Source organism: Varanus komodoensis, unplaced genomic scaffold, assembly GCF_004798865.1.
Source record: "Varanus komodoensis strain SLA01 unplaced genomic scaffold, ASM479886v1 scaffold10, whole genome shotgun sequence".
Lineage (NCBI taxonomy): Eukaryota > Metazoa > Chordata > Lepidosauria > Squamata > Varanidae > Varanus > Varanus komodoensis.
The window spans coordinates 31,699,798-31,988,155 of record NW_025335269.1 but is presented as its reverse complement, the minus strand read 5'-3'; the positions used below and the strand labels follow the sequence as shown (position 1 = coordinate 31,988,155).

General features: G+C 41.0%; 7 protein-coding genes across 13 annotated transcripts in view; 3 read left to right on the top strand and 4 right to left on the bottom strand.

Moving 5' to 3' along the window:
- The window catches only part of MBOAT2 (membrane bound O-acyltransferase domain containing 2), an 84,124-nt gene extending 65,083 nt beyond the window's left edge, over window positions 1-19,041 (bottom strand). Inside the window, exon 1 of the mRNA XM_044418425.1 lies at window positions 18,920-19,041. Within this exon, the coding sequence (XP_044274360.1) occupies window positions 18,920-18,991 (72 nt within the window). The 5' untranslated portion in view covers window positions 18,992-19,041. The remainder of the gene's footprint in view (window positions 1-18,919) is intronic.
- A 63,928-nt stretch (window positions 19,042-82,969) lies between these two features.
- On the top strand, window positions 82,970-192,035 carry ASAP2 (ArfGAP with SH3 domain, ankyrin repeat and PH domain 2). Of its 3 annotated transcripts, none has more exons than XM_044418386.1 (28): window positions 82,971-83,391; window positions 111,939-112,011; window positions 116,573-116,718; window positions 123,788-123,862; window positions 126,721-126,770; window positions 135,759-135,888; window positions 138,026-138,111; window positions 139,318-139,393; window positions 141,042-141,128; window positions 145,885-145,988; window positions 146,103-146,172; window positions 154,268-154,355; window positions 159,047-159,095; window positions 159,781-159,947; window positions 161,603-161,736; window positions 162,458-162,552; window positions 167,235-167,424; window positions 168,866-168,951; window positions 169,146-169,261; window positions 171,191-171,258; window positions 172,573-172,686; window positions 175,217-175,469; window positions 177,523-177,684; window positions 178,370-178,532; window positions 182,004-182,068; window positions 183,541-183,641; window positions 186,282-186,404; window positions 187,911-192,035. In XM_044418386.1, the coding sequence occupies exons 1-28, from the start codon at window positions 83,266-83,268 to the stop codon at window positions 187,983-187,985; spliced, it is 3,072 nt and encodes a 1,023-aa protein (XP_044274321.1). In that variant the 5' UTR covers window positions 82,971-83,265; the 3' UTR covers window positions 187,986-192,035. The 3 variants fall into 3 exon arrangements, with proteins under 3 accessions (XP_044274329.1, XP_044274321.1, XP_044274312.1); XM_044418377.1 differs by having other exon boundaries at window positions 183,538-183,641; XM_044418394.1 differs by lacking the exon at window positions 177,523-177,684 and having other exon boundaries at window positions 82,970-83,391; window positions 183,538-183,641.
- On the bottom strand, window positions 192,024-202,832 carry ITGB1BP1 (integrin subunit beta 1 binding protein 1). Of its 2 annotated transcripts, XR_006413554.1 has the most exons (8): window positions 202,411-202,832; window positions 201,492-201,592; window positions 200,677-200,755; window positions 198,797-198,933; window positions 196,946-197,038; window positions 194,824-194,973; window positions 193,216-193,421; window positions 192,024-193,011 (listed from the first exon to the last, which is right to left on the bottom strand). XR_006413554.1 is itself a non-coding variant. In XM_044418406.1 (7 exons), exons 2-7 carry the CDS (start codon window positions 201,561-201,563, stop codon window positions 193,350-193,352), a joined length of 603 nt encoding a protein of 200 aa, XP_044274341.1. In that variant the 5' UTR covers window positions 201,564-201,592; window positions 202,411-202,832; the 3' UTR covers window positions 193,059-193,349. The 2 variants fall into 2 exon arrangements, 1 of the variants encoding a protein (XP_044274341.1); XM_044418406.1 differs by lacking the exon at window positions 192,024-193,011 and having other exon boundaries at window positions 193,059-193,421.
- A 77-nt stretch (window positions 202,833-202,909) lies between these two features.
- CPSF3 (cleavage and polyadenylation specific factor 3) lies at window positions 202,910-224,333 on the top strand. Of its 4 annotated transcripts, XM_044418348.1 has the most exons (20): window positions 202,910-203,065; window positions 205,071-205,134; window positions 206,341-206,438; window positions 208,099-208,227; window positions 208,408-208,585; window positions 209,317-209,406; window positions 210,239-210,389; window positions 211,148-211,323; window positions 212,306-212,464; window positions 214,285-214,431; window positions 215,268-215,420; window positions 216,125-216,233; window positions 216,820-216,918; window positions 217,531-217,625; window positions 219,504-219,591; window positions 220,241-220,310; window positions 222,186-222,282; window positions 222,598-222,652; window positions 223,544-223,585; window positions 223,948-224,054. In XM_044418348.1, exons 1-19 carry the CDS (start codon window positions 202,995-202,997, stop codon window positions 223,582-223,584), a joined length of 2,070 nt encoding a protein of 689 aa, XP_044274283.1. In that variant the 5' UTR covers window positions 202,910-202,994; the 3' UTR covers window position 223,585; window positions 223,948-224,054. The 4 variants fall into 4 exon arrangements, with proteins under 4 accessions (XP_044274283.1, XP_044274292.1, XP_044274275.1 ...); XM_044418357.1 differs by lacking the exon at window positions 222,598-222,652; XM_044418340.1 differs by lacking the exons at window positions 222,598-222,652; window positions 223,544-223,585 and having other exon boundaries at window positions 223,948-224,333.
- A 1,705-nt stretch (window positions 224,334-226,038) lies between these two features.
- IAH1 (isoamyl acetate hydrolyzing esterase 1 (putative)) lies at window positions 226,039-231,334 on the top strand. Its single transcript, XM_044418327.1, has 6 exons — window positions 226,039-226,207; window positions 227,195-227,247; window positions 228,115-228,263; window positions 229,803-229,964; window positions 230,636-230,757; window positions 231,019-231,334. The coding sequence occupies exons 1-6, from the start codon at window positions 226,127-226,129 to the stop codon at window positions 231,196-231,198; spliced, it is 747 nt and encodes a 248-aa protein (XP_044274262.1). The 5' UTR covers window positions 226,039-226,126; the 3' UTR covers window positions 231,199-231,334.
- A 3,607-nt stretch (window positions 231,335-234,941) lies between these two features.
- On the bottom strand, window positions 234,942-266,051 carry ADAM17 (ADAM metallopeptidase domain 17). The gene is made up of 19 exons (XM_044418296.1): window positions 265,636-266,051; window positions 258,801-258,933; window positions 255,155-255,288; window positions 254,577-254,665; window positions 252,737-252,908; window positions 252,016-252,146; window positions 250,989-251,078; window positions 248,777-248,890; window positions 248,102-248,246; window positions 246,477-246,565; window positions 245,627-245,779; window positions 244,943-245,142; window positions 244,298-244,401; window positions 242,717-242,851; window positions 241,292-241,422; window positions 240,496-240,574; window positions 238,333-238,421; window positions 237,607-237,663; window positions 234,942-236,856 (listed from the first exon to the last, which is right to left on the bottom strand). The coding sequence occupies exons 1-19, from the start codon at window positions 265,787-265,789 to the stop codon at window positions 236,503-236,505; spliced, it is 2,553 nt and encodes an 850-aa protein (XP_044274231.1). The 5' UTR covers window positions 265,790-266,051; the 3' UTR covers window positions 234,942-236,502.
- Window positions 266,052-273,084: 7,033 nt separating this feature from the next.
- The window catches only part of YWHAQ (tyrosine 3-monooxygenase/tryptophan 5-monooxygenase activation protein theta), a 19,099-nt gene continuing 3,825 nt past the window's right edge, over window positions 273,085-288,358 (bottom strand). Inside the window, 4 exon segments of the mRNA XM_044418308.1 lie at window positions 273,085-273,778; window positions 274,217-274,312; window positions 276,880-277,043; window positions 277,200-277,323. Of these exon segments, the coding sequence (XP_044274243.1) occupies window positions 273,719-273,778; window positions 274,217-274,312; window positions 276,880-277,043; window positions 277,200-277,323 (444 nt within the window). The 3' untranslated portion in view covers window positions 273,085-273,718.

The following is a 288,358-nucleotide window of genomic DNA, read 5'->3' as shown; positions in this document are numbered from 1 at the left end:
ATATAGTAATATGCTTGAGTAAGACACTCTTGATGGGGATGATATGCATTTCACCACTACACTAGCTTAAAGAGCACAATCTCAATAACCACACAAAATCAGATTGCAAATTTGAAATTTATTTACCATTTTATTACCCCATTTTTTAGCCAAAATACTTTCAGAGCATTAGTTTAAACACTACCATAATGTTAAAAATGAAACGAACTATTAAAACATCATTGTTGCTAAGTTGTCTCCATCACTGATAGCCCTGCTCAGCTCTAATAAACTCAAGGCCATCCCTTCCTTTATGGAAGCAATCCATTGAGTTTTTGGTCTTCCCCTTCTTTGGATTTCCCTATTGCCTTCAAATGCTGTACCCGAAGTACAATAGCTTCAGTTTTGTCAGTTTTGCTTCCAGGGCATGTTTTGGCTTGACTTGTTCATCAGTCAAGGGTATTCGCAAAACTCTCCTCCAGCAATATGTTTCCAACACATCAATTTTCTTTCTGTCAGCTTTCTTCAGTGTCTATCATACTCATACATAGTGATACAAGTGTGGATGATCTTGGCCTTGGCCTCTAAACGCGCACAGATGAAAAGTGGAATAAATCTGGCCAAATCAAATGTTTTTACCCCAAACTAGAAAAACTTCAGGGACAATATTCAATATGGGATCCCTAATAAAAAATGTTCAACTTCCAGTCTCATTTCCTAAGATAAAAGGTTGCTCATCAGGTCTCCAAATCTCAAACTTTTAAGAATGAATTTATATAAATGTTTTATACATACAGACAAGACGCAACCCAAAATCAAGCTCCATTTCATTTTAGTAGAACAGAATGAATTACAACCTTAAATCTTTCATTTAAATTAATTAATCTATACAAAATTGTTCAGAGAGTACTCAAGATCTCTAATTGCCTGAACAATTGTATAGCTACAGTTTCTGAAGAAATGCATGATTAAAAAGACAGAATTGTAATTGGTTTGGCAAGGAAGGGGTTTAATCAGACCTAGGTTTCACAAATTTTGTCCTAGCAAGCACCTAAAACTTAAGAAAGAAGCAATACCTTCACAGTTTAAGGCCAAGCATGGGCCAAATGTAGGATTCCCAACTCTGCTTCAAAGCTGAGATAGTTAAGTAATGATTTGGCACTGTGAGTGATGCTATCCACAAGGAACCAGCTATTGGGTCTCTTCTAACCAATGCCCTTTCAAGTTCAACTCAATGCATTAAGACAAAAAGGGAACTGCCAGGAAAACATAGGTAGTCTACCTATACATTTCCTGCAGTCTCTGAAGTCCACCCAGGAAAAATCTATGCAACTTTATTATATTTCTCCCATCTTGTTCCTGCAAGGAATCCAAGGTGGCTTACACAATTTTCCTCTCTATTTTATCCTCACAACCCTGTGAAGTAAGTGCGGCTGAAAGTCAGTGACTGGTCCAAGGTGACCCAGTGAGTTTCATGGCTGAGCAGGGACTACAACTGGAATTATTGCTTGCTATGTATTATTATGCTAGCTGTGGCAAGTAAGAAGGATGAAACAATTTGGTCTCTTGCCCAGGGTCACCAGTCAATCTACTTGCAAATACCTGTTTTCTCTACAAGCATTATTTGAACAATATTTATTTAACTATTCTCTGCCTTATTTTAATTCTTATAGTGCCCCCACTGCTGCTGGTGTGACAGTGTCTGATATCATAGCCCATTAAGTTTCACAACTGAGTAAAGATTTGACACTGGATCTTCTCAGTCTTTCTTTGATGTTTTAACCACTACATCACACCAGCTTTCACTGACAAAGTTCCAGTGAAACAGAGGTGCAGTCATACATCTGAGACTCATACATCAGATGATACACACAGTCATAAAACAGATGGACAGCCATCTGAGAGGGATGGTTTCACTTGGAGCCTGCACTGGGAAGGGGGTTAGACTAGAGGGCCCTCTGGCTCCTTCCAACTCTACTATTCTATGATATCAGCCTGGTACCACTAATGAACATTACGAGAGTGACCTGCACCCACAAGCCCAAGCGGTCTCCACCTGCTAGACTATCAACACATAAAATCAAACTGAAAAAAATGGCAGCAGGGAACCTGCAACCCAGTTAGCATGACTATACTATAAGGGGCATGGCAAAAAGATACTGCACAAAAATAAACATATTTTCTTTTTAAGGAATACATGGCATATATATAAATTATTCCCATAGTTTTTGTATTAAGAATATGACTCTTGTCTGACACTTTCCAAGTCAGATTAAAACGTAGTTATATGTGTTTTTGCAATTTCCTTGCAAAAGCCATCTTGTCTAATAAAAAGGTGAGAAAGCTATTCTAGCAGTTTCCAAGAACAAGTGTTGTTCAGCTAAAGCTTCTCTAATTAAGCACATGTCACTGAGCCCAGATATCTTGAACAGGTCTGTCCTTGCTTCCACCTGAGTCATACAAGAAACATCAGCATTCAAACTTTGTACTTATTGAGGAGATAGTATAAGTCTATATAAAATTAGCTGCTCAGAAAAGTAAAGTATAGCTGCATTACTTGCGGCAAATCATAAGAATATGCATAGTCACAAATGAAAAAAGGAATTGCAAAGCCAGTTCATTTTAGAGGGGAATTTTTATGCACCTTGCATACGTAGTTTTATCCTTCAGGTTTCATCGCAATCCTACATCACTTTTCCATTTAATAGGTATAAAATTCTTGCTTTTGTTTCTATAGTGTTCATGGAGGATAAAAAATGATAGTTTGAAAGAAATGAAAGAAATCAGATTTTTATTTAAATCAGATTTTTTTTAATAAAACACTTTTTGAGGAAAAATATCTAAAGATAGTTTTCTGTTTGATCCATTACAGTTCAAAGGTTATTCATCATGAAATAAGGATTAGTTTTTAATTATGTAGCATGAGGCTGTATATTCATGCAATGTTTAAATACTTTGGTAAATGAATTCCATTAATCCATTCACAATGTCATGCTCTTCCAGAGGTTTCTGTAAGATTATTGAGCAATTTTTCTGTCTAGACGTTATTATCACATATGCTTGGTTTTCCAGTTGTCAAAACTATGAATATGTCTTCACAATCACATGCCTCTTCTTCACAGCAAAAATAAATCTATGTTTTCTCAACATAGCTGAGCAAAGCGCTTAATCCCATTGTTCCTTTCCAGATCTATGTACACAGAATCAACCCCTTACCTCTTAAACACTACATTTCAAAAAAAAAAAAGTCAATGAATAGAAGATTGTTGGCAGTGGAATATATCTGCATAAGAAGCTAAGTATAAGAATGGAGGCGCAAGCAGTAAAAATGAAAGTGAAACCTTTTGAGCAGCATACTCCATAAGTCTTTGGATCTTTTTGTGCATAGCCTGAGCCTTATCATATTATTTCCCTGGAGAAGAAAACCTATAATGGCACCCGGCCTAAAAGAGACCCAATTTGGGAGTATTTTAATGAATATTCCTTTACCTAAGGGTAAGGCAGGCATGTGTGCAAATTATGATTTAAATTTAGTCTTACTGGCTAGTGATTGAAGTCAATTTAAATCAAATCTGCCCTGACAGTGCTCGTATTAAGGAAAAATATTTTTCACCCACTGCACAGGCTTTTCCCACAATGTGCCAAATTTCTGTACTGAAAGACATTTTAATACAGAACTTGGCCCAACTCTATTATCTCTACCTACATACATAATGTGTGTTTTAGAATCAGCACAAATTGAGCTAACAACACTTTTAGTAAGGTATGATTTCTTCTTATTCTATCTAATGTAGGAACAGGCAACGGAGAAGATCATGAGCCACAACTGTACCTCCATATTAACATACCACCCTTGTCACAATGCAAAGGAGAAAGGTCCCATGCATGGAAAGCATCAACTCTTCCCATACAAACCTGATGGACCTACAAAAATGGTGGTGTTCTAAGACCTCTACCCAAGAAAGGGCCTTCTCAACTCTGTACTTTGCAGGGAGAATATGCCCGCCTTCTGAAGAACAATAACCTGTCTCCAAATTCAACATCTTTTTGAACTAGATGAAGGTCTAGGCTATTTTGAACTGATATGCTGCTGCTTGTTTTAACCACTCTGCCTTTTAATTTATTATTTTATTTTATAACTTGTCTTTCCATGCTATGGTATCAGAAAATGGTAACAGCCAGTAAAAGAAAATAGCACATACAACAATCCAAGAAAGTATCTTAAAAAATAATCACTGAAGCAGCACAGGGCCAGCCCAAGACATTTTACTGCCTGAGGCAAAGGACAAGGTGGAGTCTCTTCCCATTGCAAGTACAAAAGCTAGCAGATTCATTAGTTTTCCATGCTAATGATGGGACAACATTCTCCACTGACCTTGAAGACAGCAGACTAACTTATGGGGCATGGAATAGGCTGTAAAGCACACAGTTCTCTTCTTGAACATCTTCCAGCTTATGGATTTAACTGACACTATTAACACTTGATGTACAGATATTTCTCAACACTGTGGAGGTGCAAAATATTTTTATTGTTGCACAAAAGTTGAGTAAACAAAACCCACTGCAATCTGATGGCTGCATAAATATTCAATCCCTTTGCTATGGCATGCCTATCCAAGCTCTGATGCAACCCACTCCCCCCAGAAACACATTGTGTACTGTAGGTAGTTGAATGGAGTCTACTTGTCTGCAATTCTAGTGCTACATGGGTCTCATATTAAATACACCTATTTTTGGAAAGCCCCAGAGTTTGTTGGAAAGATATCTAAACAAAGAGTTTCATGAAGACCAAGAAACTATCAGAACACCTCTGTGATATAGTTGTGCAGAAGCTGCAATCAGAGCTGGGTTTTCTTCTTAAAAAGATCCCAAGCTATGCACAACCCTCAGATCACTGTTAAATCCATTCTTACAAAATGGAAAGCACATGGCTTAATTGCATTTTAGCCTAGAGAAATGCATTGACCAAAATGGGAAAATCATTTTGAGACTGGGAAAATCTTCAGGGAGTGCAAAACTGGCAGAAAAACTGTTTCAGTCTCCATGGGATCCGGAACTGCACAGAGGTCCACCCTCTGGCACTGCAATCATCCTAACCACACAGGCAAAGTGAGGCTGGAATGTTTTAAAAACAAGAACATGGATGTATTAGAATGGGCTCATTATGTGTGTGAATACAATTCCCTAAGTCAGACCATATACACCTGGCAAAACACTAAATTAGGATAAACTTATGCAAACTTGAAAACTGTCAGATGAACGCAACAATGCTAGTCCTATTTGTTCATAATCACACCCTGGAGTTTCAAACGGCATGCAGTTTTTCTTCAGGCCACCTTTATCTCCAGCCAGTTTACTGACTTTACACTAAGTGATTATTGTTACAAGCAATTCAATGTGAAAATTCACAAGGTGCACATGACAAAATTCTTTTTTTCAAAATAACTGCTGAACTTGTATTGATAACACAATTGTAATTATTGTAAGGGTCAAAGAGTAAACATCATGATGAATGGTATTAACATAATTTACTCTTGCCCAGGAATGAGCTTTGAACCATGGTGAATTTGCCCACCCTGTCCTGCAAACATTCAAAATAATGTTGACATTCTATACCCATGCTTGAAATTTAGTTTTAGTCTCATCAGTTCTAGTCTCACACAGATCTGGACCTGTATCATGCCTAAATTCCTCAACAGATTAAGTCCCATCTTGTAAAGTTCACAAGCAAGTTAGACTGAGTGCAACAGCCATGTCCAATGGACTTACCCTGGTTTACGGAATGTGTAAAACTGCTTTGCCTATATTTTTTACAAGCCAGCAGGTCTTTATAGTTCTGAAGAATGAACATTCTTCACACCTTTTTCTAGATTAAATTTTCTTTTTCTGAATACTCAGAATACCATACTGAAATCCAACATACTCATCTACATAGAGCTCTTTAACTATTCCATTTGCCTCCATTAAAAATGCTCATGTTTCCTGCTACATTTCAAAATTTTCACTAAATTTCAAGTTCACTGTTCATAGTCTCATAGAATAGTAAAGTTGGAAGCTGCCCATAAGGCCAATCCCCTGCTCAATGCAGGACTCGCAAGTTACAGCATCTCCTTGCTTCATATCACATGCTACAAATGACCAAACTAAACAAAAGGGAAAACACCTTTCTAAATTCATAAAATATCAAGTGTTTAAGCACCAAGATAAACAAGGGCATAGAATTTGTCTCATCCTAGAAACATGAGATGAAAGGTGTTTTCCCTCTCAAGTTACCTGTATACAACTATGCAAATCAGATGTCACAGTTCAGCAAGATGTACTATTTAAAGTTTATATTATTTGAGTGGGATTACATACTTAATCACATAACTGCCACCTGTGTTTGCTATAAAATAATTTAGGGTGGAATCCTATGCATATTTAGACAGAAAAAAGTTCTACAACTCCCAGCCACCAGTATATGGGATTGCACCTTTAGAGTATTTGAACATAAAATACAGTCCTTTAATGTGACTTTAATTATGGTCAGACTAACCGATAAAAGCAAATATAAAATCAGCAAACTAAAACAAATTTAAGTTGTAAGGGCAAAATATACAGAAGAAAAACTCCAGTCAAAATTAACTTCAGTAACACTCTATTAGTATCAGCTAATACTCAGTAAATTATAACAAGGTTCAACCACCTGATTCCTAACAAAGCAAGCTGGAGAACAGAATTTTGCCACCTTAAGAACAAATTTATTGGTAGAAGCTGAAATAAGGGAAGAATAAAACTTAACAGTTTTGTCTAGGAATTGTGTTGATGTTTGAACAATATAATAGGAATGGATGTCCTTATGTTAGAGACAATATAATAAGGCATGTTCAAATGTTTCAGCCATGCCAGATTGGCAAGGACAAAGACATTGAGAATAACAGGTGCATGAGTATCTCTATTCCAAAAGAGCTGATTGGAAAGCTTTAAGGGGGGTCAAGGAAAAAGCTCTGTGATATTTAGGAATTTTGAGAGTGTAAAAAATGGGTTTGCAGCAACAGTTTTCACGATTGGTAGGTGCTCTGCACAATGCTATAGAGTTACATTGCTTAATCAAATCTTCAGCTCTTGAAAGTACCAGATGTAACAGACCTGGGAGGGGAGGAATCCAGCTCTAATTTCTCCTCCTTGTCTAGTTAAAAGGAAAATTTCTCTTGCGGGATCAAGGGGGCTAATCCAGAAGGAATAAGATTAAGTTTAACCCAGTAGTTAATTGCATGAAACTATGTATGTGTATCAAGCTGGCCTATTCTGAATTCCAATCTAAGTAAGGCATTAAGAAGACAGTGTGGAACACCAAAGTAGTTTCGAGGAACTTGGACTGTATAGCTTCCAAGAAATGGAAATCTTTTTATGTACTCAGTTTTTAGATACATAATTATAGATACTACCTTGCTCTGGAAGACTTATCACAGACAATATAGGCATGTTACACCTAGATACTGATATAGCCTAACCTGCCCTAAATCATGGTCATTAATCTGCCACCTGTGCTGAATAAACCTTTTGGAAAAAATGTCTTTTGGTGGTTTTTAGTCTTTGTATACGGTTCCTCTGTAAAGTATACAGAAAAGGCCCAAAGTGTTCTTCTGTGTCCTACTTCTGAAAATGACAGAATTACATCACCTGAATATGGTAACTCAATGATGGGTCGGTTTGCCAATTTAGGTGGATGGAAGCCAGAATTTAACAAATATTGAATCATGGAGTTAATCTAAACATTAAATTTAAAGAGGGGGCAAAATACAACCTGTATCATTCCCCTCCTAATCAGATCTAAGGAAGACAAATGTGTCTAGAACTGCATCTTGCTGTCAAATTATCAACATGCAACATACAGATGCAGATAAACATTCTATGTTCCAAGCCAGAAGCTATGAGTCTTGCTGTGATCTAGCTACTGAATGTTGATTTAAAATAACAGAAATTGCATAGAGTGCCCCCTTTGGGTTTGCACTGTATTTCCGAATCATATAATATAAAATTTGGTATTGGTGGAATGGCCAGCCGTGAAGCCCACTTGGTCTTCCACTATGATGTTCTCAAATTCAAACCAGTCCCAGAGTTTCCCACATAAATACCTAGCATACAATTTACTTACTATATTGAGCAGGCTAATTAGGTAGTGATTAGACACACTGTTCTTAATCCCTTTTTTATATATTGGAATGATGACAGGAAGTACAATACCCATGTACTGGGTATCTGTGCTGACATCAATATACACGAAAAGTGCAGCCAGCAGTGGGTCCAACGACAAAATTGTTTTTTATCAGCTCTAATGGGACTGTATCAGCCCCTGGGGCCTTACCTAGCTTTAACTGGGCTACCCATTTTTTATTTCTGGTATTGCAACTGCTAGCCAAGGGTGTGCACCAAGTCAATACCCTGGGAATGGTGCGACCTGGTTCAACTGAATGAAGCATGTGAAAATAAGTTTTCACAAGGCAGCAGAGGCAAGCCAAGCCATCTTAGTTCCCATTTGGAGACCAACTGCAACAGTGCAGCAGAAGAGCGAACGGACACGTATTCTGGCAGACTGAATCAGCTGAGACTATGTTCCCTTTAGAGCAGGGCTCCTCAAGCTTTTTGAACAGGGGGCCAGTTGACAGGTGCCAACGGTGGGCACAGGCCGCCAAGGAAGTGCTGGCGGGGGGGGGGCATGTGCTCGCAGGGCAGGGGACGTGCGGGGTGAGGCGCCAGCCTGCTCCGAGTCCAAAACAACCTCCTTGCGAGCAAGCTGGCGCCAGGTACATGCACGGCAAGGTGCCGACTTGCTCATGAGGAGATCATTTTCTCCAAGAGTTTCCAAAATGACCTCCTTGTGAGCAAGCCACACATGCACCCAGCGAGTGCAAAACCTGTGGGGCGGGCCAGTTAAAAGGGCATGGCAGGCCAAATACGACCCGCGGGCCTTAGTTTGAGGACCCCTGCTTTAGAGCCTCTTTCTTTCTCCTCATAATTCACTTTTTATAATGTTGTAGATTCAGGCAGTATTGTTCTAGAATTACTCTTCCTGTGATACTTGAATTGGGATACAAGATGATTCTTAGTAGCCACACATGGTTGAACTAAGGCTCAGAATTATGTTTTACTGAAAGGGAATCAGTGTTGCCAGTTATCTTTGAGCAACATCTCTTACAGACCAAGAACCACCTCCTGATAAAGTTGGACAATTATCTGAGAGAGCTAAGCTGCTGTAATCGTACTATGGAGCTGTAAGACTTGTTTGAGTTGGAAAAAAAGACCTAAACTATGCCTTTCTAGACCACCTGATTCTTGTGTAATTAGAATCAGCAACAAAATCAATATTAAACCTACCTGACATCTAATATTAACATTAACTAAAGTTGGCAAATGGTCACTATCCTAATTAGCCTTCACTTTTATGGAGCACTGATTTCAGGAATTTACATGGGACCAGGACAAAGCCAAATATATGCCCCATGTCCCAAACAGAATGTAAACTCTCCAGGAAAATCACTTTGAACTGCCCCATTCAAACTGGAATGATCTAATCTGTTCATTAGACAGAATTCCTTTAAATTGAGTGGCCAGTCTTCAAGTCTGTGACTAACCAGCACTTGTATTATTTGGTTTAGTCACTGCATTTAGAAACTAGGTGCTGGTTTTGCTTAGACTAATATACAACCAGCATATTAATTCATATACAAAAGCAATATGGAAAGAAAGTAAATATCCAGTACTGTTGTGTGTTCTCTTTATCCACATTCTGTACGTACATCTGCCCTCCAAATTTCTCAGAATGGTCTTATATTTTTAATTCAAGAATATGGTTTTATTATTCAAACCAGAGTGCCAAGTACATGACAATTATGCAAAGCTGCATATTTTGTGAACTTGCCACTGCAAAATACCTACAAGAGATAACAAGGAAGTGACCAGATTCCTGCTTCTTCAAATTTTAAAGAGAAAGGTTAAGAATTATACATATGCACCTTTCGCAAACACTCCACTGCAATAAACCTGTATTTCATATTCAATTATCAGAACTTGAGTACAAAATAGTACTTAGAAACCAGCAATCCTTTTCATAAAATCTTAGTGTCTGTTCGACCAAGCAAGCCAAGGTTTGGCATTACAAATGCAAGAAGACTATAGCCTCAAGCTCGTGTACTCAACATTTCCCTTCCTAAACCATAATTTCTCCACTCTAGCTCTGCCAAGTTATGGCTTGCCTACAAACAAGGGCTGCATGTGCATTTGAGAAAGGGAAGAATTATTCATATAGGATGCAAATCTGGCTTTAAAAAGAAACTAAAAAATAAACACACAACTGCGTGTTATTTCTTTCTATATTTATTTTTAAATGAATTTTAAAGCAAGACCTTGAACATAAATCCTGGAAAAAACTAAGAATTAAGCCAGTTCCCATTAAGCCACATTTTCAACATCCCATTAGTCACTATGGACAGCCAGTTTTTATCATTGTGCAAGACTGCTGTCAACCCCTGGTTAACAGCACCCATTCCCGAACAATATTATACACTAAGCATACTATTAAGCTAAATAGAATGCTATGGTTATAAAACAGCATAAGAAAAAAGTTTAAGGTCTATGTAAGGATCACAGCAAATGTTATAACAAGGCATGTCGTCATTTCGATCCCGAAGACGAGGCTAAATTGATTTCAAATATGATCTAATGACAACCCAATTGGTTGGCCTACAGTTGAGGGTTCTGGGCATCCTGTGGAGAGTGGAGGTGTGTGGAGGTGAGGGTCGCAGCAATGCTCCTCCACCCTGCACAGCAGCTAGACAGAACAGGAGGGAATGAGGCTCAGCCACCACCAAGATGCCTCTTACCTTGGCAGCACCAGCCTCCTCCACTTCTCAGCCCCGCTTCCCACTGTTCAACCTTCTCTGAGCTTGGGGATGCAGCCTGCCTCTTCACATGCACTGGCTGTGAGGTGGGGAGGACATCCCAAGCACAAGCCCCTAGCACCAAGGTGGCCCTCTAGATACTCTCCAAGGGGTCAGGGGATCACTCTGAAAAATTAATTAGTTAAGTTTCTCCCACCACCTTCCTGTACGCACATAGAATCACAATACTAATAACTCTTTAAATAAATACATACATGAATAAATACATATAATCCACCTGAAATGAAGTAACGATTTGATTCTACCTCATTGGCAGTACATGCCAAATCAAACCAATACTAGAATTCTTACTAGATCCCAATAAAAGTAAATGCAAACTAAGAATGCAATTATTTTTGACTTCAATTTCAGTAACTCTGAGACTCCAGAGAAATGTTTCATTTCTTTTCCTTCTCTGGGGAAAGTGAAACTGGTTGTATAAAATCTGGGGGGTTTTTTAATTATTTTCTTTGGTCATTCTCAAAGTTACAGTAACACCTAAATTAGATAGTTCATGATAGTTTTAAGAGCATAGTATATTTTGGCACTAAGTACCAGCATTAGCAGTTACCTTAAAAAAAAAAGCCACTGCACAGGCAAGGTACAGAGGTAGCAACACCTGAACCATCACACTTAAGCACATGTATCAGTAATTACACAAGCATTATAAAACAACCATCTTAAAAGGGCAACACAGCTAGAATTCCTCAAGCCTGTTTTCTCAATACTTTCTCAAAAGGTAATAAAGTTCAAGGGGCAATTTGCTTTTGAGTTACCCAATGTTATGTTTACCTAAACTTGAAAGACCTCCATTCATGACAGGTACTTCCAAAAATGAAGGGTTTCTGGAGTATCAGGCATGCTCATATGTATGGCACCTGAAGGCGCAGATAAGCTAATTGCCATCGGTCACACCCCTGCCCTACTTGCCATGTGACTCTTGCTTCCATGACCTTGTGTGAGCCAGGAACCATGTCTGATGGAGAATCATCTGCTGTGCTAGAAGCAGGCATCCAGGGTGCAAAAGGAGCTAGTAGCCCGGCTACAAACGGGAAGGGGCTAACCTGCTCTACGTAATCTATGCACTGATAACATCCAAGCAATGGTTTCCAAATGCCCTTGAAGACTCTTTGGAAGCAGCTTGTTAAGCAAAATGTGGCAACCAAATGGGACATCTGGTTTGCGCATACAACACCAATTTTGACCCACTTGCTTTGGCTGCTTGTACACATCCCTAGGCCAATTCAAGGTGCCTGTTCTACACTATAACTGGGGACCACAATACCTGATGGGAGAGCTTCTCATGAACTTGTATCTACCCAGACACTACCATGAACATCTGAGGCCTTCTGATGGTGACTCAGAGGATGGTAAAAAGGGAGAGAGCCTTCTCAGAGGCAGCTCTCCAACTATGGAACAATCTACCCACTCAGGCATGTCTGACATTAAAACTGTCATCTTCCTGGCACCAGGGTATGGTTGGCCCCTTCTTCCAGGCATTTAGCTGCATGAGAGATTATATATGACTAGCCTGTGCTATATGTATGTATTGTTAACAATTCTAATTATTTTAACAACAGATATATATTGTTATAGGTATATAACCCTATTGGATGGTAAAGAAATGAAATACTATTAAATTTATTAATTAGGGATTGTGCTACTAGAAACAAGTAACAGTATAAGCGACAATTGTAGAGGAAAATTATCATGGCTAGGACCTCTTCCTTCCACTACATTTGTCTTCTCCCTTTCTCATGTTTTAATGATAATAAGATACGATACTAGGTGGTCACAGCCATAAAAATTTTTATGTAGATTATAAAGTAGTGAGATTTTTCCCTGCCGACCTAAATCATCAGCAAATGCAAATACACTCAATGCAACATTAAGAGGACAACTTTTTCCTGTTATGGAACTCCAACTGCAGTGTGGTCTTTTCAACAGGATAAGGTAAATACCTTTTACCCCCAGGGATTTTCATTTCTCTTGTTTTCAATCTGTTATTGTGCTCTAAATCTTTGCAGTGCTGCTAGTCTGCATTTTCTAGTTTTTCTAGTCTTTTAATACTATAATTTTAAACTGTTCAGTTTTATCATGTTATATTTCTTGATTTTAATTTTTCTGAATCGACCAGAAAAGCTTCTGTTATTAGGTAGCATTGATATGTAATGAGTAAATAAATCTGTAAAAACAGCTCATTTGTAATATGGTCTACAACTTCCATGTATGTTAATAGCAACCTTAGATGTTGTCAAACACTGTGAAACTGCCCCCTTCTTGGAGGCAGACCATTTATGAAGCTAGTGGTTCTTTGTATCTAGCCATTTCTGAACAAACAGTAAAGGCTTAATTCTTAGATGTACATAATCTAACAGGCCACCTAATGACCTAATTTTACACCTGATTTTCCCCATGCCTGAGTTTCCCAGCTGCTGAAACTCACCACTCAGACCTCTCTCATGTTTTCAAACACTGCATTCAGAACGTTTTGCTCAGAAGATGGGCTAGAAGACTCACAAGGTAGATTGTTCTCTACTTTGTCCTGGCCTCTTGAATCTACCAAGGCAACTTTCCCCCTCCACTAGCCTAGAGGCTATGCAACACCTCTTGTCTATCACAGCTGCCCATTTCTATGGCAACAGAAAAGCAGCAATGCTAGAAAAGACTTCTGTCTTCTGCAGTTGCTGAGGTCAGACTGAACAAGGGCAAAACAAGGGGCCTACAGGCCCTTGGAGCAAACAGGGAATATTTACCTAGGATAAAGCCATGACAAGGAATGAAAATTCACATTCCCTGAAGACTAGGCAGAAAGTTCTCAACACATGAAAAGTCATTTGAACTCATTTGAAACAAGAACTGCTCAAGCCTCTTGTTCATGCTAACCAATAAAAATTAAGGCAAGAGGAATTCAGACAATCTAGCTCCACATAAATTAAAGCAGTGGCATTTTAAACAGCCAGCAGCACACTGTTCTTCATAACAATGGCCAGACAACCAGTAGCAAAGGTGCTGGAAGTCATGTTTTTTATTTTCTTGTCCCCAAAGTATCTTAGTGAGGCAGGGCACAATTTTCCCCCTTTTGACTAAGAAAGAAGCTCTGCAATGATTCGAGAGGAATATAAATACAGAACTCAGCCCATCTCTGTGCATGACATCAAATGGATTCAAGAAGTAGAGGAGTACCTTCTAACCAACTCCCTCTAGGCAATGCTTCTGCTGATTCTAACCATCACAATCAACTATATGCCATGGGTCCTCAAACTAAGGCCCACGGGCCGGATGCGGCCCGCCATGCCCATTTAACCAACCCATCCCACAGGGTTTGCACTCGCAGGGCGCACTCGTGCAGCTTGCTCACGAAGAGGTCATTTTGGACTGATTGGAGAAAATGATCTCCTCGTGAGCAAGCCGGCACCTCACAGTGTGCGCCCCACCTCACCTGTGTGCACACACACCCTGCCCCCTCACAGGCCCACGCCCCCCCCCCAGCACCGCCTTGGCAGCCCATGCCCACCGCTGGCACCTGTCAACTGGCCCCCTTTAGAAATAGTCTGAGGACCCCTGCTATATGCTAAAGTCTGTAGCAAGTAACAGTGGGAAGATGCAAAGATACACTTGTGGAAGCATCATGATAATGCATCAAAACCCTAAATATTTTAATTTTTAATTGTAATAGCCCTGAAAATAAATGTCAACTGTATATCAGTCAACTCAGTGTCAGAAATGCTGAAATGCAGCAACAGGTTTACACCTTTCTAAGAAATCACGGACTGTGACTCCTGTACATCTTTTCTTTGTGCTCCAAAGCAAAAGAATTAGCAATTTATTTTTGAATCAAAGGCTAAAAAGTAGGGGAGGGGACAGAGCCCTGCAACCTTCCATCCACAGCCACAGCCCTGCTTAGACCAATACATACAGCAGAGCTTAGGTTCATACAAGTAAAATGGGGAAGTAAAATAACCTATTGTGGCTTGTTCTAAGACCATAGGGTGGTTTGCAGATCACCCCAGGCTCCACTCTTGCTGGGTTTGGTCAACATGACAAGCTGTACACAACAAAAGTAACTATGGTAATTTGGCAGTTCATATGCTGCAGGAAGAGTAGCTTACTTTCCCTTCCCTCTCATGTGAACCTACACAGAAGCTCTGCTCAGATGGTCCTCCAAAACATGGTTTGACCCAGCAATGAATCAAAAATTTCCTCTGCCCTTTCATACAGGACTTTACTTTCAGATGCTTTGGCTAACTCCAAATACTGCATACTCACTTCATTCCCCCCGCCCCATTCATTTTCAGAATGTCATTTAGTGCTAAGTATAGTTTGCACTGTGACAGCCAAATTGGCAAACTATGGCTAGCACCTGTCCTCCAAATCATGGCTTCAGCTTTTATTTAAAAGGAGAAGAAAAATGGTTCCCCAGTAGTGACAAGCTATGGTTAGCACTAACCTGAAAATGAATCTGTAAGAGAGCAGGAAGGAGGAGGGAGACTGCCTTAATCTGAAGTGTGCCAGAGTTTCTTTTTCACCATATAGAGGGGGAAGGTTACTACATTTTGTATCACTGGCACAAGAAGTGTGTGTTATACTACCAAATAAAGGGTATTTCTCACCAGCCATAATGTAAGACTCCACCGCTTATTTTTCTCAGCCACACCCAATTTGTGTTCATAATTATCTGCTTACACTCTGTGCATTACTGCAGGACATTTTCTGCATTATAAAAGTGTTCAAATCAACCCACACATGGGAAACTGTAATATAAACCCCTCCTTATTTTGCAACAATCAAAAGCTGGAATGCTAAGAAATAGCAGTTGGAAGGATACATTATCTTCTGTTGCAACAAAATGATAGGGCCTTTCAGCCACTGCCTTTGCTACTGCTACTTCCACTCAAGACAAGCAGGGGGCAAAAGAAAATGGAGAAGTAATCACTACAATAGAAGCAGGGACCTACAAGCAAGACAGGATGAGGAAATCACAAGTCATGAGGATCATGAGCAGGAGCACAAAGCATGTGTTGTTACATGCATGAACCAAAAGCTTACTGAGAAGCAAAAGTACAGGAGAACTATATGGCACAGACAGCTCTAGAAAAGAGCCAAAGAAGGGGGTTCAAGCAACCAAATGAGTGAAGGGATATGTCAAGAACCGAGTGGGGCATGAAAATGTCAAGACATGCAGGATAAGGAAGGAGTGACCAGTCTCAGCCAAGAGCCTCCTCAGGATGCATATGGAAGGGTGCCAACCCCAGCCCAAATAAACATCCACTTATAGCCATGCCTCAGGCTGTTGTTGGTGCTTTGGTACAGCTAAATCAACCAAGAATTTAAGTCTTTCCTAAAGATTTTCTTTCTGATAAAACTTTTGATAAAACTCTCAATAAAACCTTTTAATTTAGAAAATGTTCAATTCATGCGGTCTTCTGCTTCACATGACTGAAGTTAAGTATCAACTTTACTAGTCCAAATAATAGTCTTAAAACGCTTACATATGCTTACCACGGAAATACAGAAATCATGCCAACAATTCTTGACACAAATTGTTCATAAAGTATCTTGAAAACCCACTACATTTTAAATGCCTTACACTTTTGTATAAAGATATTTCAGCAACACAGATTAACAGATTGCAAAATTAGTATTCCCAATAGGTGGGAATCATTCAGAAAACATACTGAGCAGTTTCACACACCTGTGCAGCAATCTTAGCTGTTCCGGGTACTGCATGATGACTGTAAATAGAGACATTAGTATACAGCCATGCCCCTAAATGTTCAGTGAACAGGAATTCTTCCATTCACAATAATGTGTTTGCTACAAGAAATACTGGTGTAACACTAATATGTCCATGAAGTACTATGCAGCATGAAGCCCTAGTATGCTTCATAAAATACAAGGTAGTTCTCAGAAGATACATTCAATTGCTTAAATACAACTGCTATGAACAATAAAAGCAAAGTAGCTTAAACTGAGTGAGAGCAACTCTGCACTCAAGTTAAACTCACTGAGTCTGATTTCAGGATGAAAATTAAGAGACACCCTAGAGAAGTTAGGACTTTTTGATCACTAATTTCAGTAGAAAATTGTTTTCCAATTAAAGAAATGAACCTTTAAAGTTGTTAAGTTTGATTCCAAGAAAAGTCGTTAAGTTTGATTCCCAATTCATGCATGGAACAAAACTGTTGTATTAAGTACAATATCAGCATTCAAATGCTATGGCATGTAAACCTCCATGACTCAACCAAGCACCTCTCAGTGAAGTAGTAATTGCATAGAATTCAGTCAGTCTCACTTCATCAGTTTTGTTTGCAGATGCACCAACTTTACTCCAGCTGAGAAATTACCCAGCAATGACTAGAAGGTATTACAGAAAGTTGCTCAATGCTCCCCCAACTATTATGTGGTCTTTCTGCTCTTCAGTAAATGCCAGCAGTTATTTTGCTAACAGTTTTCTTTGGGTGCAACCCTATGCATGTTTAGAAGGTTTTCTCGCGGTTTTCTCGCTCTCCTTGCATAGGGCTGCATACTCTACATTCATTGAACCTGTTAACTTAGCCATGGGGGGGGGGTGATTTTCCACTTACTTTTCCTGAACAAAAGCAACGTTCTTGCAGTGTGTCTGAAGTCATTCAAAAAAAAACCATAAGCAGTATACATAAGCAGTATAAAAATGATTAGATTTTGACAGCTGTCATCCACTCATTACCTATTTAAATATACTGCCCTGAATAAACTCTTGTGTAGATGTAAGTACAAGTATTCACTGGCAGCTCACAGATTGGGAATTATACACCTGCATCTAAGGAAGTAGGAAAGCAGGGGGAACAAGTAAACAGATGTACCAGGAAATAATTGGATTTGTGTGCCTCCGTTTTCTCATTGACAACATGCACTTTCCTGCTATATAGATAATTTGCAATGTACATGAACTTTACAGTCATCTAGCACTGCTTCCACCTTTTCCAGCACAAAACAGTGCAGACAGTAGTAGATGCTGTATTGCTTCTGTGTAAATATCACAATGCACTGAATGTATTCAGAGAAGCAAAATAAATACTTGCTATTCACACAACACCCCCCCCCCACCCATTAACTGCAAACTGTCCAAGCCTTGCAACATCCGGAGCCCCACAAAGCCCTGTTCTCACAGTTAGGGACAGAAGGGTTCCAATGTTACAGCTTTCTCAAGGCCAAATCCAAACAGATGAAATTCTGAGCCCGCAGGGAAGTCAGTGAGAGTTTTACTATAGGTTTTAAGGGAGCCAGGGATTTCCCTACAGCCAACAAAATAGCTCAAGACTCATAGCTCCCAGTATCCTATTTTAAGTCTCCCTTTTAAAGGACTGAACAGAAAGTACCTATTTAACTAAAATTACTCTCTGAAATATTGGATATGATATATTGTATAGATACTGATCATACTACTGAAGAAACACTTCAAACCAATTAAAATGTTTATTGCTTTCCCTATAGCACCTGTAACTTAAATATTTTAAACGGCAGAAATCGTAATAACACCTTAAGGCAGTGAAATCCACACTTGCACAAAACGGAAAAGGATAACCACAGAACCCGTCGCCTACCCGGTGGCGGTTTTTTCCCCTTAAAGGCAAGCAACCACGCATACACACCCTAAGACTATGATGGCACATACAAAAGGGTGGGTGTGCAAATCCATAACCTTCCCTTCAACACACGCACACACCCTTCCAGATCTTTTGTACATAACACTGCACAGAGAGAAAGAGAGAGCGATGCACACGCTCCGTGTGCGTGTGTGTGCATGGCTTTTTCATAAATCTGTTACTTTCGAGCGTGCAAAGTGGGGTGGGGTTGTGAAAAGGTGGAAGGGAAGGAGGAAGGGAGGAATGCTCAGTGAAAGAGGAGGGGGATGGGGGAATAAGATGGGGACCGTATCCTTTCTGAAAAAATGCATTCGCTCTCCTCCGAAGGGCGGCTGCTATTTGCCGCTTCTGCCAATGCCGCTCCTGCCGCCGCCGGGCGCCGGGCCGTCTCACCTGGTCTACGGGTAGCCGAACGGCGTTGCTGAGAGGCTGCAGCAGCGTGGAGCCGGTGGTGCTGGTGGCCATGGCGAAGACGGCGCTTCCTCCCAACTCTGGGGCCGGCCCAAGAGCGGCGGGGAGGGGGCGAGAGGAAAGTGGAGAAGCACCAGCCACCGCTCCCCTCCCTTCTTTCCTCAGCACATCGGCAGCGGCGGCGGCGGCGGCGCAGGCAGCGCGGAGCAGCCTCGGCCCCGCGCGGCTCCGCGACAACAAGGGGGCAGCAGCTCTCGCCCGCGAAAGCGACGGCGGCGCCGCCCAATCCCAGCGTAGTGCCGGGCTGAGTGATGGGCGAAAGGACAGGAGGGCCCAATCGCGGCCCGAGCGAGGCGGGACGAGGCGGTCGCCAAGTAGCAACGCCGGCGTTCAATCCTGACACGGTTCGGGCGTTGAGTGACAAGGCGAAGCGAGCCGGGCCCAATCGCGGCGCGGCCGAGGCAGGGGGGGCGGCGCCCCTCTTCTCCAGCGAGGGCGTGGGGGCTGCCGCTGCGCTGGGGAGGGGGCGAAGTTCGGTCGGCCGGGAGAGATGGTGTCCCCGCCTCGAGCGCGTTCGGGAGGCGAGGGCGCTGATGGGCGGATCCCGGCTGCGAGTGGGAAGGCTGCCCGCGCTCGGCTACGGGGGGCGGAACAATGGACGGCGAGTGCGGCTGGACCACTGTGCCCTTTCTGGGAATACGGGGACAATAGAGACGGAGCCCCTTGAAGCGGGCGGACCACTTTGCACAGCGGGAAGCGAGGAAGGAAAGAGGCAGCGAGTGCTTTATAGCAGCCTTCTCCAACCTGGTGCCCTCCAGATGTTCTGCACGCTCCTCAAATCAGCACCGGCTTGCCTGGCCAATGGATGGGAAAACATTCTCGGAGTCAACATAACTTTTTACTCGGGTCGGGTCGCATGTTTAGCAAAACAAACATTGGTGAGTGTAATGAAACAGCCCCAGAGTGCAGTTAAAAGGTCTCAGGATCGAAGGGAAACGTGCTGCCAGATTTTTTGCATGTCTTTTTGGAAGAAATATCCGGAGAATTCAGTGTGACTTACTCCCAAATAAGCAAGCAAAGGGCATTTGCTTTTTTATTCTCTGAGGGCAAAGTGGAGTGGGGCACACCTGCCTTTGATCTGTGACTACTAGTCAGAGTATGATTTCCTTCACAACATAAGCTGTCTGTTCCAACTTCAGAGAGAGAGGTCTCTTAACCATTTGAACAGTGCCATCACTTCTAAGGCAGAATTCAGGCAACACAAACCTATGCATACACAGAAGTTTGTCCCATTGGGTTCAAAAGATCTTATTCCCAAGGAATTGGTTTACAGTGTAAACTTAACCAAGATCACTCTACCACAGAGACATCCCAACCAAAACCATAAGGGCACTGGATTCCTTCCACTGAGTCAGAATAGGTACAGCTCCAGCAGCAACTCCTGCCATTCCCTCCCTGGAATAACTGAGCTCACAAAGTACTGCAAGTCAGCATTCACAGCACACCACTGCCTATACCTGGCCTCACGTCCAGGACACAGAACTAACACATTTTCCATAGAACTATGGAAAAGGACACTTTGCAACATGCAGGAGAGCACCCTGTACTCGGGGATCTTGGCACAAAAATCCCTCCTCACCGCAGAAATGAGAGTCCCATGAACTATGTTAAAATCTCCCTTTGTTAATCGACCTACCTAGGATTGCAGGCATCAGCTCTGGATACCTGCAACTGGGACTGGGATTGTCTGCCCAGAATTCCCTACCCAGGTAAAGCAGAGAAAGGGAGAGGAGAGATAATGCCAGGATTACTTGCCGAAATGGCCTTGTCTTCCAGAGGTCAAGACCTGGCCTTGAAAGAGATGGATAAGATGCTAACAGAGGGAAATACTGAAGTGGTCTGCCTTGCAGCCAGCAACTCTCTTTCTACTCTATCTTTCCCATCTCTTCCACCAGCGGATGAACGCAGTTTCTGCAGATATATACCTCGCTGCTACAAAATAGAAACAGGGCAGAGCTCCCAGCTCCCAAGAGGTGAGAAACAGCATCACATTCTGCCATGCCTCGCTGCTGAGGCCTCCACTGTTCCCCTTCCCATGTGCATTTACACTCTTCTTCTGGAATTGCACTTCAGTCATCCTGTTTGTTCTTGCTGCAGCCTCCAGAAAAGTGTGTGCCTTCTTGTGTGGCCTTCTGTGATGCACAACCATGGGTAACCATCCACATCCAAACCCTGTGGCTAGGTCCTCTTCTCCCCCACTGTGCCCCGTCAACTGTTTGCCTCAGCTACATAATGCTTTCTCCCAGGGAGCTGGTCCTTGGACAGAAGGAAGTTCTTGAGGTTAAGGATGATGGTATCAAGGAAGTGCAGGAAAGAAATGCTGGCAGCATGTACTTTGATGCCAGAACTGGCTCCAGAGAGGGACTCAGAGGTGATGGAGGAGTGACAATGAGAAGTGTTGTCACCCTGGAGAAAAGTAGCACATGCTGTCACCATTATCCTACAGGGCTTGTGCCCATCAGTGGATGGAGGCTTTCAGATGGTATGCAGTGCATACAAATGATGGAAACAACTGATTTGTGTATTTTATTTGTTGTTAGGCATTTAGAAGATTTGGGGCCCAGGCCCACAGGACACAAATGTACATAAAGTCTGCATGCATTCCTTTATATCTGCAAATTTTAAAAGGATTACAATAAATTATTTAAATATGACTGTTTAAGGCAATTTTCATCCAAGTCATTCCAAATCAAATAAATTCTTACATTAATGTGCATCCTGTCCTAGAATATCTCAAACAAATTGGAAACAGATTTTCTAAGTTTAATTGATTGAGGTGGAGGTGGTGGGAAAGGAGTTGCAGCATGTAGGGTTGAACTCTTGAAAACATGAAAAGGCTGAGAAAAAGACCTGTTGAAGCCTTTTAGAACAGATCTGATGCCTACAGGCTCAGGCATAAGGTATCCAGGCATCCCTGGATCTCACCTTTCCAAAAAGTTCAAGGTTGCAAACAAAGGCACAAATAAAATACAGTACAGAAATTAAAAATGTACCTATAGTACTACAATCAAAACTCTGAAACAGAAATACAATCCAAACTCTTACTCTGCAATCTTCTATGCATTTACCTGGAAGTAAGTCTCCGATCAACCCAGCAAGACTTCTGAGTAAGACATTCATAGTATTGTGCTTTTAAAAGAAAAAAGCCACACACCTAGAGAGAGAAGCTGAAGCAAGGGGAGGAGGGAAGCAATAAAACCCAGTTAAGTCATTAGCAATGAAAAGCTCTCCTAAGAAGGAAGGTGTACACTGTGCTGGTCAAGATGAAGTATGTGTAATTTGAAGTTGTACCTGCTTACCATGGAAATCCAGCATTATTAGAAGAAGCACAAAAGGAAGAAAAATAGAACAAGACACAGAAAAAAGACATTATTCAGAGAAAGATACGAAGAATAATCATATAGTTCTGTTCAAGAACAAAATTCTTCAATCTCTGTAATTCAAAAACTAGTAGGACACATCCTACCAAACAGTTCAATCGTATTCCTGAGTTATACTTACTATCCCTTCTCCATTTTTCCAGATTTGATTGCTTCATTTCAAGTGGCTTTTCCTGTTTAAAAAGTGTGCTTGAATAATAACATGCACAACTTCTGCTAATGTCTGGTTGGGCTCTACATCTGCATAGACTTGAACTGTATCCTGACTCCTTGCCCAGATGACATGCCTTCCTTCCCATGTCAAGCTTTCATTTTGTCTTCTGTTTGGTTTCCAGTGTATCTGTTTGGTTGGACACAAATAGTTGGATTCGAAATAGCTTTTCTGAGGCCCAAAGCAATAACAACAGGAACATCATTTAATCATAAGAAGCTTCTTTTTTCTTAATAGCTTTGAACCACCCAAAAGGTTGATATATTCCAAAAATTTAAGGGTTTTGGTCTCACATGCCTGCAAAGGTTGAACTAGTTTGGGTGTAAATTGATACACTTGTAGAGATGTTTATTCATGCACATGTGACACACAACTGGCATGTTTCTTATGAAAACACAAATCTGCTGCCTTCATTGTACACTTCAATGTGGAAGAAAGAGCAGCTATAAATTTTAATGATTCAGAGCCTATTTCAGTGTCTTCCACAAAGTATTTCCTGAAAGATGTTCCAAGTGGCGTGGTACATGATTGCTTCCACACTTAGCAGTATGCCCACACACCAGCATTAGGATAATAATCACATGCAGCTAGCAGTATGCATTTTCTTTGGTTTCTCTTGCAAATGTTCACTTTCTGAACATCAAAACACAGAATGCTGAATCAGCCCACAGCGATTTCATAGTGGCACTCTTGTTTCAGCTAAGGGAGAAAACAGCAATGCTTTTCAGCAATCCCAATTGTGTTTTAACTTCAAAATATTTGCCAAAATAAGAACTAGATAGAATGTTTAGGCATCATATAATAATTTGTTCAATTCACTACATGAAAAGGCTTGCTCAACATTTGGCCTTCCTATGTTTGATTATGCATTCAAAGTTTTGGCTTCCCTAAGGTGCTATCGTTTGTTTAAATACACATCTAAATGCATTTTAAAGCGCACTTACTACAAGTCAGCTACAGCAAATGCTATGTATTTAGGACGTATTTTAAAGAATCCAGATCCTCAGGAAAATAGTTCTACCTCAAGGGCATAATTAAAAACAAACAGGATATAAGATGGGCTTTTATAAAACTACAGGCAAATAGGCACTGCTTAGTTTTTTGTTTTTTGTTTCTAAAGAAGAGAAAATAAAAACTTCCACTGGCTTCTTCCAATGTTGTTATATGCTGTCATCTCCAACTTAATGGCGACCCTATGAAAGAAAGCTCTCCAAAATGTCATGTCCGTGACCGCCCTGTTTAGCTGTTCTAAATTCAAGACTGTGGCTTCCTCTGCAAAATCAGTTCATCTCTTACTTGGTCTTCCTTGACTTTCCCTAGCAAGACAAGTATGGTGTTGCGGAAATATACTTTTCAGGAAGCAAAGATGGCACTTCTACTACTACTGCACATTTTTGGCCTTCTCCAAGAGTTGAAAGGGATAGTTTTTACACTGGAGTTGAAGGGAATATCTACACTGGGCCCAAAGCTAAGAGAGCCAGCCTTACCATACAGCAGGTAGTAAAGATTGCTTCAAGTGGTGGCCTTTAGGAGGACTACTGAGGGCAGGGGCTGATGTCTGACCTGCAGTCTTTTAAAATTATTGGCCTTAATTAGTGTGAGCATGGGTGGGTGGGGCGAGTCAGTGTTCTGTTTCAGAAAGCAAAATGTTTTGAATTGACGCTTCTCACTAAGCTACACACAATGGAAAGTCAACCACCTTGTACTGGATGGACAGATCCCTGGTGCAAGTGTATGTACAGTAGGGATCTGTCCACATTAAGCGAGCCAGTGCATGCAAGACATTTCCTCTTCCTCTCACAGCAGCCCTACGTGAATGTGAAGTGTGGGATGGTCCATGGATGCCCCTGGCATCTGAAAGCAGACTGCCTTGTCCGGGCAGGTTGCAATGGATGTGTTGTTGCTATAACCACATGTCCATCCATCGTTTGGTGGCTCCTAGAGAGTGCGTAATGGGTATCCCGCAATGCAAATAGGAAGTCCTATCAATGAAGAGGTCTGCCAGTGCCCCCTCATGACTCAAGTGTTAGGAATGTCAGGCTGAAGCTGTACATCCTCTCCAAGCAATGAAGAAGCAGAAGAGGGCCCAGGTCTGCCGGATGCTTCGGTTGTGCACCTTGCTGAATCAGACTAGACAGGGTGCGCCACTTTTGCACACCAAGCCATGGTTAGATAGAGGCAGATGTGAGCAATGCGCTCTGGCATGTGTACGCTGGACTGTGGCCTTTGCACAGACTGTTCAGAGATGAGATTACAGCTGAGATTACAGTTGCTTACAGCTGAGCAATATTTGGGGGCCATATTTATGTTTTTGAAAGAGACGACTAAAGCTCTGGTTCAAGAGGTCAAAGATGTGCTTGTTAGCCCTTTTGTACGTGCAGATATTTATAGGGTTCTATCCAAAGTTCATCCAGCTTGAGCCTCAATCCATTTCAATCAGTCAACTTGAAGTAGGGTTAACATTGGATATAATCAATGCAATTTATGGGAAAGCAATAAATATAGAAACCTAGAAACAGCGCAAGTCGGAAGGGTCCTCCTGACCCCTGGCTCCAGATGGCTCTGTTCATGACATGCCTACCATGCCCATCTCTAGCCTATCCTTGAACACCCTCACCAATGGGGCTTCAACCAATAGATAGCTATACTAGCAAATGCTTTTTCTGGATCCCCCATTTTATTACAACTGGCCTCTTAAGTAATGGTGGCATGCACATACTTATGCCCATTGTGGCCTGTGATTTCCAATGTTCAATATGAAGCTTTTATATATATGGACATCGATGTACATTTACATATACAAATAAATAATGCTGCATGTGGATTCTAAATATATTTCATCCAGAACTGAAAAGCACTTTTATCCAACCTATACAAAAATACTCTTCCAAGAATGCTTACTTTCCTGTCAAGTATAAAACCACCTTTGACACAGTCTTAAAACTAACAATTCAATTGTTAGGCTTATTATCTGTAGAAAGCATTTTAAATTAGGTTGAGTGGGAAGCATTTCATACTCCCATGACAAGAAGTCATTGAACCCAGTCAAATGTGATGGCACTTATAAAATTATTAAGCAAGACAGACAGAACACTTTTTATAGTGTCCTTTCTCATCCTTCTTTTTCAAAGCACCCGTCACACCAAATGCGGCTGCACTAAATGATACCAGGCTTTCTGATAAGTGAGGCGGCCATGAGGGACTGGTCATGCCATTGCAAGCGCTGCTCCTCTCCACTATTCCCTGGCTTGCTGCCCAGTCTCTTCCCTCGTTTGCACCTGAAAAGAGGAAGCAAGAAACTCTGCTATGCCCCATGGATGTCCACAGCTGTGGAAAGACAAGACACTACAATGCAACCAAGGACTTTCCCCAGAAACGGCAATCCCAGTGCAGGAAGCGTAAACAAAAAGGGATATATTAGGTCACTATACCTCTTGTTCAAAAGCGACTTACTTAAATTGCACAGGCCAGCCAGGCCTCTTCACAGAGTCTCTGAGACAGCATGTTCCTTTCATAAACATCATGTGACAATTTTAAGGAATACATGGAAGGCAGTGCTAGTACGATATCCACCAATGTATAAATGATGTTGTTCAAATGATACAGACTTTGCTTTTCATTATGTAAGGTTATTTACACACAGTGGACTTGGGCTTCTGGTTTTCCATGCATTGATTTTGCAGGTGAAGAAATACGGATGCGAGGGAGTCTGTATGTCCTCCATTACAGAGAGCAATCCTTATCTGCCTAGTCCAAGTCCAGGGCAAAGATAAAATGCCTCCAGAAGGGACAGCTGGTTCTTGAAGGTGCCCGTCTGCAACAACTGGACAGCAGACCGAGCAGGGCACAGAGGTCACCTGGTCACAGCCTCTGAGGATAAGATGAGATGTGGCCATGGCTGTTGGTGGCGGCAGCGGTGGCAGCGGTATGTGTTATCAAATGGTCTCCAACTTAAGGCAACCCCATGAATGAGAGCCCTCCAGGATGTCCTGTCTGCCACAGACCCATTCTGTTGTCCTAAGTTCAAGACTGTGGCTTCCTTTATGGAGTCAATCCATCTCAAAATGTGTCGAATTTCTATCTAAATCATACTCATGATTTTCAGACTTGTAGTATCTCATTGCAAACTTGATGCAAATCTGTGTCTTATTTTTGAGAGGTGAATCATTTCCTTCCTTCCGTCCTTCTTCCGTCCTTCCTTCCGTCCTGACATGTATACAGCCAGCAAGATGCAATGCTGCTCAATCCATTTTGAGGATCAGCCACACTGGAAACCACACATATGAAATGAACTTGCTTTTGGCAGCAAGAGTCTTCTGATATTTATTTCCAGGACAGTCACATGTTAACTCTGCACTGAGCAGTTTGCTTTTTCAGAAAAGAACTAGAAAGTCTTTCATTAAGAAGAGCTGTCTCAGATTGAGGAGCTACAGAATCCCTTGGGCATCTTGCCCCATGCACAACCTCAGCATTTGTGGCTACACACAGTATCAACTCTCTCTGGAGGTCACAGAGGCGCACCATTCATGGGTGAGCCGAGCAAGCCTTTGGATTATATATAAGCAGAGGTTCGACATCTTTCTAAGCATATGAGATTGTAAAATGATAACCCAAATGTATAATATAATTTGAAAGGATATAACGGATTGGCCAAGTGTTTGCTCACCCACCTGTCCCATTCACTAGCCATGTTTCCCCACAGTTTTTTCATAGTATGGCACCAAGTGGAAGAAATGATTCATTTCTGCAAATAGTGCCACAGTCATGCTTGTTTTTAATGCCAGTCACATCAGGGTATATGGCTAACTCTAGTGGACAGAAATCTGTGGCTCTTCAGATGATGTTGGACTCCACTTCCACATCATCCCTAACCACTAGCCATGCTGGTTAGGGCTACCTGGAGTTGGCATCCAGTATCATTTGGAGGGGCACAAGTACCTCATCCTTGTTTCCTATTTTGTTTCCTAATAATTGCACACACAGGAAAGCTCTCTCATTCACCCCTTCTGCTTTTACCTCTGTTCCAAGCTGCAAAATCTTATTTCTTCACATACATTATCCATCGGCTCCCTTTCTTTCACTACTGCGTTTGTGTGTGTGCGCGCACCACACTTTCTGCAGCTCTCAATATGGCAGTTTCCTCTCAAGAGATCTCTCCAGCTATCAGGAGACCATCACTGAACAATTAACTGTTCTCAGCTGATCCTTCTGAGCTACAAGCTATCTACTAATGAAGGAATTGTCAGCCAGCAGTCATAACAATATTTTGCTGCAGATTCTCCCAGGTTTATTGTTAGAACTTGTTTGTAAAGACAATAAAAATCAGAATGCGGCACTGTTATTTTTTTCTCCCGCGGGAAGACTGCAAGCTGTTTTCAGAGATGTGAACACCGATTTCCTCATTCCTTTGAAGCATTCCCACTTTATTATCAGTTCCATGATCAACCTCATACGATCAATGTAATGTCAATCCCTCTTTGTAGTATGATGAAAGAGATGTAGACCTGCTTCTCACAATTGATCCGTTGTTCTCAAGAATGGGCACCTCAGGCTTAGTGACAGAATGTTCCGGGATGGGGAAGCGTTCCCCATTGGTGCATGAATAGTGCCATTGCTGGTCTCAACAGATTTGTTGGGGGGGTTGTTTTTGTTTTTGCATAAAGACTGGTCTATTTATCCTATGCAGAATGGCCAGAATGGAAGATGAGCAGGTTTTGAAGGTGGTATTGTTAGATCCTGTAACAGCCGAAGGGTCTGCCTCTGGGCCTGGTATATTATGAGTTCCATTGCAGCTGGTGAATAGCTGCCTGTAAGCAAGTACAGCCTTCCTACCCAAGACCTGGAAAATGGAAGTGTCACTGTCCAAGATGGGCAGTAGATTACTGACAGTATGTTTGAATCGTTTTAACTGGAAGCTATAGGTGACAAGTGCTGTTCTGCCCTGTAGTAGATTATGCCTACCCCCTCGGCCCCGTTAATCTCGGGGGGGTTTCTTTTCACTTTGTTGGGTGGGTATTCTAGACTGAGAACTCTCTCATGTCAATCCATAAACTGTGAGTACATGTTTAACAAGTCTGAACAGATATGGTTGTATCATAGGGCCTGGCTGGAAGCCTCTACGTACATCTAGTAGGATTTTTGATACAAGATGGCACTTAAATGACACTAGAACCAGAAGTGAAGCTTTTGTGTGAACTGGTCTAAGGGCTGGGAGAGAGAAACACAGCTGCTTTCAAGGGCAGCTGGCTGGTTTCCAGAAGAATCAGCATCAGGAGGAGGAGAGAGGTGGGAGGGAGCCTGGGAATGTGGGGCATTCCCAGTCATTGGGAATGGAGAATCAAAGCTCCTTATCCTGAAGCCAGACTTTCCAGGTGGGCAGGCAGTCTCTGGGACCGAAAGGCACAGTTGGCAGGAGGGGAGTTTCTCAGGCACAGATGAGGCAGGTATGGCTCTTGATCCTATGATGTGTCATCAGCAGAGGAGGGCACCCCAGTTAGAGAATCAGCATGCAGAGAGGTTTTCAGAAGGCGCTTCCCAAAAGGATGACCCGGGCATGATCAGAAGGAGATTTCCTGGAGGCGAATACTAGATTGGGTTCAATGAACCATTCTGTGCATGCTCAGAGATTCATTTCAGGTGTCTGGAAATCTCTTTGGTCAATAAAGAATGCATTGCAAGAAAGAGCTGTGGTTCTGAATGTACAAAGGGAAGGACCCTAGCTAATACCAGTAGGTTCAGGTTGGTGGAGGGAGAAAGTAACTAAAGTCTTGGTGGACGTTCGGCAGGGCCTCCTGTCCATGAATCCTGACAAGACCATCTAAGCCAGTTTGAGTACCTTGCAAATGGGAAAAAGTGGGATATAAATGGCATAGGTAAATAAATGCAGCTGTCATCATGTAAGTCCTATTTCATATCAGAGCTTGTTATGCCTCATTGAGGCAGGGATTGACCTGCCACCTTGAAGGAAGAGGCTGCGAAATGAGAAAGAAATCCTTGTAAGGCATGAAGACTTTATTTATTGCAGAGTCCCCTAATGTTCCATCCTTTCCCCCATGTTCTTCGACATCTATATGAAGCTGCTGGCAAGGTCATCTGAGGGTTGCGGGTGCGATGTCAGCTCCATTCTTTCCATCACATGAATCAGGTGAAGTTACAGAGGTACTGAATTGCAGTTTAAACTCAGGAGCGCACTAAATGAGAGCACCCGATCAAGACATATTTATTTGCCAGGATATGTTGAACTGGTGGTATTATCTCATTAGTTTTAACTGGATGGATAGTTTCCTTTTTATGGTTCCTCAATTTTATTGAGGATGGCATTTAATTTATATTGTGGCTTTAGTATTGCATTAATGGTTACATTTAATGCTCACCAACCTAGAATCTGTCTTTTGGGAGGAAGACCTGAAACAGAAAAGTCTGAGGGCAGGGACTGTCTCCTTATTAATCTTTGTAAGCTGATCTGGGAACCATGCGCTGATCATTATAATGATGATACCAGCAACAGTAACAGCAATAATAAATGTTTCTCTCTTTACTGTTTGAAATGGTCTTTGCATTGCTGATTATTTACCTCTTTTTCTAGCTTATTTACAGCCAGCAAACCCAGACATTCTTATTAAGCAGTGAAACTACAGTAAGTGGTACAACATGACGTTGAAGGTATTGTTAACTCTGTATCCCCCAGGTACTTCAAACCCTGACACTTTTTTCTGTCTTTTCTTTTTTAATGAAGAATAATTTCTAAGGTCCTGTGAGAGACTGAACATACAACTGTCATGAACAGAGGTCTTTCAGTGGTCTCAATAAAGAGAGGGCCCTCTATTAGGAGTATCTCATTAAGGAGTAATAATCCTCAACATGTAGAAAGACATTGTGGGAGTAACTTCGCTCCTAGCAAACATACTAGTGAGTTGGAGTACTTACTTAGGAGTAAAACTGCTCATCATAAACATTTCAGGCTAGTAGTTAAGGTGGCACGCTGAGGAGGTCTGGTCTAGAAGTCAGTTTCAACAAATACTCATCTAATTCTTTACCAACTTGTCAAATCAGAAGTAAGTTGCATTGAATTCAATGAAATTTACTCCCATATAAGCAAGTATGGGATCACAACCTACATCCCTTTTATTGTTCCACTCTAAGAGGGGAAAAGTAGGGAAAAAAAGAAGAGTATTCTGGAACACGCAAGAATCTCGTGAAACCTTATCCCTTTAATATAGTATTCCTTTCCACCATAATGGATTGAGCTCACTGTGAAGCTCATAGTTACCCTACCAGAGAATTTTGTCCCACAAGCAGTGGCAGCCCAAGACCGGAAGAGGAGGCAAAAAGAGGATTTGCAGAGCAATTGTGCCACTTCGTACGCTGAGTTCCAGTAGTCCATTTTCAGCCTAAGTTCTGTGTCTTCCATAATGTCTAGTTCTGTCTTGGACTATCTTCTTCCCACTGAGGAAGGGTTCTAGTTTGCTGTGTAGAGCAGCAACATGGATAGCGCCTACCTGACTTGTCTCCCTACAAGGAGGGAAGCTCCCTGACCACCCTTTTATTTGGTCGGCTGGGGCACTAAGAGGGAGCTGGCTGTGGTCTTTGTGGTCTAGACTGAGAATCTTGGAAGCTCAGCATACTGGGACAAAAGAGGCGTGAGAAAAGAAGTTAAAAGGTAAGCATTCTTAGAGTAAATGGATACCACCCAGTCTAACAATATCAAGGGATTATCATAGCACTATGTGCCACCTGTGTATTTACAAAAACCAACAGCAAGGGAAAAATACCTTTCGCCTGGTGAGATTGTCTGTGCACACTATTCCTCCATTTTCTTAGTCATGCCCACAGTGTTGATTTAGAGACCGTGCCCAGCAATATCAGAACTATAAAAGCTGAATCTGACTATTAAAAATAAAGAAATCTGGGTGTAGTCTAAGCGGTTGCTAAGGAGGAATATTTAGAAAGCTCAAGGCAAGTCTCATTGATTCGCTGACCTTTCCAACTCAATTGTTTTTGCGAATCCAAGAGAGGGATAAACTGTGTTTGCACAGGCTGAGAAAAGTATGTGTTCATAGTTAAGACTAAGTATATGTTTCCTCCCAGCTCCCAGTTTTGAGATAGATGATTAAGCTGAAATGTCAATCAATACTTTATATATTTTTAGTGACACACTTGGCCCTTTATTCTAAGTGACAACCTGTAGTGATTCACATGGCTTTCCAAGAATAGGGTTGCCACACCTGTACTCCCTACCCTGTTGGAGCAAAGAGCTGCTGTAGCAGGGACTGATCTGGGATGGGAAAATGCAGCAGAGGAAATTTGCTTTCCTCCACCACTGCTGAAGAGAAGCCGCTGATGCCAAACCGCCCACTTCCTTGAGGAATTTCATGCCTTCATGCCGATCTCCAGGTTGCAACCCGGACAGCCTCTTCAAGAATAGGCCCATTCTGCTTCTGCTTTTAACTTGCTAAATTATCTTGCTGCTAGACGTGAACAAGAACTACTAGAAGATGACTCATTCACTTCTCTCTCAGAAATGTATCTCATTAGCATGTTATAATCTCTTTTGCAGAGTCGCAGGAGTGGAGTGGGAGAGGAGGTGATTTCATACGCAAACCCCCACTGCCCATACGCAAACAACTCTGTTGTAAGAAGAGCAGTGTTGCTCAAACACCAGTGCAAATTTATTCCTTAGCAGCGACCTTATAATCCAAATTTCTACTTGAAAACACAGTGATAGGCATCACTCAACTTCCATGGCTTAGCAGTTCCACAACAGACAGAAGTTCAACAGATACTTGTCCCTGACAGCCTCATCAGCCTCTCAGCTCTCCTTCTAAGAAATGGGTATTTTGTTGTGCCTTTGTAGTCAAATGTGTGGCTTTGCATCTCGGTTTAAATGGATTCTCTGCTCTGTTCTCTCTCTCTCTCTCTCTCTCTCTCTATATATATATATATATATATATAGAGAGAGAGAGAGAGAGAGAGAGAACGAACAAGTTGGGTGTCCTTTTAGGAATAGCCATAGCATCCACATCAGCCATTTTGTGGTTGGTTTCCCAAATTTCCAAATGTGCTCATGAGCCCAAAAAGATGGTGGCCATTCTGCTATACATGTCCTTCATGTACAGGGAGGGGAGAAGAGGACAAGAAGGAAGGCTTTGACTTGTCTTTGGAAGGCAGTTTCTTCTAGGCCATTTGAGAGTGCTTAATATTGAAATGTTTCTGTTTTTATTTTAATTGCCCTGTTATTTTTTGTCCCAATAAATTTAAAATGAAGAGAGGGAATGAGAAACTGAGATGGTCCAACTGGCTTTAGAACTAATCCTAAGACTGGGAAGAACTAGGGATATGACAGGTAAGTGATACATCTAGCTTAGACTCTGAACCTCGGGATGGTCCTTGGTAAATTTAAAAGGACAGCTGGAGTGTATGAAATATGTTTCTAGCAACCAAGGAGTAGTGTATCTCAGGTTACGGCTCGGTGAATCAGGCAGCAAAGGCTACATGATCACATCCTTAACAGTTGTGATCTCAGAAGGTTTTATTAAACAGGAATAAGTGTGCAGCTGCTGTGAAAAAGGCAATCTCCATGTTAAGCATAATTAGGAAAATAATAGAAAATAAAATTGCTGAGATCATTTTCTCCTTATACAAATCTTTGGTGCAACCATATTTAGAATAGTATGTACAGTTCTGGTCACCAGACCTGAAAATGGGCATTACTGAGTTGGAAAAAGGGCAAGAGAAGGGCAACAAAAATAATCTAGGAGTTGCAGCAACTACCCTATGAGGAACAGATAACAACTGAAATCTCTTAGCATAGAAAAAAGGTGAATAAGAAGAGACATGAGCGAAGTGCTTAAAAGTATGCATTGTGTGGAGAAAATGGAGAGGGAGACATGTTCCTCCTTCTCCCACAGTTTTGGAACCTGGGGTCATCCCATAAAACTGACTTGTGGGAGATAAAAGGAAATAGTTCTTCACATAGTGTGTGATTACTATGGAATTCACTGCCACAGGAAGGAGTGACGGCCACCAATGTGGATGGCCTTAAAAAGGGGATTGAACAAATTCATGGAGGAGAAGGCTATCAATGGCAACTCTCCCTGTCGCCTGGGTGCCACCTCTGTTCTTACAGGTGGCATGCCTGCATATACCAGTTGCTGAGGAGTCTGGGCAGGTAGAGCATCGGTACCCATCCTGCTTGAGGGATCCTGTGAACAGCTGCTTTGCTACCATGTGAATTGAGTGCTGGGCTGGATGGGCCTTTGGTCTCATCCAACATGGCTTTCCTTACATGCTTAGGAAATAATTCTTTGCCACAGCTGCACAGCTGCTGTGCTTGGTCAGCTGTAATATTAATAAAGGGCAAAATACTTTTAAAGACCTCCTCATTTATTCCAATGCTAGAAGTAAATACATTAATGTATGATTCGTAACAGTAGAAGGCAAGACAAGGTACTTAATATAGGTCCTTTGGGCATTCAGAAAGGTTAGCTTTTTCCTTCTTAACTATCTCAATAGAACAACTACATTTTCTAGTAGCTAAATGAACCAATCATTCAGAACTATGAATGTGAGTGGACATACTAATAAGACTTCTTAGTTTGTGTGCCAATTTTATTTTTTGTATATTTAACAGATTATACAAAGCCTAGAAAGGAGCATTAGGATTAAGAAGCAACCCATTAACTACACAGTAATTCCCCTTTGCCTGTGAAACAGACGTATTCCTTAACATCAGAATTGGGTATTCTACATCTCTCCCAAAGATCCTCAGTCATCTGGCCTCCATGTGCCTAACACACTAACATACCCCTGTGACCACTTAAATGTGTATCCCCCAGTTTCATGGCTTTCCATTTAACTCCCATTCTATTCAACACTGTAGAATTCTCAAGAGAAACCAATTCTGTCCTTCACTTAAGGAGCAAAGTACCTCCTTCCCCCATAGCCATGTGTAACATCAGTTTTTCCTTCTCCTTTGCAAAGCTCTATCTGGACCAAGTGCAGAAAAATCATAAACGAGGATTTGCAATGTCTGGAAGAGGAATGTCATGAGGTGAGAGTTTCCAGGAAAAATTAGATATAGGATTAGTTAAACATCTCCTGTCTCTGTCTCTGTCTCTCTGGCTCAGGAAGGAGAGAGCACTTCGCCATGCAAGGGCATTTTGCAAAGAAAAGGGAATCCACTGAACTGGTTAATGTGGAATTTGGTCTGCCAGTCTTGTGTTAAATGATATGAGATAATGTAAATGATGTATACTGATTGTAATATTTACCAAATGCAGCTGCCTACATTTTTCTAACACACATGGGGTAAGCAACTTATATTTTTATTCTTTCATTAGATAGTATATTTCTCCTTAAGCTACTGTACTCAAGATGTTTCAGAAGCAGTCTAGTGATAGGAATTAAAACTAGTGAGTTTCTTTGTTTCTTTATTGATCCTGTTATATTATTAGGTATTACCTTTTTAGTTATCTATATTTCAAAAAAAAATTTAATGAGACTGAAAAAAGAGAAAAGGGTATTTGCCATTGCACAAAATTTAGGCTGCAGTCTACTTACTTGGGAGTAAATCCAATTAATATAATGGGGCTTACTTCTGAGTAGACATTGCACTGGGAAAATGGGCAAAAAGGCCAGGCAGTCAAAAGGGAACAAAATGTATAAGCTGCATCTATCAGGATGAAACTGGATGTGATCACATGATGATAGGCCAGGAGCAAGCTGCCTAATTAGTACAAGTACCCATCGTCATGTCTGAACCCAGTAGGGGGGTAGCCGGAGCAGCCTACAAACCATCCTGCAACCCTCGAATAACCCATGGTCATAAAGCAGAGCACTGAGCCTTGTGCAGTGTGGGCCTCTTTCAAAGTTCACTTTCTGTCCCTGAGAACACTCATACAATGTTGTGTCTATAGTCTTGTTCTTATGGGTTGTTGTAAACCGCCCAGAGAGCTTTGACTATGGGGTGGTACAGAAATGAGAAAATAATAACGGTTCCACCACACAAACTATGTTGCAATGACTGCTCCACAGTGTATATTGCACCATAGTTATGTGTTTATGTTTCATTAGGAACGCAAGAGCCCTGTTGCTTGATCGGACCAAAGTCCACCTAATCCCATCCTATGTTTGCAGAATGGCCAAGCCGCCGTCTCCAGGCAGGAGACGAGTGCAACAAGTGCCCACTCTTCGGATACGCCTTTGTTGCACTGCACATCAAACAAACGCACTTGGGCAAACCTCAAGCTCGTTTCCTACTAAAGTCCGATTCAACCAAAAACGCTTGCGATGATGGGCCACTTTTATGTTCGGGTTTATATGATGAAATTTGCAAACATGAAGTACATGGGACATAGTTATTGTAAAGGGAGTGATTTAATTAAGTCTACAGAATCATTGGCATATTTCCAACACTTCATTCAAAATGATACTATCTACTAGACAAAGGACTTTTGATGGATTAATTAATAGCACATAAAGCATGGGCAGGGGTGGCATTCATTAGTTGCCACATGCCCTGCCAATTTTCTAAGCAATCGCTGTAAAATGAATATTCTCTGGCAGGATTTCTTTTGCGTACCTGAGGGATTGTGTTGCCAGGAAATTCAGCAACTGTAAGTAACTTGGAGCACATTGTTTATGTGCAGCAGTAAAAATGGTGGTGCACAATGTGAAATTTTGAGTCTGGAACTGATACATTCATATTTCTGTATATGGTCTTGGTGGTATAATTACCTGCAGTTTTGTTTTGTTTTTTTTAATGGGACTCAATTGTCTTACGTAGCATTAAATAATTCTTGTTCAGTAAGTAAGTAGAATAACTATAACTTCAGACTTTGCTTGCCAGCTTAATGTCATGCTAGTGACTGTCCATACGCCACTAATGTTTCCATAAAGTTTCTGTTGGAGATACCTGGAGGTTCAGGTGACTTTCCATTGGTGTTTGTATTAATGCCACTATGATTGGCTTGTGCATTTTAGAAATGACTTCCCAATGTAATATAGCAGGGGAAAGCAAAACATGGTCCATGGGCCCCATGCAGCTCGCCTCCTCCAAAAACAGAGGCACGCTTATATAAGGGCATGGGGATGCCATCTAAAATAGCCCTCCCCTTTATCCCACCTTTTTCTTTTAAACTCCTGTAGCTACTACAGAGCACAGAACAAGCTAATTTTGATCTTTTGGGCATTTTATAGCCAAAATGCCATTTTATATTTATAAGCCATGTTTATTTTATTTTTAAATTGATTTGTTTTGGTTGTTTTTGGTGCCATGAGCAAAAGTTGCCAACCTGTGTAACATAACCTATCTTGTCTTTGTCCAATCACATACTTATAGATGTGAGTATCCATACAACCATCCAGTCTTGTGTGTGGTTCTGTTAGACAAAGGCTCTAACAAGGAGCCCCTGTGAATGTGACTCATAGCACCTGTCCACCTTCATTTATAAGATGCCCTTCCTTTAGAAGAGGTGCTCCGACTGGTGTCTCTTAGTGAACTATGTCTGTGGCATCATGCCTATCCAAATGCTTGTTGATACGCTCAAAGAATGCTAAAGGGTTATTTCAGGTCCAATTCAGAATGCAACAGAAATTACTTCTGCTGAGACATTTGTCACTTACTTCAAACAGAGCCAGTGGGATGCAGTGGTCACAGTACTGGACTGGGACTAGAAGATCTGGATTCTGGACTCCACCACTTGGTCTTGAAGTTCACTGACTTCCATTCCAACCTGCCTCCCAGGGTTTTCGTGGGAAAGCAGTGGAGAAGAGGGGGACTGCCACAATGTACATGCGTTGGAAAACTCAACTCGGCTGTTTGGGTGATGATGTTTATGGCATTCCTTATGTTGTACTGAAATGCATTTATGCAGGTTTGCAGGAAGTCTTCCGTGCAAGTTTATCTCATTGCTTCATGTAGCAGCATAATATTCAAGGCGAGTTCTTCCCATGTAGTGTTCCCTCCCCATTCCTTGCATTTCTCCTCTCTTGAGCCATTTCCCAAGCAGCAACTTTCCCAACTGTGTCTTGTACACTCCTCTCCTCTCCCCTGCCCAACCCTCCAAGCAAGACTCACAATTTTTATTCTTTGTTTGTGCAACAGTGGGGTGGTTTATTTGCACACCCAAGAGGGGAAGCAACCCAGTGAGGGTTCTGAGAAGAAATGTGGACGTGATTGAAGGTGGGGCAGGGAGCTCCCTCACTAACAGGTGTAGCTGCTTGGTTCAGACATCTTCAGTATGTGCATTGCAAAGAAGCTGAGCAGGGAGCAACTAATCTGAGTCTGAGCAGAGTCTATAGCAGTGAGGGGAAGAAGTGGTGGGCAGAATTAAGGTGGCACCCCGTTTAAGGATCAGGTGGGCACCTACCCCAGACTCTGGCACCACTGCTGCACTGTAATATCATCAGTCTCCCCTGGATCATGTCTTTAAAAACTGCTTTCCATTCACATCTTTCCAATCCACACTACAGAAACTAATCTCAGGGACAAGTTATCTTTTTTTGTTTGTTTTTTTTTAGGTCAGTCATTTCACATCTAATTTTTTTAGCATATTCTCAAATGGATATCAGCTGAATTTGTCAAGGTGTCCTAGAATTCCATTTCTTTTCTTCAGTATTTGCCTGCCTTCTTCAGACAGCCTTCCCAAAAACTGAGTACGGGTATGATCTACAACTTCCATAGTCTATTCCCATTTTCCTGGATGCCTCTGCAGGACCCTTGGAGTGTAGCTAATATCTGGCCGTGGTTCTGGCCGTGTCAAACTGATGCTGAAGCATGCGATGATCTTTAAGGTTGCCATGGCATAATGCAGAACAGGACGAGGATGTGTGAGGTTGCAAAAACCATCCCAACTATGATGCTTTTTAAAAGCTCTGATGACAGGAGCCGGGTCTCTAACAGGGACAAGGCAGAGTCAGCTGCATAAGGAAAACTAGTTGTGCAAAACTGTGGAGTAGCTCCACAGGCATCGGCATCAACCAGCACTGTCTCCAGTCAGGTGGGGAATTCTAAGCCGGGACTCCCCCCCCCCCCCCCGCACAGACAAGACCCCTGAAGAGAGATCTCTAGGAGGAGCTGCCCTCCTTTATACTAGGAGCCTCAGGCTCCTCAGTGGGCTCACCAGCAGAAGCCAAGTGCATGGCAAAGGTTGACTTAGAAAAATGGAGTGCTAAGCTCTCAGACTGAGAGCCCTTTGAGGCTCTCCACTCTTCAAGCAGGGGGCGAAACCTCACCTAAATAGAGGTATGTGCTCAGTTGAACTTTAGTGGGGCGAGTCCTCTGATCAGAGCTATCCACAGTCTCACAACTGCAGCCTAATTCTACTTGATAGTTGCCTAGCCAAGCCATCCTTGAGAGGCATCACAAACTGCTGATTTGTGTCAAGTCAAAACCTATCCCTGTCCAGTGGCAGTGCTAGGTATTGAAAAGATGTGAGACCCATGGCCACCGAAGAAACAAAAGTGCACCCTTGTATGTGCTAATTTGCATATATGCTGAAGCCTGTGTGTGTGTGACCCCAGCTACTCAGGGTACCCCATTAGCAAAATGGGATGTATGGAGAAAGGAAGAGGAAGGCATTTGATTTTTTTGGAGGGGGGGGGAATAACAGGCAGGAAGAGTGAAATGCAGCAGGAAGTGAAATACAGGTGAGCAAAAAGCCAGCTAATCCAGGGGCATCAGATCCAATGGAGATCATCAAACCACAGTTTCCTTATTCAGCAAGTGCCTCTGAACAGTCCAGTGATGGGGCAAATGGTCTCTCTGACCAATACTGACCAAGGTCACTTTCTCTAGTTCCTGATTCCTGAAAGGGTTCCACATGAACAGAACTCTTTGCATCTTAGAAGCACTAAGAGAGAGGCTTGTTTCAGAAGACAGAGTGAATAATTCAGCACAACGCATGACTGTATTGACTTTCGCCTCTGCTGGTGAAAAGGGCACTCGGAAGGAAACATCTGCGCCCCACTGTGCAACACTAATCTACAGCACAAGCATGTGTCTCCATCCCTCTGGGGAAAGCATGGCAGCTCCTTCTGTGAATTGGACCAGTAGCTGCACCTCTTGTGGACTGTACCTCTGTGGAGGAGATTAGGCTACTGGTCCCCAGTGGGGAACTCACAAAACTGCTTTTCCCAGGAGAATACTGACGTAGGAGAAAACTGATAGAGGTTTGTAGTAGGCAGGTCCTTATCAGCACCTTGCACTGAAATGGACAGAACAAACCGAAGCCCAATCTGTACCATTTCAAAGATGGAGTGGGCAGGAGATCAAGTGCCTGAGTGCTCTCCCACTTAAGAACCATTCTTCATTATAAGCATGTCAGGACAAAATGAGTGAAAGCTCTACCTTTATATGGCTGCTAAAAGCCTGACACCATAAGAACAGCTTCAGACTTAAGGTGGGATTCCTGATCTGCTCAGGAGTCCATGCTGCAAGTCTCCCTCCCCACCTACACCTTAGATAAGCCAATGTTTGGCTGTCCTGAAAATTCTTCCTTTTGTATGTGTCTTAGCCCATTCAACCCTTTGTGTTTTACTTTCCTGTGCCTCTAGCAAGCTGCCTACAGGATCTCTCACCATCCCCCAAACTGTGTATGGAACTGAGAGGTATAAAAGCATCTTGTACAGACACCATCTTTGTAGTCCCTTCAGGGGCTACCTACGCATGCTGCATGCATTTCCTGCAAGTTGGAATAAACTGTAAATGTTCTTTTGATTGTACTCCTCGAGCAAACCTGTGTAGACTGTTTCTTGACAGGCATCAAGGGGGAAAGTACCACTTTCCAGATGCACAGAAGGAGTTCTGTATTTGTTTATATTTTCCAGGAAAGAGCATTCAAATATGTCATCTCCACCCGCTGTCTGAAATGGTACGGTCCGATGGAGGTTGTACCGCAGGATTTCTCGGCTTGTACAGACAACTAGAAAGACCTATACCCTCAGGCTTTCAATCCCTTTCTCGACAGGAAGAGAGCGATGGAGGTGCTTCCCACATGCTTCATTATGTTTCTAAGCCTGGATTCAAAGCCAAGCTTTTGAGTGAGTGACAGCCTCTTCCCTTCGTGCAGGGGTGGGGGCTTGTTGATCTCCACTGATTCCTCCCATCCTCCAGCTGCAGCCTGAGCCCCCCAGAGGGGCTCGGTGTGGGTGGGGGCTGAGAGGTCCCAGCAGGAAGGAGGAGGCCGGAAAGCCCTGTGGCTGCCTCCAGATCCGCGCCAAAGATAGCAACAACACGAGCAGCAGGAATGCTTCATGAATGCTGCTTGGACTTGATTTTTGAGTTTTGTACAATGTCGATGGGCTACTTTGCCATGAGTGTGATGTGCACAAATACGCCCCAGATTCAGGGCGTGTATGTTGGGCGGAGGGATAAGTGCTTTTTCAAATGGCTCTACCTCAGTCAAGAGTTAACTTTTTAAACAACGTATACCACGATACATCGGGTGATCTTCTAAGGATGAGGCAAAAGCTCTGTTTTTTTCTTGTCATTAAAAAGTTGCTGGAGAAAAATATTGAGTGGGGAAAGAAAAATACTTGCTGACCCGTGTTTTCAACAGCTATGAAATCATCCTGACCTGGATTAAGGAAAGGAAAAAAGAAAGAGAAAAGATCCAGTCAGCACTTTCTGCTTTGTATGGATTCCATTTTTGCACTTCCTTTCCGAATAGCTCATTTTTCTTTTGAGCTATTCATTGCGCAGGTGACAGAAATAGGGAGGGAGGGGAAAGGCTAGATAAAAGGGCTAAATATTCTTCTATTCTTTTATATAAAATGCTGTCTAGCATATAAAAGTGTGTGTGCGTAAGTTCTTTCAGTGCTTATCTCTGCGTTCTTTTCGGGGGGGGGGCGGAGCTTTCAGACAGATGGATCCCAGAACTGCCAATACAGGTCATTGTGCAGCAGTTTTTCTGTAGGAAGAAAGAAACAAGATCGAAAAACACTGGGAAAACACAGGGGGGTTGTAAATGGAAGGCTACAATATTCTCAGTAAAGAATATTGTACAACTTTACCCCCTGTAAAGTTCTGTGAATCAGGCAGGATGGTCACACGGTGGCGCCTTCTCTGGGAGCACCCTTAGGGTGCAGTCTTATGCTCCGCACCCTCAATGCACCCAGGCCTCCAGACTCGGAGCTTCCATGCATCCTGTCCCCAGAATGAGACACAGCAGTGATAATTTTTGGAGCCTCCATGCCTTGCACAGGCTATTTTTTCCAGACAGCCAACAGGAATCACTGTAAGTCATCAGCCCAGGCCTCCTCCCTGCTCTGCCCCCCAGTACACCCCCAGTTGCGAGCTCAGAAGGGCAGCTGGTACAGTCCCTTCCCTGCTGGCTGTGAAGGGAGTGGGGTGGGGTTCCGCCTTCTGTGTCCCAGCACAGACATTGCAGGATCTTGGGCTCTGAATAACCCTGTGGCCTCCCAGACAATCCAGTGTTGACCACGGGATTGTGCCATTGGAGTCCGTGCTTTATTATATGATGTAATCGCTGTGTACCCTGCCTTTCCACCAAAATAATGGTGCTCAAGGTGGCTAACAGCCCAAGGAACAAAGCATTTCAAATCACCAGCTGCATCTTTATCCTGGTCTCCCTCTGAGAAGCTCTGAGTGTTGTGTATGTAGTGGGGGTTGTCTCATTTTATTTTCATTCCCCAGCCTTCAGACTCTCCCCTTGTCAGGTGTTGCCTCAGCTAATTTAACATCATGGAATGTTCTTGAATTATGATTATGTCTGAAGTGAAAGGCTCAGTCATAGGATTTCTTTTTCATTATTGACAGATACAAAAATAATAAAAATACTGTACTATTATACAACTGCAACAATAAAAAACAGAGAAAGGGAGAGGGAAAAATAAAGAACCTTATCAGAAAATATATCCATGCATAGTAATCCTTTTCATCATCTTGAATGTAAAAAGAAAAAAAAATGGTTGGGGGAGGGAAGGACAGAAGACACAGGATGTTGACTAATGTTTTTCCTAACAATTTAATTTGGGTAAAAGGTATTTGAGAAAGGTGAAGTTAGAATAAAGGGCACAAGGTATTTTTAATCACTCATAATTTGAACATGTTTGAATTAAAATTAGCAAAGTTTACATCCTTCCTCAATCTACAGCATTAGTTTTCAGTCACTTGTCATGTGCTCCTGCCATTCTCTCTGGTCCTTCAGTGCGATATATGCCATAATTTAGTCACATTATGAATGCAAGGGGCTTACCCTTAAAATACTGTGCTTAAAATAATTTGAACTATATAAAATATAGTTTTTATATAGGCAACTATAACATTCTATTCATCTGTTTAAAAAAAACTGAACCATACGTGCATTTAGAAGTAGTCAGAGATAAATTCCTACTTGAATCTTTCAGTAATCTATGTTCTGGTAATCTCTAGATTAGATTACTGCAATGTACTCTACATGGGCCTGCTCTTGAAGGGGGTTCAGAAGCTGCAGTTGATGCAGAATGCAGCAGCCAGATTAACTGAACATATAAAACCAGTTCTGTCCCACCTGCATTGGTTGCCTGTATGCTTCCAGTCCCAATCCAAGGTGTTGGCGTTAACCTATAAAGCCCTACATGGCTTGGAACCACACTACCTGCTGGAGCACCTTCCCAAGCCCAATCTGCCTGGACACCATGTTCAGGTTTTGGGGCCTTCCTCTGGGTGCCAACCCCTCAAGAAAGTTGAAGGGTAGCAACTAGGAGAAGAGCCTTTTTGGTGGTGGCCTCCCCATCTTTGAAATTACCTCCCCGCTGTGGCCTGCCTGGCACCAAATTTGCCATCTTTTTGACACCAGGTCAAGACAGTCCTATTTGCAAGGGTCTTTAAAGATCTCCTGGTCATATAGGGGCCTGACATAATTAGCCAGGTGCCTTTCATTCTTGGCTAGATCTTTTTAATTGACATGTTATTGTCTTTTACTGTTTTAATGTCTTTATGCTATTTTAAATTATTTTTAAACTCTTGTTAATTGTTTTATCTATTATATTTTATTAGCTTTATACCTTTTGTAAACCACCCAGAGAGCTTTGGCTATGAGAGTATAGAAATCTAATTATTAACACCAACAACAACAACAACAACAACACCTCCTCATTTTGGGAAACATACCACCAAATAGCATCAAAGTGTTTTTCTTGACTAGAAAATTACGGCATCGTATCAGATCTCTGGAACCTGGGAATTCAGAGAATTGTGTTTGTGCGTGTACATGTAGGAAATTCTGTGAAGATGACAAAAGCTGAAAAGAACTGGCAAGAATTGGTGGGTGGGGCCAGGGGACCCACTTCTGTAAAAACTCCTTATGTCATCCTTCCCCAAGCTGGTATTCCTCCCAATGTTGTAGTTCCCATCAGCTGAAGTCGGCATGACCATGCTGGCTGGGAATTATGTGAGTTGTAGTCCAGTGTATCTAGAGGCACCAGGTGGGATGGCATTGCCTAGGGACAGGGCCACACTGAGCTGTGGGCTTTTGACAAGAAGCAGTCGTGCTGGGGAAACAGAGAACATACAAAGGAGTGCTTTTGCAAAGGGAACGGAGAACAGGGTGCATTGTCATGAACCTGTAAACTTGGCATATTTTAATTTTGTATATCTGTCACTTCAAGTAAGTATTTTCTTCGCATCCCTTCTGAGGGTCCAGTACCATCTTTGGTAGTCCTGAGTCCCCTGTGCTGAACTTTTCCTTTGGGACATCTGACCCCAAAGATGCAAGCTCTTCATCTGATAAGGAATCTCCCAGGGAAATCCCAATTCTGAAGAGAGAGTCATTTGGCTCACATTTTAATGCAAACCAACTTAATTTGTATTTTCTGGGCATGAGTACAAACCAAATATCAAATTTCCCAAATGTTCCAATTGTTGTGACTGAGTTTTCCAACTGAAAAATGCACCAGAGGAAAATGAACAGACAAGTGCATACATGAGCAGAAATGCAGGTGAGCATTTGGATTTTCCTGCAGACCTTTTACTCCCACATTTGCAAACTGAGGTGGAAATGTGATGATCAAAGTTGTATTTTAAAGATTCAAAAGTGGTCAAATCCAAAACTGACAGGTTAATCCTTCCCTTACTACTAGTATGTTATATATGCTTAGATTTGGGCACAAAGTAAGTTGCCATGGGGCATAGCTACCAAGAGTTTGTGCAAAAGGCTTTATGAAAAGTATAGGATTTAAGAAGAGATGTAAAGGAAGGCAGAGATGGCATTGCGCAGGTGTCTTGGGAGGCAGTTCCAAGCATGTGGGGCAGCAAGTGAGAAAGGACACCCAGCTTATAAAAGGAAGAAGGTTCCTTGTAGAACCTGAGAAAGGAAAAGTATGGCTGATCTAATTAGTAAAGTGCACCGGTTAAAGTGTCACATTACAGTTGGGTGTGAGAGGCAGGTTCACATCCCTGCTCGGCAGAGGTGCTCACTGCATGACTTTGGGCCTGTCACTTTCACCCTTCTACCTCATATGGTTAGGCTGCTGTGAACATAAAAGGCTACGCAAGCAGGTATGCCACCTTGGGTTCACTGAAGAAAAAGCAGGTTATCATCATGGGCTTAGCATGGAAATAAATGGCCTCGGCATCACTTCTGAAAATGCTTGACATGCAGACTGGGAACAAAGTGCAAAGCAGTAAGGTGCAATACCCATGTATTGACATTTGCTTTCAGATACCTTGGTTCCATAGGCAAACAAAATTCCATAGGTAAGCTATGTTAAATCTGAATCATGCAATACTCTATTTAGATCCCATGAAGAAGAAACACTGAAATAAATCTGAGTGCAAGAATTTGGTTCTGCCACCAAGAGGCACTGCAGCATAGCATCTGCATATCCTCTTTAGTCCATACCTCACACTGAGTCTAAGCATAAGAATGGGTAAACAGCACATGATGATGTTACAGTACCACATCTATGACAGGCAGAGATGCATGGGTTTCCCCACTTGCAATCTGCAATGGTTCTCTGTGTTTGCTATGTCCCACATTTGCTGCTTTTGCCTTCTGGTCCTAAAATTAAGAGAATTCCTAGCATTAATATGTGGAGTGATGAATGCAGAGTTTGCATTTCAGTTCATATCTCTCTCTTTCCCTTCACCAAACACATCAGCACACGCTCAATCTGATTATACCCCAGTGCAAAACAGAATCTAGACATGGTCAAGTAATTATATCAAGATTTGTTTTTGCATTGTGACCTGACACTTCCTATTGAGTTGGACCACACCTCCCATCAGGCCCAACCAGCATGGCCAAAGTTCGGGGCCAATGGGAGCTGCAGTCTAGAAGGCACAAGATTGCCTATCCGTGATTGAATCAATGTGCATGTGTGTATTGGTGCACACTGGTAACCTGTAAGTAAAACAGATGTGACCCTAACACTGCAGTAAACTGCAGGCACATAGTGGTCTGAACAAAGACAAACGCCAGAACCAGAAATCAGCACTGAAAAAAAAGCATGAGTAATTCATGAGTACCAATCTAGTGCTGTTGGTCTATTTTTTTTCCACTATGTTGTGTAGTTGATGTAGCCTGTGGAATACTCAGGAATAATCGTGTTGGTATTTAGCCTTAGATGGAGTTTATTACCCACTTTGGGCTGCATTCTCAACTCCAAGAAGACCCAGTCCCAGCACAGCGGGAGTGTCTACCAGCCTCACACTGTCCAAAGGTTGTGCCTCAACAAAATTCCTGAATTCTCTCTTGAAAGTTCTTTTCAACTTTCCCTTATGGTGCTTTTTGACTATCGGCCTTGTGCTGGTATTTAGCTTCAGATGGTGTTTAGCTCTCCAGCCTGTCCTGGACAATCATACTTCCCTCTTACAAACATTGGGCAATTATCCTCACAACAGAATTTGTAACATACGGACTTAGACTCAGGAACCAGATGCTCTGGCAGACCCGGATGCCTACTGGGTTCTCTGGGACCATACTCAGAAGAGGCTACCAGCTCTCAAATCAGCATGGTGGTGTACCCACTCCAGATTTTACTCTGAACTTTTAAGGTGTTCTGTTTTAAGGAATTTCCTTATCATGCTGCCAAACCTATTTTGGGATGGGTTGAAAGTTCAGACTAAAATCCAGAGTGGATATACAGCTCTGCTGACATCAGAGCCACTAATCTCCACTAGCAATGCTGTTCCAGGATCCATCAACAGCATCACAAGTCCATACAGCTGCCCATCTTCTGATGCGATAGATGCCACCTTTTCCCAGCCACGCCCCTCTGCATCCTACCTAGGACAAATAGGCCAATGAATACAGGAACACAAATCTGAACACAACTTTGACTGCAGATGATAGTGTGCTTGGACTCTCCCCACTCACTCTGTGTAGCAGCAGTTCATGAACAAGGAAGGCCCAGGATGCTTTGCCACACCAAATTGCACTAAGCTTCCTGTCTGAGCAGCAGCTGAGGCTAAGCTGAGGCAAACGTACCCAGCTGCCCTCACCTACATTGTGGGTCCACCCAGGTCTACCACTCCTTGCTTTCAGTAGGATAACTGTTTTGCACCAAGCTACCAGTTAGTCCATCACAGCCAACCAATAAAAAGATAACCTTTATTTATTTATTTATTTATTTATTTAAAACATTTCTATCCCGTCCTTCATGACAACGTCTCAGGAGGAGCTTCAAAGCTGGTCATAACTTTTGGAGCAAACTGACTCTGTACTCCAGGGATTCCCAACCTTTTTGTATCCATGGGCAAATTTGAGAAACTGCTGTGGTACCAGCGTAAAATGGCTTCTATAGAGGATGTTGCAAGTCACATAATAGCTGCATGGGGACCGGAGCAGGCAGTGAGTGACAGGAGGGACAGAAGTAGCAAGGCTAGAAGTTTGGAGGGAGGAGGAAGTGGAAAGAGTAGCTTCCTAGCTCTCCTCGTCTTCTGTCCACACAGACCTTTGCCTTAAGCACTCATTATTTGCCTTCCCCAAACCACTTTACCTTGCTATTTCTTCCCACTCCTACATTTAAGCCTCCTTCTTTCCCTCCCCTCTACTCCTGCCCACAGAGCAGCAGCAGGTTCAGAGGGAAGAGAACCCAACACCCTAACTCTTGATTTAAAACATTTTGTTTTGGAGGGGCAGGGAATGAAAAGCTTTGCGGGCACCATTGCTAACTTCTGCTATACTCACTTCATCTTGGGAAAATAAACTGGGTTGGTGTTGCTCTATTTTTACTATGGGCCAGTCTGCACATAATGATAGCCCATAGTTTAAACATGCCACAAGTTGTTGCATATGGGGAGAAGTGTGGGCACGCTGCCTCCCATGCGCCTACCCCTTCTGCAAGTAGGTGTTGTTCATGGTGTGGGAACCCAGACTGCTGGACTATTCAGGAGCAAAACAACTTAGTGGTAAAATCAACACCAAATCAAACATTGCTTGACTGTCATCAAGCAATTCCCATCATCCCTGGTCATTGGTCGTATTGGATAGAACTGATGGGAACCGTAGCCACAAGTTCCTCACTCCTGTCTCAAAGGAGGCACTGAAAAATTGAAGTACAGAAATAAATTGAATTGTTTATTTGGGAGGGAAACTAATAATGGTGTATGCTGAGTCTCTTCCTTTAGTAAGAAAAGTCACTGCAGACTTTACATGACTTACATTAACTGAGAATGTGAATTTAATACACACCAGTAAATCTATATTAAGTCTCTCCTGAGGTCTTTTATTTATCCTTGAGAGTGGATTGATTTAACCTTATTACAATGTGTAGACTTATTTAACTTTCTGTATTGTTAAAATGTGTAACAAAAGGTATTTATTTAAGTGCATTACAATGTGTAGATTTAACTTAGTAAGGGCATGATCCTATGGCCTCCCAACATTGTCTAGGACAGGGGTCGGCAACCTTAAACTCTCAAAGAGCCATTTGGACCCGTTTCCCACAGAAAAGAAAACACGGGAAGCAACAAAACCCTTTTGACATCTAAAATGAAGATAACACTACATATATCATTTTTTACCTTTATGCTATGTATAAAAAAACTATAGTGTGTTGCATTTATGAAATCGATGAATGATTCTCTTATATAATCTCCATCTGTGAGCGGCTTCCCATGCCTGACTATTTCCTGAGCGGCCACAAAACTAGCATATGTAGCTGAATTTGCAGACTTGATCCACTTCTTGAGATGATTCTTGCTCAGATCAACCTTCCACATCAGTTCCGAAATGGCTTTTTTTCTCTCATCTCCATCCAGATATTTTTCAGCAAAGGCTGTGTGTTTATTCTGGAAATGTCTTGCAACATTCGACTTTTTGTTGTTTGCCAAGTTCTCACCACATATTAAGCATACTGGTAAACCAGTCTCGTCAGCACTGAAAGCAAATGAATCTGCCCACATACCATTAAACGTTCTGTTTTCTTCTGAAATTTTTATTTTCTTGGATTTATCCATGGTTGGCCTACTGGGGGTTGAAAAGCTCAATAAATTGTGTGCCGGCGGGTATCACACATTGGCGGTTGTGATGCATATTTTGAGCGACAGGGAGCCGTAGCAGAGGCATGAAAGAGCCACATGTGGCTCTGGAGTCTTGGGTTGCTGACCCCTGCTCTAGGAGGTCACAGGATAAAACAGAGTCCCAGCCCTGCATTTTGAAAAACTTTCTGAGATCGGACCTGGAATCTAACCTCAAAAGACCTCCCATTCTGCCTCACTGCTGGCACAGTGCTTTCCATACTTTGTGTGTCAAAGCTAGGAAAAGGGGGAAGTTTTCAGAAGGTTGGGCAAGGGAGGATCAAGGCACAAGCATGCTTCAGGGAACCCTGCGGTCTCTCAGCCTCTGCTCCTTGCAAGTAGGGAAAAAACAGATTACTTCAACCAACCATCTAAATGTTCTAGAGGAGCCTTCCCCTACCTGGTGGCCTTCAGAGCCATTTGGACTGCAACTTTTAGAATTTCCATTCAGCAGGACCATTGACTGGGGATTTTGGGTATTGCAGTACAAAAGTGTCTAGAAGGCACAAGGCTGGAAAAGGCTGTTCTAGAGAGTCTGGGGTGCATAGAGGCAATCCTAGTTTCCATGCTTCTATCTTTTATTCAGAAGAACAGATGATGCCCTGTATCATTTTCAATCTCAAATGAATGTCCACACATGGGATAGAAAAGTTTTTTTTTTAAAAAATCAGGTAGACAAAACAAAATAGAAGAATAGACAAAAAGATCTATTTGTTTTTCTACATGGTAAGCATTTGATAATCTTTGAAGGAAAACACGTCTGCTTTTTCTAATCTGGTTGTTTGTTGGGTTAATTTGAGTGCTTCAATTATATGATTACAGCAAATTACCAAAAACAAATGACTACCCTGCCATTTCAGAATGCTTGTTACATGGAGGGCTTCCCTTAAGGACAGAAGCCACAGCTGTATATCTTCATCTTTGCTAGCATGGGGATTTATGCATTTGTCAATACAAGGAGTTTGGTCTAAAGAGTTTTCAATAACAATTAATTGATGGTCTGAAGACTGTGTGTGTGCAACCACTTGGATTTCCCAAGAGGGTTGGCTAAAACCATGTCCCCCTGCTGTAAAATTAATCATGTCTGTCCTCTGGTTCATTGTTCAAGCATAGGGATCATTTGACTGGGAGTCTTGCACTGAGCAGGGGGATGGACTTCTGGCTCCTTCCAACTCCACTATTCTATGATTCTTAAGCCATTCTTCCCCATTTTCATGACTGTTATGTCTGAACTGAAGAGCTCAGTACAAAAGATGACATTTAATTCCAACTTTTCATTCCTTTACATAACAGAATTTCCCAATATTATTTGAACTATTTTCAAATAGAACATTTACCTTCATAATCTGAAGCTTAATTGAAGTCAAACTCTCTTCCAAAGTTACTTAGATGAGCTTTTTGCTATGCTTTCTAACCATGCAAACTGCTGACACAGAACAAGTTTTTCCAGTATTTCAGGTAATGTCTGTTCCTTTCCACATTAATATGTGTGAAACTAGCAAGCACACACCACAGGTATTTGAACAGGATAAATTAGTAATAATATTTCAGAAAAATATCAGTCATCATGCAGTAGAAGCCAGAATTCTCTACCATTTCTTATTAACACAAATAAAAGAGCAAGGGCTCAGGGCAATACCCAGTGTTGTATGAGCCAAAGGCAAGCTTATGCAATTTGTATTTCTCATTCTCTCATGCCCCACATACCCCCTCCAAAACATCTCCAGGGGAATCTAGAAAGATTCTGAACTGTGTTTTATGGGATGGCATCGGGAAAGGGGAACTGCTCAAAACTGGGCAGAGGATTTTGCACCCTTTGCATCCAGTTCCAGATTTCAGTTCCCTCCTCCACACACACTGCAGGCTCATAAGACATATGCCTCATTTTATAATATCCCAGTGACCCTCTGAAGAAACTTTTGAGAGTGGTGTAAAGAAACCTGCATCTGGAAAGCAAAAAAGAAGGGAAAAAACCCCACTGAGTGAGTTTGTCATCCGCTCACGCAGAGCTGAATATAGGGATGCATGAATCAGCAAACCATGAGTCTGCGGAAGTTCTCTGAATTCTACCTCAAAGAATTCTACCTCTTTCTGACTCAAGAATGTATCAGATTGTGAGCTTCTTCCTTTTTGTGTGCCAATCTAAATCTATGCATCAACTGTGCACATGTTTGAGGTGTATGCATTCTTCCCTTCATTAAAGCATGTTTGTGCACATATTTCAATGTATGCCATTTTAGAGGCTCTGCAAATCACACTGCAGGCTGCAAGATGTGAAGAACCTGACTGCAGCTTATGCCTGAGTCTGGAAGTCTGGGGTCTTGACCCAAATTATAAATCCTGATCAAAAATGAATTGAGATGAATTTGTCATACAAGTCTAGCTGAATATCACCCTTAAAATGCAGTTCATAAAGATAGAATGAGATTATTGGTGTGAAAATGCAAATAAATCTTTATAGAGAAAGGTTACTTATATATGCCTTTGTGATATAAAATCAAACCTGCAGTGTCCCAGAAAGAACCAGAATTCCAAGCCAAGCTTCTTTATGTTCCCTGATGTGTTATTAATCATCTGTTTCTTTAAGAGACTGGGACTCTCTGCCCACCTGAGGCAGCTGCTACATTTAGTTGCAAATGTTAATCCTCTGTAGAATGTGGCTCCCAAGGAAAGTTAATTATGTCCATTCTTGTGCTAGCAGTGGCAAGCTGCCAGACTGACTTTTCTAGCAGTATCACAATCACTCTTATTTACATGTTTAAACTCACACTCAACCCCTGAAATGATTCATGTTCCTTACTGATTGTCATGTCAATATTCTGTAATCACAAATATTTGCTGTACAATTGTCTCGTGTCTCCTCTGCAGATCTCTCATATTGTTTTGTGTATGATTACATTATGTGCCCATCATTTTCTCATAATAGCCTATAAAGCACTCTATGTGCTAGAAACTTGTTTCTATGTGCTAGAAACTTGTAGTGGGTGGACGTACCACTACCCGACAGCACTGTTCATGAAGGTTTGTCTCTACAGAGGAGTTTCCTGGGTGTCCTCACCAATAAAACTGCTGAGGTTCGTAACACAGACGTCTCCCTGTGGATCCAAGCACACACTCTCACAGGCTGCTAATCCGGGATGTTATGACACTATCAAGGAACAGCTAGACTTTTTTAAAATGTGGGCTCTACCACAATAGTTTCTTTTGAGTGCTTCTATACTAGGCACTTGGTTTGGAATCACCATGCCTTTTCCACTCATTTTTCAAGGCAGTCCACATGATGCCATCACCCATCAGTTGAAAATTATTGTCAGTCTATGACTTGTTTAAGAACAAATTAGCAAAATGTCATTGTATGAGGATAATAGCAACATGCTTTCCTCCTAAATATTCACCTTCTAGCCATACACTGAATCTAAAAATAATAATAAATGGACTCCTTTTTACATTTCTTGGGGAGTAATGTGCAATGTGCTGGGCTGCAGCAGAGGATCCTAGGGGACGAGAAGATATGGTATTTTTTGCCTGTGAGGGCTGTTATCACAACGGCGATATCAGGAAATCTGTTTGGGGAATTCCACACCCTCCACTGCTTATGGCAGTCAGCTGCAAGGGAACTTCTCTTCCAAGACCATGGCTGTGATCTCAGAAAGGTTCGGGAATGGTAAGTACACATAGGAGAGGGGAGGCTGAGGATCTATCAGACAGCCAGAGCCCTGTCCCCAGCACCATGGGCGCATTCTAGCTGAAAACATTGTAGAAGAGGAGGGAGAAAGAAAAATCACTTCTGTCACTCCTCTCTCCCTGTTGGCCTCAGCTTGGCAAGCACAGAATGTTTTAAAGCCTCCAAGCAGCATCTTCATCTAGCGGGCAGCAATCCAGTAGGACTTCACCCTAATGCACTAAAAGTATTTTTCAAAGTATTTTTTATTTTTGTGGGTTCAACCCTATCGTTTATTTCCAAATGAGAATTCTGATGAACTGGATCTTCCCTTTCCCACTCTCAGCAGCCATCTCTCTCTCATCTGTGTGGGTGAAATATAGCAGGAAGAACAGTTTTTAACAGAAGCAACATCATCAATATTGTGGAAATATTGGCTGATTGCCAGTCTGCCGGTAGCTTACAGTGAAGCAGCAATAATTATTAGCACTAGGTGGCTTCCCAGTGGGAGAAGCCCTGGTCTCAGGAGGCTTGGTGCCACCTGAAATCGGTTCACACCTAACAGAGATAAATCCCATTATGTCCATCATGTCTCGAAGTCTCCTTCAGAACCATATCTTAGACAATTATGACTGTAGATTGACATGCACACACTGTTTCATGTAATAGGGAAGGCTTCTAAATGCCAGCATATGCTTTCAAACACTATGGTGGCCATGTGTCCTGTTTTACAGAAGGCAGCCTATCATCTGGACAGATGTTTCAGTTTAAAACTAGAAAACCTAAGGAGGAAGACCAGGGATAAACCATGAAGCACCCCATAGACAGGTAGCAGCACCAAGAGAGCAGATGAGCCAGGCCACAATTCATTTGGCAGTTAGATAGTGTAAATATCTGGGCAAATTCAACGAAAGGGTTACCCTGGGTAATCCCAGTCAGAGTTATAAGGGGAAACAAGGCCAGGACATGCACTTTGTAGCAGGAGAGGATAACAGCAGGTTCAGCAGCGTAAACCAAACTATGTGTTTAGTCCTAGCTAATCTAATTCCAAACACATCCCCTGGAATCCCTAAAGCCAAATAGTATTAGATGAACTTCTGCATGAGGGAACTTTACTGCTCATTGTCTGGTGGTTACTTAAACAATCTCAGTTCTCTGCATCTTAGGATCATCATCGTTCCCTCCCTTCTGGCTCTGCGTCTGTGCTTCTAAGGACTGTCTGATACCCAACATGGAGAAGTTAAGATGTTTCTGTGAAAACGATGCACAGTGCAATCCTATGCATCTGTATACGGAACTAAAGCCTATTGATATATACCAGAAGAAATGCCAGTTAAGAACTGGCATTTGTAAGCCATCCAGAGACATGTAACATAATTGGACGGGATAAAAACACCCAAATAAATTAAACAAACAAACACAAATTGCAGAAGAAATACTGGTAAAATTAAAAGTTAGCTGTTCAAAAGATGGCTGCCATTGCAGGCATGGGCAATAACAAAATGCCTGTTTGCCAGAAGGCAAAACTGGTGAAATTAAAATAAAGGTAACTTGCTCAAGGACCTAAGCACAAGGCAGAGGAAACACAAACGCACGTTGTGAATCCAAATAAACATGGTGGAAAGGGCAGCATGCTCCCAGTTAAGGAATAATTAAAAATACAAAGAGATAGGGCACAGGCAGGTTCCTCACAAACTGTTCAGCGATACCACACTGAAGATCCCAGGAAGAACTGCACGATAGCAGATCAACACTGAAGGATGACGAATGGGAGAAAATCACCCTGTAAAAGGGAGATTGCACCATACAAACCTCATCCTTGCAAAGGCCTCTCTGTATACTGCATTTGAGGATATACATATGACAAGCAGCTTCTTGGTGCATTGACTGCAGAATGTGTTCCTAGTCAATTAAAAAACAGTGCATTTTAGGGACTGTCCAACCTGCCAACAGCCGTGTTAAGTGGATACATATGAATTAGGTAGCCCTTTTGTGAGAAAACTAATCCCACATCACTTGGGGTGAGGAGGGTCAGCATGATTAATCCAATTTAAGAGATGACGATACAGAGCTAGAGGCCAAACCGCTTTTCCTAAGATGCTAGTACCCTACAAAAGAACTCTGTGCAGCAGGGACAGGTTTCAAGCAGCTTTTCATGTGTGCTTCTTCAATCGCCTGAGCAACTTTCTGATCGTATGCAGTGGCTATTTTTATCAGCATTCTTGCAGTGGCAGAACAGTTGAAAAACCGCCATGGTGGGATGCAATTGTGAAAAACCAAGCTACTGTAGCCCAGAAAACAGTAACCCTTTCAAGCAACATATTTGTATATACACTACACATGAATTGTGTGTGAATGAGTGAGAGAGAGAGAGAGAGGTGGGGGGGACACAACTGTGAGATATTCCTCTGCATGTCTGGGTCTAAATTGCTGCATATGCTGTGTACATTGGTTCTGCGTGAAGGATGTATAGCCTGCAAAAATACGAGATGCAAATCACTTTGACAGAACTTATACACAAAGTGCTTGCATGCACACAGGCGCTCTTCGGAAGGTCAGATCAACACATGGCTACTTCAAGACACTGCATCCTTTGAGACGGAAAAACCACTGCATTAAGAGCAGCAGTACAGGCATTCCCTGGGGATGGGTGCATCTGTGGATCTTCGTTGCATGCAGGGATTTTTCATCACCAACTTCCCCTGCCCACTGCACAGAAATCCATATATATTTTTCCGTCCAAGTTTTCAACTGTGTGCATTTTTGTAGGAATAATACCACGGACTAAAGCATGTTCATGCACATTTTAGAAAAGTATGAATTGTTTTTGCACATGTTTCAATGATGCACATATTGTCACCTCTTCTCTTCTCTTCTCTTCTCTTCTCTTCTCTTCTCTTCTCTTCTCTTCTCTTTTGGTGGAATGTATCACAAGCCCAGACATGTATAGATTTCTGACTACAAATTCTGGGTACCCCAAACATCAGAGATGGAGCAAACTATCCACTGAATGCAATAGGAGTAGAAATGCAATGGCTGCATTGTAATTCTTTAACTAACAGGAGATCCAGGATGAGCTCACAAGCTCACTGCCCATTTTTAGGTAAGTCACTGCTTCTTGTCCTTATGCACCAGCAAGGTAGCTATATGAGTAAGATGTTGTGAGCTCTTTGAGAGGAAAATGGGCTACAAATGTAACAAAGACTGTGCAGGTATTAATCAATATTCTATCTGTATGTTTTCTTCATGAGGCCAGAGGAGAGAGGGATCATTTGGATTAGGGAAAGGAGAAAAATCCTCCTCTATTTGCACTTGAACCCCAATCCATGTTGGAGTACCTGCAATAACCTTTCAAAACACATGGGCAGTATTGTCATAGTTCTCTTCTTGGCCCGAGGGCTTGTTTAACGTAAGACACAATCCTATGCATGTTCAACATTTAAAAATCCCCCAGTTCTCAGCTTTCTCCAGCCAGCACAGGGGTAGACATCACACTTTGGAGAAGTAGGACCTGTGTTTGCTTTGTCTCATTGAAGCCAATAGAATTTTGACAATGGCTGAGTCATTTCCAATGGTGAAGATCAGCTGAATGGAAATTCCATCTTCCTGACCATTAGAATGTCTGCATCCCACTCCCACTGCTTACCATAGTCTAAGAAAGGGGCAGGCAAGCTCATGTGCCAAATTCAGCCTTCCTGAAGTCCCAGTTTGGCCTTCTGGAGTTCCCCAGACAAGCAGGCCACCTTTCCTGGCCCCATTCCTTTCCTCTGATTGTCAGTCATTAATCAGTTTCCCAGCTTTTGATGTTTTCTTTCTCCATTCTAAAAGAGCAAAATGCTTTTCCTAAGACTTAGTTACTGGCTGTAAGAGCTTTAAGCTAAAATGTGTGTGTGTGTGTGGGGGGGGTATTTTTGGGTCCAGCCCCTTTTCCCTTGCCCCCACAACTGGAATATGCCCCCTGAGAACTTCTCTGAAATTAAATGTGACCCTTGGGTTGGAAGAGCTTCCCTATTCCACCTCTAAGACAATAGTCCTCCAACTGGGTTCCACCACCTGTTTTAATGTACAGTACCCATCAGCCCCACCAGCAAAGCCAATGGCCACATATGTTGGGAGTTACAGAGCACAGCATATGAAGGGACCCAGGCTGAGGAAAGCTACCCTAGAAGTTATTCAATTAAACCTTCCCCATCGCCATGCCAGCCTGATGTTCTACTGCCCCAGAGCTGGCCCACTCCTATCTAAATGGGGTGGCCTTTTGGATTTGAAGGGCCAGGGCTGGTTCTCAGGCCACTCCACCAAAGTTGCTGCAGCTACAACAAGCCATGAGTCAGGCAAAGCTCATTCCCTGGAGAGGAGAAAGGCTGAAAATGTTCACATTGTGCATTTTCCACTGCCAGATGTCATGAAGCATAAACTGACTTAATTCAGAGATGGAACTAAATGATAAATAAACCAGAGTCCCTTGGGGAACTGGATGCCTTTCTGGTAATTGCTGCCTTGACTTAGACATGCAGATTTATTCTTCTTGTTTCAAATCAGAAACTCTGCACACATCTCTTTCTCCAGATGCAGTGTCCACTTTCCTCTGTGTAACCCAGCACAAGAGTTTTAAGAAGTTGAAAATAGAATACACAATCCAAATCTTGGGCTAGCTATCTAGTTGACATAAGCAACTCTGGGGTTCGCTATGAAGCATTTCAGTTCAGTTCCCATTCCTGCTTGAATTGTGATGGTGTTCAACCATTCCTGCCTCACTCAGTCAATAATAACTTCATTTTCTCTGGAGTCTATTTTTAATCATTTTTATTGGCTGGGTGATAGAACTGGATGAACACACAGTCTTGGAATGAGCTGAGGATGAGAGGCCATTTCAAAAAAAAAAAAAAAAAAACAGCTCCCACCTCGTTTCACTACATCTGGGTTTGTACCTCCTAGTATTACTACCTCACCTTCTCTCCAAAGAAATCATTCCAGCAAGGCAATTTCAGACAACTAGGGTACCCAATTACACCATTTTCTAAAAAGGGACATCAATTTGCATACTATATGCATATGTGAATTGAAATGTATAGATGCAAATACAGAAATAAAGTATAATTTACATAGAAAAATATCTCACCACACTGCCATGCATTTATCACTTCTCAGAGCAGACATACTTTAAATTTGTATCTAGTGCCTATCACTTCTTTTCATTTTTATTCTGGAGTTGGCACACGGCCCCCAGTGTGAGTCGTAAAAGACCTACTCCCACCCTAAGGTCCTGATTCAGATTGAGGCACCTCAGTAAAACTGGAAAAGTCTACAGCAAAATTAGTCTACCATAAAATTGGAAAAGCCATAGTTACTAGACACACATTTAAATTAACAATAAGGTTAATAGGTTACAGCCTATTCCTGGGTTGTTTAACCTAGGAATTGACGGGGATATGCAGGAACAATATGTTAAATATCTTAAATAGAGTTTCTGGGTCTGGCCATCAAGAAACAACTGAAGAATGGACTTTCTTCTCTTGTTTGTTGAAATCAGAAGAGATGAATGGAGCACTTGCTCCTGCATGCCTCCACCATTTCCTGGATTAAACAGTCCAGGAACTGGCAATGATGAGACCTGAGCCAAAGTCTGATTTGGTCCTAAGTGTCCTAAATACCTAGTTAGTCGTCTGTTCTGGTGTGCTCAATTGATGGGCAATTTCAGGGCTCCTGCGTTCCCCTCCCCTTATAGTTTTTCTTTCTTTTTTCTTTTTAACTTTAAACCAGACTTGGTCAGCGCATCCAATGGAGGGAATATTCAAACAGAAGACTGTCCTCTTCAAAACAGAGGATGCTTCTCTGTAAAACAGAGCACTTGGCTACCCTAGCAACAGAGATTTGTAAGGCACCAAACTACAACCCTAATACAATTATATATACAGATACTGGTCAAGCCTCTAGAAAGACATAATGGGGAAATAATGGGAAAACAGATGTATAGAGAGGTTTTTCAGACACTTCTTGGAACACAGACTGCATGGCCACCTGCCAAGGCCAACCACTCCACTGATTCCTGCCCTCTGAAACCTGAAGAACGCTCTATGGCGCCAGGTACCATGTTTTAAGCAGCATGAGGCCACCCTGTAGGCTTCCCACAGTGTCTTTCACCTAAGCTGTATCCACGCGTACAATTAAGCCATGCTGCACGGCAGCTGTGCACGGCTGTATGGTGGCATCTCCCCTTGCGTCTTGGGTTGAGACAAACACCTGGTTTCTAGGCATGCCCGCCTTCCATGCTTTTCCATCTTTCCCCCAAATGGCATCCAGTATCCCATCGGCCCCCATGGCTCAGAAGCAATCCCAGAGTGCACCACTGCTATCTGCCTCCCCTTCATTGGCCCACACACTTGCCTGGGCGTGGCTGCAGCCAGCTGCCCTTTTCGTTTTCCGCTGCTCGGTGAAGCAACTGTCTGCTCACGAGAGTCGCACTGCTGCTGTGGAGGAGCACTGCAGGAGCACTCACACGTGCTGCCCGGCGGTGCCAATGTGCAAGCACACCCACTCACATGCCCCCTTCTCCCCCTCCCTCAGCACACACCCTGTGCAGGGCTTACACGCACTGGTGGGGATCACCACCTCTCTGCAGCCAGACACATGGAGGGCCTGAGTGTAGGCACCTGTGCCAAGCATGGAGGGAGCACATCCTGCCAGGCAGAGTTTCCTGAGGGTGTCCAGCATTCTGGCAGACAGTTAGGACAGTGTTTGTCCCACAGCTGTGGGCGTGGAGTGGCCAGCTGGCCTTGCTGAGGGTCCTTAGGAACGCCAGAGGCAAGGCCGGAGCAGAGGCGAGGGTGGGACACAGAGTGGTTGCCCCGATGGCAACGCCCGTGCACAGCCCCTTTGCTCCTCACGTGTAAGGCAGCCTTCAGCCGAGGAGGGTGCTGGCTCCGAGTGTGACAAACACATGGCCATTTCCAACACTCCTCCAGCAAAAGGCTGCTACCAGACAAGAGCTCCAAACATGCCCGTCTCCGAGGCTGCTGCTGGAGGCGAGGCGGGGTGATGCCCCGCTGCCCTCCAGGATTCCGGAGCCGCAGCCGGATATCGGGAAGGCAGCATGCTGACATTAAAAAGTGAGCATGGAGCAGCCAACCAGAGCATGGGAGGCTCCAGAGCAGCAGTTGCTAGGCAGAACAGGGCAGCAGACAATGCAGGTGGGAGCATCTGCTGCAACCACGACTTCTCTTGCCACCAAACTTTGTGGGGAGAAATGTGGAAACCATGTGGGAACATTGCAGTTAGGGCTACACATAATGAATGACAAGCCATGGCGAAGAGCAGAATCCAAATCACTGTTTCTCCACATGGTTTCATGGAAACCGAAGATGCTGCTCTTCACATCCAGACCATACCTCTGCAGTTTCCAGCATGGCTTGTCATTACGAGTGACTGCAGCCACAATGTTTCTGCAATGCATTCTGCGAAGTTAAAATGGTGGCCTGAAGTTGCCCAGTACCAATTCTAGAACTGCTGTTGCTTGCCATTGCCACTGCTGCTTCCCGAGCCAGATACACCCACTGGATCCTGCCAACCTAAGAGAGGGCCAACCAGAAAAGCTAAAGCCCCCTTAGAACAGAAGCTGGCCCAGGAATATAGTCCACCAACTAGTCCACCTTAACAATGAGGGTTAAGAAACCTTGAGATGTATGTAGTATTAGCTTTCCACTTCTGCATTCAGGAAGCTGCCATACCCTGAGTCAGACTACTGATGAATCTAGGCCACTATTGGTGACACTGACTGGTAGCAGCTCTCCTGGCTTTCTTTCAGGCACTTTTTCCATTCATACCTGGAGCTGTCAGGGACTGAGCTTGGAATCTTCTGCATGCACAGAAGCTGCTCTGCCAGAAAGTGATAGCCCTTCTTGCTCATGCAAGGTGGGATACCCAGTTTTCATTTCCCACCACCCCTGCTATTTACTCAAGCACCATGTGCACTCACTCCTGAGGCTGCAGAGAACACAAGTCCGGAATACTGTGGGCAATGGTGTTGCAGATTCTGAGACTGGAGATCACATGCCCTGGCTTGCTTAAGCAAAAGAATTTCCTGCTAGCACAAAGTTGCCACTGAGAAGAACTCAATTTTTTCTCCCTGCCTTGGTTTGCGAATATAGTGAAACGGCCAAGCACCACAAAGCCTGGTCCAAGCTGACCAGGCCTACCTTAGAATCAGAGTCAGCCATCAAGGTATGTGATAATTAAAAGTGTGTGAGCGTGTGCGTATTTGTGTGTGTGCCCATCCACCCACAAGCACTAAAAGCCTGAACTGCAGACAATGGAAATGTTGCATGGATACTAAGGGATCCCAAGGGGTGTGCACTTCATCGTTATTTTGTTTTTAAAATGCATTAAAGACACAATCCCATCCATGCATGTTTAGTCAGAAAGTCCTATCACTTCTAGCATTCCCCAGCCAGCCATGTTAGCCAAATTGGATCCAAATTGGTTTTAATTAATTTAAGGCACAATTCCATGGAAATGGAGGCAGAAAAAAGGCCTAGAACTCCCAACATGCTATAGCCAGTGAATAGTTTTGCAGTCAATAGACTCGGAAGCTATCAGAGCTTAGTAAGCTGAGGGAAAGAGGCACATCCCTGCCCCTCCCGACTGCCATAGGACATGCGGGAATGGAGTGACCAGGCCCCTCTGTAGAGGAATAGGGATGCACTGTGTCAAAAGCTGAAGCTAGGGGTGTCCAGCTGGTATATTCACATGCAGCTGCCCAGATCTCATGGGAGCTTGCCTGGGGCCCTGTGAGACCCAGGTGAGCTCTTATAGGAGCCCTGCAGCCCATCCTTCCAGCTGCCTGGTTCTGAATGTGGGAGCAGGGGGCAGGGGGCAGGCCAGAGGTAGCAGGGCAGCAGCAGGAGTGCTCCTGGCATGGGCAAGGGAGTGGCACAAGTCACTGCTCCCCCCACACCGCCCTCTGATGCAGATGCCTCACCCTGCTTAAAGGGAAGGCCAGCCCTGACTCAGACAGGATGAGCCCAGTGTGCCTGACTTTGCTTAAAGGTTTTGCTGTATCAAACGAGGAGCTGTTCCAATGTGTGTGAAGCTGGGTCCATTCACTGGCAATTAATGAACATTTTCTTGCTCTGTGGGCTTCCTCTCATAGAAGACACGTCTTTCCTCCTGCTATCTGACTGCACTGAAGTCTGGAAGATTCCTGCTGAAGGAATGCTCTCTCACATGCTTCTCTGTATCAGCTTGTGATGAAACCAAAGAAATGACTGTCGAGTTCAGTCTAGCTATTCATTTCATCTTAAAAGTCACTTAAAAATCTGGCTCAGGGATGTAAGACTGTTAATGCAAGCCTATGAGGAATACACTCTTGGAACGGGAGTGCAATAACTTTAAATAGCAGCTAGATATTCTCATGGAAATAATAAATGCTTTGAACCACAGTACAACAGCTTTCTCAGTGATACCACTTAGACATTAGGGTAATTGGTTTTACATACAACCGATCACTGAGGATATTGGATTACTTTGCAGGAGCATGGCAAACTACCTAATCAGAGATGAATTTCTTTAATAGGCAGAGCAAACCTACATATTCAAATTTTAGCACAGCTATATTGGAAGAATGGTGGCCATCTAATACACACACAGACCAGGAAGGGAAGACACACCACTCAGAAAGTTCCTAAGCAGCACCTAAGTGGCAGTCAAGCTCTCCGTGTCTACAGAAACACTGTCCTGGTTGACACCATTACAGGGTGGTTAATGTGCTATTGCATCTTGTTAAACCCCTCGTGAATGCTGTTCGCATGACAACATCCTTACCAGCACAACTTCTCATGTTGTCTAAACCGGGGAAGGGCAGCTTTCCTGGATGACAAAGTACTCCACATCCCTACAACAGCCCATGGCTTCTGGGTGGTTTGTTATCCACCCCAACAAACTCTCTTGTCCAGGTATTAATAACACAAAAACCTATAGTCGTGAGGATAATTTAGCAACTCTCACCAGCTTCTGACTGGCACATACATGTGGCTTTTCGACCACCCCACCATGATCATGCAAACCAAGCTGCTGTCAGAAGCCCTCCAATTGGAGATTATGCTACCAATGATGGCCACATGCTGTCCACACATGGAGGAAGCCAATGCCCTTGGGGCAATGGAGACATGCTCCCCTGAACCCCTACTCATACATCAAAACACAGATAATATCCCCGCTGTCCCCACAACATGATCCCAGGGCACAGCCAGCTATGACTCCACACTCCTGTCAGTTCACAGGCATCCATGCCAGCAGAATCTCAAGTCAGATAAGCTAAAAATTTCCACTGTGACATTAATGAATAATACAACCAGCAAGTGGTTCCTCAGATGTGCCAAGGACAGGAAATAGTAACCAGATTTCTTACAGCTGAGCATGGCCAAACATTTCTTAAAGGTTCCAACAGAAATTTCCCTATGCTTCAGATATTCCAGCTGCTTCTGGAGGGCCTGTGATGGCTGCAGAGATACGCTTGCCATCTTTGGAACCAAGGTGTTTCTCCAGGGCAGCTGCAGGAATCCAGGTGCTGATCCCACAAAAGTCTTTGTATTTGGCCAGCAGAAGCCATGGCTGGAGTGGAGGTCTTGGTCTTGGGTGGAAGACAGTACATCCCACAGAATTTTAAAGCAGTACAGCATGTTTTAATTGTGCTTGCTGTCTGACAAGACACAGTATTCACATATGGCAAAAGGGGCGGGGAGACAAGAAAATGGCTTCTTGTGTTAGGCAGTCACTTAAGAATCCCCAAAACTAAAGAAATGCACCAACATGAACGAGGATACCAGCTTGCATAAAAGTTGCATAGTCTCATTAATGGACATTGATCCAGATAGGATTAGCCTAACTTAAATAGAAACACAGCGCATTATTTCACCATAGTGGGAAAGGCTGGCCAGGCAACCTATGGCTCTTGCTCTCTCTGCTGACTAGTGTTCCTGCTGGGGAACTTCAAGGCTCATTTCTCTTGTTGGATGGTTCTTTGTCTTTCAAAAGGACTTGGACAAGGTTGTCTGCCCAATAGAGGACTTTTTAAAAACAGAGTGTAGTTCTGTGACACCCATATGAACAGAGGATTGTCTTCAGTAAAAGAGAACACATGGCCACCATGGTTTTGTGGTATGTTTGCCCCTTTTCATTTGAGGTGCTCCATTGAATTAACTTTTTTTTAGTGGTGTATCCTGTGTAGCGCAGGCCTAGTGTTGATTCCTTCATATTCTATTTTTCTTCAGCCAGAATAGAGGATTGCACCCTTAAAGCTGCTTTTAGACATTGCAGCTCGAGGAGCTTCAAGACAGTGGCTTTACAGTACCATCACCAGGCCTCACTCACAGAATTGGACAGGGAGCCCAAATGTCATCTTTTCCACCTGTTGCTGCCAGTATTTTCCCACCACGAATTCCTCCATCATTTTTCTTAATACGGAAAATACATTAAGGAGGAAAAGGCTGAAATAGCTGCACAGAGCCTGCAAATTGGTAGTGCAAAGAACCCTCTGCTTGGAAACACCCTCATAATCAGTGGCATGAGCCCAGATATAGTTCAAGCAGCTAGTCACATGAAGTAACTGGTACCCCGGGAGGAAGATGCCTCATCAATTTGCATCAAAAGATGCCTCTGTCTAGTTCAAAAGGGCTCAGATTAGCATTTATGACAATATGGACTGGTTTTTGCATCAAGATGCAGAACTGTGATGGCATTAGAAACACACAGAGGTCTCTATATAGAATGAGCTTCAGTAGGCCAGAAATTTTAACAATTATGGCTGTGTATTATTTTTGGTACTATCCTTTACAGGATTGCATTTGTTAATCTTCAAAGAATTTGAACTTCAGTCTTTATTTATTTATTTATTTATTTATTGAGTTATATCCTGCCTTTTTTCTACAAAGGGCTCAAGGCAGCTTATATCTCCTCCTCCATCTTATCCTGACAACAACAACCCTGTGAGGTAGGTTGGGCTGAGAGTCTGTGACTGGCCCAAAGTCACCCAGTTGGCTCCATGGCTGAGTGGGGACTAGAACCCAGATCATCTGAGTCCCAGTCCATGCTCTTAACCACTACACCACACTAGTCTTGTGGGATATACCTGCAGATATAGCTAATACTAATTTCAAGCCAGTCATGTGAACTCTAACATATCTTCTCCTACATCATATGAGGAGAGACTGAGAGAATTGGGCATTTTCAGCCTTGAGAAGAGAAGACTAAGGGGACATGATATCCCTCAAAATATCTCAAAGACTGTGACGAAGGTCAAGATCTGTTCTTGCAAATACTAGAGTGTAGGACACAGAATAATAAATTCAAGCTGTGACAACCGAGGTTCATGCTTGCTATCAGGAAAAGCTTCCGCACTGTCAGAGCAATACGACAGTGGAACCAGCTGCCTAGAGAGGTGGTGGGCTCTCTCACACTAGAGACATTCAGAAAGAAACTGGACAGCCATCTGAGTGAGATGGTGTAACATCGTATCCTGCAACAGCAGGGGGTTGGACTCGGTAGCCTCATGGCCTCTTCCAACACTACTATTCTATGATTCTATTATATTAAAATATAAATAAATATTATAAGAAAGTAAAAAAGTTACATTTATTCCTTTGGGATGTGCTTGATGCAGCAACAACATGTAGCAATAACGTTTTATTCCTTTGTAGTATTTCACCTATTGCCTCCAACTTCCTGGAACTTGGACAGAGGTCATAAATATTTGTATGTGCAAAGTTAAAACTACCTTTAAACATGAGAATGCCATACTAAGCATATTGTGGTAGCTCATTTAAAAAAATGCAAATTGATTTACTTAAAAGAAAAACCTCTCCCCACAAAAGAAAGATGGTTTCAATAAAACTAATTTCCTTCATTTTTCCAATTCAAAAGAATGGAAACTTATTAGTGAATTTGGACATGATGAGAATAGCACCTTGGTTTATATTCACGGGAGAACAAAAAGAGGAAACTGTGGTGTAGAATGGACCAACCCACTTTACATTACAGATGAGTAACAACATTTTAATTGCTCATTTAAACTAGTAACTTCTACAAACAGAAAATCCGCATAGCTGGTCAAGGGCTGGTCTAGTACATTTTCTTCCACCATGCTAGCTTTCTATGACCAAGGAGCTTGTAAGCACTCAAATCTGATATGCCGCATACAGACCCTGTAATCCATCCGCTCAGAGTTCTACCACCTCATCCACATTTAGGTTTGCTGATTCAGAGCCAAAAGAGGCATTATTTTAAATCTGTGCCTAATGGCCACATTTTTTTTTTCTCAATTGTATTGTAGAATAGGCATGGGGCTCCCGATCTGGACCCTAGCATAAGGAAGGAAAACTTTTAAAAGCTGGATTGGGGTTCCCTTTGCCTACGCTACAGTGAAAAAGAATGAAGTGGGCATAGCTGATAGACACAGGATGGATTTGCACCCTGGCAACAATCCCACGTGGTGAACCACCATGATGAGTTGCCCTGAAGAGCCAAGCAGCCAAAAGGAGCCCCTTTGGTGAGCTCATCTTAGATGCTCTCCTCCCTCCCTCCCTCCGCCTCCATCCTCCCACTCCCTCAGGGGACCATGTGGGGAGGAAGGAGGCTCTTCTTGTTAACAACTATGACAGCGAGCCGAGCCAACGGCTCACGTGACTGTCAAGCAGAGTCTGTTGCACAGCAGGACTCATGCCTTGAGGCACAGCAGAGAGGATGGAACTGCTGATCAGGCAGGGACCTCTGGAGCAGGAGGCAGAGGCACAAGGGGGTAATCGGCTCCGCAGTGCAGTGCAGTGCAGTGCAGTGGAGCAGTGTCCATCAGCTGATTCCTCTGCTCCTGCTCTTCTTACGCTGTCTTCTTACGGGCTTTCTGCCACAGCGGGTGTGTTGTCTGGGACTGGACACACCTAGTTTAACTAATCTTGAGATAATAAGAAATCTTAGGAGAGCCTGTTGGCATGATGGATCACCATGACTGGATTGCACAACATGAAAAGCAACTGTGCTTGTTTGTGTGTTTGTTTTTGTTTTTTACTGTTGGCTGTTTCTAGTGCAAACTCAGCCAGTGACTGTTTTGACTCTAAACCCAAAGCAGGACCTGTGAGCAGAAAATGTTATGGTTTATTTCTTGCTCTTGGCTCCACTTGCGCAAACTTTTCTCTCTCAGCCTCACCCCATAGCACTGATTCTGTATAATACTGGGGGCCCTGCTGCTGTCATTACTGTAAGGGCTACTGAGGTTAGTGAATGGTCAGTGCTAGCCTCCAAACAGGCCTCCTGTCAAAGCTATTAGCAAGCTCAAATCCCAGAGGCTTGTACCATTTTATATATATATTCTGCCAAATCATGACAGGAACATAAAAGCCACTCTATAGCAAATCGGACCCTTGCTCCATCCAGCCCAGTATTGCAAACAGTGACTAGCAATGGCTCTACAGATGTACAGGAGGGCCTTTTTCTCACCCTACCAGGAGATGGTGGGGATTGAACCTGGCTGGGATCTTCCACACACAAAACTGGGGCTCTGCCACTGAGCTACAGCCCCACACCCCAAGCAATGTTCACATATGGAAACCCAAAGCTGGAGCTGACTCACTGGCCTCTGTGCACAAACCTAATGTACAGACGGATCCTCACAAGTACATCCCACCAGATACCTGTGCATCCTGGATCTCTGCTCCATCTTTCAAAGTACACACCTGGCTTTCTTGCTGTTGCAGCCTAGGATAATTTTTTTCCACTCACCTCACCCCCCCCCCCATATATATACATATATCAGCCAGCTTGATAAAACATTCAAAGGAACTACCAAAGCTTTCTCAACACCTTATGATATTTTAGTTCATCCTATGAAAGTTTTACCCTACTGTTACTGTGGGAGTTTCCCCCACTAAAATAGTCAAGTTTCATTGTACATTACTAGGTAGCTTGAAAATACTGCATTAAATAGACTTACATATGATTTATTGTTTTGCTAACATTTCTGGAATTAAAGACTGTATTTAAGTGAGTGTTATAGAATTTATTAAAACACCCAGCAAGCTATAGTTTTGCTTTAAATATGAAAAGGATTCCTGTAGCACCTTAAGACTACTTTTAACATACAAGAGTCACATACGTCATCAAATGCTTTTGTGAGCTGCAGTCTACAAGAGCTTATGCCACAATAAATCTGTCAGTCTTTAAGGTGCACAGTGTTCCTTCTTGTTTTCCTGTTAGAAACATGGCTGCCATTCTGGAATTGTTCATTAGGAGACTAGGAGGAAAAATCAGGCCTAAAAGAACCGTTACTAAGATTTCTCACTGGAATAGCTGGATGGAGCTCTGAAAACAATTAACAAAATGGTGGGGGAAGGGGAGAAAGAAATCAGAGTAACTCACTGTTAAGAGGACCATGGGTATTGTATCATTTCAATAACAGTGCTGGAATATTCCACCAGTTACGATGAACAGGTGAGCACAACTGTAGATTCCTTTGGTCTAACAATGTTAGCGACATCAGCCTGCCTTTGCTGAGGCTACTTTTGAAGAGTGAAGCAGGAAACACAAAGAAAATTATATTAGTAGTTATCACCATGTTGGAATTCTGTCTTTTTAAACTGGGAAAGCACTACAGTTGCTGTATTAGCAGTAGGCATCATCACTCGGGTGCTATAGAAAGTGATCTCATGTTCAGAAATGATCTCTTATCACCACTGGTAAAGATTAGCATCGCATTCACTTATAGGCTGTGAAAAATGGGGCACTTCTAACAAAGCTTCTCTGTGGCCATGTGGAACCACAATCCTCTTCAGCTATTTCATACCCACAGGTAGGAAAGACAGGGAAAATGCTTCAGAGGATTCAAATAAATGTAGTTTTCTATGAATTTAGCCTGTGGATTCTTCAGTACACTGGCTACTCCTAAGTCATAAGATTCCATGGATTTGCAAATTGGTTTGCATTTTTAGGGGGAGATTTATGCTAACATAGTGGGGATATGGAATGAAATTATGGTTTAAAAAAACTAATTCTGACAATGAGCGAATGAAAGAGCAAAAGAAATCTGCCAATGCAACAGAAAGCACGGGTTCTTAACAAAATGCATGCATCACTACCCACAGGCTACAGTGTTTGTTGCTGCGTGTACTATTAATTTCTACAACTGTTAAAGCTGAAAGCAGTAAGATAGTCCTATGTGGAACTGAACCCTCCATCTCTCACTTGCATGAGATCTTGTGAGATGTCATGGGACATGACTGAGACCTCATGATAGATATGGAACCTTGCAGCAACAGATAGTCAGCCAGCGGCTGCGGCCAATGCTCCAGCTGGCTGCTCTCTTACTGTGAGGAATGCCACAGAAGAAAAGTGGTTGGCAGGTGCTCTAGAAACCCCCCCCCCCCACTGAAGATGGCTGTGGACCCTCCTGGCTGGGGCTGGGGCTGGGGCTGGGGCTGGGGCTGGGGCTGGGGCTGGGCATAGCAGAGCAGTGCAGTGGGCCATTCTTCTGGCTCTGCCACCTCATGCAGTCACCACACCCTGCTCCACGGCTCTTGAAAAGGTGGGAATTTGGATATTCTTTCTTCCAAGGCCTGCCCCACTCTGTTCTAATCTCCTCGACTGTTAGTAATGGAATTTTGGGCCTGAAATGGCATTTGCTCACTTATCTCCATGAATCTCTTTTATACCAGCATATGAGACCAATTTTGAAACCAAAAATCAGGAGTTGTCTTATACGCTAGGTGAAAAAAATTCCCTTACCATAGTTCGTCTTCTGTGTCAGGTCTCAAGTCCAGTGCCTGCTTGCCTGCCCATGCTGCCACGTATTGTAGTTTTCAGAAGTAACTGCATTAAAAATAGTAACTTTTAACCATATGGTGCCCAATTAATTGGGAACATTGTTTAAGTTGAAAGCTGTTTTTTTGATGGCTTACCATATATACTGATGAATAAGATGCCCCTGTGAAAAATTGGGGGTCATCTTATACACTTAACATGAGATAAACTCCAGAAAAACAGCTCAAAATATTGACCTTGTCTTCTATGCAGGTTGCCTTATATGCTAATATATACAGTAAAGCACTCAATCTAGTAACATGATAGCAAAGGGTTGGATATGGTAAACAAATGGTCAACACATACAGCTCCTCCTGACAATGTCAGGGAGCAATCCTATGTCCCTTGCTGAGTCTCAGAGGGACCACAGGATCTTTGGGATCCTGAGGCTTGAACTGGAGCTCCAGTTATCCTCCCCTGTTGCAGCTGGCATGGAAATAACCATGATGGCTGCTCTCCAAGATCAGGAAAGTGACCTCAGAGGGACAAAGGGGAGTGTTTCAGTAGGCAGGGAGCGGAATACACTGGAGAAACCTAGAAACAAGCTATCCTGATGTTTCTCTAGCCTCCTTCCCTCCTCCTCCAAAATTAGACAACCAAAAAGATCATACAACAAAAATGAAGGATGGGAGCACAGGGAGATGCAGATTGCATCCACCACTTCTCCTGTTCTGTATGTTCCATATGTTGCTTCCAAGTTCAGGGGCTTATGGGTAACTCTGTAGTACTGAGCCTTCAATAGCTGCTTGTGGATTCAGCCCATACTCCACGTGAGTCACCTGAGTTAACCAGTTACTGTGGTTTGAGACATGCACATGCACGTTGTTTAAAACACATACTGCCATGGCTTGTGGACACAGTTACTTTTATTTAGATAATTTTCAGATTCTGTCAGAAAGCCTGCACAGGTCCATACCTGATTCTACTGTACTCTGGCAAAATGTTTAAGCATCACTACTATTTAGCTCTGCAGCTACCTCAATCTGTTGCAGAACTTCCTGTTTTTATTACACTTTTCCGGTGGACTATTTGATTTTGTTGTTCTTGTTTAGTCATTCTCTCAGAATTCAGCTTTAAAAAAAAATGCATATGGCAGATTGCCAAGCTGGCTCAAGTTTGCTTTCATAATCTGGATTACTCAAGGTTGATTCAAAGCTTGATTGACTCAGCAGTCCAGATTTATGCGGGATATGAATTGCCCAAACTTTCTACCAAGTATTACCAACCATAGTCATGTTGCTTGGGTGTCTTTCCAAATTCCCAAAACTGGCATGTTGCACATATATGTAATAGTAATATGTACTATTTTTCCCCTCAAGTTGCAGCAATGGCAGCAATGAGGAAGTCATGGTGGAACTCTCCAAAGCAACCATCTAAACAGTAGTGGATTGTTCAAACATGTGAGACTGTGATCATACACAAACCTACTCAGGGAGTGCAGTGAGAAGGGCATACTAATTTTAAAGAAGGTATTATGGCAGCTTAGTTTCCTTTATTCCCTATGTGGAAGCCACTCCCTTAATATTGAGCCATCAAATCAGGAGGGTGCCAAGCTGGAGAAGTCTGCTCTGACGCATTCTGAAATGACAGATGATGGAAGCAAGAAATGACCACCATTGCTTTCATGCTTTGCTTAAGGCAGGCTTGCTCAACAGTGGCTTGGAGGAGTCAGAGGTTCCTCCCACCCTGGCTCTAAGTGTGGTCCTAAGCATTCTTTAAGCACTCTCCCTGAAACCTGTGCTTCACAATAATTTCCCCCAATAATATTGTAGCCCTTGCCACTGCTCCTTCTACCACCAATTGCTAGAACTTCTCTTCACTCCTCACAGTGATCCCAGATAGTTCCTTCCTTGCTGGTACCCACAGAAAGGAAAGAGTAATCTGTATCAAGATCACAGGGATGACTAGGGGAGGAAATGGAGAGAGGACGCTAAGATTTCTTCCCTCAGCGATTCCCTATACCACATCCCTTGCTACTGATGAAAGAAGGATCTCTCTGAGGATTGTAGGGATGTGTGTGTGTGCGTGCACACTGGGCCAACATCACATGTGGCCTTCAAAGCTAACAATGTTGGACACCCCTGGTGTGAGACCTTCCAGAGCTGTCTATTTGTCTGATATTAGAAATAGACTGCCAACTAAATGAAAGCTAGCTGGGTCATTGTCAGATCTGCAAGTTAGATTCTGTATTAAGATATGCACAGTCTGAATTGACATGTCAACATGCATAGAACTGGCATTGATTTTCATTATCCCATTCAGCTGTTGGGTTTTTTAATCCCACATGGTAAATTTTAAATTTTTTGAACTGCCTTGAGCTCATAGATTGAAGATAGTCTATACATGCATATATATTAATTCCTTAAGTAAACATGCCCAAATCTAGTTCTCATGAACCACATTTTCTTTTTGCCATTTTACCATGTGTCCAACTTGATTTGCCAGGCCCACGTGGAAGTCAGGGTTGTAACCACTGTGTTTCTCTTATCTCAAGATGTCTCTAGCCCGCCAGGGTACAGTAAGGCTCAATTAATTGAACTGAATTATCTTGGCTGTATTTCTGTGAGAACTTCCCCCCATACCCCATGGGGTTAAGGAATGCTGCTTCAGTTGGCCTGTGACTGGTTAACTAAGAACTTCCTTGTGTTGTCAATCATCTGAACACAGAGAAGGCCTGGAGTGGCCCTTTGTCTTCATCATCAAGTTGTTGCTTGCTTTGGGTTTATGAATCTTTGGATCCTGGACTGGACCCTGTCCTACTGAAAAAGCCATCCTTGGGTAACACAGAAGGCAGATTTAAGTTTTGTTTTGCTTTTCCAAAGAATATTCTGATTCTTGTTTGCCTTTGTATCCCCTTTCTTCCTTGCTCTATATGACTAATCTTTACTCCATGAATGGTATAAGCGGAGTAAGGCTTGGTACTAAATCCAGAGTCTTCTGCTTGTTTAATTGCTAAATAAAGTTTCAGGCCTTGAGCTTGAAATAGTGTGCACCAGTTTGGACTCCCACTTGCAAGCTTTAGGGGTGTCTGAATCTTACAAGATCCCTGGCTCTTGTTGGTAGATGTTGCTGGTGGCAGACTAACATTGTACTTCCTCGGTCCCTACCTACACTTTAGGGAGCTTGAGCAACCCCTTTCATATCTTCACACTAGTTTTCCCACTCCTACCCACCTTTTCATGTACTCTGCTGCATCCATGGGTCTTAAAATGTGGTCTGAGAACTGCCAGGGATCCTTAGTGTACACTCATGTCTACCAAGACCAATGTGCACATTAAAATGTTGATGAACTTCCCTTAAAATGTCCTTTAAAATATCCACCATATGCTGAAGTTTAAATTGTCAAATCTAAATGGAGATGTGGTTTGTCTCTCCAGTGCACAAGCAGATTAACTGCTGCTGTTATAGGCACTCAAAATTGTCTCTGACTTATGCTGACCCTATAAATGAATGCATTCAATGTCCTTGACATTTCCTGTCCAGCTCTTGTAAACTCAAGGCTGTGGCTCCCTTTATGGACTCAATCCACCTCATTTTTAGTCTTCCTTTTCTTCTTCTGCCTGCAACTTTCCCTAGCGTGATTGTCTTCTCCAGGGAGTTTTATCTGATTTCCACCTAATTCAGGAGGTTATTCCTCCTCCTCCCCCACCACACACACACCAAAACTCATCCAGGATGTGCCTGAAGTTTGACGACCTCTGTCTTGTCAAGTTTGCTTCCTGGGAAAGTTCTTCATAACATTCTAGCAGATAAACTGGAACCATTAAATTGACTTCCCTTGCTGTGGCCTTGTTATGTTCCCAGTCATGAACACAAAGGTAAAATGAAGCAGTTGAATTTGAACTCTGATCACTTTCAAGCAGTGCTTTTTTTTGTAAAAAAAAAGGTGCCGGAACTCAGGTCGCCGCCGGCGCATGACCACACATACCAATCCCAAGCCGAGCAGCATCCCAAGTCGGGCAGCGTGGACACAAAAGCAGCCCGCGGGCACTGTGTTAATGACGTGTGCTGCTGATCTGCTACACCAACAGGTGATTCAAAATCACTTCGTAAATCCATTGGAAAAAAGGGTGCCGGAATGCGCTCTATGACAAAAAAAAGCCCTGTTTTCAAGTATTTTTCATTCTGAAGCAGAGGTCAGAAAATGTAGCGGTTGCAAAGAGCAAACAATGGACCTCAACAGAAAAAAATTAACTACTCTCTCACACCAGGGATGAGTAAAGGGTCCATTTCCAGATATTTTGGGCTTCAATTGCCAGAGGCCTCTGTCAGCATGCTTAGTAGTCAGAAAGGTTGGGAGTTGAAATCAAAAAACATCTAGAGATCTCCTTTCTGTCCACCACTATTCCAGCCCTTTTTCAGTCACACGTCCAAACTTATGTGTTCAGAATATGAGCTGGAAGGCATACGGAGTCACATCATGCAGAGAGCAGAATGTGCTGCAACTGTCAATTGCTGACTTACCTTGCACCAGCTGAACTCTTGCAGCTTCCTCATCACTCAACCCAGTTTCAGCAACTGTGCTGTGATGCAGTAAAGGTGAACTACCCTCTCAGGAAGTGCCAAACTCTTTAAGGATCTTGCCAACCAGGCTCGCTAGCTAATGGATATCAAGGTCCCATCTTGGATTTTGCGCTTGTCAAAATGGATGGGTTGCATTCACTATCTGCCTTTCATGAAAGGAATTTTCACCTGATTTGAGGGGTTTTTCTCCCCCGCCCCTTCATTCAGCAGAGCTTCCTAACTCTGTGTAGCCTTTTCAGGGGACTGGAGCAGCTGCTGTTGAAGGAAGAGATGGGGAAATCCATTTCTTTCAGTTTAGTGTAAATCTGTATCCAACCCAATTTCATTATATGGAAAACACATATTCAAGCATTACACAACATTGTGAGGATAAATTAATGCAGATCACCTAGGCAAAGGTGCCATCTGAGGAAGATACGTTCTGATTTATTTAAAAGGATTTAAATAGAGGAAGCAGTTCCTGATGCCTATCCAACCCTTTGACTATGCCCTGCCAGGCTTGCAGCACTGCATACCTGGTGCCTGCTTAGTACAAAGAAAATGAAAGGCAGACGGAAGGACCACGGAAGGAAAGTGAAATCCAAGTGCAAACAGCCATTCAAAAAGTACATCTGACAATCAATACTGAGTCATATCCTTTGTAAAATTCACATGTTCATGTAAACACTAGCAAGGGAAAAGTGATCATTAGGCAGCAAAATCCTTGTCAAATTATTATTAACTAATTTAAAATATACAATTATTCCCAGAAAAACACTATTTAGTATAATTAATGGCTTTGTTGGCTGATCTGAATTAGACCATGTATACTTTATTAATCGCTGAGTTTAACATTTACTAGTCTCTGTGTTATGCCATATAATAATTAGCTGTGAAAGAGGCCAACCCTATTTGCATGAGTAAAACATTATCTCCCACAAAAATGCTGAAGGCACTCAATGAGGCTAATGAGATTTTATGTGAACCACCTGCTGGTTGCATTCCCTTAGATCAAATGGCTTTGATGGAGGTAGGAAGAACCTTTAATTAGGTTCACAATATTCCTGTAAATACCCAACTGGGCAAAGAAATCCAAGTTTCTAACATGAAATAAAACATGTAAGTAGTACACCTAGCACCAATTAGGTTCAGAAAGAAATTACTATCCCAGGACCCACAAGAGGATTAGGGAGATTCCAGATCAGAGATTTATTGTACAACTGCCTTGCCTCATTTACAATATAATTTCAGAGAGTTCCAATGACATTTTTCAATTGTTAATTAATCCTGTTTTTCCACTCCTAGTTCCATCCTTTTTCTTATCAGAGAAAAGCTCTGTTAAGGAGGGAAAGACACAATACCCACACATAGTTTTTTGATGAGTAGTGTTAGTGTTTCTATCTGTACACACACTTACAGTGCAATCCTATGGATGCCTACTCACAAGTAAGTCCAAACAAATTTAATTGGGCTTATTCCCAGGTAAGTCAATATAGGATTGCCACCTAAAGGTGCAGTCCTCTGCTCCCAACCTGCCCCAGCAGATAGAGGTGGGTGTTGTAGGCCTTTCCAGTGTTGATCATGCAGAGGCTTGTGTCCTGAATGTAGAACAGCCTCTGAAGAGCTTCTCCATGAGGGCTTCTCCTTCCTCAGCTATCACCAGCGGCAGCCATTCCAGCAGGACAAACTGGGAAGGATGGGAGGGGGAATCTGGGCTGTTCTAGAAGCCCACCTGAAAAAATACTCCCACCCTTTCTCCCCCATTCCATTTTCCATTTGTGTTGTGTGTTTCTAGATAGCAAGCTTGTGGGTACGGGCTGTCTTGTTGAATTGATTATATGGAAGCTGATTTGCTAGCCTTGTAGACCCCAAGAGCAGCATACCAATACTTTGGATAAGAATAATCAACACAACAACATTGGCAACAACTTAGCAATAATGGTCTCACTCTGTGTATCTTTGTTTTATTACCAGCTTATCTGATGGGATGGGTGTGCAAAGATGATTAAACCTGGCAAATTAGAAAAGGGAGAATGAGCAGTACTCCATTTATAAAGGCTATGATGAGCAAGTCACCAATTAACATTGGGTAAACACGAAAAACAGCCCTTAAAATGGATTTCTTTTTTAAAGTTGTTTTACAGCTGACACTGCAAAAGAGATCAACCAGATCACAAAGTAATCCATTTATTGTGGACAGTTTGAGAAGTGGAATAGATGGTTCTTGTGCAAGAAATTGCTCTTTGTCCCCATATACATGATTATCTCCTAGAAGGGGAAAGCTAAAGATACCACAGATTGTGGTATGGTGTGTTGAGCTAATCAAGTACATAAGAGATAAGCTCAAATACTAGAAATTAATATATTTACAATAATTGTACAGTTTTTTTGAACTCAGTTACCTTAGTTTTACAACTACTTATATGGCATGATTATTATTCTCATGAGTTGAGCAGGATTCTGTGACAAGATTGAAGGACTACAGAACTGTAGCATCTGGACACTTAGAAGCACTGAGTGAGATACTGCCTTTGACCTGACGGTACTCTGTGTGAAATGTTAAGGATGGGATAATCTGACAGATGTTCTGTCTCCTGCTTTTTGTTTTAATTTCAAATTCTATCTCTCCCAAATATGAACTTTGCAAATTGTGCTAAGTATTTATAAAAATGAACTGAAACTGTTGGCCATCTGCCTGATCAAATTTAATAGATACAGTTGTTCTCAGCATGGACAGGACTGTGATGTACCTGTAAAGACCTGGCAAGCCTTATTCAGTATTAATACAACTGAATAAACAGGGATTCAAACCCAGGCATTTAAGAGCAACGCATTCAGAACTCAACCTGGATAGATGAATGTATTGGTTTGGGTTTTTCCCACCTTAATTCTTTCTTTTTTTTAAATCACAGGTTCTTTTTGTCCTGAATATGGAGAACTTTATTAAATTCTTAGTAAAACTGAACTGAATCTAAATCTGTACCCATTCCTAATGCAGATGACAACCCACAACTCTCTAAGAACTTAAGAAGAGTTCAGCTTCTTTACCTTATCCTCATTTAATATTCCTTTAACTCCATTGCTATCAGGTCATCCAACTACCACCTTCACTGAGTTGCTGCTTCTGATATATTTAAATAAATCTTTATTATTGGCCTAAATGTTGTTAGTGATATGTTCCTCTAAATCTCATATTGTCAATTTACATCTGCTTTGTGCGAGCAAGCTATCTTTTGTTTTCCTCGATTGGGCAACGCTTCCATTTTCTGGAGGAAGCCTTATTTTCTCTAATACCTTCCTCTGAAATTCTTCTGAAATTCTTGATTCCTCTGTAATACAGTGGTACCTTGGCTCATGAACTTAATCCGTTTCAGAACTCTGGTCGTGACCCAAATTGGTCGTGAGCCAGGTCAAATTACCCAATAAAGTTCAATGTAAATAAGGTTAATCCATTCTGCAACTGGTTTTTTTTTAATCACAAAAATTTGAAGCAAAGTGACAAAGAACAACAAAGATCGCGGCCATCTCCTCCCCGCCCCCACCCACAAGCGCAAGCGTGGCCATCGCCCCACCCCCAGCACAACCGCTATCATGCCCATCTTCCCTGCACAAGCAAGATCGTGATCCCAGCCATAGATGGGCTCGATCGCGGGTGCACTCGGGGCGGGGGGGGGGGGATGGGCACAATTGTTACCTGATGGGGAGTTCGTGACCTGAGGCAATTTTCTTTCAGAAATTTCTGTTCACGACTCTATTTGGTTGTGAACTGAGGCATTCATGAGTGAGGTACCACTGTATAGGATCTCTGGGATAGCCGTTTACTTATCTCGCTCACCTGCATTCACCATCTCTATCTACCATGTCTCTGACCCAAAAGCAGTCATACCCTAAGACATTTTGTTGCCTGAAGCAGAACCCAAGTATCACTACCCCTCCTGCAAAGGCCAATACTGCAAAAGGTTTTGCTGTACCAGAGACCAATTTCTGCCTTCATCTATTCCAACACATTATGGTGTTGTCTGAAGCAGGTATCTTCACCCTGTGGCGTGGCAGGGTTGGTGCTGCCCAAAGGTGTTGTTCTCATATGGCCTGCCTTCGTTAGCTAAAAGTAGAGAAGCACTCCATTGTAGAGCCGATTTTTTAAAAGTTAATTGATAGGAGCTTTTAATGTTACTTTTGGAGCTTATCTCTTCATCAAAAAAGAACACAGAAAAGAACACAGATTTGCATAAAAGTTGCATGTGCTAATTTATATGTATAACTACAAATTTAAAAATAATTACTATTATTTAAAGAGAAATACATTTCAGCAAGGTGAAGGGGATCTGCATGCTTAGTTTACATTATTGATGAGTAACGTCAACATTCCTATTCTCCATTCTTATGGTGCTTTATCATTATTCCAGACTAAAACTGGGCAGTCCTTCAAATGGATGATTGTCCTCTATAAAGTCAGACTCCTGTCCTCCCTCAAACTTATTTCTATCTTTCTTTTCTTTGTCTTGCATCACAGTATAATTAAGCATTGCTTAATGCGAAAGAGCCAGTTGTCTTCCTGGGAAGTCAATTGTTAGTATAGTAGAGCAAAGCATTGCATGAATGCCGTGGACTATAAGTACACAGATACTTTTTAGCTCAACCACAAAGTAAAATAGCTTTCATAAATGCAGTAAGGGAGATTATTTCCCAGGGCATCCATTTTGAGTACATCCCCCCTCCCCCTGCTCCTTATTGTCACAGGTGAATGTGCCACTGGAAATAGCATGGAGAACTAGTCTGCTATGCATCTCTTCCTGTCTCTTGTCAGTGATTTTCACTTCCCTTCCAGGTAGTTTTGGTAGTTTTTGTTTTTTTAATCAGAGAAGTTACAAGAGAAACCAGCACAAATAATGGCAGTCTAAGATGTCTAAGAATAAAACAAAGTGAGCTGTGTTGGTTCATATATGGGAAAATTCAGAAATCCACAATCAGGTAATACCAAAGAAATCTGGAAATCTTGTATTTAACATGTTGTGCATTTTGGGTAGGTCTGAATAAAGGAATTGCCTATGGGAATTCCAAAGAAACTGTTCTTAAGAGCTGTTGCAATTCACACTACACTGGAATAGGAACAGCCAGCAATCTGTGGGCCTAGATCTCCTGACAAAGCTCTTTGGGAGCTAGAGGCTGACAATGATGTCACATTAAGGTGAAAAGTTTCACTTAGCTTCTTTCATGTGAAGTCCTCCATTTAATTAGAAGAGGCAGTTTACCCAGTGCAGTGCTATTTTGGACATGGTGGGAAGTCTGAGTGAAGTAACAGGAAGTCCCAGAAGCCTCTGCAGTAACATTCCACTAAGTGTCTTTTCATTTTATAAGAAATAGGAGTGCAGGACCAGAGGCCCGGGAGTCAAGTCCAGCCCACCTAAGATTCAGTCTGGCTCTTCAGAATTTCCCAGCAGGCCATGCCCCTTCTTTCGGTCCCACTGGATTTCTCTCAACCACTAATCATTGGGAGTGTTGTATTTTTCTCTCCTATTATTGAAGGATTGAAATGCCTCTGCCGAAGTGTAGTTATTAGCAGTAAGAATTTTATGCCAAAATATAATAGTACTGTTGGTATTTGGGCCCAGCCCTTTTGCTTTTGGCCTTGCCTGCCACTGGAATGCAACAAAACCCTATAGAGATTGTGAACCTGCAACATGAAGCAGGCCTTCATTCACTGCATGCACCTACGGAGCCATCATTTCCAATTCAATATATTACCAAATGCTGTGGGAAAGAATGCCCCACAAAATTTCTGTATTGTTGCTAGATGTATGGATGGTCTGACTAAATATACAGCAGGTTCCTGATAAAGTGTTGGAAGGCATATCTCCAGGCTAGGGAGAAGGGGTGGCAGTACCAAGTAATGGGACAGAGAGCTGGTATGGGCTGTAGGCTGCCAGGTTTCTAACCTTGGCCCAGAACTCTTGCTCTTTGCTTGGAATGTTCTTCCCTCGCAAAACACCATATTCATGTGGGCAAGTGGGTGGCTATTTACCCAAGAAGGGAAAACATGTTCAGAATCACCCTGTCATTTATGCTTCCTTTAAATTTTCCATGATTGACAGCCAGCATTGGGGGTGGAAGAGAACATCAAGCAGTGATCTGAAACAAATTCCACCTTCCATGCTTGAGAAACTATATGAGATGTGCATTTACTCTCCTCAATGGACACATTACTTTCGGTGAAGTAAAGCAATCTTTGCCACTTGCTCAGTGAAAAAAAGGCTTTACAGTTTTCTATTTATATACCACTTTTCTTCCGACGAGTGAAAGACAGCACACACTGTTCCCTTCCCTCCATTTTTTTCTTCACAACAAACTAGTGGGGTATATTGGGAGGAGCCCAAGAACACTGTGTGACCTCCATGGTGGACACTTCAACCCAAATGTCACAGTCTGCTTCTAGTACATAGTCACTACTCTTCACCTTCCTATTCTTCCTGCCATTACTAGAGCTTTTTCTGGGAGGTGATGCATGCTATTTCTGGTTGATTCATGGCTTTTCATGGTTGTCCATCCTTTGGGTCCTCTAGAGTTTTGGTCTACACTTCCCACCATCCTTCACCATTGCTGTCTAAGACTGATGGGAGTGGCAGGAAAAAATCTAGAGCGCCACAAGCTGCCCGCCCCACAGAGTCAGTTTTTAGTGGTTACTGGTGGGTGTTATGAGTGTACACAAATGGAGCTATTCAACAGGAGCCGCTTCTATGATTCTGTTTGTCTCTGGTATGTTCCTGAGAAATGGAATTGGCAGACTAATTTTGTGAGTTTTCCTTAATAAGTCACCACTCCCCTTCTGGGCCTGATGAGGATTAGGCAGGAAAATGCCCCAGTAATGCCTGTGAAGTGCCATGAGGGAACTGCTCCTCTTGTAGGGGCCTTCAATACGACTGTCTTTGGCTGTCTGCCAGGTTGGCTTGGGTTGTGGAGTTCCTGTGATATGAGATATGGTCATATGCATTTCACACAACTAAAAGCTGTGCTGAAGATTACTGTCTTCCAGGTGCTCCTATCCTCTGAGGTAAAGTGGGTGGTAAGGAGAGTGTTTTCAGTGATATGGTCCCATTTGTGGAATTTCTTCTCTGTCTTGTTACATGTTATATTATCACTGTTATCCTTTCAGCACCAGGCGAAGGAAGTTTATTCTCTTGAGCTTTTATTGTATTTGCTTAACATGTTGTTTATTATATTTTCTTAATTTATCTTATCTTCCTTTTTGTACACTGCCCAGCAAGCTCTGCTGATACATGTTGTTTATATTTATAAATAACTAAACAACATATAATAAATAAAATCTGAGAGTCAACTTAACTCAGAGATAAAATACATGTTTTGTGCACCAAAAGTCCCAGTTGATACTATGGCATTTCCAGGTAGGTTTGGGAAAGACTTCTGTCTCAAATCTTAGAGAGCTGCTGTCAGCCACTATAGCTGCAAATAATATTTAGCTCAGTGTAAGTCAGACTACTGGCAAGGCAATCTTTGGGGAAATACTGTTCTATTTTGGTGACATTTGAATCTTTTAGGTCAAGAATCTTCATCTTGTCTTTTCAGCTGTTTCATGAGGTAGTTGTGCTGGTAAATGAAAATGTATGATACCTACACACAAAAATGTATATTTGCCAAGTAAATATGTCTGATTCATCATTTAGTGACAGTAACATCATATAGTGACATATGTGAACGAGCCATTGCAGATATAACTATAACTAATCTCTTCCTATCACCTCAAACACAACTAAAACCTTGGGTGCTATCTTCTTGGTAGAAAGGGGGGGGGGGCTGCAAACCAAATAAAAAAATAGTCACTTAAATTTTTTCCATACCTTAATCAAGATCTGGTTAAGACATCCACTGTTTTTTAAATGGACCGTTTAGTGGAGCTTTCAAAAGCATAGCACAGTTAGAGAAATGAGAAAGTAATTTAAAAGGCAAAGCAAGCCAACACAAATCAAACCTTAGAATGACAACTAGCAACCTGTATGGAGATATGACATTCATGTATGTCACTGGATTTCCCTTTATGCTCAGGTGTATATGTGAACCAACTTGACTGAAAAACATTTTAACTATGGAGCTATATATGTAATGACCCATCCACGTATATAAGCTCTTACATGGTACTACAGTCCTCAGTGGATTGAGGATGCTTGCAGGAACCAGCCCCAAGTGTCCAGCAACCAACTTATAAACATGCATGTGCGAGCCAGGCCAGACAGTTACTCTGCTTACAGATACTTCTGGAATGATGTGCTTATATCTGTACTTGTATGTACACCTAGTCAGATTAGGAGCCATACTCAGATTCCTGCTTGGATAGGATGTTCACTGGGTGACCTTGGGCCAGCTGCTACCAGCTTGGCCTAACTTACTTCACAGGACTGTTGTGATAAAAAAAAAATGGGTGTGGGGGAGTGGGAATGGGAGAGAACCATGTGTGTTGTCCCGATCTCCTTGGAAAGGCTGCAGTGCAAGTGTAGCACAAACACTTATTTTTAAAACACGCTGTATGAAACAACACTTTGAGAAGGACGATCTGAACAGATCTTCCCCGGTCATCTATTCCGTCCGCGCTCGCGCGCGCGCGCGGAGTGGGGAAGGGGCTGCGTCTTTACATGCCATACCCCGATTTCCCCCTCCTCTACATACGTGATCACGAAGAGGTGAGCACATCTGCCCCCCCCACTTCATCCCCCGCCGCGTCCGGGGAGGTGTGTCTTGTGCCTCGGCCTCCTTTGGCGTTGTGAGGGGCGTGCGTTGCTCTGGGTTCTCCCTTAGTGCGTTATTGTGGGAGGAGTGTTTGTCTGATCCGTTCTCCCCACCCCCGCCGCCTTGTGCGTGTTTAGAGGGAAGAGCTGTGTGTCTGGTTCCTCCCGCATCCTACTCCAAAACTAGGGCATTTCCTTGTGAGTCTCTCGATCATAATAATAACCCCTTTGACGCTTGCCAGCCTGCTGCTTCCTAGGTTGCAAGGAGAAAGCGCTGCAGCAGCTGCTGGCTGCCGAGCGATGTGAGGCGGGGAGGCTCCCAGTTTGCCTGCCTGCTTGCCTCGCTCGCTCGCTCGCTCGCTCGCTCTCTCCTCCTTCTTCCCAGTCCCATTTCCCCGTCCCCTCCTCTGCTGGAGCCGCCCGCCCGCCCCGCCGTTCTCCTTTCCCTTCCCTTTCCTTCCTTCCCTCCCTCCCCGCCATGCCGGACCAGATCTCCGTGTCGGAATTCGTGTCCGAGACCAATGAGGATTACAAGTCGCCCACTGCCTCCAACTTCACGACCCGGATGGTGCAGTGCCGAAACACCGTGGCGGCCATCGAGGAGGTGAGCGCCAGAGCACCGAAAGGGCAGAGCCCAGCCCAGCCCCTCCGACGCCCGGCCTGCAGAAGGGCGGCTCGCCCGCGCGTCCTTTCCCAGCGGAGCCAGCGCTGGCTCCCCTCGGCAGCCTCGTGTGTGTGGTGCGGTGCGGGGTGTGAGCGAGCGAGTGCTTTCCTGCCTCCTGGAAAGTGGAGGGCTGTCTGGAAGGGAGAAGAATGGAGACACGAGCCATGCCCGCGCTCCCTCCATTCTCTTTCGGTTCTTCAGACTTGCGTCCTTGTGGCACAAAAGGGGCGTCGTGCCCGACTCGCCCCCCCCTTGTTGCCGTGGGGATTGTGCCCTGCGTGCAAGAAGCAAGCGTAGCACGGTCGTTTCCCTTTCCTTGCCTCCCTTGCTTTTTGCCCGCCTTCTTCTGGGGGAAGGCACGGAATTGCTCTTAGTGTCTCTTTCTTATCGACAAATAATAACAATAACAACAAACACCACCGCCACCTCCTTTCTGCCACAAAGGGTTTGGCTTCCCTCAGCCCTTGAGGCGGAGAGGGGCGGCATGTATCCACCTGTATTTGGTACATCTCTCACTAATCGTGCTGTCTTCCCTTCTAAACGTGCTGTATTTTCTTGGCACAAAGGTGATTGACCCCCCCCCCCACACCCTCCCGAACAGTGCTTGCTACCTAGAAGAGGGCATCTGTTTTTGGTGTGGGTGCGGGCTGGCTGGAAGATCTATAATAGTTAATCTTTCCCTTCTCCAGTAAACTTACTGTGTTCTAAGTACAGCGAGATCATGGGGTTTAAAATTTGTGCACCTCGATCCTAAGCATATTTGCTCAGAACTAAGTTCCACTTTGCTTAGTGGAGATTTCTCCCAAACCTGCCGTCATGTGCCTCACTTAATTAGAGAAGAAGCCCCATGGAACCTAGTGTGATTCCATCAGTATAAACATGCATAGAATCAGGTTGTACTCACTGGAGATGTGCTCACCTTCTACCTGATGGATTGAAAGGCATCCGAGCATACAATAAAGTAAATATTGGAGATCAACATGGGACTACATTTGTATTACATCTATAAGTTTTCACCTCCACCTCTTTAAACACCTCATGATTTTTCAGGGGCATAGAGTTTACAATACTCAGTTCCTTCTAAGAACTGAACTATATTCTATTTCCAAAACAAAGGAGTTAGATCCTTAACCAGTAATACTGAGACTTGGGCTTGTTTTACTAAAGCAGCTGTGCACTTGATTTTTCTCCTTGTAAGTTGTGTGGCAGACCTGGAATATTTTTAAGTCTTTCTTCAGACAAAAGAAGTGAAAGGTACATATTTCCCAGTATTCACAGTATTTTTTAAGCAAAAAAATTACACACTGGTTAATAACTCTGCTTTTGTTCATCACCACCCCTACAAAAAGTAATGACCATTTCCTTGTGGCATAGAAGTTATGAAACATTTTGGGTAGTCTTTATGTCTCTTCGTTGAGATTTATGAAAAAAATAAATATTTGTAATGTGAATATGCAAATGATTTAAAAATTCTAACAGTGGTTGCAAAATCCTCCTGACTTAATTAAAAAGAAGACTACTGCTTGGATCAATACAGTCCTGCTTCTCATGAAGCTACCATGAAAATGAATTTTTGAGACATGTCCAAACATGGTTTGAATGCAACTCATCCCATGTAAACTCTTAAATTTACTTTGCATTTTATTTGAATGCCAGCCTCTCTGGGCCTGCATTATAACAGTGTTGATTTATATTGTCAACTGGTGTGTCTAGTCTGTCTTTTATGCAACTTTGCAATGGTGGATTCAGGTGGTCCTGAATACCCCTTAAAAATCATAGTGTTGTATTTAAACAAGTCTTTCCAGATTTGAAGAAGTATTGTTTAGCTTTTGAAAACAATTGCTCGAACACACAAATTAGAACCAAAATTGTTATAATCTGATTATTAATGTGTACTCTTCTTAGAATCTTGAAAAACAGTGTTGTCTTTGGAAAAATGAAACCTGGGATGTGATGCTTCTTTGAATGATCAGCTGCTTAAAAAAGTTGGGATGAGCTTTTGCTGTCTACAGCTGCAAGTTCCATTGGGCACAGTGGAACTTTAGAGACAATCATACATAGGATTGTGCTGTAAAATGGGTTAGTAATATAGGGCTTGCATGAAGCTTCCCTCCCACAGGAGTCTTCCTCCTGTCACTTTCACATAGGTTAAATAGTCTGGAAATGGATTACCATGTGATGGGAAAGGCTTCTGAAAGGCAAAGTACTGGCTAATCACCATCTGAAACTATGAAATGTTTTTTTTAATATTTGAATTTTTCTTGTGTCCTTTGAATTGCCAGGTTGAAAGAAATTTCTTCCACCCCAGCCTCCTACTCTTACACAGAACCCTCATTGCACCAACCCTGTAAATAGCGCTCTTATATGGTTTACCAACATTTCTCATGTCTTAAGATTTTGTGAGAATGTCTGGACTTTATTTTTAAGATTTAAAAGTGTTTATAGTGCTTCTGATTTTGGACAAAAGCTAGTTATCTGACATTCACACAGTGGATAAATACTATTTCAGAGAGATGTTCTTGTATATGCTAGGGGAATTCAAGCTGCACATTCCAAAACAATGGATTGTATCCAGTGGGACCCTTCTACTGGCTGATACTGCTACTGGATAGAATTCATCCTTGCCTGCAGTACTTCATTCAACCTTCAAATGTGTTTTTAGACATGTGCAGGTTTTCAGAAGGCATGTTTTCACTGAAAGGGACCTTTTCATATTAGCAAATAGAGTGTCTGTGTGTATGAAGGCAATTCTCACCCAACAGATTTGCACTCAAACAAGATTAAAGATAATAACATCACTTGGATGTTTATTGAGTTCATAACAGGAGGGTTGGTAAATCCTCTGAAGTAGGTGGGGGGGCTATGTGAAGAGCTGCAATAGGGAGGAGGAGAAGGGAAACTTACACTGTTGGGTAATGCAATTCAAAATACATAAATTGTGACTATTGATTATGTGATTGTAACATTAATACCTATTAAGGCAACAACTTTTGCCTTGCTTGAGCCACTGGTTGGAAAGACTAAAAGGCAAATAAAGAAGGCATTCAAATTATCACTTTGTAGTTTACAATCATGAGATTTCTTTTTTTAATCGCATGAGTCAGACTTTAGAACATCCTGATTTGTGAATGAGTGTCATTCACAGTTCTGGTATGGTGATAAGTGGAAGTTTTCAACTGTGGAGACATTGCTTTAAAAAGGATGCTAAACGCTTGTTGCTTGTATAATTAGGAGTGCATACTTACATCTGCCTGCAAGTTGTTTACAGGTCTCAGTAGAGTTGAAAGCTAGTTCCAAGGCAGAGCCTTCAATATGCCTTAATATTTTGAGTATTCTTTAGTTTTTTTGGATGGTGTATATCTATTTTTATTGGAGTAATAGTAAACTGCCATAGCCCAGTCTTTTCATGCTATATAGTGAAGACTGATGCTATTAAAACAAATATTTTACTGCTCTGTCAAGAATTGTTCATCAAGAGTGAGTAGAATTATGCAAGCTGTATTAATTAGAGCACTATTGGCAGTATCTTTGTTCTTCTGCTAGTATTAATTTTTTCAGCAAGGTTGGCAAAATACCAGCAGGTCTAAATTGGTCATGCTGAGATTCTGAAATAGCTTAATTAAATTGAGCACATTTTACTCCAAAATTGTGCTTAAATAGCTGTTGCTTTCAAAGTGTAAATCTTTGGCCATTCTTCTGCAGCATTACAGTTCACAGCTTTTACAGTGCTAACCCACATTTAGTAGCCCGACTGGTTTTTCAAGTCTACAGATGATGCTACCACAAAAATAGGCCATAACTTTCCTAATTACAAAAATGAAACAACAGTTTGTTGCAAGTCATGTACCCTTCCCAGGAATAGTTTATGGAGGCCTATAGAAGTACTGATACTTTACTTTTATATATTGCATGGAAAAACTGCTAGGCAGGACTGCTTATATATATCAAGTAAAATAAAATAGTGACTAGGCTACAGCAAATGAAGAGTCAGTAAAATAATGAATACCTGTTTAGGTAATGTCTGTGCAGACTGAAGCTCTGTTCTTCCAAATGGGGATGTTGAAGTTTGCATGATTAGTACATTTCCTGTAATAATGGGCACTGTAGAATCACTGAAGGAGATTTAAAATAATTTTGTGATGAGTTTTGTGATTAGTTTAGATTATTATAACTCTGTACCTTCCTATTTATAAAGTTGTTGAAGCACTTGTTCCTGCTTACCTGTCTATTGCAGTTTGTTCACACAGAAAGACAGCTAATCTAAAGAAACTTTTTGTGCTGCTTTTCTGATGTACTACAGTTAAAACATTCAAGAAATTATTATTATTATTACTATTATTTCACTTATGTACACTACTGGAGCCAGAGCCAAAGAACTAATAATTGCCGGCCACATGACCACGGAGACTGTCTGCAGACAAATGCTGGCCCCCCTTGGCTAGGAAACAGAGATGAGCACCGCCCCCTAGAGTCAGGCGTGACTGGACTTAATGTCAAGGGGAAACCTTTACCTTTTCTTTACTTTTATAACTTTACTACAGCATGACTGCATCCCCAGTACTGACCAGTCAGGGATTTAAGATTGGCTGTGAAGGCTTTGTTTCTTGGTAGCCTGGAGGAATGTGGTGTAAGGAACTACTACACTTGGCTAAATCTTTTTGGCAATAGCACCCAGATTTGGCTGTTCTCCACATGGATGTTAGTCAGGTGTCAGTTACTGACATGGTTATATGTACAAGTTTTGGAGTATAGGCAATTATTTTATTTATATTCTCTTGTTGTAGTGATAGGGTTTTTTGTGTCTTTTATTGTAGGTTTGTAATGTTAGCATTGTAACAAATGAAGCCCTCTAATCTGATCGGTTGCAGCAGCAGCTGTGCCAGTTGGGCTAGGGATATGTAAGGAGACAGGCTTTCACAGAAGCCAGTTCTCCAAGCCCCGTTGATTATGTGCTAGCTACCACACAGGTGAGTTAAGTACCCATGGGAGTTTAGCAACAGGAAGAGGAAGTCAAGGCAGTCAACTCTTTTTTTCCCATGTCATAGGAAGCAACTATAAATAAATACCTATAAATATAAACAAGCAATTTCTCCTCGTAAACAACTTAGGTTTTCAGGCAAACAGAGCCAATAATAACAATAAAACAACAAGAGCTGTAAGTGTAAAAAGGCAGCAGTGGTGTGGGGGTTATGCAGTGAGTGCCTCACATATAAGTATCTGCCAGTTGGACAGAAGTTTTGGCCGTGTGCTTAGTGTAATGAGCTCCTGGCTCTCAGGAAATAAGTTAATTTCCTTGAAGCCAAGGTTGCTGACCTGGAAAATCTAATAGATGCAGAGAGATTGGAGGATGATCTCATCAGTTTTAGGGTGACAGTTCCTCTGCTGTCATGAGGAATGAGGAAGGAAGGCAACTTCCTGAAGAAGAGAGAAATGATCCCTTAGAATGGACCTTTTTAAGCAAATATAATCTCATACCAAGAATGTGCCTCTGAGAAGCAGGGGATTTGTAGTAGTGGATGGTTTGATCATTAGATACATAGACTGATGGGCTTGTGATGAATATGTAGACCACATGTTAAATTGTCTGCTTGGTGCAAAGGTTGCAGATAGCCTGGTTTTCTAGATACGTTTGTAGATAGTGCTGGGGTAGAGTCAGTGGTCATGGTCCATATTGGTACTGGTGACATCAGGAAATGTAGTTGTAATATGATGAAGGCAGGTTCAGGTTGCTAGGTGGAAAATTGAAATCTAGGACTATCTAGATGGTTTTCTCTGAAATGCTAGCTTTTTCATACAGAGGGTCAGCCAGCGAGGTGAAGCTGAAGAGTCTCAATACATGGATGAGAAGATGGCAAAGGGAGGAAGGAAGGATTATTTGGCTGATAGTGCAAAACATAAATAAGATGGCAGAACAGCTTTTAAACTAAACCCAAATAGAAAAACAAAAGGGAGCACAAGGTTGCATAAAAGCGAAGCAAACGGACAATAAGAGACATAAAAATGACATTTTGGAGAGCATATCACTAATATCAAGGCCAACAAGAAAGAATGTTTAATTATATCAGAAGCAGGAAGCCAGCTAGAGAGCCAGTTGGATTGTTGTACAATAATGAAGTTAAAGGAATATTAAAGAAGGATAAAGAGATCACAGAGAAACAGAAATAATTCTTTTAATCTGTCTTCTGACAGAAGATATAGGGCAGATACCTGTGCCCGAAATGATGTTTTCAGAAAGGGAATCTGAGAATTGAGGCAAGTAGTAGAGACAAAAGATGAAAAACCTTACTGATAAACTGAAAGTAAATAAATGAGCAGGCCCAGATGGTATGCATCAGAGAGTATTTAAAGAACTCAAGAATGAAATCACTGATTTTCTAACAGAAATAAATAGGTAATGTGTCCTTAACATAAGCCTCTGTAGCAGAGGAATGGAGAATGGCTTAACACCAATTTTTAAAAAGGGGTCCAGGAAATTACAGGCTGCTTAGCTTAACATCTCTCCTGAGTAAATTGCTTGAAAACAGTATTAAACACAAAATTAGTATGTTTAATTTTATAAAAGAAGCCCTGTTGAGAAAGAATCAACATGGCTTCCACAAAGGTCTTGCCAACTTTTTAGAGTTTATGAGAGTATCAGTAAACATGTAGACAGGGTGATATGCTTGAGTATATTTATGGAAGTGATGTTCTTTGGTCAATTTTGCTTAAACCAAGACAAGATCCTCTATACTGAATACTCCTCGTTGATTTGGTTCATAGCATCTATATTATGTTATACTTTGAGCAAGAGTGTGTGAAGGACTGAGATGTACCACAGAGGAGTTCCCTGAAGTTAAAGTAACACATTTAAGCATAAACCAGAAGGTTCAAGAACAGTTGCTCCAGGGAACCGTGGGTTTAACCTGAAGGTGATTCCTTTCTGATCCTAGACTTAATAATCAGTTAAGACAGAATACAAAAGAAAAACCTGTTGATCAAGCTTCTGGAGGAGAGAAACATTCTCAGCATTTTAGACTTGGTTAGCCCTGTCAGATGTCTCAGGGTCATTCACAGCATTACATTTTACAAATGTGCATCTTGAAACTTATGCATTGAGATGTGTACAAATGTGACACAGCTGAGAAGTAGCTAGCATGATTTATTGGATCTTTTCCCAACTTTGAACTGAGTATGTGGCTGGAAATCTGAATTTAGTTAAGTGCTGGATTTAGAGTAGTTAAATTAATGCATTATGTTGCCGTTCAGATGTGTGCAGGCAAAACTTTGTTAACTGGATAGCTGAGTGCATGTCCTGCTTTTGAAACATATCTCAAAACCATGCTGAAAGACAACCTTAGTAAGGGTCCCATTTTCTTTCCCGACACCAACAGGGTCATCTGATTAAATCTTAAGTAAAAAGCCTTTTAACATTTGATGCCTATTTTTTGGACTGAAAACAAACAAGGAATGTGGTGGCCATGGTGAAATGTTAATTTTAATGGGGATTTCTTAAACTCATAAAATAGTGACACAATTAAGATCTAAAGATGCAAAAGAATTACTATTTTCTCCTCTCTCCCTCTTTTAGCATTTCTTCCTATTGAAGTTTGGCCAAATTCCTAATGACATTTGTACAAGTCTTAACTAAAACCACATCTTGGTTATTAAAGAGTTAGAACTGTTACTTACAAAAAGCTGCAACAGTACGTGAGACTTCAATAGTATTGATAGCTTTTTGTGAACTTAAAAAAACTTTTTTAAGACCATTCAGATTTAGAAATTCAAAGAAAAAAACAATGACCCTCAAACAACAATAAGAATGTGGGATACCACTAGAACATGTATTAAAAGAGAATCATGCATGACAACATAGTTGTTAGATGCTATTTTTAATACTATGAAGATAACATTCTTCACTCATTAACCTCCACTTCTGACAGAAATGCTATAATTCTATTTTATTTCTGCATCCACTCAGGAATTAAACTCCTTTTCCACTGAGATGGCTTCTGTGGAAATTGTTACAATATACACATATACTGGCAGTGGCAATTCTGGTGGGGAAGAGAATACCAGAAGAATCTTAGAACAATGTCCTTGGGTTCTTTTTAGTTAATGGCGATAACTGCAGTAGGGTGGATTTCATAGCAGTATTTAGTACTTTAAAGGGACTAAAAGTGCAAGCCATTCTGGCTAATTAGAAAGTGAATTAATTCAAGGAACTGTAGCAGACTTCTAAATCATGCTTATCATGGATGAAAAGGCAGTAGATGGAGTAGAAATCTTGCTTGTCTTAACTGAGCCATACTTTTAAAATTGGAAGGACTTTCTTTTGTAATGTAAAAAGGGCCTTTCCTTGTAACTCATCTGGTGCATGACTGCCTTGCGAAAAGCTGGTCCTCTTTGATTTCTAGATGTTCCAGCTTCTGCTGAGCAGTGTATGCACAATGCCACTCACTGAATTCATGTATTTTCATCCCAGTGCAGAATGCTAGTGGCATGCCAAGTCCAGCATAGAACAGTTCCAACCAACATTGCATGAACCGATTCTTGCATGTGCAGTGGTACTTCCCCTTGCCCTCCTCCTGGGACAGCCTCCATATTTGCTTCTAAAGGCTTCCCCAAGCCTCTGGCAAGGATTTGAGGAGAGAGAGGACTGCATATGTGTTTCAGCTAGCCACAGTGAACGCATTACAATAACTAAACACAAAACTGTTATAGAAGTGTATCTTTGTTTGTATCAAAGGTAGTAGGGCAGTGTATGCCATGCTTTCCAATAGCTTATTGTTATGATGAAATAAGGAAATGGGAAGTTACTGAACAAGCGAGCAGGACAGTTGAATAAATTCTAGGAAAAACAAGACAGCCCAAGAAAGGAGCATCCAGGACATGAATGGGATGTTGGAAAACTCAGATTAGCAACATGAAAACTGAGTTTTAAAAGAAGTTTAGGAAAATGACTGCTAGTGCACAGTTTCCAGTTCCTCCCATGTTTCCCTTCAAAGAATTTTAGTACCAAATCCCAGTCTCCTTTTAAAAGCTGCACTGTGGCTTGGATATGTGTGCTTAGCCTTTGGATGGCAGTCTGTGAGGTCATCTTCCAGCCTGTTATTAGTTAGGGGGTGATAATTAAATATTTATTGGCCTGAATTTTATTAGCCTGTCTTATTTGGGCTACGGTCCAGTGCATACTTATTTGGCAGCAGGCCCCATTGAACATAGTGGAGCTAGCTACTAAGTAAATAGGCAAAGGATTACGTCATTAGTATAATCTAATTTGATCACATTTTATACTGCAGCAGAATTTTTGGAGTTAGATTTACCTTTTCATTTTAGTCTTCTGTGTGATGATGCCTCTTGGGAACAGTTTTCATTTCAACACTGAAGCTGACTTCGAGTTTCACAATACACTGATTGTGCAAAGTCTTAAGGCTGTGTTTGGATTTGATCTCTTGGAAGGTAGCAGAAAGGAATGGAGGCCATAGAATCATGGAATAGTAAGAGCTGGAAGGAGCCTGTGAGGCCATTGGGTCCAATCTCTGCTCAGTGCTGGACTCCAGGTAACCTAACAGATGGCTGTTCTGCTGCATTTGAACACCTCTAGTGTGGGAGAGCCTACAGCCTCCCTAAGTATTTGGTTCCATTGTCTTATGGCTTTAACAGGAACTTTTTCATGCTGTTCAGCTGGAATCTGGATTTCTTTAACTTGAGCCCATTATTCTATTTCCTATGTTCTGAGATGATATGAGAAGAGATCCTGGCCCTCTCTGTATGACAACCTTTCCAGTACTTGAAGAGTGCTATCAATCTTCTCAAGACTAAACATGCCCATTTCTTCCAGTCTTTTTTCTCATAGGACTTTATTGCCAGTTTCCTGGTCATCTTGGTTGCCTTCCTCTGACACTTTTCCAGTTTGTCTGCACCTTTCTTGAACTATGGTGCCCAGAACTGAACACATTACTCAAGATGAGTTCTAACCTGTGCTGACTTGAGGTGATATAGTACCTTGTATATTTGAAAGTGATTCTTGTATTAATGTAATAATATTTGCCTTTTGCAGCATTGCAGCCTTGAGTCTCATTCAGCTTGTGATCTTTAACAATTCCAAATATCCCCCATCTTATAATTATACATTTGGTTTCTCTTTCCTGGGTTCAGAACTTGGCATTTTTCCCTATTAAATTTCATCCTCCTGATTTTAGCTCAATGATCCACCCTATCAAGATCACGTTGAAATTTGTTTATTTCTTCCAGAATATCAAATATTCTACCTAATTTGGTTGATCTGCATATCTGATAAATATTCTGCACTCCATCCAGATCATTAATAAAATTAATTTAATAAAAGAGCACTGGCTCAGTATTGAACTTGATAGTCCCTACTTGTTACTTCCCCTGCAGTTTGAGAAGGTGCCACTGCTAAGTACCCTTTGAGTCTGATTTTGTAGCTAACTGTGAATCCACCTAATAGTTGTTTCATCTATCCCACTTTTAGTTGGTTTGCTAATCGGGACATCATAGGGTACTTTGTCAAAACTTAGCTGAAGTCATGATATGTTTACAGTGTTCCCACAGTCTACCAAGGAAGTTTGTGACATCAAGTTGTCATTGACTTACAGAAACCCTTTGAATGAATTCCCTCCAAAATGTACTATCCTTGACAGACATGCTTATAAATTTAAGTCTGTGCCTTCCTTTATGGAATTGATCAATCTCATATTTGGCTTTCTCCTCCCCCCACCCCTTCCTCCTCCTGTCTTTGACTTTTTCTAGTGACATTGTCTTTTCCAGTGAGTCTTGCTTTCTCTTGATGTGCTTGAATTATATCAGCTTCAGTTTTGTCATTTTTGCTGCCAGGGAATGTTCTGGCCAGATTTGACCTAGGGATTACTTGTTCATCTTTCTGTCAACCCTGAGTATTTGCAAAGATCTCCTCTGGTGCCATGTTTTGAAAGGATCAATTTTCTTTCTGTCAGCTTTCTTCACTGTCCATCTTTCACACCTATACATGACAACAGAAATTACCTGATCAAAAATTGAGATCAGATTAGTCTGGTAGGATGTGTTCTTGGCAAATCTATATTGGCTTTTAGTAGTCACTACATTGTTTTCAAGGTGTTTGCTGCTTTATAATCTGTTGAAGATTTTTTCCAAGGATTTATATCTGACTAAGTGTTCTGTAATTCCCAGACTCGTCCTTTTTTCTTTTTTTGAAGATAGGGCCAACATCAGCCCTCCTCCAGTCACCTGGCACGTTACCCAACCTCCATTATTTCTCAAAGATAATAGACAGTGGTTATGAAAGTTGTTTAGCCAGTTCATGTACTACCCTAAGATGCAGTTTTTTGAGTCCTAGAGTTTTAAACTCATTCAAAGTAAGGAGGTGTTCCTTGACCATTTGCCTATCAATCTCAAGCTGCACTCCTGCATCTTCAGCATCTACTTCATCTTTGCTAGGGGAGTCATAAACCATCTTTTGGGAGAAGACTGAGCCAAAGTAGGAATTGAGCACTTCTGCCTTTCCTTTGTCATCTGTTATCATTTTGCCATCCCTACTGAGTAGATGAACTACATTTTCGCCACTGTCTTTTACTATGCCTGTGAAGTAAGGCTTTGTCCTTGCTTGTAAGAACCGTTGCTAACCTCAACTCAATTGCAGCTTTAGACTTCCTGATATCATCCCTGCAGTTCTGTGCTACTGCTACACTCTTCATTTGGAGCCAGGCCTTTCCTCCACTTCCTATAGACGTCCCCCCCCCACCCCCGTTTCAGATTATGTATAAGCTTTTTGGGATGTCACCTAGATTTCTTCTGCTGTCCTCTCTCTTTTTTCTTGTTGAAATTGCTTGTAAATATACCTATTGACTATACTTTTTTAAAAAATTCCCACCCATCTTGGACTCCTTTCCTCATTAGAGTAACTTTTCATGGGATCTTATGTATCATTGTTCTGAGTTTATTAGAATTGGTTTTCCTAAAATTCAGGGTATACATTTGGATATACTTGGCTTTTGTATCCTTTAGAATCACTATTTCATGTGTGCCATGGTCACTTTCCCCCAGAGATCCTTTAACAGCCAGTTTGTCCACTATGTCACTCCCTGTTAGTTAGAATCACACCAAGGATTGCTGATTCTCTAGTTCATGGGTCCTCAAACTATGGCCTGCGGGCCGGATCTGGCCCACCATGCCCATTTATCCGGCCTGCCTGGGTAGTAAATAGTAGACTCCAGTTCCTTTTATTCTTTGCTTTACTTTAATACAGATATACTCAATGGGGCTACTAAGCTCATCCTCCTGTATTTCTGTGCAGAAATATGAATCTGCAACATAGAGTATGTCTGCCTCCCTTTCTGCTCCTTCTGTTCTTCTTGATCTCCTTCAATTGCTGAATTCCAGCATGGGAATCATTGCACCAAGTTTCAGTTAATCTGACAAATCATATTTGCCATCCTGCATTAAGAACCCAAGTTCATGCTGCTTGTGTTCCATACTCTGGACATTAGTATAGATACTGAAGACAACATGCTTTATAGTCTAGCTCTCTTCCTACTTTATTTTGGAAAACTATTATTGGGTGCTTTTAGAACTGTTTTCTCCATTGTGGTATATAAGCCTTTATTCAAGTTTCTCTTTCCCTTGTAGTATTTAAAGTCCTCTTGATTTTTTTTCAGGTTGTGGCCAAACGCATTCTTCCTAGTCCTTGTAAGGCGCAACTCCTCCCTTGCTAGCAGACCCTCTTCCAGAAAGCATAACTCAAGGTCCTGGAATCCAAATCTCTTGCATTGGCACCCCTTTCATAGCACCCACCCAGAGTATTTTCATTTCTCTTTCTATTCCTTTTCTAAGTACTAGAAAGATGATTGAGAAAACTATGACAGCCCCAAAGTTCTTGAGTTTCCTTCCCAAAGCTTCAAAGTCTGACATGATTTCTTCAGAGCTTCACTTGGCAATATCATATTTTCCTGCATGGATGAGAAGGGATAGAAATCAGTGGACTTGCACCTTTCAGGTGCATCTCTAATCCACCCTCCAGGGAGACAGCATACCTGGTGAATCCACAGGCCTTTGTGACATACTTAGGATTCCACCCCTTCCAGCAGAGAGTCTCTCACAACTGCTGCTCTTCCCTTGTTGTTGTTGTAGGTTTGAATATCATTGCCTCTGCTTGACTGACCTTCAGCTTCTTGCTTGCTGTTGCATGGCGTGCCCTGTAATGCGTCCATTGCAGGCTGTTTCCGCTGATTCAGAGTCTAGTTCTGCTCCTAACTGTCACCCTTTTCCAATGAGTTTCCTTTACTTTATTTCCCCTTGCCTCAGGATTCTCCTCTTTTGCTTCAGCCAGCTGCTGCTTTTCTAACTCTTGCTTGTCACTTTGCTGTTGTCGTTCCACTGCTCTGTACCCTTTGTCTTCTCTTATCCCCTTGAGGAAGGACACTTGCTGCTCCAGCACTCTCACTTTTTATTACAACAGGGCATCCAGCTTGCTTTTTTTGTACATGTAGGCCAGGTTTGTGTCAGGCAAGAAAACAAACATTGCAGAGACCTTGCATGTGACCATCACCAGATAATCTTTTCTGTCCACGGTTTTTTATTCTCTCTTATTTATTGGTGATCTGAAGTATCATAGGAAAGGGTTGTATACATAAATATTTTCTTCAAATTCTTTTCTGTTAAAGGTGTCAGTTAATTTTGCTGGTATAGTGTTAGGCATAGCATTGTACAGATGCACTTTTTTGAGGTTAGATTAATTCCTGTTGCTCAATATTGTGGTACGTACAGAGTTGTTAGCTGTATTAATTACTGGATGAAGTATCTGGAGTTGCATGTCCCAAAGCAGACAGAGCACAACATGCCTCGTGTTGTGCAACAGAGCACAACAAAGGGAACAATGAACAAATCAATCAGGGTCATACATAGGATAAACATAGGACAATCTTACAAAATAAAATGTGGCTTGGTATAATAATGTGTCCTTGCACATTAAACAACATCATAATTATACTCAAATTTCATACTGCCTTTAAACAGAGCTACCATATTCATAAAAAATTGAAATATGTTATTTATTGGAAAGCCATAGGTTTCCCAGGTTGGACTGGAGTCCAAGATGCTGCTATTGTACTGCATCCGATCTACAACCCTGCTAAACTTGAAAATTGTTGGTAGTGGGGAGCTTTCTACAGTTTATATCCTATTTCTATAATTATGTGTCTGCCTTGTCAGCTGCTTTTGGGTTTGCACAAATACAGCCCCTTCTGTATGTTTTTTTTAAGGAATTAGCTTTTATGTGATAAAATCAGTAAAAGGCTGTAGCATCCTACCCACTGGTTTTATCCTATGTACCATTGCAATATGTCTGAATATTTCCTCGTGAAACACGTTGTTGAAGCCACGTACACTGACAATGACCCAACACTCATTCCAGAGGGATTCAGTAGGCAGGCTGTTTGTTCTATGGCAACACAGCAACATGGACAACAGGATGCACATCTATTTATTAGTCATGATGTCATTATTAAACAGCAGAGTTCATTCATTTGGCAGGGAAGTTGTGTTTAAGAATTCATAAGCCATGGGCAGGAATTGCCTTGGGAAGTCACTGATTTTACAAGGTGGAGAAGAGTGAGGAGAATGTAATATAACAGTCAAATGGAGGGTATATTCTTTACTGTTTTAGTACTGTTTAGTCCTCCAGTGATTTTTCCCCCTCAGACGTTTTTAATGATTGGCTAACAATTTAAAAGTTTTTCTAAGAATTTCCAGTGGAATATAGTGCATTTGCACAAGTGTTACAGCTGTTTGTGGCAGTCATGTTACTTTAATGTCAATTCCTGCAGCTGCATCCTCAGTGTTAGCATCTGACTTTAAACCAACAAAAGCCAGAAATTAGCACGTAGGCTGTGACTTGATTTTTTAATCCTCAGCATTGTTTAGGAATTGCAGTGTGCTGTATAAAACCACCTGCTGTGCAGAGACCCCACCCCCCCTATTTTTTTCACCAGAGTAGAGAGTAGATTATCACTGTAGGGTTTTTTTCTCCTGTTGGAAGTCTATAATTTTGTCTAGGCATTATGTTAAGTATGTATGCGACTGCCTCAAAACAGCTGAGGAGATTATAGTGGAACAAATTAGTTGTGCATTCCTGAAAAGCTTTTGTTATATAGTTTAAAAGACACAAGGAGAGGAATAAGAGGGCGTGAAAGCAAAGTGAACTTCTAGCATGCTTTATTTGCTGTGGCACATTTTCAGTGAAAACTTCCTTTCTTTAAAAAAAATACAGTTCTAGTGAAATCTATTTTGAGGAAGGCCATTTAGGAAGCAACATACATTCACTAATCATTTTAATCCGTATCAATCAGACTGGATTACTTTCTGAACAAAGGCAAAAGAGTGGAAATTCCCTGTGTATACCTCCCTGATCTGGCCCCTGACTTGCATCATATATCAAATATTCCTTGGTTTTAGTTATTTGTTTCATTTTTTTCCTAGGGTAATGAGGAAGTCTGTTGCCCTTCATAAGAAGTGACTTCTTCTGTGTCTGTTGGATTGACCTCCTTAATAGTAGAAGATAATGCTCTGGTAACAAAGACAGCAAGGATTTTCTTTTTTAGTCAGTGCAATGCCATCCTCAGTCTCCTTTCACTGATATAAATCTTCCATCTTCTTTACTCTTCCCCCCTTTTTTCCTTTTTCAATGGTGTGATATAGGCATAAAAAACCAGAGCCAAATCTTTAGGGACCTGCTTCCTACTCCAATTTTAACCCACATGTACAGAGAAGCAAGTGCTACATACATATTTTTACACATCATCCCCAAGGAAGGTTCATACTGCTTGCACATTTAATGTTGGGTCTGCCTCTTTTCAAAGAAGTATAAATTATGTCTGCGTGTGAGGAAAAGAGGTGCAAAGATGCATATAGAACCCTCCTGAAAGATTGCTGAGTTTCTTCATATTCTTCCTTGATACAGATTCTCCCTGTTTATATTCCCAAACACCATTATCTTTCATTTCAATTGAGGAATATGTGTATTTTTCAATCAAGAAAAATAATGCATTTTTAAAAGCGTGCAACTTTTTCCATTTTAAGATAATCACATTTTTTTAACATACACATTTTCCAAAATGAAAGTATACATTTCCATCATAGACAGAAGTATGGGAATACATATTTGTAGGGGATTTGTACAAATACCCACTTTTCGACAGAAATGCAGCTTGAAATCATAGCAAACATTTCCTGAGCACTGTGTTCCTGCTCACATTCACATTTGGGGTTGTGAATTGGACATGATCATATGTGCTTTATATGTCGCTGTGGGGTATGTGCCTTAGGTTCTGTAGAACATTGAGCAACATCTTCTTTCACTTACTTGGTCCATGTGTATATTATATTGTTCACAGGGAGGACGAAGTGGAGTTGCTCCTGTTGAGCCCACATCTATCCTCCACGAGTTCATCAGAGTGCAGCATGTACTACGATGCATCCTTAGGTTTCTCCACACAACTGGAAATCCTGATTTCACACTGTTACCAGTGGTACATGTGGAGGAGCCCTACATAAAGATGAACTACCGTTATTGCTATTTCACTCATGAGAAATCAAGGAGAACTGCTCATAATATTATTTTAGCTCTGTGATTGGATACTGTACAGTTGCCCTTTTGCACTAGTAGTATCAGAAACCCAGATTTTGCCCAAATTATGTATATAACTCAAATATTTGGCTGCTTCACAGAATCAAATAAAGTAGCATACTAAAAATACAGTTACAATTGAACTTCAGGAGTGTTCTCAAAAATCCCCAGGAAGTAATTGCTGCTCTGAGATACAGTGCAGTTACTAAGAGTGCAGCCTGCAAACAGCTGCACCTACTTATTTAGATTATCATATATAAATGCCAAACTGAATAGACAGAAATTATGAATACGGTCAGTTTGTTGATTTTGTTCCGTAGAGGGCTTGCATTTATTTTTTCTTAGTGCTGAATTAATTCTAAGGACTCATAAAGACATCAGTGCCAGTATTCTTGAGAAGTGCCTAGTGCTGATGCATAAACTTGATAAACCAATCATCAGTAATGCCAAACCCAAACATTGCAACAGATGCTGAACATGTATACCCAGAAGTAAACCCCATTGAGTTCATTGAGGAGTATTCCCAAGACACAAGACTGCAGCCTTAAACATGGAATCATGTTCTGGGGATCTGTGAAGGTTATACATTGGTTTCTATCCAGTGGTGCCCTTTTGCCAATGGAATGGCACCACTGAAGGAATACATTGCCCCTTTCCTCAGCAGTTTCCAGTATGTGCTCAAAAACTGTTCCATAGAGTTGGGGACTCTCTAATGAAGACTGAGCAGCTGGAAGGGGTAGGAGGGGAAAGGAAGCTCCCATTGTGTGAGGAAAGGGCCACCCATGCAACATTGGATGCATTCCATTCTAGTATATTCCGGCATTCTATAGTGTAAGCTATATTGAGGTGGTCCTGACAAAAGAAGTACACATTGTATAAATAAGTATGATGCTACATAAAATGCTATAGCATTTACCATGCCATACCATCAGCTACTCAGGGAAAAGTCATTAGTTTTTAGCCATAATATGACCCATTTGTCATTTTTAACTCATGTATTCTTTTCTTCAAAGAATTTGTGGCATAAGCACAAAAGCCTGAGGTGATCTGTATGCTAGGACAGAAAAGTATAGGGAACAGTGCTAAAATGTGAGATGCCAGAACTCTCATTTTCCCACATCATACCCTGCAGCCTGGAAATTCCTTCTGAAATGTCAGAGCGAGTGATGTGTGTCATATCTGTGTAGTGGAGGAAATCTAATCCGCACATACTCTTTTGTGATTGCTCTTACAATTTCTCCCCCCCCCATCCCGAAGTTTTCTGGAAGGTTTGGAGGCCTTTCTGAGCAGTATGAGTTCTTGGGGTCTGTAGTGGAAGGATATAATTATGTAAAACTAGGTGAAGGTGTGCTGTGTGAGCAACAAAACCACACGTCAGCTTCAGTGCTGGAAAGAAAGAAAGGCGCAGCACCTAATAAAGCTCTAGTACGCCATATGGCCAAGATAAGATGATGCCACTGAACATGAATTTCAGTTTTAAAGGACAAATCAAAATAGCTCAGTCCAAAAAGTTATTATGAGGAAACGGCTCCATAATATACAGAATATGCCTGTAAGTTGCAGCATCTCCATAAACTATTATTTGCCTAAAGACCTAATTGGAAGACTGTATGAAGCATTTTTTTGGTCCAGTGAATATAGACTGTAAATTGTCAGTGACTGTTTTTAGAAAGCGGTCTTCTGGTCTTTGAAAGGGTGCCCTGGATCGGTAGGAGCAGATACGGAGGTCTGTTCTTAGAGGAGAAATCCAACCACAGAACTCCTTTCCCAGCCACCACTGCAGTGGAGCCCACTCCCAAGGTCAGAAATGCCGCCTTGAGAAAGGGTGAGGAGAGGCAAGTGCAGGTGGGTCGCTGTGTGGAGAGGGAGTGATTGTGGATACTTGGCATCCACTGTGCTTTTGCCCCCAGTTGTACTCCCAACACAGGAGGCCATTTAGACCAGCTGCGGCGGTAGCAGTGTGGTGTGCATGGCCACCAGGTCACCTTTCCTGCCAGAGTGCTCTGCTCCTAATTTCTTCTAACTTTATTTTCTCACTAGTAGGTGTGAAATATTTTCTGTTGGTTCTGAAAACTGTGGGTTAAAAGAAGTTGTTTACTGTGTTGGGAGCCATACTGTGTTGTATTTAGCATTTTGAGCAGGTTATGTTTCCTTGTCATGCCTTCCACAGAAGCCATTTTGTGGTAGTGTTCAGGTCAATTTCTCAAATTGCTGAATGTGTCCATGCCCCCCAAAACATTGCCTGATTTACCTTGTGCCCCCAGAAAACTCCTGCAGAAAGGAGATGGAGCCAAGATGATGATGATGATGATGATGATGATGATGATGATGATAATGATGATGATAACATTTCTATGCCGCCCCTTGCCAAAGAAGATGGATTCTTGCATAGGCCTGACCCGCTAGTAAGACCTTGCAGGGTAGGGCTTAGGATAGATCAGAGGCTCTGATATTAGAACTCAAAACACTTTTGTAACAAATTCGGAGTGCAGCCTTCCAGAGAGGACATAACTAGGTTTCTGATTTCCATTTGATTCTTAAATGAGTGGGGTTAGGAATCAGATGAATTTGCAAAGTAAAATAGTAAAACTAAATATGGCAATATTGCAAGGAGGGAAATTAGACAACATTTGGGAAGCCCAGTATTGTCTGGCCTATATTTTGGAGACAGACATTGAAATAGGAAGAATAACTTCATTTATATGTTTGGAGCAAACAGTAAACTGATGACTGTTTAGCCTTTTTTGTCTGGGTACTGATGCATCATCCAAGAGAGTTTATATATTCAAATGAATTTGAGGACTGGTACAATAGAAGGGAGAGGCTTCTCAGCTTTGTCAACATCTGCATTGAATGAGGAAGAGAAATGTGTTGTGTACATGTATTGAGCTATGTATTGAGCACTTGCAGGGTGATTGAGCTATGTGGTTTGGGGTGGAGGGCACTGGAAATAACTGGGAAACTTTCAGCAACAAGTTGAGGAAGCAAGGAAGTATTTTTTTTAAGCATCTTTATAGGAGTGGTTTTCAGTTTCTTGATGATTTGGCAGTTCATGTATGTGGTGTTGCATGGTTTTCACCTTCCTTTTTCACTGCAGTCTGTCAAACCAGGACTGCTGCTCAGTGGCTGCATTTTGCTTTTTCACCCCCTTTAATTAGTTAACATCTCTTCTTTGTGGCCAGACACAGTCTTGAATAGGCAATTTGCTGAAATGACTCATATGTATGAACACAGGCCTTTCCAGTTGATACCTTTCAAGTAGTTAGCAAACAGAATTTGTAGGGCAAAGGGTGGGTCCAGGAAAAAAAATCAAGAAAGAAATATGGTGGGGAGGAGGGGACATTGAGAATGAGAGAAAAACAGCAATATGGCAAAGAAATAAAGGTGAAGGTGATGATTGGAAATAGTTCTAGGCTGCCTTTCAGGCCAGGAGCTCTCCTGAGATGGTTTATAACAATAAAATTATTTTAATAAAAAATCAGTATTAAAAACAAGTATTCACCTTGCTGTTTCAAGAAATGACAGATACCAGAATATAACAGAAACTTTAACACAGTTGCAACTACAACCCACTCTGATTAAAATAGAATTAGGGGAAGGCCAGAAAAAATGGGTAAGCTTTCAGGACGTTCTTAAATGCCTGCTGTGGTGGGGCTTAAGCAGACCCTTGAGGCCATTTATTCCAACAGTTTGGGGCCAATGACGGAAGGGCACTTTTTAATCTATGCACCTACCTAATTGTGCTGCCGTGAGGGCAAGCAAGAAGGGTCTCTGTTGCTGATTTTGAAGTGCTTGTAGGCTTTAAATGACATAAATGGCCCTTGAAATTGAAAATGAAGATACACTGGCAACCAATGCAGGTGCATATGGACTTTATATGTTTAATTGCCTTGCCCTCTCCAACACTCAGGCACATTCTGCACCCGCTGAAGTTTCTGGACCATCTTTAAGGCAGTCCCATAAACAGTGCATCAGAGCAATCTAGCCTGCTTAATGTCAGTAGTGCATAGATAACTGAGGCAAGACCCATCCATTCTAGATAGGGCTGCAGCTGGTGTGCAAGCCTAAACTGGTAAAGCACACTCTGTGCACTGCAGACACCTGGGCTTCCCCGGTTACTACAAAATTCATAAAGATTCACAGATTATACACTTTGTCTTTTAGGATAAGTTCAAGCCCATCTAAGTAAATTATCCAGTGTAACTGGTTTCCAAACCCATTTCTGTCTAGTCTAAATTAAATCTCAGCTTGTTCACCTTGATCCACTCAAATACATCCTCCAGACACTAGTTCCACAGCCTACCTCGGATGTTTAGGTGGACACAAGAGGTTGACCTGACTGTCATCTACATACTGGTAACACTTCAGCTCAAACTCCTGGATAACTTTCTTCAGGTTTCATACCAGCTCTGCGTTGATGAAATTGATCAAATATATTGCAGGGGTATTTTCAGTTGTGTAATAAAGGTAGAGTGGGTGGTTAGAATTTATTTTAAAGTAATAAGTAATGTAATGAGAAGAATGATCTGCCCTAGTTCTCCAGGTTTCAGGGAGAAAATCCAAACCTTTGCATGATACAATGACATCCTGCCTGGTGTGCCTTTAAACTTGGCCTCTCTGATGTTATGTTATGCTTAACGTAAAGAGATTAAGTCAGTATTGGTATTGGCAAAAAACATACAATGGACCATTTGAAATGGGACTATTAAAAATGCCTGGATAGAAATAGTTTCATTTATTTAATAGTATATCTTATGTAGTATTGAGGGAGAACACAGCAGTGATCTTGTAAGGAAGCTACTCTCCGGAGCTGGTTCTCTTTTATTTATCAATGTATAGATATTGCCAGTACAACATTGTCACTAATTCTGGCAGTTCAGTAAATCCTTCCTTGTTTTGTTAGCATAAATTCAAGCTAAGCTTTAAAAATGCTTTGAGATAAGTCCTGTATTTGTCAGATGGTAAACCAGAGTCTGTCTTCATTCTTAAATGCAGAATGTGAACAGACCCACATGAAGAAGAATATTAAAAGAGCCTTGCTGGATCAGACCCAAGGTCCATCTAGTGTACTGTTCAGTTCACACAGTAGGCAACCAGCTCCCAGTGAGAAACGTCTCAGTGGGAGATAAGTGAATAGCACCAACATGCTCATGTTCTCCAGCAACTGCTATAGATAGGCTTACTGCTTCTGATACTAGAGGTAGAATATAGCTATTGATAGCTGCCTTCTGCCTGAATTTGAATTTCTTTTTAAAGCCATCCAAATTAGTGTATGTAGGTAAATCTTGTGGTAGCAAATTTCATAATTTAACAAATACTTCTTTTTACCTCCCTTGAATCTCTTAACTGATCAGCTTCATGGGATGACTCTGGATTCTAATCTTATGAGGGAAGGAGATTTTTTTTTCTGTTTGCTTCCCATATACCAGTGGTGCCAAACCTATGGTACGCATGCCACAGTGGACACACAGAGCCCTCTCTGTTGGCATGCCAGCCAAGTCACCCCATGTGCATGCTCTGAAAGGAGTAGCGGTGCCAGGCGATGATGTCACAAGCCACGACTCATTAGCCACAACTCACCCAAGCTTTCTCATGGCCAGTCAGTGCGCTGCCAAGGATATATATATATTTGCTTGGACTGGCTGTGAGTTGTGTTTTCTAATCTAAAACCTCAGTTTTCAGGTTTTATTGCAGTGTTGGCACTTTGCGATAAATAAGTGGGTTTTGGGTTGCAGTTTGGACACTCGGTCTCTAAAAGGTTCGCCATCACTGCTCTATACCATGCATATTTGTATATATACCTCTACTCCTATTTGCCTTTTCTCTAACTTCAACAGACTGAGACATGGTAACATTTCTTCATAAAGGAAGTGCTCTAGCCCCATTAGTTGACCTTGTTTGTTTTTCTTCCAACTGAACGATGTTCCTTTTAGATGTGGCAGCAAGAACTGAGCACAGTATTTTCAGTGTGGTTGAACTATAGATTTGTATATGGTATGTATAAAGCAGCAGTTTTATTTTATATTCCTGTCTGAATTACGTCTTCCCTTATTTGTCTTGTTCTCACAGCAGTGGTACAATGGGTTGACATTTTCACTGATCATTTTCACTACAACCCCAAGATACCTTTCTTTGTAACTCACTCCAAGATCAGATCCCATCAGCTTATATGTAAAGTTGGGATTTTTGCCCCAACACATATAAATTTACACTTGCTAACATTTGCTATTTTGCTGCCCATTCTCCCAGTTTGGAAGGATCCTTTTGGAGCTCTTTGCAGTCCCTTTTTGTTTTAACCACCCTATAGAATTGTCATCAACAAACTTGGCTATCTCAGTGTTCTTGCCTACTTCCAGAAAATTTATAGACAAGTTGATAAATGGCAATATCATAAGCTTTCTCTATAGGTGTGTTTATCCAGCATCTGTTTTCATACTAATAGATTACCTCATGTGTATGTGCGTACATGTGCACACATGCAGTTCATGCTGGGAGAAAACCCGTTTATGATCATGTAAGATTGGCTTAAACCAACACACCACTTACGCTGTTTCTAAGTGGTTACAGAGATGAAGGAAAGGCAGAAGGCTCTTAGGGTATAATTCTACGTGTGCTTGGGCAGAAGAAAAGTCCAGTATGCCCCAGATAGCATGGCTGACTGGGAATTGTTGGGAGTTGCAGGATGTTTTTCTGTCTAAATAAGGATAAGATTGTGCCCTTAGGCTGCAGTCTGTACTCATTTATATGAGAGTAAATCCTGTTAAACTTAATTGGGATTACTTATGAGTAGACAAGTAGAAGATTGCACTGTTAGTGATTACTAGATCTGTAGTATTATGCCAAAACATGGTTAAAGTTCACTAAAAAGCATCTGCCTGGAGGCTTGTACCACAAGCTGTAGCACTGCCGAACTACCACAGTGCTTGGTGTTCATGAATGTTTGACTTAGTGAAGAAAGAGATTCAGTCTTGAGTCTGATCAGTAAAAATTGCTCTGTTGTGATGAACATTTATTTGTGTCAATTCCCAGCAACACAGTGATAATAATTGCAACTGGGCTTGTTGTGGGTCAGGCAGATTTTCCCTCTTATCAGCGCTGCCCATCCCTTGAAGTGACTTAAGTGGTAATTACATTCTCCAGTATGATTCTGGTTACAAATGGTACTGTACATGGCTTGACCTTGTGGAAATGGCAGCCATATTATATTGGGTCATGCAGATCACACATTATAATGTTGATGAGGCACACAGCTGCTATGAGAACTGTCAGAAGCAGCAATGCTATTGTGGCACTAGATTCAGAATGAGGACTGGGGAGATAAGTTGGAACTGGAGCACATACTGTGCTAGTGGCCTAGATCTAGGAATGCTGTAGACCATGAAGGCAAGAGGCTCAGACTGTACTTGGCATATTCAGAATAACAGATTTTGCAACCTAGTGTACCTCTACTCAGAAAAAAAAGCCCTATTGCATTTAATGGGTGCTACCTACAGATAATGAAATGAAATTATCAATCCCTCGTTTCTAAGATATGCTTGCTACTTTAGAGTTTCAAGGCCTTTATGCTTGGAATATCCTGCTCAGTTAATAACTTAAACTATCTTCGTAGCATGTGCCAGAGCTAAGGTTACTGTGGAGACTATAACATCTAATTATGACCAATTAACCAGAACTGCTTTCAGGAACACCATCAACCTGAAATGTCACTTAATTGGCAGCTAAAAATAAGTGGCTACACCTGTGCCAATTGATACTGCTTAGTTTCTGGATTTTTTAAAGTCTAACAGATGTAAGAACCCCAAATATGCAACACATATGGTTACTCTGGGAGTTGTAAAAATATATCAAGTTAATCATTTAAACACATAGTATAATGTTCTGATTTGTTGTCCTGATCTGTTTTCCGGTGTGTAAGTCACACCCTGCATGTAGACTGCATAACAGAAAGAGGGCAAAGCTCAGGGGAGCAATTTTCCTTAGGAGCATGGGTTTTTAGAAGTGTATTCTCAGAATAGATAAACTTCTAAAGTATTTTAAAGTGTGATTGTTCAGTATGACCACTTTATAATGCACCTAGGAGATTTTAAGTATTTGGAAGTATCAAAGTTTTACTCATTAATGGAGGGTGGAAAAATCTAAGGCAGGCATTTTGAAATACATCATACTTATAGATGACTAGATAGTCCACAGTGTCACACTCTTTATTAATCATTGCTTCTTCAGGGTGCTGGTAGGACATTTAACACTAATTGGGGCTTTGAATTAGATGACTAGTGCTCCTTTTTGTGCAGGAGAAATAATGATGCCATCAAATTTCATACTTACTGTCTTGAATTTGGAGTTTGTCTGGATCGTGGCACTTGGCTACATGATGTTTTTCCAGATGTTCTTCTGCTGCTTAGCATGTAATCAAGCACACCTCTGTTCCTTTCAGTTCCTTTGAGTGACAGGGGTCCTGGGATATTAGATTTTCTGGGACCCTTTTCCTGGCAGTATTATCATGAGCATGCACAACAGTATCTCAGCTGCAGGAAACTCTGGGACATTTACTTTCCAAGGCCTTTGAATATCCACATTAAGGATTAAAATTCACTGAACAGCCACTTTTTTAAAGTTTTGGGAATCTGGGATGCTGATTATTTTGAGGAGTGGGGAATAGCTTGGTTTGCAAAGTCTTACTCCAAATCAAGCCCAAATAGTGTGTCCACCATTGATCATTATACTAAATTTTACCTTGCTTTTGAAATCACTGCTTTAAGAATAATTGCATCTCTGTAATCATCTGCAGTATTAAACAAATGCTGTCTTGAAGACACAAATTTTCCATAGAGATCTTCCAATGAGTATGAAGTGCCAAATAGGTCTTACTGTGTAGTGCTATCCCTTGTATTCATATTCAGAAGTCCTACTGAGTTTAATGGAACTTAAACCCAGTTAAGTGTATAGGATTGCAGTCTAAACTGATTTTCCTGTCCAGTCTTTATTTAATATACTAACTGAAAGTACTGTTTTATTTTGGGAAGGGGAAGACAATGATATTTCTACAAGACGGAAGTGCTGGGTTCTCTAGACTGTATATGGGTGGAAAGTATGACAGATCTGCTTAAAGTAGGTATAGACAGTGTTAACTGCATTAAGAAACAACATAACCCAATTGCTGTAACATCCAGTAAAGCATGATCTGATTTTTGATCATTCAGAACAAGAAAAATCAATGGGAAAGATGAAGCAAATGCCAGGTAGTCTGTTTTAGTCTGTTGTAGCAAAGAGCAACAAAGAGACTTTGAAGCATCTTAAAACAGAAATGTACTATGGCATATGTTTTCATTGATTGCACTTCATGTCATCAGATGCTGTCCCAGTTATGTATCCATCTTCCTTCTGGTTAGAAAGACCTGGTGCATCAGTCAACATGGCTGTGCTGGAAGGGGTAACATCAGAAGCCATTTTAAAAAATCATTGCTTCTGGTACTTGCTGGAGAACAAAACAGACAGATGGAGTGTATAGTGAAGAAGAAAAAAACTAAAAGCATTTTGTCATATTTTTATTAGCGTAAAAGTGAAGCATCCATACGCTTTCAGAAATAAACCTGAGAATGAGATAAGTGAACTTTTCTGAAAATGATGTGCAGATGATGAAAGGAAGACAAGGCCATAGGAAGTCCTAAAGGGGGATGCACTTCACACAAGAGCAGAGAAACACAAAAAGCAAGTGCCATTAAGGCCTTTAACAGCTTTACTTATTCACCGTTCAGTTACTCTAGTGCCACCAAAGAAAGCATTCCACTAAAATAACCAGAGGAAACTATCCTGGATATCCATTTAATTTTTAGCTTATTTGTTTATTTTAGTTTACAACAGAGAACGGGAAATTCAAATCATATTTTACACTGCTACCTTATAAAATATGTTTTCCTTTCTCTCTCTTTTTCTGTGTCTGTGGGGGGGTAACTTTGTTTTATAATAAGTTAATTATTCAGTATACAGAAATACATAACCAGCAGGGATTCAGCATGATTTAAATGCTTAATGCATCCTGGGAAGAACAAAACAGAACATGTATGCTACTGTCATCCATGACAGTTTGACATGAATTGTGTTACGCACAAGGATGTTCTGTATAGTAAATATATGAGAATGAGCTTAGAGTATCATCGCTGGGTTGTTAATACAGATTTATCCCAAACAGTTGAGCACATACACATTATGATGTTTTCCACCGTATTTTGAGTTTGAGTATACACATTGTACATATACTATTTGTGTATGTTGTCATATTCTTGCGAGTGTGGTTGTTTGTTTTGGTTTGGTTTTTCATGCATATTTAAAGATTAGCAGTCATAGAAGATATCAGCTGAGGGACTTGCAAGTAAATTTTTCTGTATTTCAGTAAGCATCTGTTTTTCCAAAAGAATAATAGTAACTTGCATAGGCGATGAAGAAAATAGAATGCCTAAGCAAATTTTTGGTTACCTCAAAAGACACTTCATCCTATGTTAAGAGCGTTTCCTGACACACACCAAACAACCTTTGTGGACACAATATTGCCATTTGTTTGTGGTGCATCTTGCATGTAGTTTGCCTGCTTTCCACACCAGATGAAAAAGTGTATGTATTTTATTAATTAAAATACTGTATTGCCTGCTCATTTGCACCTTACTATTGGAATCTATGTACTTTGCTCTCTACAACCATTGCGGGTTTGTTTAATTTTACTATTTATGCTTAGAGGCAAGATTATTATGGCATCTTTTTGTTTCTTTGAGAGGGTGTTCATGATGCTCTTGGAAGCTCATGAATATAATTTCAATGTTGTCCGGGTGCAAAACAGGGCATTGTTGAAAGCTGCATCTACTTAGTTGGATCACAGCAGGCAGCAAGTTAATATGGTTAGGTATGCTAATAAAAAAACGCAAATAACTACAAAACCAAATGAAATCCTGTTGTTATTGCAGCTTATTAATTCAAAGATCTGATTAGGTACATCAACAGCATGGAAATCCATGGAAATTTCAACATTAAGCCTAGTATCTTAGGAATACTAATGATGCTGTTGATGTTTGAGCTATTAATCTTATATTAATAATTTTAAGAAATCTGCTGTGTAGTATTGACAGCATTCAAGATATTGTAAAAAACTCCCTTGTTTAAGAGAATAGAATTAATATGGAGTATTTTAACTGGATACTTTAATGAAAATTTTCATTAAAATATTTTACATAATCCTGTAGATTTTTTCATGTTTTCTTTTTATTTATTTATTTAAAACATTTCTATGCCGCCCCCATTGCAACAAAGCCTCGGGGCGGCTCACAAAAAATACATAAAAACATACATAAATAATAATAATACAATAATTTAAAAGAAAAAACATTTAAAAACCCCCGGTGCATTCTCGGCTAATTTTAAAATCCTAATTAATTCAATAATTTAGCAATTAAAATAAGTTTTAAATAAAAAGGTCTTAGCCTGGCGCCGAAAAACAAATAACGACGGCGCCAGGCGGACCTCCCTGGGGAGCGCATTCCATAGATGGGGCGCCACAACAGGGAAGGCCCTCCTCCGGGTACTCTCCCTCCTGATATCCTTCACGGAGGGTTCCCGGAGAAGGGCATCCGTTGCTGATCTCAAGGTGCGGGAGGGCATATATGGGCGCAAGTGTTCCTTTAGATATCCAGGTCCCAAGCCATTTAGGGCTTTATAGGTCATAACCAACACCTTGAATTGGGCCCGGACTTCAATCAGAAGCCAGTGGAGCTGACAGAGAACTGGGGTTATATGAGAATAACGCCCAGTTTAACAGTTTAAATTAGCTTATATATAATTTATAAATATTAAATATGACCTGAGCATTCTTTTTTATTTTTAGGCACTGGATGTTGACCGAACTGTTCTTTATAAAATGAAGAAATCTGTAAAAGCCATAAATATTTCTGGTTTGGGTATGTATAATCTACTTACTATATGCTTCAAATCATGTATTAGAATATAAAAACATTCTTGATCATTTTCTATGGTTATCTGAGTGGTGCTGATGTCATGCTGAATTCTAGTAAACCATAGTTTGCATCAGTGCTTTTTTTTGTCATAGAATGCGCAGGAACAGAGTTCTGGCACCTTTTTTTGACAGATTTTCTAAGTTTTAAAAGTAACTTTTGAAAATTTGATGTTTGGTCCATGTGGATTTGGATCGCCCTGATGAGCGTAGCAGGTCAGCGGCAAAATCATTAAAACAGTGCATGCGGGCTGCTTGTGTGTTGAATCCGATGCGTGCGTGCTTTGTCCACACTGGTTGTGATGGCGCTGCTTGGCTTGTGATTGGTCATGTGGTCGTGCGCTGAGTGCTTATTGCGGGTGGCGACCGTTATGTTTCATTACACAACTGATGTGTGTGGGTGTGTACAGTGATTGAAAAAAAAGCACTGGTTTATTACAAAAAAAGCACTGGTTTGCACACAGGAAGGTCATGAATGAGGACTTGCTCCCTCATTCTCTTTCTGGAATGTTATTCCTTCCCAGTGTTAATCATGGTTTCCAACTGCATATGAACAAACTATGCTTAACAGATGTTTCTCTCATAAAGCAGAAATTGAAAAAGGTGGTTTAATGGGGGTTTGCAAGAGAAGTTTTTGCATTTGCACATGGGTGGCCAATGCCTGGAAGGAAGAAGAAATGGCTCTGGAAGGAGCGGGGGGTGGGGGTGATTTTTCCTGTGGAGAGCAGGGGCCACCTCTTGCCTATTAGAATCAGCTCAGATAGAGTCATCCAGGTCCAAGGAGGAGGCAGAGGGTATTGGGGCAGATGACTTTGCAGCCACATCTGCACATGGACAGATGCTTTTCCCACATCTCAAAGTTAATTTATTATGTAAACCATCTAGAGAGCTGTGTGGCTATGAGATGGTATATAAAAATGCTAAATAAATGAATGACAATGCTTTAATTTGTACCATTGTGTAACCTGTTATGCTCTAAAAATAAAAGGATTTTGCTTCTAAAGTCTCATCTAAATCTGCTGGAGAAGAAGAGTGAGGGAGAGAAATGCTTATGACAGTAATGCTAAGCTTGCCTTTAGCATTAAATGAATTAACTTGGAAATTAAGAACTTCTTTTCCCCTTCTCCAGTCCAGTTGAAAGGATGAAACTAGTTATTTTCCTGTCTGTTTTCAGCTAATCACAGTTCAGTTCTAAACTCATACATACTCTATTTAACCTTAACTATGGTTTAGGGAAGCAAATGACTTCCGACTGTGTAGCTTGATCAAGTTAGCTTGATGCCGTAAACCATAGTTAAGCACAACAGTAAACAATGGTTACTTGAAACAGAAGCAAAGCCTTAGCTTTTCCTTGTGGTGATGCTGGACGAGGAGAGAAGGGGTAGAGTGCATCATTAAAGTCGCATTAAGCAACAGTTTAGCTTTAAATGCAAAGTCAAGAAGAATGTGATCACAAGGCTGAAATTTGGAAACGACTGTTTTCCAGCAGATAGTATTCTGTGTGCATTAAATTATTGCAGACACATTTGTAGCAGTAATTTTACAGCACAGGCATAAAGTTGAGCCATTGTTTTTTGAAATTCCTGAACTTCGTTTTAGGGAATTCATTAATAGAATTCTGTTGTTGTCCAGTTTTGGGAGTTATCCTTCCTTATGTTTTTGGAGTGCAGTGTAGCCAAATGACTTACCCAAAGGATTCAGGTGATCCTGGGGTACCTGAAGCCTACATGGGAAGTGCTACAGTTACTATAATTTCTGGATAGAACTAGGATTGGACATAAGAAGAACATAAGAAAAGCCATGCTGGATCAGACCAAAGATCCATCTAGCCCAGCAGTCTGTACACATGGCGGTAGACATCTGACTAGTTCAAAATATTGATGAAATATTGATGAAAAGATTAAACAGGATCGGCCCCAGGACAGAGCCCTGGGGGACCCCGCTTATCACTGGCCGCCATCTCGATGATTCCCCACTAATGGTTACCCTCAATTATTTGCTGGAGAGATGGTGGCTGTTGGGTTAGGGGATTCAGCAGGCCAAGAAGGTTAAATTTGGAAGGAAGCTCTGAGTTCAAAAAAATTGAGAAACGTTATATGATGAAGCAGCCATAAGACTGGCAACTCTGCATTTGCTTCACCCTAACGTGAATATGTGTAGAGGGACTGTTTGTATGGGTTGGGATGCAGTAGTGGGCAGGAGAGGAATGCTTCAGTGTTTCACTGGCCCTCAGTTCTTCCCTGCAAACAATCCTTCTGGCCTTGAACTTGTCAATAAGCCCAAGTGAGGAAAGGTGGCTGGTAGGTGAGGGGAAGGTTGGCATGCATACAAAGATGAATCAGCCACTCTCACTTCCACTGCTGTAGTAGTCCATGTGCCAGGTAAAGGGCACTACTGGGAAGGAGCACTGCCAGAGACATTGGGAAACCTCTGCTGGGGAGAGTAAAAAGTACTGACAGCTGCCAGACAAAACTAGAAAAGTCAGATGTCATGTTGCAGTACTCCGAGTCATGGTTTGGAGGGTCTGTGTCAGAAGCTGTCTGCATTTCCATAGTTTTCCATATCAAGTTATGGTTAGGCTTAATCAGGAATATCTCCAAATTAGCCTTTGCAATCTGCTTTCAACCCATTATTTCAAACCATGGTTTGGAAACAAGTGTTAAAAATAGTTTTCTTCTGTTTGGATATCGTAGCAAGTCCAGCTTAGAGGAAACTTGATAAAAGAGGTAGGAATTGGCTTGTGAGATGAAGAGATGAGGTGCAGAAGCCAATGGCATGTTTCTTGGTTATTACAAGGCTCCTCTGAATTGAGTCTGTATAAATTACATTGAATTTCTTGGGGCCAAACTCCATGTGATGTGTTTAAACAAGTGTGCTTCACCTGACAGCTTTTATTTGGAAAAAGGTAGCCCCTTATAATAGAAATAGAAGTCAGACACAGGTGATTCCCAGTAGAAACATGAAATATGAACAGCCCACTGATATCCTGCATTGGGACCCTGTTAATTGCAAAACAATTATGAACTGTGTAATAACTGTTGTATTTTTATGTTTGGTGGCCATCCTTGGAATAGTTAATATCCTTAGGATTATAGAAGCACTTATTTGGAAACTTGTATAGTGTAATATGTCTCTATGGTCTTATCTGTTTTGGGACTGGCATTATTCATTTCCTTGTGTGGTTTGTGTTTCCTTTTCCTTTTTTCTGTATTGTATTTCTTTAGGCACCAGTCCTATAGCCTCTAGACAGTTTATGAGGGGCCATAGAATATTTTGGATTCTCAGATCTGAGTCTAAAGATGACTTTGGAGCTGGGGATCAGAGTTCTGAACTCTTCTGTGCCTCTTAGCCAGCATGTTATGAACTGTACCATCTGGGAACTGTTTCTGAGGCTGGGAATGCAACTTTGGAGAGGAGTAAAAGGATGCATTTCTGGGAAGGTGGAAGGGGGATTCTGGAGAAGCCAGGGTATGAGTTATCCTGCAGGCTCCTCAGCCTCCTTCCCTCCCCTTCCAAAACACTTTCACTAGATGGGCAAAAAGCCAGTCTAGCACACATGCATAGCATGAGTACAGGGAGGCAAAGATCAATTCAGCTGCTCCTCTCACCCTGTATAGAATACTAGTAAGTCTCTGCATTTGGGGGCTTATGACCATCAAGGGTACAAACTGTGGGATTATATCCTATGTTCTGTGCTTGTTTACTTTTGTCAGCTAAAGTCTGTCTGGATATTCATAGCACTGATCAATATGCCTGAAATGCTCACTGAAGTACTTGCGTGTACAAGCTTCTTTGTTTGTCTTGGTCCAGAGTGACAGTTCCACTGAAATGAATGGCGATGCTTTTGTTGAAAGGGTACGGGCATTTGACTTCTGTATATAAATTACAATGCCTGGAAGAGAGTGCTGGATATGCTAAGGGAGAGAGGAGTATTTTCTTATCCTCTGTTTAAAAGAATGTGTTGAGGTAGTCATCTTGTTCTGAAAAATGTATAATCAACCATTTCTTAAATAAAAGCTTTTGAAAAGACGGAACCCAATAATTATAAATCAACCAGTATTTTTAATTAGTTAAATGTGATAAGATTTAGAGGAAGGGGTTTTTTTAAAAAAAAAATAAGTAACTAAAGAATAGTGATTGAGTGCTTATATGTCTGAGTTATTCATTTGGAAAATGTTTAGGTTTTCATGAATATTGTGGTATCTCAGTGTACTCATTTTTCTTTTCAGATTATCTTCTTCTAGTCTACTATGCATTGTTGATTGTTTGTATCAGTGGTAGATAACTTGTGTTCTTCTAGATGTTGGATTACAACTGCCATCAACCCTAGACAAGTTGCCCACTCTTGGTCTGGTATATAGCTTTGGATGTTAGAAATTATTTTAAATATTTTAAATGAATGTAGTCAAATCACTGCCTTTGCAAAATTACCAAGAGGGAGCTCCTTTTATTTCATGGGGTACCATTGCTAGCTTATGGAATTAACATAGCATTTGTTCTCTTTGAAGCTCATGTGGAAAATGAAGAACAGTACACTCAAGCTTTGGAGAAATTTGGCGGAAACTGCGTCTGTAGGGATGATCCAGATTTAGGAACTGCTTTTTTAAAATTTGCTGTATTCACAAAGGAGTTGACGGCACTCTTCAAAAACCTGGTAGGAAATGATTTAGTCCTTCCTAAATATATATTATACAGAATTGAAATTGAATGGTGCAGCTTAGCTTTCAACTGGAATAAATTTGATATATGGTACTTGATCCTATAGAAAGGCCAGGACTTTGATAGACACTAAGCTTGGCTGTCCTACTAATTTTACAGTTACCCTCCAGTGACATCTAAGGATGTACATTAGAATGTATTTCAGCTAAGTGTATTTTTAAAAAAAAAATTGAATGACTGCTGCTGAAGCTTAGCTAACAGAGCTTTAAGTTAGAAATTTAAATGTCTAGAGTTGAAATCTGCTTATGTAGGGAAATATTTCATGTGTGTAAGTGGTGGATATTGTAAATGGGTGTAAAGACAACTTTGTTATCTAGCTCTCTCAAGGAGAAAGTTCCAGTATTATAATTAGTTTCTTTCTAAACCCTTTGTAACATTAATTGGTGTCCTCTAGCTGAACCCTCTCATGGGAGTTGGGTAGGAAAGTGTGGGAGAGGATGAGTAATTTTGACCTGAGTCTGCATTACATTGCAGTACAACTTCGTTCAACTGTGTTGACAGTGCTTGCATTGAATGAAGGTAGAAGGGGAACATCAAAAAAAATTAGCCATCCCTCTCAAAACTTCCTTTCTTTTTCCCCATATTTCAACATTAAATAATATCTAGTGCTGTGTGACCAGGAAGGCACTAAATATTGCCTAAAAAGGGCAATATTTGGAAGTGACCCTTATTCCCAATTTCTTTTTTAATTCTCTAAATTGTAAAAAGTCTGAAAAATGTTACCAGTAACATCTGAATGTTTGTATATGCAGCTCATCTACCTATAATTATGACCTAATATCCTTGCACATTATGAATGTACATTAGCAAGTTGATCCTCCTTAGATTCAGACAACACAATAACCCCTACTCAGGTGTTGAGTGTGTGTTGTTGTTGAACCATGAATTTGAACTCAGCTCCCCTAACAATCTGGCTAGGTTTAGACACTATGACAAGCCGTGGTGGATTTTGTGACCATTGTTGGTCCACTGCGTAGTCTGAACAGAAGTCCTGGGATTTCAGCATTGAAGTTTGGTCTTTAGAAACCATAATGAGAAACAATGGTTTATTCTGTGGTTTCTGTGTACCACCATGGGTTGTTGCATTATCTGAACCCAGGATCATGGTCTTCACAGTCATGGTATGCAGCTAACAGAGTCCTTTGGAAAGAGTGTCAACCATTCCAGCCATCTAGTCTCTATGTATTGACCAATCAAGAAGAGGCAGGTGACATAGGCAGGGACTTTGGAACTGAAGTACTTTGAGATTGAATGTCATGCACAGTGACTGATCGGATACATGTCAACAGTGGAAGGAATGAGCAGTGAGGATGGAAGCCATGACAAAGTAGAAAGCACTTTGTGGTTAAAAACAACAACAACATGACCATGCAGGGTTGCTTTGTAAGCTTAGCTTTCGTGGCTTATTAACTAGGACAAACCCATGAGGAGGACTCGTTTTTTGTGGATTTGTGACCTGTGAGTTGATACCCTTGCTTGTTATCTTGGTTGGATTCAGACACATTAACCTATGCTTCAACAATAACCCGCAGTTCAAGACAATTCTCACTGAACCAATACTTAACCTTTGAGTGTGTATCTTGCAGACTAATTTGCTATCATAGCAGCACTTATGGTCTGGCAGTGGCCATAGGATATTGGCTTATGGTCAGGTAGCTACAGCACCAGCGTTTGCATGAATGCCCGTTACAGTTCAGACACACTGACCAAGTTGGCATCACTCTAAGTGCAGTTAATTTCAGTTGAACCAGCTAATGTACCATGCTGTGGGTTGTCAAGTATTCAGGAAATGGAGCAGTGGATAAAATGTCTGATCCAGCCCTTTGTTCTTTACAGGAACTTTAAGGTATCTAGTTTTAGATTTTTTAAAAAATAAATTATTTACTGATTTTTGAATGTATTATAGAATTAAATGTACTGCAGGGACAAGTATAATACTCTTTTCCCATATATTTATTGCCTTAAAGTACACCTGATTTCTTTTGTTACACTACTGTAATAGCTAGATTGAAGTTCTGTAAACATATAGCCTGGGAATAAGTCCTATTGAATGTAAGATTGTAGTGTTGTTGGTTAAATTACAAAACTGCTAAGCTGTTTAATTTTTAATTAAACTATTAAATATGACCTCATAGTTTCTGCTGTTTTTATAAACTCATGCATTTTTTGTGAAACCATTTTATTGTGTTTTTCTAAAATGTTTATTTTAGCTTATGTGCAAGAAAACAGCTTGTTAAACACAAATGTGTTTATGTTATCAACTTGAAAACAGATATATTGTGGCTTCCTCTTTTTTGTGAGAGCTGACTCTTGTGTGCTGGGTATTGGGCTATAATATTTCTCAGCTCTTTCTTTGAATTAGACAAAGTCTTTGTGAAACTCATTCCATTGTTTGCTTTGATATTGATACATGAGGCACTTTACAGAAAAAGTAATTAAACACGTTCCTTGGCAATGCATAGGACATTCCTTGCCAAAGTTTCTGTTCATTTATTTGACACTGATCTTTGAATACAGTAGTGTCAACTGCCTTCAGTTTTATTGAGGACAAGTGTATGATAACAGCCACAGGTAACTTCAGGCTGTTTTTTTGTCTGGCTGTACAGGCAAGGTTACTCAATACCAATTGCCCTTCAGTCATCTTGCTCACAACCATATCAGTCCCTTCACAGGAGAACTGTGTCACATAGGAGTTATTGCTCTCTGGTGCTGTTTGTATAAAAACACTGCAATCCATTGAGTAGATCAGATGGTCTTTTTCACTTGATTGGTATTTGCCCACATCATTACAATTTTTGGAGGGTTTCGCAATGCCCAAGAGTTCCTTTTCTGCGGAAAGATGGTACTGCAAATGAAAATTTTCATTTCCACAAAATGAAAATCTTATGTCCTGCCCTGAACAAGCAGATCTGCTTTGCACTGGTACAAAGTCACCATGGAATATAATCACGTCATCCTAGTTGACAGAAAGTTAGCCATACTTAAAAAGTTCCATTGAGATCAGTGTAAAACTTTTAGTCATAACTAACTTCCTTGGAAAGCCAGTTCCTATATCTGCCCGAAGCAGTCATATCCTGCCTTTATTCCAACATGGGGTTCCTATGCATCTGTTCATCCATGCAACCCAAAACCACTTAGCTGCAGCAAAGTGATTGCAGGATAGATGAGTGTGGATTATGTGTGTGTCTTTAATAGGCCTGATTTTTTTTTTGCATCATTTCTTAAAATAGTTCTCTTTAATTTTAGTGTTTCTTCTTTCACATTTGTTTGGTTCAGCTCCCCTTTTTGACAGTAGTATTCTATTGAATGGCTACTGTTGCCTGCAGATGTTAATTGGCCATGTGCTACTAGTCTGTGGTACTTCAACACCCTGTTTCAACAGTCTCATTCCTGTAGTGCTTATATAATTATAGAGAAGACAGCTAGTTAAGCAAAGAAGAATTACAGACTGGTATGAGGTTCATTGACTGAAATGCCTGAATTAAAAAAATATATAAAAGGCTCTAGTTAATCCATGTTAAATATGTACCCATTACCCTTTAAATCTTCTTGGAATAAAGATACCAAAGGTAACAGTAGAAATATTAGGTATTTGCTCCAAGAGTATGACTTAGTTGTCTCTAAAGTGATAAACTAGTTTCTGAACTGTTGGGGTTGAATACTCCTTCATATTTATATAAAATACAAAATTAGTAGATAGAAAATGAGTATTTCAGGAGAAGGGTCATCTGTTTATTTGTAGTATAAAGTAGTGCTCCCCAGAACAGATTTATCACATTGCTTGTTTGCTCCTAAGGTACGTTTAAACCTTTCTGTCAGCAGTAACCTCCTTCCATAAAGTGACAAATATGTAGTTGAATATAGATAGTAGACTAGACATGTGAAGGTGAAGGGCAGAAGTTGAATGTGGGAGCTAGCAGAGGAATAGTAAGGTTCTAATTTTGTGGGGATGCCAATGCCACTGTGGTTTGTATAATTAATCCTGCTGTTTTATGAACCAACAGCTGTATATATCAGGATTAGAGTAGTAAAATGTTCACAGGAGTTTTAATAAGGCTGAACCACCTTTAAACATAGTGTAACTTTTGAGTCATCTGCTTTCACATATAAATGACATATTGATTTTGTATTTGCGGTGGTAGAAGAATCTAAGGATGGTGGGAAATGTGTCTGCTATTGCCTATATCCATATCTTGTGTCCTGCTGTGAGCTAAAACCTGCTTTAAATAATTAGGAGTATTACCCAAGTATAGTAATCAGATTTGACTAAAAGGTGCTCAAATATTTGTGAATATTTGTTTCTAATTAAGGCTATTTATGTTGTTGGAAACTTTTAGAAGGAAACAGGTTGTTAAAAAGGCTAGGAATAACATTTCTTTTTTAACTGGAATTTAAAAAGTTAATTTCCTTTTTATCTTCTGTTAACTTTTTAAACCAAGAGCCACTGTGGTGTAATGATTAAGAGTGTGGAACTGGGACTCAGGTGATCTGGGTTCTAGTCCCTGCTCAGCCATGGAACTTTGGGCTAGTCACAGACTCTCAGCTCAGCCTACCTTACAGGGTTGTTGTTGTGGGGATGTTGAGAGAAGGAGGAGAAGAATGATGTCAGCCACTTTGAGTTCTTTAAAAAGAAAAAGGTGCACTATAAATTTAATAAACAATAATATATTACTAATATTGTATTAAGAGATAAAAGATTGAATTGTGGGACTTCAATCTTCAGCATAGTCATTATCAGGCTGCTAGTCTGTCCTGGGAGACTCATGTTCTCTCATACTTAACACAAGGGAAGATTCTGTGTTCATAGAATAGGTAAGCCCATATTCAGGCATTTTCTGTGATGGTTTAGCTTACATCGCAGGAGTAATTCTTCTCTGCCTTTAACAACAACTTGGCATATATAAATGTAAGCACTTGAAGCTTTTCCAATTCCTGAATTTCCACTCTGGGGAAAAGTTTGCCCATGCCAGCTTGTTGCTGAGGGCACAGTTTTAGGAGTGGGGACAGAAATTTGGCAGCAATTAAAACGTTGGAACAGTTGTGTTAGAATATACAGGATTCAGCAGGAAATGCACTGAGAAATACTTCATGTGAGGACAGAAATAGTCCTAAGTATTAAAGCAACCTTGCTTTTTGGGGCTGAGAATAAATAACAATTATTTTTTCCCCAATCCATTCATGCAGGGCTTCTGTACTTCTACAGGAGCTGTTGACTTACCTTTTTGTTCCCTTTAGTAACTACTGTGACTGTATGATTGTTATCTTAAAACTCTCATACCCCTCTCCCGCTCCTGTAGGCTTGACCAAACAAAGGTCAGAGGAGAGAACTACAGTTTGGAGGCACCAGCTAGGGGTACTTGAGCATGAGCAGCAGTCCTCAGCAAGTAGATGGTTTGTTTTTTTCCCCTGGATGCCCAGATTTTAATTCCTTTGGTCCAATGGACAAGCTGTCCCCATGAGAAAAAAATAACCAACAGCTGTACAGTTTCCTTTAATGGGTGATGGACTGGAACAGCATCCATGGACTGTGAGTAGCCAATGCCTACAGTACATACTGCTGTAATCTTTCCAGAGAGTTTCAGCTATGGGTGATACAGAATTGGAAATAATAATAATAATAATAATAATAATAATAATAATAGCAAGAGGGTTACTTTGAGGAGAAGAAGGAGAGGAAGGCTAAGGGTCCTATATCTTTCAGAGTAGACTGTCATCAGTATCCTTTGCCAGCTCCAGATTGGCAACTTGAGGAAGGCAGTTAGTGGTACTTGGGGTGGAGTACAGCTGACGCTCTGGACTTTCTGATTGTTGTTCCCTATTATCGATCCATTTTGCTACTTTAATACATCCTCTTGAGACTGCTTCTGTAATAAAATACTTCTCACTTAGGCCATCTGGACTGGAATTCATGAGAAGCTGCTTGACATTATTACTATTCAGAGATTTGCAGCTGAGTGATATAATGTTGATTTTACAATCAGGAGCTTTTCCTTGTTGCTCTGTACAGTTCAATACTTTAGACCTAGCAAGGACAGAGCAAAATCTGTTAGGAAATTGGTCCAGTCAAAATGGCTTATAGTCTTTAAATTGTTTGTACTTGGGTGAGCCAAAAGAGGAGCCATTTTACAAGACTTGTGGTCAGAGTTGAAAGATACCTACCCTCTTTCAGCATTTGAATTTTGAGGGCCATGTGAAAGGATTATAACATTGTTTGAGTGATTCCTGATTAGCTAGGATTACCCACACGACCATTGGACATCATTTGTCATCAGTGTCATCAGCACCTATCTGAATCTGATTGGCTACACATTATTGGGCTGTCATTGTATATGAACCGCAGTTGGCTGGGATCACTCAAGAATAACATGAGGTAGAGATTTGCATAGTAGGAACAAAGACATAACAGGCACAAACAGTGGAGTATTAAGAGTCTTTGGAAAAAACTAAATGGGATAACATTTGGCTCAGACATTCTATATACAAATACATATTATTTTACTTCCATTTTTCAAAGCAGTTTTAGGTAAGGCACTGTACTTTGGATGTACTGCTCCACCTATTATAAGCATGCCTTTCCTTATTTGTACTAAGTTAAAGTTTAACATGAAGGTAAAACAAGATGGCCACAACTTGAGCACTGTGCCTTGGGAATAATAATAGTAATGAAAGGATGCATGCCCAACTGCTTGCAGATTTCTAATGAGATCCCTCATTATCTTTCTGCTTTCTGCAAATGTTGAAGCCCTGGAACTGTTGAAATCTTGAACCCACTGGGAACCAAAATGTAGGGTGGTGTGGCAAATGGAATCTTCCCAGGGACTCAGCATATATCAAGACAGGCCATCTCTGCTGTGTTTATAATGGCAGTAGTACTATGTATTCAGAGAACTATATCTTGTTTGTTCCTTGAGGTTTGAACACTTCTAGATCTGCCTGATAAAGTAATGGATGTTGAGCCTGACTATCATGATAACATCTTAAAAGTATTGCAATTTTTCTTGTAGATCCAGAACATGAACAATATAATTACTTTTCCACTGGACAGTTTGCTGAAGGGAGATCTAAAAGGAGTGAAAGGGGTATGTAGCATGGTTTTTTAGTTATTGCTATCATAAGTGTATTTTAAATGCTATCATAAGTGTATTTTTGAGGAAAGTATTCTCAACCACCACTCATTACCACCAGTCTTATCCCTTGTTTACAAAATATCCCCAATATTCAATTATGGTGATGGATTGATTGACTTTTGTGCTGCTCCTTAAAAGTGCTGCAGATCTAATACAATAAATCCTTGCTTTATGGGTATTGAGAGTTTGGAATTTCAGGCAGATAGGAACCCTGACACCTGCCGCTATTGCAATTATAGTGTATATATCATGATCATTTTGCAAATGCAAAATTATCTTGTTTTTTTTTTTTTGTGAAGGTCTGAAAATTTTCACAAAAATGTTTTTATATTATGTTTTATCACATTGAGAGAGAGCTTTGACTGTTGGTTTAGACAGAAGTGCAGAGTGCCGAAATACAACATGGACTAGCAATGCTTGACAGGGACCCATAAACAATTAACTCAGTTTTAGGATTTACCATCCATTTAAAAAATGCTCATCATTTTGCAAAGAAACTGTCTTTGGGGAGTCACTTATGCTTATCTTTTGGCCATCATGAATTACCATGCTCACAGTGCCTACTCAGATGCTATTTTCTGCCCAAACTTCTCCTTTGGGGGACATTGGGAAGGAACTCTGTCCCACGTGCCTTCCATAGAGACATAAGGGACTGTTCACTGCGTCAGACCCTCAGTCCATCGAGCCCACTGTTGCCAAGGCTGACTGGCAGTGGAGGTTTTCAGGCAATAGTTTTCCAGCCCTATGAGTCGATGCCAGGGTTTGAAGTTGTGTTCTTCTGCTTACAAAGCACATGCTCTGTCTGAGCTATGACCCTTTCCCTCAGTGAATGGAGAGGAAGAGAACAGCGGAGGATGCTTGTGAGCTCAAGGCTTGCTTCCAGTTTTTTTCCTTGGAGAATTGTGGAAGCACAATAACATATTCTCCATCCAGAGACTTAACTGAGAAATAGGCTGCCACAGAGCCTGAGTTGGGTGTGGAATTGGTGGACTGGTGGCAGGGTGACCTGGTCATGTTTAGCTGGAGACCAGAATGTGCATCTTTCTGTGTTCCTCCTCAAACTATGCATTGCTGAGACTTAATTGGACAAGAAGGCCAATTACTGTGGTCAGAACTACAGCCTTGCAACTGAGGCTGGAGAACCTGCCTTGAGAACTCTCCTGGATCCTACCAAACACCACATGGTCTCCAACATTGAAATGCATCACTTGCCACAACATTTTCTGTGAGTGGGGTGAGAACTTTGTACTGAAAGGAGGTGCTGACTAATTTATGACTAAGATGAGAGTTCAGTTAGCCAGCCATTGAAATAATTTGGCAGTAGAAAACAGCTTCATACAATACATTTTAGAATTTTTAACCTTTTTTTGAGCTATATAGAATGAAATGGTTCTGTGTATTCCTGAAGAAAAGCAGTGATCTCACTTAGGTAGTTTTCACTTCAGTATATGGGGGTGGTTTTGTTTCTTTTTTCCTCCAACTACTCTCTTGCTTCTTTTTCTTTTGTATGAATATTTCTATTATGATGTCCCTGGTTATTGTTATCCAGAATTTCCTTGATGTTTATGTTTATGGAAAAAAACGTGTGTTTTGTCTGTGTTGTATATATCAAAAAGTGTTCATTTAAAGAGAATAAGGTTGAAACATTCTATTTCTGGCAAGTTGCTTACAGTTATTCAGTAAAGGGATTAGAACAGAAGCAGTTAACATAGTTTTGGTGTAGACTGCTTATGAACTATATTCAGAGAAAACATTAAAAATAGGGAGGAAATGTGAAAATGTCCGAATACTGAAATTTTTATTTCCATATATTGACTTACTTTTCTTGTATGGTATTGTTGTGATGAAGAATATATTTTTAATCTATTCCATAACAAGTCCTCCTTAGGTGGATACAAATGGTTCATTAGTTACTTATCAACATAATGTTTCACAAATTGACCTGTGCAGTGGTGATGTGCCTATTTCAGTAGTTAGAAAATGTAAATCTGCTCAGCTAATTTAACTGCAAATTATTGCTAGATAACTCTACAAGAATATTTTATCCTAATAAGTTCATATTGTAAGATCTTAATTCAGTCCATACATGTGCGTGGGCAATTCCTGGTCTTCCCAATTCTTCCCATGTACAGGGGAAAATAATGAAAGCCATTTTCTAGGTCACTGCACCGTGGTAACAGCTGCCAGCCTCTGGCACCTGAATCATTGTGCAATCGGCCTCACGATAAAGGTTTCTTTGATAGGTCAGTACACTGCGTGGCCCACCACCCCAGAAGCAGAATGCCAGCGTTGTCTTCGGGTTTGCCAGGTGCTCAGCGATGCCCCTCTTGGAATATGCAAGCAGGAAGAAGCACAGCACTGGAGTTGAACCTCATCTGGTGTGGGTGGCTGTGTAGGCAGCTTTTGATTTGGTTTGGTGGGTTACAAATTATGCAGATCTGGCCTGTTACAGTCTCATACATGGGATGATTAAGTGGAAAAAAAAAAAAGCAGTTCTTTTATGAACAGGTCTCTGGGTAGGAAATTGGATGAAATTGGAGCTCATGTTAGTGTAAACATGGTCTTTGCCCAGTGTGTTGAGCTTTGCTCCAGTTCCAGTATACGAGGAGTATATATTGGGCTTCCAAATGTTTAAGCATCCATAGAAGTACATCATAAAATCTTAGAAACCTAATTAAAATTAACATTCATTTAAAAAGAGACAGAGTGTTTCTGAGTTCAAAAATATGTTATCAGTATCAAGTTTGGACGGAAATTCTCACTGCAAATAGTTACTCACCTTTAATGTATTTTTCATTGTAATTTTGCAGGATCTGAAGAAACCTTTTGATAAAGCATGGAAAGACTATGAAACAAAAGTGTATGTATTTCCTCTCTGTTATGCAACAACTAATTAGGATTTGTTACCAATAGCTTCTCCTATGTCCATTTATTCAGAAAAATTGTACTACTTAAGACCAAAGAACAAATTAATCATAAATATATGCATAGGTTCAGGATAAGTCATTATCCAAATCAAGATGCTACCATTTTAGGGATAGGTAGGTTGCTTTTATCCCTTCTTCTCTGTGGCAATCCAGGCAGGATCCTGCTCACACCCCTAATCCCACAATGTATGGCTAAATAATAATCCCTTTGCTGGATTAGGATCTGGACCAGGCTTGAAGGGGGGAAGGTTGAAGTTCCCCCTACTGTTATACAGGGCCCCAATCCAGATTGAGGGTCTGCAGCTACTCTGGAATGAGAAGATGACATGAGTTTTGTGTCTGTGTTCGGTGAATCCAGGATTGTCTAGAATTGCAATTTACGTTTTTGATCCATGAGGGATCCATGACAGTATAATTCCATTTTGTGGTTCTGAGGCTAATTCACCTGTGTTTGGAGGTGATGGTCTACAGCTGAATGTGCAATCTACTTCAGGTATATATTCCATGGTGAAACTGCTATGAAAGCTCCTACTATGTTGTTTGAATTATGGATGCTGTTTCATAATGCAAGCCATCATTGGATGATCCAGACATGTCAGGCTCATCAAATGCTTAAATGCTTCTGTTGAATTATCACTTGGTGTAGCTTCCTTTAAGGCTTAAAGATTAGTTTAAATTTTCTGCAAACTGGGGAATGATACTTACTCCTTATGTCATCATGCCATGAGTTTGTAGAATTTCCTGCTCAGGCACTCTTGGTATCAAATACTTAAGCTAGTATTTTGGGAGGTAAGGACTTGCTCAAAAAGAGAGGAGGACACAGGAAAGGAAAAAATGAAGAATCCTCAAAATTGCACAAGAATCTTTTGAAGGCCACCTGAATTTTTAGTCTGGAAACTCAACAGTAATTAGAAAACAAATATGTATAACCCATGCAACATTTTGCATAAAACAGCAATGAATGCACTGCTGTTTTTAAAACACTAGGATGTTGGGCTGAATCCAGATTCCATCCTATCCTTGCAGAAGACATTTGGTACGAGTGCAGCAACGTTTTTTTCCTGTTCTGCACTGTAGTTCCACTAACACTAAAATCTGGATCCAGAGTACTTGGCTGCACAAGTGCTAAGCTTTAGCATAACACATCGCAACATATTGGGTGCCTTCACACACAACACTAAAAACCCTAACAATAAGCAAACATGGTATTCCCAACAGACAATTGGACTCACCACTGGTTGTTGTCTCCTTCCTCACCGCTCATTCCTAATATGGGTATTCCAGGGCAGATTGTGGGGGAACTGAGTTTTTGCAATAATTTGTGAAAATTATCTTTGCTTGCACTGGCATGAATACAACTTGTGCAGGAAAGTATACAAGACTTTTGTTTAACCCTTTCTAAATCCCACTTGAAAAATAGAGCTTTTTCACCTCCTTCAATAAACGGGGTTGCTTGGACTTTTGCAGGTTTGCAAGATGCTAGAATCTAGAAGATATGCAAAAATAAGGACACCCTTGGGACACATGAGTCCCCCCAAAAATCTTGCCATGAAGGGTGTGAATGATGTGCTACCCCTTCTCACAAGCTAAGATCATTCATGCCTTTGGTTACGTTTGGCAGCTTGCCTTTTGGCTGCTGTCAGACTTAAAGAGAAAATAAATTTATATGCTGCCTTTTTGGGGCAATGCTCAGGATGTCTGCAGGCACCCACTTGTATGTGGCCCGTCTGAGTTTCCACATTGTCCTATTCATGGATCTGCAGTCATGCAATGTCTACAGTATATAAATGCAAGTTAACAATATTTTCCCCAAATAGTTGCAAAAATATAGAGTGACATTTTGTTTAAAAGCTTAGCAACCATGGGTGGCCCTTTTGAGGTGACATTGTGGCACTTACAAGGGATTGTTCATAGCCATCAAAATGGGGATTACAGAAGTTAACTTGATAGCCAGCTTTCACATTCTGAAGAAAATGTGGGGGGAAAGCCATAGCAAGCCTGAAACAGCTTGCAATTGCAGTGGGGTGCCGGGGATCTTTTGGAGTGGCTAGCGCTGGCAGTGGCCTGGGAGCTGCTTGGTAAGAGTGGCAAGAGTTTTTGCTTCCTTTTGCCAAATGGCTTAGTAGCTGAGTTCCTGTAACCACAATAAGTTGCGTGTTTTTGGGGTGACACGCAAGCCATTCTGAGGAAATTGGTTCACGTTTGCTTGATATGAGAAGCCATGGTGGGTTGCAACCCACAATCCCTTGTCATGCTGTATGAACCCAGTCTTTAAGGCCAGATTTCAGTTTGTGCTGCCAGTGCTCTTCCACAAGTACAAATCTACGCCCAACATAGGTTGACTTTTGTCAATTGTATATGACTTGTTCCAAGTTCCCTAAGAACAGAGTAGCCACTGGAAATCCCCCTTTAGATTCCCTCATTATGTAAACTTGTCAGTGCACATTGTTGTCAATTTAGTTTGGAATGCAGTATTGCATAACATATGTTACTATAAAAGGTGGATATTCTTATAGTGAAGACATTTGTATAATACTCTCCTGTGATATGAATATCAAAGGAAAGGAGAAAAACTCTTCAAGCTGCAGCATGACAGAAAATCACATTCAATTCAGTATTGTTGAAGGAATATAAGAAACAGATTTTAAAGGAGGAATGAGAAGATGGAGGACAGCACCCTCCAAAAGCTATGGAGGACAGCATTTCCAAACAGCACCCTCCAAAAGCTATGATTACAACTCCCATCGGTTCCAGACAGCATGGGCAATGGTCATGAGCTATGGGAATTACAGTGCAAAACATCTGGAAGACACCAGGTTGAGGAAGGCTGGCCTAGGCCCCTCTGTCTTTCAGCTCTTTTTTATTGTCTGCTACTATTATTCTGGCCTATTTTATAATCTTTTTTTTAAAAGAAACAAACAGCCATTCACCATGCCCTGTAAATCAAAAGTCCTAGTTGGTAAGGTTTTTTTAGATCGACTTTAATCCTATGTTTAAATAAATGCTTTTTTGGGCCAGAGTTTCAGGTCTTCAATTCCCATCAGAGGCCTTTATGAGAGACTATCCTCTCTCCCCGTGGCCATATGGCTGTCCTTTTCTGGAAACATTTATCCCTGCCATGGTGCAAATTTGCTTCAACAAAAAATATTCACCTTTTTCTTATTCATCAACTAAGACCAGTGAAAAGTAGCTTTCCTACCTGCCTCCATTCTCTATTGCGTGGGGATGAAACAGAGTGTAGTTGATGCTGGATCAGTGACAGCTCAAGTATAGTTTTAATAGAAAAGCTACTTTGGCATGGCTGCAAACTGACCTACTCAGGACCTACTTACTGGCAAAAATGCTATTAATAAATCTGGTGGCTGGATCTGACTGGTGCCAGATTATAGCTTCTGCTTTGCTTTTGTTCTTCTACACCATCCCTCATATGTGTAAACATTAACAGCATGGTATGCAGAGACAACATACACAGAAGCAATGCCCATGAAAATGCACTTCCTGCAGGCAGGGGAGCTCTCTGAAAGCATTTGACCTGCTTACTTGAGGGCTAAAAGCAGGGAGGGGAAATGGCAAGTGCAACCCCAACCTTCCCTCATTGAGCAGGGATGCCAGAAGTGGGCCTCTGCTTGCACTGGCAAGACGTTTTACACAACTGGAGGGCTGGCAATGTTGAGGGCAGGTGCTTGTGCACACATTCACATTATCTCTCTGCTTTTCATCTGCACATGATCAGGTGTATTGCTTGCTACATAGGCTAAAGTTATTTAAGAATGGGTTATAGGGTCAGTAGTGGAGTGCATGCTTTGTATGTGAAGAGCTCAGGTTCATTGCCTGGCATCTCCAGCTAGGGTGTTAAAAATGCCCTGGTCTGGCAGACCCAGATAGCCACTGCCAGTAAATGTAGACAGTACTGCGCTAGATGAACTAAGGGCCAGGCCCAGACGAAGTCAGCTTCCCAAATATCCAAAGTGGATTCTGCCCACTTGGTTAGAGCCTGACACTGTGGTTGGCTGGATATTCAAGGGATTAAATGTGAAATATTTGCAAGAATTCTAGAAGGTGATCCCAAGCCCTTGAGCTGCTGCAATCCCTGTTTTTTACCCTCTGTGCATTACTGAAGGTTCTACAGGATGATGTCAGAATATGTAGTTCTGAGTTACTTTGCAAAATTAAAGACAGCAAGGCTTAGAGGCAACTTTGGAAATGTATAATGAATTGGATGATTATTAAATGTTCAGTACCAACTTTTACTCAGCCTTTTTGTTGTCTGAACCAGTCATTGTCATTTACATAGCAGTGTGCTCCTTGCAAGAAGTCGTTTCCAGAAAGAGAGAAAAGAATAGTCTTTGTGCGAACTATGGATTGTGCTAGATTGGCTTCAAACATCCCATCGGGCAGAGCAATGCTGTATTCCCTGGGCAGCATCCAAGGAGCCATAGGATGGGGTAGAGCTCTTCCTCTGCAACTGTAGACAGAGGTGCAGTTGTGGAGGAGGACATTCAGTTGTGGATCTTCCTCCACACTCAGCCACTGTGGAAAACAACTGCAACCTTGGAAGAGAAATCAGGGAGAGAAATGGGAATATATGTTGGTGAGCAGAAAAAGCAGGTGGAAGAATGGAAACATAGGAACAAAGCAAGTCAGAAGGGGCTCCTGAGCCATCTAGTCTGACCTGGCTCTGCTTATACGAGTATAATTCCCAACATGTAGTTGTTCATTCTTTCACTGATGGGGCCTCAGCCATCTCCCTTGGAAGCCTGGCTCCCTGAGCTTTGCCCCATTGGAATGCATCCTGCTCTCTAAAGCAGGGAAGAAAAGGCCATGGCCCTCCTCCACATGGCATCTCCTCACATACCTTATAAGTCACTAAAAGATCCCCTCAGAGTCTCCTCTTCTCCAGGCTGGAAAGACCCAATTCTCTCAATCTCTTCTGATATGTCTTCCCTCCCAACCCAGCTACCATTCTTGTAACCTTGCGCTGAACCAATTCTAACCTAGCTATGTCTCTCCTATCTTGTGGAGCCCAGAAATGGACGCAGTAATCCAGTTGTGGGTGCACCAGAGCCATGTCGAGCAGCATCAACACCTCCCTATAGGAGGATGTTTGCCTTCTTAACCACTGCATTAGGCCAGGATCGACAGAATCCTAAAACCTCCATGTCTCCTGTCCCACCCACCAAATAACCTAGATAAGCTGAAAGCCCCTCTGTCCTCTTCTTGCCTTCCCTGACTTATGTTGGCAGGGCATGGGATAGGCAGAGGGCTCTGATCTTGGAGCCTTCTATCTAGTAAGCAGCAATCCCTTAGGACTGAACTCTCAGTTGAGTGTGCTTTTCCCCAGGGGCTTGAATTACAGCTGTAGAGATTAATCCCAGTAAGCAATGGGGGTTTAATTAAATGCATGCATTCCTTTAATTCAGCAGCCTTAGATAGAGAGTCGTAAAACATTGTTCTTGCTTCCACTGGAATAAAGGAAAATACCTGTCAGGCTTCATTGCCCTTGTCTCTCTGCTGGCATCTTCTTTTCAGAAAGCGAGCCATCTACGTTTTCAGAGAGGTGTGGTGCAGAATAATGCCCATTCTTCTAGCTACGGGTTAGCAATTAAGTGTACCTTGCAGGGTTGTGTACTCCCAGCTGTGCTACTACTTCATTTCTGCTTTGGAGCTAACTATGGTTAGTATTATATCTGCACTGATGCTGATTTTAACCATAGCTGGCTCAGTGCCTGTAGTCTCTATCCTCTGAAGAATAAGAAAGAAACCTTTCTCTGCATCATTCTCTTCTGTTGTATAAATTGCATGATTTTGTCTATATCTAAATAAATAGATATCTATGAGTATGTCTACGGAATCAGGCACAGAGCAGTGGCAAGGACAGCCTAGGTCAAGGTAGGGATGATGGGACCTGCAGTCTAACAACATCTGGATGGCCACTTAAAGAACTTGACCTAGGACTACAAGTTCTTTCCTGAAGCTCAGTGGCTTGAACCTCCCAGTAAGTGTGCCCTGTGTCTGTCTTCCTCGTTGGGGATCTGCCACCAAGTAATTTCCAAGCATACTTATGTGTGCAAAGAATGGTAAAAAATGTATTTTATTACATGCGGTTCACTGACTTCATTTTCAGAAGAGTAATCTTGGCACCAATATGCAGCTCTGAGTGTGAAATGAAGACACTCTCATTTCAGTAACCTAGTTGCGCCTTGCAGGCTGAATGTTCCTGCTTTGTGCTTGCTGCACAGTCACTTACGTTGAAGCAGAGGCCTTAGACAAGGTCAGCAGTGACCTTTGGATAGTCAGGGCAGCAGACTCACCCAGACTTGGAAGCCTCCAAATTCCGGCCTTCTGACATGCATCTGCAGTGCCAGTTGGCTCAGAAACAGAAAGGGATGACAGCTGTGACAGCCCTGGGCTTTTGGGGGAGGGGTGCATTTCATTCAAAGAAAGTAAATTCTAACAGGGAGAGCCATATAATGCTGGCAACGTAATTGAATGTTAGTTAAGGAAGCATGGCAGCTGAAATTTAAGGTGCATGTTAAATAGGGCATGTTGTAAGGATTGCACACGTCCCTTCACGCCCTTAATGTGGGACATGCATGGCCTACATGCTGGAAAGACGTGTGACCTTTGGGTGGGGCACTCCTTTTTTTTTTTAAATAAGTTTTATTTGAAATTATAATCCTAAAAAAACAAAAAGAAAACTACAAACAACATCCATCATCAAAAACATCGAGCCCGCTGGGTCAGCCCCCACACCCTTCTTTTTCCATTTATGATCACTTAAAAACATATTTAAATCTAAGCCAAGTCCCGTTTCTCTAGCCAATAATAAAAAGAGTCCCAAGTTTGATGGAAGTCAGTATCTTCTTTCTCCTTCAGTGATAAAGTCAATCTATCCATTTCTGCACAGTCCAGAATCTTTTTTAGAATCAGCTCATCAGTGGGTAGTTCCTCACTTTTCCAGTGTTGAGCGAATGCAATCCTTGCCGCAGTGATTACACGTAAAATCAAATACATTTCTTGTTTACTAATGTCCTCCGGTATAATGCCTAATAAAAAAAACTTCAGGTTTAAAAGCTAAGGATTTTTGTAACATTTCCTCGAGCCATTTATGTATTTTAATCCAATACTTTTTCGCATTATCGCAAGTCCACCACATATGATAAAAAGTACCCAATTTATGTTTACATTTCCAACATCCATTTGACATATTTGGAAACATCTTGGCTAATCTGTTTGGCGACAGATACCATCTATGGGCAGGGCACTCCTTGAGGGCTGTGCCATCTGTGACAGAGGAACATATGACATTCTGCTATACTGAGCCAGATCTTTATCTAGGCCAGGATAACCTACGCTGACTGATAGTGGTTCTTTGAGGGTTCAGGTAGGGATTCCTTCCTGGAGATGCCAAGCAAAGCACAGGTGCTCTCCCACTGAGCCTTTTCTCTAGGGTACCATGGAGGCATGAAATTCTTAGGGCCTCATGTGCCTCTTAGGGATGTCTTCCTGCATTTCCAAGTAGTGTGTACCCGAATCAAGAGCATCAGGAGCTCCACTCACAAAGAGCAGCAGCTGAGGTTCTCCTTGAGAGGAAAAAACCCTCCAGTGCATATATGTGAAGAGTCTTGCTGGGTTTCTTTAGGATCTTAGTACTAGATTTGTGTGGAATTGGAACTACAGGAAGCTGTTATGCAGACATGTCTCATGAATAGCTGAGGTTACCTTCTATAACAGGATTCTAAAAAAATGCTTGTCCCTTTTAACCTGAAGTGGAATGGACAAAGGTAATTTGCCTGTAAGGCATTCATTATATTTGGGATAGGACCACATGGCTACCAAAGGAACACAGTGCTGTTGTGTGATTCTTTTCAAACAATGATACATAGAAAGTAAGGCATACTTGTGGATTCTCCTTTGGGCACTAGTTTTGATCCTTGAAAGCATCAGTAAAGCTTCCTGAGCAATCAAATGATTTTTCAATCCCTTCCCCCCTTCTATTCTTTCTAAATCTAGTATGTATCATAACTAATTGGATTTAGTTTTTAGTATTCCATCCTGGCTTTTGTATGTGATAAAGAAATTTACATTTATGCATCTGAACTGGCTATACTATCTTTATTTTGCCTGCATATCTTTGAGCTGTGTAAATCAAAACCAAATGCTTAAGTTGCAGCTTTCAACTGTGCTAATTCGTGATTATTTTGATGAAATAATGACTCTCACTGCTCGTCATCACTCAGAATATTTCCTTTGCCCTTGCGGATTGTGAGACAATCTGGGCAAGCCGTTCTATTATCCATCATAGGAAAGATGGCATCTGGCTTGAGATGTGTCTTTAGCCAGCTCCTAGGGGTATTTTAGTGAAGATACAGTAAAAAAAAAAAAGGGGGGGTGGAGATGGAGGGAAGGTCTCTGTTTTGTAGACATGTTTTATTATATTACTATTTCTTGCATGTGTCAGAAGAAGCCTATTACCAGTCCCACATATGAGGTTTGGTTTCTGTTTTTCCAAAATACTTATTTGTTCCTTAATATCATCAGTCTGTGGCTTAATATTATCCAAAGACATGTGCACATACCTGGGAAAACCTGCTAGATGATGTCAATGTAAGGGAGGTGATCATATTGTTTTGACCATTGGGGAGTGTCAAGAATTGAGTCTTTCCTTCAGCAACAATACAGAAATTAGCCATCCTTGATCAAGCACATTTGGGAGTCCTCATAGCAAGGAGAGTTTCAAACTGACTATACAGCTGTTGATCCAGGATTGCTCCTATTAAACTCAGTAGGACAGCTCCATTAAATTTGGTGGTTGGTTGTAGTTTAATTTAGACTGTTTAGCATCTCCTTCAAACAAACAAATATGCTGATGAATGAGATGTAGGCTTATGGCATAGTTTTATTATTGCTCTTCCACGCAGGACAAAAATAGAAAAAGAGAAAAAAGAGCATGCTAAATTACATGGAATGATCCGCACAGAAATAAGTGGGGCTGAAATAGCAGAAGAAATGGAAAAAGAGAGAAGGTTCTTCCAGTTACAAACGTGTGAGGTAAGAGCGGACATGGAGCTCCTTTCATTTTTCACTGGTGGTCATAACTGTTTCTTGGGATCTGCTTTCTGTGTTAACGATGTGGATTTTCCAATTTCTGGAAGGAACGCCTTGCTTTTGTCACAATTACTTGAAAATGCAACAGTTAGTGGGCTGCGTAGCCCTGGAGTCCTCCCTGTGATACCTGTGGATACTAATGTCCTCGGACATCTGCCTTGGTGTCTTGAGGGTTCTCTGTCTCTCCCAATTTTTCTATCTTGTTAGAAATTCAAACTTCTGTTAAAAATATAAAAAAATAGAAGCCTGGCTTGCTGCTAAGTAAAGCACCAACCTGCAGTGCTATCTTTATTTTCAAAAATGCCTTTAGTCCTCATTTAAGGTCTGGAGAAGTAGAAAATAAAAATAGAGAAGGGCTTCAACCCAGCTTTGGTTTGAATTTTGCCTACCCATTCGGAAAAAAAGAAACAAAAGTTGGGGTGGTAGGGAGAGACCTAGGCCCTGGAGCATGGTGAGAAACTAGCAGGCTGCTATGTAATGCTCTGTGTGTACCGGAGGAAGAGAAGGAGGGGAAGCCTGTGCTGATTCTGTTATGTATACGTGCTAATTTGTTTCTTTTGAGGTGGTCTGTATATATTGCCTGCTTGTGTGTATGTGTGTGTGCATGTGAGGGCTGTGTGTGGGGTTTCCCTAACCTGTGCATAAGTTTTGTCTAAGTTTCTGTGGAGAGGGGTTTGGGATATATGTATGGTATGGGTGGGTGTCTCTGAGCCTCAACCAGTTCATTTTCTGTGAAATGGGTGTTTTGCTGTTCTTTATAGAAGCAAATACATGATTTGACATTTGCAGCTAATATCCCACATCTGCTTTGTACTCTGTTTCTTGATAAAATACAGTTTGCCTTCTGTTAAATGGATATTGGCACTGTGGGATTAAAAGAGTGTTTTTGTGTTATGGAACTGATATCCTACCACGATCTCATACTTAGCTTCTTGGGTAGGTTACTCCTCTTTTAGCCTCACCAGTTTGTCTTCTGGGAAATAGGCATTTGTGACTAGTGATGCCCACCATGGTAGCCATTTTGGGAATGACAAACACTCCCTTGGCAATCAGTTGGTGAGAGCGCCCATGACATGAGCCCATGGCATTATAATTCCAAATGTGCCCACTGACCCAAATGATAAACAGCCAAACTGGGGAAGCTTTTATGCAGCTATTCCATCCTCGGCTTAGTGGATTGTCTCCTGTGCTCATTCAAGTTACCATCTGCTGTGGTATTGTAGGGAGAGGAAAATCTCATTTTACTTGAATAAGTAGGCACATTTAACAGCTGCTGGGGAAGAACTGCTAATGCCCTGAATGGCTATAATGAACTTGCTGCTTATGGATTGTTCTGTAACAGTGTGCTAATTTTAGTTTTAAATTTGGTTGCTCTTTGATCTTGTATAACAGTAGCTCAATTTTGAATGAACCTTAAAAAACACATTTGTAATTAGGAATATGCTAATTCAGATCCACCTTCCTCGCTATCTTTTCATATCAGTTCTCTTGACTCCAGCCCTGCTGCTCCAACCATGGTTTGCTGGGTTGTCTGATTCTGGCAAACTATGGTTGGAAGATACCATGAATGAAGCCATGTTTTGGGGTTAGTTTGCAATGTGTAGTTCAGCAGTGACTATTTTGTTATTTCATGCAGGAGTGAACAGCAACACCAACATAGCTCCTAAGTAAGGTCTGTTAAACACCTCTGTCTACAATTAATGGAGGGTAACATGATTCACAGCCAAAGCCTAAACCCATTTCAAAGTAAATGTGCTTTACCTTAAACTTCCCCAGTCTGCTGCCTTCCACAACCCCCATAATTATGGTAATGTCAGCTGGGAATGATGGGAGCTGTAGTCTATGTGCCAGGGAAAGCTATTGATTAATAGAGCATTAAGTGTCCAGAGCTAAAGTCCTTGGTATCATGATCTCTGATTTAACTAGAATATGGTTGATGACAGAAGGAATAGCATATACTTGAGTTTGGACAATTTCACCCCAAATGCTTTGCGCTGTAGGAAATGGTTTGAATATTCCCTGCAACTGTCCTCGCAAAACAGTAATTCTTTTGTGTGTGTGTGTTCTGTTATTTTAACAGTACCTGTTGAAAGTCAATGAAATCAAGATTAAAAAAGGAGTTGATTTGCTTCAAAACCTGATCAAATATTTCCATGCACAGTGCAAGTATGTTTCGTATACATTCCAATAACTGTATGCTCTCTGAAAGCTTTGCTCTTATTAATTTGTGTGACATGCTTTAGTGCTGACACTCTTTGAAGGTGTATATGCTGTATATAAACATCTATACAACTCAGCTGTTTGTATTTCACTCTTTTTTATCCCTGGGCCCTGAATGGTTTGAAAGGTCAATTATTGTCTTGTTGATGTATTATTTCAAATGAAATGAGGCATTAGACTGGGATAATACCAATGAGGCATTAGACTGAGATAATACCATGGCGTATTTGTCTTTCATTTGTAATTTCCACATGGCCATTTGGCACAATTAGTAATCACATTGTGAAAACGAGCATTACAGGCTGCTATGCCAGCTTTCATGTGGCATAAGAATAAGTCTGCAGAATAAGTCTAGCAAGAGACATGAGTTTTCATTTTTCAGAAAAAATTCACAGGATCTGTGTCCTGCTAGCCGTGGGTCTTCACTCAGTTTAAGTAGTCATACACACAGGATTTATGTTCTTAAAGTGGCAGTAAAGTGCATTGTCCACAATCCAGTTACCAAAGACATTTTACCTTCTCTGTGTTGTTTCTTGCTCTGTTATTGAGCGGTTAGCAGTGTGACTGAGGATGCTACATGTTACTTCTCCTGATCATCACGAGCTAAAGCAGTTGCAGGGGTGACATGGAAGAATAATGTTTTTAATCCCCTGACATCCTAGCAAAAAGGATATTGCTCAAAAAGCTGACTAGAGAATTGCTACTATCTTTTTGTGCAATATTTTATTCCTTCTCCTTGGAATTTGATCTTTTCATGAAACTATCTTAAGCTGAAATCCCATTGGAGCGTAAGAGTTGGGAATTATAGAATAAGCATATTTATTCTTGCCCTGTCATAGAAAGGGTTTAGATTATTTATTGTATTCTGTAGATTCTGTACTGTATCCTGTATATTTATTGTAGATTCTGTATGGTGTAGGAGCCCAAGGAATGTGTTTGTGATAAAGTTGCTTCTTCATCTTTAACATTTCAAAAGTGGGTCTTTAAGTTTCTTTAACATTTCAAAAGTGGGTCACCCATGTATTGTGGAATATATAAATATATGTCAAGCAAAGCTTTTATGCCTTGTCTGTTCAGACAAGTTCAGACAAGTTCAGACATCATAAATTAATTGTAATTGTTTCCTTTAATTTTTTTTCTTCTCTTCCAAAGCTTCTTTCAGGATGGTCTGAAAGCTGTTGAAAGCCTCAAGCCCTCAATAGAGAAGCTCTCTACAGACCTTCACACAGTAAGTTGCCACATGTCAGTAATGTGATTTAAAAAACAAGTATATTGCTTTTTAAATCCTGGTAGCTTTCAACACTTATAAAAGGCACAATCCTCTTAAAAAGGAAATGAAACAACAACAACAATTCCTGTACAGTTTAGAATTAAAACCCTGAATCAAATAAATTCATGATGATAATGATTACATTACATTAATACCCTGCTTTTCTTCTATTCACAAGGAATGCAAGGTGGGTTACAAGCTTCTCCTTCTCTCCATTTTATCCTCACGAAAACACCCCGGTTAGGCTGAGGGTATGTGACTGGCCCAAAGTTGCCCAATGAGCTCAATGGCTGATTGGCAACTAGAACCTGGAGCTCCCAGATCCATTTGAAAAAAAATAAAATACAATTCTGAACTGAACCAAAAAACAAGCAAAAACCCATGAGGCAAAGAATAGAGATGGAGAATGTTTAGTTATTCTGAACACAGAGTAGGACACCGGTATAATTGGCATCTCTCAACAGATATAGGAACAACTATACAGCAGAACTTGCAAAGGGGGCTTTTGTAGTAATGGGACCTGCTCAGTCAGCTGCATACTCAAGAGCCCCTTTCAGAATTTGCCCAAATGTACAGATATCTGGGAACAGGATGAGTGGGCATGATCCTTCTCATACACATTTGGTCTATGCACTGGTCTGAAAAGGACAGAAAAGCCCTAGCATGAGGCAGAGTGAAGCAGTTGCCTCGGGCAAATTGGCAACAAACTTCTGGAGAAACTGGTGCACCACATGGCCTGCTGTGTTCCCAACGAGTGAGCCATCCGTGATGAAGACAGATGAATCTGCTGATCCGCTAGGTTTTGTAGTGGAAGTACTACCTGGTTTTGCCTCAGGCAGGAAAATGCAGGCTGGCCCTGGAAAGTGCTATGGCATCCCGTAATATAGAATGTCAGGTTTCCTGAGTAATTTCTACTGGCCCCAAGTACATTTTACCAAAGAAAACGTGTATCTCAGCCACAAAACCACTTGGAATCAAGATGGTATCAGTAAAGATATTATAAGTATTAGTAGAACTGTTGACTTTATTTAGATTCATTGTAGAGCTTAACATTCTTTATCTCCTGAATGTATGAGCGACGAGAAAATAATTTCTCAATTTTTTATTATCTCGCTATCTCCCATGTTTTCTAAATCTGCACAGTCCTTCCATCTAAGCTGTGGCATTTTAACAATTCTGTCTTCAGGAAGTAACCCTTAACCTTGTTTAAGAGGTAAGGAATAGGCCGTTCGTTTGTGCACATCCTTCACCCAGTCACTGCCTTCTGAAGTACAACTCCCTTCCCACATTCTTCTCTACCAGGCTTAGCGGCAGTCCCCACATTAGTGTTGGTCTTAGCTATGATCAGCACAAATGAGCTTCTGTCTTGAGCAGGGTTCGATAGCCAGCTTCATCATTCCTGTTGATGCTGATGTGATCTAACCCCTAACTGTGATTAAGGTCAACTGGGAAGGGCAGAAGGAATTGCATCGTAGGGAGGAAGGAGCTGCAGTAGTCGAACATATAATCCTACAGCTGGCCTCTGCAGTGCTTAAGTGATTAGAAGTATTATCTCTGCACTCGCCCTCCAATTTTATTGCAAACTTTTCTTATGTCTCTGCTTCAGATAAAGCAGGTGCAGGATGAAGAAAGGAAGCAATTGATTCAACTTAGGGATATTTTAAAATCTGCACTACAGGTTGATCAGAAAGAGGTGAGCATGTGAGATGATTTAACATACTGTTCAAATTTTAATGGGAGCACTTCAAATTTTATTGACTGCATGAAATTAGTACTTTTTGGTTTAGGCTCATTGTGATCTTGTTAAGATTGCTTAGAGAACTTAGGCGAGGCTTCTCTCCCCGACTTCTGTTGGCACAAAGATTTCCTTGCTTGCCTTTCACTGAAGAATTACGGTACAGATTCTAGAACTGCAGTGGAGTTTTTAATTATTCAGGGAGAGTTCAAATATAACGTACTACACCCACGTAATGATTTTTGGAAGAATTCCCAGATATGAGTTTAAGTGGAAAACAGTTTTGGTTGAATGTGTCAAATTCATACAGTTTATTCAAGGACAAAAGCTTTGGATCCTGTATCAACCTTAAACAAATTACGTGGATGGAATGCTTAGGCGACAAAAACATTCCTGCCTACATTTCACTGGTACCATTGAAAAAAAAATCCATGCTATGAATACAAAGTGGATATTAGAATTGAAAGCATGTCTAACAAAGAGTAAGACTAAGTGAGCAGCATATTTTTTAAAAAGTTTATGATAAATGAGACTCCTTATCTTAAAAAAAGAGATGTGCTTTTAACCCATATGGACATCTGTTATTAGGGTAGTTTTTTGGTTATCAGATAAAACTTTTCAGAAGTAGGAGTTGTACAGATTTATTGAACTCTGGTTAATGGACTTGGCTTTTCATGGGTGGGAATAGCCTCTAGGTTGATTCAGAGAAGGCTTCAAGCCAACTTGCACAGCTGTCAGAACTGTACACATTAGGACCGCTCTGTGAGCGTAGGTGTGCTCTTTGGCACCCCCTGAGTATGGCCTCTGTCATGGTACATCCCTATAGCCCTCGAAGAAGAGGCCTGCCCACTCTGTTTCCCTGAGGGGTACTGGCCCACAGCAGGAACGATGTCATGTAACTACATAACTCTGCCCCTCAACCTGGTAATCTCCTGTGGCTTAAAACTGTATCAACTGCAAAGCTATACAAATCTGCTCTTACTGAGCAGTCCATCTGACTGAAAATATTATGACAGGCTTCAGCCATATGGTCACATCCGAAGTAAAATTAATGCAGTATAAAAACAAAATAACTGAGCAGTACACACCCCTAAGGTCTCCTTAGTACGCATGCCAAATTTCAGGTTTCTAGAATTCATGTTTTTGGAGCTATGGTGCTGGCAGATGAATGAATGGAAAGAACACATATCCTCTTTTATTGTTATACATTATATAAGAGTAAGTGTCAACTTGTGAAAAAATGATTGTTTTGTGTTTGTGGTCCATACCTTTTTTGTGTGTAGGGGAAGGAATTCTCCCTGAAGAAAATAACAGGCAGAGTAAAATTGGAGACTTCTTTCCCTCCTTTTAACCTCTCTTTCTACACTTCTGTGCCTTCTTACCTGCCTCAGCTAAGGAGGTTGCATGTGGAAATGCCGGATAAGCAACCAGAGGCTTAAATGGGCTGCATATATCAATGTAGATACTGTCCATCCACATTGCTTTCAGTGGAACACCTGTCCAAATGCAGATTCCATCATATTTCAGGGAAGCACATTGGGATATGAATAATCCATGGGAATGCTGCCATGCTATGAGCTATATTTGCTCTTAGATGCATATATGGATGAATGTCTGAGTTTACGTTATTTTAATTTGTGAGGGGGAATTCTCTTCCAATGTTTTAAAGATCCTGTGAGTCTGTGTTGTTGGAGCTTGGAGAAGAAATTACTTTATTTTAAACACTGTTGAGGATCCAGGCTGAATGGAAGCAAGTGGTGTTCCTGCTGTTAATCTCCAGCAGGGGATAATGCCTCCCTTGCTTTTTGATGGCAGCATTCCCATCCTTTTCAATCCTAGATACTTTCTGGAGACTGTAGGAAGGACACAGACAATTTTTTGAGGCAGGATTTTCCTGAGGTACCTTTCCCCATTGAGGCCCTTTATTTTCCTACTGGATGACTTGTTTTAATTTTTCCCATCACTATTGTGTGCACTATATATCCCTCAGTAAGTTCACCACAAGCAGAAAGCAACCGATGTAGAAGTTTCAAGTGAAATAGCTTACTTGAAAAGCAGAATTCTTATGGTTGGCCTCAGCAGAAGGAATTTTTCATGTTTGACACCATTGTAAGTTCTCATTAGACCAAATCCAGCAATGTTATATGCAATTTTCTAGCCCTGACAAATTCAGCTCACAGAAGGGATGAGATGAGAAAGCAGATCCAACAGGTCTTTTTTGGTCTGGTGGTGAGAAAAATTACTACATAGCCAATGACACAAGTTCAGTCCATGATCATGGACTGGAGAATAGGAGTGGTCTGAAATAGGTCTTTTGGTACCTTGGACAGATCACAGAGATCAAACAACCAATTCTGATGGATTCTTGGGTTTGTAAATGCTTATATACTCCATGGCCTTGAATGCCCCCTTGAACAGCACCCCTTCCTGAGGATTGGAGAGCTTTAAAGGGGCCAAAACATGGCTTGCAGCCTAGCAGTCCATTACTTCTTTACTCTTTCCTCCTAGCTGTGTTGCCTGCATTATTGAGCAGGCCCCAGGGAGCATGCAACTCATGGTAGTTAGGGAGTTTCTGTCATAACAGTGATAAGAAACACTTCCATGCATAGGTTGCTGAAGAGGCAAGATTGCTGAATTAGAGTAAAAAGAAACTCAACTCTTCAGCATCTAGCTATATGTATAGTATATCCCTGGACATGCATATCATTTTGCTGGGTTGCAGTAGCCTTCCACATCCTCCCGATGTGATGGACCACAATTCCTATAACCTGACTTAAAGAAACTTGGGAATCAATCATAGAAATATGAGTGCACACATAGAAGGATGGTTTCAAAGCTATATGTACATCTATATGTACTATTACATATTCATCTGCCCAGACCCTAACATATCTACAGAGGTCCTTCTCCATGAGTGGCCACTAAAAGAAGCAAGGAAGTTAAGCCACAAAGGGAAGAGTCTCCTAGTTGTGGCACCCCATCTGTGGAACCAACTTTCCAGAGAGGTGGCCTGGTGCTGACCCCATACTTTTTGGCACCAAATCAAAACCTTTTTATTCACCCATCATTTTAATTGTTGAATAGATGGTTTGATTTTATATTGGTTTTTATTCAGGTTATGATTGAATGGTTGCAGTGAATCAGTATTTTGTGTTGTCTATTACTATTTTATTTTCCTTGTTAATTGTGGTTATTTTCTTTGAAATTGTTATGATTATTATGTTGTTATGATTGTGTTTTATGCTGCAAGCTGTTCTGAGAGCATTTGTTACAGAATGGTCTATAAAAGCTTTAAATAAATAAAGATTAGGTTTTAATATAAATTATTCTATTACTGCATCCCACTGGTATACTGTCTGATATTGTTGGTTTTTGTGCTGCAACTGATCTTCTTTTTTTCCTAAAATGCATTTGCCTTTTGTGACCGAAGTCTAGGAGAGTAAGTCCTTTGAACATTTCTATAAATAGTACATTGCATGATTGTTGAGTACATTTCAAGTAACTGGCCTTTCCTTCTTAAAGCATTGTCTCATCTATATTTTGTTTTGCAAATTGTATGCGCTTATATTAACTATTTAACCTGGAAAAATTGGATGCAGGCCAAATTATACAAATAGTTATCTTAGTTCTTCCAAGTGTCAGTACTTGCATTGCAAAAAATGGCACCAGCTGCACATAAGAGTGGGGTATCAAAAGGCTTGGGGAGCCTCAAGGGTTTCATAAGGGCAAAATAGCTTTATGAAAAACATCTACCAGGACAAGCAAAGCCCCAACAAAGCCCAAATGGGGTGTGAGCATGCTCACTGACAGGCAGACACCAGAAAACCAGGAGGGGACCAGAAACGGAATGGAGTTTCTGGAATCTTGAACTGGAGCACGCCACACTGTAGCAATATATCACTTATCTCACTTGTTTGAAATCTGTTTTGTTTTCTGAAATCCAGTTGCTTGGCTTTTGTTATTCTAGGAGTGCCTGTGGGCTTTCCTGTGTTTTGTGTTGTGTAATGAAAAATATGTGAGAGGTGTGCATGTACATTAGATTTCTTGAAATGTTGTCTCTTTTCAGAATTAGCTAATCTTAACTGACACTACTGAGTTCAATTGGTAATTTATGGAAACTAGTATTCAGATAAGGCTACAGCAAGAAAGGCAACGCTAGGATTACCATGGATTGTATGGTCATGTCATTTTGCCATAATGATTGGTATCTGACTCTTCAGAGGCTGTTTCAGATTTCAAATAACATTTGCAGAATAGCTATTTTGGATAGTGCTGAGGCCATCTGAATTTCAAGGGTGGTATTGAGCTATGTCCAGCACTAGCATTAATGATGTTGCACTACAGTAAACCAACACTTGTGCAATTTAACTACTATTTGGTAGGAAACAGGGAAAAGCAGTAATTGGTTGCCAGGTTTTGGGAGCTTTTCCTGTAGCTCTACCATATGTTACTTACGTTGTGCAAATGTTAGTTTATGTTAGTGAAGTGTCATGCACAGTTGGATGCTAGTCGGATGTTCCCATTTTGTTGCAGAGTAAAAGAGGGAAAATTGTATATGCATCTTTTGTAATCTAAGCAAGTCTGTCTTTTTTACTGGGCTCTCTATGGTTCTGAATAGAGGGCGGGTGGGGGGGGGGGCTTAGCCAGTTGAGATGAAATGATATGAGGCATACTGTTCTTTAACCAGCTTCTTTCCCCCACCCCATCCTTTCAGGATTCTCAGCTCCGTCAAAGTACAACGTATAGTTTACATCAGCCTCAGGGCAATAAGGAGCATGGGACTGAAAGAGATGGCAGTCTTTACAAGAAAAGTGATGGGTATGTATAATCCTACTTCAGAAACAAAAAGTAGAAAATTGCTTGGGATCTTTTGCAACGATGCAAGTTACACCAAAATTTAGATCACTTTGTCTCTTTTTTTGAAAAAAACAGAATCAGAAAAGTGTGGCAGAAGAGGAAGTGCACAGTTAAAAATGGTTTCCTTACCATTTCCCATGGTACAGTAAGTATTTGTTTAAAGTGTTCTATGTACAGAGCCTATTGCTAATACCAAAAGCCGAACTATGCTGTAGATGTATTTATAAATATGGAATCAGTTAAATTCTTTACACAGAATATTCAATAACAGGGATATTAAAAAAAACTTAGCAAAATTGTTCTGAGAATCAAATACTCTTGGTATGAAACCTGCCCAGTGATTTGTTGTTATGTCTGATGACAGGTTAAAAATATTATGCAGAAAAAAACAAATGAAGCCATGTCCTGTGCAAATGAGTGAGGAGAGAGAGCATGGGGCAATTTGCATGTAATGGCAGTAGATCATGGAGTAATGAATGCATTACATACCTAATGCTTCCTGTAAATAACCTCTGATCTGCCAGATTGGAAGTTTTGAGAGTGATGTGTGAACCTGAGCCAGTAGGTTCTTTTGGCGCTAAACAACTGAATGTCCTCTATATAAAATGCTCATCATTTGGAAGGGTCCTTGATTTCCAGGGGTTAACAACGCTCTGGGTACACACCTCGTGCTCAACAAGCAACAACAGGCTTGGGTCGTTCAGAGAAGCAGACACTGGTTGCAGCCAGCATGCATCCTTGTCAATCATGGGTTAAGGAGCACACTCTTTGGTGCAGTGATATGCGAACTGGATCTTTAGGCAGCGAGCAGAGATGCTGTATGACTGCTGTTGTATAGGAAAAGGTTCAGTTCAGTGTACACTTCTGAAAAGGTGGTAGAAATAAAATCAATTGTGAATTCAGTCTTTCTAAGTGAACACAGGGGGAAGATAAAATATATTTGCCATGCAGTCAGGAAATAACTGATGAGGAAGGAAAATAACATCTGATCTTGATAGGAAGGTATATTCTGCTAAACAAACTAAGATGCTTAATTGTTGGGTTAAATCGGGGTGGGGAAACGTCAAGTGGCCCACAAGCTATTTAAACTCCCCATGAGACACATGTTGTTAGTCGCGACGTCGTGTCCGACCCATCGCGACCCCATGGACAACATTCCTCCAGGCCTTCCTGACGCATATTGTAGGGTGGCAAAAATGCCCCCACAGCTTTGCTGCCAGTTTCTTCAGCAAATCTCTAAAGAAACCTAAAGTGGCCAGATCTTGTTTGTTTTTTCATGCCTGGGCCTTTACGAGGTATACTGAGGCCACAATTGTGACCTTGGAAAGCAGATGCCATGGTTCTTTTTATGGTGACTGCAAGGGGGCAGGGAGGACTTGGATTGTGTAGTCCCCCTCCCTAAACTATAGTGCTGTGTCTGATTTTGGGAGGAGGAATCCCTGCAATGCTCCTCCATGACCCCAGCATTGCTCCTTAAGAAGATAATTTACTTGAGGACTAAGTGCCCAGAAATTTCCAGCAGCAAGGGCTGGCAATTACTGAGCAGACAATTAAGCTGTGGATGGAAAATAAATATTTATGCTGCTCACAATTCTAAATATTCATAATTTATGCAATCAATAGATACAATATAAGGCGCCCAGTGTCAGGCTTAATGCTCGGCCATTTACCACATTTCATTCATTCCTGCAGAAAAGCAGGCAGCAGCGTGTGTGATAGAGGATCAGGGGATATACTGATTTAATATATATTTTGGTATATGTTTTGATGTTTATTTTTCAATAACTGATTTTCAGCCACCTTGCTTGATACCTGAATTTGAAATGTTAGGCAATGAAATCACCTCTTAGCAATAGCATCTTAGCAAGAGCCTATTACAATTTTTCAATTTATTTTAAGGACACACTGTTACTCTTTTCTTAGAACATTTCTGCTTATGTGTAGTTTCTGAAATTAGCAGAATAATAAATAGCAATTTCTTTTTCAAGACAGTTGCCCCTCTATTGTTCCCCTTTTGCCATTACTTCACGCTGGCTCAGTTTAACATATTTGGAAGATCATGAACAAATTGCAAACATACACATTCTCATCTCCACTATATCTTTTATTCATGCCTCTCAAGCATGGTTTAGCATTAATCATAGCTTCCCATGACATCTGAAATTGGTAACTAGGTTAGTGTATGTCCTTCGAACCCCACTTTCTAATTCTGGTTTGGAGGCAAGTGGTAATCATGGTTTGCTTATTTCCCTGAGGGAGGAGGCTCCCAGTGGCTACTAGCCTTGCCAGCTACGTGCTGCCTCCTTTACCAGAGGTAGCATGTCTGCATACACCAGTTGCTGAGGAGCTTGGGCAGGAGGAGGTCTTGCACCCATCCTGCTTCAGGGATCCAGTGGGCAGCTGTTTTGCCACTGTGTGTATGGAATACTGGACTAGATGGACCTTGGGTCTGATCTGGCATGGCCTTTCTTACGTTGCTATGATTTGCACCTAAAAGTAAGCTATGATTAGTGTTAAACAGATAACTAAAAGGACTGAGCAAGGAGAGTGGAGCACACGAGACTAATTTGTTTCTGGTTGTACAGATCATGGTTTGGAGATTTGTCTGAATTGATTTACTGATTATTGAAAATAATTTCACGTAGGACTAATTTCCAATACTTCTGGCACAATCCTGTCTCCAGTTCTGCTTGGAAAGTAAATCTCAGTGAATTCAATAGGACTTAATCCCTGGTGGGTTGGTATAGGACTACCTTTAGGAAAATAAACGTAGATATAATTTCATATGTAATTTTCTTTCAGAAAAGTAATCTCCGTATAAAATAACCATCACTTAGAAAGGTCATTGATTTCCAAAATTAGATGGGCTTTTAATATGATTTGGAAAATAGAATCATTTTATCATTTCTGTCCACCAGGTAGAACTGTGTTTCTCCTAGTGGAGAGAAAATGAATTGAGTTACAACCTGAATTCCAATAAAGTTGGACAGATCACTAGTGTTCTTACTGGTGGATGAACTTCTCTGCTAAGATTAGAATATCAATCAAGATTTTTTATTGTTTTGTCATGTGTAAATATTACCAGATTAATGCCTTCTAAGCCTTTCTGTTGTTCCCATCTTTAAAGCAGGTATAGAAAGCATTTATATGCTCTGTACATGGTTGATAAAGCCTCCTTTGGCAGTCCTAGAAATATATTCTTCATTGGTTATAATCCTGAATTAATGCAATCTTTTTCTGTCCTCATGTTAGTAAGTTTCCAGGAAAAAGCCTCAAAATACAACAAGAAAAGTGCTAAAAGAAAGTACTACTGCAACCTCTTGTGTTTCATCAGCTGATGGGTATTGGCTGATGCCCTTTGGAGCATCTTTAATGTGCACCTTTTAATATCGCCATGGTACATAATGATAGTTTCATATCAATAGGATACATTCAGTGGCCCGTGGATGAAACTCATCCCATATACTTCTTGGCAATCCATTTTGTAGTCACCCAAGACATGAAGAATTTCTGCCCACAACTGGCACCTGTGCGGCTTTCAATTGCTAGTAACCCATTTTCTTTATCCAGCTAGGAATGCTTACCAGAAATTGAATTCTGAGATTCACATGCTTCAGATACTGGAAGAACCTGTTCAAGCCTTCAGAATTCCTTGTCTGAATGTATACTGAGAATAATCACAGCTGCTCTTGGCCTGGAATTTCTTCTCTGAATGAATAGCAATAATTCTGTGGCCTTTTAGGACAGTCCTCAGCAGGACAGACCTACTAGGACTTTAATTCATTAATGGTTTAATGCTTGCATTCCTGAATCTCCTGTCGCTCTGGGTCATGAATCTATTTAAACCGCTTTATTCTTTTTGGCACCTTCTCAACAACAGGCCACCTACCTTTTTCCTGTGCTGTGCTTGCTTCTAGACAGTCGCCCCCCCCTCCGCCCCCAGCCACAGAGCCTTTTGGAGGGTGGCAGCAGTTGTAGAGCTTATTATACCTGGAGATGCGCTGAGGTGCAAGCCTTCCTGGTTCCTCATAACCTTTAATCCTAGATAAATCCATCCAGCTGTGGCTACTCTAAAAGGAGCCTGCTGCAAACTGCTCCATTCATCATTGCTGTAGATATTCTTGGACCCGAGATCAAATTTGCCCCTGGGTTCTTGTGCCTGGATCTTGAAGACCTGTCTGGTGAGGTGTCATTTCTTTTTAGCTACTTCCAGTCTGCTCGCTATGGTGTACATTGTATCTCCAAATTCCTATACCCTATTTAGAAAGGAATGGCCATTTTTTCCTTCCTGTGTTCTCATATAATTCTTCCTTCACATATGCTGTCACCCTGGGATAGTTAAGTTGTTCCCACAGAAGTGATGTGTAGTACTTTTGCCATCCCCTCTCATGCACTCCTTTTCTCTCTCTCTCTTTTAAATCTCATTTCAGCTGAATTTCCAAATAAGTGCTGATGTATCTTGGTCCCACCAGCTTGCACAACTAAATGGGACTCTTGTTGCTGTTTCTTCCTATCTGTATCGATACATGAACTCTCTTGTATGCATGTGCAGTGCCCAGGATAGGTCTAAGGAGGCCTTTAACTAGAAGTGTGGTGCTCACGCAGTGGATGCATGCATGATATGCTTACAAATGAGAAATAGCTCCTTCTAAATTGGGGAAATTAGCTCATATATCCATTAAAGTCCAATAGACTTTCTTTTTAAAGGTTTTTTATTCTTAAAACATGCACATGCACAATTATTAGAGAAAAAGACAATGGCTTGATGGGTATACCCATCTCTTCAGACAATGGTTGGTATCCTGAAGCCCTTCCCCTAATTTCATGCAGCCCTCTAAATGCAGTCAGTTCAGGCCTCTTCTAAGGGCTATTTGCCCCTTCCCTGGCAGAGAAGGGATGGCAGAAATAGAGAAATGAGAATATGGTAGAGGGCCTATCACACAGGGCAATGTCCTAGTTCTCATAGCCTGAACTTGAAATATATAGAGAAAGAGGAAGGAATAAATAAGGAAGGAATGTGGCCCCATGAAATTTCAGAGCAGGGACTAGAGTGCTGTGTGAACAGGGGAGTTCAGGTGCTGGTGGTAATGATGGGCCTTGTGGTTGGAAATGGATAGAATTAGGAGGAAAAGCAAAGGGGGCTATAATTTATATGACTTCAGAGAAAGGGAAATCCCACAGATATAATTTCCTTGCAAACAGAAATACCCTTTGGGAACAGATGACCCTTGTATTTCTTAGCTTTAGTTCTAATGGAAACACGGGACAAGAGTCTGGAGCTCAGTTATAGGTAATGGGCTGTACCATGTGCTCTGGAAACACCTAAAGCAGCCTTCCCCAACCTTGTGCATTCCAGACATGTTTCGACTGGAACATGCAGAATTCCCACTCAATGGATCTGCTGGATGGGAATTCTGGGAGCTGCGGTCCAAAAACCTCTGAAGGCCACCAGGGTGGGGAAGACTGATCTAAAGGAAGGGCCTTTGGACAGGTAATAAAGGGAAGACCAAAGAGAAGCTAAGTTGTTGTTAGAGTCCTTGAAACCACCACAAATTGCTTAAAAGTAAATATGAGAAGACAGCCTTGCTAAAGGGCTGCTTCTTTGTTCTCAATAAAACTCAAAGATAGTGCATTCTTGTTGAAACTTTTTGGTATCAGCTTCCTACTACCTTCCCTAAGCTTCCAGTGCAGCCCCTGCCCTCACCAATGCTTTCAGCACCTCCCTACACCTAGTTTTCTTTAAATCTCACCAGCAAGCAAACAAAAAAATGTTTCTAGAGCACCATGGACAAAAAAAGTTAAAACCTATCTTTCTTACAGGTAAAGTTTTATTTTCCAGGGCTCTGTAGCTTTCGCCTTTTAGGCACCCTATGGTGTTTCGCATGGAATTCGGGGGTTGAAGAGATTCTCTCTGTATGTACAACGTAACTGATATCTCTGGACGACAAAGCAGATAGTGAGTTCAGTTGGAAATAATGAGGGGAACTCTGGCCCTGGAAACATGGAATCGTTACCATGGCAGGACCAGAGAATTGTGTTAAGAAAGAATCAAAATGGATTATATTAACATAATTAGGACCACAGGTTATTCTCAGAGCTAAGACACATGAGCATGAGGAATTCCAAGCAAAATGATGCATTTAACCATTGCTTGAAATCAAGAGTTAATCTGTGGTGTTGATCCGTCACAAGCCCTAGAACTGCAGCAATGGCTAGGATGATGAAACCCTGTCCCAGAAATGGCACCCTCATGTGTCTTGCTTCTGACTGTGCAACAGATTTGGTCTGTAATTTGGAAGGAAGATACAACAGCAAAATGGAATCCATCACTTCAGTGTCGCCAAAACATAGAATTTGCAGTTGGTTTCTACTCAGGGACTCAAACCTTGAGTTCTCAGGGTTCAGTGCATAACTGGCCAGCAGTATCTTTGTCTGTGCATGCATATACACACATGCGTACACATGCTTAAGCGTGAGTGGAAGCACCATATATCTTGCTCTCCCCGCTCTCAAGTACATGGCCATTCAATAAATGTACAATAAAGGAACATTCCCTCCACTTTGGTATATTTTGTGCTATCAATCACAGTAAAATAGTTCTGGACAATCTTCACACTTTCATTAGTTATTGCTACACATTACTTTTTAACAGCAAGGCAGCAGTTATTTTTGAAGACAGCATTGTCTTCAGAAAAATAAAATTAGTTTATGTACTAATTCAGAAGTAAAATGGGAAGCTTCCCATTCTTCAGAAAAGAAAAAGAATAAATGCTGTGTTATATAACATTTATTTTTAGGTGCTCTAACATCTCTGTTCACAATATCAACAAGATGTACCTGCAATATAATGTTGCATTCTGTGACATTACACTGATTTAGCAGTTGATCTCCACTGCCTCCCTAAGCCCCTGACTTACTGTTTCAATAAGGCTGTTCAGGTCAAGCTCCTTATGAAAAACCATGGAGGTTCTGGCCGCATACATTTGTTAGCCCTGGTGCATTGGCTTATAATGTGTTTTTTTTTTTTGTTTTTTATCTAATCTGGAACATAAAACTCAATTCTTTGGTTCATTTGGTTCCTCTCCAGTTACATCCTATTTTAAATAGGTTTCTGGATTATTATTATTATTATTATTATTATTATTATTATTACTACTACTACTACTACTACTACTACTACTACTAATTTTAGAAAAGCATTTGGTTTCCTTTCTAGAAAAGGCATGGGGGTAGTTTACACTGTGTTCCAGTGTGCAAGTGAGAAAATATTCACACATATGTGGCTCCAAGAGTAAATACCTTGTTCCTGTGCCCTACCTTGTATAGAATCTGCATGCAGTGTTTCAGTGCACATCAACCCATGATGTTCTCATAATGGAGTTAAGAAAGTATCCTTAACAGATGAAAGTCTCTGACTCTCTTGTTGATGAATAGTGCCACTCTTGCCTGCATGATATGTGACTGCAGTAAGCAACATGAGTTTTTCTGCACAATGCACCTCTTGGAATTACTTTGTCTTGTGTTTTTATGGTCAGGTTTATGTGCAATTTTTAATGTTGTGTCAGTGGCTATAACTATTTGTCTCTAGCACTGTTGATCTGCTGTAACAAGTAGAGAACCAAATGTTAAATGTATGGCTTTGTTAAAACATGGAATTGTCATTCTTCCTTCCTGTACTGTTGAGCCTATTACAAGAGTGTAGCCTGTTTTAATTTGGTCAAATGTATCTTATCACCAAAATAGATGTTTCCTATGTAAACTCGATGCTATCTGTTAGGTGTTGCAGCAGGAAAGAAGGCTCATAAGTAAATTACATTTCTTGCACAATTCTAACATAAGACAAATGGCACAGGTGTGAGATGCACCTATATTTACAAAGATATATTCTAGTAGAAATTTAGAACTCCAGTATATTTATCCATTCTTGAGCACTGCACTCTCACATCTTTCTGAAGTAGATATGTTAATACTGTAACTTGGGTATGAAGCAACAATTTGACCCAGTCCTTAAAATTTAGCTCACTCTGAATTTGCCCTAGACCTAATTGTTTCCACTTCCAGTTTCTTACTCAAAAGGACTGAATACATGCCTATTTTGGTAAAATCCAAGGGCACACTTGATGTCAGTTAGTTGCAGGAGAATTTCTTCCTTTCAAAATCAATGGTAACAGAAAACGTCTTTATTCTTTATGCATTTTTACTAAGGGATATTCCTTTTTGTTTTGTTTTTCTTTAATTAGGCAAACCGACCTCCTGCAAAGCTCAATCTGTTAACTTGCCAAGTGAAAACAAACCCAGAAGAGAAAAAATGTTTTGACCTCATATCACGTAGGTTTGTTGTTCAGTTCCATAGGTACTCTATATTAGTTAGTTCTACATACCTCCATATTGTTTCAGGAAATGAGTTAATGGCAAGAGTCCAACATTCTTTCTAATACAATTGGAATACATTTTGTGGTAGTTTGCTTTGTTTAAACATATATTTCAAATATTGTTTCTATATGTTTGTCAGTAAAGCTGCTTGTTTATTTGTCTTGGTTTTTTGTTGTTGTATCCACCACTTGGGTCGCAATATTACAAACTGGTTGTTTCAGATATGCCTTCTTACAGAATCAAATCTCAAAATGATTGAGATAATTGTGTGAAAGAAAGTATGATCAATTATAAATCAATTTATATCATTATAAGCTATTAAGATTTGCCATCATGGTTTTTCCTGAACTTGGGTTTCCTCCTTTCATAGCATGGCATCTTACATGACTAAAAGGTTAAAAACTCACTCTTGCCAGTAAATCTCCACTTTCCATTGCCTGGACTGCTGAGATGTCATGAAAAATGTACAGGAACACTCACTGTTGAGCAAGGCTGATCAGTCCACATGGTGCATCGTTTGAGAATCAAAGGAAAGGTCACTTTGGCATAGAGTTAAGTCTCACAGAGCCAAAGGACAGTAGGGAAAGTTACAGGCAGGCCCGTAACTTTCAGGAAAATGGGAAGAGAGGGCAGTTTAGGAAAAGGCAGCAGGCCTTGAGGAAAGATGAATATGTTGGATTTCACATACTAAACTGAATGGCTGTATATTTGGTGGTAGACCTCTAGTATCAGAGACTTGAATGATCAGTCTCCAATTTCTCTTGAAAGCTATTAACAACAAATTGTTAAAACAACTTTTTCTTTTGGTGATTTATTGGGTTTTATTGATCTTCACATTGGATCCAGACTTAGTTCTGCCTAGCATGAACCCATTAAAAGAAATAGGGAATTAAGTTATCAATGATTGGCTTCAATGGGTAGATTTGAGTAGGTTAATTTAAATGGGTCTGCTCTTAACTATGGTATCACTTCTACCATCGTAAAGGACATGGTGAAATCTAACATTGTGCAAGCAGTAGTTTATTTGCAGAAATAGATTTCTTCTCCACTGCATTCACGAAAATCTGTTCTGTAGTTTCCGTCTGGTGCAAATATTGAAGGCATTCAGGGCTGAAAGGGGTTCGCCCCTTCTCCCAGTTCTATTCTTGAAATCACTTCTATCACTAGAACTACACTGGCTGTCATCCATCCTGTTGCTACAATTATCTGACAATATGTGTACTGGTATTCTGATAACCTCTTTCCATGTGGTTCTTTTAGGAGTAAAGCATGTTGGCTGTTTTTCGCTGTTTTTCTGTTTCCGTTTTATCTTTCTACACACTTGTCTTCTTTGCTACATAGTATTCCAAAATGGCTGTTTATGCTCTACATTTAAATTCTCCTCCTCTTTATTTTTGATGCTCTTGATAATGATTTGATGCAGATGTATTATTTATAATCAGGAACAATACCCTAGATTGGTTTGTTCCCTTCTCTCCCTTCTTCTCCTCTTCCATGCATGAATCCTTGCTTCACTGCCATTATTTGCTTTGATCATAGTTGAAAACAGTCTCTGTATCAGTGTTAGCTAGAGTTGAAGCTTGTCCAGGCTTGGCCTACTTCAAAGCATTGTTAAATATCCTGGTTTGTTGCCATTCCTGATCAGCTTTATAATTCTAGTTAGAATAGGTGCTAAACTATTGTCAATCAAACAGTGAAAGGAAAGGGAGAGAAAGAGGGGAGCTGGGGTGGGGAAGAGGGAGGATGCTAGCCTACAGCACAGTGCAAGAACTTTAATAGGTTTGTCCTTATCTACTGCTGGCATGGCCTGTTAGCTTTCCCCTCTATTTTACTGTGATTGCTTGAGAACTGCTGATTAATTGTATTTGTGTTGAGTTCATGGTTTGAATTGTTTTAGTAGTAAAGTCTGAGTCACCCAGTAGTTTTAGTAGTCTCTGAGTCACCCAGAGAATGACAGGTTATTAGGCAGCCAAAAACAGAGTCCCCAAACTATAATTTGGGGAACCACCCATTTTAGTATGCTTATCTCAGTTATGACCGGCGAACCTAATAACTGTTACTTAGCAGCTTGTAAACCAAATCCATAACACAATGGAGGTTTCATATCCCCTTGCTACTCTAGGGGCTCTTGAAATTATTTTCAACCTCCAAGAACCTCCCTATTGGCTCCCTGATTTATGTTTATTTGCTACACCTATTTTCACCTCAATTATAATTTTGAGAGCTCCCTCTTCTTTAGAACTTGTTTCATGTGTTTATTTATCTACTTCGTCATAGCCTGTCCTGTACTGGCTTCTGTTGCATGGTAATGGTAGGAAATTGACCCTAACCATTTCTCATGTAGCAACGCTTAGGTACTGTCTTTCTGGAATGAAATATATGGTCAGGCGAGTTTGCCTTCTTAGGTTAGGTTGGGGTATTATTTTCTTTTATCTTTTTTGTTGGCACTTTTCATTAATAAAGTTTCAAATGAATACCGATTAAAAAAAGAACTTAGACAAACTCTTTGAGACCTAATAACTAAAAGTCAAGACTTTATTTTGAAAATGGGGGACATTCTATCTCTTTCTCCCCTCCCTCCCTCTTTACTTTTTCTTTTCCTCATTTTCTTCTGGCAGCAAAATTAACACTGTTCCTTTAATATAGTCCACTTGCTCCTTGTATTAGCTAAAACATTTTTCTACTCTGTTCTTCTGTTTATTGTCACCCTGTTTTTTGTTGTCTCAAATGTACCTCACTAGTTAGGACTGTGCTTTGCTGCTTGCCTTATGACTAATACCCGTGGGTTACTATCCCCCATTTTACATTTTGAGGTTCAGATCAAAATGACTGCCTTTTTATTTAAGACCCTTTCTGAATGTGACCAAATACAAGAAAAATGCTGGCCTTGGTCATACTTCTAGCATTCTTCAGGTTTCCAAATATTATTTAGTACTAGGTTTTTCCCCCTCTGCTGTTGTACAAATTGTGTTGGCACAACCCATCTTATTTATTTCATTCTGTGCTCTGAAGAACATTTCTACACCAGATAGATCCAGAGGCATGCTTTTCCTTACGTGCATTTACAGTTAAATGTTCTGGTTTATTGTTGTGCCCAATTACATAGCTCATAATGGGCCTGGTCCCAAAGATCCTTCTGCAGAAGTGGAAGGCACTTCCAACCCACATGTGAAAGATCACTGATAATCCATTCTCATCTGCTATCCCCCCCCCCCCATAGACACAAATACAAATCTGTTCTTGAGAACACTCTAATCTTCTTGAGTCAGTTTTCAGGGGCTGCCAGTTGAAGAGGGATCTGCAGTGACAACCTCCTCCCTTGGGTTTAGTGGATGAAATGGGAACTTTGAAGCTTAGCCATGTTTTTGTAAAGATAAACATTCCAGTTGATGTAATGGATTACATACTCAAGTTCACTGTCCATGTATGTTCCAAATATTTTCACCATGGAAGAAGCATTTGAAAAGAAGTGCTCATATGTGAACAGTTTGGTATGTGAACAGTTCTGTTGAAATATTACCAAGGCAGTGCAATACACATACATGAAGCAGTGTTTTCCATGCTGTTCAGGTGATACATCATTCAGATCTTCATTCTGATCCATGGCAAACACAGTGGCAGTAATCCACAGGCCTCCAAATTGCATGGAGCTGAGGCTTCTGGAGAAAAGAGAATATCAAACTATCCTTGCAAGTAGGCACACAAAGTTTAAGCCAATACATCAACAACGGAGCCCTTTGTACCCTGATCTTTTGAAGAATCATTTCATGGGAAATGTTTTTAATTCTTTCCCATTAAAAATAGTATGACCTTGTTGTAAGGCCTCCTTAAGGTACCATTACTTCTTTATTTGGCTTGCAAAAGAAAAGGCAGGTGGTGGTAATTCCTGGGCACAGGAAATTGAAAAAGCTTTCAAAAGCTAGAAGTTGTCCATCAAATTGCAATGTTTGTCAGGGAAAATTCGTTGGGAGACCGTATAGCCTATTGTATTGCCATGGTTGGAGGATAGAAAGTCGGGTTTCCATCTACTGGTCCAGTCAAGGAACAAAAGAAAAAACTGTTCTGTAGGTAAGCAAGGAGGAATCCATGCTATAAGAACATAAGAACATCCTTGCTAGTTAGGAACCAAGGGTAATTTAGCCTAAGATCTGGTTTCCATCAGTTGCCACTCAGATGCTTCCAGGAAACCTACTATAATACATGTCATTATGATAAGCATTAAGAATAAAACTGAACTGTTTCCCATTTGGCCCAAAACACTTGTATTCCAGTTGGATGAATGGATGGAAAGTAGTTGCAACTCCTGCGGTTGTTGAAATGTCATTCCATAGATTATGTAAATGCCTGTACTTGCCAACTAGTTCTGAGCATATCACAAGAATGTGCTGTAACCTTGGTGTTGATAATGTTTGATCTTGTACATGAGACTGTATTAAATTCAATTACTTCTGAGCCACTTAATGCCACTTGAATCTTCTCCATGAATAATTTTAATTGTGTGTAATCTTTTGTCAAATTAATTAAACTCCAGTAGCAAGATCAAGTATTTGATAATGGAATACTGAAATAGGTATAACTGTTCTGCTGAAATCAACAATGCACACATTTATTTGAATTAATACTGGAAATATTTTGTCATTTTATAGATGATAGAACATATCATTTCCAAGCAGAGGATGAGCAGGACTGTCAAATGTAAGCTGCATTAATATTTTTTCTTCGTTATCCTTGCTGTTTCACTTGCAAATGATAGTGGTGTCCACAGTCGATCAAGTCCATCTTTTTATGTAAGAACGATGTCCCTAGTTCTTGCCATCATACAAGGAAGCTAGGAAGACTAAACGTTCTGTAACTATAAATCTTTGCATTCAAAAAACACCTTCTGTAGTCCTTTATACCCAGTAGGAGATCTCAGGCATTTTTGTCTTCACTCCATTTAAGTAAATGGAACAATGTTGCTCCATTCACTTTATCAGAATTGGAGGGGGGTCCCCTGCTGAAAGGTAGCTGGAGCAAGGTGGGAGCCCCTCCATCATCAAAGACCTTGCTGATGCAGGGTCCTTGGTGGTGGTGTTAAAATCACTGGAGTGATATCAGATAGAGTATTAAAATCAGTGGGGTAGGGAGAAGTGTGGCGATTAGGAGGTGAAGGGTGAGTGAAGGTAAGTGGAAGAAAGTGCACTTTCTTCTTAATCACTTGGGGGATTGGTAGACGCCATGATCCTGAAAGGGCCACATTGTCTGTGCTAGCAGCTTCATACGGCATGAAAGTGTTGATCTGAGAGGTGATCCGAGAACCAAACTTCTTAATTGCGCACTTTGTCTGCATTTGTTTAATCATTCAGGGAAAAAGGTGTGACTCTTTTGTTTTGTTTTCAAGCTGGATATCAGTGTTACAGAACAGTAAAGAAGAAGCTTTAAATAATGCATTCAAAGGCGATGACAATACAGGAGAAAACAATATTGTCCAAGAACTGACAAAAGAAATAATCTCTGATATACAAAGGATGCCTGGAAATGACATGTGCTGTGACTGTGGAGCTCAAGGTGACTTCAAAATGCTGCCATAATATTTATTTCTCTTATAAAGATTTGTCCTCAAGCCACTACCATAAGCATGTAAAACACTATTTAAGCTAATTAAACATACCTGCCAGAAACACCAGTATGAAAGGCCAAGCAGACTATGCTCAATATCACTAAAACAGTTTATATGCATTCATGTGTTCATGTTACTATGGAAGCATTTTTCCCTATCTATTTTCATTTGTTAAATTGGCTGCATGATTGGCTGCATGCTGGTCATTCTAGCAGTGCACCTTCTGCCCCTACCAATATGGTGACTTGGGACCCAGATTCATACTTTTAAAGGCAGCACTGGCAGGAAGCCTCTCCTTTCACTTGTAAGAAAAAAGTGAAACAAGAGACATGTTTTCTTGGCTAACATGTCATAGGTCTTTATTTCAGATCAGTGCTGGGTCTGCTGCTTTACTGTTGGAGGCAAACAAGAATAGAGCCAGCATTTGGGAATTACCCTTTCATCAGATTGCTAGGGGGCAGCTGCTGCTGCCCAAAGGCAAGTGAGCAAGACAAAGTTATAGTATTTTCCATTGTATATACTAATAGTGACATCAAGTGCTGAATTATGATAGCTATATAGCCGAAATATTGCTACTGGCAAATAAGAGGGAAGTATCAACATGCCTGGAGAAATGCTGTTTAGCTTTTTTTAAGAATAAAGGTCAAGAAGTTAAAAAAAACCTTTAAGAAAGATGGCAGCATGTACTAACCACAGAGCACATAATGTCAGAGGTAGAAAGCCAGGGTGGCAAATGGAAGGGGGCATTGCTATTTGGAACACCAAACAGGAACACATCACAGGGTCCACTTATAGTTTGTTTTTCTAACCATGCAAATTCCATTTAGGCAGAATGATGGTCACATAGGAGTATTGGGCCTTATAACTTAGAGCAGAGATGGACAGAAGGTAGATCTACAGATGTTTTGGACTTCATTCCCTGAAGTCTCTGCCAAATGGCCAGTGTTCAGGAATACTTGCAGTTGAAGTCCAAAACATCTGGAGATCTACTTTTTGCCCACTCCTGACTTAGAGGAGGATGCAATTTAATTTTTACAAGATTATGCATATTTTCCAGCTCCTATCCACATTTTATAATTTTATTTCTGGGTAGTAGTGTTCTATTCTAGTCTTCCTAACTCTCTCTCTCCCTCTCTCTCCCTCGCGCTCGCTCGCTCTCTCTCTCTCTCTCTCTCTCTCTCTCTCTCTCTCTCTCTCTGTGTGTGTGTGTGTGTGTAGGAGCAGGAAAATATGCACGATCTTGTAAATATATATATATGTAAAACTATATTACTGGAGACAGCCTTTTATCCAGTTTAAAAGCTAGGTCCCCAGTCCATAGGCTTAATTTCCTTTGTCTCCCTTTCCATTTACATGGGGTCACATATAGACAAGGTTAATTGCACTTGGGCAGTAAGTAAAACTAATGTAGTCTGGATCCAACACTTCCTCAGAGAATGCAAAATATTGATGATTTTTGCATGATTCTTTGTGGATGTAAGCTGGAATAGTGAATAACCACAATGTAATTGTTGGCTGTATGAATAAATTTACTGTTCCTTGAAGAGAAATTGTATCATTACACTGTATTGTGTATTCTAACTTCTTGTTATTTCATTTTCAGATCCTACATGGCTCTCAACGAATCTGGGCATTTTAACTTGCATTGAATGTTCAGGAATCCATCGAGAACTTGGTGTCCATTATTCTAGAATGCAGTCACTTACATTAGATGTGCTGGGAACATCTGAATTGCTGGTCAGTAACAATGTTGCTATCATTAAAAAGCTGAGTGAGTGACTGGTTGGTGTATTTTTGCCCATCATTGTAATTATTCAGATTTACTTCTTATACTTCTCGGAAGAACCTCTATATCCCAATAAGGAAATGTACCAGAACAGGTTGTTTCTGAAGTAGGAGTGTTGAACCTCAGGCCCATGGGCCACATCTAACCCACTTGGGGTCCCAGTCTGGGCTTCTGGGGTTGCCCAGATGGACATACCTCTTACCTTGGCCTCAGCCCTTTTCTCCAACCAGTAACTATTTGGTGGCTTCTTGGTTTTTGCAGTGTTTTTCCCATTTTGATGGTTGGAATGTCTCTCCCAAAGCCTACTTGGTGGTAGTAAAAGCTTTAAACTAAGCATTACTCTCACTTTTAGCATTTTGACCCAAACCCCTTCACTTTGAAACCTGCCCACCCCTGGAGTGTGGCCCATGAGAGCTTATCTGAAATTAATTTTGGTACTCAGGCTGAAAGAGGTCCAACATCCCTATAATATTATAATAGCAAGTTTGGAATAATTCCTTGTTGGATTATTGTGCAGTAATGAATTTTGCTTGTAAGTAGAGCATTAATGCTGGGGAACTGAGTTCAGTATTTTTGTTAATGTTACATCTTGAGTTCTTGCTGTCTTGGAAAATGGGAAAATGAGCGGCCTCTGAATTCACTTGCTTGAGATGTTGATATTTCTCTTGACAGCTTGCCAAGAATATTGGGAATGCAGGATTCAATGAGATTATGGAATTTTGCCTGCCTGCGGATGAGTTAGTCAAACCAAATCCAAGCAGTGATATGTAAGTATGAAACATGGAAAACAGTGACTGTGTCAGTTTAGACAGAAAAACCCCCAGCTTAACTTTCTTAACCTTCAGTGATCTTGCTATGTGTCCTTAGGCCAACTGCTTTTCTCTGTATCTCCTAGACAAGTGATGGCGAACCTTTTAGAGACCGAGTGCCCAGACTGCAACCCAAACCACACTTATTTATCGCAAAGTGCCAACACTTCAATAAAACCTGAATACTGAGGATTTAGTTTAGAAAGAAACAACTCACAGCCAGTCCAAGCAAATATACATATATCCTTGGCAGTGCACTGACCAGCCATGCGAAAGCTCGGGCGAGTCGCGACTAATGTGTCGCTGCTTGTGACATCATCACCTGGTGCTGCTACTCCTTTCAGATGGTGCCTGTGTGCGCTGTTGTCCAGTGCTTGGCTGCTGGGGCAATGCTGGGGTGACTTGGCTCACGTGCCGACAGAGAGGGCTCTGCGTGCCCGCTGCGGCACATGTGCCATAGGTTCGCCCCCACTGTCCTAGACCATCCTCAATTGCAATGTGAATGTACAGGTTGTTTTAAGGAAGAAGAGCATTTTTGTGATCTCTGAACATCACACATAAGGGCTCTGCACATGCGTGGAGCCTGTCTTGGGAAGATAAGATTTATCTTGTCTCCCAGGAGTGAGGGAGTTGTCCCTGCCCGATCCTCAGTTCTTCTTTGACCACCATCATGAATGCATTGAGAAGTAGTTCCTCTGCTCTTCCTAGCTATCTCTCATTTTTACTGATGTTTTTTTCTTTCTAGCCTCCTTTGCTTAAGAAATCTCCACTTTTTCTCCCAACCCCTAATAATTTCTTCCTCCCTCAAAAAAAAAAAATCTACAAAAATATATCCATTCCGCTTCATCTCCCTTCCTCCTCTAGCCTCTTGACACTCCAAACTTCTTCTCATATCTTTTGTCATTTTCTCCTAGTTCTTCCCATCTCACAATGGTGCTCAAAACTCCATTTAAGAAACGTGCTTGCTACAGCCAAACTGTGCCATAGAGCCCTCTGTAGGATTAGCTCCCCCAGGCCTGCCAAACATACTTCCACCTCAGAGGTCCCAGCAACTTCATCTGTCTTGCCTTCCTGAACTGTGGCTGCCTCAGATGCCCTGCCCAACCCCGGCTTCTTCGTAAAGATCACCAGGGTGAAGAAATTCACCCAAAAGGTTGAAAGGATGGCGGACATGACCAGGGCCAAGGCCCACAAGAAGCACCCCAAAGCTAAGTGCCCAGGAGCTGTTCTCCCATCTGATACTGCACCTCACTTTGATATCAGGCTCCAACCCAACACTGTGCACCAACTTCCTCTGGCGCTGAGGATGCCTGACTATGATACCATGGTCCCAATGCACCAAGGCACTTCAGCGTGCTTCTTTCACCAAGGGTGAGATCTGGGACTTGTCATCCCTGATACCTGAATGTGCACCTTCATTTGTCTTGAGACCAAGGTGCGCTGCCCCACTGTCGCTAATCCTGCAGGAGTCCTTGCAAACTGAGTCTGATCACCAAAGACACTGGGATCAGGGGTCTAGCTGGTGGTTGCTCCCACCTCAGAGAAGGGACTTAAACTACTTGAACTATCATCGGGGCTGTAGGCCACCTTATGATTCTTGAAACTTCAGAGAGGCTTACCTGAGCCTGTTCTGCGCAGACCAAGATTATGTGCACAGGGAAACATCTTGGGCATCGCACTCCCAGGGAGAATGTTGCACCATCACTAGGCCTACTCTGGCCCTCACTCTCCGACTCTGGTGATCTGACTGGTATGTTCCTTATTACCAGCCCTGGGCCTGTTGACATGCAGACCTCGGCCCCCTCCTTGCACTCCAATGACTACATGTCAGACCCAGAATCCTCCTGTCCTGATTGGAGCCATCTCCAGAGGCAGCAGTGGTGCCCCAAGACCTGCCATAATTTTCAGAGGACTTGGGGCTCTTCTCAAACCAGGTCCTCTAGATGGCCTAAACTTTGGTTTTAGACCCACAGCATCTTTCAGGCACTCACAAGAAAGCCCTTCAAACCCATGACCCCAGTGGACCTGTACCTGCTGTCTGGGAAAACGGCCTTCCTGGTAGCAATCACCGCAGCCCACAGCTCCAGCAAGCTTGCCAGTCTGTGGGTGGAGCCACCCTACCTCATCTGTCACAAGGATAAAGCAATGCACTGCCCAGACTCCCTCTTTCTTCCCATGGTGGTCTCTGCCTCCCACCTCAATAAAGACATTGTCCTCCCGACTTTCTTCACTGCAACGTTGGGCCCAGTGGAGATGGTGCTGCATTCCCTTGTTGTCTGAGGTGTCCTGCAAGTCCAGGACTGAGCCCTTCCGACACTCATAGAGACTGTTCTTATGCTATGGTGGCAGAAGCAAAGGCCTCCCAGGATCCTCTCAATGCCTGGTGGGTTGGGTTGTGCAGGCCATCCCCTGCCTGCATGAGCAGTAATCACCTCCACAGCATTCTGCGTCACTCACTGCCTGACCTCTGCAAAGTAGCTGCCTGTTGAATCTGTTGAAACACTGCTGCCTTGATGTTTGTGCCAGAGCAGACTGTGCCTTTGGCAGAGTGGGCCTATTATTGGTCCTTTACTATTGACATTGCCTGCTTTCGTGAGTTAACTTCACCTGTCACTCATATGTGTGATGCACAGAGACCAAGAAGAAGAAAGTAAGGTTGCTTACCCACAACTGTAGCTCGTCGAGTGGTCATCTGTGCATCCACACAAACTCACCCTCCTTTCTCTTTTCTGTGTTGCCCTCTGATGGTACATCTGTCCATACCAGGATCCAGGTGCGCCCCCCCCCCCGAACATGAGGCCACGATGTCAGTCTTGTGTCTGTTGAACTGAGGATTGGGTGGGAACCCCTTCTGGGTTGGGTGGGGCCAGGGGAGGGGCCCCTGCCAAATATATCTTAGCTATAGAATCTTCCGAAAACAGGGTCCATGCATGCATACTGCCCATATGTGTGAATGCACAGGGGACCCCTCGAAGAACAAGATAAGCAACCTATTTTATGTGTGCGTAGTACAACACTCGGATTCCGTATAAATGTTTACTACTAATAACAAATACTTCTTTTTCTAGGCGTTAGGTGAGCTTTCTTAATGCATCAGTTGAATTGTTTATGATCATCACTGATATTTGTGTTATTTTGTGCAGTGGTAGTACTTTAGCGGATAATTGCTTTTAGTGGCTTTAAATTTTGTGTATTGGTTATGTTGGAAACCACCTTGAGCCTTTCTTGAGAAAGGCATCTAAGAAATTTAAGAAATAATAATTCAGTAATAATAAACTATATTTTGCTTTAGTCAAGAGAATTGCCTTTTAGAACAAAATTAAGAGTTCATGAACTCTGCCATTGAAAAGGGATTTAGATAATGGATCCCATTAATCAGTTGAAAAGCATTGGGTGTATCAAGAGTAGAGTGAGATTGGATTCCCCCCCCCCAATTTTGGAGCCTATAATTCTTATGTAAAATTGTCAGCAAATTATGCCCTAAGATAGCCTGTAAAATCAGCCAGTTCTATAAATATGCAAAGGATCATTTGAGAACTATATTCACTGAAGTTGTATTAGTCTTGTTTATTAGCCAAATAAACTTTTAAAAGCTATTTTAAGAAACACATTAAAATAGTCATCCCCATAAATTTAAGAAGTGTCTTCTTTCTCAGATACAATTGTGTTTGAAGCTTCCTTAATCAAATTACTTCACTTGATTTAAAGGAGCAACTGAAAGGGACACAAATTGGGCATGGCCCAATAAATGAAGCAGCAGCTTATTAGGAAACTGCACTAGCAGGGCATCTGAAATCTTACGTTCTTTGCTAGAACCCAATTCCCTACTTTCGTGACATATTGCTAAGGGCATGACTTAATGAACATGGTCCATCAGTTTCTAAGGAAATAATGGGAGAAGGTGCCATAGACAACTGAAGTAAGAAATTATCTGTACATTTTATATCTCAGTGTAATATCATCCTGTAGCCGTTGGCACATGTTCTTCACTTGTATTAAAAATAATCTGGTGAGCACTCCGAATGCAGGTGATGCAACAAGAAGGGTTGAGTGCATGTGTACAGCAAAGAAAAAGTGTTGTACTTAAACGTATCAAGACAAATGGAGAATGAAGCCTCCAGGATCAGCATTTGAACAGAGCATGCTTGATCTGATTATCCTCGGCAGTCTGTAACAGACCCTTTGTTAAATCATAGATGACAGTAATCTTAAACAATTGATCTCAGGCTTAACACTGTAAAAGACTGACAGAACAGTATATCTTTTTTCCTGTTTAGCGGAAGGCTCACATCCACTGAGTGAGCTCACAGTTTTAATTTCATTTGCAAAATAAGTTTAATGTTTTTCTGAAAATAGCTAAGGAAAATAGCTTTTTTCAAGTGACCCATTTATGTATTTAGTTTGTACTAATTAAACAGTGTACTGTATTCATCAAGACAATATTTATTGTCAAATATATGATCATGAATACAAAACTTTCTTGTACATATCAGAGAAAGAAGGAAATTATATTACAATTTGAAGCCCAAACAGTTTTTATGAATTTTTTAAAAATATTATTTGTAGAATTGCATTCACCATAATATATTTTAATAAAAGCAATATCTGAATAGTTCATGTCAGCTCATTCTTCATTTCAGGAATGCACGAAAAGATTATATTAATGCCAAATATATTGAAAGAAAATATGCAAGAAAAAAATACTCTGACAACTTAGCTAAACTACAAAGCCTCTGTGAAGCAGTTAGAACAAGAGACATATTTGGATTGGTTCAAGTATATGCTGATGGTGTGGATCTAACAGAGAAAATTCCACTAGCAAATGGACATGTAAGTGTTGAAACCTCTTGCTACCTACTGTATGAACATGAGATACTGTTTTGATGGAAGTGGGATCTTAATGTATTTGTAATATTTTAATGATAAAATCTGTTTCTGGTTTTGTTCAGACCCTTTCTGTTTTAATATGAAAACTATCCATAGAGCTTCAGCTGTATAATGGTTATAAAAATGAAAATAACTACAAAAACAACAACTTTTCTTGATATATTATTTGCAAAAGAAGTCAGCAAAAAGACTTTAAAAGTCTTTGCATCTGTTATAAATTTTTAAATGAATTATTAAAAATAGGTCACCGAATACATGCATGGAAAGATTGTGCATAGAAACATTTTCCATTGAAGATATGTGTAAAAATATCAACATATGAACAAAAGTGTTCACATGTTTTATATTTATGACTTTTAACATGCAGCTTTATGGACTGAGTTTAGATTTTATGGCACTATTTCTCAATCCTTTCCAACTTGGGTGTCCTTCTAGAGCTGTTTTTATCTTCTCAGCCACTCACCTCCCCAACTCTACCTGCTGGCAGTCATCTCCTTGGCCGGCAAAAGCATAGGTTGGCTATGTAGGACCTGACAGCCTACTCTTGGCACCAAGTCAAGGTGGGTTGGTTGTGTTGCAAAGGATCCACATGGAGCCCAACACATGATTAGGGCCATTGCAGGCACTTCACTCCCTCCCTGCTCCTCCTCTAGGCAGCCACAGTTGCAAGTGATTTTCTGCTCACTGCAGTGCATGAACAGGGCTCGTGACCTGAAGTGCAGTGGGGTCAACTTCCATCATTAACGCTCCTCCTGCATGTTGTTCGAGCTATGGAGCAAAAGATTTTTTTTTTAAACCCTGGCTTTGTGCATAAAATAAAATTTTCAAAAATGTTTCCTTGAGAGTCTTGGTCTACCTAGCAAATTACATGTTTTCCCATTACTTCAAGATTACATTTCCCAGTGTCATTTGTACAAACATCACCACAACCATAGATTCTAATCCTGTACTATCTACTTGTTTTTGCACCCTGTCCACAACTTTCAAGGCAGACTCTAAGCCAGTTACTATATGCTCAATACACACATTCTCTCTCTTTTCCCAGTTATTGAAGCTTCTACTACCCTTTCAATCACAGAGTGACGGCAAAAGAATACCAGAAGATTATCTGGGAGTGGTTCCCTTCTAAAGCATGGCTTCCCTTTTATTCAGAATAATTCTCTTTTCCTCCACACCCAACAGATGAAGCTTTTTTCTTTTTGCGGGGGTAGGGGGCAGGGATCTGTGTAGAAGCCAGATTTCAATATGGCCAATTTTGGTTATGGCCATTTAAAAAAAAAAAAGTTTAGCATAGTGCAATAATAAGCATGGCATTTAAAAAATACTGAGTTTTTAAAATACCAAGATCAGTCAGAAACATGCATTGTGTTTGTTATAATTTTAGGAACAAGATGAAACGGCCCTTCATCTTGCTGTGAGATCAGTTGATCGGACCTCTCTTCACATAGTTGACTTCCTAGTGCAGAACAGGTGAGTCGTTCCAGAACGATCAAACCACTTCCTTTGCATTTCTGTTGCCTTACTGAGGAAGTCAAGACTTCAGTCGAAACGTTTGTTAGTATGGCGCGAACATGCTTCTGTAGCTATTGCATCGGTTGTAGGTTTTGTGACCCAGACTACCCCATCTTGTACGTTCAAGCTTTCACCTCTCTCTTTCTGTGTAGTGGCAACCTTGACAAGCAGACGTGTAAAGGTAGCACAGCGCTGCATTACTGCTGTTTGACAGATAACGTGGAGTGCCTCAAACTGCTACTGAGAGGCAAGGCTTCCATTGAAATAGGTAAAAGGGTACTGGCTTGCAATAAATTTGACCATTCCTTTCTTACTTGATATAGATCTTTTTAGAATTGTTTATTATATCTCATTTCATGGCATTATTTCTATATCATCCAAAGCTGATGTTTTCTGAGTGGTTCACAATAGATTAAAAAAACACAAACCAAAGTACAATTAAATGGAACAAACACTTTTCAGTATACAAAATGGAAAAATTATGTAATAGCTAAAACCATTGTTAATACAAGACGAATGTCATTAAATGGCTGGGGGAAGTGGGCAGTTCTAGCTTGGTGCCAAAAAGATAAGGGGATTATTCCGTAAGCAGGGGGCCTACACTGAGAAGGCCCTCTTGCCATCTTCCAAGTGTCCCTCCATGGTGGCACTCAAAAGAAAAGCCTCCTGCATTGATTGTAATTTCTCAGTAGATTCAAGATGGGCATGCACTCCACCAGTGTTTTATAAGTTCAAACCAGAACCTTGAATTATTTATTTATTATTAGAACATTTCTATGCCGCCCCTTGCCGAAGCCTCGAGGTGGCTTACAACACAATAAAATACAATAAAATACAAAAATAACAATATAAAATTAAAATTAACAATATAAAATAAATATAAAATATAAAAGAAGTCGCTCTGGCCAGATAAATAAGCAAATATTGTTAACAATTAAAATGACGCTTAAATAAAAAGGTCTTCACCTGGTGCCGGAAAACAAATAACGACGGCGCCAGGCGGACCTCTGTGGGGAGCGCATTCCATAGATTGGGCGCCACCGCAGAGAAAGCCCTCCTCCGAGTACCTACCCTCCTAATTTCTTTCATGGAGGGTTCCCAATTAGACTTGGAAGTCTAATTAGACTTGGAAGCATACAGACAACCAATGCAGGTGGGCCAGGTCTATTCAGACCTTCTCATTCCTACTGCATTTTGCACAAGCTGCAAATTCTGAACAGTCTTCAAGGGCAGCCCTGTGTAGAGTCCATTGCAGTAATCTAACTTGGAGCTTACCAGAGTATAGATTATTGAAACCAGGATATTCTTATCCTAAGCCTAGCTGGGCTTCTAGCTGAAGCTGGTAGAAGACAGGTATCACTGAGGCCACTTGGACCTTAAGTGATAATGATGACTGAAGGAGGATGTGCTCCTTCAAGGGGAGTATAACACTCTCCAGAACAGGTTGAACACTCACCACACAGTCAGAGGAGCCACTCTGTAACAGCACCTTGGTTTTGTTTAGACTGAGCTCCCATTTATAAGCCATCATCCAGTCCATTGTTGCACTAAGCATGGGTTTAGCACATCCACAGCCTTTCTTGATGGAGATGGAAAGGAATTTCATCCTCCACTGCTTTATGGAATTTTCTTGGTGTCTGTGAGGCATAATTATATTATGGTATAATTATGGTATGGTAAATTACTGAATTAACTCAATGATTCAGGAACCAGCAGGCTTATACTATTGAATTTGAGTAAAATATTCAGCTAAGTTAAGGTATGATGTCTTATAATATGTGCACAGCCCAGCCAGAGTTAAACATCTTAAAGTCTTTTGCGTGAGTTCACTGAAGAAGACAATAATGCTACGGGCAGTTAAAAGCAGAAGAGCAAATACGAGCTGAATTGACTCCATAAAGGAAACCACATCCTTGAGTTTATGAGAACAGAGCAGGGCTGTGAAGGACGTGATATTTTGGAGGGCAATTGTTCATAGGGTTGCCACAAGTCTGAGAAAACTTGACTGCACTAAACAACATGGATTAGTTAAGCATGATTGTTTCCTGTTGAAATAAGTGGAACCTTAAAATGCACAGCTTTGACTGGATTGTACTGTGTTTGGTTCTTTCAGTTCAAATTTGAAAACCACTTTCATTTTTAGTAACAAGTTAATTTTCTAACAAAAATAATGCATATTTCCTCCATTGATTTATAGCTAACGAAGCTGGGGAGACACCACTAGATATAGCTAAACGCTTAAAACACACGCACTGTGAAGAGCTGGTAAGATTTATTTTTCCAGTCTGTTCTTCATTGAAGAACTATGTTTCTTGAGTGGCATATAGTGGGCAGTATCAAGCAGCACCAGTCCACTCACACTGTTCATAAGCCTCCAGGGTAAGCCAGTAGCATAAGTTGACACAACTGATTTCCCTGAAAATTTTGTTGCACCAGCTTCTGCTATTGGTGCATCATTAGAACCTGCTTCCACCACCTTTGCATCATTTTCGCTTAAGTGTCGCTTGCCCATGCAGTTTTTGTGCCACTGTGGTAAGAATAGTGAACAAAATCTAAGAAACACTGGTTTAGTTGGTATCCTTAGAACATGCCAGTAAATATAGCTGAATGCATTTGAAATGCTGCATCCATGTTAACGTAGCTGCTTTTCTGAACAAAAGCACTTAAGAAATAATGCATGTTACCTTTAGTAGTACTGTAAATATTATTTATTACTTATTTATTAAACTTTGGATTTCAAAAGTGTTTTCCTCAGTGAATCTTGTTCACCTTCACAGAGGTGCTTTTGAGGCAGGAGACAGACAGGGAAACTAATCTGAGTGTCTAAATCTGCTTCTTGGATCCATAACTGAAATGAGATTCCAGTCCTGATCCTCCTGCATCCATTGTGTCTGCTGGCTTCTGAATTTCATAGTATCCAGTCCAGGATGGTGCTCATTAAAATCATAGGTTTTCAGTAGGACAATTAGTCTTGTGTAATTGCTAAGTTTCAGGAACTTCCTTCCTAATTAGTCAGAGATTGCTAATCTCAGGGCCTGGCATGTGTTCAGAAGAACCATGTCATGTTCCTGGGAAAGTAACACAGATGGATTTGGCATGATTCTATGTTTTTAGAACATTTCTCCCTGACACACTAGTTTTCCATGGACAGGAGTTGTTTTTTACATCTTTTATACAGCAGAGAGTGATTTTCGTAATACCTTTTTCCTGGGGCAAAATTTCATCACTGTTTTAGAAAGGTCATACCATGTCATCCTTATGCTACTAAAAGGCTGAAGACAATCATGGGCCAGTTTCCTAGCTGCACCCTCATGTGCACTATGTAAAGGCCAATATTGGGGCAGGATGCTGGTAATGGAATGCCCTTACTTGAGTGCACGTCAGTAGGCGTGTGGGCAAGATTTCACCATCACAATTGCCAAGCAACCCTACAGAAATAAATCTAGCATAACTTTGCTTTTTAAAACATCTGAGAGAGGAAAGGAGAGTAGAAAACGGCCTGATTCCAGATCTGGTTAAAGAAAGCAAATTTAAACCATTGATGTCTGTGCTTCCTGATGCTTACATGTCATTCTTTAGCTCGTGCAGGCCCTGGCTGGAAGGCTTAATTCTCATGTTCATGTTGAATATGAATGGCGATTACTTCATGAAGATCTGGATGAAAGTGATGATGATGTGGATGAGAAGTTGCAGGTATGCTTTCAGAAGTATTATTTCTGAAAATACTTGTGGTTTTACTGAAGTATTATTTAAAGTTTTCTACTTTTGAATTGAAGGTTATTTTGCGCTGAAACAGCCAGTAAAGGATTAGATAGCTATAAAGAAAAATGATTTTTATGTTTCCTTTTCTGCTGGATTATCTTTTCCACTGCTAATTGTCCAAGAGTTTATGTGTATGTCTGGTCATAGGCAGCTATCACATGAGGTTTTGTTCTCCACCCTTCTTTTTACTGAGTGTACTTCCAGATAGAAATCCCATGATGCTACCAGTCAGAAGGCATTGGACACATTTCTGCCTTTTTCCTTAATGGATGTTCTCTGTGTGGGAAGTGGTGGGAAAGCACAAGCAGGTTTTGAGGGGGAGATGACAACATCTGGATCGCCTGGAAAATGATGGAATGAGCTATGGCAAAGGAACAAAAAAAGCCTTGTCTGGAAGCGCTCTGACCCAGTGATCTCTGAATGTCATGTCTTTCATTTACTGAAGATCAAGAAGCATGGGTCCATTGTTAATCTAATTTCTCTATTGCTCAATAGGTGAAGTTTTCTGGGTGGTTCCTTATCCATCCCTGGGACAGAATTTGTTTACTTCTATAGCAGTACTTGAGTAAAATAGTGTAGAAGCCACAATATAGAACAAACTGCTACTGCATGACAGGGAGAGCTGAGATGAGACTTTTCTGGCCCTCTGACATCCTGGAGGCTGAGGGGAAGAAGTCTTAGTCACTCACAGAGAGCAAGACAGAGTATTATTGGTTTGCCTTCTGCAGGCATCTGTTCTGCAGTTGTTGGGATCAAGCAGCATTGTCATCATCTCAGTGGGTGACATGGATTCCGGGTGGTAAAGAGCATGAACACCTGGGCTTTAGCAGTGAGAATAGATCACTGGGGTTGCTACAACTCAACATGGATATGTTGCTGTGAGAACAGGAAGCAGTTTCCTTGATGAAACCCTCCATACAGTGGTTTGCCTTTCCATGCTACTCAGGAAGACTCAAAGCATTGCACCAGGCAAACACAACAGCTCACTAGTCACAAAACCTTTCAAAGGAACTTGGCCACGGCATTTTGTGGTTCAATGCATCTAGTGCAGCAATATGTCTTCCCACCACTTAATTGCGGGAATTTCTAAAATTGAGCACATCCAAGAGAAAATTCTGCATTAGCTGCTGTTATGAAAACCCCATGTGTATAGAATTATATAATTTTAAGATCGGAAAATGAGAATCTGAAAATAGGAATGCTCCTGCTCTCAGCAAAAGGAATTTTCATCATCATTATATTCCTTGTAAAATGTTTCTAAGGTAGATAGTGATTATGTTCTTGCAAAAATCTGTGCTCTGGTGTGACATCAGTATAGCTTAATGCAATGCACAAATGACAGTTGTATAATTATGTTCCAGATGAAGACTAGATTTATTCATTATTGCACTTATTAATTTATTAGAAGAGAGAAGTTCAGTGGCAGTGTCTTACCATTCCATTTGCACTGTCCTTTTTCAATCGCCACCTAGATTGGGAGCCTGATAAAAAGTTTCTGTTTCAGGCAGAAGTGGTATGACATGTAAAACACCGTATTTGTTTTGATGAGTGTATGTTATTTGGCCTCAACTCTTTTGTGGTCCAGTTCAGTGTTAAAGCTGAGGATTAAAAGGTACTTAACTGCTTCCTCCCTGTTAACGCGTTTTCAGACTAGAGGGACTTGTGAAAAAGAAAGTAAAGGTTCTTAATGACACAACTTATGTCTGAAAGCATGGTTGTACCTTGGCACTGCGTAAGTATTTGCCTTGAGCTATATTATCATTGCTTTCATAGCATACTGTGCAAGTTCTTTTAATCTGCAAAACGTTTGCCTGACATTAAGACATTAAAAAGCCACAAACATTTCCCCTTAGTTTAGTCAAAAAGGACACATTTTGAACATCTGACCATTTTTGAAAACTGCCTTCTGCAAAACCAGTCAAAAGTTGCAAAAGTGTTTGGCAAAGTGGGCATGCTAAGGCCCAGAAATGACAAGTGCCTTGTTCAAAGCACAAGTACCAAACTGATGGCTGCTCAGAAGTAGTTGAATTATGTAAGCCCACACGGGCTGGGGATGTTAGGAATCGTGGTCCCAGAATATCTGGTGGGCCACAGCTTTTGCCCTTACAACTGACAGGTGTTTAAAAATGAAGTCTTGCTTCACTGATATTGGCCCGGCAATTTTAAATATATGTACAAGGAAATGCAAAACCACGCTGTTCCTTTTCTTGAAATGTCTGCAGCATGCCTTGCAGCACAGTTCTACGCATGTTTATTCAGAGGTTAGTCCTACTGTGTTAAAGTGGTGTAGCAGAGCCTTTGTTAAACATATTTAGGATTACACCCTCCATTATTCTAAATAGGTACTAGCTCTCTGGTGCTTTTCTCCTTTTCTGTTGTTTTTAGTGTTCATTACAGTTTTTATCAGGACTTGAAACACTTCCCAGTGTGGCTATCTTATTTCTGATTATTGTTTTTAAAGCAACCAAGCCCTAATAGAAGAGAAGACAGACCTGTAAGTTTCTATCAACTAGGATCAAGCCAACTTCAGCCCAACGTAGCATCTTTGGCAAGAGATGCTGCCAATATAGCCAAGGACAAACAGAGAGGTTTTATGCCGAGCTTATTACAGAATGAGACCTACGGAGCCATACTCAGTAGCAGCCCACCTCCCACCCAGCCTGCTGCTCCTGTTACAAGCGCCCCTCCCTTGCCTCCCAGGAACATTGGAAAAGGTATGAAGGCCGTAATAGCTTACAGAATGTGGAACTACAAAACCTCTGTTTCTTTTCATTTTTTACATTACTTTATCCAGGTAGGTGTTAGATCTGTATGTTGTTGGTGTTGTCCCTGTCCTGTCCTTCATGTTCTTTGCTTTAATTTGGGATGAATTTGCACAGAGTGCAGAAATGAAAAATGGACTTAGTTGAAGGTAAATGCTTTATTGAACATAAACAGAAAATCGTATCAGGGCCTAGTTTATAAATGAAACTAAGTTTAATAGCATAATGGTAATTGCTGTTTAAAGTTTTATTATAATTTTTACACATGTTTAAAGTGCCTGGATGGATAGCTAAAGACTATATCTAAATTGCCTCAGTATTCCAAAAGTTGCTATCATTTTTAAGTGTGAAAATTAGGTGTTTCTAGCTATGAGCAACAAGCCTGTTCTTTACTGACATGTTTGAGCTAAAGTAAGTTTAATGCTGTTGATTTTGATGGCTGCTTTATTATGTTCAACCACTTCCATTAGAAGTAAAATAAGAAACATAATAGAGGCTCAAAGTAGCTACCTCTCACTTTTAAGATAAGAGTTCTCCAGGGCCAGGCTATGATAAGTTTTATTATTAATTTCTATTTACAGACTACCCTACATTTCAAAAAGTCTATCATTATTTCTGTTCCTCTTCTATTCTCACAACTGCCTGTGCGATATTATTCCCAGTTTCACAGACAAATAACTGAGAGTGATAACTTCCTTGCCAAAGTTTTTCAATGAGTCTGAAGTTGAGCTGAGGTTTGAACTGAAATGATGAAGTTGAACATGCAACATTACTCACTGAATCACACGGAGTGATAGAATTTCTTGACCAAGTCCCATTGTAAAATGACAGCTCAGCTGTACAGTTACTTTTTCCCATTGCTTAATGTAAAACACAAAATACAAAGCATCGAGCCACTATTGGTCAAGTCTTGGCATGGCAGAATATGTGGCTCTGTGAGGGTATGTTTTTAGGTCAAGCTGCTCCAGAGACAAAAATCTATATTACATTTTCCTTTGTGGGGACAAATAATTAAAACGATAAAATCATGGTACTTGGAGGAGCAAATGGTCCTCTGAGAACAGACTGATTATTATTCTTTTTCTCAGTGACTTCAGATTACTTGTACTCTCTGGCTAAACATTTCTGCTCAGCAAAACTGGTTATAGATCTTGCGTCTTCATTAACAAACTTTACATTTTCTTTGCTACTACCATGGCTTTCTGAAAACTATTATTTCATTGCTCTTCATCGGCAGACTACTGACTTTTCATCAGAAAATACGCATGGATCAGCTGTGGCATGTATTTTACTCCTCCCCTGTTGTTATATCTTGCACCAGCCTTCTCCAGCCTGGTGTTCTCCGAATGTATAGCTGACTGGAGGACCTTAGGAGTTTGTTGTCCAACACACCTGGAGGGTGCCGGGTTGTGGAAGGCTGCCTTAGACACTCCCTGCCCATCCTGTCATCTGCTGCGTGGCAAACCTGGAAGTGGAGCAAGTGAAGAAAAAAGGCAGATGAGTGGATGCAAGAGCTGAGTAGTGGACACAATCACCATTGCCTTTTCTGCCACTGCATCAAGAGGTTTCAGTCTGTGTTAAGAGGAAACTGCCCTTCCTTGTCTATTCCCACCCAGTAGTTTGCTTTAAAAATTATATGGCAGCAGCAAAATGGTGCATTTTAAAATGTGTGTTTTTAAAAACGACAACAAATTGGGGAAAACACTAGATCATGCATTACATGCTAATGAACCCCATTCTTCTGAAATGATGCCAAAGCTTTGCGTGCAGTGTTTGATCTGTGAGGCCTCGCTTGCATGTCTTTCTCCTTTGATGTCACAATCATCAAGCTGGGAACATGCAAGTGTGAACAGGGCCTGAAAGACGGTCCATGTCTTGTGCCATTTGAAGTACTGAGTGCCTCTGGATTGCAGCCAACCCACTTAAGAAAAGGTGCTGTTTCTCCTAACTTCACAACCAGCACTAATTATAATTATAATAATGCAGTGTTTTCCTTTCTTTTTAGTTCAGTCTTCATTTCTTGGCAGTGCTGTTCAGACCACTCCTTCATCGAACACACTGTGGAAGACAAATTCTTTAGGAATGGAAAGCATAAGCAGGCAAAGATCTTCATCAGATCCACCAACTGTCCATCCCCCTGTTCCACCATTGCGTGGAACATCTACAAGTATGTTTGCGCTTTGCCACAGCCTCCTTTATTTTTGCTGCATCTAATAATGATTGGCCTCAACTTTCCATTCCACAACTCATGCTTCTTCCTCTCTGGTGGTTGTAGTTTCAATGCGCTTTGATATCTCGTTACTTGAATATAAAGCATTGCTGAGGAATGGTTATTTCAGGGCAGTTTACCAAAGAATTCTGTCTGTCCCCACAATTTTCAAAAGTTTTATCCTTTGTATAAAATTATGGATATGAATGATCCTTGTCTCAGATTATTCTTGGTATGGTCTGTTAATGGTTATTGCTGAAATCATATTATGGGTGTTAGTTGCTTTTCATGAAAAATAGGACCCATAGTAAATGTACTTTAATAAGCTGGGAAGAGGCATGAGCCCAAGTCTTGGTTTGTAGACCATGACAGAACCACCTATGAACGGGCTCTTACATGCAATCCTATACTCACAGATGGTTTGCCACTGACTTCAGTAAGACTTTCTCCCAGAAGAGCCTGCATAACATTGCAGCCTTAGCCATGCTATACTGTGTCATAAAGGAAGGTTTAACTGTGCTTTGGAAATTGCTCCGTATTTATTTTCATTTGTAAACAGTCTTCTTAGCAGTGCTGTGATTTAGAAAGTCATTTTAAGCAGATCATGCATCATCGGTATAGCATTATGTGTGTATTTTTATAGATATACTCGCGCCAGCACCACCTCCAGTTGCAAAGACAGCCAGTGTCCTTGAAGCTTTGAACCAGCAGTCAAAACAGCCAACTGTGCCACAGACCAAACCTGCACCACCACCACTTCCTCCACAGCCTCCAAGTAGAATTTCTCAGAAAAAGCCTACTTCTGGGTAATTTGTGACATTTCCCAATTTGCAGGACTTTGGGAAGTAAAAGATTGCTATCCTCAAATTGTTGCCTGAATGCGAGGTCTACATTATGTTGTACTTGTCATTTGCACTTTCTTTCTTTCTTTCTTTCTTTCTTTATTTATTTATTTATTTATAGTATTTGTATGCCGTCCTTTCGCATAGTCTCAGGACGGCTTACATAAATAAGAAGAATAAAATAAAACATGATACAAATAAAATCCAGATCCACCCTGGCTGCAGTTTAAAACTTATATAGCTAATGTTAAAAGTTATTAAAATATTGTTGAAATAAAAAGGTCTTAGCCTGGCGCCGAAGAACAAATAAGAACGGCACCAGGCGGACCTCTCTGGGGAGCGCATTCCATAGGCGGGGCGCCACCGCAGAGAAAGCCCTCCTCTGGGTACTTTGCCTCCTAATGTTTTTCACGGAGGGTTCCCGGAGGAGGGCCTCTGCTGCCGATCTCGGGGCGGGAGGGCAAATATGGAAGAAGGCATTCCTTTAGGTATCCAGGTCCCAAGCTGTTAAGGGCTTTATAGGTAATAACTAGCACCTTGAATTGAGCCCGGACTTCGATGGGAAGCCAGTGAAGCTGGTAGAGGACTGGGGTTATATAAGAATAATGCCCAGTCCCTATCAGCAACCTGGCTGCTCTATTTTGCACCATCTGAAGTATCCAGACTGTCTTCAGGGGCAGCCCCACGTAGAGCGTATTACAGAAATCCAGCCGGGAAGTAACAAATGCATGTGTCACTTTCTGTTATGTTTAAGACTATCCCATTTTATTTGTGTGTGTGTGTTTTGTTTAGTTCCCTTTTTCTCAGACTAGAAGCAGGGTGGTGAGCAGGCCCCATCTGCGTGGTGGGTGCAGGGCAGAAACATCAGGGCAGGAGGGTGTATCTGTAGGGAGCCTGGAGATCTATGGTGGACCAGCCCAGAAAAAAAATGGAGGCTAAATTGTAGATCATGCTTAAAGAAGCTTGTTTCCCTGTGTGTGTTTTGTTTTTTGAGATTGCAAAAGCCAGCTTTCAGTCTGGCTTTTGCAATCCCTGTTTTGACAGCTAGCTCTTTTTTCCCTTAAAAAAGGGGGCGGGCATACATGTTTGCATTTTTCAATGAGTTCACCCTCACCAGTGCCAGCCCTACCACTGCTCAGACATCACTGGCTCAATGTCCCTTTTCACAACCACAAGACTTTCCTTCCTTGTCATGGATTTTGCTATCCCTACCCCACTTTTTGGAGCTTGCCTTTTATGATCTTCAAGTTGACGGCCAGTGACAGTCCCTCCAAATTGTCCAAGTGGCGCATTGGAGGGGTGCCACTTGTTCACCAGCCCCTTTTAATTTTTTTTTCCGTTAAAATGGGTGCTTTGACTGGGCCAATCAGTTTTAATCAGGGACTATGTATACACCCATGTCTGTGCTCTTCACAGGGTCTGGGTAGTTCTGTTAGCAACTCCAGTTTAAAATGAACCTGACTCATTGCTGTTGGGGTGGCTCACACTTTTCCACTTCCCAAACACACAGAGCTGTAGAAAAGTATGAGAACATCAAGCACTCTATGATTTGCTCCCCTCAGAACTAGAGGATCTTAACACAGAGGGGCTGATCTAGAGCTTAGCCCATTCTGTGCACAAGTACAAAGTTCTTGTGTGCAAAAGAATGGGGGATGACAGTAACAGTCCTTCCAATGTGCTGTGGTGAGTGATGAAGGGTCCACAGTCATGGCAGAGTGAGGTGGCAGGTGGCAGGGCAGCTTTAGCTACAGCTTCCTTGGGACATGGGATGGAGGCTGGAGGAGGAAGAAGAATGCGGCAATCTGTGACGAGCCTGATTGTTCTGCAAGCAAAGACACTTGGTCATTCACAGAGGCAGGATGAGCTGCAAATACGTATAGTTTGAGCAAGGAAAGGAGAATTGTGTTTGCCTACCTGAAATACTCTATGAAGAGCTTCCAGTCCTTCCAGTACAGTGCTGTGTTCTTCCCTCAGCAGGAGGGCACCGTAATAATACAGGGCAGTTGGTAACCAATAAACAAACTGCTTCTAGGGACAGTAGGAACCACTGCTGCTATAGGCTGAGTATTTCTCAGCTGCAAATGCCATTTTAGAGCAATGGCTTGATATTCAGAAATACTCTCTGAAGAGCTTCCAGTCCTTCCAGTACAGTGCTGTGTTCTTCCCTCAGGAGGGCACCGTAATAATACAGGGAGTTGGTAACCAATAAACAAACTGCTTCTAGGGACAGTGGGAACCACTGCTACTATAGGCCCAGATTATAAAGGGGTAAATATCTAGGACAATGCACATATCCCTTATTACTGAGTCTGGTTATAAATACACATCAAGCAGGGTTAAAAGGAATTCAAGGAAGTTAAAGGATACCAATCAGATGGACCATGTGATGGAAATGGGGCAGGGCATCATATGGGCTTCTATACTGAGAGCAAAAGAACAGTGGCTTGATATTCAGAAATTATGTAAGAGTCAAAATAGGTTAAATCAGGGCTGAGTTGACTTGAGAGTTGCAGGATTCACACTAGAATCAACATGGCTCACATACAGAGCAAGTGTGCATAGTCAGAGCTTTTCATAATCAATATATATCTAACCTGTCCCAAGTATGTAAAAACATTACATTCTCTCCCATAGCAGCCAGAAAGAAGCTTGTGGGAAGCCTATAATCTGGACATGGTGATAGCCATGTTTATGATTAAGTGGCTCTTAACCCACGTCCCCTGGAAGACTCACAAAAACAAGAAGTAAAACACAATTTCAGGAAACAAGATGATAATATGTAAACATCAAAACCCACAAAAATGTAGAATTAAAATGCCCAATTGACAAGATAAACACTCCAGATATAAAAGGTTAATTTATAAAATAAAACACAGCCTACACCATGAGCATCCCTATTTTGTTTGTTTAATGCATTGGTGTTTTAAAAGGGTCAGGCTGGGGCGGGGTAGAAGGAAGCTGTGTGCCGAGGGCTCTATCAGCCAGCCAGACACTGAGCAAACGCAAAGCAGTTGTAGTGCACAGTCCAAGAGCCTTTCTGTGCAGCGCACGGCTAGAGTGACAGGAGGGGCTGCTTATGTATTGTTCAGCAAGAATCCCCATGATCAAACTAGGCCATGTACCAAAAATTGGGTAGTGGTCCAATAGTAGACCAGAGACTGCCTTCTGTCTAAATGAAATGTTTAAACATGTAGGAAAAGCCAATGATCACCCATTGCTCAACACATCCATTAAAAAAAATGATGGTATGGAAAGGTTCAGATTTTACAAGGACATAGAAGTGCTGAGTTGAATGTTCTTCAACATGACAAAATCACAAGACAAGGACATTTTCTTAGCTTATCCCCAGCAGCATATGGATGATCATTTCAAAAGATAAGTGGGATGCAGCATAGCAATGATAACAAGTGTAATCTTCAGTTTTCTTCTGAACAGGACTGACAAATCGTCCAGCTTAACTAACAAGACTAAAGGATCTGGATCTCTCCAGCAATCCGGTGGTAATAATTGTTATTTATTTCACAGAATTAATTTTGTGCTGTTTTTAGCAGCAATGATAACTTTATTTTGTTTCTGATAAAACTTGTATATGGTGAGTTAGCATGCAGTATTATGCTGGTTTAGCTTGAAAAAATTCTTACAGTGCCCAGAATTCCCCAGCCAGCCATTCTGGGAGTTATGGGTTTTTTTCTGTCTAAATAATATTTATTTCACATCTATACTGGTCAATAGCCAAAGCTCTCTGGGCAGTCTCCAACAGTACATAAAAACAAAACAATAAAATACCATAAAGTTACATCTCAAAATATGTAAAAATGGCTAAAAACATACAGGAAAGAATGACCCTATAAAAGAAAAGTACATAGAATGAGTAATCAGCTTAGGCCCCTGGATTCCCAGGTATGCCTTTAAAAGCCTCAGCATAAAGAGTCATCTTGGCCTGGCGCTGAGAAGCTGACAAGGTTGGAGCCAAGCAGGCTGTACTGGGGAGATCACACAAAGATGGGGGACCACACAAAGAAGCCCTCCCTCTTCCTACCACACTCTAAGCCTCTGTGCCAACTCTTTGGCACTCGGAGGAAGGTGCAAATGTTGAGCATAATGAGCAGGCAGATGGTTGGGGGAGACCCTCTATTAAGCATTGCACTCCCAAGCCATGTAAGGCATTACAGCCTAATTTCAGCATCCTGAATTGAGCTTGGAAGCAGCCAGTGCGAGCAGGCTGGAACTGGTCTTCTATGTTTGGACCTGCAGACACCAGTTATGACTCTGACTGCCACATTCTGCACAAGCTGCAGTTTCTGAACAGTTTTCAAGGGCCGCCTCACATAGAGAGTGTTACAGTAAACTATGCCTAGGATTGCACCCTTAATTTTGTTGGTGCCCTTGGCACAAAACAATGTCCCATGGCAAAAGCTGTGACATTTTTCTCCATTGGAGGAAATGCCTGAAAGCAGTAGCTAGTTTCTCAAGCATTTTTCTGTGAATTCACAAAGAATGAAAACAAAAATGATGACTATCAATTCTTTCTTCAGGATTTGCTTACAAGGGATGAGACCATTCTTTCCAGTACCACTCCATTAGCATGTGCTGGACTTGAGCCATAAGAAGTGCTGTTCTTAGAACATAAAATCAGGTGAAAGGATGTAGCTTGTCCCACCTTCTGTTCCTCCAGTGGCTGATGAGACACCTCTGGGAACCTCAGAAGCACTGCGTGAGTGCCAGTGCACATCTCTTAGCAGCTGGCAAGTAGAGGCATCCTGCTTCTGATTCAGGAGATAATATGCAGCCCTCCTGACCAATAGCCATTGAGAGCCTTGGTTCTGACCCAGTTGACCTGGCAACTGAGGGGCTTTTGATGTAGGAAACAACTGATGGTTTTGACGAGCTAAATATGTGGCATATTATTGAAAAATAATGTTTGTTACTTTAAAATCAGTTATAATGGAAAATCTTTTTCTTTTCATAGCAGGAGATGCTTCATCTGATGGTACAGGATCACAAATAGCCCCTTCTACAAACATGTCAGTACCAATCCAGCCTCCAGCTCCAATGCCAAGAAAGTCCCAAATAGTAAGTAAAGAATCTAGGTCAGTCTCTTAAATGTTGCATTGGGTTGCTCTTCACATGGGAATAAAGGTGTTGGGTGGACTCCAGTGACTTTAAAGGAAGGGCAGTTCATTCTCATTTCATTGTTCTACTTTTTGCTCATCCTTGCAATCCTCTGAATGCAAGTATATGTTGAGGTTGAACTGAGAATCAAACAGAAAAAGGAGCATCTGGTCTTTTGTGTATCGCTTACTTTGAAAGAGCTTCACTGAAGTCACATGTAAGTCTGGGACTTCGCCCAGAAAAATTGTTTGTGTAGTTTAGCTGTGAACCACAGCCAGTGTTTGTTGAATAAGATATGAAGAGCTAGCCTATGTAACCATCTTTGATTATGAGTCACTCATCTGAGTAACCCAGGTTCACTTGATTGCATCTCACAGTGAACAACAAAAAGTCAACATATAGTGTGTGCAGGGGAGGGTTTAAATATACAGTAATCTTAATGGACTGTGTGAAAAAGATATAAATAAATCACTTTAGCAGAAGCTTTAGCCTGAAAGTACAATAGCTAAATGAAGTAAGCCAGCGAAGTAACTCACTTCTTTCCCAATTTACTACAGAAATGAGCCACAGGTACTCTAGTTTTTCCTAGGTACAGTTGATAGCACAACAAATGTGGGTGTATATTTCAGTTTTCTAGGGATGCTGGACCAGTATTTCAATTAAAATACCTATGTCCAATATTTTGTGCCAAAGTTACGTAGGCCTTGTTCAGATGCATTAGTGGATCTAGTGTTAAATCATGGGGTAGTTAACCCACAAAATCTGGGGATGCATCCTGCATGCAAGTCCTGTTTCTATTAACAACCATCAAAATGCCACATTTGAGGGCTCTCTCCCTGATTTTTGGGTTACACAATTGCAAGTTAACCCAAGAATGAGTCATGGGTTGAGACTGTTTAACCCATGGACAGCTAATTAATCCACAATTTTCTGCTGGATGTCACAGTTTCATCCAGCCAGGCTTATAGTATGTATAATAGTGTGAAAAGGTAGTAAAAAAATAGGAAATTATTTATTTATTATTATTTATTTATTATTTCGATTTATATCCTGCCTTTTTTCTACAAAGAGCTCAAGGCAGCTTACATCACTCTCCTCCCCCATCTTATCCCCACAACAACAACCCTGTGAGGTAGGTTGGGCTGAGAGTCTGTGACTGGCCCAAAGTCACCCAGTTGGCTCCATGGCTGAGCAGGGACTCGAACCCAGATCGCCTGAGTCCCAGTCCCATGCTCTTAACCACTACGCCACACTGGCTCACTGCTTACTTTTTGAAACAGAGAATTGTGGTGAATTTTGAGCTTAAACAGTTCTTCATCAGAAGAAAACCCTTTAATGTGTTTCTAAAGGAGCGATGTGCATCCTTTAGTTACAAGCAATGCTCTCGATTCCTGTAAGAGTACTTGTAATAAGAAGGATAATACTTTTGCCATATCTCTCCGTGATACCATAATACAGGTGTATCTGCATAAAGCTGCCACTTTTAAGACCTTTTAGAAACTTAAATCTTTAAAAAATTATTCAGATTTTTGCATGCTGCTTATAAGTCTTATTTTACTGATTTTAGTCTCTGCCACTTGAATTATGTAGTATTATTATTTTATAGTTGGTTTATTTTAATATTTCCTTGATGCTGTCAGCTGTCCGGAGAACTTTGTCATTGGGTAGCATAGAAATATAGTAAAAATAACAAATATTATACTGTGAAAATTGCATAAATTTGATTAATTTTTTATTTATTTTTAGACTTGCGTTATTCTAGAGACTGACAAAGTAATCAAAACAAGTCAATAGATTCCTTGGACAAACATCTTAAATACCTTTGTACTTGCTTCTCAGAGCTAGATGTAGTGAATCTTGACATTCACATTCATGACTGCTCTGAAAAGATCCATTGTTGCATCAGTCAAGAACCTACTATGCTGTGTTTGATGGGATTGCGCGTCTGGTCTGGTCTGCTGTGTATATAGCTCAGGAAGCCGCGGCTGATTGTCTGTTTACACAGCGAAATAGATGTTGATGGCATGCCCTTCTTGCATGCTGTTTATACATGTAGTGATCTTTGGTAGTGAGCAGACCTGTGCTAGAAGGCAAAAGTGCTAAGGGCGAATTTAAAAGTTATTTTCCTCCCTGAATATGAATCATTTGTGCCGTGATGGAAAAGGTTGCATATTGTCATTTGTGAATAGTAAACCATGATATGTGTTTCAGTCCAGATGCAAACATTTGAAAGATGAGGCAAAACATGTATGCATACCTGTAGTCAAAAGTAATAAAGGAAAGGCTGTGGGCCAGTGGAAGAGCACATGCTGTGAAGGTGCGTGCCCTTGCGTTACCAGGTAGAGCTGGGAAAGTCTTTCATCTGAAAGCCTGGAGGAGCCATTGCCAGTCAGTGCAGACACTGCATCAGACCACTAGATGGACCAGTGGTCTGATGCCGCCTGAGGCAGCTGCCTTACGTTCTGTGCCCCATGTCGTGCTATCAGAGCCTCTTGCATGCAAGGGGAAGCAGCCCACTTAGGTCTCCTCACTGAAGCGAACTCCATTGCTATTGGAGCTGGTAAGATTTCCAACACATTTCTGTGCCTCTTTGTATTACAGTCAAAAACAAAACCCAAGAGGGTAAAAGCAATTTACAACTGTGTAGCAGATAATCCAGATGAGCTAACATTCTCAGAGGGTGATATCATCATTGTTGATGGTGAGGAAGATCAGGAATGGTGGGTAAGTATTTTTCAGCTTAAACACCTCAAGGGCTGTAAGGTAGAGTGCAGTTTGATAGAAAAATATTGTGAGGAACGTTACCTGCGACAAAACTGACTTCTAGCCCAAGTCTTCTAGAAATACATGCTAAAAGCAATATGAGGAAGGACATTATTCCTGCCTACTTTGAACTTGGAGACGTTCTTCAGCTCCTCTCTCTCTCTAGAATGCACGTCTTTGTAGATCAGCAGTGGGTGTTCACTGGCCCACCAGGCATGCCTAGCTAGTCCCTCTCCCTGCCTAAGCTCCCTAGCCAGGCCTTTTTCTTTCCAGAGAAAGTGTCTCCATTCGGAGCTGCCTTCTCAAGGCACTTGATCACCTTGAAGTGGAGGTTCTTGATGACTTCCTGTGACTGAATTGGCAGGATGGAGCACTTTGTTTTGTTTTGTTTTGTTTTGTTTTGTTTTGTTTTGGTAGCCAGTACTGAAGGCTGCCATGCCTTTCTGCCTCTCCATCCAGTGCTGTGTAGCTGATGGTGCTGGCAAAGGTTCCTTGATTGTTGCTGCCCAGCTGTTGCCAGAACAGTATGAAAGTGGAAAGCTTGTGTGGAGGCTTACATCTCTCCTCTTCACAAACCCAGTCCCTTTCCCTTTGCTCAGGAAGCAGCTGGCAACAGTAGAGGGAGCTCTGTGTGAGAGAGAGAGAGAGCGAGCGAGCACGCAACTCTCAGTCAGCAAGTGTGTGTGTGTGTGTGTTAGGCCAGGATCAAAAAAAATGCACAATTAGTTCTGCATGTCACAGGGAGCTTGGGCTGGTTTTTCTCAGGCAGTAGTTCTTTCCTCACAATATCACATGCCAAATCCCTTTTGAAACCAGGGGAACTTCAAAGCAGTTTGTGCTAAGGCATGTGAGTTGAAAGAAGGAAAAAAATCAACTCCTCATGATCAAACCTGAAGGTGTGCCAAAGTAAAATGTTAGTTTTTAGCTTCACTCTACACTTAGGGTGCTTAAGCACAATTTTTCTACTTGTCATAAGAGATAATTGAGTAACATTCAGCTAAAAAAATTCCTCTAAGAACAGAACCACAAAACACAAAATACAGATCTACCCCTTAATATTGTCTTGTTCCATATGCTATTTAAGATGGATCATTTGATTGGAAAGAAGCAGACTTTGGATTTTATATGTGAATATTTGAAAACAAATTAATTTTATTTCCAAAGTAGATAGGGCAATTTTCAGATGTGAGAGAGAGAGAAGTTTTGGGAAATGAATCTGTGATACTATTTTGACGGAAATATTTGTTGAAATATTATGAACTACTAAGAATCTCTTTTTTATACTGGGGTTACTAGTTCTTATAGTTAGAGAACTATGTTTTCTGAGCAATTGTACATCATTGCAACTTTTGCACTGGGGAACAAGTTCTAGCCATGTGCAATTGCTCAGAAGCAACAAATGCGAGCACTGCTTAAATGCAGACAGACTTCAACATTTTCTACTTTAAAATATTCTCTCTTTTCTAGATTGGGCATATTGATGGTGATCCTAACCGGAAAGGAGCTTTCCCAGTATCGTTTGTGCACTTTATTGTTGACTAAACTGTACCTTGCAGATGGAGAGATGTTCCGTTTCTAGAATTCACTGGGGTTCTCTGCCTGTAATGGATGCTTTATGAGTGATACACTATAGCTGGCTCTTCATTACTGTATTCCTTTTCAGTTTGTCCACGGGAGGTTTGCTTTATAATAATAGATCCACTCAAACACTTTCCTTGTGAATTGGAAAGCCCCACAAGATCTCAGACCATAAAAAATGTGGACCTAGTTTCAAGTATACTGACATTCAATCTCTTTGGAAAGCTTTCTCAGTATCCTAAGCACCAGAATTTTTAACTTCAGCAAACAAGGACAATTCTGACCTTGTAAAGCTTGAGTTTTAAAAGTGGACAGATCAGCTGAACTTAGAGATTAATGGCATGACTTCCCTATTTTTTTACATTTCAGTACCCATAATGCATATCTAACCTTTGTTTGCACCTAGTGTCTTGAGGCCTGCCTCAGGATAACACAGCTACATTGAAAATCTGATTTTAAGAGTGGCAGTTCCTACTGCTTTAACTAAATTCAGGAGAAAATACAAGGCTGTTCAAGCTAACCCGTGGATTCTACAGATTCCTTATCACTCATGTCAATGTCCGTTAGTTAAGAAGATGAGCTTTGCTGACCACTATGGGGGAAACACTCGATTACTTTATTAATGATCACAGTGTTCCGTAAATGTCCCTAAGGAAAATAGCACACACAAACCTGCCATTTTTATTACAAACAAAAGTAAGGGATGTTTCTACTCTCTTAGGTCTAATTACTGTTTATCCACAATACTCAATTGATTATATTATTATAACAACTCAGTGTGTGTAAAAACAAAATCTCACAACCTGCAGCGTGGTAGTCCCAGAAAAAAGGCAGGACACAACTATCCACAAAGACTGGGCTTTTGCAAGACAATCCTTTCCCTACTGAAGCCTGACACAAACATCTAACTGATCACAATGCCTAGTCTTGCAAAAATGATTCTGAGGACCAAAACCTGATGCACAAACAATTAAGATCTTTAACCTCCAGCAACAATTTCCCAATGAGTAAGCCACCTGTATTTTCCTTCCACTGCTGTTTCAGGCAATAAAGATAACATGCACCTAATTTAACTGCTAATAGGGTCTAATATCCTGTTCCCTTGTAATGTAAAGGAAAAGATAGAAAATATTACCTTCCTTATGGGAAGTGAGCAGAAAGAGTCCTTGCCTGCCTGTTCCAGCTGTACAGTTAAGGAAGATGCCTTAAGATGAAGCAGTTCAATGCAAATACGCATGTTGCAGCTTTTGGGTATATTGTTAAAGGGAAAATAGTCCCTGTAAGCTGTAAAATGGGTTCACAACCTTTTCAGTCTCAAGGGCTGCATTTGCTGTCAGCTGAGAGGGCACATGCACCCTTGTTCCACATACAAACACATTTCCCTTTGGTACCTGCTGAAATCTAGGGATTAGTGGGCAGTAGAGGTAAATGCACCTTCCATTCACAAGCTGTAGCCACTGAGATTGTTGCTTCTGTGCCCCCATTAGCAACAGGAAAACCTTTGAATCCAAGGAAAGCGCTTTTTTCCCAGTGACCCAGCTTATCAGCCAGTCTATGAGGATAAGTGGGTGGATCCTACTGGCTTTAGGGGAATACAAATGTGCAGTGATCCCTGTGGGAAGATATTTCCCTGAAGCAGACTTGCAGCATGAAAGTTCTTGTGTCACCTGGACATGGTGGATTTCGCAATTTTCTTACCAAGATTTTGTCATGTGTTCTTGCAACAGCAACCAACCTACCTAGGTGAAACAACCTGCCAGAGAAGAGCTTGTTCTTTTTTTTTCCCCAGCTGCTGAATTGGCTTCAGGCAAAATAATGTTACATCCTGTTATATGTGGGCATAAACTTTAGCAAGGAAAATTATTTTTCAAGCTGTTTTAATGCTGACAAAATACACTATCCTTGCAGCAGTTCCACAAGAAATGGACAACTATTTATTTATGGAAGAGTTTGTCTAGAAAAACAACCACTTCCATTAAAGAAATATTTTAATAATGTGATGTACTTACTTAGAACCCTGCATCTGCCTATGTTTTGCAGATACAAGGTCATACTTTTCTATACTGAATATGCATTTAACATGTATTTCATTTCATACTTTAGTCATCTCTGAGGTAAAAAAAAAAGCCATTACATACTATTGGTAAATGAACTTAGATGTGGATTATAGTTCATAAAAATTTGTTTTTTTTTCTTTGAAAACAGAGTATGGTGTCTCATTTTTTTTAAGCACATCATGGTATGGTCACACTCAGACTGTGTGATAGGACAGTGTAGTCGGGTCTTGATCGGAATTCTCCGTTTTAAAGTATATACCACTGTCCTGCACCCAAACAATATTTGGTTGCAGACTCACACTGTGTACTTAAATATATTCTAAAATATGGTAGTTGACACTGTTAATAATTGTGAATAGCTTTCATAATTCCAAAAGGATGATAGACTATTACAGAACACAGCAATGTCCTTTTAATGTTTGTATATTGTGATATTGTAACAGTTCTTATTTTGCATATGCTACCAAAAGTGTGCACTGGTAGCATAGGATTAGAATATCAATGTCCAGGTCACATTGGCTTTGATCACAAGTTTTGTGACTATTGTATCTCTAGATTTATCAAGAGAACTTTGAATTTCTGACACAGAAATTATGTATATATTGGCTAGCATAGGTTGAAGTAGATGGGGGAAAAGGGTCAATTGGTATATTTATATTGGGGGAAAATGCTGGATCTCACCCTTTCCTACTGGCTCACTACAGTGGTACATTTGAGGCAATGTCATACATGTGGGTGCAATCAATTGGCATATTAAACTCACCTTGATACAGGCTGTTGCAGTGTATGGGGGGGCAAACTGGAATGTTTCAAGATAATTTTGTTGCAAGTTTCAAAGCTTAAGTCTGCATATTCAAAGTTCCCACTAAATATATATGTATATTAGAAGAATAGTTTGCCACTACACGTTTCTTCTTCAGATGCTGATGGACTCAGTTTGGCTTTGGACGTTTTGTTATGTTTCTATGCCTGTTAAACTCGAGAAAATGAATGGGCACATTTTGCATAGTTCACGTCTGTACAGTATTTTAAACACAGAATCTTTCAAATACTTTTATGTGAAAAGCAGCCTTTAGAAGTTTATTTGGCACTTAAATTTCAGATTGGCCACTTTTCAATGCATACCCAGGAGATGCTTGGACCTGACAAAAGCCCTCATTCCAAACAGAGGGCCTCAAAAAGGTATGCAGGTCTGTCAGTTGAAAGGGTGGGAAGTTCCAGATTTTCCTGCATACACTGACGGTCTTGGGTGCACTTGATGTGGATGCTGAGGGCTTAGAAGGCTTCCAATGGTTCTGTAAAAGCCCAAATCATGGTCACTGGAAATTTTTGAGTAACAGTGCTTTCTCATACTACAATATGATGGCACTAGGCTTAAATCAAAGGTGCTTATTTTAAAAGTTCCTATTTCTTTCTATGGCATTATTTGACCATCTAATTTAGGGTGGGCTGGTAACCTTCAAATGTTTTGGCCTACATCTTTCATCAACCTTAGCCACTATAGCTGGTGGGAAAAGATGAGGGAAGCTGTAGCCCAAAACAACCGAAGAACCATAAGCTGTGCGCCCTTGCACTAACTCATAATGAAAAGTCCTGTGTTATGGTATTTTTGTTTCGAGCAGATGCTGCAATTTCCAGGTCGTGTCATCTTTCAGAGCTGACAAGAAAAGGCAATGGTATTTCAGCTCTGTTTTTGAGCACATAAGATTACTGTGTTAACTGTTTTAAAAAGGAACATAAGACACTTAAAATACAGCTCAGAATGCTACTTGAGATGTACAATTTTCATGTGATGGTTTTAACTGTTTAGTTGCAGAGCAACTGTATACATTATATAACCTAAATCAGTTCTTATTTTTTAGTGTCTGGATGCAGTGATTTATAATTGGAGCATGATTAATTTTACTTTTGTTAAGCCAGTTGCTTGACTGGAAAAATAAACTACTTTTAAGCCTCAGCATGACTTTTTTTTAATTAAGTGTGAAAAATCCTTAAACCACAGTAAGCTATAAAGAGTAGCTTCAGAACAAAATGAAGGACAGCCTGTATAAGTACATGACTACAAATTTTAAATCTAATAAAGAAGCAAGTTTTTTTTTATGCTAATCTTAAATGTGACTTGCTTCCTTTTAAGATTTCAACCAGTTTAAAGACATATTATGTACATTCTACCATACAAATCAGGTACTTGTATATATTAATTAGAACAGAGTTTGGACATTTCATACAAGCACCCTGGATACTACACCTGATGGCTGTAGGGGGTGGGGGGTACACTAACAAAAACTGTTAAGATGTGTCCCTTTATTTTTATCTTCATGCCCATCAATGTACACCTCTTTTATTTTTTTTCTTGTTTCCCCTTCGTTTTGTTTTTGCTTCTTTTTCCAATGGATTCCTCTTTCTTTCCCTCCTGCCATATTCTCTTTTGCCCTTTTTTCTTGTCTTTCCCTCTTTCTCTCTGATCTCTCTTTCTTTCTCATTCCACATCCCCTTACAGCTTCATGAAGCAATTTCTTCATTATTTTGCATGAAGCAAGCATAAAGCCCCTGTCAAAAGTTGTCTGGAGGGTATAAAACACAAAGGACCTTGCTACCCAAAAGGTCGCTGGTAAGGAGTGGACTTTACACCCCTTTCAGATGGCTGAGGGGACACTATTTGTTTCCTATACATGCCTATGAGGAATTCCTCCGTAAATCTGGAACAAGAAAGCCGCCCTTCTCAAAACTGGCTAGAAGTGGGGCAAACCTTCCTTTCTATCACTCAGCTGGTGCTGCAATGGCTCTTTATGAGAGGTGCACTTCACACACAATTTCTGGGCAAGGAGAATCTAGTGTTTGTAAAAATGAATGGAAGAATCACTCCATTTACATGGGAAGAGTAATTTGACAGGCACATCAGTTTGGTCTTGCAGATGCCACAGACAGGACCCCTGAAATACAAGTTAGTTAAATTGTTCAGCCAGTAATTAACAAAGACTCATCTAAAAATATTTTATTTAGAAAAAAGATGTAAAAAGCCAAGTGCAGACTCAAATTTATACATGACTATAAGGTCATAGGAATGACTTGAATATTAACACTTAATATAAAATGCAAGTCGGGCTCTTGGTAGTTTGAAGCAAATTCTTATTTACCAAAATTATTTGTTCCAGTATCTTCAAGCAGATATCTAATGTTCGCATCTGTGCCAAAATACTTGCTCCATCTCCAGTTGCAGAGGTCACAGCAATAATACTTCCTTGCAGTGATGGAGTGCAGCTGTAGACATTCAGGACTTCTCGGATGTTAAAACCGAGTCAAAGGCTGTAGATAACACCTTACAAATAGCTTGTGCTTGTTCCTGCATTTTAGAACACAAGAGCTTCTCATACTTGCTCTTCTAGTCTATAAGCTCATTCAACTGTCTAGGACCCTAGTCAAGGATTTCAGTATTTTGCTTATCCTCTGTATGTTCTACTTTGCTCAAATTTTACACAGAAAGCACTTTCTATCTGAAGCATCCAAGGTGGAACAGCAAGTTTAAATTAAGAATATGATTTAATAAGAGTTAAAAGTGTGGACAGACAACTTTTAGAGTTGTGTTGCCTGTGTACATTTTGAAACAGCAATTTGTAAAGGAACAGAATCTGAATGGATTGTTTTCCCTGTTTACCAATCACTGTTGCTAGCAAAGGCATCTTCAAAATGCTGAAAACTAATCCTCCTCCTCCAAATAGTACAGGTGCATCAGTGGCTAGCATATGCAAAACATACTCTCTCATCTCAGTGGAAAGCTAGGCTGTTACTTTAAAAATGTGAATGCACTGCATCTGCAAATCTGTAATTAAGGTCAGCATTTGCTGTTAAGCAACACTTGACTCCCTTACTCTTACAGGTCAGAAACCCACTTGAAGCTGGATGGCTACAGATAGTCAATCCTGCATGCAACTGGTGACTTTTGTTCTACCAACCTGCTTTATTCAATGGAACTGTAGCTCTAGCTATAGGACTTGATGCCCAAAGTTAGGGCAACCCTTTCAGAAGCCATCCATCTAGTATCTGCTGACTCCCTCTTGTGCTTGGCACAGTCTTGCAATGTTAGCCAAGTCTAGAGGAAGTCTGCAAACATTCCCAGATGCCCAGTTGTAAAACAAGGAACCTTTCCATCAAGTGGAGCTACCCAAAGAATGGCTGCAGGACACAGAAAAGGGGTGTGGTGAGTTGGCACGCCGGGTGCCATTCTTGGTGACCAACCTTTTTCCTTGCCAGCTGCTGCTGGGATGCTCCCTGTTCAGAGCATGGGGCTCATTTCCTAGTAAGCACCCTGCAAAAGCTGTGTGTGCTTGCCTGGATCTTGGGATTCAGGGCTGCTGTAAAGTGGACTGGAGTCTGGGTGGCCAAGTGAAGTGACTCTGATGGATTTCACCCCAAAGCAGATTCCTCGCATATTCCTACGCTAAATGTATAAGCCGTGTGAACTCGGAGTGAAGAGGAGATAAAAACTGTGCTAAAAAGCATACTCTTACTTTCAAGTTAAATGCTCCTGCTGTTTGTTACTAGCACTGTGAACGTTTGTGCTTCTTCCAGGTACGTCACAACCATGTAATTGCATGTCCTTAAATAAGATAAATCTATCTTTGTTGTGTTTTGGTACAGAGCATGTATCAGACCATAATGCCTAAATATAATAGCACAGTATATTTTAAACAGCTTGAGTCAACCTAGGATATTGGTTTGTTTTTAAGATTAAACATGATTCTTACCAGACTATTGCACTGGTATATCCAAAGGCTGTATTCTTCATAGTTTCCATCTGTTGTCTTCAAAGCCAGTAAACTCTTTCCTGCCCCTAGCCCATCATCATAGCAGACCATCCGAACAATTAGGTAAAGTGCATGTCTATGCAGGACATCCTGAAAGTTCCAAATATTATTTACAGAAACAGATTTGTTCTGATGCATCCTACTCTGACAAAATCTTCCAGCTCCTTGTTGCAAGTTTTTTAAAGGGAATTTTGCACCAGGCCTTATTTGCCCAAAGAGTTGGCACATAACGGAAGAGCCGTTCATAAATTAAAACAAGCAGGTCAGCTACTCATGAAGCTTTATATGAAGGTATCTTAAGTGCTTAAAATGTTGCAGTCAAAGATGTTGACAGAAAAAGCATGCTGCACCTGCTCACCTTCACAGTAAAGTGGTAGGAAAGAACTGAGAATTAGCTACCATTTCCTGGGGCACTTGCCACTTAAAAATACTAATAGGTGACCCATGAGCTGGCTTTCCCTCTTGAACTGAACCATCCCGACACGGGATTTTGGAACAGTGGTGTGAAAGAGAATCCCAGGGCACTACAGGGTCTCCCAGTACAGAATACAGGCATCTTCGTGCGGGAAACAGTTTCTTGAACTAAGGACAAGGCCTTCTTGTTTGTTTAGGGCAAGGCATGGAGAAATAACTTGGCTGCAGGGACTGCACCAGAGGGAGACCCTTGCAGACAAGATGCTTAGCGGTGGACGGTGGGAGCAAGTGTGACTGCTGGCAAGTGGGGCGCTCCATACTTTGCCAGCTTTATACCTTCCCTGAGCAAGAAAGACGCCAAGCAGGCAGCGTCTGACTGAGCCATGCACCTGGGCACTGTCTCATTCACAGGAGTCTGGGAATCCCACCCCTTCATCCGTTGGGGAAGACACAGGGCAGGAAGAGACCTGCCTACACCTGTGCTCAGATAGAAAGGCAAAGAGGGGAAGTGACGTGCTGTCAGTCAAGCAGCAGTCCTGTAGGTGTTTCTTGAAGCTACACAGTTGATAAGAGTCCCCCACTTATAATTTTGTTACAACTAAGCCAAGGGGGAGATCAAAGGTAAAGGGTCATGGCTTAGAGAAGGGGACAATACATGGGTCAGACTGGGAAACTTCACCAAAAGAAGATTCCCCAGTGCTGAAAAGATGAAGTTTCTAAGCATCTGTAGGATGAAGGGGGAAAAAAACTAAAGCAAGTAAAAAGAAGAGTGGGGGTATAATATGTTTCTGCTCCATTAGTTATATATGCATTAAAATAATTTAAATGCTGCATTTCTTTATTAGAGCAAAGCATAATATAGTACCCAATAACTTACATCTTGCTACTTGAAGTGGTATTCAATAAGGAATAAAGTATTAAAAACCAAAACACAGAAACAGTATGGCAGATAATTAGAACCAGGTTCACTTAAAATACCAATGTTAATGACATGCCCATCCCCATACTTTAATCTTGCAGCAGAAATGCCATAAAGAGAAAGCACCTGCAAGAATTGAGACAGTATTGTCAAGAAACAGTCCAGGAAGGGAACGACATTTGTTTTTCCTTTGGGAGAAGGAGCAATCACTAAATTTCCTTCTTAATTACCGTGATGCATGATCTGCTTAGAGACTAAAGGCCACCTGGCAGACTCTTGCTCACGTCACATATAATAAAGACGTGCTCAGCTTGTGCCTTGGAAGAGAGGATGGGTGGTACAGTGGCTACAGTGCAACACCCCACCTGATGGGAGGAGATGCAGAAGGCAGAAGTAGGCAGACTGGACCAGGTGCCAGGAGTGCTGAGAAATGGCGCCTCTGGCAAAAGCACAAGGCTGGCTGGCACAGTCAACAGAAACACGCCACACTGTAACACTTGCATGCTCTGTATCATACGCTCAGATATGAAACAAAGCCTGGACTGATCTCTGATGGTATCTTCTCTATCTTTAAACAAGCATACAATTATACATGCATTTCATCCCATCAGCTTCTGCAAGTTATCTGCCTTTTCTGTATATCAAATACATGGAGGAAGGGATCATAGAGAACTTTCATAATTCATATTAATCACACAAGCAACAGCTTTTAAACCATTGATCACTTACATATTGGTCCAAAGTTGTGACTTTGATACCGTATTTGGAAACTCCCATAATAAATTCTTCCTCCCCTGGAACAAAGGGTAACTTTCCATCTTGCTTTGAAATGATAAAAAACACATAATGTGCATGTGACTGATATCTTCCTGATAGTTCCTTGCCTTTTTTATTATATATATATACAAATACATATTCTACCAATATGTGAGATTGTAGAATATATAAATATTCTAGTAAGATTTGACCAGTTCGGTAAATAGTCCAATATATACAGTTAGTAACATGTCTAGTGTTTCTACTTGTTTTTAAAAGAATACTATAAATACTATTTAGATAAATGCATATAGCAATGCACATATTTAACATTACTGTAAATTTATATCAAATATCTAAATCTCACTGTTCCTTAATGTGCCTTATGTTAACAATGTCTTAACTACATTTCTGAGAAACTAAAGTCTTGTGGTTATTAAAAAAAAGGTCATGTGGATATTAAAGAAAAAAATTACTTCCTCCTTCCTGCATGTGTGTATAATATACACATCCTGTAAACATTACTATTTTTGCAATTTCATATAACAAGTGTCAAGGAATGTTACAATGGTGCACAAGATGTATAACTTTACTATTCTGCAACCCAAAAGCAGCATCTGACAGAAACATGGGTAAGCTAAGCTTTGAGTAAAACAGTGCATTTAAAATTGTATTAGATTTTTGCTATTTTTGCTTTCACTGCAGAATCTATGGTACTCTTTATGCAATAGCTTCTGATGTGTATCAGAAAGAAATCATTTCAGCAGTTTCAAAACAAGTCCAATGATTCCTAGAGTATTTCACACCAAACTACACCTTAGGATTTGAGATGTACTCAGATCAGTTGCTATGCTAGTTTATCCTGTCTCTATATATACATATAGTATATACAGCTACTCTTTTAAAAAAGAAGCAGGAAACCTGCACAGCTGCTATCTATCAAAGGCAGAGCTGACGGCCTATTTACTATCGATCTATCTATATCCTGTCTGTTCAAAGTGGCTTACATCATTTTCCTCCTCCAGTTCTCAATCTTATCCTCACAATAACAACAACCCTGTGAGGCAGGCTGGGCTGAGAGTCTGTGACTGGCTGCAAGTCACCAGTTAGCTCCATGGCTGACTGGGGACTAGAACCGAGATCACCGAGAGTCCCAGTCCCATGCTCTTAACCACTACATACCACTGGCTACACCATCTAAGAACTAGACCTATTTTGATCTCCTAGCAGATACTGTGCTTGTCACAATATAGTTGGAAAGGACATCCTCTGCACAACCAGCTGTGCAGCTTCCCAATCCAGTTTCCAGTACTGGTGAAGAGCAGCTGGCAGAGCTGGAGGCCCCTCTTAAGTGTACAGGTGGCTTGGCCAAGGGTCAGTCCAAAAGACACATTCTGCTCATAAAAATATGAAAGGTGAAATGTTCTCATTTAATTTCAGTTCAGTTTTATAGTTTATAACTAAACTGAGATAAAAGGTCATCATAATGGAACCCTATGTTGCAAAGGCAAAGACAGAAAATTTATTAACTGCACAAAGAAAATTACTGATCATATAAAGCTATCATTAAACTTAATGATAAAATTCCATAACACTTTCTCAATATGAGAATAAAATATGAGGCTAAGCTTGACTTTTAAAGCAATCACCTTTTCTGGTACAACCTTTCACATGTGCATTAGTAAATCCAGCGCAGATTTTAGCTAACAAGTTATTGATTTTTCTCAGAATCTTTGTCCTTATTGCAAAGCCAAAAGGTTATCTTCTGCCAAACGGAGCAGTTTGGCCATTTCATTTAGGAATAAAACCAAGGAAGAGTGTTACCTGTGCCACATCTATGTAGTTGATCAAGTCCAGTGGCCCTTCCAAACTCTTGCTTTCATCTAGCTTCAGTTTTTCAATGGCACCAACATATTTCACTCTAAATTCTGCACAAGTATCTGAAGTGCTATTGCTCTGCCCTATTAAGAAACATACAATGAAATAATTACTGTAGTTCCAATAATCTGCAGTTCCATTATTGTACAGAATGGCAAACTGCTATGACATTTAGGGTGCAACTGGAGTAGGTAGGTTCTATGATCTTGAAGCGGGGACTTCAAGGATTAAGGCACCATCTCCTCATATCCAATGCAGAAAAAGCTGCTGCCACTGGGCTCGGAGGGGAGGAAAAGGAATGTTACTATAAAGGCTAAGGAACAGAACAAATGCCTTTAACAGCCCAGCTAAGCTGATGCTGGATTTGGGGCCAGGGAGCTTTAGGTGGGTTAGGAAGCTGGTAAATTTACATGTATTAAATTTATTTGTTACAACATGAACACGTTCAGTTGCAGCAATAAACTTAGCATCTCACTGAGTAGATACAGTGTAGTCTAGATGGTGATGTATAATAAAGGTTGACAAGACAGAAACGTGTGCCAGATATTCCATGTTTGTGTCATCTTTTCTATATGAACTCACAACGCACCCATTATGTCACATTTGAAGTCACACAACACAACAAGCCACCATGCAAATAGACTAGTCCCTTGGGTTGTTCGTGGATGGCAGTGTGGGCTACTCCTAAGTTCCCGTTTGATCCTCCCACTGGTATCCCAGCGGGCCCTCTGGTCTCCTCTCTCTGCTGCAATCGCAATCCCTTTTGCGGTGGCCATGGCTCCCCCCACCTTTTTTCTTCTGGAAATCACTTTTTTTGTGGTTACGGAAGTGACAGCCCCTCCAAAGTGCCCAGCTGGCACACTGGAAGATCCATAATTGTTAGCCACCTGTTTTTTTCTACATTCCAGAAATGTGTGCAGATATTTTTAGTTTTTTATTATTTCTTATTTCTTGGAAATAAGATTATCTGAACTCTGAAGAGTCTCGTCTTTTCCTTGTGATTGCCTGCTTGCACCTGCAAGGCCAAAGTCAAACTTCAAATACATTATTCAGCTTGCGCTTGACAGATGTGAAACAAAAGCCGTGAGAAAAGTTTTACCTGTGAAAATGAATGGTGAGATTGCCCCTTTCACAGTGAGATCCTGTAGGTTTTAGGAGTGGACCTGATACTTGAGGCCCCATCAGTGAGAGTGTTTCAAGGAAAGACTGGACAATCACATGTTGAGGATTACATGAGTGGAGCCGGCTGGAGCCAGGGGTCAGACTAGATGGCATGGGAGGCCCCTCCTGACTTGCTTTATTTGTATGTTCTCTGTTCTTGGTGGTATCCATTTTTCCACCCTTTCCTGAACCCCTAGTGCTTGAGAAAGCAGAAATGTGCAGTCCATCCCAGTGAGGGGAATGCGTATGTATCATTATTTGCATCATTCTGAGAGTTTCACTGTTTTGCATTGCTTACACTGCGTCTGATAGTCCTGGGGGACAAGTGAAGCACTATACAGGATAGTGAAGTCCACAATCATGATGATGCTGATTGAACTCTTACTTAGCAGCTTCTTTGCATTTATCTAGAATTGTCACAACACTTTCAAGCTTATATATGAATCCAAGTCACAGGTTAATTTTGTTTATAAATGAAAGTTTAAAATTTAATGGCCGCTCTACAATATAATGAATGGAAGCTTATCATGCAATGACATATGAAAAGGTAAGATAACTTTCTGAGCCTAATCCCTGAATACAATTTCATTATATGTTTTAAGCAACTCATCTATATTATCGTACAACTCACATATAATACCTATGAATCATCATCACTATCATACCTGAACTTTTTGTGGAGTCTGTATCCAGACTAGCAACAGTGCTAGATCTTGAAAGCCCTCCAAGACTGGAGTCCACTGACTAGGTAAGAAAAAAAAATTGTAATCTGTTGTTTTTCTTAGGATTATAATTCAAATAAAACTTATTTTAAAAAAATGAAAATCTTATGAAGTTATTGAAGTCTGAAGTTGGTTTGTTTTCGCAAACAACAGGTAAGACTAAACACAGTTTGTCTGGTTCAGAGCTAATACTAAACTGTGCTTAATTGGAAGCAAAAGACACACCACAGAGATGGGGGAAGAAAAGAGTACATGAGGCTGAGATTCACTTGGGATCGTTTAGTAGTAAAGAGAGAGTTCTTTGGACTAATTAATGTGGAACTGAATAAATAAATATATAAATACACCTCAAAAGAATTCCTCCCTCCCCTCCCCTATCTTGCCAGTTAAGCAGTATTTCATTCAGTACTTTCACTAGATCTACCTTTGCTGGGAACATACAAAAGAAATAGCTTATCTTCCTTTGTTATGACAGTAAAAAGTAAATATAACTTAAAGATTAAGCCAGTTTAATTTAACAGAAACAATATTAATTTCATTTTGGACTTGAAACCTGACTTAAGAAATGCCAAGTATCTGGCTCTTCAGTTATAAGATTTCTTACCAGTATCTAACCATCTGGAAAGTATGTTGTGCTCTATCACCAAGTAAATGCTAGAAGTACTTCTAAAAACACTACCAAGTTGATATGAGACATGTCTGGTATAAAAATATTTTAAACAGCTAAACACATTAAAAGCAAAATAAGTTTATCTCACCTTGCTTTTAGTACTGATTTCACTGCTCTGTGAACTGCTGCTACTATGTCTCTTTTTTCCTTTTCTGAACATTTTTTATCAACATCAGATCAGGCACAATGCTGTAAAAGAAAAGAATGTCTTTCTTTGTTGCACTGTTAAGGCTGCAATCCTATACATAAATGCAAATTAGTAAATAATTTTATTTACGATGCAGGTTCAAGTCTTGAAATTAAAATGTAGAGATGTAAATACATCTAAAAGTGCAGCTTCCACAGAGTTTCAGGTATAAAACTGAAAAAACCCAATAGAGTATTTAAGGCATTTTGATGTCTCAATAGCAATATTCAACTTAAATGTTTCCAAATGACAACCACGATTCCTTATTGTAAACTTAGCATTTGCCATGACTCCTATTTTAATAGCATGAGTGTTTGTAGATGAACCAACAACCTGTCAAAGGTGCAGAATGCCTTTCAGTGAGAGGGCTGTGCTCTTGGGGGCTACATACCAGGGATGGGTGGGTCTGAAGGCAAAGGGGCAGGCCTCATATACCTGTGAGCTCCAGCCACCACTGTTCATAGCAGAGGAATGGGGAATCTGCATTCTCTTGAGGTTGCTGAACTGCAGCTCCCATTAGCTCTAGTTAACATAAACCATAGTGGGGGATGCTTAGAGTTGCAACACAATAATTTCAGCAGAGGCACATGTTCCTCATTCCCACTGCAACAGGCCATGAGTGCAATAGCACCCTCCAGCTTGTATTCCCCAGCAACTGATACTGAGATGGCCAGCACTCCATCACAAACTTCAATATACAAGCTTACAACGCAGCAAAACAGATGTGGCTTCTAACGAAGATCTCTGCTCCAGATCTGATCAACTGCGAAAGGTGGCTTTCAAAGGTGCTTGAGACTATTGGCACTGCTCTTGACCTTACCTCCTGCAGTCTGGAAGAGAGAACACGCAAACCTTCAAGCTGGTTTCAAAGGCGATCTGGTGTCCACACAGCCCTTTCAGGAGAGAGAGGCTTGCTTCCTTTACAAGTCGCATCCCCAGCAAACGTGCAGCAAGCGAAGCGCCTCCCTCTCACTACATCTGCACGGTGGAGAGTAGCAGGCGCCCCTATCGAAGTCACCAGGAGCTCTGCCACGGAACCAAAGAAGCACCCTTGGGCCCGGAGCCAGGCAGAGCTATCCCCTCGCCGCGGCCAAGAACGCGCCCATCTTTCATCACTACCCGAGCCCCGCACAGACGAGCCGCACCAACACGGAGCACAGACAAGCCCCCTCCCTCGTCTCCTTCCGGGTACCGCCCGCCCCACAGGGGACTTCCGCTGCGTGTTCCGTTCCAGAGGGCATTAAGTCGCAGCCCGCGAGCCGGCGCCGCGGCGGAAGTGACGTTACACCACGCTATTTCCGGGTCAGAGGCGGGTTCTGGAGAGCGTCTAAGCGCCGCGCTGCGAGTGCTGGTGCGGGAGAGCTTCGGAGCTGCGCGCACCCTGGCGCGCCCTTCTCCGCAGGGATGTCGGCGAGGAGAAGGACCGAGGCGTTTGTCCCGGCGGAGGAGAGCGACCAGCTGCTGATTCGGCCCCTGTGAGTGGCTGCGACGCCCCCAGCTGACTTGCCCGCGCGCCGCTTCCCTTCGCCGCCCAGCGGCCCTTCCTGTGCGCCCCCCCCCCGTTCTCTCAAGTGCTCGTTCGATGTCTTCTGTACCAGCCTTTCCCAGTCAGCCTTCCAGATGTCTTGAACTGCAACGCCTATCATTCCCAGTCACCATGCGTTTGAGGTGCCTGTCATTCTAGCCATCACGTGTTGAGACTGTAATTCCAAGCATCCCTGATCATTGGACAAGGGGTCTGGGAATGATGGGAGCTGTCGCTTCAACAGATCTGGAGGGCACCAGATCGACTGTTACAAATGTATACGCACAGAGATTTGCACACGTAGGGATGAGTTAGTGAAAATCCTGAGTATTTTATTCTTAGTGTATTACTCAATATATTGTCATATAGTGCCTGCTCAATATATTGTCCAGGGTGGTCTTACCACTGAGAGATAATGTGGAGGAGATGGCATCTCATTAGTGGGAATCTGGTTTGGAATGAGTACTCATTGCGACTTGAAGGATAGGTCAGATCTGGCAAGAGGAAATTTTGAGAGGAAAGCATGATGGCTGAAGGAAATGTAAGGTAGAGAGCCACCTCATATGGAGAAGCAAATCAGCTGTAGCAATTGCCTTCTGTTTAGCTCTGCTTATCGTCCGGGGGACAGTGGCTGTGGCCGGTGATCAGCAAAAGGGCATTCACAGGCTGCAAAATACACTGAGCTGCATGCAGCTCCTGAGTCTCAGTTTGGCCACTCCTGTTATAGCCACTTGAACATTTGCAAGTAAAGCTCTCATTATAAAGGCATTATGAGTTTCCAGTGGCTGCTTTCAGTCAAAGGCACACAGCCCAGCAGTGGGAGATGGGAAGGACACATAACTAGATCTTGTTGGCTTCACTAGAGCTAGGGCTTTGTTTCCAAGTAATTGTTTAATCCTCAGCATGCTTACGTGGGAGTAATTTTCACTGAAAATATTAGGACTCGTTTTAGAGTATGCCAGCCTAAAACATCAGGCAGCTTGCAATCCTGTGCACACTTACCAGAGTAGCAGATTCCAAAGTTAGGAATTTAATAATCTGCTACAATAAAAAATACAGTTGTGGCAAGTCTATAGAGTCATTAAACTGTTGTTGCACTAGAGACTGGATCCCATAGACTCAGTGGGCTGCCTGAATAAAACACATAGGAATGGGCTGAAAGGGTACAGTCCTGTATTTTTACTTGGGAGTGAGATCTACTGAACACAGAGGTGTTGATTTGTCAGTACTTTATTTTTTGTGAGATCATGAAACAAAGTTAACAGGTAGTTACATTCTAAAGCAGCAGAATGGAGCCCCTTTCATCAAGGAAAGACCCTGGGTCCAGGCTGTTAATTTTTTTGAAGCCTCTGGTTAGAAATTTGGAGAGAGAGCAAAAGGGACACTAGACAAGATCCTGTCTTCCTACTGTGTCTGTGCTTGAAACTTGTGCCCCTGCGGGTTCCCTGTGAATTCATAATTTGAATTCACCCCAATAATTTGAATTCACCCCAAATTCACCTCATTGAATTCACCTCATTGGGGTGAATTTGGGACCTCCCTTCTCCATAATCAGGAAGCGGAAATCAGAAGCTTTTGTTTCCATTTTTCACTTATTGTTGTTTAATGTTATGTCCAAATCTGGACAAACTGGCTAGTCTTACAGAAACAAATAAACTGCACATTATGGATTAGAATGCTATAAACCATAACTAAGATAAAGAGAGTTTAGGGTTTGCGCATAACACTACACTGCAGTTAACTGGAAATAAATCTCCTTCCGGCAACACCAGAAAAGGAGAAAGTGTGCTGCCCCAGGGCTCAAACACATATTGGAAAATCATAGTGTTGCCCCTGAATAAGGCTACAGAGTTAAACCAAAGACCTTACTTTGCTTGGCCAGTTACACCTAACCACTTCTATATTCAGGGGATTTCTGATTATATCCATAACTTGTCCGAACTCTTTCTTTACAGAGGTGCTGGCCAAGAAGTAGGAAGATCATGTATTATCTTGGAATTTAAAGGAAGGAAGATTATGGTAATCATTGTGCTAAGTTATTTATTATAATCTTGGTTGTGTGTTGATTCACAGCTTTTTACCTGTGTGTGGTATTAAAAATCATTTAATCCTAAAATAGCTTAGCCTATCAGAACAAAGTTTTCTACATAGTCTGTTGGATGGGATTGTGGGATTGTAGTAAAATCTGTTGATTCATCCTTAAGGGAAGTTTGCATTGTGTATTGGATTGGGATCAATAACTCAAAGACACTGGCTGGTAATTAATATGAACTATTCACAGTGTCCAGCAGAGGCCTTTAGTATAGTTCTGAAAGCAACAGATAGGTGTCAAGTTAATTGCTATGAGAAACCTGTAGGGTAGCAAGGGACCTCAAGGAGGCTGCTGTGAACTCATTGCCTCATGCTTAGATATGGAGATTTACATGCTCTTCTGCAGAAATTGACTGGGAAAGGTGGAACTTTTCTTCTCCTCCTGCCTTTCCTTACTGACAGTTCCTCACAGCTTCTATAAGTTAGGGAGACATCTATAAAATCCATAGCTTATTGTGGAAAACACTGGCTTTTCATTTGGGATGAGAAACATGTAAGTCTGTAATTGTAATGACTATACATTTTCTTTTGAGTATTTTAATTTTTCTGTACAGGATATTTTATACCAATTTTTTTCAAAAGATGTATTTTAAAATTATTGATGGAAAGGCAGGATGTAAGCATTAATAATTTCATAGTTATTTTATGGAACTCCAGCTTAAAACTTATTTGCAGATTTGACTAGCCAGGTTAGAGAATGATCTAGATGTTACATATTTTCACCTCCCATTTTCACATACCCACGTTCTGGAGCAAGATTTCCATGCTATACATGTTTGGCTGAAGCTAGCACAGAAAGTTTTTGTGTAATTATATCTAGGAACATAATGAGTAGTTTTCTAAACTTAGAGTCCCCATGTGACGTACTTCCAATAATGTCAAGATTCTTTCCTCCACTTGCACTTGAGAACTACAACATTTGAGTTGTCTGCAAGAATGTAATAAATTTTGAAATATTTGAAATATTAAGTATGAATAGGAATCTTAGTTTGACATTAAGAGCAAACTTCAATTTATAATATTCCATTAATGTAGTATGTATGTATAGTCATTCACACATGTTCTAAGGTAGCTGCTTATATCCAAAATAATAAATTCTAAACTTTGACTGACTGATTTTAATGCATTTTTCAGCTTGATTGTGGAATCCATCCTGGCCTGGAAGGCATGGATGCACTTCCTTACATTGATCTGATAGACCCTGCTGAGATTGATCTCCTTTTGATTAGCCAGTAAGTGAAGTGACCTGTGGATCAGCATAGAGCAACCTTATATTTAAGCACTCACCTGGCATCCATAGGTGGCAAGCAACTGGATATGTGTCAAGTTAATGTCGATGGGAGAAGGAACAGGGAAGGAGTGGTCCACCCCTCCCCAGCATCTAGCAGAGAAACCAAGTAGGGAGTGAATCCCCCACTTCACTTGAAGCGTGGAAATGCCACAGGTTGCTGCAAGTGGACCAGAGGTCTCCATCCTTGCACTGCCAGTCGTACCCTCTCCAAGCAGGCCGTTGCTGTTATTTCACCGGTTTTAAGTTACTGTACAGCTGATGCTGTAGTAAATATTTTTGCAGGCTAGTAATTTGGGGTGCTTATTTGCGAGACTTATATTGAGTGCTTGCCCAGTTTGATCTGAGCACCTTACTCAGGTGCTCAGGAAGTATAAGGAAATACTAAGGAAATACGAAGGAAGTGTAAGATTTGATAGTACTGATGATGCTGAGATGATCAGTATTAGCATTCTTTTTTGTACTTGATCTTTGATCAAGGCTACAGTCTAGGTCAGTGGTGGCGAACCTATGGCACGCGTGCCACAGCGGGCATCACCCCAGCAGCCACGCACTGGATAACAGCGCACATAGGCGCCATCCGCTTGCTAGGAAAGGAGTACTGGCACCAGGCCATGACATCACAAGCCATGACACATTAGCCCTGACTCGTCCGACCTTTCGCATGGCTGGTCAGTGTGCTGCCAAGGATATATGTATATTTGCTTGGACTGGCTGTTTTCAGGTTTTATTGCAGTGTTGGCCCTTTGCAATAAATAAGTGAGTTTTGGGTTGCAGTTTGGGCACTCGGCCTCTAACAGGTTCAGCATCACTGGGTTAGGGTTAGAAAAACGAGGACTAATGGCATGAATTTGATGGTTGGAATGTGTTTAGAATGGGCAGAAAATATGTGCTTTGCAGAAAAAGCTACTCAAGGCTTTTTCAAAATTGCCCTTTTTTTAACGGAACTTTAGCCCTGTATTAGGGTTAGGGGTGTGGACCACGGTAGGGTTAGGGTTAAAAAAATGAGGTGTCCTGGCATGATTTTGATGGTTGGAATGTGTTTACAATGGGCAGAAATGTTGAGCTGTGCAGAAAAAGCTACTCTAGGATGGCTTTTTCAAAAGCCATCTTTTTAATGGAACTTTAGTCCTATATTAGGGTTAGGGGAGTGCACTAGGGAAGGGTTAGGCCAGTGGTGGCCCTCTCTGTCAGCATGCAAGCCAAGTTGCCCCAGCAGCCGAGCATCAGATAACAGCGTACATGGGGCCATGCACATGCTCAGAAAGGAGTAGCGGCGCCAGGTGATGATGTCACATGCAACACAGTAGGCGCGGCTCGTCCGAGCTTTTGCATGGCTGGTCAGTGTGCTGCCAAGGATGGATGGATGGATGGATAGATAGATAGATAGATATATTTGCTAGGACTGGCAGTGAGCTGTTTTTTCTAAACTAAAACCTCAGTTTTCAGGTTTTATTGTAGTGTTGGCCCTTTGTGATAAATAATTGGGTTTTGGGTTGCAGTTTGAGCACATGGTCTCTAAAAAGTCTGCCATCACCGGTCTAGGTAGATGTCGTGATATTCATTGTTTGAGTCTAACATATGATCTTTACTCTTTGTTTCAGTTTTCATTTGGATCATTGTGGAGCATTACCATGGTTTTTGCAAAAGACAAGTTTTAAAGGAAGAACATTTATGACCCATGCGACAAAAGCAATTTATAGATGGCTTCTATCAGATTATGTTAAAGTTAGGTGAGTTGATCTTAAATTGTGGGGGCCAAGTACTGTAACATAGGCAATGTGAGCATAATCTTTCATATTGTCGCAGTGTCATCCCAAGCACACTTTATTTTAAGTGTCTTTGTCCTGCACAATCTTTCAAATGATTTAAGATGACAAACAAGATGAAATTTGCTTTACTTTTTTATACAGCAATATTTCAGCAGATGACATGCTGTACACAGAGACAGACCTGGAAGAAAGCATGGACAAAATTGAAACGATCAATTTCCATGAAGTAAAAGAGGTGGCAGGAATCAAGTTCTGGTGTTACCATGCAGGCCATGTTCTGGGAGCAGCCATGTTTATGATTGAAATAGCAGGAGTGAAGGTATTTTCTTACCACAGTCAAGAATTACATAGTCTTGTTATAACTGTACATTTGTTTGAATTAGTGTACCACTTCAGTTTCAGAGAAATTGACCAGGTTTGGGTAATATGCTGTAGGTTCTCATGAGCTTTCTAGCTTTCACTGAGCTAGGGCTTCCACAGGTTTTAGGATGAATATGCAGCTCCTGCTCAAGGGTTGTCATGGCAGGAAAATCCTGGAGCATGGGTTATGCAAGGTTCAAAAAAGGCCATGGGTTATGTGAGGGTTGTTTCCAGGTTCACATGAAATGAGAATACCTGAGTGGGGGGTGTATATTCAGAATGGCAGTTGTATATACCACAGCCTCACCGTGGATTGCATAACCCAAATTGGGCTGTTGTGTCGTGTCACCAGTCCCCTTATGTGTGTGTGTGTATGTTGGGGGGAGGGCTCAGGGGGATTTCTTCTCAGTCATGTCTCCAGCTGCACTGAGATCGAAAGGTCTGTGGCATAAGCTGTTGTCATTGCCAGTGAAAGGTTAGGTCTATCTAACTGTAGTACTTGAGTAGTGAATTTAAAATTTTGATGTGCTGTCTTTTTTTGTGATACTGGCCTCACCTTATTTGCTTCACCATGAAGATCTATGGATGGATCAATACTGCTAATAGAATAGATAGAATACTGCTAATCAGTTGCTGTATTGTACATTCTTTTTCTGTCTAATTGCAGTGTGTATTGTTTCTTTTACAAAGCTTTTATACACAGGTGATTTCTCAAGACAAGAAGACAGACATTTGATGGCAGCTGAGATTCCCAATATTAAACCTGATATTCTTATAATTGTAAGTTTCTTTTCTATAATAATTTACTGAATATAGATTATATAATATAGTTCATATACTGAATATAGTAGAAGAAGCATTTGTGCTTTTTGTAAGTTCAGCCTTTCTTATTTTATACACTCTGGAATATATTGTTGTGGTGTTGGTGTTATTTGGATTTATACAGCAACATAAAAAACTGCCTTAAAGTGGGTGAGGCCCAGTATTTTTGACACTGTCCCATCCAGGTTTTGGGACAGGAACTTTTCCAGCCCTGACTGGGAGTCCCGGGGGCTGTAAGACTTGTTAAGCATATATAAGATCACACCCTTAAAATCCCTTTTCAAGGAAACACATTGGGCAGCATTTCTTTTCATGACTCATAGTTGTACTTCATTGTGTTACAATGTTTGCACAGTATACCAACATTCAGCTCTGGTTTATGACTTAAATTCTCCCATTAGATCTGAATGCATTTTTAAAATCTGTTCGCTGGTGCTTCTGGAGGTGCCATGACCTGGCGGTGGCATAGGCAGGCCTAGGGCTCCTCTTGCAGCCCAGTGCTTTGCTACTCAGTATACTGATTCAGTAAACTAGAAGCGGGGACTGAACAATCTCGTGCTTTTGGCTCATGATGCACTTGCCAGAAGGGCAGGTCAGCACCGCTGTGTGTGGTGTAATTGGCAGTCGTTGTTTTGTAGGAAATGCATGATCCACTTAACACTGATGTAGCACAGCTTCAGTAGGTGACATAAGTGGTCAACCTCCACTTCGGAAAAATAGCACCGCCATGCTGATTACTTGCAAAGGTGTGTGTATTTCACTGTTCTGACTGTGCACATTCCTTTTTCAGGAATCCACCTATGGGACGCACATCCATGAGAAACGGGAAGAGCGAGAGGCCAGATTCTGTAACACTGTACATGACATTGTGAACAGAGGAGGTAGAGGACTTATCCCTGTGTTTGCTTTGGGAAGAGCTCAAGAATTACTTTTGATTTTAGGTATGTACATTTCTTCTTTCTAACTTGTCAAAAGCAGTAGCAAATGTTGAATGTGCTGCCTGAGTTTCTGTTTTGAAGGCTAAGGGGCCCCTCAAACTGTAAAGGAAAAGTGGTCGTCTGCCATTTTATATAAAAGTATATATTTTATTTAATATCCGTCCAGTGTGGGAGATTTTAGGGCAGGGCTTAGCTGACATGCCCCTTTTTCAGACTTTTTGGACAGGCTAGGCATTTTGCTGTCATAAGCAGCAGTCCTGCTTTTATTGTAATTTTATTCATTTATTGTTGTAAAGCCACAATATTCATGTGTCTACAGAAGAGGTATAAGGCAGTCCTCCAACCCAGCTCCATTGCTGAAATTCATTAATTCAGAATGCAGCTCTGTTTTTCTGTCTCAGAATGCGCATCTTCCAACTCCCAGCATTCTCCAGCCAGCTTGACCAGCTGGGAAATGCTGGGAGTTGAAGTCCAGTAGGACATCTTTCTCCAATGATGTGTCTAACATAGTTTTTAACATTTCTTTTTTAACTTTTGTAAGCAAAGATTTCTTTATGCTTTTAATAATCTAAAAATATTTTGCATAAACATTTTTGAAATGTTGGAATTTTCAGTAGAAGTAAGTCCTATTTATCCAGTTCTGAGGGATTGAGTTTAGGATTATAGGATATAGCCAATATTCTAAAATGATGTTGTTTCCCACTGAGTGCTTTCCAGAACTTGCTTATACATGTTCTCTTTGTTTTTTAATATTTATCTAGATGAATACTGGCAAAATCATCCTGAGCTACACGAGATACCTATATATTATGCTTCTTCTCTGGCAAAGAAATGTATGGCAGTGTATCAGACCTATGTCAATGCCATGAATGATAAAATCCGCAAGCAAATCAACATCAACAATCCATTTGTGTTTAAACATATTAGTAATCTAAAGGTTGGTGTGAATAAAGGCCATGTTATTAATACAGGGATGTATACAATGCTTACAAATAAATAGTTCTGTTTAAAATTGGGCACCACAACCTTTCAGGATTCAGTTGCCACTTCTAGTGGTGATTGTATTGCTCTAAGAAAAAATTGTAGCCATTCCATGAATACCTGTTGTTGATTCAGTAAAGGAGTAGAAAATATGAACAAAAAAACCTTACCGCAGACAGTTGTCCTAATACATGCATTAATAAGCACCCCATGCTTGTTGCTGAAAGGAGAGTGGTGCTTGTACTCTTCCCCACAGAGGGCTTAGAGTCAGGTAGGACAATTGCTGCTCCTTTGGCAGAATTCCAGGACTTGGGCTTCTCCTACCCATGCAGGCTATGTAGCATTTCCTCCCAGCTCAGCCTCCGGTGTGCATAGAAGGTGACAGATGCATGCACATTGTCCCTGCTCTGATACGTTCAGTTTATACAGTTCTCCAGACCATTTCAGAGGAATCCCTTCTCATTTCAAACTGAGATGGAAGCATTTGAAGTCCATGTCCTTCAGCGGAGGTTGTAACACCTCAGAAACATAAGTATTAATCTGTCTTGACACCTAGGGAAGGTGCCGTGACTGATCTGTTTAATCATCAGTGACCGTGAACTCTGTTTCCTGAATATAGATGCACAGAGGCCTGTGCACAGAGGCTCCACACTGTTATCAGAAGTTCTTTGTGGTCTGTCAGCCAGCCATCCTCTGATTCCCTGGGCCTAGCTATGAACTTCCTAATGATGAGCATTATTCTGGGATCCATATCTGTGCCATCCAGTCTTGTTGCTGGAGCCCTGAAGAAATATTTGGAGCTCACTGATGCCACAGAGTCCTCTATAAACCAAAGTCCTATGGTCCGTAAGAGCAGGCATGACCGTTCAGATGGACTAATTTGTCTTTGGCTTCCCTAAACTGAAATGATAGTTACAGGTGTTTTTGTCTCTGCCTAGAGTATGGATCATTTTGATGACATAGGCCCCAGCGTTGTAATGGCTTCTCCCGGCATGATGCAGAGTGGCTTATCCAGAGAGTTGTTTGAGAGCTGGTGTACTGATAAAAGGAATGGCGTCATCATAGCAGGCTACTGCGTGGAAGGAACACTTGCAAAGGTGAAGTATCCTTTTGCTAGCATGATACTTTAAAATACAGGACTGCTTAAAGTGCTCAGTTCTTTTGCTATTGAATCAATATCCTGCAGTTTTAATTGGACTTAATGTAACTTGATGTTGTGTTTATGTGATTGCAGACTACTGAGTCCGTAGCACCGTTTAAAAAATTCTTAAACTGATGACAATGCATTGCTGGGAGAATGTCAAAAAGACAGTGCTATGAATCAGGAAGTCCCAATTCAACTCTTACCTCGGCCATTAACTTTTAGCCAAGGCCTCCTCTGCCAACCTTGGCCCTCCATCTGCTTAAATCTTACAATTTAAGTTGGAGTTGGAAGGGACCTTGCTGATTGACTGTTTAGTTCAATTTCTGCTCAAGGCAGGAATCTTGTAACCACAGTATCCCTGATAAATATCTGTCCATCCTCTGGTGAAGCATCTCCAATGAAGGAGATTCCTTCCATATCCTGAGGAACTTCGTTGTGCTGTCAAACAATCATTAGGAAATTTCTCCTCATTTGCAGCCAAAATCTGATTCCTTGCCATTTCCACCTGTGAGGATGATTACTATCTACCATTTCATTTATATCTTGCTCTTTCCCCCCGTTTTTCGAGGAATGCAAGGTAACTCCCATAATCTTACTCCTTTCTGTTTGATCTTCACAACAACCCTATTAGCTAGTTTAGGCTGAGAGTCGGTGATTGGCCTAAAGTCACCCCATGAACTTCATGGCCCAGGGGAGGCCCATGAACCCAGGCCTAGAACCCAGGCCTCCCAAGTCCCAGGTCAGCATTTTAACCAGTAGATGATAATTCTGTCATGCATTATTGGGTTGCATGATAATGTATCAGACACTCTAACAGTGCAGTCCAACAAAACTTTACTCAGAAGTTAAGTGCCATTGTATTCATTGTAGCTTATTCACATAGGAGTCCCTAAGATTGCAACCCGAGAGTATTATCTAAATACAAGGTAGCCTGATTGTGATTAATGCATACTGGTAGACTGTTCAAGGGACCTTGCTCTACAATAAATAACTGCTAAAAATGGATGTGAGCTGAGCTGGTGTTTGAATTTTTGACACATGGCATTGTGTCATAAATGGGAACAGTTACTTTTACTTTAATATCTCAAGCTTGAAGATAGATTATGTGTAATAGTGTGATTTGCATCTTGGTCAAGCTGGTAACTCTCCTTGAAACATGGAATTATGTCTTGGAACACATGTAGCAAATTTCATTCAATTAGCATATTGTTCAGAGACAGTTGGAAGAAGGTCAGACAGGTGAATTAAATTAAAAGCCAGGAACTTAAATATTAAAATACCCAACCTGTCTTTCTATCAAGTAGTTCTGAAGACATCCATGTCCAGGCTTTTGCACTTGTATTACATTACAGCGAGTTAGAATGACCAGAGAAAGCATTCTTTTCCTTTTCCTTTTCCTTTTCCTTTTCCTTTTCAAAATGGTTAGACTTTGGTCATTTGGGTGGGCTCTCGTTAATGATAAACTTATTAGATTTTTTATGGCTGTTTTATCTGTTTCTGTGTTGCTTGTTGTTACATATTGTATTTTTTTAAATAAGTATATTTTTCATATTTGAATTGTTGTATGGCTTTTTAGCCTTCTGTTAGGTTATTTGGTGGATTACAAATATAATTAATAAATAACAAAGTTGTAGAGTAAAATCAGGGCAAAGGTTTCTTATGCCAGGATGCTCATTCAAGGGATGTTCTGAAGGAAAGAATGTAACTTTTTTATTCTGAATGAAATAGTGCAGTGCCATGTGGGAATGAATGCATTCTGTGCCGTTGTTGCAGCATATCATGTCTGAACCTGAAGAAATCACAACTATGTCAGGACAGAAGCTCCCACTGAAGATGTCTGTGGATTACATTTCTTTCTCTGCACACACAGACTACCAACAAACCAGTGAATTTATTCGGGCGCTGAAGCCTCCCCATGTGGTCAGTGTCTATGCTTGTTATTCTCAAGAAATAAAGTAAATGTCAAATTCCAACATCAGTTCAAGGAGTTAGTTCTCTCTCAGCCAGTAAGAATGGAATTAATGCTTCAAGTTGCCATACTCTATGAAGTACAGAATGATCTCAGAGTGGGTTATATTCACTATTGCTCTTTTGTTTCCCAAACAGGGTTTTCAGCAGGGGTGGACACTGTGAAAACTTCTGCATAATTTGACTTGCAATGCCAATCACCCACAGCCAGAATTATCAGTGGGGAGGTCTGATGGGATTTATGGGTCAAAACAACTCAGGCTAACAAGTTGTCCACCCCAGTTGGAAAGCTGTTTTCTAGAAAGCTTGTATCACTTGTATCATGAAAATGATTGGAAAATTAATTCCATACATGGTCCTATCCAATGAAGAAATGAGAAGAGTGGAGAAAATGGAGTAGATGAAAAGGAAGAGGGGGAGATTCAGGGAAGTAAAGGAATGATTTAAAAGTACGGGCTGAGGTCCAAAGGGCTGTGTGGATAAACCTTCCCTGCAGCCCAGCACACTCACTGAAAAAGGTGCTTCTTGAAGTTGGGGGAACACAGGGAGGTCTTTCTGCACATAAGTGCTTTCCATTTGCACACAGAAATCTCTGTGTCCCACTGAGAAATAGTACCAACAACTTTTGAAGGCTGGAAAAGGAAATACGTGGCTGAAGATAGACAACTGGCCACAAATGGCAAGGAAGATGTAGTGTAATACAGGGAGGAGTATATGGAAACCTGTTGGGAACAGAAGGGAGGGCAATTCTGAGTCTTCTCCATACATGGCATGATTTTTTCATGTAGATCCTGGTGCATGGGGAACAGAACGAAATGGCCAGGCTGAAAGCCGCACTGATCCGTGAATATGAGGATAATGATGAGGTTCACATAGAGGTCCATAATCCTAGGAATACTGAAGCTGTGACACTAAACTTCAGAGGAGAAAAGCTTGCTAAGGTAAAGCTAACATTTGCTTCATTAAAATAGCCATACGCTGCATGTGTTGCCTCATTGTCACTCTCAGTAGTTTTTTCCCAAAATTAATTGAATCCTTTTCTATGGAAAAAGCACCCATGGAACTTTCGTTATCGCATAGTATCTAAACAAGTACATTTCTGCCATATGCAGGCAATGAACTCCTGTCGCAAGCACAGGACAATTGCAGATGCTTTCGTGTTTTCTGCTTAAAAACTACTTTTTCAAAAAGACAATGACTAGGGATCCAGGATATCTGTTGAATATTTGATAGTAACCCTATTTTTAAGCTCTCCCCCATGTAAATTTCTTCTATACATAGAGGTCCACATTCTGAACATTCCAAGATGCAATGTTTAGGCAGAATGGAGCCAGTAGTGATTTGGAAGAGGCAGAGAATAGCTTGATCATAAGATAGGGCTGATCCCTTGGGGCTGTCCATGGGATTTCCACTGTAATGACAGTAGTTTTCCTCTGAGAAAATAGTGGATGAGCCCTGAAATGACACCAAACAATTCATGAATACATTTTTGTATCTGGCAATATGTACATTCGCCTCTTAATTAACTGGTTAGTGCACAAACTTTGACAGAGATGCCCTCTTCTGTTGTTTAACTAGAGTCTCTTTTTCTCCCCACAGCTTGTATGTCTTCTCTCACGGGTCTTGCTTTTTCTCCTTTTCTCAGGTGATGGGCTCTCTGGCAGATAAGAAACCAGAACAAGGACAGCGAGTTTCAGGAATATTAGTTAAAAGAAATTTTAACTATCACATACTTTCTCCCTGTGATCTCTCCAGTGAGTAGAAGTGACCAAAGAATCTTGTCTCCAGCTATTCATCTCAGTGTTCTGTTCTCTAAGCCAAGCCACTGTCTCTTCCTAGTCAGAGCACAGTGTAAATGCTCTGAGGCTGGAAGACGTGACATGAGGCTGGAGCCAGAGGCCTTTCTCACCTCTTCGATTGCAATAACTTTGGTTAAAGAACACATGTAGATGCACATTTCCTTAAATGGAGAAAAATTAAATTAATTAGGTAAATTAAGACTGACATACTTCCTTGGAAAGACTACAAGGCTCTGGCAGAAACTGTGCTGTGTAAATTCCTTACCCTTGTTTCGTTGGCTTAGATCCTCCCCTTCCTTCCCTGAACAGGTCACAGCCACACGATGGGGCTTTGCTGTCTCCCCCTTGCCACTGCAGCCCTGTGTGTCCCTCCCATCTGGTCCCGCAAGCCAGGAAACCCTTGTGAATGGCACTGGGGGGTGGGGGCAGTTGTCGTACGCAGAGACTGAAATTTATTGCTCCACTATCCTTATGAAAATGGGGGAGCAAGGTACAGTTCAGAGCATCTTTACCAAATGTTGTCTTTTTTCATTTTGCACAGACTACACTGATCTTGCCATGAGCACTGTGACACAGACACAAGCTGTTCCATACACTGGCTCCTTCAGTCTTCTTTATTACCACCTGCAAAAACTAACAGGTACTTAATAGAAGAGGATTCCTGAGATACTGCTAATACTTGATGGTATTAAATGCTGCTTAGGGGTGTAACAGAATTAACAGGGATGCACTCCATCTCTCAAGATCCTGGGGTAGGTCATTAACCAAAATCACCAAGGCTGTTTGCATCCAAAATCCAGCTCTAGGCACAGATTAAGCCACCAGCCACTTAAAACCTTACTAAACCTGGGAGATGCAAAACATGCTTGTAATGACCAAGGTCGATGGGAGCCAGGAAGGCTTTTTCATCAACTGATTCTTCAAGGTAGATTGCCAGTAAATGCAGCAGCTTAAATTTACATGAAGAAGAAAGCAATATATTTGGTTAATGTACAGTAAGAGCCAGTACGTGGAGCATCCAGTTTGTCCTTATAAACCAAGATTCTTGCTAGTGCACCTACTATTGTCTGGTTCATACACTCTGTCATGCAGGTACATCCCAGAAAGGTTGGATCTGTTGGAAAGAAGCGGGACTGTGAGATTCAGCCTTAACTTGCATGGTTGCATGAAATAGTTAAGCCAGTGAAGAGTATATCTCTGTTATACACAGCATTTGTTCTATTTTTGTCATTGTGTTTTATCTTTTCTTAAGGTGACATAAAAGAAATAGAAGTCCAGGATAAGCCAGCTCTGAAGGTTTTTAAAAACATTACTGTTGTCCAAGAACCAGGCATGGTAGTGCTAGAGGTACAAATGGAATAAGTTTCTATTTAGTAGCTTTAATGCTTGGATTTGCATGTAATGTCAACCCAAAGTGGTAAATCAGCACACTGGGCTACTGCTGAGTGCCAAGCAGCCACATCGAGCCCGACAGATGATCAGTGAACTACCAAAGAGGACAGGGGAACTGATCAGTCACCCACACTTCCAGCTTTAAACAAGACCTCTGCAGCGAGAGCTGGGTGTGCCTGGTCCACTCTCAGGCACAAGGGGGCAGCCAGCCAGGCAGTGCCACCCTTCTGATTTCCCCGTCCTGCCTGCAAGGAAGCCTCTGAGGTTTGAGTGGGAAGGCAGCAATCAGCTGAGGGGCGCTGCCCCACTTGAAGGCGGAGCAATTGATTTGATTCCACTGCTCCTGCCTCAGTGGCTTTCTTTCAAAGGAGGAGGGAGACGAGGGACTGGCTTGGTGGGGCTGTGAAAAGAACAGAAGAATCCTACCTTGCCCAGGTCCTCCATTCCCCACTCTTGCTTGACCAGCTTTATTGAGGCCCTTGCAGCAAGTACTTGGAATGGGGGAGGCCTGGGTTAGATGGGGATGCTCCCTTCTTGGCATCTAGTCCATGTCCCCTTCCCTGTTCCTGCTGCGGATAGAGCTCCTCAAACAGGAACAGAGAAAGGGGACTGGGTGTGGATGTGGTGCTCTTGGCTTATCACCACAAAGCCCAGCAAACCCCCCCCCCCCACCTTCTGTTTAGGAGTAAGCTGGAAGGATGAGCCTGGGCTAGGCAAGGATGCAACCAGAAGGGGACATCCCTGCCGAACTCATGGGCTATGCTTCCGAGTGGGCTAAGAATGGTGATGGGGGCATGGTTTCAGTTGGCATGCCCATTGGAGCATTCCCACGAAACCAGCTCTGAGCAACTCCCTGAGCAGCTTATTTCCAGGCAAGAACTGGGAGCTGGCAATCCACTCAGCACGGCTGCTCTCAGAATAGAGCAGCGCTGCCCAGCTGATGGGGGGCTGCTTCTGGCTCCCCAGAGTAGAATTCTGGAATGGGAGGGGCACCCCTGGCAGCTGCCCTCTGTGTAGTCACTTGGCAAGAACAAAAATGGCTCCTTTGGCCAAATGGCTCTTGTCTGGGGCTTTCCCCATGATGGGATGTGTTGTCTGATACAAACAATTACGATGGGGAGAAACTCCTGAAAAAATAATTGTTTCTTATCCCAGTTCTCAACCAAAATAAGTCACAACTGAGTTCAGACAGCACTACAAACAATCACTGACAACAATCTGTAGTAGATTGTTGTGTGAACTCAGTGATTTTGGTACAGAATTCTCATTTTGCTGAAGATAAAGCTAAACAATCTGATTGTTTTCTTCTTAATTTCTTCCTTCCTGGACTCAACAGTAAATAAAATTAATACTTTTTGTAATAAATACTTTTTCCCTTAAAGTATATCTTTTGATAGCAAAGCCCACACGATCACTTACAACACTTACAATAATATATAATAAAAACACTATAATGTTTCATTAGTAACAGAGCTAAAAAAAAGTAGAGCAACCTAGACAAGCCCCAGTGGCATTAAATAATTGGAACAAAACAAGCCAAAGTCCTTGCAAAATGAGCCTGTCAAATGTTCCCCCAAAGTCTGAAAGAGGGAACCCTCAGTACTTCCTAAGTGAACAAACTGTATAATCTTGGTATCACTAATAAAATGCCTCTATTTTGTGTCCCGAGGCAAGGCCTATGAAAACGAATATCGTAACAAAATTTGGAACTAGCTGCAAGATCCCATAAATGTTGAAGAAATAATGGACACAGATGGAATCCTAAGAATTGTGGTTTTAAGTTGTTGTTTTCCCATAGTCCTAAATTTAGCACATTTTTCTCTTTTTTTCCAGTGGGTTGCAAATCCTGCTAATGATATGTATGCAGACACAGTAACAACAGTGATCCTGGAAGTTCAGTCAAATCCCAAAATTCATAAAGGTATTTATTTTTTTTATTAGTACAGGTAGTGTGCTGTTATACAAAGATACTAATACATGGGAAGGTTTTCCTAATTCAGATCAATTCTTTTAAACAATATGTTATTAATCAGAATGCTATGGATCAGAATTTTTCAAAACAGAAACTTGTAGAAATGCATTCGATTGCAGAAAATTAAGTGGCAAAATTGTACAAGATGACCCGACTTGTCCAAGACCTTTTTATTTAAACGTTATTTTAACTGTTGATTTTACTTACTGATTTTAAGTCTGTTGCCAGGATGTGTCTAGCATTTTATGTATTTTGTATAGAAATATTTATGCATTGGAAGCCGCCCCGAGGCTTATGCGAATGGGGCGGCATACAAGTTGTCCAAATAAAAATAAACAATAAAATAAAACCTGAAAGGTATTTATGAATTAAGGTGCTATGGCATGACATTAAGATCCAGTCCAGGTGTTCTTTCTTCAGCATTATCTGAGTTATACCCAATTTAATATACATAATTATATAAGGAATACAACTCAGCGTTCTGGGAAATTTGTGGTAGAAATACAGTTATGCCAACATTATTTATAGTGTTTCAAATCAGATATCAGTTACACGCTGCAAGTACCTTTTGCATTGGAACATTAATTCTGTTTTTCAGCTGTGATACATAAAATTCCTAAAAAAGAAGAGATTGATGCATATCACAAGAAGATGGAGATTATGCTTCAGTAAGTTCTGACATTGCACTAACTAAAATGTTATATAACATATTTATTTATTTAAAACATGTATAACCTGTCCTTTGCATAGCCTCAGGACAACTTAAAACAAATAAATAATTATATAAAATACAATTAAAATATTCAATAATAAACATTAAAACATTCAATCATAACAATCCAAATTAAAGAAGAGAAAAAGGAAAAGAAGGAAGAAAATGCAAATATTAATTTCTTATTAAAAATTATTAATTTAATTATTAAAATGATGGGTAAATAGAAAGTTCTTTACATGGCACTGGAAAAAGTAGAGAGTTTTAGTACAGTTTTATTGTCTTGTTGATTATAACTGTGTTCGTCCTCCTGTTGTATTTATATAGCATTTTATTGTATTATGTTTATAGTTTTAGGTATTACTGTATTCTATTTTTATCTGTCTCATTGTTATGATTGTCCTGGGAGCCACCTAGAGATCCTTCTGGCTATGAGGTGGCATACAAATGCAATCACTCCATCCATATATACATACATACAGTTGTTCTTTAAGATATACTAAGGAAGCAGCCATGTGTTCCCTGGGATAGCATCTGAGACACTAAGGCCCGCGGGCTGGATCTGGCCCGCCATGCCCTTTTAACCAGCCCACCCCACAGGTTTTGCACTTGCTAGGCATGGGCATGGCTTGCTCACGAGGAGGTTTTGGAAATGCTTAAAGAAAATTATCTCCTCGCGAGCAAGCCGGCACCTCACTGTGTACGTGCCCAGCGGCGGCTTGCTCACAAAGAGGTCGTTTTGGACTCGCTCAGAAAAGGTCTTCTTGCAAGCAAGCTGGTGCCTTGCCCTGCGTGCCCCCCCCCCGCATCTCCACCTCACCTTGCATGGATGTGTGTGTGCGTGCCCCCCCCCCCACACCAGCCCATACCTCCCCACCAGTACCGCCTTGGTGGCCTGTGGCCACTGCTGGCACCTGTCAACTGGCCCCCTGTTCAAAAAGTTTGAGGACGCCTGCACTATAGGGTATTTCAGATCTCCTACAGGGACCTTATCAAAGTTGCCCATCCCTGAACTAAAATGATGATTATTCTGCATGTATTACACAAATGAAACTGACAGAATACCAGAACTGACAGTAAACTAGTATTGAAACTCTTGAACACTTTAATATGTAAATCCTAGTTTATATGGTATCAGTTTCATTTGTGTAACAAATGACCAATGGGTAAAAAATTAATGAATCACTGGAGAACATACTATGTGTACATTCCATCCAAAGTTAAGCATTCTCTCAGTGAAAAACTAATAATGTGGTTAAGTTCTTTATCTTAAGCAGTAGGATCTAAGGTGCTTGGTGAATTGTACCCAGTTGATTCATTTCTTTTCACTTTTGTTCTTTTATACCATCCAATCTTTGCTTCTCAGATGCATGATAAGATTTATTATTTTCTGAAATCATGGGAGAGGCAGCTGAATCTTTTTATTCAGACTAAACATTGGACTCGGGTGGGGGGGGGGGAGGTCCCAGCCTCTTCAAACATTTTGAAATTAACTTAGAGCACAAGTATGTCCATGTTCAGACTGAAAAAGCTGCCAATTCACAGCATCCTCCCAGCCAGACATGCTTGCACTCTTAATGGTATGAAGCTCATTCTAAAAATGTTTGGATATAGTTATTCTCTAGAAATACGACTGAAACAGAAAGTTGGCATACTGGAACTGTACATCTATGTACACTTACCTGGGAGTAAGCCTTATTGAACTCAACAGGACTTACTTTTGAGTATACATCTATAGCCTTACTAGGCCAACTGAACAGAATACGTTTTAGGTATATTAACCAGCTTGTTCATATTCTACACTTGTAACAGTTAAACTTTTCCTTTATAGGGACATATTTGGAGAAGACTGTGTAAGCGCAAAGAAGGATAATATACTGAGCATCACAGTGGATGGAAAAATCGCAAATCTTTCATTGGATACACGGGTATGTACAGCTAAATTTGATACTGATGTGTTGTGCTTTGTTCTCTACAGCTGATGAGACACACACACACAAAGTATACCCATCTCACACTTAAATTAACAATAATTAACACAATTCTTTGTTATAGTATTATTATTTGTATTGGTATCACATATTCTTATTAATATCATGCACAATATCACTATTGTGTTATTAAATATTAATAAAATAGTGATGGGTTATTGAGTTAACTAGCTTATTATTAACATAAAATTAATTTTGAGAAGTCTTCCAGTTCACTATTTGGGGCATTATCCTTTGCTGCCCTCACACTAGGAGGTCCTGAAGCACCTGGAAATGAACAAAAATCCTTGTTTCTGGAATGGGGCAGGTTAGTAGAGCTCGCAGAAGGAAGCTGCCCTGACCAGCCATATTCTGGAAAAGAGACTCTCTGCTTGTTGCCCGGGCTGCTGAGGACACGCAGTGCAGGCACAACAGACCCCATGGAGGCACAGAAGCCCTTGGATGCTGCCCTTGTTGTCTCGTTCCAATGCTTCTGTTTTGGATATTTCAGTCGGCTGGAATTTAGTATGAAACAGAGTAAGAGAGAATGTTGTAAAATTGTTCTAAAGGCTTGAAACCCACTCTCCAACCAAAGTTCTTAAACCATATTACACTTGGTTAAAAGTACTGACAGATTGAATATTCTGAAGGCTTTATTGGTACTGCAAATGATAATTTGTAAGAAGTGTGGGAGACATATTGTGTATCAGTTAAATAGCAATATAACCTATAATAATAAAAGGGGATGTATGTCTGTTGGCATCATATTCCAGGACTGTATAAGTTAGACACGGGAATTTTGGCATGCATCCCAAAGGGAGCCTCAGCGTGTGCCCTTTTGTCTATCTGGAGCATGTTCCTCCATAACAGCTCCATAATAAAAAAAGATGCAGATTTTGCGGCTTCCTGTACCACTTCCTCCACCTTTCTCTAGAGAAGGGCAGGCACTGGGTCTATAACAGAGATTGCCTGCTCCCCCATGCTCCGCAGCAGAAATGCTCCACTTGCTCAGAAGCTTTCTGCAGACCAAAAGAGCCCTTCACTGAAAGATGGCTCTGAATCCAACCCAAAATAAAGTCATTTGCTGTCCAAAGCAATAGTCATGGTTCATTTGTGATCACTAAAGATGCCCCTGATTTATATTTCAGTCAGCAAATTTTATATATGTTCTTAAGCTGAATTCATATGAAGAATGTATTGATCACAGTCTTAATTCCAGGCATTATGGCAACAGTAGTGGGCCCAGCTGGACTTTCTTAAGGCAAGTAACTTTAGTGGGAATAAGTGGCTGTACAATTATATAACCCTGGCTGGGATCAAGAAAGCAATTAAGGATCATACAAAGCACTTTGTGGTAACTGATTGAGATCTTTTCCTTCTTTTTTAACTGCTGGCCCACATTATATTGCAAACTATTTTTAAAACTTCCTTCAATTTCAAAAGCAATTTGCTATGTCACCAGGGAGGCAGCTGATTTAAAATAATACAAGCTAAAGTGTTGCTGGGTTCATGACAATAATTATATGCATGCCTGTGTGATAACAACTTTTTAAAAAGTTGTTTAAAAAGCTAATGGGTTTCAAAGAAAGCTGAGATTTTTTTCTGTTCTGTTCTATCTTCTAGACTGTTGACCATGAACCAGGCTGTGAAGATGATGATGAAATGCTTCGAGAAATGGTGGAATTGGCCGCACAGCGACTCTATGATGCCATCACCCCTGTACAATAAACAAATTGAGCATTGTATATATTGGGGACCAAGCGGGGGCGGGGAGGGAGGAGAATCTAATTCATTTGTATTCACTGGTTTTTTAAAAATAAATATTGCCCCAAAAGGCATACTGGAATAGCTCCTTTCTGTATATGTAATATTGTAGTATTGTGTTATAAAAAAGTGATCTTTTTAAATGAGGCCCAGTGTCCAGAAATACAGTATTGTATATATTACATCAACTAAAACCATATTTTGGAGCACTCATCTGTTACAAAAATAAATCTTTGTTTCCTTAAGATTTATTCAAACATGTTTTTGTTTGTTATGAACTGCATATACATATTTTGATGGGTAGAATCCAGAGTGCCTCATGGAGAGCTTCAGTGGGCCTTGCAAGCTCAACTTGTCCTGTAGGCCTCTGCACCACCTGACACCACTGTTCAGCGCAGGGACTGCTAAAAGCCATCTCTCATGCATCCCCAGGATCCACTCATTTTGATGGGTCTGCTATAAGTAGGACTAACAATGTTCCTGCTGATTCAGAATAAGCGCTTGTGCATACAACAGCCTGAACTCATTGCTATGAGATTTGCTTATGGCATGTAGGTTTAGGTGTTGATTAGACTTCATGGGAGGAAAGATTATCAGTGGTTACTCATCAGGATGGCTATATATTATGTCCTTTACCAGAAGGGCAACTTGGGAACAGGAGAGGTGCCACCTGAAAGATGTAGAACTGAGACCTAAAGAACAACACACAAACACACATAAATCAACACACTGAATGAACTGAAAGCACTCCTGATGTAAGAAGAAAATACAAAAGCAAGACTGCAGTTGAATGTTGCAAAAACAAAAACCATGACTCCAGAAGAAATACAGAACATTACTGTTAATAATAAAAAATGACATTGTGAAAGATTTTTACATATCTTGGTTCAATCATCAATTCAAATATAGCCAAGACTATAGCCAAGAAACTCAAAAAAGCTTGAGACTTGAAAGGACAGCAATGATAGGAGAAAACATCACCAGGCTGTATCATTGGTGACCAAGGCCAAGAACATCCACACTTCGTTTTTCTCAATATCTATGTATGAGTTTGAAAGCAGGCAGGAAGAAAATTGGTGTATTTGAAACATGGTGCTGGAGAAGATCTTTGTCCAGAAGACTGACATCCTCAGTCAAATCAAGCTAGATCTTTTCCTAGAAGCAAAATGTCAGAACAGGCTATCCATACTTTGGGCACATCATGAGAAGGCAAAACTCCCTAGGGAAGACAATCATGCTAGGGAAAGTTGAAGGCAGAAGGAAACAGGAGGACAGAATATGAGATGGCTTGACTGCACCAAGGAAGCCACTGCACTGAAGTTACATGAACTGAGCATGGTTTCATACACAGGTTGCCCTAAGTCAGAGATGACTTGAGGGCATGCAAACACCTAAATTTACACACTACACCTGTATGTTCTGTGTTTTGAAAAGATACTAAAGAATATATTTTAATTTGTTAAAGGATATATAGTAAGGGAGAGCATTTGCTTTCAGGAAAAAAACTCAGCAGAAGAATTCAACTCTGGGGTGAGTAGCAGCAGGTCAAGCACGTTTGGGCAAAAGCCAGCTAATGCAGGGAGATCAGACACAACAGGGGTCATCAGGGCCCCTGGACCTTTATTTCAGCACGTGGTGGGGCCGAGGGGCTCCCACACATTTGGGGTTCCACACCTAACCGAGTCTCTGTTGGGAACAGGAGAGGGCGGATCCTGCTGCACCCGCTTCTTGCCTGTGAGCTTCCCAGAGGTAGGTATCGGCCCGGCCAGTCCGCTGGCGTGCGCAGGCTTCGGCCTGGCCAGGAGAGGCGCGCTGCTGCGTTGGGTGTCAGCCGCCTGGTCGCCTGCGAGCAGCAAAAGGGGAAGGCACCGGCGCACCCGCCGCAAAGCATGCAGAAGCAGCACGGGCTGCCCTCGCCCGCCCCCCTGCCCGCAGCGCACCCGGATATACTAGTGCAAAGGCCGCCTCTCGCCCGCCCCTCATAGGAGCGCCTCCGCCTCCTGCTGCTGCTGCTGCTGCTGCTGCGGCGACGGGACCCATGGCTCTGCCCGAGGCGAGGGCTTGCAGCCGGCTTCTCCTACAGCCCCGGATCATTCTCTTCGGAGACTCAATTACGGAGGTACCCCAGGGCTGGCTGGGCACGGGAGACGCGAAGGCCAAGCAGTCAGGTCCTGGTCAGCAAAAGGCGCCGAGCCCTTTCTTCCTCCTTCCTTTCTCTTGGCTGCCGCCCTTTTTCATATCAAAATGCTGCACCTGCCTATTCAGTCGGCCTCTCCACGCTTTCCCCCAGTAGTGACGTTACTGCCTCATCTGCCCCGTCCCCATAATTATGGCAACCATTCCCCGCCCCTATTTAAGAACAGCTGACAAGCAGAAAATTCCTAGATGAAGCTTTCCCCTAAAGTAGACACAAAGGCGGGGAAAAGCGTCTTCTGATTTGTGGTTGTCTAATATTAGTACCCATAACATGAGCGCAGCAAGCAAAGCGTAGGAACCAGGAATCGGATTTCCAAGTATTCAGACAACCGGTGCATGTAGGAAGCATTCCGAATGGATTGGAGGCACCTCTGTCTCCTAATGCTGATTTAATACAGTGGAGTGTATTTAATACCCAGACCAGAATGTTCTCGGATGAAAAAGCTGTGCTGAGCTTGTCAAGTGGCAGGTATTATTTAGCCAAGTTTTTTACTTTTTCACACTTCTCCAGAACAACGCTAGCTATTGCATCAATTGGTGACCAAATGTGGTCAGGCGGCATCACCTTCTGACAGTTTTCAGGGGCAAATAACTGGGAGAGAGGAGGTCATCTGGCTTCATCCAGCTTTTATTTCCCTACCCCTCTAAGGCACAATGAGCACATTCCTTCCTCTTCTTGTAGCCACCAGTCCCCTTCCCAAGAGAGCAATTCCATGCATTCAGTAGCTTGACAAAGGCCAAAGTATCCTAAACTTTGGATGGATTATTTGTTTCCATGATTGTTAACTGAAGGCTAATTTTGGGTTGGTGATAACCCACAAACATAATGCTGCAAGTGGGTGGATGGAGCAGATTGGACTGGTGTCTCTGAACTGATTTTAGTTCTGTTCATTACCTCTCTCTCTTCTAGTTTTCCTTCCAAGAAAAAGGATGGGGAACACTTCTGACTCACAGACTAGTTAGGTAAGACTTGCTGAACTGCATCCTTCTCCTGTGTTTTCACATCAATATCTCAAGCATTAATAAGACATCTGAAAATCTGGTGTTTTTTTTTAAAGAGACACCATATCCTTAAGTCATAGCATCAATAGCTTCCATTTGTTATACTTCTTCCACTTCTGAATTCTGAAATGTATTGTGACAACAGATTGAAAATAACACGCCTTGGTTTTTAGGAGACTATTGCCTAAGAGAACATGTATGAGACGTGTGTCTGTAGATACACGCATGCTGTGAAAGCTGCAGTGTTGTTCCTGCTTTGTTCAAGGGCTGTGAAAAGTAATCACGGAGGGTGCAGTGCTATCAGCTGTGAACAGTGAGCATGTCCTCATCTCATGCTGGGTGTGAGGAGCAGTAGAGGTGATCTTTGCTAGATAGGCTTTTCAGCCCATGTAGTGAGGTTGCTTCAGAGGGGGAAGGAAGGAGTTGCAGGAGAATGTGTTTCCCACCTTCCCTTCCCATCTACCAGATCATCCATTCCTCTTCCTCAGTTTTCCAACCTTGGAGGGCAGTCAGCATGGTTCACTCTGCTCTAGCTGTGGGAACGGTCCTCTCTTTGACCTTGCAAGGGATCCAAACAATCCTATGATCCTTAGGAGGCTTGTCCAGGGCTCTAGAATTGCATTCTCCCAAGAGAAAAGATGGGATGGGACTAACATCCTGGCCCAATTATCTGGTTGTAAGTCCCAGCCAGATCATTTCAACATATTGCTGAGTAGTAATATATTGGTTGCACACTATTAAACAGGTGTCTGGCCAATCTTCAGCATTTCAGAATGTGTCAGTATTATACCATGGCATTTTTAATATAAATGTTTGTACTTGTTTTAGAAAATGTGATGTTTTGAATCGTGGACTCTCTGGCTATAACTCAAGGTGGGCAAAAATGGTTCTACCAAGATTGATCAACAAAGAGTATAATTCTAAGAACACTGTTGCAGTCACAATCTTCTTTGGTGCTAATGATGCTGCATTGAAAGGTATGCTATATTCTTATTCTTCTCCCACCACAAATCCTGTACTCCACAGTGTTGGAGTTGAGAATTCTGTCATGTCATTTCAGATGTCTGAAAGTCTGAACACTGTGTCCTCCTTTTCATTTCATTTAAAAACATTTCTAGGGTTTGTGTGCCATCTTTCAATAAGAGTGTTTTCAAGGCAGCTTACAAATAAAACACTAAAATGCAGAATAAAGCAACATCCTGTAGCTTCCAGGAGGCCCAGCTCCTGAGCTGGAAGAATCTTTGTTATCTCTGATCAGACAGAAGAGATAAACTAGGGATTCCTTGCACCACTTTGCCAGGACTCACAAGCTTTAGCCAAGTCCTTTCTGACATGGCACAACTGCACTCCATTGGATCCTACAAGCCCTGTCTGAACCCCTTCCATGGCTTTCTCTGCTCCATGCCTTGCTCTGCATAGAAACAACAGTGTGTGGGTGCTGTGGAAGACTTGAGGGAAGCGGCTTAGGGAGGGCCCCCACTCTCTGTGTCATCCGGGAGTATGTCATCCCCACTGGAGTAAGAGAGTAATGATACTTTTACAAAGAAAAAAAAAATGGAGCATGATATACTGCAGGCTGAATTGCAAGTTGAAGGACCTGGGAATAAAGATCTGTGTCTGATGTCGAAATGACTTGAGGGTAAACACCAGACAAGCCTCCCAAGACAAGTGTTTCACAAGGGGGGTGCCACCACCAAGGAGGTGATTTTTGCCCTCATCATCCCCCTCAACTCAGGTGTGGGGGCAGGGGATCTCTACCAACAGGCTCAGCGCATGGACAGGTTTGTGCTTGGAGAAAGCAAGCTGAAGCGCTTGCTCCCACTCATCATTCGCTTTGCTTTTCCTCGTTTCTTTGACCAAATACGGGAGCGGAGTGATAGCGAGCTTCCTCCAGGTGCCACTCAGGGCTGGGGCAGTGACTTGGGAAGGGGAACGAAGTAGCCCCCACTGAGTTGTGGTTCAGAGGGGCAATTCTTGCCATGTGGGAGCTGCATGGCCTGGATGGGTTGCAGAGTTGCCACTGCCTGTAGTATGGACAAGGAGGAGTAAAGGGGAAGTTATCAAGTGTGGCTCTGCACATCTTTCCTTCGGATGTTCTGAATTCCAGTTTATATAAAGAGGATAAAAAAGTGAGAGGTTGTGCAAGTGACTTGGCAAGAGGGAGCTCTGACTAGTGGTATGGGAGGGTTCCCAGCCTTCCCATTTTTTCCCAGCTGCTTGTCAATCATTCTTCCCAGTTGCATCCTGACAGCTCGTATTCCCCACTTGCAGCTGCCAATGGTTCAGTATTTGTAACAAAACAAAAAGATCATATTTGCCTACAAGGCTTAATGCTTGTAGCTTCTTAGGAACCCATAGCTCAGGATGGTTTATTCAAAAGAATTTTTGATTTTACACCTCATTAGAGCAATGCAGTACAGGCAGATATCATGACTGACTTTACCTGAATGGGCCTGTGACTGTATAATCAATTTGAATTAACTATTTTACCTGAATGCAAACTCTTCCCTGAGCAGATCTGAATCCTAAACAACATGTTCCACTGGAGGAATATGCTGACAATTTGAAAAGTATGATACAGTACCTGAAGTCTGTGGATATTGCAGAAGATAAAGTTATTTTGGTGACACCATCCCCCCTTCATGAAGACACTTGGGAGAAAGAATGTATTTCCAAAGGTAAGAGAGGTTTGTCCTCATTTTGAATTCAGCAAAACTAAAAATTAATAAGTGTATTCAAGCATCTAAGCTCCGTGCTTTCAAATTTGTGGTGTGTTGTACAGAAAATGATTGCTGCTGTTGGAAACAAAGCGAAAATTGTCGATTCACTGATGGTTTAGCACCCCAAGCAAATATACTTTGTATTTCTGAGAGTTTCTGGCAAGCATAATTTTAAGAAATAAGACTGTAATTCTGCATTGCCCTTTCATGCAGGCTCTGCCATCTTGATCCCATGAGCCCTACATTTGTGCCAGCAAACCCAGATTGTGGGAACAACTAACACTAGGGCATGTGAACTCCCCCCCACCCCCCATAATCATAATAGGGTTATAATAGGTCATTGTACTGGCACATTATTTAACAGATGACACCTTACCAATGCCATCTTGTCTACACAGAAGCAAGTCCTATTGAACTCAGCATTATTTACTTCCAGGTAAGTAGGCATAGGAAAGCAACCTGGGTGTGCAGAGTTGAACTGAAAGGTCTCTGGATCTGCACCTTGATTTATAACCATGTTACTTGCAGGCAGAAAAACAATGAATTCCAAACCTAGTCCTTTTATTGTAACCTTTATTTTGTTCTGACATCATTCATTTTTTGTTTTTCTCCCACCTAATTTTAAATAGGTGAAAAATTAAACCGCCTTAATTCCATCACTGGGGAGTATGCCAAGGCATGTGTTCAAGTCGCTAGAGATTGTGGCACAGATGTCATTGATCTGTGGACACTTATGCAAAAAAATAGCCAGGTAAGATTTATGGGAGAGTAAACATTGTGCTTTCTGAATGCTTTGTTGGAAACAGCAGAAACAGGGGTATTTCCCATAAAAGTATGTAGCAGAATGAATCTAAGACACCCATTTCTTTAGCTGGAGCAAGAAATGGTCCAAAAGGTTTCCACAGATTGCCAATAGATGACCAATAGATATCAATAGATAGATTGCCAATAGATATTTCTGTCTAATAGTCTTCAGAACAATTGACCACATAGTCTGAAATCTGCATTCTAGGGCTTTTGCTGCTATCTGTCTGATGGTCTCCATTTATCAGAGGAAGGGAATAATTTTCTAGCAAACCAGCTTTGGCCACTCCTGGAACAAAGGACATCAACACTCCCTGTGCTGCTTCCCTACTGGCGTGATGTAGATCATCTTCATCCTGAAGTTAGTCTTTTAGAGCAATCCTCATAATTATGAAAAGTAACAAATCTTCTCTTTTTTGGCATTAAACTTGTTTTCCATTAAATTGTGATACTTTGTCAAGTGTACGACTTCGGCATAGATGAACAAAAAAGCACATTCAGGGAATAAATTGAATTTGAAGCCATTTTGCCAACTGTTCTATCCGTGTAACTGTATCTCTGAACTGATTATAACACTGTTATTTGCTTATGCACAAACACTAGACTATGTATTTAGTTTCCAATACTACACACATAGGGCAGGAGTATAGTGCAAAGGTATTTTACTGCCAGTTACATACTGCAGTGGATATCCATTTTTTCATTAAAAAATACTTTTAAAAATTCAGTTAAGAACACAGCTCTTCAGCCATACTTTCTCCCTTAAAATTTAAATGGCAGAAAAGCATATGTATGATTTTTAGACATACTCAGTAACAATTAATTTGCAAGTAGTTTTAAATTCAAATGTGACACTTATTTAGTTTTTATTTCCTGTTTATTAGCCCAGGGCTCTCAGACCTGCTGCACTTGAGCTACAATGTCTGTGTCATCTGTTTTTCCTAACCAAATATTTGAGCCACTTTTGGCTAACAGAAAATTCATTTGTGATATTTGTATAGAACATAACGGTAACATTACACACTTTTCCAGTATATTTAGGACACAGGAATCATCCGTCCTTGGCACCAAGCCTAGAGTGGCTTGTCCAGGCCTTCTTTCCCTTTGTATTCCCAAAAAGTACTGTTGCAGCATCTTTGCTAGAAATTAAGATGGGGTGGTAGCAGCACAAAGCAAAGAAGTTAGTCCTGTGGTTCCATGCAGCTTTAGTGGCCATCAGAAGCAGCAGCCCTCAGGCACCTACCCACCAAAAAGCCAGTCCGCCCGCCAGCACAAATCCCTCTTCATAAAAGCTTTGGCGATCTCAGACCAGAGTAATTTCATATCAAGCCTTAAAACAAGTGTATCATTAATTTCTTCAGTGTTACTCTTCTGGTTTTAGTTTTTGTTGCATTCTTGTACTGCCAGAAATTGGCTTCAACGGCTTATTTAGAAACCTAAGAACCTAGGAAGCTGCCTCATGCTGGGTCTGACCATTGAGCCAGCTAACCCAGGTCTGTCAGCATTGACTGGCAGCAGCTCTGCAGGGTATCAGGTATGTGTTTTCGCAGCTCTTCCTCAAGATGCCAGGGATCACTTACATACACTACCCCTGAGCTACAGCTGTTGCCATGCAATTATTTATTTAAAACTTTTATATGGTGTCACCACATGCCTCAGCATCTCGGGACGGTTCACAAACATACAATTAAAACAATAGAACAATAACTAATTCCATAAAATTATATAAAAACAAAAAAGCGACTGTTATCGATAAAATATTTTTAAAATAGAAATAAAAAGGTTTTAACCTGGTGCCGAAAAGAATAGAAACTTGGCGCCAGGCGCACCTCTCCAAGGAGGACATTCCATAATCTGGACACCACCGCAGAGAAGGCCCTGCTCCAGGTAGTTGCTCTTTTTATCATCTCCTTTAAAGAGGGCTCCTGGAGCAAAGCCTCTCCTGCAGATCTTAAGGGGTGTGAGGGCATGTAAGGGAAGAGGCGCTTCTTCAGGTATCCTGGTCCCAAGCCATTCAGGGCTTTACCGGTTAAAACCAGCACCTTGAATTGGGCTCAGACTTCAACTGGAAGCCAGTGTAGCTGGTAGAGAACCGGCGTTATGTGAGAATAATGACCGGTCCCCGTCCGCAGCCTGGCAGCTCTGTTCTGTACCAGCTGAAGTTTCTGGACCGTTTTCAAGGGCAGCTCCACGTAGAGTGCGTTGCAGTAATCCAACCGGGAGGTTACCAGAGCATGAATCACTGTTGCTAGGCAGTGCTTGTCCAGGTAAGGGCGCAGCTGGTGGATCAGCCGAAGCTGTAAGAAAGCACTCCTTGCCACCGCTGCCACCTGGGATTCCAGTGACAGCTCTGGGTCAAGGAGCACTCCCAAGCTGTGGACCCTGTCCTTTAGAGGGAGTGCTACCCCGTCCAGGACAAGGTCAGAGTCACTTACCTGAAACCACGATCCGCTCACCAACAGGACTTCCATCTTATCTGGATTGAGGCTCAGTTTATTGGCCCTCATCGAGCCCATTACCTCGGCCAGGCACTGGTTCAGCACAGCCACCGCCTCACCTGGCATAGATGTAAATGAGGTAGAGCTGGGTGTCATCAGCATACTGGTGACACCACAGCCCAAACCTCCTAATGACCTCTCCCAGCGGTTTCATGTAGATGCTGAAAAGCATGGGGGACAAAATAGAGCCCTGCGGAACCCCATGGCACAACTGCCACGGCGCAGAGCTATAGTCCCCCAGCACTACCTTCTGGAGCCGGCCAGCCAGGTAGGAGCAGAACCACTGCCAAGCAGAGCCTCCTACTCCTAACCCGGCCAGCCTATCCAGAAGGATACCATGGTCGATGGTATCGAAAGCCACTGAGAGGTCCAAAAGAACCAACAGGGATGCACTCCCCGTCCCTCTCCCTGCACAGGTCATTGTACAGGGCGACCAAGGCAGATTCAGTGCCATAACCAGGTCTGAAACTGGACTGAAATGGGTCCAGATAATCAGTTTCATCCAAGAGTGCCTGAGGTTTTCCTGCCACCACCTGCTCTAGCACCTTGCCCAGGAACAGGATGTTGGCCACCGGTCTAAAATTGGCAGCCACCTCTGGGTCCAGGAATGCCTTCTTCAGGATAGGCCGGATCACCACCTCCTTCAAGCGGGTAGGGACCCAGCCCTCCCTCAGTGAGGCGTTGACAACCTCCCGGACTCAAGGACCAATCCCGTTACTGGCTTCTTTAAGTAGCCAAGAGGGGCAAGGGTCCAGGAGACAGGTGGTGGGATGTACCATTGCAAGCACCTTGTCCACCTTGTCAGGCCGCAATAACTGAAACTCATCCAATAATGATGGACCAGACGGCGCTCTGGACACCTCCCGTACTGGATTCAAATCAACTGTGGAGTCCAGATCGTGGCGAATCTGAGCGACTTTTTCCCTAAAGTGCTGGGCAAAGTCATCACAGCAGGCTGCCGAAGGTGTGACCGCTTCCTTCTCCTGGCCAGAATGTATCAGGCCTTGCATCACTCAGAAAAGCTCCACCAGACGGCACTGTGAGGAAGCAATGGAAGTGGAGAAGAACTGCCTCTTCGCCACCCTCACCGCCACAACATAGGCACAATAATGTGCACGTAAATGTGTTCGGTCAGATTTGTCCCGAGATTTCCTCCACCTGCGCTCTAGTTGTCTCCCAGTCTGCTTCATCGCTCGCAACTCAGGCGTATACTATGGTTACTGTCATGAAACTGAGATGTATTAATAGGGTAGAAAGGAACTTTAACCAGGATGTTAACCAATATTCTAAAATCAAGCACTTCTATCTAGCCATTTTCAGAATGCAGCAACAGATGAAAGCAGCGCTTAGACTTAAATCCATCAAAGTTGTAGCTACTGGGTAGCAACCAACGCAAGTCTCATTTAAGTTCAATTAATTTCAATGGCTCTACTCTCGGCAGCATTGACACTGATAGTGTAGTTACAGTCAAGACGTTCCTGTGTTATTACAGGCATACAACATACCTTAAGTTGAAGTCATACCTTTACAACAGGAAGAAGTGCTCTTGCACCTGGGATCCTTCTGTAAACAAATTCTGAATCAATATTCCTTTAACGTACTAGGTACAAGTTACAAGGCTGTAAATGAAGCATTCATATAAAAACATTTTATTACATTGTACTGGGAGTTCCTACTCCTGACACAAAATTCACTACCATTTACGAAACCTAAAAATAATTAAACTATAGGTACAAATACCAAAAAGGCACAAGTTCAAGTATTAGTGTAACAAGTAACCATGAAAGAGGCACATGTCACAAGTTTGGTTAATCTCCATCAGATATGAAATAATGCAAACCATTCATACATTACAGTTTGTTTGTATATTTTTAGCTGGAATTTGATCCAGCAATTAAGCACTTACATTTTAGACCAACCAACCCTCCCATATGTCAAAATAGCTCTCCAAACAAAAGTAACACTAATTGCTCACTCGATCATGCCTGACACATTGCGATAATCATGTACACAGCTACTGCTGTCTGTTTATCTCTGGAGAGCAGTCAGAGATCAGAACTGTTCATTCAGAGATCAGAACTGTTCATACAAGCCAGGTTGCTGGAGGAGGGTGTCTATATGCAACAACTTGTTTGAATCTGCCAGAGACCAACATATACCATCCAAAACATACAACTCCTGTTAATTCTTCACTGAAATAATTGTGGTCATGCAAATGCAAATGCAATTATAAATTGATCACAGTGTTCAGCACAGAAATGCGTATCAATACTTTCAAAAGAAAACGTTTACAGTCCTCCTCCTAGATTTATCTTACACAAACGTGTTGATTAACATTCACTTCTATCTCTTAAAAGTTGGTAGACAGAGATTTGTTTAACTTTGTTGGAGCAACATCCTCTCCTCCTCAGCTAACAGTGAAGTTACAATACATATTTTAGCCACTTTGTTTTGTAATACAGGACACCATCCTGCTTAGTGCCATGAACACTTCAGCTCTGCCTAAAAAACAAACCAGAAGGAAAACATGAATTGAACTTCTGCTTCCTTATGTTGCTACTGAATTTAGGCCAAAAGCTGCATCATTAAAAGCCTTATTTCAAATTACCATGAAAACCCCAGGTCCTGAGATGTGCAGGTAAGTAATTTATTGCTGTATTGCTCTTCAGATGTAGTTTGATCCCCTGCACCCTTCATAAGTCTCAGTTAAGTCCAAGATCTTCACCCATTTTTCATTAAAAAAAACCCTGTTTTAATAATACAGTTTGACTTCTGAAAACTGAAACGCAAGAAATTGATAAGTTTGGAGCTTTTATATTCTAAAAAAAAAAAAGCTGACTTAGCAGTGCTGCTGAATTACAGGAAGATGCATTATAAAAAATACTAAGATACATGATCTCTTGCCAGACAAATTATGCTTCTATCCCAGAGGATGAAGGAAATGTTCAAATAAAGACTATAGAAAAGATTTAAAAAGGTTTGATATACTTGAGACTTTATGTTGCATTTATATTTCTAAGTGGCACTCATCATGAAACCAAGGAAGATTATCACACATATGGCCAGCATCTGCAGTAGGTCACTTCCCCGTTTCCATCTCTCAGTACATATATACAAATGGTATTTCTAGAATGAAATGGCTTTAGATCAACATGATTTTCACATCAGTCAACAGCTCAAGATGGCATAAGAGGCTAGCACTCAGTTTCCTTGCTGTCCACTCTGTGCTGACGCTGCAGTTTGAAGGATGAGGCCTTCTCACTCCTTGTGACGGGATGATCTGTAAGATCCTCGAACGACTTGGCAGTGGTGCTGTTGTTCGGAAAAGGATCCTTATCAAAGCAATCGTCGTCCTCCATATGAGAGTCAGTACTTGGATCTTCCTGAATAGTGTCCATTCTTTGGTGATCCAGTTTTGGAGCCACCGCTGCTGCAGGTGCTGGTACAATGGGCTGCAGGGGCTGTTGTCGACTCGTGGATGGTGCAACAGGAAAGGGCTTGATGATCCGGACAGAGGCTGAATCCATGCTGCTCAACATCTCAACATTCTGCAAGGGGACAAGCAGATGCACTGCTAGGCGAGCAACACGTAACCTCATGCCCAGACCTCTTATTATCTCCCACCTCTGCCCAATATGTTTTAAGTGGGAGCCTGCATCAGGACCAAGATCCAACACTTGAATATGATGGAACACTTGGTATGATGGAAGATGGACTGTTACTACTTTCTGTCTCAGAATTCTAACCACCAGTAACCCTAGCATTGAAAAGGGGAGCGTATCTTAAAGTGTGTACCTTTAAGATAGGTGATTTATCTATAGGACATGAGGTCTAATAAAGCACTCCGAAGCAACTAATTTCCCCAGGGTGGGCTTTTGGGTGAGGGGAAGGGCAATGGACAATACAGGATAGATCAGAGACACTGGTCGTCTCAGCATGAATAAAGCAGGACCAAAATAATACAACTAGACAAGAGCAAACACATCAGGCACAGAATCTAGGTATGTTATCCCTGGATCCTGAGGACAAGAGAATACAGCTGAACAAAAAACAATGAAATAGCAGAAAGAAAATTGGGGCTTAAAGGTATGATTTGCTGATTTATTTAGGATAGGCCGTCTTTCAACAAAGCTTTCAGTTCAGCTTCCAAGTACATCTAGATGTTGAACAATTCTTTCTTTAGGGAAGGACATCAAAACATGAGACCTGGTAGTACCTGAAACTCTGTATAAATCTCTGCTGGGCTATGTTTTGTAAACAAATACAAAATTGTAACCCTTCACACAAAGGAAACTTACACTGGGACCAAATAGAGATTTGTTGTTCTCTTCGTACTGCCTGTCCAGCTTCTTGTCCTATTTGAAAAAGGGAAAAGTAAAAAGTCAGCAGTGGAAGTAACTGCTTACGAATCATCCACACCTCCTGCTCTGTTATCTGACTACCTTCTCAGATGTACTCAAATCAGAATCAAAGCCAGTGTAGATACTACTCCCTGTGGAAACAAGTGATTGTGTGGGCAGATCTGTTTGGTAAGCAGTGAAATCTAGAATGACAGTACATTGCATGCCTATTTCAGTAATGAGAAACAGCCAGGTCTTGCAAGCAACTCGCACCAATCAACCAGTTGTTAGACCCTCTAAGCCAGCTGCCACAGTACTCAGTTCCTCCTGAGTTCTGCAAAATGTACATGTCCTTTTCCAAGGACACACAGGGTTTCTTTCACAGGGATATCATTCTTGCTTTAAAGGCAGCAAACATTTAGGAACCAAACAAAGATAGATTTTCAAAGCGGGGGAACAGTACATTATTTGAGAGAAAAGTATTAAATGTTCAAATACCCAGAATAACATCCATGAATAAAATCTGAAGTTATTTTATCTGCACGTGAACTGATTATCTTAGAATTTATAAAGATATGCATTGTGTTTGTTGGTTAAAAAACTTCTCTCCAATTCTGTCTAAATTAATACAAAGCACACTTGATTTTAAGCTATTTAAATCTAAATTTTTAAATTTAAGCTTACCACACAGTGGACAAGAATACTTAGAGGAATCCAAAATAGCAGGGAGAATACAAGCACAGATCCTACTATGTTGTCTGCTAAAAATTTCCCTGTTTAAAAGAAGAAGAGAAAGCCAATACTTATAATCAAACAAAACATACCTGGGTACAAAGTTAACAGCCCAACTCTACAAATATTTTCAAGTGTTTATCTGATGTTACAGAATTACATAGTTTGCTCAATATGGATCTATATGTTAAAATAGATGTTTAAGCATGGGAGTATTAATCAAGATGCTTAAAACACTACAATAATAGCTATCTTTAAGGGGGACTACTAATTGGGGTTAATTATCCCACACTGTGCTACCATGACATGAGCATTGAGTGCCTGGATTATTTAACCCATAAACAGTAACAACATTTACTAAATTTATGGTCACACAAGGTAGCGATGGCCATTAACTTAGCAAACAGTTTTGAGAAAGACTGGACAAATTCATAGAGGAGGGACTATCAATGGGTATTAGCCATGATAACTAAAATGGAACTCATGTGCTAAAAGGCAATGTGTATACCAAGGAATGAAACATGTATTTATTAACAATTAACAAATCCTGCTACAAAATGAATTTCTGTTAGTGCTGAAAACTCTATGTTCAAAGAAGGCACTTAGTCATTAGGGCTCAGGCCCTACCTCTGCCTTATACTCAGCAATTGGGACAGGTTGCTTGTCACTTTTCATTCCTCCCATGGTAGCCATTTTGTGGTAGTACCCAGGACAGTCTCTCATATTCGCCCTCCCACCCCGAGATCGGCAACAGAAGCCCTCCTCCGGGAACCCTCTGTGAAAGATGTTAGGAGACAGAGTACCCGGAGCGGGGCCTTCTCTGCGGTGGCGCCTGACTATAGAATGTGCTCCCCAGAGAGGTCAGCCTGGTGCCGTCATTATATGTTTTTCGGTGCCAGGTTAAGACCTTTTTATTTAATCAATATTTTAATAAGTTTTAATATTGAATTTTATTATTGTATTTTGTTAATTGCAGCCAGAGTGGGTCGTTAATTTATTTATGCTGTTGGCCATCGAGAGACATTAGTAATTGGACGGCATACAAATTTAATAAATAAATAAATTTTAATATATCCTTGTCCCAAAGAAGTTTGCACTGGAGAGATTTTGACCTGATCCAAACAATGTGATTCTTAGTTTCTTACTATTCTCAGCAAAGGTGTCCTTAAGAAATACCCTTGAAACAAGACTACAGAATTTGTCTCAACAACATGAAAACCATTTATTTGGTTTATACCTTTCATGCCTTTCTAGAATGTAAATGGTGTTCAAAGCTAATATAGGAAGATTTAATATTCAATCCTTTCATGGCATGATAATATTAATATCCTGCCCTTCTTGAACCCAAGGTGGCTTACACAAGCATCCTCTTCTCCATTTTATCCTCAGAACAACCACCTTGTAAGGTAGGCTAGACTGAGAGTATGTCAGGTGCTAGAACTCTTGAGCAGAAGGGGGGGAAAGGAAGAGTAGGTCACTGGGTGGGTAGGGGCTGTGGTCATGCATGTAAGCGATTATTGGGATGTATGGAAAACTGCCAGAATTAGTTGTGACCTTGTTGCTAGAAGGATTTGCACAATCATTCTTGCTGCAGCCCTTTCTATTACCATTACTCATGTTTATATTCCACCTTTTTCCCTCTTCTAAGGAACCCCAGGTGGCTTACAGAGTTCTCCACTCTATTTTTATTCCTATGAATTAGGTTAGGCTGGGAGTCCACTGCTGGCCCAAAGATACCCAGTGAGCTTCATGGCCAAGTGGAGACTAGAACACAGTCTCCTGAGTCCCAGTCCAAAATTCTGAACCACTACACCACACTGGTTCTCTAATACTGTAAGGACACATGCATCTCTTCAATATGGAAGAACTATAAACTCCAGAAGGGCTTTTTTTCCTCTAGGGACTACAATATTAAGGCAGCTACTTATATAAAGATTCATATAGCTTTGCACTTCACTTCAAAACCAGCATCGCCACCTTACAAGTCAACATTAAGTCTCAGTACTCCTAAAATGACATTTATTTTCAACTCTGAATGGAGAATTGCCAAATGGAGAACTGCAAAACCAAGAAAAGGCCTTGATGATTTCAAGTTGTTGAATAAGGGTAGCTTACCAAATGTATTGATGCTCAGTTGATCAATGAAAACCCAAAGTCGTTCAATCACATCTTGCACACGCTTCTCACATTTACCCTGTAAGACACAAGGTGGGCTTAAGAGAGCAAGATTGCTAAATGTAAGTTTTAATCATACCCACTGGAAGGAAATTAAACACATTTGCAGGACAGAGAGATAAGAGAAGCCTCTTTAACTGAGAGTTAAATGATGCTACGGTTTTAGCAAAAATGCCGTGCAAGTACGTGTTCATGAAATACGACATGTCCATGCCTTCTAGTGGACTTGTATTGATGATGCTGTTGTTGCAAAGCAGATTATGAGGGAGAATTAGTTAGAATTAGAGGCAGAAATGCAGAGCATTCTTAAAACAACACATTCCTTCCCCTAGGGAAGAGTGGTGGCCTTCCAGGTCTGTTGTCTGACCATGTCCTTCTGTACTGAGTATTGTATGGCTGGAATACATTGGCCTAGGCTGCACGTAGCTACCACCTATGGGTTAACCAACCAAGTTAGCCAGGGCCAAGCCTGAGTGAGCTGCCTTCTGCCTGCTCACCACTTCTGCTTTGTACCTGCTTTTGTAAAGAATGCTCCGTTCTGCCCATGGACGCTGTGCATCACATGTATGGGCTCTGTGCCCCAATTCAGGAAGCTTCCATGGCTGCAGAACTGATAGCAGGGACCCTTCTCCACTGCTCCAGTATGCATGCCATTCCCACAGTCCCTCTTCCAATCCCAGGGACGATGCACTGCGCAAGCCATGCAGCACGGGGAAGCCCACTCGCAGGTACTCACGTTCATGTCACAGAATCCCACGGTGCACGGCTTTCCCTTCCTCAAGTATAAGAAGTTCTGGTTAGCATCAACATATGGACTGCATCTCCCAGACTCATCCCGACAGCAGACCTTGCATGAGTTATCTGTTTCTGAAGCAAAGCAGTACAATCATGTCATGGCTATTAACCTGTTGCTTTCTTTCATGCAGAGAGACATTTTCAGTCGTATGTCTTCCCAGTTATAACAGGGGTGGGTAACTAGTGCAGATGTTTTGGACTGTAATTCCCAGAATCCTTGACTGCTATTCATGCTGACTAAGGGTGTGGGGAGCTGTAGCCCAAAACATCTGAAGGACATCAGTATGTCTATGCCCAATTAATTTAATCTGTTTCTAAGAAGGCACTATTATACTATCAAGCATTTTATGTTACTCAAGCATAACATGCAAAGGTATTCCATTAACTAGGATAAGAAAGGCAGAAGAACTTCATGAAACCTTAAAGTGAAGCTATCCAAGGAATGCAAGACACAGTCACAATAGATACATATTATTTATGAGATTAACATCCTGTATTTTCCCTGCAAGGAACCCAAACCAATTTATATAATCTTCTTTTCTGGTTTTATCTCACAACTACCCTTTGAGGTAAAAGAGTCAGTGCTGGCCCAAAGTCACCCAGAGAGCTTTGTGGCTAAGTGAGGATAAAAACGCAAGTCTCCTGAGTCTTATTCCAACCGCTATACCTCACTGCTTTTCTCTGAAGCTTTCTACAGATCAATCCAATTCAAGAAGAGCCATTCTGAATAAAATACTGCATTTTATTGAACTAGAAAGTTGCAACAGAATGTACCTGCTCTGACTCATTGGAGACAAGCTACAAAAATATACAAGCAAGCAGAAAATGTCTTGCACTAGCAGAAAAATAGTTCCAAAGCTTTCGGCCCATTCCCACACTACCAAAGCTCTAACACTCAGAAGTAAACTCCCCTCTGGCTCTCAGGGATGGCCAGTGCTAAGCTGGAAGAATGCTGAAACACTGTAAATGGGCTTTCACCACTATCATCAACAAATAAAAGTTCTGCTATTTGTTCTAGCGCAAAGGCTCATGAAAGTCTTCACTGAAGGAAGAACAGTGCACCCACCTTCTATCCTTATCTACCCTAGTTGTGGGGAGAAAGAAAAGGTGCGAGACCTTGCTCGAGTGAGGCACCAATCCATTCAGTCTTGAAATTTACCCGACTTTGCACTGGCAGCACTCACATCAGGCACCGGAGCAAAAGCCATGGCCCACTTCCAACAGATGAAGAGGAAATAAAGAAAAACGGGGCGTGTCTCTCTTTCACCCTGCTCTGATTGTTTTCAGAGACAAATAAGTGGCCCTGGTCTGAGCAGCCCCAGCTCAGAGTCGAAGGAGAAAATCTAGAAGGGAATGTTCTCCTTACCATTGCAGGCACAGGAGCGCAGGTCCTTCTCCCTCTCACAGAAGGGGACACATCCTCCATCTTTGCACTTGCCCAGATCTACGCAGATGGTATCATCTGGAGCATTCCCAGGGGGAGGGCACTCACTGCTATTACCTAGGAACAAGCAAGGTTAGTATGCACGTATGTGGGGAACTGATGTCTACAACTTGCTTGGAGCAGGGAGAGATCCTTGAAATTCACCCATGTGGTAAGTCTGGAGGTCGCTTCAGAAAGCTTCCTGCCATAGATACCAAGAGAAGGAACCGAGCAAGGGAATGGCTAAGTGAAGGAATGGCCTAGAGAGTGAGTGGTTAGAGAGCTGGACTAGGGACCTGGGAGAACCGGGTTCCCCACTCAGCCTTGAAGCTCACTGGGTAACTCTGAAAGCAATGGACTTTCAGTCTAACCGAATTCATAGGAATAAGAGTAGAGTGGAGAACTATGTAAGCCACCTGGGGTTCCTTAAAAGAGGAAAAAAGGTGGAATCAAAGCGCAGGGTAATGATAATAGAAAGTGTCGCAGCAAGAAGGATTGTGCAAATTCTTCTAGCAACAATGATACAACTAATTCTGGCAATTTTCCACACATCCCACTAATTGCTTACATGCATGACCACCACTCCCACCCACCCAGTGACCTACTCTTCTTTTTTTCCTCCCTTCTGCTCTAGAGTTCTAGCACCCAACATACTGTCACAGAGGGGGAGTGTCAATCAGCCACAATTAATGTTTAACAATGCTAAGAAACAAAATTGCTAACTGGTTGTGCATGGACTTCAGCTTTACAACAGAATATTGATAATTACAGCATTTCAAAGAATATCCCCACAATGCTACAAACGAAGTGGCTGAGATTGCAACTTCAGCTAACTACTTGTAACAGTTGACTTATTTGGATAGGTCAACATCCTTTAAAAATCCTTGAGAAATTCTGCAGAAAAAGCATTTTGTTTTAACACAACCAACAATTCGTGCCTCTTGTCTAACTGCTTTTATTAAAATTTTCAGGCAATAATGGGGAGCCTACAGCTTGAAAGAAAGAGTGTAGGAGAGGAAAATGGAGGGGAGGAGTAAAAGCAAATGGAAGGAGAGAGCTGCTTGCCCATGGCAAGGAAGCAGTTCAGATTCATGGCAAAGAGGGAAAAGAACAGAGACGAGTCAAAACAGACAGGTAAAGGCATGGATAGGTGAATGAATGGAGAGCCAAAGATCTACAGGGAGAAATGGGTAGCATACAAGAAGAGCACTCACTCCTCCTCCCACCTTTTGCTCTGATCTCACCACTGCCAGCATGTGGGCTTGTCGGGTGATCCCCAAGGAAATGTAGCCCTTGACAGGAAATGTCTCCCACTCCCATTTAAATGCCTCACATACTTCTCAAAGTGTTCCCATTTCAGAAGCACACATCTCTGAATGTACCATTCTTTGAATAAAGCATTATGCATAGTCTGATAGGTTAGGCTGTACTAAAGGAAACAGAAATAAGGCAAGCTGCAAAGACAACCGTGCAAGAGAGGCGTGGGACAAAATCGTATGTAAATAAGACAATGCAATGATGTACCTGTACAATAGGATTCTCCTTTACAAGTAGCATTGATGGCTTCTTGGCATTTCTTCTGTGCACTTTCAAACTGGCATCCTTTACAGCACGGACTGTTCCGATCACTGGAAGAGCAAGAGGAGGTGACATGGGCAAGAAGGAAAAAAAGAACTAAGTTAAAGTCTGAATTTTCCCATTTACAAATCTGCAGAAGTATTTGAAGGAAAAATGTCAGAAAAATGTCATATGCATACAAAGATTTTAAAGAAGGCAATATTGTCAGATGTCCTGAGATGCCATGCATAAGGGACGGCATATAAAAGCTTTAAATAAACAAACATTGTTGATTTGGGCAGGGTCTTGCCTTTCCCACCCATATTATAATGGAAGCACAGTATTTAAAACTTTATTAATTTACAGACTGCCTTACTACAAGATAATCAGGTGACAACCATGTATCAATGGAGAAGATATACAAAACATCAGTTTCTTTAATGGCTGCATCTGTTTTTCAAACTTAGGACTGAATGTTGCATGGTTCAGGCTAGATAACATCAAAACAGCAACAGAACACTTTTCCTACTTGCAAAAAAGAAAAAAAAGCAAGCGCCATTTGGCAAGCTCTACACTGCTTTCTTTTGTATGAAAAGCTTGCTGCAGCCTTACCTGCATTTTGCATTCTGCTTTAGCTTGCACTCAGATGTACAGCAAGGATCATCATAGAGATGCAAGAGGCCAGGATCACATTGCTCGCCTTCATCCACTCGGGAGTTGCCACATACTTTGTTGTTGCGCTCTTTGAAGCATTCTGGGGCCTTGGTCTCAATAGTCCGTAGGATGGATACTTTACTGCAGTCTGAAAACATCTGAAAGTATTACAGGAAGGGAGGGGAGTACAGGGAACAGCAGGTGTGGAGAGCAGTAATTCAGAATTGTATGCATCCTTCTAAGGCACAGAAGTACTAAATGTGGCACAGAATTTGGGCTCCTTTTTTCCCGCTTTCTCAGCAGCAGCTTCCTAGCCTAGATAAGTGACAGCAACATGTGTAGCTCACAAACACAAGCCAGAGCTGACACCAAGATGGGCTTCTAACATGAACCCTTTCATGTCTACTACTTCTTCTGCCTCTGCCTCTCCTCACCCGCTAACCTTTAGTCCTACATCTGTTCTTTTTTTAAACCAAAAGTCCTTGCAAAAAACAGAAACAGTTTGAGAAAACAGATCTTAAACTGAAGAATGCAAAATAAACAGTTTATGCTTTTCTCTGTTTTTGCACTTAGCACTGCCACATGCAAGAAGTCTATTTAGTTATCTAGGCAGCAGGATTAAGTGCCCACAGACACACATACCTTGTTGTTTTCATGATCTCCACTCACAGCAATTGGGTACATAACGTACTTTCCTCCCTGATCTTCTGTAGGGGCACAGGCTGGCATGCCATCAGGATCGTGCTCTGCTCCAAAGTTATGTCCCAGCTCATGGGTAGTTACCAAGTCTGCTTCCTTGATATAATAAGAGAAAAACATGTCAGAGGTATATCTACTTAACATGGAAAGGATTTGGAGGGGGGTGTCAATGAATTAGTCTACTAACATAGGCCTGCCTTTGAGAAACTGTTTTAAGTTTATTAGATATTTAATGTTTGTTTAAATATTATTCAACAAATTAGATTATGAGATTAATTTTATACCCTCATACAAAACCAAGCTTAGCCATTAGTGCCACTTTTTGAATGTTTTGAGAATTAGACAGAAGGGAAATAGGCACAACCAAACCAAGCGAAGACTGTATACACCAGTTGTATTTTTATTGTGTTTGAGACAATAAAAAATTGTTCTACAAAGCACTCTAACTACTCATCATTCACATACTGGTGCAGTATAATATCACTGAAAATAATTGACAATCATGCCTTCAAATGTGAAGCAAAGAACAGTGCAATGATAATGTACTATCAGTACTGAAGGGAAGTCTCTTGAACTCTGAAAACTCAGAAGTCTTTACAGTAAAAAAATCAGTCAAGAAATTAGCCCAGAAAAGAAACTAGACTGGTCCCTCCCAAGTAAGAGGAGATGCAATATACCACCTTCCAACTATCCAGATGCAATATATCCATCTTCCAAATTCTAAAATCCAAACTGAAGATTCCCAACAGAGGTAACAGAGTTAACAGAGGTAACTTTCTGCAAGTTATCTTACCTTGGTGAGGATAGTTTTGCCATAGTTCTTTGTGCTAGTTAAACCACTGTTGAGGTAGATATCTTTTCCAGCTGCTGAATTAAAATAAGCTATAAAAATAGAAGATAGAAAATGAAGTTCCAGCACTGACTGATTGATTATATAATCTTCATGTGAGAATCTATGCTTCTCAAGTGAAAGGAGTAAACAAATTTCCCTCATTCATTGTCTAAAACTGAGAATGCCATCCCTCATTGGCTTGCTAGATTAACCTCTGATTAATGTATTCTCTAACAATTGTAGCTCACCTACGGCATGCGGGCGTTATTGACAGCTAAAAATTGTGACATACTTGGACAGAAGCAAAAGGTTCTAAGGGCACAGCTGGGTCCACATTCTTGACCACCTCTCTTGCACTCCTACCTATCTCAGCAGACTCAACATATAAGTCTGCTAAGCTGAAGCGGAAGAGAAGGAACTGCATACAGAGTCATGTATAACATCTCTAAGTTGCATGATCAGAATGAGGAAGGGCACACCGCACCTGCAGTCCCACGATAATCACTCAGGAATCAAATAAATATATACAAAACTATTTACAACTTGAATGCTGTATTCACTGAAATTCTAAACTAAATGCAAATTAACAATACAGACCAAATACAAAGAAACCTAAACCATCATTAGGACAGTGATGGTTGTTCCACAGACTGCTGTTCCCGGCCCTTGCTGCTGAATTTTGCCATGCCCACCAGCTGAAGGCTGTTCTTTCTGTCCCTTTCACATTTCCCCCTCAGCATTCTGCTGTTTTCCCTAATCATTCTCCCTGCATGCTCTCCTCTGCTTTTGCTCCCTTATTTCTCTTCAGTTCCTCTTCTTTCCTTCTTAACTCTTTCCACTTTTCTTTTAACGGCTTCTTTCCTGTCCACTCCTTCCCTTGTCCCCTCATCTCAAATACCACTCTTTTCCTTCTCCTTCATGCCCTTCCCGATTTCACCACTTATGCACTTGCCATTGCTGTTCCCACATGAGGACACAGGGTCCAGCTGCAACTTCACTGGTCACCCTTGCAAGCGCTAGCTGCTCAGACAACTCTAACATCTGCTCCATGTCTGAAGCAAGAAACAAGGCATTCTGAAGAAGGGAGGATGTCTTGTGATCTTCAAGGCCTTGAACAGAAAAACTAGTCTGTATCCTTGTCAACTGTAGCATATATATATTATATGATTCATAGCACCTGTTAAATACAGGAATGATTACTGTAGATTATGTTCCCAGCTTAGATATCGTCTCTACAGAAACCTTCTCCAACCTGGTGTCTCCACCTATTCTGGGTCTCAACTCCCAACATTCCTTTTCATTGGCCATGCCAGATGGACATGATGGCAACCGAATTCCAAAACAGCTGCAGGCCATCAGGTTGGAGAAGATTATGCTATAGTATCTGAGTTAGCTCCACAAAAGTAATAGGGATGCTCTTCTTCATACAAGCAGCTTTTGGCTGAAGAGTAAAGTTATCCTAAATCTATAGTGTACGAGCCCATCTTAAGAGTGCTTATGCTGAATGCATGCTTATGTTCATATTTAGGAATTTTGACTTGCATACTGGAAGAGAAAAAACAGATCCAAAGTAAGGAAAGAGTTACCCTTTGGACAGATGCCACCATGGCTATTTGGCCTTTGTGATCCAACGTATGCCAGTCCAAGAGTCCCCATATCAAAGTCTTGGTATGTAAAAAGGTGAGCAAGACATACTTTAGCGGCCTTCTCAGCTATATCAAAGCTGAATTGCTGTGTGGGGCAAATATACCAAATACATTTTGATTAGAGAAATTGAATGAAGTATTTCATCAAGTATTTCATTAAAAAATTCATATTTCATAAAGTAGAGAATGTTTAACAAACTAAACTCCACCTCACCTACCCCACCGTCCCTGACTAAGGGTACTTTAGAGAGTATTTCTGAAATGAGTATTGTAGGAATAGTTATGATGTGCTTGAGAGGATATGAAGCATCACCTGAATTTCAGCTGTAGGCCAGACCAGTTAAGCAAACACTAGTTTGACTGTTTCTTTGTAAGTTCACCTATTGAAAGCATCTTTTTTTAGCTTTACTGTTTGCATCTTATACCTCAGAAATGTCTTTCTGGATAATTCCTGGACAGAGATTAAGAGAGCAATCCTGTGCATATCTAACCATGCACAGGATCGTACCTCTAGTTATCTATTTCCTTGTATGATACTGAAGCTTCCTAAACTTTGCACAACTGACCAACCAGATGCTTACGTTTAATATATCATACAAAACACACACTCCCTACCTCCAAGAGCTGTTTCACTTCCCAAGCATCCTTCTCCTCATTTGGCTGACTTTTTGCCATATTGTAGTGTTTTTTCCCAGGAAGTACATTTTCTGGCTCACTGTGAACTATAATCTTTATATACATCAAAAAAGGAACAATTTGAAAAGTTAATGTTGTATGATGGAGTGAAAATAAGCAGAGAATATTAAACCTTTCAGAATAACAGAAAGGAGATACCACTATGGGTTATCTTTTCAAGCCAGAGGTATTAAACAGAACACACAGCCAAATGTACCAACCGCTAAAACGTGAGGATTATATCAAGATAAGAACTCTCCAACAAGTTTAGAAAATGTATTTCAAGACTGCTTGAAGCTATATTCCCTCTCTTAGGAAAGTTTTGGGGATGGGGAGAATTGACAATAAGGGAGCATAAAGAAAGCATGCTTTTTCCTTGTGGCTAATCTTACGACTCAAATTCCCTTGAGCATTTCATTTCAGACAGAACTCTCTCTGCCTCAGACCCTCATCTATTACAGTATCTAAGGAAAAAGCCACCAATTAGATTACTTCGTTTTTTTTTAATTTTTTTTTTTTTTTTACACTACTGCTAACCTTTCAGTAAGTTTGGATCACATATCAAGAAGATAAGGCTACATGCCTGGAACACCTGGGACAGGGGGTACCCGACATTCTGAGCCCTGAAGGCTGCATGAAGATTGGGGGTTGGGCTGTGGACACATGTAATCATAAAGTCAAGAAGATCATAATAGTAGTTGGAATAATAAAGAATTAGTAACAAATTTTATAACTACGGTAAGATTAATCATAGATAAGAATTGAAAATTAAAATATGATTATCAATTGTGTGATTGATATAGAGAAGTTTGGAATAGAACTATTAGTGATAAATTAACCTGTAATCATACAATGAGAAAAAGGCATATAAAGAAAAATATTTAACAAGATTTGGGACATATAACAAGATGCATTTATTGGATATGTGTTTTTAAAAAGTGAAAGGAGTTGTACCATCAAAAGAATCATTCTTTGGATTCTTGCAATTTTGAAAGGGGGAAATGTTCTGAACTAATTTTTGAAGGAGGGATTCCCCCCCACCCCCAAACATGTTTCCTATGGTCCCAGTGACAAGGTGCGCAGTATTTTTAAAATTTATTTTAATTGCATGTTTGTTACATGTTTTTGTGTCGCTGTAAGTTCTTTTTATTGTAAAACTAGTTTTAGAAGATCATAATAGCTCCCAACTTGCTTTTTAGAAGGATATCATGTAATCCTGTGTAACTACAATTGCCAACAAACACACCCTCTTCCAAAAGGCTCCTAATGCTCTTGGGATTTCTATCACTTCTTTGGTTCCTTGAAAGAGGCGCATGCCCTAGGAAGAATATAAGTCCCGTGGTACTTTGCACAGGCTGCACGTCTCCCTGCTCCCTAGAAGCCCAGGTGGTTCAAGCCTCTGGCAACAACAGAGTTCCCTCCAGCACCTGGCTCCCTGGCATGAGAGTTTACCAGAGCATAAAATCTATTCGCACAGACACAGTCCCTGTAAGCTTTTGGGCATCTGAGTAAGTAGCAGCATAGAGCATAGCACTTTGCTCAGTTCTGTCATTATGGCTGCTTTCTCCAACACTGCCCGCAGCCAATCCCCACTAATCAGAGGACAACTTGTCCACTCAAGGAACATAGTACAAAGGCCAGGTAAAGATTAAGCCACCAGCATCCGAGGCATGATGGGCTTTGTTTGATCCATTTCCCTGGCAGAATCACAAAAGTAGGGGGGAACAGGGGCTACCGTTGTGCACCTGAGCTGGACATTTCCTAAATGCCGTTATTTAAGAAATGACTGTATGAACTCTTCAAAGAGAACTGTAGGTTGCAGTACCTTGACTAACATCTGGTGTTGGAATAAAAAGAAATCATTGACACTTTAAGTGTCACAAGAGTTACATTTACCAATAAAAATAAATCACACATGAAGAAAAAGGATATATGAACACACCACTAGGAAGGGGACAAAGAAAACAACTGAGTAGGAAAAAAATAACAATATTTGCAAACTTCACACCATATTATTTTTGCCTGCATCATTTATGAATGAGATGTTGGTTCAGTTAAATAATTAAATGGAAAAACTAAGTATATTTATAATGCCATATCCAAAACTCTGCTGCTTAAAGATTTCAACCCATTTCAGTAGTTATAATAATACCTGGTCTATCTGTATGCCGTATCCTTTGAAATTTGCATTATCCCACGAGGTATTGCGATAGATATCATCCACTCTGTCTATTAGTTCAATCTGTATGCAGAAACGAAAGGAAATTATTAAGTCCAGGATCTTGTCATCTGACTCTGAGTGCTATGGACTACATAAGTGCCTACTTTAAGGCATATTTTAAAAAACCACTATTTCATTATAAATACATGTTTTAACATAAAAGCACAGGAAGGTTCCAAGATACTTCTGAAAAGTAGCTCCAGTGACTTGGGGAATTATGTAAACTATAGGCCAAAGGAAAGGGAGTAGAAAGACTGGAAGGGAAATAATAAATTTAAAGCCACATATTCCAATAACTTTGTTCCTATTAAAATTCAATCAAATAGGTTTTGGAGGAGACCAACAGAAAAAAATATTATTCCATTTTTCACAAATGACATTTTATAGTGTTCCAAAGCAGGGAAAACAAAAACAAAACCCACATACTAAAATTTATTCTCAGTCACTTAATACATTATTATACTCTGAGGTACAGCTACAATCACAAGCATTTGCCCAGTAAAGTACTGTAAAAAGTTATCAACAGAAAATGTATCAAGGTTCCACAAATAAGATAAGCAATATATCACAAAAACTACTTTTACCAAATAAATCTGAGAGAGATCTGTTCATACAATATATCTGAGAGGAAGCGAGATTTAATCCAGATATGACAGAGGTGTTTTTGGTTAGAAAGCATCCTCATTTGTATAACTTACATCCCCTGTTCTGGATGAGATAACACTCTTCCTAAAGGATGTGCTGTGTAGTTTGGGAATTCTCCTGGACACAGCTTGTTTTGCTAATCAAGGCTGTATGTATACCCACTGATTCTGTTATTTTATACTACTTTTAATTATATTCTGACTTCTTATATAATTTTTGTAATAATATTTGTGACAGCTGCACCCTAATTACAAATATCTTTGATGTTCAGTCTCATTTTATCAAGCAATTGACAATATATAGGTATACTTACTAGGTAGTTAATAGTAGTACTTTCCTCACTACGGCCCATGTGCTGAAAGAAGCGATGATCTGCCACTACCAACATCTTACATGTGTTCTTCAAGGGGTCTGGGATAGCTCTTTTCTGTCGAGGGACCATCTCTGTCATGACAATTTAAGATACTAAGTAGGCACCACTAGTAAAACATCTGTATCATCTCCTGAGTAATCTTTTGGCTTAAGTGTCATAGGAAAAGATATGCAGGCCAGATATAGAACAACATCATAAAGTGCTTCTCTGGGATTTCAAGAGATCACACTGCACACTGCAATGATACAGTTTGCTTAGGTATTCTAACTTGTTGAAAATAACAAATTTTAAGAGAATATAATTTTGGTCTATTTGTACAGATCAAGAAGATTTTAAAAAATAAAAGTCCCTATTAATGCATAAAATTCATTAAAAGAAATGGATGTTTCATATAAATGACAAGGAAAGGGCTAGTTTCCTTTCCCAAACAAGGGAAGCTGAATGTTGTCTTCTAAATTAAGAAAGTTTTTAAATAATTTTCTATGCCGTTAGACTCTGATGTTTCTACTTCAGTCCTAAATAAAGTATATACAAGTAACCTTTACAGTGCTGGAAGAAGGCAGCATGTTTCTGTAATGTGCATAAAGTTCACCTTATTAGGTAGAATTGTGCATGATAACAAAACTTTTTGTACAATTTTGAAAGAAGTGCATGAACTCACCTTCTTTTAACTTCTCATCCTTCAGCCCTCCAAACAAAAAACCCTCCTCCTCTTCTAGTTTAACATAGCCACATACTTTTGGGGACTGTAAACGTGAAAAATCCTTGATGTCTTCTGATCTGTAGACCAAAAGTCTTTCATCTTGTGTATTATTGAGAAACCTCCACAGGGGCTACAGATAAAAAAGAGATGGCTCAGCATTCCTAACAGCAGAGTCCTCTACATATATATACAAAAATAGGCCCTGCTTACTCCCAGGTAAATGTATACCTGTGTGCAATCAAAATGAACCAGTGATCAAACTGCAGGATATAATTTTTAAAATAAAAAGTTAAATAATTGGTTTTACAATACTTATCCCTGAATATGACCCTAAAGCACTGTTCCTCAAGCTAGTGATTTCCAGATGTTTTAGACTACAACTCCCAGCATCCTTTACTGTTGGCCATACTGCCTTGGAGGCTATGGAAACTGAAGGCCAAAACATCTGGAGAACACTTAAACCCGAACCTAAACCAATCCCCCTGCCCCAACATGGTTGTTTCCCTAAAATATGTTCTCTAAAATATGTTCAAACCTGTCACACCCCTTTCACATGCATGCTTGGATGTCTTAAATTTCATTTTCTTGTTGAACCAACAGTTAGCCAAATGCAAATTACTGGACTTCAACAGATCTCTTTAAATACTGAAGTCTGTGTCATTAAGCTATTATTCCTATGTATTACCAAAGCCACTGAAGCATTTTGCTTGCTTGTTTTGGGTTTGCTTTTTTAACCAAAAGTGCAATGATACAATTTGATACAGTGCTATGGTTTAACATTATGTGAATGAACCTTAGGCTTGTACACTTCTCCCCTCCTGGAGGTACCTCAGTGGAATTAATTTTCAGAACCAGCACTTATGAATGCAGGAGTGTTTCCTATCATATTTTCCAGGGAAGAACATAGTTGAGCAATATGCCCTTTCAATATCCTAGTCAATTTCATCCCCCATTTCTGAGCTTGCCTTTTTAAAGGCTGCTTTACTTTACTCTAAAAAGTAGCAGGTTGACTCCCTCTGCTGCTAGCTGTCACATCTTGATATTCATAATATTTTAGGGGCATGGGGCAGAGGGTTCTGAGAAGGAATGAGGAAATATAGCAGTGACATGAGCAAGAATGAGAAGAGTGGAGGGGGTTTTGCTACTCTGATGGGTAGTTCTCTAGCTGCTCCTGTCAGCCCATGATTAAGGCATTTTGCTCTGCTTAGATGACACAACAAGGCACCATGGGTATCTACAACCTAAAACAAGCCATGGGTTCTCAGGGTGACTTGTTCATGAAAAAATGAATCACCCCACAAGACGTGACTACCAATATGGCTGATCATGACATGATGCACTGCCATGTTATGAGCAGCAGATCAGTAACTTCTTCCTATGTTATTTGAGATTAATTTTAACTACTTCAAAGATTCATAGTTACCTGAATCCAAGATAGTAATTCAGGAGTGAGCTCTGACAACATACATTCTGCATGGGTACCACACTCAGATATTGATATTGCCTAGCACAGTCATTTGAACTTTCTATATTTTGCTCTACTGTCTAAAAACCAAATGCAAATATATTGTCTACCTATATATTTCACATGAGCATCCCACTAACCATTGCTGTTTCTATCATTCTGACATACTGGAAACAATTCTTACACAGAGTAAAAATAAACAATAATTGCATTTCTACCATCTGAAAATCTCAGAAATATTAAACTAATGGAAACAAAGCCACTTGACAAAGTATTTTTTTCTTTTACCAAGATGAATATTGACTACACCTGAATTCTACTGATGAACTATACCTCAATATTGTATTCTTCTTTGTCAGCATTGATCCTCACTGTGAAGTCTTCTTCACCTATGTGCGCTATAACCTTAGAATTACTCTGACCTGGGGAAGCAGGAAAAAGAAAACTTAGCAGCTGATGCTTCTAAGTATTCATCAATTGCAGCATAGGGCACTACCTTCTAATCAGAAGCTACTTTGTGCTAGGCCATAATATTTCAGGAGCCAAATTAACTTTTCATGTTAGCACCCCCCCCCTCTGGATATCATCTCCAATTTGCAAATAACATGCAGATAATTTGAGTTTGTGGACTGGGTGGCGTCTTGAGTAAAACAAGTAAAATGGTCAGTCAATATAGTCCAAAGGATATTCTAGTGAATTCTCATTTATTTCTATTAGACCATTGTCAGTGATATCATTCACCCCTTTAGAATTACTATTGACTTGGGAAGTTGTCATGAGACTTCGAATGCTGACTGGAGAGTCAATTCAACAACTTTATGTGGTTTATAATCATAGAAAAATCAAATAAAGTTTTGTCCCATGCAAGCAAGAATGCCAGAATTATATCTCTTCCTATACTGTCCACTTACCTACAACATGTCCCGTGAAAAATTCTTGCCAGTTTACATTGTATTCTCTTTCTTTGCCATGGCCATCCACTATTAGTGCTTGAAAATTTTTTGAAAAGTGTTCTGCTGTTGCAGTTAAGTATAGTTTAAAATGCCTGTAAAAGAATTTGCTTCCATTTAGCATGAAGATGCCCTTTAAACCTATTCCAAAAAGTGTAATTCGAACATACCAGTTCTTTACAGAATATAATTTGTCCGCTACTGATTCTCTGTTAAATTTAAGACAAGGAGCAGAAATAATGTTTATTAACAGAACTCATTTACATGAGTTCCTAAAACAGCCCTCTCTCAAGTGCATTCAAAAATGGTATTTTTAACTCACAAACCTCTTCAGAGAGATGTGTAAGAAAATGTAACAGTAAATAATTAAGAGATCCTGAAGTTCTGCATAAATATTGGAAGATCAGATAATGAACAGACATGTCTGCAGGTAACAAAAGCCCAAGACAGGTTTCTTATCTTATGTTACAAATGCATTAAAATACTCTCCTATGAGATATATCATTCCATATTAAGGCTTATCCATACAATGTATATATGTCAGAATATATGGATGTTATCCTTTGGCAAATTATACCCTGAATTTTAAATAGAAACAAATTATATCTCATTTAATGCTCCAAAATTACAGTTACATATTTTGAGTTGAATCCATATTTAAGTACATATAATGGAGATGAAACAAAACACAGCCCCGACTCCCTAAACAGCTTTTCAAGACTCCCAAAAATGCTGCACAGAAACCTGTTTGCATGACACAACTACCCATTGTGGTCTACTTTCTCTGTGGGGGCTGTCGTATTGCATCAGCCACCAACAGGTGACATTTTTGCATGGTGCCATGGGCTGTTCTGCTTTATGAACCTGGATGGCACAGGTTATTGAGAATTAAGAGAAACCTCCAATGATCCATGGAGTCCTTTGTTTTAGGGTCCTTCAAGGATCATCTAAACCTTAGGCAAACCCCGTCACTTGAGTTCACATGACAGGACAAGCAAGGCACCTAGGGGCACCTGGCATGATATGACTTTGCCTGTGTAAACTAACTCTCAGTAAAATGTTGAATGACCCAACTCAGAGAAATGGGGTAGCAAGGTGCTTCTGCCTAACTTGTAGGGAAGTTTATTTCCCCTTCAGTGATGTTGCAATATAGCCTAGCCTACTCAGCAGGATTCCCCAACACCCTGTACTAGTAGTCCCCAGGTTATGAACATCTGGGTAACGAACAACCCATACTTACAAACATGTGGACCGCCATAAACTCTATATGAATAGCGCTTCAAAAAACTATGAATAACTCTAGGGAACTGCATGTTGCATTTGGTGATGTTCATCAGTGGCTGCATAGTTCCCTAGAAATATTCACAAATTTTCACTAGAGAAAGAGATTCGCTAGAAATATTCATGGATTTTCTCTAGAGATAGTCACAGCCAGTGGTGGTGAACTTATGGCACGTGTGCCACAGTGGGCACACAGAGCCCGCTCTGTAGCCACATGAGGCAAGTCACCCCAGCATCGCCCCTGCAACTGAGCATCGGATAACAGCACACAAAGGGGCCATGAACATGCTCGGAAAGGCGTAGTGGCACCAGGCGATGATGTCATGAACCGCAACTCATTAGCCACGACTCATCCGAGCTTTTGCATGGCCAGTCAGTGTGCTGCCAAGGATAGATAGATAGATAGATAGATAGATAGATAGACAGACAGACAGACAGACAGATATATGCTTGAACTGCTGTGAGTCTTAATACATTCGTTTTTATTAACACAAGATTTTAGTTTTGAGTTTTCTTATGAAAAACTGAAATTTAATATCTAAGATTTAGCAAAGAAATGTTCTAATGAAGAGACTGAGATTCTTTTAATGTTGAGCTGTCCCCCTGGTATATTTGAGCCAAGGTTGTTGTTACAATGCTGTTAGTGTTTAAGATGTTTTAGTGACTATGGAAGTGTTTCTTGTTCTATACACACAGAAAGGTAAAATATATGCATATATTAAGACATGTATTTGGTTTATTCATGTGATCCAACTTACATACAAATTCAGCTTAAGAATATTCTCAGGATGGAGCCTGTACTTAACCTGGGAAATACCTGTATATTATTTTCAAGGGCCTAGGATGAACCACTGTGGGGGAGGGGATTCAACTTCTAACACTTCTACTGTACTTGCCTAAATTGAATTCAATGCATTGCATGGTTAATGCAGTTCAACTGACAAATCAAGTTCCACAACTCGGAAATGTCTATATGTTTTGAAAACAACATTTTGTCAGGCTTTTCTGCAGTGAATACTGGCAAGACAAAATGACTTCTAAGTTCCTTCTATGTCAGGCCCATGGAACGTAAACAGCTTTTGGCTTATGCATCAGGGATTATGGCTGAACATAAACAATGTTTCAAAGTACCTGTTTCGAACTACCTTAGGCCCAGGGGCCAAGTCTACCCTCTAAGTTTCTCCAGAAAGTGCTGCCCCCTACTGTTGGATTGTGTCCCAACTTTTATACAACCCCACCACCTCCAAATTCCAGAGGGTTAAACTAACACATGCCTGTATTTTTGGAGCCTTTTTTCCCTTTTGGTCTTACCCAAAGCTGAAAGCTTCTCTGTCCTCTGCCTGAAAGAGGTTCTGCACCCTTCTTCTAAATGATCCACCTACACTCTACAGCATGGTGGACAAACTACGGCCCGTGGGCCAAATCTGGCCCGCCATGCCTATTTATCCGGCCCGGCCCGACTCAAAGGTTTTGGACTCGCTCAGAGAAAATGATCTCCGAGCGAGTTCAAAAGCTCTGAGCCGGCGCAGGCGTACTCAGTGGGGAGATGGCTGCGATTGTGGGTACACTTGTGCAGGGATTGTGGCCACCCCCCGCCCCAGCATGACCCCGATCGTGCCTGCCTTCCCTGCAGAAGCGCACCTGCAATCACACCCATCTTCCCTGCACGAGTGCGATCACGTCCTTCTCCTCCCCACAGCACAATTGCGCCCATCCCCCCCCAGCACAATTGTGGACATTGTAGCTATGTCCCTTGAATATGAACATGCTCTTCCCCACCTCATCTTGGGCTTCTGCTGCAGCCCAAGTGAGCAGAGCAAACATTTTTAATTAATTTTTAAAATTTTAATTAATTTAATATAATTAAATTTTAACTACTTTAAAATTTATTTTAATTTTAATTAATTTTAATGTGCAGTGTGCATAGGAATTTTAATTTTTTTTTAAACTATAGTCCAGTCCTGCAACAGTCTGAAGGAGAGTGAACTGGCCCCCCGTTTAAAATGTTTGAGGACCCCTGTTCTACAACTTCATTCCTATCTTCTCCAAAATAAAAAGGGGAGGGGGCATAAGGACTGGTAAGCATGAAACAATGCAAGTTCAAGTATATCTCTTTGGGTCACTGTATATATTTATCTCTAAGGAAATTCAGAATACATTTGTTTAGCCAACAGGCAAGACAACACTGCAAAAAGAAACACAATATTGAAATTAAATGGGGCTGAGAAAATCACATTAACACAAAGAGAGTGTCATAATGATTAAAACCAGTAATAAAACATTTTAGAAATCATGTATTTAAGGATAAACAGTATCACAGCATTACCTATGCAGTGCTGAAAAACTTAGAAGTCTTTCTACATGAGATTCTGGTTGTAGATCTCTTTTTCTTATTGAGTGCTGTTGGATGTTGGACATGGAAAGAATATCATAATCTGAAAGAACAGATTCCAGCCTCTCTGGAAAAAAGAATATACACATATATTTGAAAATGAAACAAACAGAACAGCTGGAAGAAGAGAACGCAGGTCAGTTAGTCATAACAGGAGACCACAGTTTCCCCACTACATGAACCAGCCAGAGTGGGCTGCTTGCCTTCCTTTCCTCCCACTCCCCTGCCTCACATCCTCCACCCCAATATGCTCTGAGAGGCTGGGATAGGAGATCCTCCAGTACAATTTTCAGGGTGTGCAGGAAGAGGGCCAATCTGCTCCACCAGGGGTTTTCATTCCTCTGGTGGATAGTACTGGATACAAGTCCATGAGTTTCCATTATCTGTAAGCAGGGCAATAATTTAGTTGCGTTTCATAATCCCAGTCACATAAGTGCTACAAAAAAGCAGTAAACTAACAGAATGTGCTATAGAAAAGGACCAAATGCTTTAAATATAACTTTCTACTACATTCATTCCCACAATTAATGTTTGCATTCAAATTAGCACTTCTCCAAGTATAAAAGTAGCAGGAGGAGGAAGATTTAATGTTCTTTTTCATACTTATCCATGAAAAACAGGTGTATGTAGGGCTCACATATTATGCTAAGGAAATGCTATTTTCAAGAGCCAAGTGAGCCAAAGAAAAAGGATACGTTACCAAGGGAAAATATTCTAATTTATAGTATTTATTATTACGTAAGATGTAATATATCTGTTTTTCTCACAATTCTATTAGTAAATCATCACAAGCAAGGGAAAAATAAAACTAAATGTTTCCAGTCTTTCACTGGTGTATGGGTATGCATTATTTTGATGTAGTATAGGCAAGCAACTGTGAATAAGACCAAGAATGTTTGGTAACCCCACCCCTAAAATGTAATTCTTCAAATTACATGTGCAAGGATTCAGCATCTTCCATTCATCTTTCTAAGAATTCTCTTCCCAACATGTTAATATGCCTGGTTGATCGATTGCTAATTAAGTAATGTGCTAATACTTAGACTAGTATCTGATTAACATTCTCAGTACAAAAATCAGCTATCCTGTTCAAATGAATTGAGTATTACTCCAGTTAATAAGAACAGAAAGTTTATCAGTCCTCACATCCACACATATCTATGTAGCCCATAGTTCTGGCAAGAAACTAGAATTCTCCAAAAGATGAGAGGCTGGCTACAAGGCTTAGCTAAATTATTGTTATTTGAAACAGTCAATCCAATCCAAATGCATACACACCCAGAAACCCTTTCAAAATTGCTAAAACAACACACACTGGCAGAAGATACCAAATCTGGTCAGCTTTTCCTCCTTAACATGTGATCATCAAAACATTAACCTTTTGAAGAATCCACAGCCTCAACCAGGGCCATCTCTCTCATGACACAGCATGAACGCCTGACTCAGGGGACACATCCCAAAAGGTGGTAGATTTTGCAACTAGGAGAATTGAATGCCTTGCCCAACATTTGAAAACACCATGGTGGTTAGTTTCCTGTTAGAGCAGAAACAGCTGGTTGGCACATCCTTCTTGGCGGGCACTCTCCCAACGCCTTTGAGGAGCCCTCTCAAGTGGCATCAAGTGGACAGGCTCTGCCTGCCAATCAGGAGAGTGGCCAGCACAGGTTTCCAGGGGTCCCAGACCAAATGCCTCATTGTGAAGGGTCCTTAGAATGAAGCACTGGCAAGGAGGTAAGGCCACCTCCCCACTATTGTTTAGCTGTACAGAAAGACCTCTCAAGAGAGGCATCAAGGAAGTAGAGAAACCTACCATGCTCTCCATAAGGGCAGCCACCACTGTCTAGCATGACAGAAAGACAGGAGGAGGAGAGCAAGTGATCATAGCCGGGGGGGGGGGGGAGGGGAGGGGACAGGCCCAGCAATGGTGTGGGGAGGACAACAGATGGGCACCATGGCCATCATTATCACAGGCAAGGGAAGAGGAGGATGAGTAGCAGAAGCTACCACTGTCATTAACAGCAAAATCAGGAATGGAGAAGTGGACAGGCACCACTGCCATTATCCTAGTGCTCAGGGGGTTCTCCAAGAAGGCTGCAGCTGGGTGGGGGGTGGGGGAGGTGATGGAGGAGGGAAGCTGATGACTGCCATCATTGTTGTCATGGAGGCAGGTGGCTGCTGCCTCTAACACAATCATAACCTGGTGCAGGGAGAAAATAGAGAGAAGCAGTGTGACCTTCTGACTCATTCTGTAGCAGATACTGCACCAGCCTTGGCCTCAGTTCATAGCAGGGAAGGACAACTGTCTTTCCAGTAAAGTGCACAGATGAAGATAAGAGGGGAAGCAGGACCATTCCATAAAACCATTATTTTTCCCTTATTTTGCATTCCTGTGTGTGCACACGCAATTACATGCCCGTGTGCACATGCATTTGAATGAGTGCGTTGTATCTTTTTAGATTATAAGCTTGTGACTGAAATTGCTTTGTTTAACAGATTGCATGTAAGTCTTTTCCAGATCCTCTTTAAGAAGCAGGATAATACAACTTAAAATAAACAAACAGCATGCATAAGATCAATTTAAGCCTATGGTTTTCCATCCACCTTCCATGTGCTTAATGTTCCTAGCTGGACAGGCGCAAACACTGTGCCTGTGGCTGTTCATACCCTTCTGAACACAGATTTTATTTATTTATTTATTTATTTATTTATTTATTAAAACATTTTTATGCCACCCCATTCGCCGAAGCCTCGGGGCGGCTTACAACAATAAATTAAAATAACATTTTAAAATATATACATTAAAATACAAATATACGATATAAAACATACAATATAAAACAAGCCGCCCTGGCCAGATAAAATTCAATAATATTAACATTTAAAATACTGCTTAAATAAAAAGGTCTTCACCTGGCGCCGAAAAACAAATAACAACGGCGCCAGGCGGACCTCTCTGGGGAGCGCATTCCATAAGTGTCCAACTGAGCATAGGAGCAACATGGAGGCAAGAATTTCCTCTCCACTCCCCTCATGCTCAAAAACATCCAGATTACCAGTTTTGCCCATCTAAATGTTTTCCCCCTCCTCACAAAGAGGAAAGGCTAAGGCACTGCCTTGCCTGGGCAAAAGGTGGGGGTACCTCACCACCCCTTAGAACCTCTCCCCCGAACACCTGTCCTGGAGGCAAACTATAACAGAAAGCCAGCCAGGATTACCCACTCCCTTGGCAAACTGGGCCAAATTCTGCCCAGTAATTCCCCAGTCCAAGAACCCTAGAGCAGACACTGGATTCAGCACACGACAAACTCAAGCTTGGGGAAAGAGCTTTATTAAAAGGTTAAAAATAGTGGTGGAAGTTCCAAAACATACAATTTAAAAGGATAAAAACAAGGAAGGAGAAAGGGGATTTGGGCAGCAACAGCAAAGAAAGTTAGTCAACCAGGAAACCCCATTCCCAGGCCTTGCTGGCCCATGTAGACAAGAAAATAAACAACTACCCTAGCCTAGACACAGTAACTCTGCCTTCTAACAGCACAGCACATGCAGGATGCCATAACAGTCTTCAATGCAGAGGAACTGCAGCAGAACAAAACCTCTCCCCCAAGAGAGAAACAAAAGGCTGCTCAGCTCTTTGGGCTTTATTCTGCCCTGTCTGCCACCCTTGGGGGGACGGCCCAACTCATAATCGCCAGGATCCAGCCATTAGCTCAAGGTGCAGTCTTTGCATCCTTGAGGCCAGTTTGGAGAGTTCTCAGTTCCCTAACAGAAGAGGAAGGATGAAGTCTCCAAAAGGCCTTGGGCACCTGATTCCCACCAGGCTGGCACCCATTATTTCCAGCATTTTGTTAATTCTTGGATTAACTCTTTCCCTGCCTTCTGGAGCCTGGGAAGCTAGTTCATGTTACAGCAGTCTTCCATCTTCAGGGCCCCAGTCAACATGAAAAGATCCATGCTGGCTAAGAGGGTGGCATTCACAAAAATGTTTTATTTGCTTTTAAAATTACTAATATGTATCATAACATATTGCATAATTAAATGAAATAGTACCATGTTAAAATAGTTTTAGATTTTTATTTTTTTCATTTTTGCTTTTCTGTGCTCATCATTTCTTGACAGGACATTTATAGGCTTCTTATTGCAACCATAAAGTTTAAATCACTTTTAACAGAAACTAATATTCTCAGAATGTAACAGCTGGACAAAATGAGGGGAGGGAAGAGAAAAGAAAATGCTCTAAATTTAATACAACTTTATTACCAGCAATATTTTAAATTAGATTATTGTTGCAAGCATAACTGCTTTGCTTGTACTCCTTTGCATTGTTTAATATTTTAATTGCATAGTATTTCTTTTAAAACTATTCAAAGTTCAAGAGAGAACCCACTGTGAAGCTTAGCAAAAACTTCAAGCGCTATAGTTGCAGATGACACTCATGGCATATAGTAATTGCTTGCATTGAAACCACAGGACATGTAGGAAACAGACTGCAGAAGTCAGCAGACATGATGGGTCAACTGTCACCATGCATCCATAACCTATGAGATATTCAGGGAAGTGAAATATGGTGTTAATCCCTGGTTGAGTAACAAAGGGCAGGTTTTTTCACAGCTACATGTTGCTCAGTGGAGAAGTGTTGCATAGTCCTCAGTTCCTGGTGGCTCTGATTATATCTTGGGTAGCAGGGCTGAGAAAGACCTCCCCTGAGGCTCTGAAAAGCTGTTGCCAATCAGAATGTTAGGCAAAGCTGGGATATGAGGATAAGTTGAATAAGTCATCTACATATGTTCAGTAAATTAAAAAAAAATCTATCTAGTGGTCTGGACTGTATACCTGTTTTGAGGCAAGGAAGGAACTAGTACTTATAGATGTAGATTTTGATAACTGATTACTTAAAGAAATATCTTTGGAATGGGGTGTGGAGTGTCTGGTTTCAGTTCCTGGTTCTGCCATGACTTTCCAGCATAACAATATACTTTATCTATTCATGCTTCTTGGGCTCCAATGAGAATAAAATTGATGACTTTTAAATATTATTTAGACACTTAAGTTCCTAATTAGTAGGCATTAACAGGGGAGATTATTCTATTCTTATGACAAAAATAAGGTTATTCTAAAAAGGAAGTGAATGTAATAGAATTCCCAAATTGAAAGGGCTCAAATTTATTAGAGCTGAACTGCACTGCAAATACTCACTGCAAATACTCAAGGGACACAGATTGACTGGACCACTTCTGACTGCAAGTGGAGAAATATAATGTTTAGATGCTATCTGCCTGTGCAAAAAACATTACGAGAGCCAGTGTGGCATAGTGGTTAAGTGTTGGACTGGGACTCAGGAAATCTAAGTCCCCAGTCAGCCGTGAAACCCATTGAGTGACTTTGGGCCAATCACTTCCTCTCAGCCTAATCTGTCTCAAAAGTGTTGTTGTTGTGAGGACAGAACAGAGAAGATATGAGCCTTGTAAACTGCCTTGGATTCCTTGCTAGAGGAGGAAAGCCAGAATTTGCAGTGTAGTAATATTAATATTACTTAGCATGTTGGGGACAGATGCTTTTGCATATCCTTTCTCTGGGATTTTTTTTTTGTCATGTGCCACCTTAAAAACTAACAAATGTATTTCAGTACAAGCTGTTGTAGACTATTATCCACTTCTTCAGATGCATGGAGTGTTATGGAACATTTCAGATTTTTAGACAGTACATATGGCGGTGTGTTTGGCAGGGAGGAGTATGATAAACAGTAAAGTCAAAAGAAAATTAAATGCAGAAAGCAACCCTTCAGTAGCTCCTTAACATATAAAACAAGATTCCACTCAAAGATCAGAAATAAATGTATCCTCCCACAGAGCCTCAAGACAAACTGGACTTCACTATACCCTATTGCTAGCATTAATCAAGACTTCCTAGAAAATTAGTACTGTGCTTTCTTCTTTTCCTTCTATTCCCACCAGCAATATGTACCAGCACAGGTTAAGATCTGAAATAAGGTGCAAAGTAAAGTACTCCTCTTTCCCATCCCTCAGCTACTTTGGATTACAAATCCCATAACCCAGCCAGCATGACCAATTGGCAGGGATCACAATAACTGTAGTCCAAAACGCCTGGAAGTCACTGGATTGCCTACCCCCAGAATGTACCATTTACAGAGTTTTCAACCTACTCATCAGTCACTACGGATGACTGAAAGACTTAAGACATTCCAGCAGCCCTGTTAGTTTATGCAACAAAAACAACCAAGTCGTGTGGAACTTTAAAAGATCAACAGTTTAGTCTAGCATAAACGGGCCACAAAGCTTATACTGGAATGTATACGTTATTCTTTAAAGTACCACAAGACGTTTTGGAGTTAAGACTCAGGCTTCAATCTGGCACACACGTATCGGGGAGTAAACTTCCCTTAATTCACCGGGGCTTACTCCTGAAAAGGCACGCACAGAGTTGTACAGTCAACAAATACCTATTAATCTGGCTTCCAACCCCCCGACGCAAACACATGGGCAGACAAAACGCTCCCCTCTCTCACTGGTCTGTCTTTTATACTCCAGTTCCATGAGCAGACCCGAAGGGCATCCCAGCTATCCCCTTCCTAGCCCACATCCTGAACATATGCCTTTGGTAGCTACATCATCGTTATCACTATTACTACTACTATGATTAACTCCATCAGTGGAGAAAAAAGAACGGCAACCTCTTGCTGAGGCACCCTTCCCTTCCGCAACCCGGACGTGTCTAGACCAGCCTGCCTTCCGTTTTCTCTCACAGGACTCACCATACTGCGGCGGCCGATGCCTACCCCGGTGCTGTAGGGCGGGATGAAGGGGAGACTGAGGCGGGGGACTCAGCGCCGCCGGCTCGGGAGCCCCAAACACCAACAGGAGAAGGGCGGGAAGCACTCGGGAGCTCGAGCGGATCCGAAGCCTCATGGTCCTCCGAGGGCAGGCGACCGACCAGGGCTCTCCTTTCCCCCTTCCTCTCACATAAGGGCCCGTCCGGCTCTGGCCCGCCTAGCAAGCCCGACCAAGTCGAGGCCGCCACTCCCGCTCTCCCCAGCTCGGAGCTCAAACCCGGAAGCGGAGCCCGGCTACTCGGCGGCCCGCGGAGCATTCTGGGCACGGCGCGCGGCGGCCATCTTGTTCCGCGCGGGAGGGGAGGGGGCGCTTTCCTAGCGACGTGTGAGGAAAAAAGGCGTCCCGGCAGTGCTGCCTTCCCGTTGGTTTTGAGGCGGAGGAAGAAAGCCGCTCGGGAGGAACGGGAGGAAGTAGGTGGGGCTGAGGTGTCGCCTCGCCTCTGCTCTGCCTGTGTGAAAATTGGGCTTTTTTAAGGGTTTTCGCCCAGCAGGGCTCTTGTGCCGTTTAACAACGGCACGGCAGTCAGGAATTTACCAGCGTTACTTATATCACCATACTGAGGAACGGCTTCCCTGTTGCGTTGCAGCTGAAGCAGCCTTGTAGCTATGGAAAGACGCGGAAGCCCTCAGCCGGGTAAGGGTGGCAAGGAGTTTTTTCCCAAGCGGAGAAACGGATGGCCCAATCCTACTCATGTTGCCTCAGAAATAAATCCTCCTGTATTCAGTGGGCTTAGCCCCTAGCAAGTGCATTTCGGATTGCAGCGTAAGAAACTCTAAAGGGGCTGAACTGCGTCTACAAAAGTGCAAAATGATTATAATTTCTTCAGTGAGAATACTAGCGTAGTAGTTAAGAATGGTTAGGTTTGGGACTCAGGCGATCTGGGTTCTAGTCCTTGCTCAGCCATGGAGCCAGCTGGGTGACTTTGGGCCACAGACAAACAGCCCAACCTTCCTCACAGGGTTGTTGTGAGAATGAAATTGAGAGCAGGAGAATCATGCAAGTTGTATTGATCTCTTAAAAAAGGCGGGATATACATAAAATAAATATCTAGACAGAAAAAAGGCATACAACAACAGAAAAAGCCCTAGGTAGCCATGTTGGCAGTTACAGGACTTTTGTTATTGTTTAAATGTACATAGAATTTGTAAGTAAACCAAATTGTGTACTAAATGTTTTTGTTGTTTTTATCAGCATGATTTCGTTGTATTTTTAACTTAATGGTACATACTAGTGTTTACTAGTATTTCTGATGTGTTTAATATTGTGCTACTTTCCTTGTCAGACATTTTCTATTGAAAGAAAGGATAGAAATAATTCTATAAATAAAGGTTGTGGAACAGGTCATTTCTTCAGTTTATGCAGATAGAACTCTGAGAAACAAAGACTTCTTAAAGTTCGCAAGGATAAAGTTATAGCTGCGCAAGAATTTAATTCCACATTTGGAAAGCTAGGTGTGATGGAAAGAAAACATGGTATTCTCAAAACTGTGTATCTGTCAAAACATTAGCACTGGAGATAAGTGGGCTATTTTTAGAGACAATATGTACATCTTACTGCCCCACTCCAAAATAGTGAGCCTAGATGGGGAAGTACACATGGGGGCAAGGAGAATATCCATTCATGGTTAAGAACAGGGCACTGCATATACCCTTTAATATTCTTCCTTACCTAAGCAAAGATGGGTTTGGCAATAGCAATTTAAATAGTCTTTCTCTCACTTTCCAGCCACACTGTATCCTCCACACCTCTTTAGTTCACTGGTTCTAAGCCTTCACCACTAGACTTGCTCTTTCTCTGGTCCTTTTCCTTACTGTTTCTCCCTCCCAGGTTCTACCTTTTTATTTTTTCCCTCACCTCTTTAGCTTTCTGTCTCTTTCCCTCCCAGGCCGTAGCCTTGCTCTTTCTCTCCCCCATTGCTTTGCTGTTTCCTCCTGCTTTCTAGTTCAAGCCTATGTCTCTTCACTTCCCTCCCCATTTCTGTAACTCACTTTTGATTATCCATGTCAGCCATTATGTGACTAGCCATATTATTCGGGGTGATACTCAAAGCACTTTTTCAGAAAGGTTGGGGACCCTTGACATAATAGCTAACTTGGTCCTTGTGCATAATAGGATGAAGCACATAGACTCAAGAGCACCTAGGAGATGGCAATCATAAATATCACTGTAGAAACTATTGTTTCAGTTGCATCCATGGGCAGATTTCCAAAATGTTCTTGACCCAAATCGTAGTACAGGTAAAACCTAGAGCAACAGCCATAAGCAGTAGGAAACGCTACTGTTTCATTTTGGCAGAGTAGTTGTGCCTTTCCAGTGTGGATTTTCATCATAATGTGACAGGCACATGATGTTACCAAGTGTAGGGATTGAATCAACAGCAGCTATTCCTCTTCAGATTCTCATCCAGCTTTGAAAGGTGCAAGGACCAGAAGTCTGGCCACTCCATTTTTCTGATGATGTCAATACTTACTTCACAACAGACACAGTTCAGCCAAAGCTGTGACTATTCTTGTGTTAAGAGTTGAGTTTGTTTTCCTGCTCTAGTCTTTTCCTCCATTATTTTGTGTGTGATTAAACCCAGAAGTTGGACTATACCAAGTTGAGACTGGAATGATAGGTAGTAGGTTACAAGTTGTCCTGGGAAAAGAATAATCAGATTATGGCAAATTTCCAGTCCTTTTTCTGGGGAGATTGGAGTAGGCTTTAGATCCAGGATCTCATATTAGTTCCTTGACAGCCCTAATCAGTTTTTGTAAACTTCAGGCTGTGACTTCCTTATGCAATTAATCTGAATGTGGTGTGGTGGTTAGTATTTGATTAGGGATCTGGGAGATCTGAGTTCTAGTCCCCACTTGGTCTTGAAGCTCACTAGATGACTTTGGGCCAGTCACACACTCTTAGCCTCACTGACCTCAGAGGTGGTTGTTGTTAAGATAAAAATGGAATGGAAAGCTATGAAAGCTGCCTTAGGTTCCTCTCTAAGAAAAAAGGTGATATATAAATGCAGTATCATAATTATCTCATGGTTTCCCTTTACCCTTCTGCTTTTCCTAGCATTTTGTCCAGTGAGTCTTGCCTTCTGATGTGTCCACATATGTTTCATTTTTATCATTTTTTTTCAAAGAACTTTCTGTCTTTCTCACTACTTAGGCTGCCTGAGGTCATTTAAAATAAAATGTAAATTAACAGGGAAAGACATTCAACAGACAAGAAAAATGGTTGGGGGGAAAAAGATAGGCGTAGTTCAGTGCATACATCAAGAAAATGAGCTTTTGCTGTGGTCATCAAAGAATAAGGGGAGACATCAAAGAATAAGATCCAGCCATTTGGACATATCTCCTCATTACAGCTGAGGAGCCTACCCTGCTGTCAAAACTCACTATATTTTAGCTTTGAAGTATTCTGAAAAGGCTACTGTACAAATTCAGGCTTTCCCATGTGTGTACATCTGTACAGAAACCACAGATAAGAACCAAATATGTTAACATGTGCAAAAGCTTGTGAATTTTAGCTGAATGAGTATATAAGTAAAATATTTTCTGCTTCCTGATCAACATTTTCTTGGTTATTATCTTTCTATAGCCAGAAAGATACAATGAGCCTAAGAAAAATGCATTGTGTGAAGAGCACAAAGAGCAAAATTAATAAAGTTAGACTACTTCAAAACCAATTACATACATTTGGATGTAAAAGTTATTCGTGTGGAAATACTAGTAATGATTAACATGGTGGAAGAGAAAAAAAAAGTTAAAGTGAACACCTGATAAAAATAGTACAACTTTTTGAACTGCCTTCACTATCAACAGTTAATTAAGCGAAAAGGTACTTGATATGTATAATTACTGTATTTTTATTTGAATGAGAATAATTTAAACTGTAATAGTTCAAAGTTATTTGAAGGACCAGCTAAAACCACATGAACCTGCCCATGTATTTAAGATTATCTTGAGAAGCACTACTTATTGACCCACCACAGAGGTCAGTTAGGTTAGCAGACCAAAGGGAGCTTCCTCAGTGGTTGCCTCTACCCTGTGGATTTTCCTCTTTAAAGTGACAAGCATCTGTTTTTAAGAAGGCTGTAAAAACATACCTGTTCTCTTTGGCTTTGAACTAATAAGGTTTTATTGTGTTTACTGCCATTAGATATTTGACATTTAATTTTAATTACCTTATTTTAAAGCTTGTTCAAAACTTTAAGGTATGTTTATAATTTATATTTAATGTTAGTATTTTATATGTATGCCACCTTGTGAAGGCTTAAATAACACAGGCCTCAAGGAACAAAACTCAACTTGTTCACAACCCATAAGGTTGCTGTTGCTTCAGATACGCATTTACAGCAAATAAAGCAACAGCTCCACCCACCTGCTGGCAAAGAATGACTTTACACCCACTTTTTGCAGAATGTGGGTTTACTTATTTCTTGTTTTGCCACTTAGGAGAACTTGCATACCACACACTAACTCACACTACTAGAAGGGACTAACACCAAAACATCATATATTTAATGTATAATTTTTCTTCAGCTGTAATCCTTAACACACATTTTAGGACGTAGAGATTCACTGAATACAATTGACATAGTTCTTAGTATACGTGCTTCAGTTTGTAGTTATTTCCATTTTTTTACAAATTTTGCAATTTAGGGGTAGAGTATATATTGCCAGTTACTACCAAAATTGGCCTCCATTTGTCAGTTACAATACATGGCTCCTTAATTTTAGAGATACCAATACATGCTCCACTGTTGTCTTTAGGCTAGTAGATGATAGGTTCCAATATGAGTTCTAGTCCACTGATATTCAACTTTGGCCAGAATCCAGTGGGATACATCCATCTCCACTAATTTTTTCACCTCAATTCCCTTCCCACAAGCAGTGGATCCTGTAAATTGCATTGCATGTGAGGGACCCACTGCTTATACAAGGGAGATTTTAATGCTTTGCAGGGGAAGCTCTGAAGTAGGTGAAAATGCTTGTTTTTGGTTGTTCTAGAAATGATAAAACTCTTGCACAAGGAGTGGGGGTGCTTACACAACAAAATCAGCAAGGTGGAATAATTGGATACTCTTTGTTGAAACCATTTCAAAGCACATGGTAACATTCCTCCTTTACTTTTATTTTCTCGAGCGAAGCCCATGATTCTAAGATCTCCTATGTGCTCTTGCTTCATCCAATTTAAATGGGTATTGACTGCATGCCAAAACAAAGCTGCCCAATTGAAAGCCAAGTTAAACAATTATAGATGTCACAAGAATTTCTGTTCTGAAAATACTCCACAATCAACTGGCATCCCAGTGTTGATATACAGAGGATACCTAAGAAAGGAACTTCTAAAATAAATGCTAGACAGAAATTGGGTTTGTGGATTCATTGTGAATAACTAGACCATTTTATTTAAAGTAGCTTATTTTGTGGGAACAAGCCATCTTGATAATCCAGATTAGCAATTTTATTGTGCATTATGGGAATAAGCTAGTGAGCTCAGCAAAAACAGCAAAACATCCTGCAGCTCTTTGCTGTCTCACCCATGCCATCACTGGTGACACGAATGCCCAAGTGAGCACTGTTCACCTACCATTTTAACAAAAATTGTTCCAGGACATTGAGCAGTCATGACTGCAATTTTTTAAAATTTTGTCAGTCTGTGTTTTGCTTGGTCAATGTTAAATGTGTGTTTCAGCTGTCAAAGGGTGCAAAGGCTGTAGGTAACATGCACAGCGATTAACATGGCAGAACTGCATATAGGCAAATTTGTGAACAGTAGCCAGGAACCAACTGGCAAGCTGTAAATTTAAAAGTGCTTTGTAAAAAGCAAAAGGAGATGGACTGGAAAGGTCAGAATGAAAAATCCTTTAGCAATGTAATCCTTTGCCTGTTAAGCTTCATATTGCCAGTTCTCAATGCCTTCTGCTTTAGCAATACTTTCCCAAATCTGTAGCCTCTCCAGAAAAAGGAGTTGTGAACTCCTCCCACTTTTTTGCAGCTCCTTTTCAGTACACTTACACCTGTTAATGTAGTTTGGAAAAAAAACAAAACAAAAACCCAGACACTGAATAGAGGGAATGAGGCCCCATTGGAGCAGAGTACTGCTAATGGCCTATTTACTGCACCTCCCTGTAAGGGTTTTGTTCAACCTGTCTGAAATAAGTTACTGTAGCTGTGGAAATTTGCCCTCTACTTCCCAGCCTTTAACTTGCATAACTTTCTTCTCTACTTCTTGGTCCTTAAATTGGAATATATTTCTGTACAGAGTTTTTTAGCATGCTACATTCTTCGAAAAAGGAAGTAAGAAATTGGTGCCTCCCCTTTCTGAAGCAGCTGGACAGTAAGGAGAAGAGATTTCAGATACAAGGCACAGGTAGATTATTTGTGCATTATCACATGGAGCACCTCTCCTGGTTATCCCCCAGATGACATGCAGCCTCTTCTCAGGCCCTTATTCAACTACCATCTCAACATCAAATAATAATTATTACATTAGCATCCCAACAGTATGACTACTAGTGGAATGCTCTCTCATGGCTTAATTTGTGCTTGTTTTAGTCCTTGGTGTGTTAAAGCTAAATTGACAATTTATCCTACAGCCCACCTGGCACATACACCCACACATACATATGCACTCAAGATCTCTAGCTATTGCAAGTTATTAGCTGGACTAGTATGGTCAATGAATTGTTTAGAAGTATGTGAAGCTGCAGCATTGCTCAAACTAATGAATTATGGACCAGAGATGAGCAGGTTATAAGTATGCTTTTAAAATCTTCCATTTACTTGTATAGTACTCACGTAGTGGTAGTACTGAAATGAATTAAGCATAAACACAATGTAATAAGTATGCAGGTTACATGCCACATGTTAAGGACTTCTTCCCAGTGCATATCCAACAGCACATCATGCAGTGTATCAGGGAAGTAGACACTTGATGGAAACATTACAAGTTTGAAAGTTGTTCTATAACAGTTAAACTATTTATAGAAGACATTTATAGAGGAAGCGGCATGCAAATGTTACAAAGCAACAGTTTAGTGGTTTATAAAATGTAATTTTATTTAATGTTATTTTGTTACATAGGGCATTAACATTTTCACAAGGCTTTTTTGGGACTACAATCAATGATTAGCAACACACAATAGTGGTCCATCTATCTACGGAACAAATCACTGGACAAACTTGACACCTTCATATATGTGCACAAATCTGCATGGAAAAGTTTTATACTTGGACATGTGACCTTCCCCCCACCCCCACCCCCATTCCAGTGTTAAGAAATGACATGCAATTTAGTCTGCCAAAAAGGCACTCCCTGTATTCTGGCAGTAACATGCTGCTTCTAGTACATAATCAAGTGAATACCAGAACTACAAAGGCAGGAGTGTAAGTGAATTTTTATTGGGAGGGAATAGCAGTTGAACAGCAGCAACTGAAGAGTAAAAAGAGTCCCTGTATTTAAACACTCAGTAGTTCCTGCTGTACACACATGTAGGAAACCACTTTGCCATGCTTCCCATTTGGCCCAATACTCCCAAATCCTACAGAAAGGAATACACAGTAGCATGTGGACATCAAATCACCAAGTACCCCTGCAGAATAAAAAGGGAATGTGGAGAATTGTACTGGGTTGAAAACTCTTTAGTTGTATTAACTACATTTTCACGTATTTACTGTAATACAAAAAAGTTGCTTGGAGGTACTGGTTCAAATTTTTGTTTTTAAATACCAGATAACTTTAGTCCGCTACATAAGTGTTTGGAAGTTACTTATGTTTATATGAAATTAAGCCAGTATTAATACTTTTCTACAGCAGTAACCGCACACCAGGAAGGCCAGGACAAACACAAAATCAAGGAATGGAGTTTTCCCAAAGCTGCAGTGTGAAAAGACTATAAATTGATTTCCATACACATGGATGGGTTCTCTTTGCTATAGGAAATCCAAGTGGAGCTATAAGGAATGAGACGTGTAAAAAGGTTTCTTGAGAACGGTATGACACTCCATATGCAGTTTAGTTTTCTGCACCTTCTGCAGCATCACATTCTTCTCCTGCGCTGTCTGATGTCCATAACTAGAAAGAAGAAGAGCCATATTCAAGCATAGCTCACCCACAGTTTATATCCATAACTCATCTATCCCTCCACCCTCAATAGCAGTCCAAAGTAAAACAAAAGTTCTGCCTCAGTGGGTAAATCAGAGAGGGAAAGTAATCGTAAAGATGACAGGCTTCTCCACCATACATTTTATTGTTCCATTAAACAAGTCTCTTAACCTATATTTTATGAGACTGCTAATTCAGCATGTTAAAGCAAGCCTAAATAGTAACAGTCATGTGATTCATGAAAGCAGACATCATCAGAACTGAGATGTCTGGTTTTATTCTTATAACAATGCCAACTCACTTCATTTTTAACAGTTATCACAGAAGTATATTCCGCCTGAACATGGCCCCTCAAGTTGGGAAAGTCAAAATATGGTTACCATAGGAAGGTCAATATGCACAACTTACTGTGAGGTTGTCTCTAAGCAACTGCATGATAAGAGTGCTGTCTTTGTAGGAGTCTTCATTCAGTGTATCAAGTTCTGCAATGGCTTCATCAAAAGCCTAGAAGAGGCATAAAAACAATTCTTGGTCATTTTAGGCAAATGGATTTTCTAAAAGCAAGCAAGTGAATTTCCTTCATAAGTTTGGATTCTTTCTTAAGATAAATAGCTTTAACATATGATTGAGTATAGTCAATTACTAGGTACAGATGTTTGTATAAAGACAATTCAGTAACAAACTTCAAAGCATGAGAGATGTTTGTATTTGGTTACAATGAACATATCCTGCTACAAATTCACTTGAGGAAATACAGAGACTTCTACTTGGGCAACAAGATCTCTCCATGCACACACCAAAACTGCTCAAGAGGATTCTCAAACACCCCAGAGCAGATTTAGCGGGCTGTAGGTGGGAGAGGAATCTGTTCCAGCCGCAAATGGCCAGCAGTAGATTAAACCCACGGTAATTATTGATTGTACATTATTTTGGAGTAGACATCTATGATTAAACATTCATCCCTTTTGGTGAGCATATGTACAGTATATCACAGAAGTGAGTACACCCCTCACATTTTGTAAATATTATATCTTTTCATGTGACAACACTGAAGAAATGACACTTTGCTACAATGTAAAGTAGTGAGTATACAGCTTGTACAACAGTGTAAATTTGCTGTCCCCTCAAAATAACTCCACACACAGCCATTAATGTCTAAACCACTGGCAACAAAAGCGAGTATACCCCTAAGTGAAACTGTCCAAATTGGGCATTAGCCATTTTCCCTCCCCGGTGTCATGTGACTAATTAGTGTTACAAGGTCTCAGGTGTGAATGGGGAGCAGGTGTGTTAAATTTGGTGTTATTGCTCTCTCTCATACTGGTCACTGGAAGTTCAACATGGCACCTCATGGCAAAGAACTCTCTGAGGATCTAAAAAAAAGAATTGTTGCTCTACATAAAGATGGCCTAGGCTATAAGAAGACTGCCAAGACCCTGAAACTGAGCTGTAGCACGGTGGCCAAGACCATACAGTGGTTTAACAGGACAGGTTCCACTCAGAACAGGCCTCGCCATGGTCGACCAAAGAAATTGCGTGCACATGATCAGCATCATATCCAGAGGTTGGCTATGGGAAATAGACGTATGAGTGCTGCCAGCATTGCTGCAGAGGTTGAAGTGGTGATGGTTCAGCCTGTCAGTGCTCAGACCGTATGCCGCACACTGCATCAAATTGGTCTGCAGGGCTGTCGTCCCAGAAGGAAGCCTCTTCTAAAGATGATGCACAAGAAAGCCCGCAAACAGTTTGGTGAAGACAAGCAGACTAAGGACATGGATTACTGGAACCATGTCCTGTGGTCTGATGAGACCAAGATAAACTTATTTGGTTCAGATGGTGTCAAGCGTGTGTGGCGACAACCAGGTGAGGAGTACAAAGACAAGGGTGTCTTGCCTACAGTCAAGCATGGTGGTGGGAGTGTCATGGTCTGGGGCTGCATGAGTGCTGCTGGCACTGGGGAGCTACAGTCCATTGAGGGAACCTTGAATGCCAACATGTACTGTGACATATTGAAGCATAGCATGATCCCCTCCCTTTGGAGACTGGGCCACAGGGCAGTATTCCAACATGATAACGACCCCAAACACACCTCCAAGACGACCACTGCCTTGCCAAAGAAGCTGAGGGTAAAGGTGATGGACTGGCCAAGCATGTCTCCAGACCTAAACCCTATCGAGCATCTGTGGGGCATCCTGAAACAGAAGGTGGAGGAGCGCAAGGTCTCTTTAACATCCACCAGCTCCGTGACGTCATCATGGAGGAGTGGAAGAGGACTCCAGTGACAACCTGTGAAGCTCTGGTGAACTCCATGCCCAAGAGGGTTAAGGCAGTGCTGGAAAATAATGGTGGCCACACAAAATAGTGACACTTTGGGCCCAATTTGGACAGTTTCACTTAGGGGTGTACTCACTTTTGTTGTCAGTGGTTTAGACATTAATGGCTGTGTGTGGAGTTATTTTGAGGGGACAGCAAATTTACACTGTTGTACAAGCTGTATACTCACTACTTTACATTGTAGCAAAGTGTCATTTCTTCAGTGTTGTCACATGAAAAGATACAATATTTACAAAATGTGAGGGGTGTACTCACTTCTGTGATATACTGTAGATATGTTTCCTCTGGACAGGAAGATCACACTGACTTACGAGGAAAATTCTGCATTGACATTCAATCCAATCCTAAACCACATATATGCAAGTTTGCTTTATTGCTGTTTGCTTCCAAAGTATGCCTAGGATTGTATCCTTAGTGATTAAAAAGGTTACTAATTAATCATTAGTGATTAATAAACACCTTAGTTAATAAGGTGTTTTTTTCTTAGTTTTTTAATAGATGCCATTTAGCAAGTGATGGCATACCATAAAAGCAGAACTATGCCATATGAACATGTGTACACTGAACATATGAATATGTACACTGAACAAGTGAACACATCCATCCAATTTCTTTAAATTTAATATCAAAGAAGGTAAGCAGATAAAATTATGTAGTTACGTTCTCTTACTAAATTAGCTTGCTCTCCCTATCTCTTCTCTCATACACACACACAAACACACACAGTATCCACTTACTGTCTTTGCCAATGTGCAGGCCAGCTCTGGGTTATTGAGGATCTCATAGTAGAACACAGAAAAGTTAAGTGCTAAGCCCAAACGAATTGGATGTGTGGGTTGCATCTCTTTCTTGCTGATGTCAAATGCCTCCTGATAAGCTGCCTGTGAATTTTCTATTGTTTCTGTGAGAAAACAACAAAAGCTGGTAAGTGAAAGAAGCTGAGAAGCCACCCACTAACAGTATCTCTACACACAGGATTTTTTTTAAAAAGTAATTTATTCTGGTAATGCATTTTCCTTTACTTAAAAAAACCCAGAAGCTTTTATATGGTACTCACGTTTTCTGTCATCTCCACTTGCAACTTCCGCAAGGTATCGAAAGTAATCTCCCTTCATCTTCAGGTAAAACACCTTGCTCTCTGGGTTAGTTGCATTAGCTATTAAGTATTTATCCAGCAGCTCCTATCAGAAGAAAAAACAGCATGAATGGATCTAGTTTATTATTTGGGTAAAAGCAAAGTAGTATTTCCCACAATCATATCTTAGGTATGGATACACACTCATCCTTGAGATATTATGCAAAAGTGGATAGAGCATGGCACTTTAGCAAAAGAAAGGCCAAGTCAATAAAAACATGACATCATTTAGTCTTTAATGGTTGTCTGGCTGCTTCTTCCTATTGCCTCTGTTGTATATGTATTACAGAAGTCATTGAAACCAAATGCCTTTTTGACTAAATAGTGAAATCAGTCTCAAGTATACAAATATCCAAACTCCTAACAAGGTATTGAGGGCACATGCCAAAGTGACCTTTTCACTATCTGATACTTCAGAAGTTGGAGTAAAAGCCTTTAAGTCAGGGAAATATTCACATCAATAGTTCACAAGAAAAATATGCTCCATATACACTTCATCTGACTCCCTTAAATTATACATGAATCACTGAAAATACAAGCATTCTCAGTGATCTTTTAATTGTTTCTACTTTAAATCATTTTGGAACTAGATAAAGTTTACATAAAATGCTGAAACAATAACTTTACAATCATGTATGCTGCTTAACACAAGTGTTACATTCACAACCTCTCCTGCTAACACCCAGGAGCACAATTTATATGGCTTATCTGGCAATTTTCCTATCAAGAGATCCTTTCCCTGCTGTAGATTCTCATTGGTTATAATGTCCTAAGACAATAGTTATTAGGTAGTCATCTTGCTCTATTACCATGCATTTGGTGTAAACATTAACATCTTGCAATTTACATAGTCACATTAAAAATCTCAATCTAATTTTATTCACTGATCTTTAATAGCTTTTCAATCAAAACTTAACATTATATTTGCAATTGATTTTTGCCAATACACATTTTGAACAGGTAGAGCTGAAACATCACCCTTAGATAAAGGCTCAATCTGCCAGTTTTCCCCAATACAAAATTTAAAGAACTGCTATCTCCATACGATATATTCCAGTCCCTCTGTCTTTCCCCACCACCTCACAGGCCTGTTATCCAGTTCATACCTAGATCAATAGCTGTATTTTAGTAATTTCTGATCTGCGCAATAACCAATGTTTGCCCAAAATCTAAAATAGTAAAGTAATTGACAGAAGGTAGACTGGGATCTCAGGCTGATTTTAGATGGATCGGCAAGGATCTCAAATTCTTAATTTTTTGGATGTAAATTAAAATTGTTAAGTTCCCTGATCAGTAGTGATTCAAATATACATTTGTGTTTATATATATAGGTCATCCCAGTGCACAGCTATCAAGTTCAGCAGGTAATTAGTGCTACCCTTCTCAAGCCCCCATTTTGTATCTGACTCCAGTGGTTGAACTTTGGTGTTTCACAGTAAATACACAGTATGTCCCATATGTCTGAAGCTGGCTGTCCTGATGCATGAGCATGTAATAATCATCAATTGCAGTAAATCACATCTGCTTTTGCATAACCACTAGCAGCTTAATAACCAAAGCAATGAAAGCTTATTAGATTTTATCCCAACTTTTTTCTTATGAAGAACTTATGTCTTACATAATACACTTCCTCCTGCTCTCAATCTTATCTCCACAGAAACAACTCTGTTTACTCACAATTCAATCATTTGCTCCTGAACGGACAGTAGGAAACAGTATCCACTTAGGACTTTGCACTGCAAATGTGCAAGTGTAATAACCAAAGTGAGAAATAGGTTTTAAAGTTTGATAAATTCTGCCACTAGACAGCCAACTTTTAACCATTACGTGCATTAAAATGGGTGGTGAACCATTTCAGTTCAAAGGCCCTGAATCAATTATATGCTATGCAATGCCCAAAGTAGGGATAACCTGAATCCCCATCATCTGACCCATTTTGCTTTTCTCGGTCTCTCCATGGAGACTTGGCTGGCACTTGAGGAAGCTGTTCAGGCATGCACTGGCTTTTGATTAGAACAATGCATGCAGGGACAGAAGAGCACTTTGCTCTTCCTTTGTTTTCCCCATCATGACTCAGTCACTCTCCCACTCCCTCTCCCTGATGAGGGGGCAGGTTTTCAAGAAAGAGAAAGAGCCCTGCTTCAGACTCTGCAGCCTGGAAGTTCCCCATCCCTGTGTTAAGAGAACCAAACCACATGGCAAAGTCTAGAGGCATCATGGCAAGAGAGGCCATAGCTCAATACTATGCAAGCAGAGGTCCCACATTCAATCTCAAGTATCCTCAGATAAGAGTGTGTAAAGAATTCTGCCTAAAACCCTAAAAAGTTTTAGGGCCAGTCTGCCCTAGATGCATTTAACTAATGGTGTGACTCAGTATGAGACAGCTTCCTCTGTTTCCAAAATGCAGGACTTATCTATACATAACCTTATTTTAAAATTTAAGTGAAGCAATACATTTGGAGTTCTAAAGGCCCATGTATGTCTATGGTTGGTTAAACATTGAAGAAGTAGATCTATTTTCTCTGGATGATGCACAGATGTCAAATATTTGAGCTTTGTCTGAAAAAGGTATCATTATTCCAAGTTTTGTTTGCTACTTTAGTTCCACCCTCAAGTAGATTTACTGCACTATACTGTTGTTCCATTGTACTAAAGAATGCATCCAGAAAGTAAAGAGATTTTTTTCTTCAGCAGACAAGATACTTTCAGTTTGCCTCTTCCAATTCATCCAACATGAGCTTCCACTGGTTCTCAATAACTTACATGAATTGAGGCCCATTCATTTGCAGAAAAGATACAAATTCTAGATCGTACAAACACTTTACCTTTCTGTGGAAATGTGCATTGGCTCAGTCTACTGCTTTAACATTTACTTTCTTAGCATAAAAGGTACACAATTTTGTTAAGTGCATTTTAAACTACCATCATCTTGCTTCATTTCACCAGCTCAGTGAAAAGATGCAAACTTCAGGGACTAAGTCCTTGAGCAGCAGAAGAGAATGTCTTAGTATTGGCTTATATGATGACTGCATCAACACAGACAGGGGGTTTGTGAAAGGTTAGACCTATGTTCTACATCATATGCAAAGTCAAAGCAAAACAGCAGGTCCTGTTTTGGTATTTTATTCTGAATCATTTTAGTACTGATACAGTTTATAGCTAAATAAGTTGCATGCTTTTGAAGACAGGCTAACAATATGGCCCTTGCTGTTTACTAATGATTTTGGGCTCCCCCTTAACTGTCACCTGCAGGCATCAGTCACTGCTCACCTCATGGAGTACAGGCATGTTTCACCAGAATTTATGAAAATGCAATTTGCATTAAAATGGAAACATGGCAGTGGAGTGTTATCTCTATATACTGAACTGTTATAATAAATGTGGTAACAGTTTAGAAGAACTCAGGCACTGTTGCAGATATGTACCAGCATCTATACTGTCTGGTTTCCCAGACTTTAAATCTTAAAAAAAAGATCTGACAGGAACTAGCCACCTCCTAAACTGTAGTAATAAGAGCAATTATTCAATAGGATTCTATTGTTGCATTCCAACCAGCTTCATACCAACATGAAATACATTCATGTAAAAGAGGAGGAAACTGCCTAGTAGACAGCCTCAACTGTAACCTTTGCTTTGGGTGACAACACTGTGTGGCTGCCACTCTCTAACATCCTACTTATACCTCGTGTCTAAGAAACCTCATGCTAGCCTCAAACATAATGTAACATCCTGCCCGCACTTGTGTGCTGAAACTGTGGTGTAATCAAACCAATACAGCTGGACAACTATAGCAGCTAACCTAGAAAGTGCTAGTTGTTAGCTCACTAGCCTTAAGAGGGCTTACAGCAGCAGCACTGCCTATATTTTCTAAACCATAGCAGAATTTTTAAAGCCAGGAATATTTTTGTTCTACTACTGCAAACGACTTGCAATATTGAATCACATGCTTCAGGAACAAAGCAAAGCAAATGCAAAATGCATCTTGTGGACTCTAAAAATAGTCCGAACGTACATGCCGAAACCATTCAGGTTTGGCATGACATACAGATACCACACCACGGAATCTGTATCCATTTTAATTTAATACATTGTTTTATGTCAAGGCATTGGATTATACCTTTTTATTTTAAACTTCATACGATTAAATGCATTTCTGTATGCCAGCAACAAGGTCTATTGTTTTCTGGACCAAGTCAGTCCCTCACTTTACCTTCATTAAAACCTCAAAATAAATCCAAATCTGTTTAACTATCACCAATTAATTGTTCAAGAAAACATAATATGAATCTTTAAAAACTGAGTTAACCTCAAAGGCTTCAGCAACAGATGTCTGCAATCAAATTTCAAATATGCTCACTTGGAAATAAAACTATCTAATGCTCTGGTAACCACCCAGTTGGACTATTGTAATGCACTCTATGTGGGGCTCTACTTGAAGATGGTTAGGATACTTCAAATGCTGCAAAATAGAGCTGCCAGATTGCTGTGGGGACCAGTCGTTACTCTCACAGAACTATGGTCCTCTATCAGCTTCACTGGCTTCCCACTGAAGTCCGGGCCCAATTTAAGGTGCTGGTTATGACCTATAAACCACTAAATGGCTTCGGACCAGGATACCTAAAGGAACGTCTTTTTTCCTATAACTTGTAAGCTGTCCTGAGCACTTAAAGCAATAGGACGGAGTATAATTGTATGCAATAAATAAAAAATAAACACTCCCGCCCCTTAAGATCTGCAGCAGAGGCCTTGCTCTGGGAACCCTCCTTGAAGGAGATTAGGAGAAAGAATACCCAGAGGAGGGCTTTCTCTGCAGTGACACCCCAGCTATGGAATGTGCTCCCTAGAGAGGTTTGCCTGACACCTCCAGGTCAAGACCTTTTTATTCACCCAGTATTTTAATGTTTAAAAGACTTTAATTATGTTTTACTTCAGTTGTGGGTTGTTATTCTTATTGTTTGGGGTATTTATGACTTTTTATATTTTATTTATTGAATTTTGTTTGCAAGTCATCCAGAGACGGATAGTGATTGGACGGGTTAGAAATATCCCAAATAAATAAACTGACTTTCTCATAGAGCAAGAAAACATTTTACAACACACCTTATTAATAAAGGCTGTACATACTCTCAACCAGAATGCATGTAGTCAATTCAAAGTATGTATCAATAGTAGCTAAACCCTGCATAATTCAGATTTATCTACTTCTGGTTTGGTAACCAAGGGAAGAGCAAGAATAATACTGTGTTGGGTGGAACTTAATTTAGCTGCTTCTCTAGCTTCTGAGAGTACAGAAAGTATAGGTGACATATTTTCAAATGTATTTTTACAGGTGCAGTACCAGAAATGTCATAAACAAAAGCCAGTTCCCAAAAAAAAGTTCAGCACTTATTATATATAGTTCTACCATATATTCCAGAGTCTTTAATATGTTCCTGTTGTATTTCAGTGCAGTCTGAATAAGTATTTGTTTCTGAAGCTCAATTTATTCTGAACCTAGTTCAAAACTGTTGGTTCCTTTGGATTCATGTCTCCCCACATGTAGCCTTCTACAGCACAATTGCTGATAACTTTATATCAATATTCATAGGAAAGCTTGCTAATTACAAAATACACAAAGCAGAGAACATGATATAATATTAATAATATAAGTAGAGCTGTAAAAATTCTAGCAATTACATCTATTTTAGCCCAGTTAACTATATTAGGTTTCTATATGTCACACTAAAGGGAACTTCAGCCAATACCCCTGAAACTGCTTTCAAGTAGGAAGAGCTTGAGCTTAGAAGACTGGTGTAGAGCAACTCTTCTTGTCTGACAGAAATTAGCTGGAGTGGAACTTAGGAAAATCTGGACTAAAGCAAAAGCTGCTGAGAGCTTATGTGGCTGGTGAAAACTCTTACCTATTAGGAATGATAGCCAAGGGGAGGAAGGAGTAAAGCAGGGCCCCTCAACTGAAATACCATCCTACTGTCAGTCAGCTGGTGCAGGGAATTGAACCCCTAACCAGATATGGGTCTCCATCCCTGATCTAGAAGGAAGGTTTATGTTGAACATGGATACTCAAGTGTATTCTCATGTGCAGTCTCACTGTCAATCCAAGTTCACATACAACTCCACTCGCTACTCTGAAGCTCCTTTTGCCAAAGGGTAATATTTGCCTTCCACTGCACCCTGCAAATGGCAGCATCTATCATGATGCAAACAAACTCAAGAGCTTCTGTAAAGCATCTGGCCCTAGGAAACCACATCTGGGTGGGAAGACACCCAGCAGATAGTTCAGGCATGCTACTTCCACTGGTCTTTCCTGTTCTACTTCCAGCAGTCCTTAATACGTAATCAAGCAACTCTGGCCTGCTACCTTGGTGCTCCCTGGATTAAAGAAAAAACACAAAAACACTTAGACTCCTGAATAGGCACGAGAAATGGCAACTTATCCCAAGTATTAATAATTGCCATTAGTTTGCCATTTTTTTAAAGCCCTAACCTTCCTGGGTTGCTGGGGGTTTTTTCCCTACCTCAGACACAAAAGTGTGAGGCATAGTGCTCTTATGAAAGGTCACTGTTTGACTGAATGGTTTTCCCAAAAGGTTACAATCAGTAGATTTCAGGTTTCAGCTAGTACAGGTACCTTCAGTTTCAATTTTTCCTGCATCAACCTGGAAGTAGCATAGCAATGCTTTGGTCTACCGACTTAAAGCAGCATGCTTTCCCTCAATTGATAGGGGGATTAGGGAGAGTTTCTCTTAACCCCACTCCTTTTCCTGGCACTCAAAACAGACTTAAGATGACCCATACTTAGCCTCATTTTATATCCAGATCAGAAATCAATGGTTATTATGTGAACAAAACTCATAAGAACATTTCAAAACAATTAAAACCAGTTAGATAAATTACATGGGGATGACTTTAAAATATGTGTTATAAAACTGAGGCAAGGATCATCTTGTGCATTCTTTGTGCCAAAAGAAAAAACCTGGCCACTAATTCTGTTAAAATTCATATCAGCTAGGAAATATTTAAAATACCAATTAAAGGTCCTACCTGGGAAATCACTCATTGCAAGGTTAAGAAATCTCATAAGCTCAAAAATTGCATATGAAAAGGACATGCTCCAGAGTTTCAATTTCTGTTATTACAGGGGCATACTTGGTTTTCTTATAGAACATAATAACAACAACGCCCATCTAAAACTGCAGATGGAAGGCAGTTAAAATACTTCATCAGTATTTTGGATGGTCAGATTTTCCAAATACCTAGCACTTTGAAGGAATTCAATATTTAGAAAGAATGCAGAGGTGAGCTTATCTTGCAGGCATTTGATATGGAATACTGAAAAATCAATATCCCTAATTCACTTTTCCAGAAGAGTCAATTGCCTTGAGCTTGTGGGCATAGAAAAGCCATAGCCCTAATAAATGCAATTCAGTAAGAAATGTTTTCAATGAGCAACTATTTTAACATCTACAGAAGTGACAGCATGTAATATTTTTAATCCAGTACCTGAAAGCATGTAGCCAGGCAGGGCATTCTAGTGATGAAGCACCTGTCTCAAGTTGTAAGCCTGCTGCAGGAACACATCTTAGCATTCCAAGGATAGATCTTTAAAATGTTGTGAGAACACTCTCAATATTTTGGTAAAATCCTAGAATCCAAATTGGGATTCTATACAGTAGCTGAGGCAAAACCTCAAATACCTATTTGAATACCCAGGTATTCAAATACCTGGATGGCAGCAGGTATAGATTGCCCCGATCCCCAGTAAAGATAAAGCAAGAGATGGCTTTGATTGCAATCTGAGCTGCCTATATTGTAGACTGTCTATGGGCTGCTGAGGAAAGATTGTGGTAAAACCTAATGTCCAGATTAGTGTCTGACTTGATCAATATATTGACCATTGATTGTCCACATTTTTGATGCAGCATGCCAGTGAAAGACCATATTTGTTTTATTAATATTTATGGTCAACTGATCTTGCAGTATGTCATGAATGCATGCATTAAATGTTTAAGATCTGTTTTTAATAATGACAGAGCAGCATCACTGCATACAATAGGGGGCATTTGGTCTCTGCCCAACTATGTGGATAGAAATCTGGTGCAAGACAACACCCAATCAAATCATTTAAGTAGAGACTGAATAACATGGGAGTTAGTATACAGCCTTGTCAAACCCCCATTATAGCCAAAATGCTTGGTGAGGGTACTTAAATGTCCCAGGTTTAGTTTTAGAAAGAAAAAGGTTTGATAGCTTGAGGTCACTGATTACTAGTCTGCAGTTAAGATTGGGTAGGACTAGACTGCAGGTTTGCTTGCCTGTAAATTATACACTAAAATATGAGCCTGGAGCAGGGAGGTTCAGGATGTGGGTTTACCACTCTCATGACGACAGTATTAATAACAGGCAAAAGGTTATTTAGTCCTGAAACCACCCAGAGCTGAGAGAGCCACACTCAACATTTTGCTCATTCACCAGAGCTTACCTGCCTTAAAACTTCAAGCTGCTCCTGAAGATCAGGTGCACAGACTAATATTTTGCAGTAAAATGAGCCATTCCTCTCCCCTTCCCCATTAATACAAAATGGCTTTCCAGCATGGATTTGGAACACCTGGCTTTCTTGGCCATTATGGGAGCTGAATCAATAGTCCTTCAACTAAATACTATGATATCCATACTTTGCCACAGGATGGTAAATAATTATTTTAAAAAATTAAAGAAGGATCTTAAAATTTAAATTGGATTTTATAAATGTTTCCAGAGGCTTCTGTAAGATTACTGGGCATTTTTTCCTATCTCAAAGATATTATCACAGATGCTTGGTTCTGTAGTTCTCAAAACTGTAAATTTGTGTCTGCAGAGATCACATGCCTCCTCTTCTCAGCAAAAAAAAAAAAAAAGTTATAAAATGAACATACAGAGTTGAAAAAAGACCTTAATCCCATTGTTCCTTTGCAAATCTATATACACAGAATCAACCGCTTACCTTTTAAGTATTAAGTTTCAATAAAATCAATGAATAGAAGATTGTTGGAAGTGGAATAGAGCTGCACAAGAAGCTAAGGAGGGAGAGGCAAGCCGTAAAAATGATAGTGAAACCTTTTGAGCAGCATACTCCACAAGTCTTTGGGTGTTTTTGTGTATAACCTGAAGTTTAGCGTATTATTCTATCCCTGGATGAGTAAACCTGTAATGGAAGCAGGCCATAAGAGAGACCCAGTTTGGGAATATTTTAATAGAATTCCTCTACCTATGGATAAGGCAGGCATGCATGCAAATTATATAGAAAACCATGATTTAAATCTAGTCTTACTGACTAGTGATTTACATCAAATCCATTCTTTGCCATGATTTCCACAAATAATTGAGAAGACAAGCAAAACTACCATAGCCTTATGATCAACGATAATAAAATGTGAACATATGTGAAACTTTAGTAGACAGTTTTAAACCCTGCTGATTTTACACTTAAGCACACGCTTAAGCCTCCCACTGTGAGCACTCAAATAACACTTAATTCTGCTTGTATCCCTTAGTATATTTGTAAAGCTATGCAAGGAAGCAGCAGCCTCCTTTCCCTCTCCACCCTTTAAAAGACCCCTACTTCTCTAATCTAACTGCCATAGTGCCTACTCACAACTCAGTACTGTAACTTACAGATATCTGTCAGATATCCAGGGGCGTGCTCAATACACTGCAGTGAGTAGAGCACTTTTCTATCAAAATGATGCCAAGATAGGCCCCAAGCTGTATTTCATAAGCTGTTTGCTGGGAAATGCTTATACAGAAACAAAGTGAAGAGAAAAAGTATGCAAGAAGCAAATTTTCCAGGTAAGAGGCACTGTATTAACTTGCCCAGTTACCCATGTCTCAGTAACTGACAGATTAGATTACTGAAATGCACTGCTTCCTCTGAAAATAGTTGAAACATAGGAATAAACCTGTTAATAGCAACTGAGCAGGTATGTCTTGCCTGCACTGACAGTGCCCTTGACTCTCAAAATTTGTCAAACTCAGTTGAAAGGAATGGTTTCAACTTTGAGGCCCTTGCGTGGCTCAGGACACAATCCTTTCACTATCTTCGCCTGCATCAATTCACCTCCACTCTGAGCTGATCATTCAAGTGCTTTCTCTGGGTGCTCCCTGCCATCTGAAGCGCAGTGGGTGACAACTACAGAAAGAGCTGTTTAAGATGGGTGACAGCTCCCTTCTTTTGAATGCCCTTGGACATTGAATCCTTGTTACTATCATTTAGACACTTGGAAGAAGCATTCATTTTCCCAATCTTTTAAGACTTAGTGTTTTTACAGCAATATTAAGCTCTTTTTAAAGAACAAGTAGATTTCATTGTTTATTTGAACTGACTGGTTTTTCAGTTTGTTGTGCTGTTTGTAAACTTGTAACATTACTTACTCTTTTGTCAGCCACACAGACAAAAGCATATTAATGTTGAATTCTGGATGTGACTTGCATAAACATACCCAGTATGTCTGAAAACAGGCCCATGACTAGGAAAATCACTGGGTAATATACTTTAAAACAGCACTTAATAGTTATGCTTTCCCCCAATTAGGGTGTCTGGTTGATACAGGAGAAAAGGCATTCTTCTTACACTATGCTGAGTGAACCACAACTTGGTATCTTCTCTCTGTATGTCTGGGCAAACACATATAGGCTTAACGGCCTCCTCAGATTCAATGTTTAGTCAAATTTAGTCTATATTCTCAGCAAATTAAAAACTGACTGGGGTTTGATTATAAGCTATGGCAGCAAAGACGCATATATACCCTTGCTTGGGATATGTAGTCATGTGCAACCAACAAGCATGTTATGTGAAGGGCAAACGCCTCTCACATAATGCTTAAACAGGCCATGGGTTAAGCAAGGGTTGTTTAGCTTTTGCATAAGCCACAGTTGCTGGATTCACTCAAAACAGCAACTCTTAAGGGGTGGGGGTTGCTTATTCAAAATGGAGGCCATGCCTGTCCCTATACTGGTCTCATTCTATATGAAACTTTTTGAAGGCACCTAAACCAGCCTAGGAGTTTGCTGAATGGTTATCTACTATTAGATAATGTTGAAGCACA

What these genes read in the sequence shown, in the direction of transcription:
- ASAP2 (XM_044418377.1), top strand. Translation starts at nt 83,266, where the DNA reads ATGCCGGACCAGATCTCCGTGTCGGAATTCGTGTCCGAGACCAATGAG. An exon ending in TCCCAGGAACATTGGAAAAG is followed by an intron (nt 175,470 to 177,522) that starts GTATGAAGGCCG and finishes CTTTCTTTTTAG; the next exon opens with TTCAGTCTTCATTTCTTGGC. An exon ending in ATCTCTCCAGCAATCCGGTG is followed by an intron (nt 182,069 to 183,537) that starts GTAATAATTGTT and finishes TTCTTTTCATAG; the next exon opens with CAGGAGATGCTTCATCTGAT.
- ITGB1BP1 (XM_044418406.1), bottom strand. Translation starts at nt 201,563, where the DNA reads ATGTTCAGAAAAGGAAAAAAGAGACATAGTAGCAGCAGTTCACAGAGC. An exon ending in AAATCAGTACTAAAAGCAAG is followed by an intron (nt 200,756 to 201,491) that starts GTGAGATAAACT and finishes TTTCTTACCTAG; the next exon opens with TCAGTGGACTCCAGTCTTGG. An exon ending in AGACTCCACAAAAAGTTCAG is followed by an intron (nt 198,934 to 200,676) that starts GTATGATAGTGA and finishes GTTTCTTAATAG; the next exon opens with GGCAGAGCAATAGCACTTCA.
- IAH1 (XM_044418327.1), top strand. Translation starts at nt 226,127, where the DNA reads ATGGCTCTGCCCGAGGCGAGGGCTTGCAGCCGGCTTCTCCTACAGCCC. An exon ending in TAATGATGCTGCATTGAAAG is followed by an intron (nt 228,264 to 229,802) that starts GTATGCTATATT and finishes TTCCCTGAGCAG; the next exon opens with ATCTGAATCCTAAACAACAT. An exon ending in TTATGCAAAAAAATAGCCAG is followed by an intron (nt 230,758 to 231,018) that starts GTAAGATTTATG and finishes TCTGCATTCTAG; the next exon opens with GGCTTTTGCTGCTATCTGTC.
- CPSF3 (XM_044418340.1), top strand. Translation starts at nt 202,995, where the DNA reads ATGTCGGCGAGGAGAAGGACCGAGGCGTTTGTCCCGGCGGAGGAGAGC. An exon ending in CCACCTGCAAAAACTAACAG is followed by an intron (nt 216,919 to 217,530) that starts GTACTTAATAGA and finishes TCTTTTCTTAAG; the next exon opens with GTGACATAAAAGAAATAGAA. An exon ending in CAGGCATGGTAGTGCTAGAG is followed by an intron (nt 217,626 to 219,503) that starts GTACAAATGGAA and finishes CTTTTTTTCCAG; the next exon opens with TGGGTTGCAAATCCTGCTAA.
- ADAM17 (XM_044418296.1), bottom strand. Translation starts at nt 265,789, where the DNA reads ATGAGGCTTCGGATCCGCTCGAGCTCCCGAGTGCTTCCCGCCCTTCTC. An exon ending in AGTTTTTCAGCACTGCATAG is followed by an intron (nt 255,289 to 258,800) that starts GTAATGCTGTGA and finishes ATTCTTTTACAG; the next exon opens with GCATTTTAAACTATACTTAA. An exon ending in TTTCACGGGACATGTTGTAG is followed by an intron (nt 254,666 to 255,154) that starts GTAAGTGGACAG and finishes CTGCTTCCCCAG; the next exon opens with GTCAGAGTAATTCTAAGGTT.